The 222,444-nt window shown below is 39.4% G+C and overlaps 1 protein-coding gene and 1 pseudogene across 2 annotated transcripts; both read left to right on the top strand.

The window, feature by feature from the left end:
- Positions 1 to 88,319: 88,319 nt before the first annotated feature.
- RSPO3 (R-spondin 3) lies at positions 88,320 to 173,159 on the top strand. 2 transcript variants are annotated; one of them, XM_041746541.1, is made up of 6 exons: positions 88,320 to 88,909; positions 120,879 to 121,070; positions 122,704 to 122,850; positions 128,635 to 128,832; positions 171,171 to 171,340; positions 172,801 to 173,159. In XM_041746541.1, the coding sequence occupies exons 1-6, from the start codon at positions 88,813 to 88,815 to the stop codon at positions 172,834 to 172,836; spliced, it is 840 nt and encodes a 279-aa protein (XP_041602475.1). In that variant the 5' UTR covers positions 88,320 to 88,812; the 3' UTR covers positions 172,837 to 173,159. The 2 variants fall into 2 exon arrangements, with proteins under 2 accessions (XP_041602475.1, XP_041602476.1); XM_041746542.1 differs by lacking the exon at positions 172,801 to 173,159 and having other exon boundaries at positions 171,171 to 172,774.
- A 20,862-nt stretch (positions 173,160 to 194,021) lies between these two features.
- Positions 194,022 to 204,045, top strand: LOC121478106 (annotated as a pseudogene).
- The last annotated feature ends 18,399 nt before the right edge of the window (positions 204,046 to 222,444 follow it).

The raw sequence follows: 222,444 nt of genomic DNA on the forward strand, positions 1-222,444 counted from the left end.
CCTTCTTCAAGGACTCAGGTCAACTTTGAAGAAGCTCCCACACAAGCCTAGATTACCCTCAAATTCAGAGGCATTTAAATCCTAAAGACCTGGACCCACAAATTGAGCCATCACTTCGCAGATGTTTGCCACCGCCAGTGCCAAGCCAAACCGAAAATAACTGGGCACCAACAATAGCAACTGAATGGTAACCAGCTGTTAGTGGTGATTTTAAGCAGGCCCCATACCATGCTAGGCCATTCACACAGCAGGGACACATAAGTGTGGCATACGCTTTTTTTTTTTTTTTTTTTTTTTTAGTGACCAGATGGTTTTATTGAGTCATTTTCCTGTTTTCCATAAAGCTGAATTACTACATTCTTAAAAATCTTCTCTATTTCTATGTCTAAATTAGAACATTGCCCATTGCCTCGGTGCTTGATCTTGAAAATGTACTGAAAATGACGGTACTATGCCGGCTTGATGCAGGAAATTTCAGTAACAGAGGAAGAAGTAACTAAAAAACATAACTTTGCTGAAGATGTCTTTCGCAATTTTTTTTAATAATCAAAGATGGAAATATGTGTTTCATGTCAGTGTTAAAGATGTTTTGATATTTTCCCTTTCTTAAAGTGTCATCAGGTGCAGAGATTTATAAATTTTCTGTATATATCTTGCTACAATTCAGTGTAGTACAAAGTACATGAGATAATCTTTCCTCTTTAGCACTTACTATAAAACATACACAGACTGAATGCAGCTGAACTAACATTAACCAGATATCTACACCATTGGTCTGTTTTTTTTTTTTTTCTTTTATTGTTTGGCTCCCTGAGCCCATTTCTCCCATCCTCCACCCCATGCCTCTGGAAACTACCAATCTATTCTCTGTACCTGTGAGCTTGGTATTGTTTTTTACTATTATTTTTTAGATCTATATATAAGAGAGATCACATAATATTTGGCTTTCTCTGTCGGACTTATTTTACTTTAGCATAATGCCCTCAAGCTCCATCCATGTTATTGCAAATGACAAGAATTCATTCATTTTTATGGCTGAGTAATATTCCATTGTGTGTGTGTATATACTTTATCCATTCATCTGCCAATGGACATTTGGCTGTTTCCATATCTGGGCCATTGTAAATAATGCTGCAATGAACATGGTTCATGTACCTTTTTTTCTTTTCGAGTTAATGTTTTCATTTTCTCCACATAAATACCCAACAGTGAAATTGCTAAATCATATGGTAGTTCTCTTAATTTTTTCAAAAAGCTCCATAGTATTTTCCACAGAGGCATCACAAATGTACAGTTCCACCAAAAGCGCATTAGAATTCCCTTTCTCCTTATCCTTGTCAACTCTTGTTATTTCTTATCTTTTTTGATAATAGCTGTTTTAATAGGGGAGAGGGAATAGCTTAGTTAGGTTTCGATTTGCATCTCCCTGCTAAGTAATGAAGTTGAGCGTCTTTTCATGTACTTTGGTCAGCTGAAAAAAAATGTCTATTCAGCTGTTCTACCCATTTTTCAAACAGATTGGTTTTTTTGCCATTGAGTTGTATGAGATTTTTATGAATTCTGGATCTTAGCCCCTTATCAGGTATAAGATTTGCAAATACTCCTTTCAGTAAGTTACCTTTTCACTTTGTTGATGGTCTCCTTTGCTGTGCAGAAGCCTTGTTAGTATGATGCAGTCCCACTTACTTATTTTTGCTTTTGTTTCTTTTCTTTTCATGTCAGATTTAAAAAAAATCACCAAGACCAATGACACGAAGCTTACTGCTTATGTTTTCTTCCAGGAGTTTTATGGTTTCAGGTCTCAATTCAAGTCTTTAATCTACGTTGAGTTTATTCTTGTGTATGGTTTAAGATGATGGTTGTATTTCATTATTTTACATGTGGTTGTGCAGTTTTCCCAGAACCTTTTATTGAAGAAACTATTCCTTCCCCAATATACATTATTGGCTCCTTTGCTACACAAATAAATTGACCATATATATATTCAAGGATTTATTTCTGTCCTATTGATCTAAGTAAGTGCCTTTATGCCAATATTGTTTTAATTACTATAGCTTTGTAATAAGGTTTGAAATCAGGAAGCATGATGTCTCCAGTTTTATTCTTTCTCAGCGTTACTCTGACTATTTTAGTGATTCCATGGAAATTTTAGAATTGTTTGTTCTAGTTCTGTGGAAAATGTCATTGGAATCTGGTAGAAATTGCATTGAATCTGCAGATTGATTTGGGTAGTATGGACATTTTATTGATTCTTTCAATCCATGCATGGAATATCTTTCCATTTACTTGTGTCTTCTTGAATTGATTTCATTAATGTCATTTAGATTTCAATATATAGGTCTTTCCCCTCCTTGGCTAAATTTATTCTTAGGTATTTTATTCTTTTTGATGCAGTTTTAAATGGATAGTTTTCTCATTTTCTCTCTCTGATAGCTCATTATTAGTGTACAGAAACACAACAGATTTTTGTTTGGTTTTTTTTGGTTTTTTTTTTTTTTAATTTTTATTTATTTATGATAGTCACACAGAGAGAGAGAGACAGAGAGAGACAGAGAGCCAGAGACACAGGCAGAGGGAGAAGCAGGCTCCATGCACCGGGAGCCCGATGTGGGGATTCGATCCGGGGTCTCCTGGATCGCGCCCTGGGCCAAAGGCAGGCGCCAAACCACTGCGCCACCCAGGGAATCCCACAACAGATTTTTATATATTGATTTTGTATCTTACAACTTCACTGAATTTATCAATTCTAACAGTTTTTTGATGGAATCTTTAGGGTTTTCTATATATAATACCATGTCATCTGCAAACAGTCACAGTTTTACTTCTTCCTTTACTATTTGGGTGTCTTTTATTTTTATTTTTATTTATTTATTTACTTTGCCTAATTGCTCTGTTAATACTATATTGAATAAAAGTGGCAAGAGTGGGCAACTTGTCTTGCTCCTGATCATAGAGGAAAGACTTTCAGCTTCTCATCATTGAGTATGACGTTAGCTGTGGGCTAATTGTATGACCTTTATTATGTTGAGGTACATTCCCTTTATACTCATTTGGTTGACAGTTTTTATCATAAATGGATGCTGAATTCTGTCAAATGTTTTTTCTCTATCTACTAAGATACAGAGATATTCTTTATTATGTTAATGTAGTATATTACATTGACTGATCTGGGAATGTTGACCCATCCTTGCAGTACTGGAATAAATTTCACTTGATCTTGGTATATGATCCTTTTAATGTATTGCTGAATTTTGTTTGCTACTATTTTGCTCAGGATTTTCGCACCTGTGTTTATTAGGGATAGTGTTCTTTTCTTGTCACATTCTTGTCTGGTTTTGGTATTGTGGTAATACTAGCCTCATAAAATAAGTGTGGAAGAGTTCTCTCCTCTTCTATTTTTTGGAAGATTTTAATGAGGATTGGTATTAACTTATCTTTGAATGTTTGGTAGAATTTGCCAGTAAAGCAGTCTGGTCCTAAACTCTTGTTTGTTGGGAGGTTTTTGATTACTGATCCAATCTCTTTGTAATTGGTCTGTTCATATTTTCTTTTCATCATGATGCGGTCTTGATAAGCTAAATGTTTGTAGATATTTACACTTCAACTAGGTTGCCCAGTCTGGTGACATAATTGTTCATAGTGGTTTCTTATGATCCTTTGTATTTCTTTGATGTCAGTTGTAACTTTTCCTCTTTCATTTTTTGGTAAACATAAATATATTTGCGCCTTCTCTTTTTTTCTTGGTGAGCCTAGCTAAAGCTTGTCAATTTTGTTTCTATTTTCAAAGAACCAGATTTCTGTTTCATTGATCTTCTTTGTCTTTTTAGTTTCTATTTCATTTATTTCTCTTCCAATCATTGTTATTTCTTTACTTTCAACAATTTTGAGCTTTGTTTATTCTCTGGAGGTACAGTCAGGTTGTTTATTAGAGACTTTTCTTGTTGCTTGAGGTAGACATTTTTCACTAGGAGATTCCCTCTTCAAAATGCTTTTGCTGGTCATACAAATTTTCATAGTGACATTTCCACTTTTGCTTATCTTCAGATATTTTTAAATTTCTATTCTGATTTATTCTTTGACCCATTGGTTGTTTGTAGCAATGTGTTTAATCTTTATATATTTGTGAATTTTCCAGTTTTCTTTGTGTAATTATATTCTAGATGCTTGATATGATTTCAATTATCTTGTTTATTAAGACTTTCTTGTGGCTTAACATATAATCTATCTTACAAAATATTCCCTGTGTACTTGAGAAGAATGGGTAATTTGTGTTTTGGGATGGAATGTTCTATATGCATCTATTAAGTCCATCTGATCTAACCAAAGTGTCATTTAGGCTGATGTTCCCACTTTGGTTTTCTGTCTGATGATCTACCCATTGATGTCAGTGGGTACTAAATGCTCCTATTATTATTGCATTGTCATCAATTCCTCTCTTTAGGTATGTTAATATTTGCTTTACATATTTTGGTGCTGCTATGTTGGATGCCTGAATATCTACAAATGTTATATATTCTTGTTGGATTGACCCCTTTATCATTATGTAATGCCCTTCTTTGCCTCTTAATACAATCTTTGTTTTAAAGTCTATTTTGTCTGATATAAATATAGCTATTTTAACTTTCATTTCACTTCTGTTTTTATGGAATATCTCTTTCTATCCCTTCATTTTCAGTTGTGTGTCTTTATATCAAAAGTGAGTCTCTTGTAGGCACGTAGGGACAAGTGTTTGTTTAAATCGATTAAACCACTTTGCTGTCTTTTGAGTGGAGATTTTAGTTCATTCACATTTAAAACAGTTATTGATAGGTAGGTACTTACTGTCATTTTGTTAGTTGTTTTCTGGCTGGTTTTGTAGCTCCTCTCTGCTTCTTTCTTTTACTCTCTTGTGGTTTGATTACTTTCTTTGGTGATATGCCTATATCCTTTTCTCCTTGTCTTTTGTGGACAAAAATCTGTAGATTTTTGCTTTGTGGCTGATGCTTACATATAACAATTTATGACTATAAGTCTATTTTAAGCTGAAAACTTAACTGTGATTCCATTCTAAAGCTCAACATCTTACTATGCCCCACATTTTATGTTTCTAATGTCACATTTTACATATTTTTATCTTATGTATCCCTTAATTATTATAATCATAGTGGCTTTTACTGCTTTTGTTTTTTAATCTTCATATAGCCTTATATGTGATTAATACACTACCTTTACTATATTTATTTTTCCAGTGAAACTTATTCTTTCATGTTTTCTTATTACTAACAGCACTCTAAATTCTCAGCTTAAAGAAATTCCTTTACTATTTCTTGTAAGACTGATTTGGTAGTGATGAGCTCCTTTAACTTTTGCTTGCATGAAAACTCTTTTTTTCTCTCCTTTAATACTGAATACATAGTAGAGTATTCTTTTTTTTTTTTTTTTTTTTTATGATAGTCACAGAGATAGAGAGAGGCAGAGACATAGGCAGAGGGAGAAGCAGGTTCCATGCACCGGGAGCCCGACGTGGGATTCGATCCCGGGTCTCCAGGATCACGCCCTGGGCCAAAGGCAGGCGCCAAACCGCTGCACCACCCAGGGATCCCATAGTAGAGTATTCTTGATTGGAAGTTTTTTCTTTTAGCATTTTGAAGATTTCATGTCACTTTCTTCTATAAAATTTCTGCTGAAAAATCATCTAGGCTTACGAGAGATGACCCCTTGTATGTAATAAATTGTTTTTATTTTTTTCTTGCTACTTTTAAGATTCTCTTTCTATACTTAACTTTTGACATTATAATTATATTATGCCTTGGTGTGAGTCTCTGTTTTTGTTGTTGTTGTTGTTTGTTTGTTTTGTTTTGTTTTGTTTTTAACTCTGGGCTTCCTGGATCTGGATATCTATTTCTTCCCCCAGATTAGGGAAGTTTTCAGCCATTATTTTCTCAAACAAGATATCTGCCCCTTTGTCTCTTTTCTTCTGGGCTCCCAATAACATAAATGTTGGTTTGATGTTGTCCCATAAACTCCTTAAGCTATCTTATTTTTTTTTCCATTCTTTTCTTTTTCTTACCCTGATTGGTGAGCTCCACAGTCTTTTGAGTGGACTTTAAGTTGACTTTTCTCTTGCTTAATTTAGTCTACTATTGAACCCCTTTAGCGTATTTTTCAGTTTTATTACTATATTTTTCAGCTTGCTGCCTTCTGTTTGCTTCTGGTTCAAACTGGTGATGTAGGAAGTTCATGAACTCAACTTTTTCCACAATGCACACTAAGTTTACAGCTATATATGGAAGAATTTCCTCTTAGAAAAAAGCCTAGAGGTGTGCTGAGTGATGACCACACATTAGGTACATGAAAAGAAAACCACATCAAAGTGAATAGGAGAGGATGGGAAACAATCTTGCCATAAACCCCACCTCTGATGTGCTAACTCACACTCGAACAAAACTCAAAACTCAGAGCTTCTCTCTGAGGACAAAAGGGCTCAAATTCCACATGGGCACCTCAACTTTTAGGACTTGAGCCTGAGAGATGAACTCAAAACATCTTACTTTGAAAACCAATGGGTCGCATTCTCCTTAGACCTGTAAGATTATAGTGATTTGGGAGACAGCTTCTAAAAGGCCCACGCACTCAGACTACCTGCTACAAAATCCAGCTCAAAGTAGCCAATGGGCCCAGACTTAAAGTGAAGGGGGCTGGTGTGCCTTCATTAAAGCATTGGGGCAGTATGCTTTAGATACACATATAATTCTGTTGGAACACTTTCTGGGAATGGAGATTGGCAGATGCCATCTTGCTGTCCTCTTACTATGATGATATCTCCCAGAAGAGTTTTTATTTGTGTCCGGTGCCCAATCTTTGTAGCTGCTGCACAAGGGATGCCTCTTGACTCCCTGGCTCTGGAGGACAGAAGATCTTGTATTCCTGATATATGGGTCTATAATAATCACAATCATCCAGAAAGGAATTCATACCTCAATCTGGCATCCTAATTTTTGTGGCTACCTCCAGGGGACACCTCTACATTGCCTGGCTTTGGTGGTCAGTGAGATTTACGATTGTGTGTTCCATGGGACTGTAACCAGTAGAAAAAGAATTCTTAAATAGCTATAACTACCCCCACTCAGGCACAACAAGGGATAAAACAGACCCAGGGGCTTTATTTTTCTGTGAAGAAGGTCTATTAACTAATTATCACGACTGAAACCTAGGCTTCTAATTAAACACATATCTAGGGGCTGACTGTAATCCTTTCCAGGGATCTCAGAGTGTAGGTGTTATCTTCACCCTTTCCCTCTGCCTCACTCCAGGACACCAGTGCCTTTTGGAAAGAAGCTTTACACAACTGACGCCCTGATTTTTATATCTAGTGCCCCAGTTTTTGCAGCTGTCACCTAGAAAATTTCCTTGATCATCTGGCTCTGCTGGCCAAGGCAGCTTGCATTCCTTGGTCCCAAAGAACTATGGCAATTGGAGAGTTGGTTCTTGGCAGGCTGCAATCCCCACAGCACTATGCAGACAGCAGACTGAGGTCTACCCTCTAATCTTTCTATGAAGGAGACTTCTGGAGCTTTGCCCTGGAGACAGGCTTCATTCAGGTTTGGCATATATCTAGTGGATTACAAAACTGCTCTCAAGGAACATAGCTTGTGGATGCCATCTTGGAGCTATCCCTCTGCCTTGCTCCAGCTTACTGATATCTTCCAGAGAAGAGCTGAAATACTCATTTGGAGCCTAATTTTTGTGACTGTCACCTAGGGGACAAGATCCAATTGTCTGGTCAGCAAGACTTGCAGTCCTACTGGACTGTATATATTTGCATGCTTCTGAAAGCTATTGCTTGAAGATCAGTCTTCCAAACAGCCTGAATCTAGATGCAGAGATCGTCCCCTTTGGGACACTAATATATCCCCAACTACTGGGAGCTATTAAAAATACAAGGGGCTGCTTGGACAAACATAAAGATTTGAGAGATGACAAAGGACAGGGACAGAACTGAGTGACAAGGTTCATCTCCTACAGGGGTTACCCTTCAAGACTCAGAGAAGTGGTTGTTTTATTTACTATATACAAACCGATGCAAAGTGTCAAGCAAAATGAAACAGGAGAATATGTTACAAATGAAAGATCAAGATACAACCCCAGAAAGAAAACAATGAAATGGAGATGATAAAGAGCTCAAAGTAATGGACAAAACAATGCCAGTCTGAACTGGGAAGAAGAATCAATGAACACAATGAGAACTTCAACAAAGAGATGGAAAAAATATAAGAAAGTATTTTTTTTTTAGTTAAGAAGACATAATATTCAAATAGACATTTCTTAATACTCATACTAAGCCATGGTTTATTCTCTTCCTAAGGAAAAAGGTGAATAATTCCATATATTAAAATAAATCAGTTTTAGGTAGAATAATTTCAGTATAATAAAATACCCACTATAGGTTTATACCTATAGATTTGGAACAAAGTCCTAAGTATTTTCTCCTGATTTTGTTAGGATTACTTTCCAGTGAATGACATCTTGGGAGTAAGCACTTTTGGAAACTGCAGAACATCATTAAATATAGCAAAAATGAATGTACTAAATGGAACTCAAGTAACATCAATTAATAAAAGATTAATGCAAATATCAAGTGTATACTATTTCCCTGAAGGAGAACAGGACTTCTCTCTTGTGCACCAAAACACCATTAACACACACATAAACACACACACACACACTAATATCAATGAAATTGGAACAACCTACAATTAAAGAATCTAGAATTAAAGAATCATGGTGCCCCATCTTCCCATAGCCCTATAAATATGGAAGACTCACTCACCTGCAGACCATGCTTCAGCAAGCATAAAACCCTAACTGCTAAAAATTTCTGTCTCAAACAAATGCCTCAGTCTTCTGGAATTCAACCCGATACTTTTATTCTTACAAATCTTATTTCTGTATTTTGGCCACAAATCTATTAGTGCTTTATTTTTGGTTACCCATTCAGAATCACTTTATTGACCAATGACATACTGACTTGTCATTCAACATTTATCTCAGCTCACTTCTCTGATTTTAGCATTGACCACAACTTCACATGAAAGTCCTTACCTCAAGCCAGTGAAAGTCTGATGGCTTGAAGTAAGCACATGCACTGTGGAATGGGTTCTGTACACATTTAAAAAAACAAATGCCTGGGTGTCTCAATCGGTTAAGCACCTGCCTTTAGCTCAGGTCATGATCTCAGGGTCCTGGAATCAAGCCCCATGTCTTGCTCCCTATTCAGCAAGGAGTCCACTTCTCCCTCTCCTTCTGCCCATTCCCCACCCCCCCTCATTCGATCTCTCTCTCTCTCTCTCTCTCAAATAAATAAATAAATAAAATCTTTTAAAAAAAGATAAAAGAAAGTGTGTTTAAATGTTGGCCTATTATTATCTGAAATATGACATTACTATTGAACTTGATCTGCATAATCTATATCATTAGTCTTTCAATGATGTCCCCATGCAATTATAAGTAATATGACGCTCAATCATAGAAATCAGGTCTTGGCCAGTTTTCTTGGATCCAGATAATTACAGCACATCCCTGTCACTCAAAATCAAATGTGACTTAGAATCAGTTTTCGTTGCTACATCAGCAAATATATATATAATATATAATAATATATTTATATATTATATATATATATTAGTTTCTATGAATCTGAAAAATATTTTCCTTATGCTAAGAGTGTCTAAGCTTGAGAATTAGATCCTAAAGTCCTTAATATTTTCCTGAAATATCAAGTCCAAGTGAAATATAAATTATAAGAACACCAGTTTAAAAAATGACTTGTTGTCACTTGCTGTCTTTGATCCCAAATATCAACATGGAACTCTAAATTAGCTGATGAGTTAGGCTGAACTTTAAGCCATAGGCCTAAAATCACCATTCCAGTTTTCCAAGTGCCTTTCTGATGCTACCAAGGGCCAAGGTGATACCTTTTGTCATAGAGAATTTAACCCCAAAAAGGCAAACAAAGGAAAGTTTGTTCTACTCTACCCATCTCAAGCTTGCTCAAGATAGTCATTCCCTCCCAAGAATAGTCATGAGCCTGTTTTTCCACAGGCACACTGCAAGGAGATAGATATCCTAAAAGAAAACAGCCAAATAGAGGATGTCACCATCCCATGAAATGAAATGTCCTTGGCCTGAATTCATCCATTCCCGCTGCCAACACCTTTTACCTGAAGTAGATTGAAAGTATCTTCAGCACTCAGTACAAGTCTACATTATGGTACATTGGTAATATTAATGATGAAGATAACTGAAGTTAGCTATGGGGGCTTATTTAGAAATAAAGTAGAGACTATCACTAATCTGGAATTTCCTTGCAACAACAATGGCAGCAGGGGAGCCTCTGGTCTCCAAAGACTGCATTAATCATAAAGGAATCCTATACCTGAACCATTAAGAATTTCTGGATCCCCAGAAAGTGTCTTCTGAGAGGCTCTAAAGGAAGAACTCAAAAAGAAGACCAGAGACTTGAAGAAATGCAGCAAAACAATCACCAAAGAAGCACATGGACACACCATGAGGAAGGCAAGTTTTGACCCATAAAAATATCTTCCTGTGGAAAAAAATTTCAAAGTTCAATAAGGCTTAGTTATTTATCACTATTTGTGTGAAAAGAAAATTATATTAAGTAATATCAGCAAATACAAACAAAAACATACAACTTGGCTGTGAAGGCCAAACACACATGACATAACTAACAATAAATTTAGAGAACAAAATGGTGGAAATTTGTAAACAAGAGTGAAATAATTAAGAATAGTACAGTCTTGACTATCCAGATGTTTTAGACAACTATCCGTTTGTTGAGTTTTCCAGATAGCTGAGTTGCATTCTTTTCAGAATCCAAAATAATTTCATTTGACTCATTATCCTTTCCAAATATTTATGCAATCCCTCAACTTTTTAAATACAATTAGCTCACATGATGCAATCGAAAATTCACTTTACCTAGAAAAAACACAAAATATTCCTTTAATTTCATTAATATAATACGACTTTCTTTTCTAAATATATCAACACATATATAGTATGTACACTATATCAATTTAATTCCTATAACAAAGATATGGATAAGAGAATCCATCCTTGTATATCAGATCAGTAAACTGAGATACATGGGTTTTATAATTTGCTCAAAGCAAATAAAAAGTGGCAAATCTGAAAGCCAAACCCAGGAAACCTGGCTCCAAGTCTGTGTACATGGCCTTTATGATCTACCATTGCTTTTCCATTTCTGTTGTTTCATTCTAATCTTTGCTGACAAATATGTTTTTAAAAAATATTGGTATTGATGCCTGGGTAGCTCAGTCAGTTGAGTGCCCAACTCTTGATTTTGGCTCAGGTCCTAGTTCAAGCCCTGGATTGAGCCTGGTGCTAGCAGGAAGTCTGCTAGAAATCCTCTCCCTTTTTCTTCTGTCTCTCCCCCAGCTCATAATCTCTCTAATAAATAAATAAATCTTTAAAGAAATATATTGGTAACCAATCAGATGTCTGTGTAGCTCTATGAGCACCTTTTTACTTAACAGTGTTAGTGTTACTCTTTATTTTATATAGTCCTCATAATTATCACGTAAATGATTATATAATAGTTTATTGGGTTGATGGACCATCTTTCAGTAAATCTTTCTCTGTTGTTGGAACAAACTTAGATTTGTTCAGTTGATTTGGTATCGTTTGTATTTGTAAGTGTTTTTGTGTCAAATTTCATGAACTCTTTGACCTCAAAGATGGTCATGTCTCTCTGAAAAAGTACCCTAAACATCACTAAAGAAATATAAGTAATAATTATTTAAGTTATTCTTGAAGACTCAAAGTGAGTATTAAAATTCAAATTATTTAGCTATGATGTAGCACCATGCTACCAGGGGAAATATTGAAAGGTACAGGCTGTTTATCTCTATACAAAATGAACAAAGACAACACTATCTCTTGAGTTGTATCTGTTTTATATAGATCCATTTTTAGTATCTTCTTTTGATACAAAGCTGACAGGACTCACTTCTATTTTCAGAGCATGCACACGTCCTCTAGTTTGCATTTATGGCAGATATAATGTTCTATATTGTACAAACAACAAATAAATAAAATCGGAGTGAACGCTGGTAGTGTTCTATGAATTAAATGCATGGATTTTGCCACACCTACTTCACCTGCCAACATCTCTTTAACATACTTGCCTCCTTTGTTTCACACAGGAGAGGATATTGTGCAGTGGATCTATGCAAAGTTGAGCAACTACTGTATTTCAATAATGAAAGAATGCAGAAAATGACAGTGAGGTAGGGAAACATAAAAGAGCGAATTGCCCGAGACCTATTACTGATGTAGAAAAATGCAATTAAAGATCCATGACATGCAGGATTTTCTCTCTAGGAATTTATAATTTAACTTTGGTTTGAAACCTGGGGTTAACTCCATAAGCTAAAGTATAAGGATACCATACTAATAATACTAACTCTATTTTAACATGTACTTTTTAATATTTATGATTGGAATCCATTATATTCCAGAAGGTAGGGAAGTAAGGACATAAAAGATGTGTGTAACATGATACCAACTTTTAAAAATTTAAATCTGTTTAAGGATAGCCATATGAGACAATGCAGGAGAGCCTACAGATGCCAACTAATAAATAGTATTGGCATGATTTTCCAATGAGAAGGCTTGATGTTATCAAATGCATTTATTAGTAGTTATTTATACTGAAATGTGACTCTCTGTAAGTTATTTTTCTCAAGTATAACTGGTCTTCTCTTTGGAACAAAAAAAAAAGGATAGTTTGTAGTTTCCTGACTATGCAAAAAGGGGAAAAAATCACAGAAAAAAAAATCCCCATAATTCTCTGAGAACTCGGCCGACTGGCAAAGTTTTGGCCATGATGGATTATGATAGAATGCGGGAAGTGAAATACCATGCATTGTTCCACAGCATATTTCTTTTAAGTGCCCCTTTCCCATTTCTTTAATGTTTGTCTGAAATTAATAGTGACTGATATGGAATAATCAACAGACTTGTGCTGTAAATCCAGAGAAAATTGCGAAGAATTCAAAGATTTGGCCTCATCTATAATTCTGCCAGAAAAATGGAAAAGAGCCAGAGGAGAAGGATAAAGTTAAAGGAATACTGCAGTTAAGTTTTATGCATTATGTCTTTATGTAATATTTTTGCTGAAAGAAATATGAAAATGTACACAAAAAAATATACAAAACTTAGCTGTTAGCAAGAGTGAATTACTAGTAAGTGCCACTGAAAAGCCAAAGAGAAACAACATAAATTATTATAATCACCATCATCATCAAGATTCATGTGTTAAGTTCACATATTTTCATTGCATTCGGTTAGTTGTGTTAAAAGCAAATTAAATAGGCATGTCCCTATCCTATAGGAACTTATGATTTAAGACATCTACATGACCAAGACAAATGTAAGAGAAGTACAAACAGGTATACGCATCTCAAAGAAAGACTTAAATTGAATGTAAGAATAAATAAATTATTTCTATTATTTATTAGTTGAGAAAAGGAGAATGGTAAATCCTTGGAGTTCTGAGTTTGGAGTTTAACCACCAGTTGGTCCCACAGGAATGATTTTGGGAAGGTATTATTGCAGTAATGGTAGAAAATTATCTGAGCAAATTGAAAGATTAGAAAGCTAGAATATTTGAAATTCTAAATTAGGAGTTAGGAAGCATTGTGTTGGCCACAGATTTTCAAATAAGGATTCCATAAATCATCATTCCGTATTTTAATATGATGGGACATCTCTGCAACTATTTGAAAGAAAAAAGTAACGTGATGAAATCATGGGTAGAGAATAAAATATAATTCTACTTGTGAAATTTTAAAATATCACTTATCTTCCTACTCAGAGTTATTCTATTTATACATTATTTTAGAGATCACATTGTAATTATGCTTTTATTCTTTGAGTCTTGTAATGTTATTTGTCCAAAATCCATACGATTCTGATCTGACCAAAAGAAAATTTCAGAAAATACTATTATTAATAATTAGATTTTTTAATTGTCCTGAAATTAGTTTCTTATGTTTTTAAAATGTCTTCACTAATAAGTGCTGAATTTTTAAGATACTAGTTTTCATGACTCAATATCTCTGATTCAGTTATTAAAAAATAGAAACAGCACAACTAATATGTTTCTTTAATATTTTAGCAATGTGGAAAGTAGTTGTTGTAATTGTACTATTTTAATTTTTAAAAATATCCTTGGTGTTATTCAGTGTTTCTTAGTGAAACTCATTTCTGTGTTGTTTATTTTTAATTTGTTCTTCATTGCCTGCTTTGCAATGGAACATGTGTTTGCAATTGTATTTAGCAAAATTCATGATCTTAACATTGTACACCAAAGTCAATGTGCCTTCCTGGCAAAAAACAACCAGTATTCAAACACTTTTATAATGTTTGGGGTTTCTGTCTCAATTGACAAAATTGAAAAATATGTATTAGCCAAGCAAAACCACTATCTCAAAGCCATGTTGAAAATTACTCCAACCTGTCAAAGCCAATTGAAATTCTCTTCCCAGCCCAATTCCCAACTTCATTTTGTATGTGAAATAGGAAAAGTTGGATTTGATTATAACCACATGCAGAAGGAATCAAGAAATCACATATATCTTATACATCTAATACTATATACAATTTTCTTTTCAAAATTTTTGGCTTTTTTTTCTTTTCCATCATTTATCCCATCTCACCTGTTCTGAATAAGTCACTTGTATGTAGCCTATGTCATGAGTAGTTTAATTAGCAGTGAGTTGTATAGCACATTTTAGAAATCCCTACTTTACCACATCACTCTTACGTTGAAGATAGAATAACCCGAAAGTAAAGATCTAAGATTTCTTCCTAATGCAAATCCAGTAATTTGGGATGTTGCTCAATGTCAGGATATTTTCTATTATTTGTTATGTTTATATGCCAACTACAACGGTTTTCTAACTATGGTGCCCAGTTGCTATTAATCCAGTTCTTATAAAAGGTCCTGATTCTGTCCTTAAAATTCACTGTAGAAGTAAGTTCCCTCCTTTAAGGTAAAAATCAACCTCATTTCACATCAGAATAGGCCATGATCCAGGATGTAGAGGAGCTAACACAAGGTTTATACACTAGGTGAGGAGAATGACTAAAATATTATCCTGCCCCCAAACAATCTGAGCAATAGAAACTGCTTGAAAGTTAGAGTGCATAAAATCCCTGGAAAACTTATGAGAACAACAAATACAAAACAATGGCAGCCAGTGGGGAAAATAAAGGCAGATCACCTGAAAAATATATGTAATTTCCATCTATAAAATCACTCTGGAATCCATTGTATTTAACATTTATAAGCATTATCTAAAGAAAAAAATAGAATGTGTCTGAAGTCTAAGAGACAAGCATAAGCTATGGATCACATCTCACGGTTATATATTGATGAGATATTTGAGAATTTTTATCAAGGCTTTGATATAAATATTTCTTTCTCATTTTACCTGGGGTACTTGAGACTTTGGTGGAGTACATGGCACATTCCAGATTAGCCAGCACATTATTTGCAAGGAATGAAACAAACCGGAAGCTAATATTCAGGCATTAGAATGGTTGAACAACCCCTTGGGGTAAGTGAAGTTTTGGATTCTAGGTTGAGATACTTAGGCTGTTCATTATTTATACTTGTTTATGGGTGAAATATGAACTCAAAGGAGAAATGTACCTATAGGACCGTGCAGATTTTCTTCACTGCCGCAGCAATCCCAGAAGAACTTGTTATGGACATGCCACATGATTGAATTAGCCTGAGGTTCTGAGCTCCCACATGGAAGACAGCTGCCCTGGAAAGTTGCCTGTACCCTCAGCAGACCTTGAGAGAACAAATAAATAAACTGTTGTGTATTAAGCCACTGGGATTTTAGTATTGTTTGTTTCCAAATCATAATGTGACCTATCTAGACTGATATATCAACCACTATTAAAAAAATGTTAATATATTTGTATTTAGCTTTCTAGTATTATTTTCTATATGTAGATATACATATAGAGAGAGGGAAATTTGGATTGTGTTGTACATGTTACTTCATAAACTGTTCTTTACCAAATACTACTTAATGAACATCTTCCCATCATTAAATATTTTCCCAAACACTTAATAGTTACAGAACATTGAATTAAAGTTGTACCATATTTTATCTAACCCTTGCTAAAACTGGAAATTTTTGCTAAACATTTTTATACTCAATAACTTATTCTATGTTTTTTGTGTATACTTCTCATCACTTTCGTGGGATAAAGTTTCCAAAATGGCAATGCTGCATCAAAATTTATTCATACTTTAAAGACTATTGATACACATTGCCAACTTTTACAATTTTGTACCAACTGCTAATTTTTCTAAAAGTGTATATCACTGTCACTCTACCCTTGATGACTCTAAGAATTATAGTTTCTTAAAACTGAAACTTTGATATCTAAAAACTATCTCATTTCTTAATTTATAGGCAAAGATTAGGAATTCAGATCTTATAAGAATGAAAACATATGATACTATGTTTTCGACTACACCTTTGGCCTCATTCTGAAAATGTTATTATGTGAGATTTCATTATCATTGTTTTATAAGGATCCTGCAGATTCAATTTCATACTTGACCCAAGAATTGCATAATAATTTCTAATTCCAGTCTTTGTTTTTGTTTACATACATATTATTGATTACTAGTTTTATTAATTCATGGTCTGAGACTATGATTTGCATGATTCAGTTTTTTAACATTAAGAAATGTATTATTTGCATCCAAATATATACCCATTATTTTAAAAGTTTCAGTTTGTCTCATGGATGAGGTAGACATGGTGAATTTGGCACTCAGCATCCATTCTGTCTACTTCTAGGGAAATAGAAGAATCTTCTACTACAAAGGCTACAAAACTAAAAACTACATTTCCAAAGTTAACTGGCAATTCAGGACATTGATGTGAATTAGATTACAATGAAGACGCCCCACTCCATCCTTTTAGATTGGGAAGGTGCAGATTTGCCCAGGTGTGGGGGTGACAGAGAGGGGACAACTTCTTGTTTCTTTTGTTGCTGGCAAATGAGGACAAGGATGGTGTCACTCCACTGCCCAGTTACTAACTTCAAAAACACTTGGAGTGGAGGCATCAGCAACAGTTTGCTGATTCCTGAATCACAACTCCAGCGGTGCATTATTGAACTTGACAGTTGGGTGGTGTTCACCTGATTGCCCACATTTCTGACTGTGGCAAAGGTAGCTGCAAGTTCACAAACCTACTTGGCAGTCTCATTCTCAGAATCATTTCCTGCGGATCACCCCACAGCCGACTTCTTCGGCCTTCCCAACCATTTTGTATGAACTGAGTTATCTGTGTCAAATGTCTTATGCTTAAAATAGCTAGCGTGGTCTCTATTTCCTATAACTGAACCACTAAATGACATAAATAGTATTTAAGACTTAGCCTCTTTTTAGTTTCTAAATTTGACATACAGAAATGTTTAAAATAATGTGATTAATTACATTACTTAGATTGTTTTTCTTTTACTTTCTTGCATTTAAAAACACAGCGTTAAAGTCTTCTTCAACAATTGTGGTTTCTTTTTTCCCTTTCTTCTTCTTGAGTTATAATCCATTTTCTTTAATCAGTTGTAATGTTCTTGCTTTGTAAAAATTTTATTTTGTTAAAACTTCATTATGCTTGATATCTTCACTTACTAAAAGAAAATAGCCACTTTCCTCACTTTTATGGTTTTCCTTTTTTTTCCTCTGAATTCTTTCTCATCTGATACCAATACTGAGACCTGGAGCATCATCTTGATTTAATTTATTTCATATACATTTTTCATATTTTATTTTTAACCTTTATACCTTACTTTGATTTTGTGCATACAGAAATCTATTTACAATGAAGAACTGGTTGGGATGATAAAATGTATAGTCATACAAAGGTGATAAAACCTCACAAGCACGGTTAAAGGAGGAACTTAGAATGAGTTCACCTTACAACTAGTTAATTATTACTCAACCTTAGTAACATCAATCTGATCTAACAAGGACAGGCTTAGGTAAATTTTCAAAGGTAATATTATCAACATGTGACTTTTGCCTTTTGCTATGACATGAGACCCAACTCTGCCTCAAGACACAAAGACACAACTCCACAGTTCATACTAGACATGGCTCTACATTCCGGCCACACATAATGAGCAAAAATAACTATTGCCCATGACAAGTAACCTTCCCACATAGACGAAAACTTTTCGCATCAATGCTGCTTCAAAACACTGACTTTATGAAGTAATTTTATTTTTTTATGAAGTAATTTTAAACAACAATTATGGATATCTATTTCATTTATAAAGCAATGGGTTTTGTGATCATGATGGGTATAAGTCAAACAAACTGACAATTACATAAACATAAAATACCTACAAGGCTAAGTTCACACAAGGCACTGACAGCTCCAAAACAACTCGGTCCTCCGCCTTCAGGAAGCAAGTTTCTTTTGGCGTCAATTTAGGCATTGGATCCCGATTTCAGAAACAAACATGATAAAACATATTACAGTCAAGAAAATAGACAAATATATCAGAGAGTTGTTTATTTAGTGGCAAATGGATTATTTTATCAAATCATTCATTTATAGGGAACGTTTTCTTTTCAGTAGGAATTCTTGAGAATAAAAAACTCTTCCAAGAATGTTTAAGACACATGTCTGAACCAAGAAAACACACAAGTAATTGTAAATGTAAGTGTACACGAGGCACAGGTCAGCAGCATCTACAGATTGCTACTATGCTGCACCAGAAGTCAGCCTCAGGTTGTGGCGTCTCTGCTACAATTATAGTCTTGATGACTCCTTTTGAGATTCATCTTATGTAAGGCCTCCTGCTACTCTTATAGCATCAGGGCAGAAGAGAAATGAAAGGAACATAGGAGAGGAAGTCAGATCCTATTATCTGTTATTGCTACGTAACAAATTATCACAGATTTGGTGCCTTAAAACCAAATGCACTGACTGTCTCATGGTATCTGTAGGTCAGAATTCCACATGCCCCATAGCTGGGTTCTCTGTTCAGCATCTAACAAAGATGTGACCAAGATAGGGGCCTAGGCTGTGTTCCATCTGGGGCCAAGGGTCCTCTTCCAAGCTCATTCAGGTTGTTGGAAGTATTCAGTCTGTTGCTGCTGTTCTTAAGGTTCCTGAGGACCACGCTCAGCTTCCAGACCTGACTCTTGGGTCCTAGCAATTGTCACAGTCCCACGGCTGCTTCTTTACAGTCGGCAGGAGAACCTCCCCCCAAACTGTACCGACAGAGTCTTATACAGCACAGCCTAATCCAGGGAGTGACAGGCTCTCATATTCACAGGTCTGAACTGATGGGGGACCACAGGGCCAGCTGAGATCAAGGCCCCAGTCGGGGGGCACCTTGACACATCCTGGAAGCAGGCGAAGGGACCTTCCTCTGCAGGCTCCACTGCCTTGCTGCTCAGACTGTGCTCAGGGCCCAAGGCCAATTTAGCCCACCCCCCAGGAGCCTGTGAGTCTACCTTAACACATAAAAATTCCTTTAGGAATTTCCCTTTGTCTCTAAACCCCCACGGTTTGCATTGGCCATCACCCCCCAGCACATGGCCCACGATACACATCTGGAGGGGCTCATGACTCAGGTTTTACTAGATGGGACTAAGTGGCCTGTTCTCAACAAGAGCCAGCCCCCTCGAGGTCCTAGAAAGCTCGCCTCCAAAATGCCTTAGAGACTTAACCTACCCCTTAACCCCTCCCAACTCCCAGGGACATAACCAGCCACACCTCCCAGGCCTGGGGCAGCCGCTCTTCCTGCCCTTGGGGCTGTCCCCAGGCTTTAATAAAACCCCCATTGTGCACCAAAGTTGCTTCAAGAACTCCTTCTTGGTCATCAGCTCCGGACCTCACCTGTATTCCAGAACTTCATCATGAACTACTCTCCAGGTGAGGGAGTGATGCAAGTCCTATATACCAAGGGGCAAGCATTGGGAAGCCATCTTGGATTCTGCTCCCACACAGCAGTTACATGATTTTTAACATACTGTTAAAAGTATAGTTTATTGCCTCTGTGTGTCTTATGCATGCATAGAAGACAGAATTTCTGCCCTGAAGAATGGGAATTGAATCTTCAGTGAAAATTTTAAAAATAGATATGAAACTCAGGAAAAATAAACTAAAGCATCAATCAGTTTAAACTAAAGTTTAGCTGCAATACAATAGGAAAAGTTTTTTTCTTAAACCAGGAGTTAGGGGACGCCTGGGTGGCTCAAAGGTCTGGCACATGCCTTCGGCCCAGGGCGTGATCCTGGGGTCCTGGGATCGAGTCCCACATCAGGCTCCCTTCATGGATCCTCCTTCTCCCTCTGCCTGTGTCTCTGCCTCCCTCTCTCTCTCTGTGTCTCTCATGAATAAATAAATAAAACCTTTAAAATGAAATCAGGAGTTAGTATTCGAGCAATTATGATTTAATATTTTTGAAACAAAATTGCAATATTGCTGATTTTAGATACTCTGCACAACAGTACAACAAATAGTGTAGTATGCTTGGTGACCCGACAGATGGGTAATCCAATCTAGACCATCTCCCCAACTTCAGTTTCTCATCTTTGAAAAGGACCTAACCTGGTTGATATGACACAGCAGTTTTGACCTATGCTGAAAAGTGCAATGTTAATGATGAAGTTCTGGAATACAGGTGAGGTCTGGAGCCCATGACCAAGAAAGAATCCTGGCAGGAAGAGCGGCTGCCTGGGGCCTGTGAAGGGTGGCTGGTTATATCCCTGGGAGTTGGGGGACGGAGGGAAAAGGGAGATTTCAAAAGAATTTTCATATGCTAAGGAGATGTGGGGGCCTTGCCATTGTCAAGGTGATGATTGCTTCCCTCTCTAGCCCCGCATGAAGACAATTGGAAGCCTCCTGAGGAATGTCACACATTACCCACCCTGGGTGGGGGTCTTTTGTGGGATATCAGCTGTGCTTTGTCCTCTGCTAGCCCTGTTCCCCCAGCATTAACACCTAATACATTAACAGCTCAATTCAGTGATCAATAATGTTTTCAATAAATAACTTAATGTGTCCAATTAAATAATTTTAAATGATTGTTCGATAAATCTAATTTGTTTACTGTTTAAACTGGTTCTTCTTTTAAAGTACGATATCAAAGGTTGTTACCCTGATTCTTACTTACATCACTACATAATATTTTCAATAAAATCCTCAGGATTGTCTCTTAAACTACACTGCAATCCTTTTCTGAATGATACAGTTTTCTTAATAAACCAAATATTTTCTGAGTTATTATAATTTTTTAGTATTCAAAGATTCCTTAAATACCAGATACGTGGAAGAGTATAATAGAGTATGATTTGCTTTAGCTGTCTTTTTCTATATTCTCTTTTTTTTCTGAACCCTACTGCCAAAGTAATTTTGAAAGCTTAAAGAAATTCCCTCTGTAGAACAGTGGAGCACTAGAATATCAAATAACTTTTGCTTTTATTGAAAAGAAAACTAAGACATAAAATAGAGAGTAATATAAAACTGAACATATGCACAAAATCTCCACTAGAAAGGATATAAAGCAACACATTAAATCTGTGTGTATAATATGGGGTGTTATGCTTCGGTTTCCATAGCAACTTTCTTGACAGATGTTAACAGGGATAATGCCATGAAATATAAAAGAGCATAAAACAAAGTTATGCGTATTTTCAGTCAATGATTAGCTGACTACATGCAGAATTGCAGAAGCTAACCCACGTATTACTGAACTAAACACAGGAGATTTTAACAAATCCGAGAGGATTGAAATATGGCATCAACAAGATCTATATTGGCGACAAATTATTCAAACACCAAATAGCATAGCTCCTAATGATGATACTAGTAATCAGGGCGAAGGATTTTGATGAAAAAGAAATTCCTCCTGTGAGCAGAGTTTTGCCTGTGTGGTAGTCCCGTGAAGAGGTGTTCTTGTTTCTGGCTTTTTTTTTTTTTTTTCCATGAGCTCCGAGTTTATGACTCAGCAGTAGTATTGTAGTTTATAGTTTATAACCATTGTAGTTTATAACTGTTACAACAGCAGTTAGCCGGATGCCTTTCTTTAAAAATTAACTGGGCCTCTTGAGCTATCACAAGACTGAGACCCAATTCCAAATAGCTTCCCTAACAAGGAATCTTTTTGTAACTTGAAAATCCTGAGATGGGACTGTCTGAAGGCTGTTCTTTCACTCACTCTTGAGCATTCATCTCCGTTACTTTGCATGTATCACTCTATCAAGGCCGCAGGTGATCCTCACGCTGCAAATCATTGGTCAGATTTTAGGCTTTATACCGTATTGCCTATTCGTGCCATTTGTCAGGGTTGACCATTCACTGTGGCTTGAACCTTTCGCTTGTCGCCAGAATACTGGCGTGGCAAATCGTTTTTGGTTTTGTTTTTCAAAATGTTCAGATTCCTTAACACCTTTGACCAAATCCTCTAAATGTATTCCATGTCATTCAGAATAAAATAATGAACCTGCAAGCTCTCCATAATCTGTCCTCGCCTCTTCCTCATCTCCCACCATCTCCCACTTTCTGCTTCAGCCACACAGAACACCTGCTCCTCCTCAGGACCTCTGGAATCAGTTTCCTCTGCCAAGATGTCTCCTCTCAGATACCTACATGGCATCCTTGCATCAAAATTTCTGCCCTAATTTCTCCTTTGCGGTATGTTTTTCCTTGATCATCCTTTCGTAAATAAAAAGACTCTCTCACTCTTCGTTTTATATTTTTTTGTGTGTTCTTATAATCACTTGACTTTGGACAGAAGGATGGGTGGATGATGGATGCATTCATGTCTCTTTCCTAGAGCAGAAAAATTTTCTGTCGTGTTCACTCCTGTCCACTTAGATCCCCTGTATCTAAGGTAATGTAGGTGCTCAACAAATGCTTTTTGAATGCATGAATGAGTCAATCTAGGAGTTTAGGCAGTATTATTGGGGTCCTTTTCCTTCTTCACCTCTCAGCAATTCTCATTTCTGCTGAAACTTCATTCTCTATTCATGCCAATCCAAGTGTTGAGCAAAATGTATACCAGAAGCCAAAGACTCACATGCTCTAAAATAATCCATCTCAGTTTAAACACATCTTTTTTTCCTTGGTAAGCAGGCACTGATAGCAGAAACATTGTCTTATCAGTTCTCTTTGGATGATATGCCTCTTCTGGACCAATTATTGCATCCAGAGAAATACAATACTCTAACTTGTTTGGCCCAGATTATGGGACTCTCTAGGAGAAAAATAGAGTTAGAGCACTGATACTGATGGTCCCTTCTGACACAAGCATAGGCTAAATATGGTTTCTTCAAGGAAGCAACTCTGGAAGAACAAACAACATGCCTCCTACACTTTTGTTTATTAAATAAATATTTCACATTGTATACCAATGTGAAGGGCACTAATGTGGTGATACAAGCATGGCAGGTACTTCAGGAAAAGCAAATTGCAACTCTCATTGCCTAGCAGTGCAATGCACCCTAGGACATTCTCATCTTGCTACTGACCCCGTCTTCTCTGAGTGTTACATTTCTCTAATTCATTTCCGCTGCAATCCCAGCTCATAAGAATACCTCGAGAACAAATATGGTGAACAACAGGGTAATATAGTTTATGTAATAAGGATATAATTAGTCTGAGAATATGACCTCAGCTCAGACTTTCAATTTCTAAAGCGTATCTCCAGAAGAGTCAGTAGTGACTCTAAATTTAAGCAAAACTGAATTTAATCGAACTTTGTCACTGACTTCTTGTGTCCTCAGGGAGGCCGTTAAAACCCTCTAGGCCTGGGACTCCCCACCACTAAATGACAGCTAATAGTACCTAAACTACAAGGTTGACATGAAGATTAAACATGGTCATGCCTATAAAGCACCTTCTTTACAATGAGTATATACAGAAGATATAAATTACTGTCACACTCACATTATCCACGGAAAAGCTCACCTGTACCTTTCAGTTTCCTTGGTAAGTTCTCTCTTATGTGATTCTTGTATCTCAAGAGTTTTTTTCTTTCTTTCTTTTTTTTTTTTTTTTTACTGGAATAATACTTATTCCAGTATCTACAACTTAAAATCCTACTAATCTCTCAAGATTCCTGTCAAACCCCATTTCTTAGTGAGAATATCCAATCTTTCTAGTAGGATTAATCTCTTCTTCCACTGGACTCCCACAATATTTCAAACATCCTGCCTAATACATTGTATTATTTGTGTTACTAGCTTGTTATTTTTGGCCAATCTAGGAACTCAGTGGAGTGTTGAATTTAATTACATACATATCATTAAGGAGAAGGGCCTTTTGTTATAATTAGACTTGGTTTCATTTGAATTCCTCCATATTCTTATAAATTTATGCTAATAAAAATATGTTTAAGTGCACAAGTGAGAAATTGGTTCAAACTACCAGCAGTATTCCCTTAAGATTATTTTGGCAGCAATATGCGAAAAGTATGTTAAAGGAAAAAAAATTATTCCTTTTCCTCTTGTAATTGAAATAAATGCTTTAGAATGGTAAATCAACAAATAGAAAATCACTTAAAATTTATCAATATTCAAAGGTTCTAAATCCATATAATGCAAAGAGTTGGTATAAAGAGAATAATTTTTCATATATCTGAATATCAACGTATAATCTGAAGTAGTTTACTATCCTTAAGTTCTTGTGTTTAAACTGAAGCTGATGTCATACAATTCATAATTCCCTCCTATTGTCCTCACTCATTTCTTCATCAAAAGCAATCATGTGATGTCTCATTAGAAGAAAAAGAAACCCATAATTGAAAATGTTCTGTTCTTTGTAGAATGGAAATATCATAATCTGCCAATTTCTCACATAGATCATAATAGTTCTATCCTTTAGGAAAACTCTGAGAGTAACATCAATTTCTAACTAAACTCAAAAACGTTTGAAATGTTACTATTTTACTGATTGCTAGCTATGTATCCAACATTTTATATATGTTAGTAGGTGATCACAAATGCAAAAGGAAGGTTTTCATCATACAAAAAAAGATGCACTCAACTCTTTAGGAGGACCACAATCCTTCCATGAGAGAAAAATATTTAAGTCACTATTTCATTAAAACTCTGATCAAATATGATTGTACAATTCTCCCTTCCCAGAAAAATACAAATATCAGAGCACACAGTACTAGAGAAGGAAACAATGAAAGTATGGAATTTGGGGTATTAGCCCTAAAAACATAGCAGTCCGTGGCCATTTAGCACAAGAACAAATATCCCTAAAGTACTTTAACGGACATCACTACATACATCACATTGGTTCATATTCATAAAAGGGAACCTCCAACACCAAAGGTGCATTAAATTGACTTCAATACACTTTATTTCAGAACAGGGAAAGTTACACAGTTAAGAACGATTTCTGTAAAACTATTTTAATTTGGGAAAAGTATTTGTTCCATCTGAGAGGGGTTAACATTGGAAACATTTTTGAAAATTCTTCTCTGAAATAGCTTATTTCCCAGGGCCTTAATCTATTTAGGTTTCTATAACAATATACCATAAACTGGGTAGCTTATAAATGACAGAAATTTATTAGTCAAAATTCTGGAGGCTGGGAAATCCAAGGTCAAGGCATTAATCGATCCAGCGTTTAGGGAAAACCCAACTGCTTGTGTGCTCATATAGAAGGGGCGAGGGATCACTCTGGGGGCTTTTATAAGGCGCTAATCTCTTAGAGAGCTTGGCTCTCATGATCTAATCAACTTCCTAAGGCTCCACTCTAATACTCTTGGATATTAGGATTTCAACATATAAATTTAGGGAGGAGGTGAGAACATAAGCTTTCAGTTCATTGCACCACCTGGGGTTAATTTTTGTATATGGTGTGTGGTAGGGATCTCATTTTATCTTCTTTACTAGCATCCCCTTTTTGTCATTATTTAATGAGCAATCTCTCCTTGGACCACTGATTTGTCATGACACCTCTGTCATTTACTAAAGTTCCATATATGTGTAAGTATACTTAATTCTATTCCATTTATCATTTTTTCAATTTAGTGCTAATGCCACATTCTTTTGATTACTATAACTTCATCATAAGTCCTAATGTCTTATAGAGTAATTTCATTTCACCCTGTGCTCTTCTTCAGAGGTTGTCTGGTTATTCTTGTCCCTTTGCCTATTTGTATTTATATTTTAAAGCACCTTGTCACTTTTTGAAATTCTATTTTAAAAAAAGTTGACTGATGAATGAATTCAGAAAAAAATTGACATTTTCACAATATATTTCCATCCATAAACCTGAACTCTCAATTTCTTATTTCGGGCACTAGTCTTTATTTGACATCTTTCTCATTGTGGTTTTCATTTCATTTTTCTAATAGGTAATGATGTGGAACATCTTTTGTCTTTTGTCCATTTTCTAATTCTATTGTTTGATATTTTACAGTTAAGTTTTCAGAGTTCTTTTTATTTTATTTTATTATTTTATTTTATTTTATTTTATTATTTTATTTTATGTAGGGGGGGTGAAGGGAGTGGCAGAGGAAGAGGAAGAGAGAGTCTTAAGCAGAGTCCACATCCAACTTGAAGCCTGACACCAGGCTCCATCTCACGACCCTGAGATCATGACCTGAGTCAAAACAAGGGACGGGAGTTTAATTGACTGAGCCACCAGGTGCCCCTCAGTGTTCTTTACATATTCTAGATACTAGTCCTTTTTCAGATATGTCATTTACAAGTACTTTCCCCCGGGATGTAGCATGTCTTTTCAGTCTCTTAACAGGGTCTTTCACAAAGCAATATTTTAAAAATTTTGATAAATTCTAATTTATCAAATTTTCCTTTTATGGAGTGTGCTTTTGGTATTAAGTTCAAGAACTCTTTTCCCAGCCCTAGATCCCAAAGATTTTTCTCCTTTTTTTTTTTTTTTTTTTTTTTGGTAAAAGTTTTATAGTTTTATGTCTTACCTTTAAGTATATGATCCATTTTGAGTTAATTTTTGTTTAAGGTTTGAGGTTTAGATGGAGGGTTTTTGGTTTTATTTTTGTTTTGTTTTTGACTTATAGACCATCAATTGCTCCAGTACCATCTGTTGAATCCTAGTCTTTCTCCACTGAATTGTTTTTGCACCTTTGTCAAAATTCAGTGGAATATATTTGTTTGAATGTATTTCTGGATTTTCCATTCTTTTCCATTGACTTATGTGACTATATACCACACTACCTTTGTTGCTATAGCTATCTAGTTAGCCTTAAGGTTGAGTAGAGTGATTCTTTCTACTTTATTAATTTTCAAGACAGTTGTAGTTATTCCAGGGTTTGTGCTTTTCTGTATAAATTTCAGAATAAGCTTGTCTATCCCTACAAAAAAGAAAAACCATGCTGGAGTTTTGGTAATAATTGCATTAAACTTAAATATAGATCAATTTGGAGAAAAATCACTTCTTCTTAGTGATATTCTATTGTATATATGCCACATTTTCCTTACCTTTTCATCATTGATGGACATTTAGGTTGCTTCCATTAAATGTTATTTTTTATCTAAGTCACTCACTGCTTATGACTAGAATATAGAAATACAATTGTTTTTTATTTATCTTATATCCTGCAGCCTCAATATATTCACTTATTATTTCTATGAGCACTTTTGTAGCTTCTGTCAGATTTTCTACATAAACAATTATATCAGTTGAGGTAATGATGACAAGTTTACGTCTTCCTGTCCAATCTGGACATCTTTCGTTCTCGCCTGATACATTGGCTATCACCTCCAGCACAGTGTTAAATAGAACTGGTGACAACAGACATCCTTTGCTATTCCTTAGCTAGAAAGGATTAAGTATTTCACCATCAAGTATAATGTTAGGTGTAGGTTTTATGTATATAATCTTTATCAGATTGAAGAAGTTCAATTTTATGAGTTTTATCAAGAATGGATGAAGAACTTCATCAAATGCTTTTTCTACATCTTCTGATATGACCATATGTGTTTTTTCCTCCTTTATTTGCTAGTATGTTGTAAAATTTAACACAAACCAATCAAAACCTCAGACCTTTCTTGAAACTGGAGTATTCTTTTTACAGTCTTCAAAACTAAAAGTGGTATAAATTTAGATTAAGATCCTTTTTCCCTGTACCATTTCCTCGGGAAGTTTAGGACATTCTCATGTTTTGTTTTTTTTCTCCATTAAGCAATTCTGAGTGTTTGATATCTGCCAAGGGGACACTGATGGTTAGGAAGGGGGTGGAAGAGATCAGTAGAGATAAAGGAGGATGGTTTTACCTTGAGTGCCATCTTTCTTAAGCTTTCAAGCACTATTATTTAATGAAACCAAAGACAGTACTGTGAGATTAATAATTATATATAAAGCAGGCAAAATAATTGAAGTAGTATCATATATGTTATGCTTAATATCATTAATATAGTGCAGAATGTGTCAAGGTTTTTGTCTGAGATGGGTATTTTTTTGATGCTGAATAACCCACAGAAGTTACCTTAGCTAGAGAAACAAACAAAAGATGAAATTTATTCAATGATATTTTAATTCCACACACACAAACCCCATCTGAATCAAACATGGTTAAAAAAAAAAACAAAAAACCCTGAAGTTGACATTGTATAATTTAGATAGTTTTTATTCTAGTAGCCTAACAATTATTTTTCACTAAACAATATACATTAATTCTACCCTAGAATTTATTTGATTAAATTTCCCTTTGTTACATATATGGGTGAGTTCAAATGAAGTCTTAGTAAAATATTAATGCATGACCTGTCCTGCTCAGTATAACAGAGCAATTTTTTCACACACAGATGCCAGTCTATTCTGTCTGGAATGCATTTATATTAGGTTATTATTGTACTATGCAGAGTTTTTCAATAAGTCCTTATTGTCCACAGAATGAAGCTCAAAATAATGAGTTTTAACCCAAGTCTCCTTGAATCTGCTACTAGACTACTTTGCCTATCATATTTTCCAAGGTTTTTTGATTATTAGCATCTTAGCCAAATTGGAAGACTTATTGCATCTTTTGAAAACTTTAAATTTTCACAGTTTGATGTCTTTGATTCTGCTATTCTCTCTTCCTGGAGAACATCTACTCTCATCATTTTACACCAAAAATCTATACAGATTGCAGAATTAGCTCAAATGGCACATCTTTCAAACTCCTTCTTGATTCCTCAAAAGAATCACCAAATTACCAAAATATTCATTGAAACTACCTTGTCTTTGATCAGTATATCAGTAATCAGTTTGTGTGTGCAGGTATATATGCTTTGTTTCATATGTCTTGTTTCCCATTAGCTCATATGGGGCCGAGATCATTTCTGACTTATCTTTATATTCAGGAGACTATCTAGATTAAAACTTGGAAGTAGTCACACTCAAACATGTTATTTAATAAATGCATGATTAAAAAATAGTACAAAAGTTTAAAAGTTCCTACATCAATCATTTCATCTCTAGGAATGAATTTAACAAAATCTATATAAGCTCTGTAAGGGAGAAAATATGAAGTTCTATTGATAGGTAATAAAACAACTTCTTATTCTGTCCAAGAGGCCATAGTAGGAGTGGACCAGATTTAGCCTCCTACCTGACACAACCGAAAAACCAAAACAAAATATATAAAACAATGGTTTTAAAGACACAGACATTAGCAAAGGAAAGATGACAAAAGGCAAACTGTCTTCTCTAGATCAGAAACAAGGCAAGCATACCCATTCTCGCCACTTTCATTCAACATAATATTGGAAGTCCTTGATAGAGCAATCAGGTCACTAAAATAAATATATAAAAGGCATAGAAATTGAAGAGGTGTAAGTAAAACGTGTCATTATTTACAGAGGACTTGATATTATATATAGAAAATCATAAAGACTCCACAAGAAAGCTACTATAATTGAGAAATGAATTCAGTAAAATCACAGGATACAAAATCAGCATACGGAAACCAATTGCATTTCTATATGGAAATAATGAACTATCAGAAACATAAACGAAAGAAACAATCTGACTTATAATTGTATCAAAATGAATAAAACCTAGGAATAAATTTAACCAAGGATATGAAAGACATATACTCTGAAAGTTATAAACCACTGATGAAGAAATTGAAGATGATACAAATAAATGGAAACACATTTCAAGCTCATGGATTAAAAGAATTAATATTGTTAAAATGTCCATACCACCCAAAGCAATCCACAGATGCAATACAATCCCCATTAAAATACAAGAGCATTTTTCACAGAATGAGAACAAAGAATCTTAAATTTTGTATGAAACCACAGTAGACCCCAAATAGCCAAAGCCATCTTGAAAACGAAGAACGAAACTGGAGATAGCATGTTTCCTGATTTCAAACTATACTACAAAGCTGTAGTAATCAAAACAGTGTCATACCTGCATGAAAATAGACACACAGAGCAACAAAAAATAATATATGGTCAATAATCTATCACAAAGGAAGCAAAAATAGACAGTGGGAAAAAGACATTCTCTTCAATAATGGTGTTGGAAAAACTGGACACCTACATGCAAAAGAACGAAACTGGACCACTGTTTTACACCGTATACAAAAATAAATTCAAAATGGATTAAAGACTTGAATTGAATGTAAGACCTGAAACTATAAAACTCCCAGAAGACAACATAGACAGTAAACTCTTTGACATCAGGCTTAGCAATATGTTTTTCTGGACTGTCTCAGGCAAGTACAGAAAAAGGTAGAATAAACAAATGGGATCACATTAAACTAAAAACCTTGTGCACGGTGGAGGAAACCATCAACAAAATGAAAAAATAACCTACTGAATGGGAGAAGATACTTGTAAATCATACATCCAATAAAGTGCTAATATCCAAAAGAGGCTAAGAACTTACAGAACTTAATATCAAAAAAAGCAACAACTCAATTAAAAAATGGACAGGGGACTTGAACTGATATTTTTCTAAAGAAGACCACCACCTTCATTAGGTCTTGCCTCCAAAAATTAATTCAATAAATTGAATCTGAATCTAATCAATCTCTTAAATCCAAGGGGCAATTTATAAGGAATACAGTGGAAAAGGGGCAATGAAAAGCTATGCAACAGGGACATAATAAACAAACTTCAGACTAGTAAACCCTAAAGGACCCATTTCTTAAACAAATAAATCTCAAGGGAGAAAAAAAAAAACAATTAGGAGGAAATATAGTTTGAAAGAAACTTACAGACATGTTTGCATTTGATTTGAACAAAAACTCTAAAAATTACATGGCATTTATGAGACATTTGGAGTTTTTATGAATTTCAGGAATTATAGTTAATGCTTAGGTGTTTTTAATGTTATTACACTTATCTGTTACACTTATCTGATAAAATTAATATTTTATCTTCTAGAGATATATACTGATATATGTAACAGTAAAAATTATAAAACATTTTGAGTTTTGCTTCAAAATAATACAGGAGGGAGAAAATTGGATGTGGGTATAAACAAAACAAGAGTAAACATGAGTTGATACGGTTTTTTTAAACACTTTATTTACTTTTAAGTAATCTCTATGCCCAATGTGGGCTAGAACCCAATACCCCTGAGGTCAAAAGTCACATGCTCTGCCAACGGAGCTGGCCAGGCACCCCAAGTTGGTTACTGTTAAAGCAGGTTTGCCTATAATGAAAAATGGGTTACTTAAAGTTCTTTCTCCACACAGGAGAATTCTGGGACACTAGTAATATCCTACTTCTTGCCCTGGTGGTAGTTATCTGGGTGTGATTATTTGGGGTATGTCATACATCCTAAACTTGAGCTTTATAACTTTTCTACATGGGTTCATATACTAAATTAAGGGATTCTTCTTCCGTGGTTCTTTCTCCTCTACAGTTCTCCCTGCTGTCTCTGGCTTGTGCAGACAAGGAGCAAAGGCTCCTTTCCACGGTTGCTCTACCTTAGGGTTTCTCGGCCCTGGCACTATTGACATTTTGAACCAAATAATTATTTGTTGTGGGGAGATGTCCCTGCACGGTAGAATATTTGTCACCCCAACTTCCACCTCTCATTGTTAACACCAGAAATGTCTTCAGATATTACCAAATGCCTCCTGCAGACAAAGCCCCCTGGTTGAGAACTACTTGTGTTAGCCAGAAAGATGTCACTATTTCTTCCGAAGTGTGAGCTGCCCATGCAGCACTGCTGATGACTGAGTCTGAATTTGGGGCAAAGCCAGGACAAAAGAGAAAAATCATCTCCCCTCCCATGCCAGTCGCTTTACCACGTTTGTTTGACTCTCCTCCATGAACCGCCTGTTTTTCTTTACTCTTCAGAAATCTTAGGTGGTTTGGGTATCTTTTTGCCTGTCATGCTCGCTTTTATATTTGTCCAGAGTTAATACTTGCTAAAGGAATAAGGTACAGAGAACTCACACTGCCACAGTGGAACTGGTACTTAGAATAGCCCCCATTCCCCACCCCACTGAAATACGCCCATTACACGTGACTTTCTCTAATCTCTATCTTTTCTATCACACTATATATTTTATTTTTTATTTTATTTTTTTTTATTTTTATTTTTTAAAAGATTTTATTTATTTATTCATGAGAGACACACAGACAGAGGCAGAGACACAGGCAGAGGGAGAAGCAGGCTCCTCACAGGGAGGCTGATGTGGGACTCAATCTCCAGACCCAGAATCATGTCCTGAACCGAAGGCATACACTCAACTACTGAACCACCCAGGTGTCCCATCTATCACACTATATAAATACTGGATCGCTCTCACTCCTACCCCCGAGTATCTTAACCTATCTTCCATGTTTTTCATTTTTTTCTGTGGTGCATTCTGGATAATTTTTCAGATCTGTATTCCAGTTCAGAGATTCTCCTTTTAACTGCACCTAACCTGCCTTCAGTGGTCTTTTATAAAAATAAATAAATTACATTGTTTTTTTTTTCTAGAGGTCCTATTTGGTTATTTTTCAAAGCTGCTTATTTTTCATAATATATTTCACTTTATAGTTCATTTCTGTGTTGATATTATCAATGTACATGTATTTACTTTACAGTCCTTAACCTGTATTCTTAATTCTGTTTTCTAAAGTTCTGTTGCCTAATTCTGCTATCATATCTTTTCATAGTGGATTTTTTTCCCCCTCATCTAGTTTGTGACTTATTACTGTTAGCTCATCTATAGAGGAAATTGTTTTCTCTGTGTTAACTGCATGTGGCCTGGGGTGTAAAAATGTCCTCTTAGTTACTTCTCCCAGGTGACATGGGAGTATGTATATTTGGTTCAAGATAATTTATTTCACTGATTTCTTACCTTAGCAGCATTCCTGAAAAATCAGAACTCCTACAAATCAGCATTACAAATCAATATAAGTGAGTTTGCGGGGGGCGGGATGGGGTGGGGGGTGTTTCCTCAGAGTCTAGAAAAATAAATTTTCTTATATCCTTCCTGAGCCAGGATAAGACCGCTGTCTTATGATGTCTACTAACAATTTGGTGGTAGTGACAGGACGGTGAGGATAGTGATGCTAATACAACAGCATGGCAGGTAACATAGAACTGAATTAGACATTTCTTGAAGTATATTAGTCTTCATCCACCTCCAGCCCATTAAGAAAAAGAAAAGTCCATATAACAAGACTCCATCTTTTCATTCATTCATTCATTCATTCATTCATTCATTCTGCTGACAGATGTATAAATCTCTCTGTTTTTGTTATGGAAATAACTTATATTCTTCCATCTTCTCCACTAAATTCTGGGTCTACTTTGGCACAACCAAAACCTCATGGAGTTATTCTATTAGCCCTTTTAGCTTTTCACACCGAGATCTTCTTGTCTTGGGTTTAGACCATTTAATCCTCTTTGGGGATGTTTGCATACCAAAACTGGTTACAGTTTTTCTTTGTCAAATTATGTACTAAGATAAAGTCTAATTTTTTAGATAAATTCTGAGTAGCCCTAAAAGTAACAGGTTAATTTTCATGTACATAAGTAGTCATTTAATCATTCTCCGTGATTATAATATGGAAATAAAAATCAGGATGTCCAAGCAATAAAGAAGACTAAGTCTCATTCTAACTGCCCCTGGGGGACCTCTGGCAGGTAGGCTTATCATATATGAATACATTCTGATGCTACTGGGCCTGGAGCCAACTTGTGATATTATCACACATGTGATAATCTCAACTCTAGTGTTTTCTTAAGCCACAAACATGACACCAGTCTTTGCACTAACTGGCATGACAAGAACAAATTTTGTATCTTATCTTATAAAATTCAGCTTCCCAGATCTAGGCTTTCCAAATCACAAAAATAATGAGAGGGGAAAATCAAGCTTATTCAAGCTTAAAATTCTAATTGTTTTCCACATTGACATATATCACAAAAATATTGATTCATTTCATAGTCATATAGTTTTATGCATTCTATTTATTATTAAATGGGCATAATAATGCTGGTTATATCATCTGACCAGAATTTCTAGAAGTTCAATGTCTTTAATTAATATAAAGTGAAAAACTATAAATAAGGACTGGTAGACAAAAGCAGATATAGTTTAATAGTGATGGGGTGGTCATATATAACTGATTATAATTTGATTCTTTGTGATTAAAAATGAAAAAACTATAATTTATACTCTGATAATATGCATACCCTTGATACAGCCCTACTTTGTTCTATATCTTGCAGCATAAGTGATATAGTCTTTATGTAGGTTTGGTATCTTCATACCAAAACTTCTATAATCTTTCCCTAACTATGCATGTAGATACACATTTTGGGGTATTTCTATTCAATTTCATATCTAGTATATATCTCTAGCCAATTGCCACATTGATATATAACCGTGGTTAATTTTTATTTCTCTCATTATACTCTATGCCTCTTATCTTTGTGTTCCCAGGTCTATTTCATTGGCACACAATAGATTCTCAATAAATTCTTAGAGAATGAGAGAGTATGCCCCTTCTATATTACTTTTTTCTTATTAAAAATAATTGCTCACCTCACCACAAACTAAACACCTTGATGCAAAATGAATGCCTAATTTGGCCTGGAGAACTGCAAATCTTTTGTCCTTTTCCACCCTACTCATATTAGCAACTACTCTTTTTAAGTTGATAGTACTAATCACCACCTAGTGGCTAGGATGGGGAATTATCTGATTTGATATGTGTTACCTGGCATTTTCAAGGCATTTGGGATGCCCAAACATTGGGAATTAGAGGTTATCAATGACAGCAGGAGCCTCAGGTAAACCCCAGCAGAGTCCAATCTAAGGCCTTGGATCATCTTACACCTAGATCTTCTTGTCTTGGGTTTAGACCATTTAATCCTCTTTGGGGATGTTTGGATACAACAGGGAGGGCCCCAATATCAGACTTTCTAGATCCAAATCTCTGATTTGCCACTTACTCTCTGAATGATCTTAGATAAATCATTTAGCCTCCCTATGTCATAATTTTTTCATCCATAAAATTGGATTTCTCATCTATAAAATAATATCACCACACAGAACTTCATGATCATAATACCACATTGAGGTTCTTCTGAATAAGTACAGTGATGCATGTAAATGAATGAATATAGTAACTGGTATTATTAATCAGAACTTAATAATTGAGTATTGTTTCTGTCTTGAGTTAATTCATCTTCCTCTCTGGGTTTGAAACCACTGTTGATTATATTCATTATACACATGCAATTTTTCTCCTGTCCAGGTCCTGGTTCCTATCTTCTTTCTTTGCCTGTACTGGTGACTGCTTCTGGCTTATTCTGGCCCCGTTTTCTAAGTCCAATGCTTGACTCATCATCTTTTCCCCCACAAACTACCTCTTTGCCTAAGGAGATTTGTGTCTGCAGTGGGATTCCTGTATTTTCATTTTTATGACAATAAAGATCATCCCATCTTGGGTAATTTTCCCTTGTCTATAAATATACCATTTTTACCACTTTACCCCATATATATCTTTCAGTACAGGCTTCTTTTCTTCTGAAAAAAAATTGATTATCCCTTTCTCCTACTTTTAACCTCTATTATATTGTCATGGCTGATAATTCAGGTGGGGATCTGTGGAACTACCTGTATCAAGGAAAGAAAAAGCTTAGAAAGTTTTAAAATAAAATTAAGCCTAAATTATATGAATGCTACTAATCTTTAAAGACCTTGAAAATGCCCCTAAATCCACCTGAAAACCTGCACAGACTTGCAATTTCCTAATTCCTCATCTATTTGAAGTGTACATTTCTTCAAGCAACAACCTACCAAGAAATATTTTAAAACACTTCTTACATAATATTATTGTGAAAATCTGAAAACATTTTATGTAAATATTTATACTTCTTGCATATGTTTTATTGTATCAAGTGGGTTTTTTGCATCAATTCTAGAAACCTAACCACCATGGTAAATATTGTTATTATAGGATAATGTAGGCCAAATGAACTTATGATACGTGATTTATCTCTAAGTTAGGAATGAATATAAGAAGAATGAACATGATATTTGATCTGAATTATTTGAGCCTATTCCACCAGCATGTCTTCCTGTTATCTAAGTTATTGAGTAATTCGATCTTGGTTGGTTTTTTATTTCTCCTCCCTGTTGAAACAACTGTGCTTTGAAATTGAGAATAATCAGAACAGCACAATGAGATACTTTTCAGTCAGATTCCATCAATCATATTCTGAATATATTACTTAGTGATGACAGTCTTTTGTTCAGTGGGGTGTTCACAGTATGTTGGGCACTGAAAACATCACTCTTGTGATATTATGTCTCAAGAACAGGTCAGACTATGGGAATTGCCTGGTTTGTCACCCTCAATCAAATAAGATAATGTGTTCTCATACATTTGGAGGAAGGTGTAGTTACTCTCTTACTGATAAATGCAGCTGTACAGACATAAGGTCTCAGTCAGTTCATTCCATTCTCATATTGGACATTCTTCTCCAAATCATGGACCAAAAACTAAAAAGGTGAAAGAAGAGATACCAGTTCTAATCCCTTGTCATGGTTTGCTAGTCTTCCCTTGGTCTTCTCATAATGCACTGCTCCGGAACCAGGTTCAGAGCACTCAGCCAAAGGTCTGATCATAATAGATGAGACCCACGTACAGTGCCATCTCTTGACTTTTGAGTATTTAGGAAATTTTATTTGGTGACTTATTTGATAATGTAAGGTTTATTTTGTGCTTCTAGATAAAGCATTAAAATCATAAAAGGAAATAAATCCTCAATACTGGCACTATAATCCTTATGCTTTAAAGATGGCTATTAGAAATAATTTTAGTCATAAAATTTTTGTGATGGATTTTTGTAATAAGTGTCTGATTTTTGTACCCAAGGTCTCATACTTCAGAAACAAAGAAAGGAAACTAAAGCTTTAATGACAAGGAGTCTCTTCTGTAGTGCTTGTAACCAGGTTATTCAGGTTCTATAGGTGCTATTAATTCACTGCCTACAATTTAAAGATTTTTTTAAAGATTTATTTACTTATTTTAGAGAAAGAGAGAGAGAGTGCGGGGGAGGGACAAAAGGAAAGAAAATGTTAAGCAGACTCTGTGCTGAGTGTGAGCCCAATAAAGGGCTCAATCTCACGACCCTGAGATCATGACCAAGCTGAAACCAAGAGTTGGATGCTCAACTGACTGAGCCACTCAAGCTTCCCTGAAGATTTCTTTTAATTATTATTTCATAAAATTACAAAAGGGAATGGGTTCATTTATTTAGAGAGTTCTCATTACCTTTAGAAAAATATTCCCATTAAATTTAAGCCTGCTTTAAAAATATTTATGACACATATGCATTCATTCAAAACATTTTTTTCTAGGCATCTATCAAGCTATGCAAGTTTTAAAAGTAGCCTGAAATTCACTTTTAAGAAGGGAAATAACACAAAAACATGTGGTGGAACCAGACAATAATTATAAATTAACATAAGTGTAAAAATCAGGTAATAAAAATCAGTAATCGGAACAAAATATTATTTTTCAGAAAATACACTGTAGAAGGGCAGCTAAGTGGTATGTAGGTCAACAGTGGACCGTGTGAGATTTAAGAAATTTGGAAAAGGGAATCTAGGAAAAGAGGTCATGAATTGCAAGACAGTGCATCTATGGAGTAAAATATAAGACCAACATGTTATACTGAAAAAAAGATTGAAAGAGCTTTTAAGAAAAAAATTCCATTAATTAATATGGAAATCCTCAAAATCAGGTTCTTAAGGAAATTATCACTGGTCTCAGAGTAATTACATATCATTTCATTATTAATCGAGAGAAAATATTTCATTACTTGGAATGTTGTAGGCTATTCAGCACAATATAAAATAATGAAATAAATAACAAATTTTTTAACTTGTTGAGTGTTATAAAAAGATTTAGTAGATGAGTATTGTTTACCATGTTAGAATCTAATAGTAGGAAAAATTAGAAATGACTATTTAATCCTGGAGATTAAAGATTAAAAGACATGAAATTAAATGTGAGATAAATATCTTTGGACATTATAAAACTTAAGAAAAGAAATAAGGCCTTTGGCCAATAATGCACAATAATCAATCAAACAAACAGAACCCTTACTAAGGCAAAGCATGCTGCTATCACTTTTGTGAACATAGCAGTATTGACTAACCTAACAGGAGGTTTCTTCTAAATAGCTGGTGGTGAAATTGTGATTCAAAGAGATCTCCAAAAAAAAAAAACAAAAAAAAAAAAAAACAAAGAGATTTCCAGAAGAGGAGCTAGTAAAAACTCTGTTTCAATAGGAAAGGTTACCTTTCAGACTGTGAAAGAATGCTAATAAGGTGATTGCCAAAAATCTTGTAAATTTTAAACTTATTAGATGCTATTTGTAGAAATGCAATTAGACAAAAGGCTCTGTTACAAAGGTACTTCCTATACGAAGTAAAAAGAAAGAAAAAAGGTTTTCAAGCTACAGGATGGCACTTCATTAGTAGATACTGAAATCAAATTACTAGGTTGTAACCAGAATTTTTTAAAATAATGAAATAGAAAAGAATAGAAAAGATCAAAGTGATACACATATAGCAAAGATACTTATGATTTTACGAAACTTTTGTTTCAGGTGTACATATACTTGTAAGACAGACATACATATGAATGAAAGTAATAGGCTGCAATATAAGATGTATTTCTTCCTGTGGGTCATCATTTAAAAAGCCGTTGTCATAAAATCTGTGTCCCAAGATGAAGTCCATGGTATCTAAACTCAGGAACCATCTTTCTATAGTGTAACAAAGATTAATTTCAGAAAAGGAAGATCAAGTGCATGTAAGTCATCCTGACAATTATTTTCTACAAAATGTTGCCTTCCAGACTCAGATCCCCATAGATGATTATGTTCTCCAGGATTTGTGGATAATGTACTCAGCAATTCAAGCCTTTGCAACATCCACCAGAGAGTGGGCATTTGGAAGCAAAGAAAGAAAAAAACTCACATTTATTCATTTCCATTCTGTGATTTAATCCTCACAGTAATCTCTAGAATGGATAATATCATCCTTCTTTTATAGGCGAGGAAGATGAAACTCAGAGAATTTAAGTAATTTGCCCAGTCACATATCTTATTAGTGGCAAATGGGACTTGGAACCTAGGTTGTCTGTGTTCAAGTCCAGCATTTAAGTCTCCTGAGGTGTTATAATCTTATAAAAAATGTTGAAAAGATTAAAATTAAAAGGGGAAATAACATAACTGATGCACAAAAATCAAGGTTTGATTGTGTTACAGTCTAGTGAAATATAATTTAATTTTGGACTCCATTTTCCCATTGAACCATACCGTAACTAATAGGCAATATTCTTTTGTGAATCAGAGCCTCAGCATTTGCATTTTCTTGTGGTTACATTATAAGAAATAATGTGCAATGTTTTGATTTCTTTGTACCCACAATCTAAGACATTCAAAAACAACAAAATTCCACAAAGGAGGAGGAAAAAATAAATCTTAGAGAATTTTGGAAAGAATAGTATCAACTTTTTATAGCAATCATAAGAAAATCATCTACATTCGTATCAAATATCAGGTTTCCAGCACAGGAAAAGAAAACTGCAGTACCTGCCATTTTAAATTACTCCCTGTCATGTTTTTATTCCTCCTCCTCCCCTGGGATGTTAACGTCTTGAAGAAATATGTGTGCACTCTGAAAATATTTCCTGAAGTCAGTGGATTCCATATGTTCCTAGGGAAACAAATTATTCACTCCGTGGGTCATTCCTGGTGACATTTAGATCTTCTAATCAGTACATTTAGGCCCTATGTACTTTATATTTTCTGAGCTCTCTTATGTGGACCTACGTAGAACTCAAGAAATATTTTCATGACTCAAATCTTCGCTTAACCTAAAAGAACACACATGAACACACATACACACCCTCCTACACATTTACATACACAAATACATACACAAAGACACACAAATATATGTACTTTATAGTTTAATTATATTGGACTTTGGTTTAAGAAAAGATCATTATTTCAAACCAAGTAAGTGATATATCCTAAATGCAAAAGAAACATTAGAAATGTACTTTAAAATACACTCAATATCCTTAGTTCATAGAGTTGATCAGAAGAAGGGAGGCCAAAATAACAAATTTTAAGAGACTGTTTTTGTTTGGTTTGTGTGTTGTTTATTTTACAAAAATAAAGATCAAGAATTGGAATGTGATTTTTGCTTTCCTTCGAACCAGAAAAGGAAAAATAAAAGTGTAGTTCTTGAAATACTTTCCTCATTTGGTTTCAGGGTACTTCATTTTTTCTGTTTTCTGAAATGTTAATGAGTCGTCTCTTTACTGACTCTGATGTTGAAGCTTCCTCAAATCATTTCATTGGTCCTCTTCTTCATTATCCTTAGAAATTTCAATATTATCACAGCCTTCATTTGCCATCAATGTGCTATAAACTCTTCAAATATATATTTTAGTCATTTATTGTACAAATACTTGTTGATCACTTACACGTCCAGGAATTTTGTGTTATTAGTTGGAATTTTGTGTTATTAGTTGGAATCATTGTCATCACCGTCTTACAACTTAAAGTCCAGTACTGGAGCCATATATTAAGTATGTAAAAAAAAAGAAAAAAATAATAATGTAACCAAATAACAATACTACCAGCAAGGAAAAAAAAAAAAAAACCAGGACACAAAGAGAATAAAGTAGGAGGAAGTGATTTAGGTTGAGATCTAAAAATTAAGAAAGATTCAGTCTAACAAAGAAAGATAGAAGATAATCTATTTGAATAATCTCTAATATCTTTGATTTTAAGATGCATATAACTGAACTCTACTTTGCATACAAATTCAATTACCCTGCTTCTTCTCCCAGCTATTTCTGTCTTTGTTAATAGTACCAGCATTCACCCAAGCTGGCCACCTCAGAAGAGTCTCTCAATCTTCCTTGTCCCTCACACTTTACATAATCCCTCACCAAATCCCGTGAATTCCACACCACAGAGAAAGTGTTTAATAAGTGTCATTTATTAATGAATGAGTGGCTCAATCAATGAACCAGTGAGTGGAAGTATCTTTGGACTCCTGCCCACTGTGAAAAATTTCTAAACGTCACCATAAATCTAACTTAATAACAATAGAATGCGTTTCTTCTTCATTAAATTGTATACTCTGCCTTTCAAAGGAACGTAAACTACTTTTGTTGAACACATCATAATAATAAAAAGGAGGAGAGAAATCAGTTCCTATCTTGTCACTAAACCTCAGTCAACCTAAAACAGTTTATTGATAAAGGGAAGGCCACGTTTTAATTTTAGGAAGTATTGCTCCTGGGGAAAAGCATCAAAAAGGAGAAAATAATGCTCATCTTTTACTACCTTTATACAGAACGCTCATAGATTTATACTCCCACCCATATCTCTTCCCTGTACTACTTGTCTATAGGCTTATATATCCAACTGCCTACTCTGAATTTTTACTTTAATTTCTTAAACATATATATCTAAAATGAACTTCTGATATTCTCCGCCAAATCTTCCTCCTCCAACAGTCTTTATTATTTGTGTTAATAACAATTCCATCCTTCCAGTTGCTCAAGACAAAAATGTTGGGGTCATTTTTAACCTGTTTTCCTTATGCCCCATATTCAATTGTATAGAAAATCTTGTTGGATCTACCATCTAAGTAAATCCAGAATCTGACCAGTTATCACCACCCCCACTCCAAACCTTGTCTTGAATCAACTCTGTCTCTCTCTCAAATTATTGCAAAATCTTCCATAGGGTTTCTGCTTCCATACTTGTTCCCCTACCACCCTTTTATAAAAGAGAATCAGAGAAATACTTTTAGCTCAAAACTCTTCAGTGGCTCTATCCTACCTGGGGTAAAATCCCCAATCCATACAGATGCCTCACGTGACCTGCCCCGTTGCTGCTCTTCCCTGAGATGTACTCACCTTTGAGTACTCCCTCTTCACTCTGTTTCTCCTTACCACACCAATCTTTTTGTTATGTCCTGAGCAGTCTAGATAAGCATTCCTCTCAGTGCTTTTATAATTAGACTGTTGCCAGATCCTGGAAAATGATCCTAAATCCTCCCTCTTCCACCCCACCTCACGGCCAACCCTTTATCTCCTTCTTAATTAGTCCTCCTCTGGCTACCCTACTCAAAATTACAAATCCCTCCCTGTCTCACACTTCCTATTCCCCCTGCCATGCTTTATCTCCACAGTACTTTCAAAGTCCAAAATTCCATATGATTAATGTTTCCACTAACTGAAATGTCAATTCTTCAAAGCAATATATTTTGTCTTCTTCATTGCTATTGTTAGCAGTGACATACAGTAAAGTAAAAAATGTAAGTGAACAAATAAAGGATAAATGAATAAATGAAAAATAGGTATTTATATGTTGAGAATTAGCCTAGAATGAAAATGGAAGATTGGGCCAATACTTGCAAATTAAAAAGGAACCTATCCTCTTTTATGAACACCCAGAGAAGATATTTTCTACTCTAAATAGAGTTTAGCCAAATTCAAACTCTGGGTGCGGTAGAAAGAGAGAAGTGGGAAGCAAATTAAGGACAGGCTTGCTATGGAGGGGTAGATAAAGGGAGAAGTGTGCATTGTGACTAACCTGGATATCTGGTTTGGGAATTGTGAAGTTTACACTCAACTATTTCCAACTCTCTGGCCACCTATTAGGTTCTAGGATTCTACAAAGAAGATAGATAGCACCAAGCATCAAGATAAAGATGCTCATTAAAAATTTGATGCTAACATTATCTCTAAATTCCCTGGAAGTTAAGCCAAAAAGCAAAGCATGTTGACTTTAATGTGCATTTGTTTATGTCTTTGTTTTGCCCAGGAAAGCATGTAATTCAGTCCACAAAGACAAATTTAGCTTACAAATGAACAGTTGAAAATTGACTTAGGTTCTCCAACGAGGACCTATGGATAAGAGAGTGAACAACATCTTAAAACATAGTTTAATGAAATATATATACATATATATATATGTATTTATATATTTATATAAAATTTATGATTTTTATGGGCTCTCTTCAAATGCAAAGAGCATAACATTAAATGAATATACACTGAGCCTCATGGAATACATAGTAATGTACCTTGCATGTTTACTTTTTTTTTTTTCGCATGTTTACTTTAATACCAGTGGAATCTTCAACATTTTGCTCCATACATCCCTACACGAGCAACAAACCTATGACTTAACTTTACCATCTTAAACCATTATATAGCACACAAAATTACTAAATAAAAAGAGTTGGGGGTGGAGGTGCCACAAAATGGTTGGTATTACTTTTGGAGGAAAAGCTGTTGATGTTTTATCACACGTTTTAAAATATTTTTGGAAAATTAAAATCAAATGTCCAGAAATGCTTTTTAGAATTCATGTCTCTAAATTGACCATTTTCTTTGCCTCCCTCAAGCAGAAGTGATTGCTTTGTGTTACTTTGTTCAGATCCCTGACAACTACATGTAGAAGCTCTGAGCTGTGAGATTTTTAATCTTCTTTTTTTCTAGCTTTATTAAGGAATAATTGGCAAATAGAATTGTATATATTTAAAGTAAACTTGATAATTTGATATATATATATATATATATATATATACACACACTGTGAAATGATTACCAAGTTGAAGATAATTAACACATGCATCTTACGTAGTTAACTCTTTGCGCATGTATGTTTGAGGTGAGAATGTTAAGATCTACTTTCAGCAAATTTTAAGTAAATAGTACTGCATTATTAACTATAGTCACCATACTATATATAAATTAGATCCCAGAACTCATTCATCTTATAACTGAAATTTTGAACACTTCAATTTACACAGTCCTAATTTCCCCTCTTCCCAGCCCCTTGCAACCATCATTCTATAATTTCCTTCTGTAAAATCAATATTTTAAATCCCACATATAATACTACTACCACTTAGAAGTATTCATTCTTCTCTGTATGGCCTATTTCACTTCCCATAATGCTCTCCAGTTTCATTCACGTTGTTGCATACAGCAGGATTTCCTTGTTTCATGTGGCGGAATAATATTTTTATTGTACATATTCACTCCACATTTTCTTTATCCATTCATCCACTGAGGGATATTTAGGTTGTTTCTCTATCTTGGCTATTGTGAATAATGCTGCAATAAGCATGGAAGTACAGATATCGCTTTGACATCACTGATTTCATTTCCCAGTAGAATTGCTGGATCATATAGCAGTTCTATTTTTAATTTCTTGAGGATCTCCTTACTGTTTTAAACAGTGGCTGCACCACATCCTTGCCAACATTCGTTATCTCTTGCCCTTTTGATAACAGCCATCCTCACAGGTATGAGGTAATAATCTCATTGTGGTTTTGATTTGCATTTCCCTGAAGAGTGGTGATATCAAGCATCTTTTCATGTACTTACTGGCCATTTGTATGCCATCTTTGAAAAACTGTCTATTCAGGCCCTTTGTTCATTTTTAATCAGATTATTTGGTTTTTGGTGATGCAGTTGTATGAGACATACATATATTTTGGATATTCACCCCTTGTCAGATTTGCAAATATTTTCTCCCATTCCAGAGGTTTTCTTTTTGTCTTCTTGATTGTTTCCTTTGTTGTACAGAAGCTTTTTAGTTTGATATTGTCCCATTTGTGTATTTTAGCTTTTGACGCCTGTACTTTTGGCATCATATCCAAAAAAAATAATTGCCAAGACCAATGCCAAGGAGATTTTTTTCTGTTTTCTTCTAGGTTTATGGTTTCAGGTCTTACATCCAAGTCTTTAATCCATTTCCAGGTAACTTTTGTGAGTGTTGTAAGATAGGTATCCAGTTTCATTTTTATGCACATGGATACTCAGTTTTCCCAGTACCATTTATTGAAGAGACTATCTCTTCTCCATTGTTTGTTCTTGACATCCTTGTCAAAGACTGGTTGACTGTATAGTCATGGATTTACTTTTAGGCTCTCTATTCTATTCGATTGGTAGATATGTATATTTTTATGCCAGTGCCACATTGTTTTGGTTACCATAACTTTATTTTATAATATAATTTGAAATCAGGAAGTGATGCCTCCAGCTTTGTTTTTCTTTTTCAAGATTGCTTTGGCTATTTGGAATCTTTGTGATTCCATATGAATTTTTGAATAGTTCTCTTTATTTATCTGAAAAAATACCATTAAAATTTTGATAGGAATTGCATTGAATCTGTAGGTTGATTTGGGTAATATAAGACTTTTAATTCTCTAATACAGTCCATCATCATTATTCACAGATTATTTGCAAATTTGCTTCAAATCAATATCTGCATTGCTTTCCTTGTCATTCACAGAAAGGTAAGAAAAACGAAAAATTTGAATCTCTAGCTGGTACATCTCCCAGCTGAGGTAAAACTGTCTTCTTATTTCAGTTCTCACACTGTAAGCAAGTAGTTTTTTTTTACAAATCTATTTAATACCTTTTTAAATTTGTGCATTTGACTGGTGATTTTGCCACTTTAGTTTTTATTTAAATTTCAGATAGTTAACATACAGTGCAATATTAGTTTCAGGTGTACAATTTAGTAATTCAGCACCTCCCTACAACATCCAGTGCTCACCATAAGTGCACTCCTTAATCCCCATCCATCCAACCCGTCCTCCCACCCAACTCCCTTCTGACAACCACCAAAATAAATTCAAAATGGATTAAGGACCTAAATATGAGACAGGATTTTGCCATTTTCAATGATCACCAAATGTAGTACCAATGTGCTGTTTAGTCTTCCTAAGTGCAAGAGATTGTGATATGCATTAATGGAGAAAATGAATGCACTGGATAAGTTTGTTGAGGCATGAGTTATCATGAGAGTGTTGCTGACCATGAGTTCAATACTAGTCATCAAGAATATGTATTAAATAGAGTGTCTTTAAGCAGAAACATGAATAAAACAAGGTTATATATTGATGAATTGTCAAAAATACTGTGACCAAAGGACACTGTATTTCCCCTAGGAACAATGTTCAGTATTTGCTAATTCAGTGTTTGCCAAGATTTTATAAAATGTAACTACCATGAATAATGAGAATTAATGTATATAGTCAAACTATGAAATACAACCTTTGGAAAAGGCTTTTGAATGTAAAGCTTATGTCACTAGAGCTACCTTGCTAGATACAGTCTAGCTAAAAGAGCTCATAAATAGCTACATGTCTCCATGCTGCTAATCACTGATCCTTTTATTTTTTATTTATTTTTTTATTTATTCATGAGAGAGACACAGAGAGGGAGAGAGAGAGGCAGAGACACAGGTAGAGGGAGAAGCAGGCTCTATGCAGGGAGCCCGATGTGGGACTCAATTCCGGGTCTCCAGGATCACACGCTGGGCCAAAGGTGGCCCTAAACCGCTGAACCACTCAGGCTGCCCTCATTGATCCTTTTAAAGAATCAAAAATAACATGCAAGTAACTCCTCCCCTTGATCTTGGGCGCTCTCTTCTATTGGACAGCATGACAGAGGGGTATGTTTCTAAGCAAAAGTTGCAAACCTTTTTGGAAATTACATCTGAAAATAATAACAATACTAAGCTATCCATAAAGATATATTACATGTAATTCTGCAGGCATTAGATCTACCAGTATAACTGGAACCTTGAAGGTTTTTTCTGTATTTGTTTTTATTTTCAGGGATTTTGGAAAGGGAAGAGGACTTGAATTCAGAATCCTTCCTCCACTACCCTCTAACTAAAATTATTCTATTAATCTGAGTCTCCTTATGCAAGAAAGAGAAATATCTTTTTCACAAGCCTATTGTCACCAGAAAAGGAAATTATATAGAAAGCACTCTGAGAATTATAAGGGTTATACATTCATGCCATATCCAATCTAATCTAATCTAATGAAATATTTATGTTAGAGTCATATTCAAAGGTCTATCTTTTGTCTTCATCATTCTCAATTTGGCTAAAACATTTTATTCTGCTGATTAACTTCATGAAACAATCTCCCTTGTTTTTTAAGCAGCTACATCATGTCATTCCAATTCCGCCCTTTTATCATCGTATTTTCTTGGCCTATTCTGGAAAGATCATGATTTGGGGAAGGAGAAAGGGCAAGGGAAAGAGAGAAGGAAAGAAAAATTTCTGAGTCAGAAAACCCAAGTTTTAATGAGGCTCCACTGGTATAGAACCTTATACAAGTTACTCCTTGTTTTCTAGCTTTATTCATCTATAAATTTATTCTAAAAAATATATACTTTATAGGATTCTTTTTTTTTAATTTTTTATTTATTTATGATAGTCACAGAGAGAGAGAGAGAGAGAGAGAGAGAGAGAGGCAGAGACATAGGCAGAGGGAGAAGCAGGCTCCATGCACCGGGAGCCCGACGTGGGATTCAATCCTGGGTCTCCAGGATTGCGCCCTGGGCCAAAGGCAGGCGCTAAACCGCTGTGCCACCCAGGGATCCCGGATTCTTTTGAGTGTTAAATAGATAACAGAAATTATTATTCCCTAGGAGATGACTAAGTTGAATCACACCCTGCCCTACATTCTGGTTTACCTCGGTTACCACTGACAGGCCAGCCTTCCCGTGCATCAGATGGATTTCTACTCTAATTTGGATCTGTACATCTCCTGCTCTGACTCAAGCTTCCACATCTTGTCAACACTCAATTCTTGTGCCGTGCCCTCTGAAGCTTACGGTTTGTCACCATCAATAAACCCAATATTCTCAATCTCTTCTGTGTTAGTGCTCTTCACATCAGATCCAAGTTACCTTGCATGACTCTCAATTTATGGCATTTTCTTCCACTTACAGGGAGGAGACAGATATTCTCTCTGCCCTTTATTGCTTCTTCCAACCTCCTGAAAATTTATAGCTACTTCCAAGTGCATGCTATCAGTCTCTGATATGTGATAATCCCTCCTTGTTGCAAAGGTCTATCTTCCAGGTCACTTCCTCTCATTTAGTCAATACTTTTTATCATCTTACTCTTTACCACCAGGTCTGTATTATGTTAAATGATTTCAATACCTACCCAACACTTGAGTAGCTGGTTCATTGACCTCCCACACATTCTATGTTATTCCTGTGCCATAACCTTGAACCAAGCCAAACCATGTAATGTTTCCCAAATATGCCCTCTGTCTTCCAGTCAGAATATTTGCTTACGTTCTTTTTTTCTGTTTATGGAGCACTTTCCTTTTACATCTCGATCTGACAAATTTCTATTTATCATTCATTGCTACCCTAAATGTTATTTTCCTCATGTAGTCTTTCTTGATCTTTTAGTTTGACTGTGAACTTTCCTATCTTAAAATCTCGTGTCATTCTTATTAGAGTTAGCCTCTATACTCTTCTGCATTCTCGTCTTATCTTCCTATGTCTTATGCAGATGTTTATTATTATTATGGTAAGTTCTTAGATGGCAGCAGCAGCTACATTTTACCTATGGTGGCATTACTTGATCAATCTAATACAGCCATTTATTTAAATATATGCTCAACAATCACTGTTTAATTAAATAATTATAACTTCCTCACTGTTAATAATTAAAGTGTGTTTAAACTTGAGGCGCCTGGGTGCCTCAGTCAAATTCTTGATTTTGACTCAGGTCATGATCTCAGGATCTTGAGATAGAGCCTGACATTGGGCTCCATGCTCAGTAGGAAGTCTGCTTGAAATTCTCTCTCCCTTTCCCTCTGCCCTACCTCTCTCTCTGAAATAAATAAATAAATCTTCTAAAAAAAACATTTTTAATCTCAATAGACTTCTGGTTTCCATAAAGACTATGGAATCAAGCAAAGGGATAGAATAGCACCCTTTTTGGATTCTGACTGCCTACAACATGCTTTTAATTCAAACATTTTTTTTAAAAGATTTTATTTATTTATTCATGAGGGACATAGAGAGAGAGGCAGACACATAGGCCAAGGGGGAAGCAGGTTCCCTGCGGGGAGCCTGATGTGGGACTTGATACTGGGACTCTGGGATCACACCCTGAGCCGAAGGCAGACACTCGACCACTGAGCCACAAGCATCTCTCAAACAATTTTTGTTAAATGAATAAATTCTGTTGGGGTTTCTTTTTTGTTTTTGTCTTTTGTGTTTGTGTGTGTGTGTGTGTGTGTGTGTGTGTGTGTGTGTGTTTTGGTCAGAATTTCCCATGCTTAGCACGTTTGAAGTAAGACATGTCCGTGCAAGAGGCAAGCAACCTGCAAAAGTCCATGAAAACAAAAATACTGAGTAAAAGTGGTGGCAAATCTCTAAATTTGTAATTCCAAACCTTGACTAATTGAAAGAATCATCTGCAGAATACTGTAAAAAATATAAATACCCAATTGGCATTTCCCACATACTAATTAGAATTTCTGCAAGTGAAACCAACCACCAGATTTATAATCTGAGGATGAGATAATTTTGGAAACATCTCTTGTAAAAGGCATGGCTCAGAACTGGTTCCATTTCTTACTGTTTATATGACCTCTATACTCCATCCAAAGTGATTATGTATATTTTTAAAAATCTGAGTGTTTATTATCTATGCATTGAGTAAGAATCTAGAAAACATAATTGAGGCAAAATAGTTGTACAAATCTAAAAGTCAGTAACTATTACAGGTAAGTGTTTTAAAGGTGGATAATTTAATGTGGACCCATTTCATTTGAAATATATTTATATAATATTTATAATGCAATTTTGATATATGAAAAAAAATAAATTCCAATTTAGTGTTTTTCCTAAGATTGGCTGAATACAAAAAGACTAAGAAATGTTAGTTCGTATGTATTTGATATTGTCTGTTCTTGGCTTATCATGTATAATTGTGTCATATAAATAGGCCCAAGCCAAGTAAAGATAATTTAACAATGTAAAAGTACCATGACAGCTCAGAAAGATCATTTAAGGTCACATAACACAGCAAACTGGAGTTTCTTTTTGTCAATTGTGGGGTTAATCACAGTGGAATAACACTTCTATTTAGCTAATCCATATGGCCTCCATTTTCAGAGAAAACTGATAAACCACACCTTGTTTTCAGAAAACATTTAATAACTAAGAACTGGAATGAGATTGAAAAGCCAAGTTGTATTTCTCATATTAAAATTAAAAGCATTAGACAAGGGACAAAAACACTAGGCTTTGTTGAATCAACTCTCTAAATTCTTGTATTAATTCTACCACTGAATTGCTCTAGGGAAAACAAAAACTGTCTTTTTGAATATGCCTGTTTTAAACACTGACAATATTTTTTTATTTAAATAGTAATTAATAATAATAATTAAAGGCAAGGGTAAACCCATGCTTCATATGTGCTAGGCATAGAAAACAATGAACCTACAAAGACCAAGTAGAAAATCATTCATTCAACAAAAACAATTTGAGCATCAAAGCACCACAAAAGGCACTCACAAAAAAAAAAATAGAAAAAAAAAGATTCCTCCCTATCACATTAGACCCATGGTCTAACAGAGAAGGAAGGAACGTTAAGAGAAAAAAATGAATATAATTATAAGCCATCTATGGAACAGTCATTTAACATGAGATGAGTTCTTGGTGGGCTTTTGTAGCCAAAAGAAACTTTAAGAAAGAGAGAAGATTTAGTTGGGCTTGAATAATAAATGGAAAGATGATGAGCTATGGACAGCATTCTAAATAGTGTTCTGAAATAATAAACATATTTTTTGAAATCACAAGACTTTGGGGTCAATTGAGATCTCTGAAAGCCAATTAACCTCTGTGAACTTGAAGTTTATCATCTGAGAAATGGGAACAATAGTAATACCTACCTAGATCTTATAATTATAGGAAGGACAAAATGAACTAATCCCTACAGAAGTGCTCTGGAAACTGCAAAAACCCACAAATATGCTATAGTCTTGAAAAGACTTTTTGTTGGGGAAATGATGTTAAGTGAAGAGCCAGAGGCCCATGAGCCTGGTGCATGGAGGAGTACTGACAGTAAGAAAGCTAGCTTGGTTGGAGTGGAAGACTTATTGGGAGTCAAGGTAGAAGATACAGTTAGGGTCAAACGGTATTAGTTGCGATCTTAAAAAACTAGTTGGCATTATTTCAGTGGGCAATGTGAAAAGCATTCTAAGTTCTTACAGTTGGGGGCAGGGAGGGCAAAGCAAACGTGAATTATTTCCTACTAAAACTATGCAAATGGACCAAATGAGGAAGGACAGATCAAATAGTAAAAAACAGCATTTTAGAAATGATTTGATAGCAACTTGAACTAGAATATTGCCTATGATAATGGGAAGGAGGACTTGTGATGACACAATTAACTTGGCCGAGTAGCTTACTTGTTGCTAAAGTGAGATATTCAAAAAAAAAACACCCAAAATCTCATATTGTTGTTGGGCCATGAATAGCACTGGGACATAGAAAAATAACATTACGTTAAGTGTTTAAGGGAGGAAAGATATTCTGTGTTCATGGACTGGAAGAAATAATATTGTTAAAATGTCGATGCTACCCAAAACAATCTATAGATTCATTGCCATTCCTATCAAAATACCAACAGCAATTTTCACGGATATAGAACAAATAATACAAAAATCTGTATAGAAATACAGAAGAACTTGAATAGCCAAAGCAATCTTGACAAAGGAGAACAAAGCTGGAGGTATCAAAATTCTGGATTTCAAAATATACTACAAAGCTGTAGTGATCTATTTTGATGACTATTGTGATTACTATTTGATTACTATTGATAACTATTTGATTGCTATTTTGTATGGTACTTGCACAAAAATAGACACATAGATCAATAGAACAAAATAGAGAGCCTAGAAATAAACCTATGCTAGATAGTCAATTTATCTATGACAAAGGAGGCAAGAGTATACAAAGGGGGAAAGAGACTTTCATAAATGCTACTGAGAAAATTGGACGGCAACATGGAAAAAAATAAAACTGGACCACTTTCTTATACTATACACAAAAATAAACTCAACATGGATTAAAGACCTAAATGTGAGACCTAAAATCATAAAATTCCTAGAAGATAACATAGACAGTAATTTCTTTGAATACAAATCAAAATTACTATATATATATATATGCATATATATGTGACTATTACTTCGCCATAAAAAAGAATGAGATCTTGCCATTTGTGACAACATGTATGGACTTAGAGAGTAACATACTAAGTGAAAGAAGTCAGAGAAAGACAAATATCATATTATTTCACTTATATGTGATATCTAAAACACAAAACAAATGAATAAACAAATAAAAAGCAGAATCAGACCTATTAATACAGAGAACAGACTGATGGTTGCCAGGGTTGGGGGGTGGTGCACTGGGCAAAATAGGTGAAGGAGAGTGGGAACTACAGGCTTCCAGTTTGGAATGAATGAGTCAATGGGATGAAAAGTAAAAGGTGTTGTGTGTTGTGTGGTGACAGATGGTAGCTACAATTGTGGTGAGCATGGCTAACACATAAACTGGTTGAATCAATATGTTGTATGCCTGAAACTAATGCAATATTATATGTCAATGATCCTCAAAAATAAATAAATAAGTAAATAAATAAATAAGTAAGTAAGTAAATTTAAGGGAGTAGAGAGCCAAAGAGGCAGGGAACAAAGAGAATCGGCAAAATAATAAATTTGTTTTAATGACATTGAGATACTTGGATAAATGAATATAAAGTTTGAGTAAAAATACTGATGTCGTAAGTATGGAGTTCATAAAGGAAATGCAGAGAAACTTGGATTTATTTGTATGAGACAGAAATGGCATAGGGAGTTGATAAAAATAAAAATGCTTACAAAACAAGTGAAATATGAGAAGGAAAACATGAAATATGAGAAACAAGGAACAATAAGTAACGATTACTACTATTTCAGTTATTTTAGTAAGTAAAACATTTTTATAATACTGAAATTATTAAAATGTTCATAATTAATAAAAAGAAAGCCCTTGAGTGAATCTTTAGAAGTATTGGGACAACAAATTGCAGTGTTGTTCAGTGTGTTTGTAGATAAAGATAGGATCAGGGAAAACAGGAAATTAAAGAAAGAAGTTCCCAAGAGGGATCAAAAGATAAGATCAATTCTCTCTTTAATATAAAAGTTCCCTCTTCTTTTCTCTCTTTGAAAAAAATGCCCATTTTTTTCAAAGTGGCACCCACCTCAAGACGGTATAGGCATTTGAAGAAGAAACAAGCCAGGCACTGCAACCCTCTTTAGCAGACTGGGACAAACTACAATGAGCCCAGGGACCATTGCTGATTGTGGAGGTCAGAGGACAGGGGAGCTTGGTGAAGTGGAACAGGGGACTCTTGCACAGAGGATCAGATATTTAAGTGGGAGGAGAGCTAATTTTTATAGAATGCTTATTAGACATTCAACATTATCCTAGCTGCTTTACATATATCTTAATGAGCTAGAGAGTACTATTCTCATTCTTTGAAGAGCCTCACAGAATTTAAATAATGTCAAGAGCCAAATACCTAGTAAGTGGCAAATATAAAGATTTAAATGTCTATAGGCCAGACTCTAAAGTCTTGATCTTTCTCTATTTCACTCTTTCCTTATCTGTAAAATAAAATTATGGGATTGGATATTCTCTAAAACCCCTTCTAACTCTAATATTTTCTGTATCTCCATTATATAACTATACCAGTGGACTACTCACCTTGTTCATTCATTGCTGGTGAAGTAGGGATTTTATTTTATTTTTTTTTAAATTTCTATTTATTTATGATAGTCACACAGAGAGAGAGAGAGAGGCAGAGACATAGGCAGAGGGAGAAGCAGGCTCCATGCACTGGGAGCCCGACGTGGGATTCGATCCCCGGTCTCCAGGATCGCGCCCTGGGCCAAAGGCAGGCGCCAAACCGCTGCGCCTCCCAGGGATCCCCTGAAGTAGGGATTTTAAATGGGCCCTTTGGGGGCGCCTGGATGGTGCAGCCAGTTAAGCGTCCCACTCTTGGTTTTGGCTTAGATGGTGATCTCAGAGTTGTGGGATCCAGCCCCAAGTCAGGCTCTGTGCTCAGAACAGGATTCTGCTTAAGATTCTCGCTCCTTCTCCTTCTGCCTGTTTCTGACACACATTCTCTCTTTCTTTCTCTCTCTCTCTCTCAAATAAGTAAATAAATCTTAAAAAAATAAAATGGGGCCTTTGACCGGTATTCCCAGGGCCTGACCTTCCAGTTTCCTTTACTTTCTCCTGAACGCCTCATCTTCACACTTCTTTAATTTAAAAATACATCCTTAATTTAATAAATACATCATATTTAATTTTGAAAAAAAATTCCTTATTCTGTGAAAAAGGACTAGCAGAGCCAGACATTAAATGAGAAATGATTCAAATGGTCATAAACATATGTTGGGAAATTCAGGTGACGTTGCTTCCTTTTTTTTTTACTCCAGGGTTATAAAATACCCAAAATGTGCTTTAAGAATCTGTATCCTGCCACAAAATTTTAATAATAAATGATATCTACAAAATTACGGAGTTGGGAGAAGTTTCATGAGAATCTACCCTAATCCTTGCATTTTTACAGACGAAATAGCCAAGCTACAGAAACACTAAGGCAATAAGGTATTCATTTAAATACTTGGGCTTTGAAATGAGATTATTAAGACTAAATTTTGGCCTTTAAAAACAATGGCTTCTGTGTGATTCCCTGATTCTCAGTCAACTCATCTGTAACATGGGGATAATTACAGTACCTACGTGGTACAGTAGTTGAGATGATTAATTGAATGTATACACAGAGCACTTAGCACAGTACCTGACCTAGACTAACTTCTCAGTAAAATTTATTATTATTACTGCTATCAGCAGCAGCAGCAGCCTTGTTATTCAGGGCTAGTCAGAGGCAAAACTCAGACCTAGGTCTCACGTGCACTATTTCAGTATTCTTTCACTTTAGTTTCAAGGGACTGCACAGAATTGTAAGTTCGTGATATTGCACATGAGTAGGGTTTGAAGGATGCCTTCTTCCTGGGTACCTCTCTCAACAATGGGAAGTCAGTTTTCATAAACATCACCATATATGTACTTTTTGCCACCTTGCTCTTCCCACAGTCAATTAGGATGAATGCCCTGATGAAACGGCAATAGTAATTCTTCATCACAAGGGCAAACAGCCCTCTTACAGAGCTGATATGATTAAATACACAATCATTTGAAAATAAACTGAAGTTGACACTTTTTATCAGCCTGGCTGTCCGTGGCACAATGGTTCTCTAATCCTCCCACAGCCTTCTCCTGGTAAGAATGATAACCCATTAGCACAATGCTGTACAGTTTTTAGAAAAGCCTCCACTCACATGTTCCTGTGTGCTTCTCACACATTGCTATGCAGTCGAAAGACAAGGTACTATTATCTCATTTTGTAGATGAGAAGAGTAGAGCTAAGGAGTGACTTACTTGGGGCGACCCAGTCGGTAAGCAGCTGAGCCTGTCTACTCAAATCCAGAAATTCTGTCTTCAAGGGCATATGCGCTCTTCCTGCCATAGAAAGCACACTCCCCTCAGCTTGATTACTTACAAGATAAAACAATTTTTGATTTATTATAGATTTTAGAAATATTTTCAGATCAGGTTCAAGTACAAAAGAGTTGCCAAGTCAGTTCTTAGAGTAACTGAAATGCACTAGCATCTTGTGAAATAAGTCAGTAGGCCTACAGAAATATCCATTTGGTTTTCTGGAGGGTCAGTAGTTGCGCTGCTGCCAGAGAGAATTAGGTACCTGTGAAGATAGAGCTGAGAATCTTCCTCCAGTACTTAGAAGAAGACGTAGTAAACTTTCCAGTAAAAAAGAAAGAAGAAAGAAAGAAAGAAAGAAAGAAAGAAAGAAAGAAAGAAAGAAAGAAAGAAAGAAAGAAAGAAACTTGACAGAGCAAGCAAGCAATGGTCATCTTTCTAAGTTGTTATCAAGACTTCTGTGCAACATCTGATTCTGCAATCTGTCATTGCCCAAAGCCAAGAAATGAAGAGACAGTGGGAGTCAAGTTCTTTGTAGAAAGCAGTGCAGTTGTTGGGGGCTTTGTTCCCTTCCTTCTGCCAAATGGGATGGGACTCTGGCAGCTACACTTTGAATAAATCCTGAAAACAGTTCTAAGGGCCAAGAAATTACTTCATAAGGGAGAGGGAGGGAAGAAGAGAAGGAGGCGCTGGATCCCTGGAGCAATCAATTTATGTGCTGTGGTATGAGATTTGATTATCTTTATCTGATTTTTATGACTTCAAATGCTGTTGGTCACAAAATACCCAGCACTTTAAAGATCTGTGACTCACTCTTTAACCTGGTGACCTGTCTTTACATACTGGCTATAAGTTCAATTTCCCCCAAATAATTCAGTACGCATTAGCTCCGCATTCTCTAAGAGTATTATCTTGTCTTTTGTTAGGTAGCATTGGCTTTCATTTTTTAATTCCTCGATTCTAATTCACTTTTCAGTATCCAGATAAAATAATCGCAGCAGTATATTATATGGAAAAAATATTGAATTTGATATAGGGAGACTTGAATCGAGATCCTTGGCTTTGTTATTAACTAAATATACAGTTGTATTAAGCTTGATTGTATTAGGTTTTTTTACTCCTCAGGAGCTCAGTTTTCTCTTTTGTTCAGAAAAAAAAAATGTTTATTTCTAATTTCTAAAGCTTTGATATTTTCTGAAATTCTATGACTTTCTGATTTCCAAACAATCCTTAGGAGTGTGTATGTTGCCAAACTGAGGTAGTATTTCTAAGTACAATACACTCTTCTTACACTCTGAAGGGAGAGTAAAAGAATCTAGAGTGTACAGCACATATAGCTAAAGCCATGTTTTGTTTCAAAGTATTCCAATCCAAGGAAATTAAACAAACAGAAACAAAATCAATGAAGATGTTATGTATATGTTCATATCTACTTTAATTCACAACTTGGAAGAATGTGTAAAATAACATGGAAAAATTGCAGTATCAAAAAATTAAAATAAGGAAATTGTGAGTAGAACAGAAGGTCAAGACCATAAGGAAAGACAGAAGAAAGACACGTATAGCTTGATAAAGTCTATATTTTTAATAACATTGACATTCATGTCAGTCCTCACACTGTTTTCCCCATGCTTATAGATCACAAACTTTTGTATGGGGAGGTGAAGTGATATTTATTATATTCAAAGTCACATATTTTCAAATATCTGTGGTCTTTTCTTACAAAAAATCCATCTCAATCAGGAAAAACCCTGTCACACTCTGTATTTCCTAGGTCCTGGATCATATTTAGAGCAATCAGGATTGGATAATTCTACATGTCTTATGAAAATAACCTATTCTCTTTAATGCATATAAATATCTGGTCCACATCGAAATAGGTTTTAAATCCAAGCTCTGGATCTTTATTGAATTGTTTTTTAAACTATAACTCCCAAATGTATGTCACCATTTGATTCTTTTGACTGTACTAACCACCCAGAAGATTCAAATCAAGTAAAAGCTTGATGGCCATCTGGTGGAGATCTTACAGAAGGTGTTCATACTTTGGGCAGAGCCTGGCTTCTTTTCATAAAAGCTGGTGAAAACTGGGTGTGGACTTAACCGTGTGGACCAGTTCTCAGGCACGAGATAGAATCCAGGAGGCCTAGCTGGATCAGATTTGTTTTGCAGAGCACTGGACAACAGATGTAAGCCAAGGAGCAAACACTAGTATTAGCACGGGGATTACCAGTCACTACCAAATGAATATTATTAAACAGAAGACTCAAGAAACAAATGTAGTGACACAAGCAGGAAAGAAGGCAAAAAAGTCAGGAGCTAAAGGGATCATGAACTGGTCAGAAATCAGAGAGGAAGGTAGGATGTAGTGAAATATTTATGACATTGCTATCTTGGCTGTGAATAAGTGAAGCAAGGCTCCAAGAAACTCCCCCACCCCGCCTTTTTTTTTAGTATATATATATTGAATGGTAGGTAGATTAGTCCGCTAACAGCCTTAGGCTGTATGTCTGCCACTGTAGTTATCCAGTAGAGAAGACACAAATATCTAATCCTCTTAAGATGTTCTGGATGGTCGGAGGTCACCTTAGTACCATCGTTCTGGGAGAATAAAAGGAAAAGGCTTCTCAGACCCTTCAATAATTTAAACGTAGGATATCTAGAGAAGAGGCCCATCTTTGTCAAATTTTGATTTGAGGGACAGTTCATGAGTCTCTTCCATTTTTCCACATCTTGAGCACAGAGGCATTTTCTATTATTTTTCTAGAGTATCTTTTGAAAGGTGTTTGTAAAACAAAGAGCCTTGAGAGATGAAGACCATATTTCCCAAAGCAAAAGGGCAGGTTTGCCTACTGTGTTGTATAATAAAAAGCAGAGTAAAAGACAAGAATAGATACATCTGTTATAAAAGATTCAGGTTCCCTATCTTGAGACACCTCTGGTTTAAAAACAGCTACTACAGGGACAGCTGTTACCTAATCCTTGCACTGTCCTGTGTGAACTGGGGTGTCGGGAACCAGCACAAGAAAATGCTGACACTCTGGCTATCGATACTGTGGATAAGATCTTTTGTCTCTGAACCAGGAGTCTTGTATCTTCTGCCCACATCTATGTAACTGTGACAGGCTAACTTGTTAGCTTGCAAGGAGTATACAATCTCAAAGAGAATAAAAATAATTTAAAATAACTTGCTTATAAAAGAGCCAGCCTAAGAGAGACCTGCCTCTGTTAACTACCTCTAGTGAGAAGTGATCCTTCACCACAGGCTTGGGAAAACTTAAAAATTTATACAAACCACTACATGTACTTTATGTGATGTTTGATATATTTTAGACACCAAAAATACAACTTTTACTCAACTGTACTTCGAAGCTTATGCATTACTACTATGTCAAAACCCATTCACACTTAAATATATATATTGAGCACATTATCTCTAACATAAACAAGATTTCCTCTTGGGAGATAAAACCTGGGGTTAGAAATCCTATGAATTTTCCCATCTGATTTTGAGCCTCAAACTCAATAACTTCGGTTATTCTTGATTTCTACTCCAATTTGCACTTAGTTTTTATTTACGTCCTCAGGAGAGTTGTTTGCAAGTCTCAAATAATAGCAATTTATAATTAAATTATATCAACCTATTGTTTTTCAGTTATCATATCTATATTTGTCTAGGTCAATATTATAAGCCTTTTGGTTTTTTTTTTTTTTTTTGGTTTTTGGTTTTTCTTTTTTATAAGCCTTTTGTTAAAAACTCTGGGAAATGCCCACCATATCTACATGGTACTCTTGATCTCTTGATAGAGGTCCCTTGGAATTTTTTTAATTATTTTTTTTTTTTAAGCACTTGTTAGCATTTAATGAACATCCCTTCATGTGGCTTCAAGGCACCAGGACACAGCTCTATCCACCCCACACATAGATCCTTAGTTTTCTTAGCTCTCCTGAAGAATTTAGCTCTCAGGACGACAGGCTGTTTGGGGAGCTTTTCTGTTCCCTAAACCTTGTGGTAGCTCGATGGTATCACATCTAAGACAGAAGCAGCTCTAGTCTTGATTCGGCGGCATTTACCTGGGTCAGCTCACTGACCAAGGTCCACAGTTTATCAAGGTTGAGAGTTGAGCAAGAAGCTCTGGTTCCTCCTGAAGTGGTCATGCCTCAGACCAGCTTTTGCAAAGTAACCTGAGTGATATTTGTCAAAGTTGGTCCTGTGGTGATGCATGCCATCAGCATTACCCCAGCGCCCTGGGTGCTTGCCATCAGCATTACCCCAGCGCCCTGGGTGCTTCCAGTGCTTGCCAATGTGGCTGTGGCCATGGCTCACATGGCCCCAAAGTTTCCGGCTCTTCCTCAGTCTGGATGGCATGTTGGAAGCCCGGACAAGAGCATTACATTTGTTTTTAAACATTTTTAGTATTGTATCTAGATTGGGGTGGTCATCCTGGAATATAGTTGGAGAAAGATGCAAGTGGAGAGGGTGAAGGGTCACAATGTGCAAATGTGAAAGAAACAACAAAATGTAGGGATCTAAGTTGAATGTCAGGCAACTAGGCAAGAAGGTCAGTAAAATCCAAAGAAATCCAGAAGGGACAGAGCAGATTGTGGCCTGAGGCAGACATGCCAGTACATCCCAAGTTTAGATTACTGGGCCTTATCACTTTAATGTTCCAAACAACTCCATCAATACAAATGCACCACACTATTCACTTGAGCAAATCTTTGCCAACACTCAGTAAGTCTCAATTTAAACACATCACACATCTGTTTACATTCAGGAGAGAAATCTGAGAATTTTCATCAGGATATACAAAAATTGAGTCTGGAAGTCTGTGGTCTAACAAGTCCTCCTACTCAAAAGCAAAGGCAGTATCGCCAGAAAGACTGAGCATGGACAAAAGGAGGGGAGGTTTCAGAGATGATGGGGAATAGTGTGCCCATCCCAACTAATCCAGGTTAACAATCAAGCTATCTTTCTGGCCACACCAAATTGGCCAAGACTAAATTTATGTGCTTCCTTAGTTGGTGTCACAAAAAAAGATGAAATGTTTATTTCAATAATTATATAATGGAACTCACAGTTTTCATTTTCTTCAAGACTGCATGATAGGGCTCTGGGTAATAAGCAGGATTCTTCTTTCTATCAATGGAAATTTTCCCCTAGAATTTAATTTTTTTACTATATTTATTTATTTGAGAGAGAGAGCAGTGAGAGCGGGGAGAAAGAGAAGGAGTGAAGCAGTCTCCCTGCTGAGGGAGGAGCCAGCCATAGGGCTTGATCTCATGACCCTGAGATCATGACCTGAGACGAAATCAAGAGTTGGAGGCTTAACCAACTGAGCCATCCAGGCGCCCCTAGAATTTACATTTTAAACCAGTTTTCCTTTTAGTATATAATTTTTTCACTCTCTGCTATGCATGCAATAAAAGTCATTGATCACCTACTATATTTAAAGCACTTTATTCACCACAGAGTACCAGATAATGAATAAAGCAAAATCCCTGCCCTGAAGGAACTTAAAGTAGGCAGTTATCTTTGGAAACAGACCATCATAGAAGCATACTTAAATTGCCACTCCAACAAAAATATTTAGGTTGTTAGTTGGTTTAACTTACTACATTTATTAAATGATATGACCTATCAAAATAAAAATGTTTATAAATATTATATTTATATAAAATGTATTTACGTATATTTAGATATATAAATGTTACTATACTTTTACAAAGTTGAATGGAGCCAAATTACAAGTGTCTAGACTCATTCTTGTAATTTATTTTTATTAAACTGTAAGGTACTAGAAATATAAAAAGGCTATATTAAAAATAGTAGCAATAATGACTTATGATTTTCCTAAAACTATTATAATTTTCATTCTCCAGTCACACATCCAGCACTTTGACTTGGTCACTCCTTCCTGCCTGTATAAAGGTGCTGCTGAGTTACTCTCATCTTGTGAATTCACTGCCATCATAAGGTTTGTCTTTCTGAGAAAGTGAATCCAGGGAAAGTAACCCAAGAAAAGTTTCAGATAGCATGGTCAAGGTAGATGATATAGATGTTGAAGACTCTTCCTACCACTACCAAACAGCATCAGACACTCATCTGATTTATTTCTTGTTGGGGTTCATTCCTAGGACAGCCACCTCTGTCATTGCACACAGGATAATTATTACATTGACATATCAGACCATAGACAAACTGCAGCTAAGATATCTGCATAGATCTAGATAGGTGATCCTAGGTCACGTGGACAAAAGTGGAAAAATCACATCCAGAAATGTACCACTATCCTATTGTTCTTTGCTTCAGACAGTAAAACTACCCTACATTCATTCATGTATGGTCAGCACTTAATATCTGGCATTGCCCTAGATGGAAAGAAAATGAGTAAATGAACTCTAAATACAAATATCTAATTTTCATCATTCCCTGCAACTTTAACCTCCTCCAAGCTTCTTTCACAAAAACTGACACACAGTCTTCAACCAAATTAGGTCTCTGGTCCCTTTACCTATCTTCTCTCTTCTAGAATATTACCTCCCTCCACCTCCAACATACATTGTTTCAGTTGCTTCTGTACACAACTTGTACCCCTGTAGCTTCATATATTAATTATGTTTTTGCCAGTTCATGGTCCCTAGTCCTTCTATAGTGCCTATTTAGAAAGTCCTCAAACTTTTACCAATGTAACAAATCCACCTTCTTCCTTCTTAACAACCAAGAGACAAGGAGAAAATCACTAATTGTGAAAATCGTAACCCCTACAGATTTCTGGTTTCTGGCCTCAGTGGGGCTTGCAACATTTCTTTGACCCTGGTCTTTATCCCTGCCTCCTATTCTCTCATGATGGAGGTTCCAAATCTTCACTTCTTTCCTTAGGCTCTGTGCTCTGTTGCACTTGCCACAGCCCAAACAGATGATTTCTTCCAGTTAGGTAGTTAACTTTTCTACCTTGTTCTTAATTGTGCAAAGTACGTTTTCTGAAATTTGATCCTTCCCTCTATTTACTTTGTTACTGTTCTGGAGAAATCAGTAATAATTTCTTTCTTGGATGCCTGAACACTCTAACTTATCTCCCTGCCCATAGTCTCCTGCTTTTCTCTATCATCTGCATCCTTGCATACAGCATTCATTCACTCTAATCCTATTTCCATATGCTGGTAACTTGCAAACCCTGTCCTGACTGATCTCCTTAACTTCAGATCCACAATTACAACTTCCTTCTGAATATCTCCAAGCGGACATTCAACAGACTTCATATGCTTAACATGTCAAAAACTAAATTTTTTAATCTCCTGCCCTGCAACCTACTCCCGTCTGTACTGTTACTGAATCAATAGTGCAAGTCAGAATCTGTCACCCACTGTCAGCCTCTTCTTACTCACCAATCTCCCCAGACACCACAAATAACTGATTGCTAGGCATTGTCATTGTACTACCCAAATATCTTTTCAGTTTTACTTCTTTAATCCTCTAATGTTCAAGTCTTTTTCATTTGGGCTTAAAATCATGAATGTAGCCTACGAACTACTCTTGTTTCCTCAACTTTACTCCCTATCTGACACCAGAGCATTATTTCTAAAATATACATACATAATTCAGTGTGAAAAGGCTGAAAATTTCTGATAAATCTCACTGTTCATCATCTAAAAGAAAGGAAAAGATGACATAACACTGGAAATTAAGACTGACTGTAAACGAATGCCAGAATTTAGGAAGCATTTAGGAAGAATCCTCACTAAATGCAAAGTCAGTGGCACTGCCCACCCTAAACAAGAGGAAGTAATATACATTTGTATTTACCATGTATCAAGTGATGTAGTAGGTGCTCAGGTAAGAAACTAATTCATCCTAACTCATTGGATCAGAAGTGTACTCTCCAGAAGGAATAACTCCCTAGTCACGGGGCAGGTTCTCAAAGCAGATAGAGGGCTTTTTCCCACTTCCACTTTCCAACCTACCATATAGACCTTCCTTTCTACATCTAGTTTAATCCTACAAACTCTAGGAAACCAGGTAGGGTATAAAGTGTGGGCACAATAGTAATGGCACATTTATTTCTAGAAAATCTACTTCTTACAAGTGAGTCATTACAGGTATAGGTAGAGAAAAGATGTGTGGAAGCAGGGTATATTGAAGATTGCAGTCTTTTTAATGTACGTATGTGATCAAAATGACATAATAGGTATTGGAATGAAAAGATAGTTCACATCTTAGATAGTGACACTTGATAAAGAGTTGCTGGTAGCAAAAACTGAGAACAGATTCTATGGACCAATCAGCCACTATAGCTATAAATCTGGGAAGTAGATTTAACCATCACTAAAGTAAACAAGCTCTGAAGCCAAAGGGCAAGGCACACACCCAGTGTGTTGACAAATAGCGAGAGTAAATAAATGAAAATAAAAATAAAGAAAGGAAGCTGGGCTTCTGGAAAAAGAAGGAATGGCACCTGAGAAAGGTAACACCAAATGTAAGATCCAATGGAAGAAAGAGAACTTTGAAATAAATAATTTAGTATGTGTATATTTGGTATTTTAATTCGGACACATGAAGTCAGAACATATAGCAGAGAAAGCCAAACACCAGCAGAATCACAAATCAAAGATATAGGTGCGATAAAAAAGGATTGTTTTCTCAAGCTAAAATGCAAGAACAGATTTATAACCTACACTGAAAGACATAAGTGATGATATCAACACTGTGAGAAATGAAACCAGTGATAGAGTGGATATGCTTGAAATACCCCAAAATACTGTGGAAAAAGAAAAAAACCTAAATGATGGATATGTAGGCAAGATAAAAATAAAATCTAAGTATGCAACAATAGCTAACACTTACAAAGCATCTTTTGAAATACTTTACCTGCATTTTACCCACTCAATTCTCTCAATACTCCATCCTCATATTTATTTATAGATATAGAAACTGGGAAAAATAACCAGCCCAAGGTCACAAAGCTAGTAAGAAATTACAACTAAAACCATCTGACATCAAAGTTGGCTATTAGTCACTATGCTATAATATCTCTCTAAAAGGATATCTAGAAGAAAATAAATAATCAAAAAGAGAACTTAATTGATAAAGGATTTGGAAAGTTACATTATGGATTTATTAGCCATAAAGGTAAAAATAGCCTAGACAAAAATTTTACGTGATGACTATAAAGAAAAATAGCCGACATAGCTTTTCCTCCCCGTAACAATAATTGGCAAAAAGAGTTGAGAGAAAACTTTTTGTCCCAATAATTTAATATTCAGCCAACTTGTTTTTCATCTATGAATGCAACTGAAGATATTCAAATGTTCAGAAACATCCCTCCCTCACAAACTTACGAAAAAAACAGACATACTCAAGAAATATTTGCATTACACCTTTAAGTGAGAAGATTAAGTTATAAAACAATAGGCATTATGAAGCCATTTTTTTTTAAAAAATGTGTATCTTTGCAAATATATTCATAGAAAATATCTAAAAACCTTTATGGCAAAATGTTATCATATATGAAGGGATTTTTTTAATTTCCATTTTTGTAGTATGCAATTGCTTATGCCATAAGAATAATGAAAGTTAAAATTAAAAAATGTTTTTGGAAACAGATTAATACAAATTAGGAACTTAATAGGCCATAATAATATTAAAAATGACAATTAAGTGCTGAATTCTATGAAGCATAGAGTCAAACTGACATACTTGATAGTAAAACCTAATGAGAACCCACAAGGAAAATACTTATTTGCTAATAATAATCTTGTATAAAGTCAATATTAAAAAAAAAAAATCAGTACCTCAGTAGCAGAAATGGCTAAAGAAAGTAAAATATTCCTATAGAGCTCATCCGACATGTGGGCCCAACAGATACCATGGTGAAAGAGTAAGAACAGGCTTTTTCAGTAGAAGAAATTTTTGTAGCTAGGTAATATGAAAAATTATTTGTCATCCTAATTAAGGAAATATAAATTAGAATAACAATGAAATGTTCTTTCACATATGGGCATGGCATACAGATTTATATCATCCACTGCTATTGAGTTTGGAAAATCAGTGAAATTGAGCACAGTAGAAATGGGTACAGATGATGACAGATGTAGGCCTTTGGGGTGACTGGTAAAATTTGCAGTGTGCATAATGCTCACGTCCAACAATTTTACAGCATTTCTCTATTCAGGGAAGCACTTCCAAAATATTTATTGCAAAAATCGGAAACATGTGAATGTGAGTTAAGAAGGGAATGGGTTAAATCAATATGGTACATCCTTGCTATGGAATATTGTGTTTAAAAGAATGAGACTGGGGACACCTGGGTGGCACAGTTGGTTGAGTGTCAACTCTTGGTTTTGGCTCAGGTCATTATCTCAGGTTCGTGAGATCAAGCCCAGAATCTGGCTCTGCTGCGTGGGGAATCAGCTTGAGGACGCTCTCTCTGTCCCCCTCTCTACTCTCCTCCCCTCCCCCCACTCATGGTTGCTCACTCTTGATATATCTCTCTTTCAAAATAAATAAATAAATCTTTTATAAATATAAAAATAAGAGTATGAACACCATATACTGGCATAGAACACTGTCCAAAATTCATAGTTTTATGAAGGACTCAAATCTCAGGAAAATACATACAAGATTATTCCATTTGTAAAAGAAACTACACAAAACAAAAAGATACACATTATTATCTGCCCTAAATAGATGAACGTGTCTATTACAAATCTGGAAAAATGAAGAAAGAATGAGAATTATTCTTTTTATTCCTACATTTTATAACTCCCTATGGGATTTATTCTAAAATAAAAATATATCTGTCAAAGCCCAGGTTTCCTACAATGCAGAGGCTAAGGTAAAGCTTGGATCTTAATGCCTGACTGGGGGGAAGAGTGCAGTCAGTGGCTGCAGGAGTGAGAAAATCCAAAAAATGAGGCAGGGAAGCAAGGAAAGCAGAAACAACATGGGGCAGTAAGAAGCTGGCACAGCTTCAGGGAAAAGCAGAGCTGGGGACACGTCCTGGCAAGCCACGTGGAACCTCTGCACCTTGGAACAACTGGGGGTGGGATAGGGAATGGGCTAGAGAATCCGCTCTCTCTCCCCTATTCCTTCATGGTCAACTTTTTCTCACAAGTTAACTCCCTTGAACTTCTAGGTCGTGTTACTCATTGCATCTGAAGAATCTTTGGGAAAGAGGCAGATCTCATGTACAACACTCAGTGCTCATCTGAATGCAGAACCAGGAGGAAGAGACAGATTTGTCACGTACTTCGTTGAGTTGAGCCTGGTTTTAGATGCTGCCACAGGTCTCCCCTGATCAGGGGAGTCCGACTTCCTGCCACAGGAACCTGACACAGCAAGTGGTATTCAAGAGTGAGGTGACTCCCCAGGGTGATGGAGATCTCCCCTGAACCAGCGTCCAAGACCCCAGGAGGCAGATGGAGCCGCGTGAACATAGGAAGGCACATGCATGCTTAATTCCACCGTTGCTATATTAAATGATGTAAATATGCTAGTTATAGAATTAAAAATGAGTAGCTAAGCAGATATAAGCAATTAATATATGTTTACCTTCTCTATTAAGGGAAATAAAGAAACTGAAGAAAGAAGAAAACACAATGAAGACACAATCTAAAATCCTGAAATACTGACAGTAGATCAATTCTATGATAGGATTTCAGTCTAGTCTATTAATATGGGCCATGGATAGACCATGCTTCACCACCACTTACGTCACCATCAGTAGCACAAGGAGCCAGCCTGAGACTGAAGTCAGTTCTGAAGCCAAGACAAAAGAATGATACCAACCATGCCGTAAGAGCACGCCGGCTTTGGTGCTCAAACATTCCTCTGTAATTTTCTTTGTAAGATTTTACTTATCTACTTGAGAGAGAGCGCGTGCACGCGTGCACAAGCAGGGGTGGGGGCAGAGGGCAAGGGGGAAGCAGACTCTCCTGCTGAGCAGGGAGCCCGACGCAAGGCTCGATCCCAGGACCCTGGATCATGACCTGACCCGAAGGCAGACTTTCAACCAACCAAGCCCCCCCAGGTGCCCCCTTCCTCTGTAGTTTACAGGTACGCCTCAAACTGTGAAAAGACTTGCCAAAGATACAGACTCTAAAATCATGGATGATGCTATTTATCTCTATTATAAAATTCTGCTCAGAGTTTTCTTGTAAAAAATACAAATGTTTTGTTTTCTGTCATATTGGTAGTTTGATTTCATACGGGAACATCTTCATTGTACAATGAAGACTTAGAAATTAAGCGGGGAAATTATTTCAAATTGTCTGCCGTCTATGCTTCTGTTAGATATTACACATTCCACACTACTCAGTCTGATGCAACCCAAAAAAAAAGCAGTTGAACAGATCATAGATCTGAGGGAAAGCACTAAAATCCGGACTGCCATAGGCTCCCACCCAAGCTCATCCATGCAATGGCATCTATTCCCCCTCTAACACTATATTTCTCTTTGCCCTTTAACATCCATCTGTTTGACACTTCTGACTCTGTGGTTGGTCAGTGGCCCTACTCTGCTACGTAACCACTAACATAAGATTCTATTTTCAGATATATTTTTGGATATGGATAAAGCATTCTTACCCTAGTCATCATAGCAGCCCAGAAAGGCACAGAGGGGCAGGGGAGAGAAAAATTAAGCAACCAGGCAAGAGCTCTGCCTCCAGGCCTGAGCAGAGCTGAGAGGTGAAGAAGCCGCAATTAAGTTGAAGAGATTCAACATCACTGGGAGAAAGAACACTCTGCCCACACCTACTGGTGAAACCACACATGTTCATGGCATGATAACATGAAGGACATGATGATGCACAAGGACTTCCTGCCCCAAAATTTCAACCCTACCTCCTTGATATTTTACCATCAGGAATTTATGCCTTTGCAATTGCCAAGGGGAGGCAAATCCTGCAGTGTAAGCTAACACCCAAAAGGAAAAGAATGCCAGCCCCTTGAAAAAGAAATACAGAAAAGTTAAATATAGAATGAAAAGTTGGTAATAAAAAAGACCACTGAGGGATCCCTGGGTGGCGCAGCAGTTTGGCGCCTGCCTTTGGCCCAGGGAGCGATCCTGGAGACCCGGGATCAAGTCCCACGTCGGGCTCCCGGTGCATGGAGCCTGCTTCTCCCTCTGCCTGTGTCTCTGCCTCTCTCTCTCTCTCTCTCTGTGTGTGACTATCATAAATAAATAAAAATTTAAAAAATAAATTAATTTAAAAAATACAAAATAAAAAAGACCACTGAGAGTGTAGGTAACTGTAAGTAAATATATATATGTATGTATTTATATGTATGTGTATATATATGTATTTCACTTTTCCTCGTGAAAAAATGTTTATTGTAAATATAGTAAATATATATTTACTGTAAGTAAATATATATATATATATTTCACTTTTTTCCCTGAACTTTTCGTACTCTGGTTAAGAAAAAGGAACAGTGAGAATCAAAGCAAATAAACTATGTATTAGGCACCTCATCTACAAATGCTTTGTTGTAGTTGTGGGCTACAAAGAAGAAACAGAATGTAGGAATGGGAGTAGGAAGATAGAAAAAAGGCACAATAATAGAAATCAAATTTACAATAACTAAGAAAGCATGAAACAAAATCCTAAAAGACATCTTATACTAAATATAAGAATTTCTAATTCTATGTCAGCTCTATTTGGAGATTTGATCCTATTGAAATAAGGAAATAAACTGGTACTTGATGAGAAAAATTCTAGTTATTCCTCGTCTCCAAAGGCTACACCTACAGGGGACTGACTGTGAAAATGTTGTGCAAATCTTAAGAACATTCACTCAAAATCTGCTTTGAATAAATACCGGCTTACAGTTGCTACACACCAAAACTGAGGCTGTATGATTTCTTATAAACATGTAAAGTACAAAAGAAATATAAAATCTTTTTTCCTCCCTCAATTCCTAAAGAGCAAATGTCCTTGAAACTAATTTCCTGATAAACACAGGAGCTGTCTCACCATTCAAGTATGAAGCCTGAGGAACTGCAATTAGTGGCACTAAAATAGACTCCATGTCTCCTTACATAAGTTCTCAAACACTAGCTATTCTTTTTCAATAGCTTTCTTTTATTCATTCGTCAGCACATTTTTGTTGAGTATCTCCTATATGCAAGCCATGTTGCTTAAAATGAAAAATGTAAAGTTTAGACCATTTGATCCAGACACTTAGAGATCTTGAAGATTTGTTGAAGAGCTAAGTTGTGTCCAGAAAAACCAAATATAACACAGAGGATGTCAAAAGAAAAGTTAAATATTAAAGCAAAATGCCAGGACCCTTCAGAGGGAGCAGAAGCCACTCACACGGTGCGGGGGAGGCAAGGTGTCTTTCATGGAGCACATACCAGATGAGTAGAGCCCTGAAGAACATGTAGGATTTCTATAATTATAGATAAAAACTGAAGGAATTCTAAGTGAAAGAAATAATGAAATACAAGGAGCAAACATGAAAAAGCCCAAGAAATATTTGGGGGCAGAGCATGCAGTCTCATTGTGTATGTTTAGTGTGTAAGTTCAGTATATTAAGAACAAAATGCTAGACTTCCATGATTTTAGGATCTACTGGCTCATACTCAGATTTTCAAGGCATGCTTTTATACAAACCATAAACTGTCTTCTGTTGGAATAATATCATTGCATTTACATCTGAGACCTTCTAACTCAACCCTTCATTGTAGAGGAATTGAAATATTGAATTTCAAAGAGGATAAATGGCATTTGCACATTCATAAAGCTAATTAATGGCAGCATTGAAACTCGTAGTGTGGAGTTTATCATTCGGTTCAGGAGGAAGGATTTTCCCCAGGCCATAAATGCTTGGCCTTGTTAGCTCACAGGTTCTGACTAACTCCTAGACTACAGCTTAACTAAGAAGGTCAAAACAACATTGTCACCAAGAAAATTTCTAAAACGAACCAATAGCAGTTGAAATGCATTAAACATAACTTTCTTAGATTTGACTCCCTCTAGAGTATGTTGAAGGAAAAGACTTGATCCAGTGAATTCTTTTTCAATACACATTTTAAAACATGGCAATTTCGTGATACAATACTCCCCGCACACACACACACACACAAAATCTACAAGTTTTCTTTAAAAGAAAAAAAAGCAGAAACAATTCAGTTTTCTTAATGAATGAAGCTAAAATGTTTCTGCTGAGTAAACTACGGCTTTATATCTCTAACTCATTCACCTACTGATACTGGGACCAGAGATCTCTAAAGTACATCATTGAATACTGGCTCAGTGATTTAAAGTCTTAAAATCTCAAATTCACAGTAAGACCTTTAGTATGGGTCAGGGTGTGTGTGTGTGTGTGTGTTTTATGGGCTAGAATTTAATAAGTGCCATCAAAACAAATAAACATGTTGTAAAACATTTTTTCTTCTTATAATTTCAACAAAAGTTCATTACCCAAATTCAATGAGACTCAGTTTTTCAGATATATAAAACACATACATTCATTTGGTTTTTTAAATTTATTTTTTATTGGTGTTCAATTTGCCAACATATAGAGTAACACCCAGTACTCATCCCATCAAGTGCCCCCCTCAGTGCCCATCACCCAGTCACCCCCACCCCCTGCCCACCTCCCCTTCCACCACCCCTAGTACATACATTCATTTGTAAACATGAAAATGTCCTAAGTTCTTTTATGGCAGGATATGAATGTACCAACTCCGTATGGCAAAAAAGAACCTAAGAACTTGCTTAATTCTCCTAAAATCATAATCCTTAAATATATTTAAGAGATTTCTTTCACGTGTTTTGCATTCTCAGTCTAAGGTAGACGTATTCAACATAATGTCACTGAAGTATTAAGTGCAATACATCAATAATAATAGAAGTATTTATGAAATCCCTTGTAGGAATAACATCCATGCTAGGATAATCAAATTACATCTGATCTTTTTTGTCCTTTCCCACTCTAGAAGAACACACATATAACATATAAATTGTGTTATATATATACATATATATACATATATATACATATATATATATAACACACACATCTATATATACTTATATATAGATACAGTTATGGATATATATGCATATTAGTGAGCTCTGTTTAATGAGCTTCTGCTAGATTATGTTGGGGGACCCTATTATAGCATTATTCTATTACCTACCACCCCCAAATTTAAATGGTGCACTTAAAGAAACTTGAATATAGCATGGGAGAAGAAACTATAAAATCTTAACTTGAAGATACCTAACATTTACCCGAATCTATGCAGAAATTCCACTCTGCCGGAAAACACATTCCCATTTTAGGCAACACTCATGATCCAAAATTACCCCTTATGTCATTCTTTCTAAGTAACATTCCTCCCAGTAGAGAAAGCTCTCATTAAGCCTTGGGTCCCCAGCTATTAGTTGATTAGTAAAGTGCTTTGGCTTGTCTACTAATATTAATAATTAACTTGATTGATTAATATACATTAAAGAGGCAGATGAAAGTCATGCTGGTGGGAACCTGTAACAGTCTGGTTATTTATTTGAACACGATGGGGCATTAAGAGTTCATTATGACTTCCTTGAATACTGCAAAGCAGATAATTGCTCACTTTCTGCAGGAATGAGAAAAAAATTCCAGTTTTTCACAAGTTGCAAAATGTAATGACTAATCCTTATTATATTGTATTACACAGTTGTAGGATGACTCCTGATGTCAATAGACCATTTCCCATTCCACAGACTAGACTCTCTTGACTTTCTGTTTATTTAAGTGACACTCTTGTTTGAAATTCTGGGTGCTTCTTATCCCTTTGAGTCACACACTGTGTCTGGGAGCCTCTGCTCTGGCACTTTTAGCACCTCATTAATTACTAACTGTAGCAAAGTCCTGCTGTTTTGCAACTCCTCTGCCTTTGTTGGGAAATCACAACCCTTTGCTAGAATGAGAAGGCAGGACAATAGTTATCTGCCAAATGTCCAGTTTGTGAGCATATTACAAAGGCTAATTATCTAAGGGTCTTGTAATTTCCCTAGATATTCAAGCTTGATAAGATAACTCATTGTGTCTCTGAAGTATACCTTTAAGCTTAGCACCAGGGGGAAATCCAGGAAGCATTTGCATTCAGCTAACTAATATTCAGAGAAGCTAAATAACGGTTACAGTTATAAGTGAGAATGGATGGTGAAACAGAATATAGTCTCCTGGTTAACAGGGGCATCTTTGAGAGGGAGAGCCCAAGGCACGAATACCCACAGGCAGGCCTAACAGCACTCAACCTCTTTTGCACATGCTTTCTGAATCTCCCATTTGGCTTTCAATCTGTGCTCTGCTCCACCACTGTTTATTTTTTAAGTATACTGGTTCTGACACCCACGCCAGTAAATTACCCACCCCAGTAAGTTTTAAGCCTTTCAGAGATAGGGTCTATATCCTCTCATTTCTTTTTTTCATCTGTAACATCTCGAAGAATGCTCCACACACTTTCTCTATATAGATACTGGAAATGCAGAGTATTTTCCTATTACAAAATATAAAAAAATAGAAATATAAATAATTCTATAAATCAGTGCAAGATCTTAAATGACAACCAACGATTTTATGAAAAAGAAACATGTCAAACCAACCTAGTGTTTTACGTCAAGATCGCGGACATACTGAATGTGTTACTCACACCGATGATAGAAATGGGTTATTTCCCTTTGTGTCACATTTATTAATAAAGAGACAATGCATTCTTGAAATCAGTATTCCTCAATCTGGGGCTTAAATAAGAGTAAAAGGAATCCAAAGGAGAGCTTTGGATAGTAAGGATAGTACTGAAGGTACCTACCCTTCCCTTTATAGTGAGTTCTAAGACTCCAGAGTCAAGTTAACCATTCTGAGTTACTCTCCCTCTTCCCGTAAAAACTGCGGTTATCTTGTCTGAGATGTTCCCTTTCAGCACCAGCCCTTTCCCAGACAAAGAGACTTAGAGGTGTTGAGAATCATTCACTGATGTAGGAGCAGCAGTGGCTCTTGATAAAGATAAAGGGATGCCTCATTGGAGTCCCACCTCCACCTCTGCTCTCACCCTATCAGATATTTTGAAATCTCATCCCACATTCTCTCCTTTCTGTGCTGACCTCCCTGCTCTGTGAGCCCATTCCCTCTTGTCACCTGGTAAAAGGATAGAGGGGAATCTGAGACAAAAATGATCTCCCACAAGGCTAGCAGATAAAAGGAATGGAACGTCGTGAGATTACCAATGTTTCCCGACTTCCTTGTTAATAAATGTCACCTGGTTGCTTAGTCAATACACCGAAAATACTGATTTCTGATTCAGTAGGTCCTAGACCTAGGCTCTGGAATCTATTTTGTTAATAAGGGCTCTAGGCAATTCTTATCTTTCGGCATATTTGGGAAAGAGCACAGCACACTAAAGCCTTCGATTAGTATTTAAATCATACAGATGCCCCAATGCACCAGAGATTTTAGTTGTGTTGAAACAGAGCCCATTCATCAGTACTTTCAAAATCCCTCCCCAATGATTTTATCATGAAGCAGCTTCTCAAGCTTTAACGTGCCTACAAATCACCTGGGAAATGGTTAAAATGATTCAATAGATTGTTATCCGAGTCTAGGGTGGGACCTCAGATTTTGAATTTTTTTTTAAGATTTTATTTATTTATTTGAGAGAGAGAATACAAGCGGGGGTGGGGGGGCGGCAAGCAGAGGGAGAGGGAGAGGGAGGAGCAGGTTCCCAGCTGAACAAAAAGCCTGACGTTGGGCTCGACCCCAGGACCATGACCTGAAATGAAGACAGACACTGAACTGCCTGAGCCACCCAGGCACCCCAGATTAAGCATTTCTAACAAGGTGCTGCCTGTGTGCTGGTCTGTGGACCACACGTGAGTAGCCAGGACTATTAACTAGTATCTTTGGGACTGGAGCCAGAGCTAGAGCTTGTACCCGCTCACTTACCTTCCCTTTCCTTCTCCCACACACATTATTTCTATATTTTGGATTCCAGTAGTGAGTAAAGTGAAAAAGTGGAAGAGAAGATTGAGAATAACGTGCCAACTCGCCTAGATGGGAGAATTATTAGGTGAATGAATGTCACAACGTACTGTAGTTCCTGACGCAGAGCCCGGCATATGAGCTCCCAGAAATTGCTGCTGAGTAGGAATCTGAACATTGTGAGGGGCATATGCACAGAGTGGGTCATGCAACTGGTCTCAAGAAGGAGGGGAGAATTTGAGCCCAAATCTTTCCTTTGAATAGTAATAACTTTGACACCTGTACTGTCCTTTCCCTATATCTCTCTCAGATTTACTTCAAAGTCTGGTTTTCACTCAAGTCTTCAAAGACTGATACCTTGACTGAACTGCTCAATTATCTGTAGACTAAAGAGTAATCTTTTTCTAGGGATAAGAAAGCATATATAACATAGAATCTTCATTTTTCATATATTTCTTTGGGTATTCCCCTTGACTAAATTATGAGTTTCTGGAGACCTACGCCCTTCATTTCTTCAGTGTTACTCTCATGACATTTAATAAATTTACAGTTATTGCCACCCAATAGGCAGCCAGTACTCTCACTAATTAGCAGTCTGGAAGCAGATTCTAAGTGATTTTTATTCATTGCATTAATTTGAAAATAAATGAATAAATTTCAAAAGTACAAGTTAGCCTAATCTGTGAAATAAACATACTGCCTTATTTATGTGAGCAGGTTATAATTTTTTCCTTAATTATGACTGAAAAAATTAAAATAGGGCCACTTGTACAGCAAATTCATGTTGCAGTTCTCTATTATAAAAACAAAGATGGGCTTCAGTTCCAAGAGTAAATGCAGAAATTTTAAAACTTCCTTCAAGGGATGCCTGGGTGGCTCAGCGTTTGAGCATCTACCTTTGGCCCAGGGCGTGATCCCAGGGTCTTGGGATTGAGTCCCACATCGGGCTCCATGTAGGGAGCCTGCTGCTTCTCCCTCCGCCTGTGTCTCTGCCTCTCTCTGTGTGTCTCTCATGAATAAATAAAGTCTTTTGAAAAATAGAACAAAATAAAACTTCCGTCAAGTATACTCAGATTCACCTGACCCTACACTTTACATATGCAAATATATCAATATCAATGAAGAATTATTAAAAAGCACAAAAATTAAAGTGTTTGACCCAAGGATATGAATGAATTCATAATTATTTTAAATGCTGTGAAGCTCTTCGTTTGACAATGGTAATCATGATCAAGGTCAATGCCCAAAGAAGGTACTAAAGGAATACTGAATGAAGGTGAGTGAGTGAATGAACTAGTGAATGAATGAGCTGTTCTCAAACTCCATTGATATGAAACAAAAGGATATGAATTGTTTAAAATAGCACAGCATGAGTGATGAAACAGCATTCAGAACGCTGGTAATGTCAAAAGTATCCTACTAATGAAAAGAAGTGGGTTTCAATCCCAGCTCTGGCACTATGGCTTTGGGCAAGCCACTTAAACTGGGTCTCAGTTTCCTTGTATACCAAAAAAAAAAAAAAAATATATATATATATATATATATATATATATATATACTAAATGATCTCTAAGGGTCCTTACAGTTCTAGATTTCCATGAACTTTGCAAGCCAAATTATATGTATTTTTAAACATTTCATTTATTTATTCATGAGAGACACTGAGAGAGAGGGAGAGACACAGGCAGAGGGACAAGCAGGCTCCATGCAGGGAGCCCCATGTGGTCCTTGATCCTGGTACCCTGGGGTCACACCTTGAGCTGAAAGCAGATGCTCAACCGCTGAGCCACCCAGGTGCCCCTTTGCAAGCCAAATTAAAGTGAAACTTCCATTAAAAGTCAGATGTTTGGGACACCTGGGTGGTTCAGCGGTTGAGCATCAAACTCTTGACTTCAGCTCATCTCAGGGTCGTGAGATGAACCCCGTCGCCTCAGCCAGCAGTTCACTTGAGATTTTCCCTCTGCCCCCAACCCCCACTCTAAGTAAGTCTTTAAAAAAAAATTTCAATTCAGTACAGAAACTTTATGCTAACATAGCTTGTATTTGTGAGAAATAAAATTCATTCTGCATCTTTAAAAGCCTGCAAAGACTACTGGGAACTCCTTCCCCCAAGGTCTTTAAAAACACGATACATTTTCCTCTCTCGAAGATGCTTTAGACATTATCCTACCTCAAGTTCAAGCAGCAAACAGGTTTCCCTATGGTACTCCAACTCCCCTGACAGACGGTCACAGCACAGAGCCCTGCATGTAAAGGGCCCTAAGCCCCTTAGCACCTGGGGATTCAGAGTACCGAGATACACCACTACTACACACTTCAGATGGAGGGACCTGTCCCAGAATGGGACATTTGCCAACTATGAAGATTTAAGTTAGCTGCCAAACCCTTCAAGTTCTCTAAAATACCCGTATTTCAACTTGGTATTAAAGATAACCATTCCTTAACAATGTACATAAAATAAAAGCCACCCCTGCATTTGACTTTTACATATCAATTCATTCAATAACAGAAAATACATATTATTCCAGGGGATTCAGATATTCCATCTTTCAATCCTGCCTATTATCTGTACAGACCTATTGAATCTCAGCCTGCAAATTACCCATTTACTTCCCTCTTTGTTATCTTAATGCAAATTGTCTATTTTCATTCCCTTATTCACTCACCTTCTGCACACTCATTTTGGTTTACTTAGGCAAGGGCCTAGGTTGAGGGAAAGAACCAGAATCTGACTTGAAGACAACTGCAGAAGCCCAATAACTACAGAGCGTGTTCCTCGCTCCTGTAACATGTCCCACATCGTCAGGAGGGGCCAGGGAGCCAGAGGTTTTGTTCACCGTAGGCTGCGGGGGCCTCATCTGACGAAGGTTTAGTTTTGCAGGATGGTCGCAGCACTGGGTAACCCTGACCCTGACTCTTAAGACCTTTACTTTCAAGTGACTTAGTATCATCACGTCTGCTCTCATTTCTTTCAACATATGCATTCTATGCCTCACTTGGCTGACCGGCCTGCTGGCTACCGCACAAGGCCACGTCAGGGAGAAACCCCTATCGGCCAGTTTTCAGCCACTCTTGAGTGCTGCAGGAGATGTCCTTGCCCCCCAAGCAAATCTGTCCTTGGATTGTTAGATTAGGTCCCACCAGCACGGGGAGGAGTTCTGCTCCTCCTCTGACCTTCGATTCTAAATTCCTTGTGGACATTTGACACCAGGTCCTAGGTGTTCATGACAGGTCTACCCCTACTCCATGAAGAGGAACAGGAACGACCAACCGTCACTAAGAGACGGGTCTGTGATTGCTTTGTCCGACTCTCCCTCCCTTGGTCTTTCACATGGTCTTTCACGTTTTTGTTAAAGATCCATAGTATGATAGACATTGAAGGCCAGTCTAACTTCTTCTTCTTCTTTTTTTTTTTTTTTTTGCCAGTCTAACTTCTAATAGGTAAGTAATAACTTGAGGATACTTCCCCCAAATAATGACACTTATACCTCTGGCCTGCTCTCCTCTGTGTATATGAGTGTGTATATATATTTTTCATCTATTTGTTCTCATTGATGAACCTGTGCACATCCTCATGTACACCACTTGACATCATCACAATTAGAAAATTATTTTAAGTGCCAATATTCTCAAGAAAGTTCAGAACTAGTGAATTATTTTAATTTGATTGTTGTCTTTGTAAAAGATTAAATTTGATCTCCACTCCCACTTCCTTCTGATAAGGAAATTGTTTAGGGACTGATTTCTTACTATGATGTTCAGTGAAACTCTCTGTTTGGACTTCCGTACAGAGTTATCATACTATTATTGACTATATTCATTCCCTAGACTGTACTTTTCATTTCCATAAGGTACATATTTTATAACTGAAAGTTTGTACATCAACAGTGCACAAGGCTTCCCTTTTCTCCATATCCTTGCAAACACTTGTTATTTCTTATCTTTTCGATACTAGTCATTCTGACGGGCGTGAGGAGATAACTCATCATGGTTCTGATTTGCATTTGTATTCATGTTCTTTTGATCTGTAGTGTACGTTCTGGATAATTTTCCTGTGTCATAGGACATGAATTTTAAATGTTTTTAGAGCAATCCATGCATCAGGGAATTTTTAGAGCAATCCATTTTATATTCTAACACAATCTCCTCCTCCGTTAAAGAGACTGCAGTAAAGTGTCTAATCTAAATTTTTATGAATGCTTTATTGGGCCATCCCTAGAAAACTAAGTTCATCCCTGAAACACTCATGCCTCCCTTTTGCCGCTGCTTTTTTCTGTGTCTGCCCTCTCTTTTCACCTCTCATAACCAGTAAGCATCCTTATTAGATACAAATCTCCCCAATACTCACATTTCATAATGCCTTGCACGGGTCGGACCTTTTCCCCTTGCCTTGTCAGAGATCTGTTACAAAGAAAACAGTCAAATTAAAATAGTTCACTAGTTCTGAACTTTTCTTGAGAATATTCGCACTTAAAATAAATTTCTAATTGTGATGATGTCAAGTGGTGTACATGAGGATGTGCATAATTTCATCAATGAGAACAAATAGATGAAAAATATGTATACATATTCATATACACAGAGGAAAGCAAGCCATAGGTATAAGTATCATTATTTGGGGGAAATATCCTCAAGTTATTACTTACCTAATAGAAGTTAGACTAGCCTTCAATGTCTATCATACTATGTTATGTATCTTTAACAAAAATGTGAAAGACCATATTTTATGTAATTTATAATGTCACTGAAAAAGTGTTGATCTTTATGATTAAAAAGAATGAAAATTCACCATAAAGTCATGCAAAATCAGTGCATCATTCCTAAGTAAGTCAGAGAATCAATTAACAGTGAAGGAGTAAATCCATTAGTTTACTTGCCTCCTTTTCTAAAACCCTGAAGAGGTCTCTATTTTGTAGCGCAAAATGAATGTATCTATTTCATTAAATCTTAGAAATATGGAATTTAATGATCGTGACTTCACATTCCCATGCACTAAAACGCTAAGTCTTTCAGTCAATGTTAGTAGACAAAAGAGAGGCCTCCTGACAAGAAACCATTTACACAGTGCTCTTTTTATTGAGAAGACTTCTATGTTGCATTCGTAAATTTTAAGTAATGCTATCTTAGCTTCTGAGACAAGAAAGAAAGGAAGGAAAATACCAGGCTGAAGTCACCGCTACATAAAGTCACCCTTAGGACTCCCCCCACAATCAGAATGCCCAGCAATTTTTTTTTCTGTGAATTCCAAACCATAACAACTCTCTATTAATGGACTTTAGGCCAAAACTTTTAACACAAACTAGTCTGGAACTTTGAACTGATTTGATAGTTTGAGGTCTCCAGACCAGAATTTAAATTTAATCCAGAGAAAGCAACTAATCTAGAACCAGAACTGCCTTTACAGAGGGGGAATAGGGTAAACCTCATTTTGCTTTCTTATTTCGATTCAGGGTCAGTTTTCTGACCTGCCAAGGTGTTGGAAAGCTTGACTTTATACAACGATCAGTAACCCATTCATTAGCTCTGTGATGGGTTAAAAACAGCGAATAATTCTCATATTAAAGATGGAGTCTATTAGGTAAAGCATGAAATGTGGGCCAGACCTGTAACTTGTTTGACTGACAAAATGTAGTGGAAAATGACACTGGAGGGCTTCCAAAGGGCTTGCAGCTTCCCCTTTTTATGTATCTAGAGCCCAAAGAGCTCCATGCTCAGAGGATGAAAAACCACAGGAGGAAGGAGGCCTACATTCTCTAGCATCTCAGATGAGGCCAACCCAGTGACCCAACAGCTGGATATAGCATATGAAGGAAGTGTCTGCACATAGGCAGGGAGACCAGCAGGAGAATCAGTCAATTCACAAAATTGTGAGAAACCATGAATAGTCCATAATTTCAGACATGACGTTTTAGGGATGGTTACAGCAACACGTAACAGAACACAATCTCCCTAGGAGGAAGATGCTTTGTTTTCCTTCCGTTTCTTGCAGAACATGTCTCCTCGCTGAGGCAACTGGAAAACATGGCAAGCCGGTTAGCATGTGAATGTCAGGAGCATCAGCCCTTGAGAAGAACCCCCTCTATTCCTCATAATGGTTCTAACTCCTTACGTCTGCGGCATACCCCACAGGCCAATGTGAAACCAGAATATGTTTCTAGAAAGAAAGAATTATATGGAAGAAAAGAAGAAAGAAGGGCAGGGCTAAGCCAGCCCTTTAGCACTACTATGTGAGCTAAGACTAGGTTTCAGAATAGAGATCTTCTAATGTGGAGAGAGGACCAGATGGTCAGATGGATGAGGCTCAGCAGAAGACTTGTGGGTAAGGGTGGGGGCAAAAAAAAAAAAGAAAAAAAAACAAAAAAACAAAAACAAAACAGGGAGAACAAGTTGCAAAGGAATTCTAGAATGTGCGGGGAATGGTGAAGCACGGGGCTGGGGTAGGAGAATAAAAGCAGCCAGACACCTAGGAAGGCTGGCCCTCATTTCCTTGTTGGTTACCCTAAATACTCTCCAACACTTGTAGGAAAGAGGAGAAACGAAGTGTTGTTTTTCTCACATGAGAAGAATCTACCCAAAGTGTATCTACAGTAAACTAGTCAAATAATTAACCTACACAGACCTCCTCGCAGGTATCAGCCATTAACAACACTCCCACATGGTCAATGCTGAGCCACAGTGAATTGCTGGGGGAGGAGGAGGCCTGATACCACTCCCGGAGCATGGCTTCCTCCCCAGCAAGCAGGCAGCCAGCTGTGACCACTGACCTCCACAGAACAAGACAGAAGAAGAGCTTATACCTCCACCTCTGAATAAGTACCAGTCTAAAGCAAAGGAAGAAATCTTCCCTCATCCACATTGAGACTCACCATCAAGTCCTTTACATGCCGTATGTCTTGGACACAGGGCTTATCTCTACTCCCACCCCAAGCATCGTCTCTCTTTCCTCTCCCCACAGCACGCCACAGAGCCTTTATCACACAGCAGTTGTCTCACCAAAGCGTCAATGGTTTATGTTCCTGCCTCCCTCACTGAGGGTCTGCTACTTGAGGGCAAGGCCCTGGTCTTCATAAGTTTTGTATCTCTCGAAGCTAGCATGGTGTTTGCCACAGGGTCGGTGAGCGCTGAAGTAAGAGTAATCAACTGACCAAAAGTGACTACCCAAACATATCAGTAGTAACAAATGTAAACCAGACATGATAGGTAGTTATCCATATTTTTTAATATGGCTGCTCTAAAGATGGGTTTCCTAAAGCCTGGTGTTAAGCATGTCTACATATGCCTCTATGTGCCATTTTGATTCCGTCATAAACTATAACGTCGCTTTTAACCAGAACACCAACACAAACCATCAAGTCATCCCTTCAATATCCTTGTCTTAAGGACCTTAAATACAACTCTGCTTCTTTGTCTAGCCTGGACGCATGTACGATTGGTTTACCTTCAGCTGCTACCGTCTACCACCCTTTCCAATAAGCTACCCTTACTTACCTATGGATTGTTCAAGGCTGGTTTCAGATCTGGCAGGGGAAAAAATAAATAAATAAGAAGTGACTTAGTCAAAATAGCCTTACAGTCAATGCCATCTTTTACTGATGCCATGTCCTGTCTTGCTCCTTCTTTTCCTGTTTATCACCTTATTTCTAATGCCTGGCTACAAAGCTGAACATGAACTTTGCTCTGCTCCTTGCCATTCTGATTCTAGTAATTCACTCCAGTTTAGCCCATGACCTTACTCTGATGTCTGTTGTATGCAGTCTTCCTTACTTGAGAAGCCTCCCTTGATCCTCCTCCCTTTCACTCAAACTCAGTATTAATCAGGGTGCATTCTCTGGGAAGGCCAGATAACATGGGGGGAAATATCACTGGTTTTAAATCAGACAATCTGGTTTCAAGCCCCAGCTTTGATACTTATGTGTCCCTTAAAGACCTAGCAAGGATTTTCAAAAAGTACTTTTACAAAAGGACTATTTATACTAGTGCAGAGTTAAGGGGTACAACAGGAGATGTTGAGGAACCCAAAGACTAGGAATAGTAGGAAGTCATTTCTAGTCCTAGGCCTAAAGGAGGCAGGGCAAGTAAATGGTGTTACTGAAACCCGGTTGAGAGCTGGAGCCAGGGAATAGGGCTTCTGGACAAAGCTGTAGTCCCCCTGAGGGATGCATCAGTTTCCAGAATGATGCCAAAGCAGGAAGGGAAGAGAATCACTCTTTCCTTGCATGCACCCACTGGGGTCCCCATTGACTGAACCCAACCAGAAAGCAGAAGAAGGAGGCTCTGATGACTGCTCCATAGAAGTCAACACCGTGGGGCCAGGGAGGACAGAGAAAATAGGTATCAGGGTAAAATAAAATAACCAGGATCGTTTCTATATAAGGTTAGCTAAGTGACATTACCTCACTGGCTTCAGGGGTCTCCTCTATGAAGCAAGTGTTTTGAGGCCGTCTTGCAGATAACACACGCAAAAACAACTATAAAAAAAGATGCTCATCAAAATTATCCCTCACCTAGCCTTGCCCTCTCCATCTTATAATGCTTTCAGGTCTTTGATATTAACCCTCGACCTAGAGCCGTGACCACAGCCACTTAAACCTCACTGTTGACTTTCTCCAGAGTTTCCTAGGACAAGAGAGACATGGATGTAAATCCTCATCCAAAGATACAGATGGAAAAAAAAGGAAGGAATAACACAAAATAAAAGGGAAATTCTTCCTTCAATGAAACCCCTGTTCCTTCCCCGCCTGGGATTCCTGAAAACAGGAGCTGAGATGTTGTGGTATCTGCAGCTAGCTCAAAGTATTTCTCCCTACCCACTCCAGGCGTCTTCCCACAATCTGAGGTCCAAAGTCTGTTCCTCCTTGTCTCAAAGTGTAGAGACAACTAGAAAGATTGAATTAGTGCTGGGTATATTTTGCCAGGCCGGAGGCATTTAGGATTCTCTTGGGTTAGGCCTTTCCAGAAATCAACAAGTTTGTGAGATTTCTAAATCCGGGCCTATCCAATTAAACACAATTCTGTAAGTGAACGCTGTGATGTCACATAACTGGAAATGGCATTGACATTTGCAATTACAAGCCTGCCCTTCTTTTTGGATGTATGGCCATTTTCTTCAGAGCTAAAAGGCATTTGGGAGACCATTTAGTTGTATGTTCTCATTTTCCAGATGAAGAAATCCGAAACGCAATGACAAAGACGGAACAGGAACTTCACCTTGATCCCCAGCTTGGTCCCCAGCTTGCCAGTCTAGTTAGCCCTTCTTACCGCAACACATAGGCTCTTTATATTAAAACTCTATAATAATAAAAAAAATTCCTGAGGCATTAAATCCTTTATAGTAAATAATACCAGATATTCACTTTTAAATGAGCCCAGCGTTAGCTTACTTGCAAAAGAAAGAAGACTTTAAAAATAGGCACAGCAGACAGTGCTCGCCACAATTTTCTAAGTGTCCCATAACTTCATCTGGGAGGAAGAACATTCTTTCTTGTTGACAGAAAGTAATCCATCACGGGTCTTGACTTTCTCATTTTCTTAATGCTATATAACCATCTAATCATTTTTTTTTGAAAATTGCTATAATAATTCTGTCTCCTTTATTTCTCACTCTAAAAATAGCAGCTCTCCTTCATCTGCTAATTTCCACGGCTTCTCAACACTGCCGTCTGCTCGGTATTTCGAGGATGACTTCTAGCTGCGTCAGTTACCCAGACCCCACCGGCAATACCCCGTTTGACTTGCTCAGATGCCTCCAGATCTGAGTAACTAGAGAGCTGAGCGTTTTCAGGATCTGCATGTTAGCTCTGTGGTAGAATGACTGATGTCAGCCCCAACTTTGCCAAGGATCTCTCATCACTACTAGTTCTAGCCCATTCCAAGCTATTGGGCTTGCTCTCTCGTTCTGGAGCACACCCCCTTTCACATATTTGAGCAAGGATTCAACAATATGACAATCATTTTCTTTCCTTAAAGTGCCACTCCTGCAGCGGACGAAAATAACTTTGTAACTGTTGTCGCTGCCTGGTGGGGGAGGTGGCACGGGGCAGAGGAGAGGTTGCAGTGACTCCTCTTGATGTGTTCACACACACCCCCCCCCCATCTTTATCCAAAACTATTCTCTTCTCCTGGCTCGACTCTCTTAAATTCCTGGTTATCCAAACTCCCTGGGCCTTTAATGTTTTCTGGAGAAAAACAACAAGCAAATGTTGACTTCTATGCTGAGCCTATGGTTTTTGACTTGCTTTAGGCTTGGGCCTTGGAATCCTCTGGCAGCCACAGGCTTCTAGGAGCGTTGTTTTATTGATTTAAAAAAAAAAAAAAAGGTACCATGTTGCACAAAATAGGCTGCGGCATGCTTTCCTTAAGCTGCTAGGGCAGTGGAGGGACCGGAGGACTCAGGCAGGCGAGTAAACACACATTTAATAGTATGGTAACATGGATCAGGAAAAAGTTATTCTAAAGCATAGCGTCAAGAGAGAAAGAATACACTCTCCATTTATTTAATGTCTTCCTTATGTTTCCTCAGAACAGCGCTTATTCCTTGACAAGCCTCTCCTGCACCCTGCATCCAGGGCTCCTTTCCTGGGATGGCTCAAGACTTGCAGCTTCTCGCTCTGCTTGTTTATTTATTTACACTGTCATTCCTATTCTCATCCAAACTAACATATGTCTGCACAATACAGAGTGAAAAGTAAATGTCTTTCTTCGTGTTTATTCCCCCTGAAGTCGTTCACCAAATTGCTTTTTTTACATCCCTTTTGCAATCTCATCCCATCCGGCTCAAGTATCCCGGATTAGAAAGGCAGTCTCTGGAGTCCTTTTCAAAGGGAGCCTCCCACAGCCTTTAAATCCCCCACATTTTATGGTGCAGATATTCAGGATCTGAGGTATTAAGTAAGAAGGAAAGCAAAGCTGACTGGGACGGGCACAGAAAAATAGAGTAGCTTCTTTTTTGGATAATCATTATTGGAATTGTCCTGTTATCTGTAACTTTTCTGGTTCAAAGTGATAAACTCAGTCATTTGCAACTGGACATTATGCAACAGATAAAGATGGTGTGTGTGTGTGTGCGCGCACGCACAATGTACAGAAAATACCATTCTACTGCAGAGAAAGAATTGTGAATGGGAATTCTTTAAAATAAGCCAAAAGTCATAACCCTGATGGGGTTGTTGATAATATAAAATCGATAGAAAACTACTCCTACCTTCAAAACTCCAATACAGGCATGCAAAGCAATTAATAACATTTAATTAAGGAATTAGCATGGAAAGGCCAGCCTCTCAGATTCTAATTTTTTAGCGCTTTTACAAGAATGTGTAGTTCACGCTCCTCTCCTTTTGCTTCCAGGCCATCTCCTCTCCTAAGTCCTCTCTTCTGGGATGTGTAACAACTACACCTCTGAAGACCTCAGAGAAATACAACAATGTGAAGCACTGTGAGCTTGCAAAAAAAAAAAAAAAAAAAAAAAACTGGGATGGGTAAGAGCGATGACCTTTTTATCCCTTCCATCTATAAACACGCACTCAGGAGGCGACCCAGTTCAGGGATCATAGATGGAGGGAAGAGGGAGAAAGTCCACTCTCGCTTGCTCTCCAGCAAGGCTCTGGCTATCTTCTAAACCTAAATTATTTGAGCCTAAGAATTAGCAAGGTGTTCATGAATCAGGGACTTTTTCAGCGTGACCTCTCAGGGCTGGTGTACAACTGGACGGCTACAAAGGATAGTCCTTCGGATACTGTTAAATACGGCTCCCGACTAGCTTCTATTAAAATCACTCCGGGGGCTTAGGACTCCCAAGTGGTATTTCAGGAGCTTCTGGAAGCTCATCAGCTTGTGCTACTGGAAGAAAGAGGTGGGACGCTCACCTGGGAGCAGCCAGGGCGCCCAGCTCAGAAGTGCAGGGCCCGCCCCCCACCCCCACCCCTGGGTGGACCCGCCGACCCTGGTTCCCGCTGCCAGGGGCCCGGCAGGAAGGGGGACCCTCCGCGCCCCCGCCCCCCAAGCCTGGGAGAAACCTTCGCAAGGGTCAGTCTCGCTGGAGCGGACGAGAACCGCCGCCGCACACCGGGCTTTTCCAGATCGGGGGACGGGGGCGCGGGGAGGCGCTGCCCAACCGCCGCAGGCACCGTCCCGCGCGCCGCCGCCGGGTCCCCGCTCGGGCCAGGTGGCCGTCCGCGCCCCCGGGTCCTCGGGAGCGCCCCTCCCCTGGGAGCCCGCAGGCGGGGCGGCGGGGCGCGGGGGGGGCGAACCCCGGAAAGCTGTCCGCAGACGGGCGCCCCGCAGCCCCCGCCTCGGTGCCGACTGCCCAGCTGCGCTGCGGGGGGCGCGGGGCCTGGACAGCCGGGGGCTCGGGGGTCAGGGGGCCTGGACAGCGGGGGGCTCGGGGGTGGGGGGGTCCTGGACAGCGGGGGGCTCGGGGGTGGGGGGGTCCTGGACAGCCGGGGGGCTTGGGGGTGGGGGGTCCTGGACAGCCGGGGGCTCGGGGGTGGGGGGTCCTGGACAGCCGGGGGCTCGGGGACGCGGGGCCTGGACAGCCGGGGGGCCTGCGGGCGTCAGGGCCTGGACAGCGGGGGGCTCGGGGGTGGGGGTCCTGGACAGCGGGGGGCTGGGGGGTGGGGGTCCTGGACAGCCGGGGGGCTTGGGGGTGGGGGGTCCTGGACAGCCGGGGGCTCGGGGGTGGGGGGTCCTGGACAGCCGGGGGCTCGGGGACGCGGGGCCTGGACAGCCGGGGGTCCTGGACAGCCGGGGGGCGCGGGGGTCGCGAGGGGCTCAAGGGGCCCTGGACAGCCGGGGGCGCCGGGAGCGGGGGGCGCGCGGGAGTCGGGGGGCGGGGGGGCGCGGGCTCTGGACAGGCGGGGGCGCCGGGGCGCGGGGTGTGCGGGGTGCGCTGGGGACAGGGGGCGGCGCGGGGGACAGCGCGGGGGACGCGGGGGGCGGTGCGGGGAGCGGGGGCCCGGACAGCCCGCGGGGGGAGGGGGGAGCGCGCGCTCGGCGGCGGAGGCGGGGGCGGGGGTGTCGCGGCCGCGGACCCCAGCTCGGGCGCGCCCCCGGGGGACCCCGCTCGGCGCGCCGGCCCCGCCGCCCCCGCCCGCGCCCCCCGCGCCGCGTGCGGTGCCCGGAGATGCTCCGCCGCAGACCCGGGACCCCTCAGGCGCCTCTTCCCGTCCCTCTGCCAAATCGCAGCGCCTGTACTTTTCCAGCTCCCTTTTTTCCCTCTTGAAATTGAAAGTTATTGAGGTCGCTCGGGGTTGTTGCTGCGGCGGTTTCCTTCCCCGCCCCCGAGCTCCCGCCCCCCGCAGCCACCCCCTCCCCTCCCCTCCCCTCCCCCTCCCTCCCTCCCTCCCCGCCGCCCGCCCGCCCGCCTCCACTGGAGCGGCTCCTGCTCGCGGACGGCAGAAGCAGCTCGGGGTCTGTCCGCCGCCCCTGGGCCATGGCCGCGCTGCCCTCGGCGCCCCCTGCGCTGCGATCCGTGGGCCCCCGCCGCTGTCGCCGCAGCCGCCGCCGCCTCTGAGCCCGGACCCGCCGCCCGGACCCGGACCCGCCGCCGCGCACCATGCTACCTGCGGCCGCCCCGGCGAGGCCGCTCGCTGCCCGGGGAGCCCGCGCCGCTCGCGGTGCCGACAGCCACCCTCGCGGAGCCGCCGCGGCGCCGGGCTCGGGCAGCTGGCACGTCCAGTAGTGGGCGTCCCCGCCCGCCCCGCTCGGGTGGCCGCCCGGCGCGCCCCTCGGAGCCCGGGGCCAGGTCGTCCCCGCGGGCTCGCGCGCCCCGAGCCCCAGCGCCTGCCCCGGTCCCAGACGCTTGCTGCTACGGTTAACAGAAGCAGGAGGAAGGGACGGGAACCGCTACTGGGTTACTATGCACTTGCGACTCATTTCTTGGTTTTTTATCATTTTGAACTTTATGGAATACATCGGCAGCCAAAACGCCTCCCGGGGAAGGCGCCAGCGAAGAAGTAAGTGCCGGGCTTCGTGCGCCAGGGCTCCCCCGCCGCGTCCACCTGTCGGGCGGCCCCGCGCCCTCGGCCCCTCGGGGCTCCCTCGTCCCCCTCCGGGTGCCCTCGCCCCCCTCGGGGCTCCCTCGTCCCTCTCCGCATGCCCTCGCCCCCCTCGGGGCTCCCTCGTCCCTCTCCGCATGCCCTCGCCTCCCTCGGGGCTCCCTCGTCCCCCTCGGGGCTCTCTCATCCCCCTCCGGGTGCCCTCGCCCCCTTCGGGGCTCCCTCGTCCCCCTCCGCATGCCCTCGCCTCCCTCGGGGCTCCCTCATCCCCCTCCGGGTGCCCTCGCCCCCCTCGGGGCTCCCTCGTCCCCCTCCGCATGCCCTCGCCTCCCTCGGGGCTCCCTCGTCCCCCTCGGGGCTCCCTCATCCCCCTCCGGGTGCCCTCGCCCCCCTCGGGGCTCCCTCGCCTCCGCCGCATCCCCGCGGGCGCGAACCTGGCTGCCGCCCCTCGCTGCTCCGGGTTCGAGGGGAAGCCGCGTGCGTTCGCTAGACGGGCTCGAGGTGTCTGCGCGCCCCCGGAGCCGGGGGTGGGGACCGCGGGGAGCCGAGCTGCCGAGTCCGCGCCGGGGGAGGCGCGCGGAGACCGCGCTCAGGGGGCGAGCAGCCCGGGAGCCGGCGGACGCGCGGGGGGCGCGGGGGGCGCGAGAGGGCGGGCGGGGCGCCCCGGCTGGGCGGCTGCAGCGCCGCGAGCGCCTGGGGACCGCCCGGGACGCGGCTGCCCGCCCACGCCCTTGCCCGGCACGCGGAGCGCGGGGCCGGCCGGGGTCGGGGTCCTCCGGACGGTGCGCTTCCCCACCAAGCTCGGGCGCGCCTCCAGGGCCGCCCGCGTCCGCCGCCGCTCCGGGTGGGGCCGCGCGACAGGTCGTCCGGGATCCGGCGCCCGCGCTCCCTCCGCCGCGCTCGGGGTGCCCGGCACGGGAGCTGGGCGCGCGGAGGGCGCCGCGTCCTGCCCCCCGGGGACCTGGTGCCCGCGGAGGGCGCGCTGCAGGCTGCGGGGCCGGGGCCGGAGGAGCCCGCCCGGAGCTCGCGGGGCGCCCAGGACGACGCCGCTGCCACCCCCGCCGCCGGGTGCGGGGCACGGGCCGGAGGGCTGGGGACGCCCCGCCGCCGCCGTCTGCGCCCCGGACGCGAGGGCCCCGAAGGCTCCCCGTGTGCCGCCGGCCTCGGGCGGACGCGGGCCGGTTCGCCTGCGCCCCGGGGCCGCGCAGCGAGGGGCGGGGGGCCCGGAGGGGTTTGCGGCCTCGGTTCCCCGCGTCCCCCTTCGCTCAGCCGCGCCCCGGGGTCCCCGCCCCCCTCGCCGGCCCCGGGCGCCTGCTGCCCCGCGCTGCCCCGCGCTGCCCCGCGCGCCATCCTCTTCCCCCCCGCCGGGACCCCGGGGCCGCCAGTGTAGACAGGGGCGCCTCCGATCGCAGCGCGGGGCCCCGTTTCTGAAGGCGGCCCCCGGGAGGGCGAGCTGGCGGTGCCTCGGCTCCCGCCGGCCCCGGGCGGGGACCCTCCTCGGCCCGAGCCGCCTCTGGACCTGCCGCCGTCGCCTCCGGGCCGAGTCGGAGGCGCAGCGGGTGAGCGCGGGACAGGGGCCGGGAGAGCTCCCCTGCCCGGGATGCTGCGGCCGCGCCCTGCGGTCGGCCTCCGAGGCCGGGTCGGCCGGTGAACTCCTGGGAGAGGGGCGACCCCTTGCGTCCTCGGAGGAGACCGACCAGGCCCTTGGCAGGTGCAGTGTGGCTCCTGGAGAAACGAGGTGGGGGGGGGGGGGGGGCACAGGGAAGGGTGTTCAATGTCCAGAAACCCGGGGCCGAATTGCAGTGTGCACATACTCGTTTCTTTGGAAATTTCTTCAACGTGTAAGAACGTTTTCCTCCAGTACGGTCTGGGAAAACGAATTTTGATGAAAGATAAAGTAGTAAAGGTATTTTCGAAAAAAAAAAATAATAAAAAGCCATTACTTTTTCCAAAAAAAAAAAAGACAACTAACATGAAGCTTTAAGAGTATTATTCCTTCCCTTTGGGCCTGTGGTTAAATAGCTTCACTTTCCTAGACTTTTAAAAATCTTCTCTAAAAATACCAGAGGTGGAAGTTGAGGTGTTAAGAGCTGTTTTTTTCCCCAAGTGTTTTGAAAGTGGTCTCTTGAATGTTTTAGTGCAAAAGTTTCTTGCCAAGAAAAAAAAAAGACATTTGTTTGTAGTGTTCAGTATCGTCAAGTCTAAGCAACCATGGCTAATACTCGGATGTAGCAGATAAAGCCACATTAGTATTCTCCAGCTTTCCTGCTGTACCTTTTGTCCGTACTTTGTGAAAACTAGTGTTCTTATAGGAGAAGGAGCGTTTTTTTAAAAAAAAGATCTTATTTATTCATGAGACTAAGAGGGAGAGAGAGAGAGAGGCAGAGACACAGGCAGAGGGAGAAGCAGGCTCCCTGCAGGAAGCCCGACGTGGGACTCGATCCCACGACCCCAGGATCTGACCTGAGCCAAAGGCAGACGCTCAATGGCTGAGCCATCCAGGTGTCCTAAAAAGAGCCTCTTAAACATAAATTTTTACCTTAAAAAAAATATCTCTGGAGTCATCAGTGAGTAAATACACAATAACTTTTTTTTACCTATTTGGATTCATATACAGCTCCTAGAGGTGACTAACTTGAATTTGTTTACGATAAAAATGAAACGCAACCCTTATGCAAGATTCCCCAACCAGCAGTGTTTTCAGAGGCAAGATTTGGTTTTAAGTAGTGTTAAATCAAGAACCCCCAATTCCAGCTCCGTCCTTGCAACTTAGTACGGTCAGGTTTGGAATTCCACGCTATCTGCTAATGAAAGTAAAGGTCATACTTGCCGTAATGATAATAAGCACAAAACCTCACTATTGCACTGCATTTTCACGTGAGTGATAACGCTCAGACCCCTAAATAGTAACTTGAAATGTAGGTATTAATAGTCCCATTTTACAGAGAAAGAGTCTGAGAAACAGAGGCTAAGGAACTTCTGCAAAGCCGTACAGCTGGTGGGTAGAGCTGATCTCCTGCTTTTTCACTACCTGGTGATCTATGTCAGAGAGAGGATGCCAGGTATGTTAAGTAATAAATGTGATGGTCTCCAGACTCTCATTTATCCACTTTGTTTGGAGAATAAGCTCTTCTGGTTGACTGGAAATTTTTGAACTGCTATTTATGTTATTATACATTAGCGACCAATGTCAAAGAATTCAATATCTAGTAATAACAGTAATAATGGAGAGCAGTAGCGAAGCTTGCTAAATATAATAACATTGCTTGGTTATTCAGAAGACATTATAGGATCATATTACTCCCGAAGATTACTGTTAGAAACGTCAGATGCCTTTGTAGTATCCTTTTTATTTGATGCCATCTATTAATTGGGTTTTAATTGTCTGGATTCTAGATACACGCGAGTTTTGAAAAGCTATTGCGTGCATAATAGTTACAAAGCTCTGATTGCATAATCTGTAAAGCTTCTAAAAATCCTTCATAAATATCTGAAATAAAGGAGTAAGAATACAAGGGAAATAGTGGTAATAAGATAAAACCATCTTATCGGAATATATTGTTGGTCATTGCCCATGACCTTATTTCAGATTTTGAGCCATTCTTTGAGATTCTGATACACTCTTGGTAATAACACTGCTAATTCTGGTAAATAACAAGTTAACTATAGGCTAGAAAAATCTTTCATTCGACCATTCATGTTGTAATATTAATTTTGAATGGAAGTATGGTTTGGATATTGGCTACAATGCGTTTTCTCACTTGTCTACTTCAGTTACTAGCCTACTTTGTTTTTGAAAGAGACGTTGTTTAATACATAGGAGACACAGTAAAATTTTTTGGAGAAAACACATCCTGCAACATATCGTGATATCTACATGAATCAAAGTCACAAATTTAAACTCTCAGGCTGTAATGGCAACATCTAAAAAAAAAGCAAAAAAAAAAAACCCACTTTATTTTTGTAAATTTTAATATCTATTATAATATTATAACTATAATTATTATACTATCAGAGTTCTTTCTTAAAATATCCTTTTGTCATACTATTTTAATTATTTATTGCTTCAGTAGAAGGATTTTACTTAGAACATTAAGGATGATGATTCTTAAATATTGTCTTTTTAATCCCCAGTTTTTCCATGTAAAGTAATTGAGAATAAAAGAATGAGTGTGAAATTGACTTAATGTCAACATTTCATTGTTCCTCTAAGCATGAAAAATGAACAGTATTTCAGTTTCTAAGCAGATAACTTTTGCTAACTCATTGTTTCATTAAGTATTTACCCAGAATTTAATATTCTACAAATTAGGTCCCCGGAAAGCAATGTGTGGAAATTACAACATGTAGTTACATTTGATTTTCAAGTTACGGGAAAACCATACATGCCGCAGTACTACAAAACAAATTTATTAGTCATCTGATTATTTTAGACTATTTAAATCTGGACAGAGATCTCCAGATTACTACTAAATACCTGAAAATATTCTCCAATTGCATTTAATTTTTTTTTAATGCAGTTCTTTTAAATTCTATGTAATGTGGGTGGTATATTGTGTGGAGTTGTCAGAACCCTAAGTAGAGTCAAGACCAAATGGTCCCTCTGCAATTATAAGAACAAAGTATCAAAAAATAAGACTTTTCTACTAGAGTGATTTCTTAAATCATCTTTCCCCGCTTTATCTGAATGTTTCATTTTGGATGTTGTCCTAACCTTTCTTCCTACTTCCCCGCTATCCGCTTATCCCACCCCCCAAAAAATCCTTTTCCAAGTAGTGAATTCTTGAAATGCCATCAGAGTGGGTATTATATTTCAAGAAATGTAAGAATCAACTTTGGTTACCATTAGGAAAACATCATTCAGTTCTGAGAGCATGGTAAGGATCATGCAAGACAGTGTGTTGAAATTACGTGTTTTACTTGGTTGGAACTATTTCTTCTCTGAACAGTGCATTGAACACTGGCATGCTTTCGAGAATGATCATTTGAGAAGTGTTGCATCATAAATCACATAGATTTCTCTACCTTGCTTTTGATTTTGAGGGAAAATGTGGGTTGCTTTCTCAATTGTGAATGTTTTCTTCAGATTTAAAATGATTGAATTATCTGGAATTTACCACCGGTTGGACAACCCAGTAAGTTTGAAATGCTTTGCGACTCTACCTTAACAAACTATAAAAAGTGTAAAATATATGTCTGTAAAAATTTACTGGACATTATTTTTCTATTTAATCCTGCCCATCAGATCTTTCACTTCAGGAATATTACTAGCATTCTGCTTAAAGTACTTATCCAGCAATACTGAAAAGAATGGAATGTTCCATTCTCAAGGACTATGGGGGTGCTGAGAATGCTTACTGTCTAAAAGTCATTGAGGGCTATGCAATCCTATTTTCTGCTCTGAAGAGTTTTCAACAACATGAAACTTTGAAGCAAAATGCCTACATTTTTTCTTCACATTTGAAAAGTTTGGATAATCTCAAAAATTCATTTTAAAAGATATGGTTACAGGTGCCTCTTGTCTGATAAGAGTATTTCTGTTTTATTTGTAATCTTGGCAAAGGACCTAGTTACCATCTGCTGTCCCTACATTTTTTTCTAGAAGTTTCACAGAGAAAACTCAGTGGTACTAAAGAATATGATTGTCCAATTAAATGTATATTTAATAGCTCTTAACTGTCATCATGCCTTATGCAAGAATCTAATCCAGTCTTCGAAACAGTACCTTATCAGGGTGCTATCTGACCTTTAGGAAACGATGAATAGCAAGCATCCTAAGTTCATTCCAGAGACTGGGACCTACGATGCCATTGAGAGAATCCCCAGTGTCTGCTGGAGAGAAGTAGACTGAGAAGTAGAGGATCTGGGTTCTAGATCCAGCACGCTTGCTAATATTTTAATAATCCAGGCAAGTCCCTTTACACCGCTTAAGACTGCAATTCCTCATCTGTGAAGTAAGGTGGTTGATCAACGAGTTATAGCTAAGCTATTGCTATAGCCTCTTCAACTTACCTTTTTGGTCTGAGAACATAAACCGTGGCTGTGACGTAAATACTCACAGTTAAACAGCTCTTCTAAACTTGGCTGTCTTTTTCAAGTTTAGGCGATGAAGACTGGAAGTGCAAACAAATATAAATATCCCCTTATTATAAGGAAACGTGGTTAAAGAGCACTTAATAAGCGCCTTATCAAAGTAGAGATGGAATTAGTTATACCATTTCTCACTCTTCGCAGTATCTAGTGCCCAGACACCATAGCCGTAGCATTGCTCAGCATACTCAGGTTTTCAGATCTGTCTTGTCCCAGGGCTTGGAGTCACAGGGAGCTGGCTTGGAATCCGGCTGGAGAGATGCTGAAGAGCTCCCCTCCCGTGACAAGCTGTCAGGAGTGGCCTGTCCTGGAGTCGAGGCAGCAACTGCCATGACCCACGTGTAAGATAATAAGGCCCCGTGTCAGGATAGTGGTGACTGACTGAGCAAGGGAATGTATAAAGCCGATAATTTATATGGATCGAACGTATAGGTCTTAGCAACTAATTGGACACGAAGGGAAAAGAGAGGGAGGGACGTATTTGGCACCAGGCTTCGTAGTGTAAGGACTCAGATCTGGGTGAATGGAAAAGCAGTGGAGATAAATGAAAAGATGGGAAAGGAAGAGAAGCAGATTTGATAGGAAGCTTATTTTTTCTTTTGAGCTGTCTTTACTTTGAGGGCCAGTAGAGCAAGTAGTAGCTCAGAATCAAAGCCTCAGAGTGTCGGGGCTGAAGAGAAGTATTTTGGAGTCAGAGAAAAGGGATAGTTGAACGCATGAGCTAAGATCTAGTGGTGCCGTATTTATTGTTATTAAAAATGTTCGCATAGCTGACATCGAGATCTTTATTGGTAGTAACAAAATAAGAGTAATTAGAAATTAAAATAAGAGTAATTACATTGATGTACTTTGCCTGTTATCTAATATATCATTCTCAACTGAAGCCTCTCATTTTTATAATACTCTTTGTATTATATGAGACAGCGGTCACTGAGATTCAATTTTAAGTTGCCAAATCATGCCACTGACAATCACACTTAGAAATCTCCTCACCCATGGGACTGTATTACTTTGCCATAGATCATAGGAAAAGTGAAAAATGTTGTGATAATGAAAGATGTGTTCCCTTAAGCTGTAAGAATGCTCTTTTTAAAAAAGCATTCCATCAGGATCTGCCATCAACTCATAACGGAGGCAATCCCCTTCCAAGCAGATTTCTCCCCAAAGTGTGCTCTTTTAAAATAAGAGGTTCTGAGGATGGGTTGGAGCTTGAAGGAATCCAGTCGGTCCGTACAATGTGTGGATCATCTCTGAAACATCCCCACTGACTTAGTTATCCAGCCCCACCCCCTCTTTCTCTTCCAATTCAGTTGAGGCCTTCTGCATCAGAAGCAGGTAACCTCTTCTAGAGAGTCTCTTCTCCCAGTTCTCCGCCGAGCCCTCGGCATGGGCATGGGATGAGATTCGGTTATCTTAAAACATTTCTCGGATGAACAGGCAATAATGCAGTGCACTGTATTCACTCCCAAAAACTGTCCTCAGAAAACTAGCTGGTAAGCATATTTATAATTATACCCCAATACAAAGCACATTCCTGAGAGTAAGTGGTAAAGCAGCCCCCATTTTATAACCACATAATACAAACCACCACCACACAATATAAAATAACAGAATTTGTGAGATGCTTATTTTAGAACACTGTTTTTTTAACATATGCTTGATAAGTTGGTAAGAAAAAGAACAGCTTGTTTCTCGTGGTGACATTCTTTTCTTATACAAAGTGACCTCACAGGTACGAACACAGTCATCTTGACAAAGGCTGTCATGGAAGGAGAGGCAAGGCTCAGTCACATTTTGCTGATAAGAAAGAGACAAAAATGTTATGTCGAAGCGTGTACCAATGCCTCCTGGCAAACTGGAGTTTCATGGTTGTCAGAGCCGTTATATTTAATATATTTAAATATATTTAATAAAAAAAAATAATATATTAAATATATAAATATAATATATAAATCTTATAAACCACTTTGCCTACAGGGGTGCAATATATATATATATAATATATATGTTATATATCATATATCATATATATAACATATATATGTTATTTTACTACACATTTGTATTTATTTGGTAAAGTGAATGTTGAGATACTTGATTATTATGTAAACAGCTGCCGTGTTTTAACCACCTGTGAGTTCCAGATCCTGTACTTGATGGTTTTGCAAATGTTATCTCATCTAGTCCTCGCATTTGCCCTGTAAGGAAGGTGCCGATAGTCCCGTGTTTGTCACCTGCCATCACTCGACAAAGCTGTGGCGGGCCTGGGACTTCAGCCCATGTTGGGCTCCAAAGCCTGTGTCCTTCTCGGATTTCTTCACGTCCCCTCAACTACTGGGATTGGTACCTGGGGGCAGTCCTAGGTGCAGCTCCTCAGACCCACCTCAACTTTTCTTTCCCTTACTCTCTCCTCGCTCATTCTTTCTTCCTACTTGTTGAACAGCTACAAATGTTTCCCAAACATTTACTATTGAGGTTGCTTCTGGTTTTCTAGGACTTTCTTCCACTTCTCTTTCTTCCTCCTTCCTCTTCTCTCTCTTCCCTTAAACTCACCTTGTTGATGGTATTTAAACATAAAAAGTTGCAGATTGTTTTTCCCTTAGAAGCAATAGGATAGCACATTTTATGTGAAGTACTCTAAGATTATTCTTCTCATCTACCATGTGCATATCCAGGAGAAGATTAACTTAGGCATGAGGATATGGCAAAGTCTATAATTTTGCAGTTAAATATCAAAATCCTTCTATGTAATTTACAACCACAACAGATACTTCACTGGCTAGCTTTTGTTTTCCAGAAAAGTCATCTTTATGGTGCTTCATAAAATCTGCTATTCGTATTACTTTTGCCGTGAGTATTAACGGTAATCTTCACTCCAAATTCTTGCTTTATGGGCCTGGGTACAGTGATTTTTCAACCCTGATTTCAAATTGGAATCACCTGGAGATCTTAAAAAAAAAAAAAAGACCAGACTCCATCCTCGACCAAATGAAACAATCTCTAGGCGATGGGGCCTGGAGATCTGTATTTGCAGAGGTTGTCCCAAGTAATTTGCATCCGAGACTGAGAACTACTATTGGACCCTTAATTAAGAATAACTATGACAGCCAAGCAATTGTGAAAAACAGGGCCAGCTTCGTGGGGGTGAGGCAGAAAAAACAGACCTGTGTGGGGTGTGATAAGAGATGAGACCCATCTTGGTTATCCGTGGAGTGGTCTTGAACTTGTGGCACCGACTAGAGCCAACGAGAGCATCTGATAGAGAATCTTCTCGGCCAGAGAGTCTAAGCAAAGAGAGCGAGTGCGCACAGGGAGAAATGCCACTGAGTTTCCCAGACGCCGCCTTGGTAGGACTTGGTGGGACAGGGGGCTGGTGGGCGAGCTGCGACCCCAGGTGAGTGTGCTCCCCGCTGGGCCCCTCCGTGGGGGGTGAGGCAGGGATGGACAGAAGATGGGGGACCAGCCATACCCCAGATTTTTTCTCAAAGCTGCTTAATAATAAACAAGTGTTTCCATGCCTTACCAGATGATTGGGACTGTGCCCTAGAGTACGCTTTGTTTCTAGAAAACACGTAGTGGTTAGAAAACTGCCTAACAAGAAATAAACATTCTTTTATAGTTTCTACAATTCCTGACTAACTTCAGATTGACTACTGTTGATCAGTAAAACTACTATAAATAGCAGAGTTTTAACTCCATCTTAATGGCTTTCGTGGTAGGTGGTTTGCTCATGAACTTACTGCTTTTACTTCTCTCCTAATGTGCTCTTCCTTGGGTGGTTATCTTCATTCCATCTCACTTATTATTATTCTTTTCTAGTCCATGAAGGATTTTCAAGCCTTGTCATAAACCAGGGAAATCTCCATGTAAAAGCGAAGTGGAAGTCTGGGCTTCCTGTCAGACTTAATTCTGCTTGTTAAGGGGGCTCCTTGGGAGAATTTGGGTTCTAGTGAGTCACTAGGCCAAATCCCAATAACCACAATTGCCAAAAGTAATTAGACTGAGGAAAGCCAGGCTCCTTGGGAGGAGGGTCATCACAGCACACTTGAGCCATTGCTCCGTGGTCAGACCTAGTTACTTGTCCCTGAGGATTGGGAGCAATCCGGAGTTACAGAGAGCAGGAGAGCCACCAGAAAACAATGCTTTTCCACCAATTTTTTTTTTCTTCAATAGATTATTCACCCTAAGCATGCAAGAGATAGAAGTATGCACAGTTGTCACCATCATCTTATAAACCACTTTGCCTGCGGGGGTGCGAATGCGCACAGTACTCCTGCTGTCTTCACTGCAGAGTCTCCTCCTCCCTTCCTCAGTAGATAAAAAGAACCTAAGGAATTTGGTCTAAGGCTTCGTAAAAGAGGAGTCTGATTAGGAGGGGAAGGGAAGAGATCCTTGCAAACATCCTAAATTCAATTTAAGTATGATATTACTGAAGTAACATTTGGAAATAAGAAAATTGTGGTGCATTTCCAGGACAAGGGATCTAAAACCTCCGGAGCGAGGACAGGGCCGAGGGTACACTCAGGATTTCTTGTACTGGAAAGAAAACCATTTAGAAATACGATGCTATAGGGGCGCCCGGGTGGCTCAGTCAGGTAAGTGACTGCCTTCAGCTCAGGGCATGATCCCGGGGTCCTGGGATTGATCCCCACTTTGGGCTTCCTGCTTGGCGAGGAGCCTGCTTCTCCCTCTGCTCTCTCTCTCTCTCTCAGATAAATAAAACCTTAAAAAGGAAATATGATGCTGTATCTAAAGAGAAGTTATCAATAAGTGGAGCTCTAATTTTAAACGTTGAGTATGTTAGATGTCAGAAGACTGTTAAGCCTTTTTATAGGAAAATATTCACGGAGCACAAATATATTTGTGCTTCATAATCTAAGGGAAAGTCCACCTTTGAAACTATTGGCATTGCCTCAAATATCCAGAAAGGATACACTGTCTGCCTCATGTGATGGATCTTTAATTGTACGAAGACACAGAGTTTCCCTCTGTTCAGGGTCCTTAAATGTGGTAAGTTTCACATTCCTTTATAATTTAGAATAATTTCGGTATATTTCGATACTCTTATGACTTTGCACTAGTAGCTCCTTTTGTTCAAACATGTGGCTGGGTGGTATTGCTTATTTTAAATCCACAGAGAGGCAGGCAGGCAGAGCCCTTTCCTGGCCAGCCTCCTCTGGCAGTTGAGCCCAGGTAACGTTTGGCCAATGGCCCCTGACCTCCTGCGCTGTGCACACTGCAGAGTTATCATGACCTGCAGGCAACACAGTATTCCCAAGTTAGTGGCACCGTATACTTGATTTTCTTTGGTCTTGAATTTGATGATGAACTAATCTAAGAATAGAAGAATTTAATTTTGGAAACCTAGCAGCAAAACTATGACCTTTATTTCCTTGAGTCTCTATGTTTTGGTGGCATGTCCTTTCTGCCACAAAATAGAAAAGATACAGACAAATGCTGCTTGGCCACAGACCATATGAGCACATATTGAGCACATATTGCTGAAGATTTGTTTTTTTTGTAGACTTCAGTGTTGTTTTTCCAATTTATGACCAGTTTGTTGATCTAAGTCCTAAGGGGCCTTCACTGCTGTTTGGCAATAAGAAAAAAAGCCCACAGGTGGCATCCTCAGCGGCTCCTCCCTCTATTCCCCGCCCTCCTCACTTCATGCCATCCTCAAGCCAACTCTTAAGGTAACTCTTAGCCCTTTCCACAAAGAAGGGGCGATCTCTCTTTCCTATAGCACATTTCCAAGACATCCACCCAGCTTTCTAGTCCAGAGCTTGATGCAGACCCAAGCTTTTAACATAGATCAGTGGAATTCCCTCGGAACCCGGTTACCCCGGCAGGATGGTGGAGATGCATACTTGACCCCAGTATCCATAATCAATAGCATGTGCCTTTCCACCCAGCACTGAGCTTCCGGGACCCAGTCCTGATTCATGTGTGTTTTCAGACCTGTGAGCATTATGTCTCCATACCTCAAAGTTTAATTTCTTTTTTTTTTTTTTAAGATTTTATTTATTCATGAGAGACAGAGAGAGAGGCAGAGACACAGGCAGAGGGAGAAGCAGGCTCCATGCAGGGAGCCCGGTGTGGGACTCGATCCCGGGACCCCAGGGTCATGCCCTGGGCCGAAGGCAGGCACTAAACTTCTGAGCCACCCAGGGATCCCCCTCAAAGTTTAATTTCTAATAGAGTAAAGGAGACTTCCAGAAAAAAGGAGCTCCAAACCATTTCAGGCTACCACTGCCATTTTCAGCACCCATGTGGACATCTGACCAGCTTTCCAGAAATTCATTAAAAACTGTCTCTGAACTTAATATATTGCCTGTACTATAAATGGAGAGTTTATAATCCCAGAAAGCTTTATTTGATAGTGTTTAACCAAACTATTTAATTAGCAGGTTGAGAGGCAAAAGGGCTACTTTTCTTCAGGTAAGAACACATTTCCAATGAAAGTTGCCAACATTTTCCAGTGCAGGATATTTTCTCTACCCTTCCTAGCCCCAAATCACTTCCTCAAATACTCTCCAAATTCTAAACCAATGCTAAGATGAGTCGAACAGTCTTAATTTTAGAATCTTCCAAAGAAAAAACAAACACACAGACAGCTGAGTTAATTTATAAAACACTGCTGCATTTATCTTGGCAGATTTCGGGTCTCTCCTGTTTAAGTCTTGCATGCTAACTCTCACTCAGCAATTCATGGAAGCAACAAGTCATTTCTATTAAGCACCTTGGGAGCCTCGCGCAGAGTAAGTCTGGTGTTTCTTCACACCTCTTGTACAAGTTTCTTTTCTCGTACACAATTTATTTACCGGGTCTCTGAAGCCTAAATAATTCCTTTAGTTTAAACCTGAAGCAAACGGAGAGTCATTTTTACAAGAGCAATAAACGAAAGTGGCTGTTGAGATACTTTACTTGAATTGGTCTACACACTGAAGTACCTTTTTGTTAATACAAACCCTTCAGACTCCAGCAAGCAGCTCCCTGAAATTCTAGGACTGCTTAAAATTATACGACCAGGGACCAGGAGTCTCCCCTCCCCCATGCCAGTTCCCTGCTCCTGGGAGTATGCCAGCAATTTTGCAGGATTCATTCTGACAACTGTTCTGGCGTAAATATTTAGAGAAATCCTTTCCATTAGAGATTAAACAAAGTGTAAGTAACTGTTCCTAAAGGATAGGTCTTATTAATGTTTGCAAGGGCAGGCCTTATGCTATCTGATGCACAGATTCCAATACACTGGAAAAGACTAAGGGTAAAAGAATCAAAAGAGGAATTAGGTACGTTCAACTGTACCTAATGTGACCTGCAAAATATTATTTTAAATTATCACCATAGAGACATGGTTCAATTTGCACAGAATGTAGGGGAAATGAGTTAATTTTAGTTGAAAATAATGAAGATTTGCTACTGGTGTTCCAGTGGTTTAAAAAAGATGGAGGAGGATGGTGATTACAGATCTCTTCATCAACATGTTCAAGAGCAGTTTTTACCTGTGTGTCCATGCTCCTTCCCAAATAAAGTAATATATCTGAGATCCTGCTTTACATAAGCTCCAGTTTCTATATTATTATTTAAAAACTATTAAAAGGGATAACGGCTGGGCTCTGGTGCTTACATCAAATATCACTTGTTAAGATAGCGTGGTACCCTAGCCCCAAGGGGCCAAAGTGCCCCCGTGTTCCATTTCTGCATCTTCTTATCTGCATGAGATTTTCAAATATTTATTATGTATGTATTAGGGGATAACACAGCTAAGTAATTTAAAGCATCAGAGGCTTCACTGACTGAATTTCAAATGAATTCTCCACTATTAATGATTAGTATACTTGACTAGAAAAGGTGTATATCCTTTAGTTATTGTTAGTTTCTGCCTTTGATGATTTAGGACCTACACTAAAATCTAAAAAGCTTTGAATTTTAATTCACTTCCTTTATTGGTGTCACTATCTCAGATTTCTTAGTGGTATATGCAGTTTGCTTTCTTTATAGGAGTAGGATTTTTTTTTTTAACATAAGGATTTTCCCCCTCTGTATAAAAGCACTGTAGAAAAAAAGATGCTGTGTAAATAATGCTATTAAAATATCTACAGTGGGATTTCACTTTTCCTTATTTTGCTTCGAATGTATAATGACAGTCCTTCACTGCTGAGTCTTCAGTTGAGTCCCACTTGAATCCCAAATTTGTCCACAATGTAGCAAAGAAAAATAAAATAAGTTTAAGGAAGAGGAAATGGAAATTTCATAAACTTTATTGTAGAAGAATAACATCTCTCTAATTGTCTTTTTTGGATCTATATCTTCTGGATTTTGGACTACAGTTCAAGAAATCCCATGTTAGAGGGCAAGTGGGTTGATTTCTAATCATATTCCGCCCTATAATCTAGATAAACCATTGTTTTAGTCTGCGATTGTGTTGCACCCCTTATAAAATGGGACTTGTAATCTTTGACTTATCTGAAAGCAAGAGACTGACCTCAGAGTCCCCCCAACAGGAAAATCAAAGAGCTCTTCCTTTTCCTTAGAGAGTTGTCAGTCACAACTTCAGGAATGTGGAGTTAGGGCTGTAGTTCAAAAGCACGAGTTTCTTTTTATACTTTCACGGAGTTTGTTAGACCATATGTTTTTTTTTTTTTTAAAGCTAACAGGTGAAAAAAGAAATTCTATCGGAAGAAAAATATGAGGAAAAATTGAAATTAAACTTAGCCCTAACTAAAACAGCATAAATCCATTCATGTGGCAGTGATTTATTGAACATTTAGCACATGCTAAAATTACAAAAGTGAGCAAAGCACACATTAAACCTGCTTTTGTGGCATGTCCCGGTGGTTAAAGAAAGAACCTAGGAACCTAGAATTAAACGTTTTCCGGCTAAAGGTAAATCAGAGCTGTTAGATACTCTTTCTAAGCTGCAGAACATTTCTTTTTAAGGCTTGTTTAAAGAGAATTGGAAATTAATGAGATAGTTTACAAACGAGCGAGCCAATGCACATTCAGATTTTTCTCTGGAAAACAAGGCTATCGAACAGCATGTGAGGACGAAGCAGGAAGGTGGAAGGAAGATCAACTGAAAACACTGGAATTTATTGGGCCTCCCAGTATTATCTTGTCTGAAAATTTATGACCAATGAATAAGAGTCATCCTTTAGCATGACGTCTTTGACAATCATAGGAAGTATGCTATGCGTACTGTAAACGTAGTTGGCATTGTTAGGTAAAGCTTGTAATGAAAGGACGTAGTTTGGCTGAGCAAATTTCCCTTTTCGGCACATTGACTAATTTCTATAGTTGAACTTTCACGCTAGTTCACTAACTGGAATTACTTTTACCAAACAAATATTAAAATGCCATGTGTTTAAAAATAGTGCATTTTTGTCCATCTCACGGAGGCATTCTTTTCAAACCTTTTATGGTAACCCCTTGACCACCGCATGCGACATACCATCCCATCGACTTAAAGCACCACGTTGGCAAACACATATCAATGTGTTATTTGGATTTCTTACGTAAGTCTCCTGATGAGCTTTCCTGACACCGGTTGACAGCTTTCATGATGTCGGGTGCCACGATGCAGAGCCTTGCAAAGGGCACGATGCAATTCTTTTCAGTATGTTGTTACTAACTTGTGAAAGCTTTTGAGTAAAGAAAGGCACATATCAGGTGTTTTATGTATATCATCTCTTGTAAACCTCACAACAACCTCACGATGCATTTTATCTATTTTGTAAGTGAAGAAACTGAGGCTCAAAACCACGAAGCAACTGCCCCGAGTGACAGCCCGCAATGGTAGGGGTGAGAGTATACCCAGACCCTCTGACTTAGCGCACAGCTGTCCCGTCCCACTCTGCTTTTCATCAAGAAGAGAATGCTGGAGGAGGTGGCAGTGGGGGGAGGTTCTCTCCACAGCCGAGTCAGTCCTCCTCATGGCCCCTTAGACCAGAAGTGAGGCCGAGAGAGAATGAGCTGAGTGATACAGGCGGTTCCTGGGCAAGAGCACCACGGAGAAGCCTTTCAGCTGTTTGGAGAGCAGGGGCCTGATAAGATCTGAACTATTGTTCCTAGAAGCTCGCTCTGACTGCCGCCTGGTAGCAGTAGTCCCGGGGAAGTGGGCAGTAGTCCCGGGGAAGTGGAGTGATGGGGGCTCTCTTAGTTAAGGATGCAGAATCCGTGGGGAAGAGTGGTGGCGATGGGGGGCGAGTGGGACTCTTAGATTCCTGGCTTTGGCACCTGGATGGGGCCCTTTACGGCAATAGACGGGATTAGAGCAAGAGCACGTGTGGATTAGGTATGCAACACCTTTTAGTAGCAGGAAGGTTTTGGGGAGTGGCCTATGCCAGCCTAATCTCCCCATTACACTTAAGAGGGGGAAAAAAATAAAAGAGTCCTGAGAAGTAGGTCAGCTGCCTGAAGTCACTTGGTAGTGGACCCTCGAGTAGAAACAGTTCCTGTGGCCATTCTACAACACCAAAGGCCACCCAGCAGATAGGTGCCAAGGATGGCCTTCCAGAGAACTCTTCTGTGGATCTTCTGGCAACGTGATTCTTATTTGTTTAGTTAAAGGTCATTTCAAAGAGAATTATCTGCTTGCTGGAGCAACACTTATTTCACAATCTCTTTATTTCCTTACTCCATGAGATCCAAATCTAAAAAGTTACTATAACCTGTTGCCCCAGTCTAACATGACTCATGATAGGGCACAATTTAAAACAACAAACCAGGGGCGCCTGGGTGGCTCAGCGGTGGAGTGTCTGCCCTCAGCTCAGGCCGTGACCCCGGGGTCCTGGGATCGAGTCCCACATTGGGATCCCTGCAGGGAGCCTGCTTCTCCCTCTGCCTGTGTCTCTGCCTCTCTCTCTGGCTCTCTCGTGAATAAATAAATAAAAGCTTTAAAAAAATACATTTGATGAGAAAACTGACAAGTGTACTTGATGGGAGTATGTGTAATTGGTTTGTTATTTTATTTTTTCATTTTTTTAGATTTTATTTATACTTCTAGTATAATTTCTTTGGGATTGAAAATAAAGACATATAAATTAGGGGGAATCTCTATTATGGATTAGATTGTTCTTCCTGGCTGACAAGGTGAATTGATGGATCATTAAGGTCTTTCCCTCTAAATACCCATGTGTGAGCCCCATTCAGGGGGCAAAAAGGGATGCTGAGTAAAAAGACTGCTCAATAAGCCACTTTAAAGACTGAACAAAACTGCTTTCAAATCTAAGAATAAAATTCTAAGCCCATGGCTCCCCTAATAGTCTTTATAAACTAAAAGAAACTAAAAATAGAGATTCGTAGTGCTAGGCCGTCGTCCCTCCTCATCTGCAGGGGACACATTCCAAGGACCCCCGAGTAGATGCCTGAATCTGGAGATAGCACCAAACCCTATATACACTGTTTCTTTTCTACACATACACACTTATGATAAAGTTCAGTTTATGCATCAGGCACAGTAAGAAGTTAATAATCACTAATAATAAAGTAGAATCATTATAACGACGTACTGTAATAAAAGGTATGTAAATGTGCTCGCTCGCTCACTCAGAATGTCTCATTGTACCACACTCCCCTTCTTGTGACGATGCGAGATGACAAAATGCCACGTGATGAGATGAAGTGAGGCAAGTGACATAAGCATTAGGGTACTATTGACCTTTGGACACTGTCAGAGGAAGGGCCATCTGCTCCCCAAGCCTGGTTTCCGCAGGTAACCGAAACAGTGGAAAGCAAAACCACGGATAAGGCGGTGGGAGAGGCCGGGGAGGGGGGGTACATTCACCATAATGTCCTGTGAATGATTATGAGAAAAGACCTTTCCCATTTTGCTGTTTCACTGTCTATAATTAGTATTTTTGTTAGATACAGAGGTAATGAATCAGGACTCTGGAATCAGCTCCCTAATAAATATTGATGAGTGCACCTTCTGGGGAGCCAGGGTCCAAAGCTCTTGGGAGTCTGATGCAAGGTGAGCCGTGTTGGGTCTCTCTTTGGCTCTGGAGTCTCCATGTAGAATGATTATTTACAATGAAGCATGCGGCAAAGGAGAATGTGTTTTAGCCAGTGAGGAAGGCAGAAAACCAGAGGAAGAACTGGCAGGTGTCTTTGCTCCTACTCGGGGCAGCTCTCAGGACTCCCTTTCCGAGTCCTGCCCCCACAGCGACTATCACCAGAACTGAACATCAGAGAAGGATCTCAAGCTCTGGAAAATGTAATCGGGTAATGATGCTGTAAGAAGCTAAGCTTAGCTCCGGCATCCTGGCTCTCTCTGGCCTTGGAAGGCTCTCAGATTCCACACCTGAGTTCGTGCATGCTCAGGTGTGATGGTTGAGATGCTAGGTTAGGATCCCCCAGCTTTGCTTCCTGAACTCCCATAACGCATGAGCGTTTCCTAGAATTCCGTCCCCTTTCAGAACCGCAATGCTGCCTTCTCATCTCCACAGTAAAGCCCTTTGCCTGCTGCACACGCTCCTCGTGTTCGGTCTTAACTTTTGCTCCCCTTTATTTCTCTCCTAAATTTCACGTTTTAGTGAAATCAAAAAACCTCTGAAGAGTGCCACTAAGGCTGGGTGATCCTTCCTTGGGAAGGCATCAACATTCCATCAGTCTCAGTTCTTGATTTTGGAGGTTTTTTTTTTTTTTTTTTTATAAAATGGGATTTATTTGTTCTATATGATTTATCATGAACTCATCAATATGCCTAGACCTGGGCTATCTGTTTGGGATACAAAGGAAGAATAAGACCAGCCCAAGCCCCCAGGACCTCAATAAAATCATATTTACCTGCTTTTCTCCCTCCCTCAGTCACCTTTCTCCTTGGATATTTCTGGATTCCTATATCTCAATTAATTATATCATTTTGTTCCCGGCCTCCCCAGTTAGAAACCCCCAAATCAACATATATTATTCCTCCATTTACCACTTCTTTGGTTTTTTTTTTTTCATTTACCCATTTAAAATTGTCAAATCCTGTCAACCTTGCCCATTCTTCTTCGGAAATAACTTAAAAATCCATGTCCTCTTTTTGCCTTACTCCCATTAATGTGCTTCTAATTCAGCTAACAGCCGTGCCAGGTATGGAACAACATACCGTCCTATTAACTCAACGTTTAGTTTCTCCGTCTCAGAAATTCTTCTTTTTGTTTTCAGAGTGTTTGCTCAAAACCAAATTAAATCATGTCACTGATTTCTCTCTAAACAGTTCCTTCCAGTTATATAAAAGATTAAATTCAAACCCCGACCCAGTTTCTCCATACTTCTCACAATCCCGCTCGGATGTCAGGATTTCCAAGTAGGTGGTTCCAGATGGTTAGCTGTCTCCTTTCTGCCAAGGCCTTGCACATAATATTTACCTCACTGGCTTTTCTTTGTTTATGGTCTCTCACCATACTTCAAACTTCTAGGTCTTATCCGTCTTCGCATCCAAAGCACCAAGCACTGTTTAACAAACTATCTTGAGGAAAAAGGAGACAATGTATTGGGTGTGCTCTCTGGTCCTAGAGCTTCCTGGAAGACAGGCAGGTTTATGTTCAATATGGGGAGATGTTTTAAGATGTTCAGTATGTAGAGATGTTATAAAATAATTATATTGGCTGCCCCCAAAATGTAAGATTTGTTTTACTAAGCATGATTAAATGGGCTGCTCTGGGGAGGCTGTTTGAACTCAATCCCTCTAAACTTCCAAAGGTTTATGATCCTATCAGCTGGAAGCTAATTAACTGGGTGGACCACAGTGTTCTCATCTGAAACTAAAGAGAGAAAGAAGAGCTCTAAAATCCTGTAAATTCCACGGTAATAGTCACCATTCTCCCAAATCTTCTTGATGTATTCATACATGACGTTCTTGTCCCTAGCATTGTCTTCCTCCCTTTCTATTTGTCCAAAGTCTTCTTTACATTCAAGTCCCATAACTGTTCCTGACTGTTCTTTGGCATCCTCACGTGACCTCAGCCATCAGCATTTGCCCCTGCCTTGTAGTTTCTCTTGTGCTAAATTTCTAGTCTAAATATTTATGGGCCTCCAGATATAAAAAGACTTTTACTAACTGCATCGTAGGCTTCTAGAGTCAGAGACCAGGTTTTGTCTCTCAGTCCCTAGAAGAGGGATAAATACTTATTGTGAACATCGCAATGATGTGATATTAGAGCATGGATGTCACCCGTGTCCCATTCACCTGGAGTCGTCCTTACAGATGCAACTGCCTGGGCCAACCTCTTCATTCCTGAGTCAGAATCTTTTGGAATGAAACCCAGGCATTCGCATTATTAAAAAGGCACTCCAGCTCCATCCTATGGAGCACAGGTTTAGAACCTTACTGGCATACACTTCCAGGTTCTCTGTACCATCTGGGTATCATTTCTAGGCATGCCTTATCTCTTGCAGTCTGTTTGAGCAGGTCCTCGTCTTCAGAGGGGGGCTGGAGTCCCCGCGGACTTCTTGCCCAGAATGTTCTTATCTGATAGTAAAAGCTGCCTCCTTCTATGACCGTTAGCGAGTCCCTGGCTCCCCACTTTTCCCCAGATCTCCTATGGTAGAAGAAGCATCAACATCTGCCCTCTCTCCAGCCTCCTTGCTTGCGTGGGGGGTTTTGAGTCATTATTGACTAAAGCTTCGCAGCTGCCTTAAATAAGAGTCGAAATAGCACAAGGTTATATAGTTAGTACTTCTTGGGTAAAATGAAATGCCTTACCCATACGGACTTGTAATGAGTGTCTGTAAGTTAGCGGACTTGTAATAAGTGCCTGTAAGGGTGCCGGGTGCTTCCATGTGATCTCCTGTAATCCCCCCCAGGATCGAACAAGTAGATATTCCCTTGTTAAAGACGAGAATGCCTGAGTTCAAAGAGGTTGAGCAACTTGTATCTAAATACCCAGGCTACAAACTCCTTGATACAGATTATTGGTTTTATCCATCTTTAGATGCTCACTCACTAGCAGTGTGTGAATGTTGGGTAGTTTGAGTAGCTGGATAAAGAGATAAATTTAGGTTATTCAGCTCGTAAAAGTCAGAAGTCCATATGAATCCAAAGCCAGTTTTCCACCTCCCAGTCCCTGTGCTCCCCTGGGAAGTGTTCAGGGCCCAGGTCTGAATGAGATGGTGATGCAGTGGCCCATGCACATTAAGTACAAAAATGCATGCAATTCATGAAGGTACATGTCAGCACCTTCTGCTCTGTCAGCAATTTTGTGAATCTGGGAGAAAAATCCACTTATTTTCTCTGCTCAGGATTTTAGATGGAACACATAAAGCTGGATTTATTTAATGGTATACCCACTATTTGCACATCTTCTTGTGCCTGTTAAAATACCACAAGCCTTTTGCCTGCTGTTTGCTTATGCTAAGACTTCAGCCATCAGATATGCTACTTTAGCATGCTATGTGGCAAGAAGATCCAAGTTTATTCATAATATAACAAAGTAGAGTTTGTTTTTAGCACACACTGAAGTTTGTTTCATTCAAGAATGCAAACTTAGTAGTTATGGAATCACACCCATGCAGATTCATTACCTTAAACTATCACATTTTCTGTTTATGTTGATTTCTAATTAATTCTCTCCTTAAAAAAAAAAAAAAAAAAAAAGGAATGGAGTTCTCAGCCAGACCAGAGCACATAATGATTCCCACTGTTGGATGAACACTGTTGGATCTGTCTCATGAAAAATGCTGTTATTACCACCCACTAACTCATCAACAGGTCCTGGCTCTCTACGGAATCTGGGTCTCCATTACCCCTATCCGCTCCTTCTTGTCCTCTATTCACCTCCATTTGGGAACATGGCCACTTGGAAAAGGGGAAGCTTTCCCTTCCTTAGCGACAGTTGGAGATGCTGATTCAGTACCTTACATTTTATACCCGTAGCAGGGTGCATTAACCTTATGATAGATTTTCTACTTGTGGTTAGGAAAAAAAAAAAACCACTATTTTTGGTTGTACAAATGCTTTCTGTTGCAGTGTCAACAGCAGAATCAATTATAGCTGTTTGGTAGGTCACAGGAAAACTAATATGGTTTTCACTACTTTTGAAGAATCAACTTTGGAATTAGCCCACAAGTTATTAATTTATTTCATGGGAAAAAAAAAAAGAACATAGCATAGAGATCCTAAAAGGAAGATTAGAAGTGAAAGACCATAATGTTGTTGCTCTAAATTACTCTAAATTACCTAGGCTTTGTCCATGTGCATCACTAATGGCAAGAATTCAGAGAAATACAGAAAAGATTATATGCAAGATTGCAAAATGTTTTATTTTTATTCTCTTTATTTGTTCGTATGACCTCTTATGTGTTTCATAATTTTCCTGTTTCTCTTTACCACCACCACTATCCCACACACACGCACACACTCCAGGAAAAGAGAACAAAAATGTAAAACTGAAGCAAACTAAAATAACTGATCATGAAAGATAGAAGAAACAAAGGAAAAATTAAATGTTTCCAAGAGCAAAAAACAAAAACAAACAAACAAAAAAAAACCCACGTAGATTGATGCACAGTCTTTTTGCAGATTAGAATCTGAATGTAAACCTCTATCTTGTGGCTACTTAGAACATTCTCCTGTAATATAAAAATGGATAAGACAACATCTTTTCAAGGCATACAGGATGCTAGTTCTGCTTCACGATTCATAAAGTTAACAAAAATTGACATGGATAACGATGTCAGGCAAAGGATGTTCTTTCCTTTCATTCTGATACACGCTCAGCAATGTAGACTTTAAATACACTTGGTATATAATCCCAGCTGTTTACCGCATTCCGGAAGGTTCTGTAGGCTCTGGCTCTACCCTCTTTCTCCAAAGTTGCCTCTTACTTCCCGGAGCGCTGCAGCCCCATTGATTCCCCGCGGCTTCTCCTTATGCCTGGTCTTTCCCGTAGCCCTAAAATCTCCACCTTGGAGTCTCTTCCTCCCTTCGGTTCGGTTTTCTTGGTTGCCTCCTAACCACTCTCCAGCTCTCAACTAAAGGCTGACATTCTAAAAGATGTTTTCCCCAACCACTGCATTTGAAGTAGCTCCCCACAGTTGTTCCCTGTCTTATCTACCTGCTTATTCACTCACACCAACCCCCCTCCCCCAGAATATAAGCATTTAATTGTTTACTTGCTTACTAACCGATACACATCATCGGATCAGGAGCTAGATGTCTTGTCCACCCCCTACATTTCCTACATCCTGTGGGGTGTTAGGTACCTAGTGAGATAGCAGAAATCTGCATTGAGAACCTTAACCACAGTCTTCACGACGTGTGTCCGATTCAGCCCCCCTCTCATCTGCCTTTCATTTCTAGTCCTCCTTCTGCAGCCTGCGGAGAGACAGAGCACGGCCATTGGCCACCACGTTGGCATCCAGCTACGAAATATTCATCATTGCTTGGATTTCAGGAATTCTATATCTGCCATCATTTGCTAGCCATTTTCATAATATTTTGAGCTGGCTTGATTTTAGTGGAAAGTCTAGCTAATTGCTATTTAATGTTAGGTCTGTTTTATTGCTGTGGTTTTATTTTAAAGTATTTATAGAATATAAATATTAGAGTCCCTTCAGGAAATTATTATTCAGTAAGAGAAAGAGAAAGATTTTCCAAGTTCTCAAAGAAATAGTTTCCATTAAAAACAGTATGTTTCCCCACATAATAATGGTGGAGCCCTAACGGGGCTGTATTCAGCAGCTGGTGAATACATTCCTTTCTGAGACTTTAGGAATTTGGTGAACCCATTGGTTGGGGCACAAACGTTCAGAGTATTCAAGGTTGATTCACTGGGGCAGAGATGTGGCAGGCTGTATTATCCTAACTGCTTCAGGCCAGTCCATGTCTGTGCCGTTAATTTTAGTAAAAGACCACATGGAGTACGTGCATCACGTGGCTAATTACATATATATACATATACGTAGACACATGCACAACATATACATGTATGTACGCACCATCAGAGGCTATACTGCATTCCAAAAATCTGTATATGTTTGTGTATATAAACATGTCACTGGTCAGACAAATTATTGGTCAAAAATACCAGTGGGAAAAAATAAAGAAAAAAAAAGAAATACCAGTGGAGGACTACAATAGAACCCTGCTCATCCAGATGTCATCATTTGAGAATGGAAAGGAGTATTGTACACCAATTAATAGTCTTATTCATTCAAACAGCTTTTGATATTTTGCTGTTTATCCCTAACAAGCAATTGTGGAGATCTAGCCATTGTCTCCTCCGCCTTGGCTGCTTTAACTTATGAATAAGTAAGAAACATGGACTCTCAATATTTCTGGGGTTGATTCAATAGAATTTGAGAGACACTGCCAAGTGATTAAAATTTTTAACATTAGATTTTTAAAGTGAACAATGCTAAACATTCCAGAGGACCCATGAAGCATCTCTTTCCAAGACCATAACTATATTCAACTTAAAAGTGAATCCATAACAAGACAGACCCAAGGTGTGATAGAAATGTGCTGTCCTTACTCGGGCAAGAAATAAATCTATATTTCCTTTAGGTGAATGGATAACTGAAGTAAATGGCACCTAGAAAAACTTGTACTATTTCAAATGATTTTATTTCATAATTAAGATCTTCACAGTGTAAATGATTTGAAACTTTATTCCTTTATCAGATATTTATAGGCACTACCCACTTAAAACCAGTTTATTATATATACTTTCTATTAAGTATTTATCTCCCTGGCATCTTTATTATTTTTAAAAAACACAAATAAATGGCTTATCTTTCATATCTACTGTTCAATAATCAAAAACTCTTCCTCGAAATGCATTTAATAAGTAGCTGCCCTGTTGTAGAAGGTGGGAATCAGCAAGAAAATTATAAAGACGTTGTGAAGACCAACCAAACTCCTATTCAAGAAGCTTCCAGTCAATGTGAACATCATCGTAAAAGGAGAGGACATGGAAGAAAGGACAGATGTAAAAATAGCTTTGGTTATAGAATTCTACTGGCCTCCTATTCCGACCCTGTCTCCTAAGGTCACTACAGAGAGAAAAGCAGGCAGTGGAATATTGTGAAGACAAGAATGCATTAGGAAGAATCCGGTGTTTAAATGATTATTATTAAAAATAACTTTTACCAAATTTGTTAATTTATTTACCTTTTGTTCTCTGAATTATAAAATCACTTCATTGCTTTCATATAGCTAGCACTTACTGTGAATGCTGTGAGTTTGACTTCAGTCAAACCTTGGATAAACCTAAAGTCTACTGAATTTTGTACTTCTGAAAATTCTCTACCCACAAATAAATGACCATCAGAGGCAGTTGGCAGCGTGCAATATTAAATTTCTTCCACACAGCAATTTACAGTAGATGTGAGTATATTTGCAGCTGGGTTTTAGAAGGGGATTAAACTAAGGCAAATCCTTGAAGCTTACACTTACATTGTTACAGTAATAGGGTTTAGATTTTACTACTGCAGTTGGTTTGCTATATCGTAAACACTGAACATAACTAGCCAAAGATTGTGTATTTACCAAGTGCTCCACCGTTTAAGACTCTATATTCTGGATGTTTCAGCAAAAATAATGGAGAGGTGTCAGGGTGGCTCCATTGGTTAAACATCCAACTCTTGATTTCAGCTCAGGTCATGATCTCAGGGTTCTGGGATTGAGCCCGGGGTGGAGCCCCATGTTGAGCGCCGACCCCCCAGCTCTGCACTAAGCAGGGGATCTGCCTGAGATTCTCTCTCCACCCTTCCCCCCAAAGCTCACTCGCTCTCTCTAAAATAAAGAAGTAGATCTTTTAAAAAATGTTGGATTAACTCTCATGACAATAGCCTTTATATACGGTTGCATCAGCTATGCATCCCAAGATTAGCAAATAGAGAAATAGAAGGAAAGCTCAACAGCTACAGAAATTGAAGTCACTTACTCAGGGACTATCGACAGTTCCCACAAGTTGGTTTCGGTTGTGCATGGACATACGCTCTCGTCATACTTCACCTTTGCCTACCAGTTAAGAAAAGGCGCTTTCCTATTTCCCAATTTTAGGGAAAGATAACACTATTTTTACCATGTGTTTGACAGATTTGTAAAAGGAAAGTCCCAATTTAACGTTCCTATGAATTCTGTCCATTTTTCCACTCCTATTTACCCTTGTTACACATCTAAAACTTACTTCTATATAAAGAGACTGTTACTAGATATCAAAGATCTAGGTTTTAACCTTTGGAATGAATTTGCTATTTATCTTATAGTTTTAGCAGCATTTCTTTGAGTCCTAGTTTGAGGTTCCAAAATAAGTAACTGTGAAGGTTTCTGTCCTTACTAACAATAGTTACCATAGTCCATTTGGCTTTCTGTGAGATGCATGCTTTGAGAGCAAAAGTGATGTAGAAATACAAAGTATGGTTAAAAATCACGGAAAATATGTCTTTTTCTCTTACCAAATGTCCCTTATTTTAGACTGCATTTCTTTCTTCTGGTGTTCTTCAGCCCCTCCTCCCTTCAAGATGTCTTCTCTAATTAAGGCACTACAGCCAGACTCTCATTTATGTCTCTGGCAACCATTACAATATTAAGGTCCATCTATTAAGCATCACGTTCTGGATATTTCATAAAATCTGCAAAATCAAATGATCCCAAGCCACGTTTGTATATCTAGACTATTTTATTCAATGAACTTGCCTTAGCACTCCAACTGAAGGCTTTTAGTCCTCTAGCAGTCCCTCATCGTTTCTATTCACTGACTGAAGCTCAAAACACTTTCTCACATCCTTTTTTTTTACATTTATTTTATTTTCTTTAAATTCAATTTGCCAACATATAGTATAACACCTAGGGCTCATCTTATCACATGCCCTCCTTAATGCCCGTCACCTAGTCACTCTATCCCCCCGCCCACCCCACCTTCCACAACCCTTTGTTTGTCTCCCAGAGTTAGGAGTCTCTCATGGTTTGTCTCCCTTTCTGATTTTTCCCACTCAGCTCCCCTCCTTTTCCTTATAGTCCCTTTCATTATTTCTTATATTTCCCCCGATGAGTGAGACCATATGATGATTGTCCTCCAATTGACTTACTTGACTCAGTGTAATACCCTCCAGTTCCATCCACGTTGAAGCAAATGGTGGGTATTCATGCTTCCTGATGGCTGAGGAATATTCCATTGTATATATAGACCACATCTTCCTTATCCATTCCTATCCATAGCCAAACTGTGGAGGCTCCTTCCACAATTTGGCTATTGTGGATGTTGCTGCTATGAACATTGGGGTGCAGGTGTCCAGTCATTTCACTACATCAGTATCTTTGGGATAAATACCCAGTAGTCCAATTGCTGGGTGGTAGGGTAGCTCTATTTTTAACTTCTTGAGGACCCTCCACACTGTTTTCCAGAGCAGCTGCCCCAGTTCACATTCCCACCAACAGTGCAAGAGGGTTCCCCTTCTCCACATCCTCACCAACATTTGTTGTTCCCTGTCCTGTTAATTTAGCCCTTCTCACTGGTGTGAGGCGGTATCTCATTCACATCCTCTTTTTTGTTCAGTCCACATTTTGTTACTTACCATATTTGATTGATTCCACTTCCTAAATATCCTTGGAATACTCCTACCGTTCTCACCACTGCCTTTGTTACATTTTAAGGTATCATCAGTCTTTACCTTGATCACTAGATTAGTCTTCTAGTTTCTGTGTCTTACATACTACCGGAGAAATTACCTTTCTAATACAAATGTGATCACATCACTCACTAGATTAAAATCTCCTATATCTACAGAATAATTTCCTTGGCACACCCCACAAAGGGTTCCATAATCTAGATCTATCCTGTGCTTCCACTCAGTTTATGTTCATCATATCTCCATTAACCACTATTTATGTATCAGTTGCACTGAACTCATGCTAGTCTCCTAGCTGTGGATAATTGGGGTGTTCCCTTCTCTAGCCCCACCATGGCTACTTACATAGTGATTTACTTCAACTAGTTTTCTTTTTTTTTAATTTAACTTCAATTAGCTAACATACAGTACATCATTAGTTTCAGATGTAGAGTTCAGTAATTCATCAGTTGCACATAACACCCAGTGCTCGTCACATCACATGCCTTCCTTAGTGCCCATCACCCAGGTACCCCAACCCCCTACCCATCTCCCCTCCAGCGATCCTCAGTTTGTTTCCTATAGTTAAGAGTCTCGTGATTTTCCTCCCTCTCTGATGACTTCCCATTCAGTTTTCCCTCTCTTCCCCTATGACCCTCTGTGCTGTTTCTTATATTCCACATATGTGTGAAACCATATGATAGTTGTCTTTGTCTGATTGACTTATTTCGTTCAGCATAATACCCTCCAGTTCCATCCACATCAATGTAAATGGTAAGTATTCATCCTTTCTGGTGGCTGAGTGATATTCACATATATATGTATGTATGTATCTCACATCTTTATCTGTCCATCTGTCGATGAACATCTGGGCTCTCTCCACAGTTTGGCTATTGTGGAAATTGCTGCTATGAACATCGGGGTGCAGGTGCTCCTTCAGATCAATATATTTGTATCTTTGGAGTAAATACCTAGTATTTATTCCAGAGTGGCTGCGCCAGCCTGCATTCCCATCAGCAGTGTCAAGGATGAGGATTTCTCCGGATCCTCGCCAACATCTAACATTTCCTGACGTGTTAATTTTAACCATTCTGACTGGTGTGAAGTGGGATCTCATTGTGGTTTTGATTTGTATTTCCCTGATGCCGAGTGATGTGGATCATTTTTTCATGTGTCTGTTGGCCACTTGTGAGTCTTCTTTGGAGAAATGTCCGTTCATGTCTTTTGCCCATTTCTTGACTGGATTTTTTGTTTTTTGGGTGTTGAGTTTGATAAGTTCTTTATAGATCTTGGATACAAGCCTTTTATCTGATATGTCTTGCAAATATCTTCTCCCATTCCATAAGTTTCCTTTTAGTTGTTCAACTCGTTTTCAAAGATTAAGTTTAAACCTTAGATATTCTATGAAACCTCAGCACCACTAACACCTCCATTGCTCATATGAAATAATACTCCAAAAGCATTGTTTGGGCGGGGGAGGGGGGGGAGGGGATTCAGAAATGCAAAATGAAGCTATTTTTGGAATGGAAAAGAAGCATGAAAAAGTAGAATTCAATTTTCTGTCTTTAGAATCATAAGACTCTAAGGCTGAAAGAGTTGTTACAGTCAATCCAGACCAAAGTTTTCTGTGGTTTTCATATAAAAGTAAAAATTTGCCTTAAGATGAAGTTTGGGAAATTTGTATCTAGTTGTGTAATACTGACTGTATAATTTGAGTGACCCTTATACAGCATTCAAGAAACAATCACTACTCAACTGTAAAAGAAAATTTAGAATCATAGAATCTGAGCTTCATAGTCGCAATTTTCCCCACTTCTCACAGCATAACACTGAAACCTTCCTGAAAAAAAATAAAGTTTGCCATCATTTGTGCCTGCCCACATTCAAAATTTGGCTTGATTAAAAACAAACAGGCATTTTCTTTCTCAATTAGGACATTTATGTCTTCTTTACTTTTTCAAAAATCTACTTTGCCAAAAACTTGTGTCTAAAAAGGAAAAATACGAAAAAAAAAAAAAAGCAAGCAAGAAGAATGTAGCACAATGGCATAAGCTGACTGTGCTAGATTTCATCAGTGCAAGTTTTTGAGAAAGAATCGAGCAAGGTACTTTGGGACATCTCATAAATTCGGTGGGAACTATTACCAATCATGGGACTTTTTACGGGGCTCTTTCCTGGAGATGCTTCTAATCATTCAAAATCCATTTTTTAAATGAAATTTATTTTAATATATATTAGTTTTTGAGGCTCTACCCATGCAAATCCTGTTTATTTTCATAACTGATTTAAGGATATAATTGACAAAAGCTTCAAGGTCCTTGAAATTACAATTGTGTTTCCTTTGAGCAGCTACATTTCAGAGATAGAGGTAGGTTGTTGTCCAGTCTAACTCATCTTTATTCAAACTCAGAGTGACTTACAGCCCTGGGCCCGAAGTGATTTTCTTTCAAAATGAGGTCTATATGAGAAGGTTTCACAGGTTTTTACCTATATCTCACACTTCTTAAAATGGACCCAACTAGATGCTGGACACAGGAAGCTCTCTTCATCCTTTTCCTTTTTAGGGTCTTTCCCTACTTAAAATATATACATATTTTCCGTAAGTCTCTAATGTTGAATTACTGGCATGAAAAATGACCCTGTTACTTGGGAAAGTTTTTCACTTACAAGTCTCCCAGGTCCTATAATGTCTAAACCTCCTGTGCCACTTTATATGTCCGCCCCACCCCACAGAGGAGCATGTACAGGAAAAGCAGACCTCCCTTCCCCCACACATTTCCTCAGTTTATTTACAAAACGTCTTGGAATGAGAATGAGCTGCTTGTGGTTCCTGTGGCTGATTCAGGGATGGTTTACTCTAGACAGAGGATGCTGGTCAACCAAATGACCTCTCTGTAGCTAACCCTTGCACCCCTGCGGTAAGGCTGATTGGGCTTATGGGTACCCCCCTTTAACTAAGCCTGGTGGGATTTGTTTTTGTGGTAAAGAACTTAGCAAGACCCAAACAGTGCTCTGAAGTCAGACCTGATAATGGCAAGGCCCATCAGAGCCTAACCCCACCACCATCAACAAAAGAAGTCAGAAATACACCGGGATGCCTTCGCACCCCTGTACATCAACATTTGTTTCTCATAAAGGTCACAGGTTTTCCCTTCTGGATTCCTAGAAGGACAATAAAGCTACTTATATTGTATTTGGACACAGAACACATGGGGAGAAGAAATATCCCAAACACCAGCTACCTGAGAGATGTACTTGAGTCCATGGTTTTCCCTCAGCTCATATGCAGGTGTTGATGACCAGTTAATAGTCATAAGTTGTCAAGATCTTAAGTAAACTTGAATCTTCCACATGTTCGTTTATATTTGTTCAGACTTGTTAATGAACAGTCTCACCACACCCACTGGTGACCCTTGGAAACCTTAGAATTCTTAGGAATATATGTAGCAAGGATCTTTAGTGCCATGTCCTCACCAGATAAATATTTTACTTGAAAAGATGGAAGATGAGGACAAAAGAACTGTAAGAATCTCTCCCCAAAGGTAAAACATTGAACATTATAAATATTATAATCATAAATGACTATATACTATCATGTGGAAACGCTGGTAAGACAAATATCACATTTTCATCATTGAATCAATTTGGACTGACAAAAAAAAAACTCATGAAAGAACAAATATTTTAAGAAAGGATGGGAGGGGAGGTTCCAAGGAGCTGGATAGTTTCAGAATCAATTTGCATTAGATCCAAGAGTAAATTTGTGTTCTCTAATAGATTGTAGTTGAAAAAATGTATCCTAGAAGGAAGTGCCCTTACTCAAGTCAACCCTTCCTCTATGTTGTCACCCTTGCTTGAAAAAATTAGATGTGTGCTTAGCATCCACCACCTAAATGACAAAAAAACTAATATGCATTGATTTCAGTGAATAAGTACAAGTTACCCGGTCTCTAATCTTCCACGGTGCTGGTGTGATGAGAATATTTTCTCTAAGCATATGTGTGTGCACGTGCAAGCGTGTAATCTATAAATGGTTTGAGGCAGTATATTCTTAGTTTCCAAAGTCTCAGATTTTTAAGAACATTTAGATTAGAAACAATATGTGTTTGTATTAAAGGGAAATACCAGATCATAGAAAAGAGAGGGGAAAATCCCAACTCATTCACCCATTACCACCAATTGAAAGCTAAATATACACAAAGATACACAAAGTATATCTCGTGCCTGGAGAATGTCCTCGAACCTCTGTATTTATGATTTAACGCTTGTTTTTGCCTTTCTGCATTTGTCCCTTCAGTGCATCCTAACGTCAGTCAAGGCTGCCAAGGAGGCTGTGCCACGTGTTCAGATTACAATGGATGTTTGTCATGTAAGCCCAGACTATTTTTTGTTCTGGAAAGAATTGGCATGAAGCAGATTGGAGTGTGTCTCTCTTCATGTCCAAGTGGATATTATGGAACTCGATATCCAGATATAAATAAGTGTACAAGTAAGTGCTACGCAGAATTATGTTTTTATCTCATCCTTGGGGGCTTTCCAGATTTGACCTGGCCTCTAGCATATTTGTGATTTTCAGTGTTAAGTAAATAATGATATTTACCTGATGATTAGGCTAAACCATACTTGGACTTAGCCCTTAGAGTGGGAAAACTTTCACCTCTCACAAAAAACACTCAACTTTTGTGTTGTTGCTGTTTTTCCCTGTAAAAGGAGAAACTGAGAACCTGGTTATAACTCATGGAACCTATAGAAAGGTACTGTAAGTGTTAATGCCATCGAACTTCCCATTATTATCACAGCTGATCCAAGTATTTAATGACTTAAAGAATAAATTCAGCTATTTTTGCTTCGAGAAGGATTCTAGTACAGCAAAAGAAACATTTACCTATCTGTTGCAAATAAGTGTGAAAACACTAACATATCCCCTCTCCTTTGGACTCAGAAAGTCTACTCTCCCCACTGGAGACCCAGTACCCTGTCACTACGTAAATTTGGAAATACCATTCCTCTGTCATGGGCCGGGGCCCCACCTCCCTCGCAGACTCCTCTCCTGTGGCTGCACCTCAGCCCCTTTGCACTGATCTCCTGGCCTTCTTGTGAGATCCTCCCACCTCGAGGCTTTTGCAGTTACTGTTCTACACTGACTGTTCTGGCCATTCAGAAAGCTCTTTGCCCACATCTGTGCGTGACTGACTCTCTTCTTTCATTTAAGATTCCGCTCATAGGTCACATTCCCAGAGAGGCATTTCGTGACCAGCTTACTCACCATAATCAACCTTTTCCCCAGTATCTATCATTTGCCATATCTCTCTCCCAGCTTTGGTTGTTACCGCTACTCTTTCCAGAGCACTTATCAGTCTGGAACGAGACTGCCTGGTTTCCAAAACCACTGTACTCTCTGGTCCCAGGCTACTTACATAATCCTTCTGAGACTCGGTTTCTTTAAAATGGGAATTATAATGAGCAGGAGCAGGAGCTAACTCACTGAGTTATTATGAGGTTTAAGTGACTTAATATCATAAAATAATCAAAAGTGACTTAATATATAAAAGTTTAAGTGACAATATATAAAATAAGTATCTGACTTACAGTAATCATCATATAAGAGTCACTGTTGTTATTATTTATTGTGTCTCCCCTCCTAAAATGTAAGCTTTGTGAAGTCCTTATCTCCCTTTTATGCACTGTTCTCAATCAATGTCTAGAATAGTGCTACGCACATAGTGGGCAATCAAATATTTGTTGGACAAATGAACAGACTTCCAAAATGGCCCAAAGGCAGTAGCTGGTATATTTCATTACAGCCCTGATAAAACACTTTTTACTGTCATTTAATATAAATAGATACTTGGTCTTATAAACTTTCTTGGCAGAAAATGTATTGGCCAAGAAACTTTTCATAGGTCTATCAGTACGATAATTTTGAAGTCAATGACTGATGTATATCAATTAAATGACCGTGGACGAATCCATAATCCAGCTTGGCACAATAATTTTGAATCCTAAGTGTGTTTGACACAGAAGTCCCACGTGCCTGCGTTGTAAGCATCCGGACCTGGGACCAGCAACAGGGAAGTGAAGATAATGAAAGAGTGTTTCTTTTCTTTTTTTTTCTCTTTCAGAATGCAAAGCTGACTGTGATACCTGTTTCAACAAAAATTTCTGCACAAAGTGTAAAAGTGGATTTTACTTACACCTTGGAAAGTGCCTTGACAATTGCCCAGAAGGGTTGGAAGCCAACAACCATACCATGGAGTGCGTCAGTATTGGTGAGAAGGAACTCTAAAATTTACCGGGGAGGAGAAACACCTCGGACGATAATGTCAGTCTCTGTGGAAGTGCTGCTCAAAGTCCCATTTCACAAGGATGTGAGGGACTATTTCCAAGGGGCTGTCTTCATCCATCCTTACAAAGATACCGTCTTAGCGGAGTTTCCACAGCCTGACACAGCATGTGTCACAGTATAATTTAATACCCCATAGGTGCTCCATTATTTCTTTTTTTTATTATTTTTTAAAAATTTTTTATAAATTTATTTTTTATTGGTGTTCAATTTGCCAACATACAGAATAACACCCAGTGCTCATCCGGTCAAGTGCCCCCCTCAGTGCCCGTCACCCAGTCACCCCCACCCCCCGCCCTCCTCCCCTTCCACCACCCTTAGTTCATTTCCCAGAGTTAGGAGTCTCTCATGTTCTGTCTCCCTTTCTGATATTTCCCACTCATTTTTGCTCCATTATTTCTTAGAGACTCTTGGTAACTGCTTCAGCTTTTCTGATCCTGGAAGATTTAGTTTGTATCCTTATGAGACAATGAAGTTCTATTTGCAGTGACTCATTACAGATATATGTGCATATGTATTATGTGTTATAAACATATCTACGGGACTACACATATACACAAATACATATTTGGTCTTGAATGAAATGTCCACTTTAGGACAAGAGTTTCACAAAGCACCTAGGTCTAATGTCCAGCAGTGAGCAATGTTGTTTTTCCAAGGGGAGAAAACATTCTCTGAATATAACCCTTTGACACTCAGTAGATGAGCCACAGATCTACAGAATGGGAACTGATATAGTTAAAAATCTGACTTTTTTTTCCTCCTGCGCTCCTTTGCTGAAACGTCCTGCTTGCACAGGTATTGAGAAACAAGGAGAGGATTTTTGGACTCACTCAAACTGACAGAAGGACACAGTCACAGAGTCTGATTAAATGCAGGCTGTATTTCCTGGAGGGGAGGTCCCTGAGACCAGTTGTTTGTCTAAATAACGGATCACTGTCAGGCTCTATTTTCCGTCTTTTAAATGTTGCGCAGCTACTACAGCTACAAGTTTGATGAACAGTTGGGGAGCAGATGCTGAACCAAATGGGAAAACAGCATACTAAATCTCGAAATCCCCTAGGCAAGAGTTACAAGAACCTTTGATGCTGCACTGATACTGGCATATGCACACAAATGTCCTCCTGATTCAGTACAAGATAGTCTCCAGGACTCCCCTGGGGTCCCCCCAGATAGGTCCATTAGAATCAAAAGTGCTAGAGTAATAAAGTGGTGGTTTAACTGTTTCAGGTCCACGGGAAGTACTTATTTCTAAACAAAGTCTGTAGGAGAATGAATCAAATAGATGATATTTTAAGATAATTTCAGAAGCATCTGGAAAACAGCAAGCATGAAACAGTTCATGGCTCATTTTGGTTTAGTCTTTTTTTTCTTCCTCTAGTCAATAAAGACACAGAGAAACAACTTAGAAATAGGGTAAAACATACATGAGAAAGCACTTCATGTTCATCTCTTTGTTAAGTCCTGAGGGCTGATGATTAAAGGTAATAAGTTCCAAACTGTGGAAGAAATAGGAAACAGTTCTGTGGAGTGTTAAAGGACAAAAATTCAGGCTGAGTTGCAGAAAGTTTGTGGTATTTCTCCACCGAGGAAACGGGGTGCTTGTTTAGACTTCCTTAGTTGTTGAAAGTGTAGCATTCAGTCCTTGAAAAGCTGTTTACCTTAATTGTATTAATGCTTTTCTCTCATGGAGACCCTTTAGTACCTGGCACTGTTAGATTAACTAGTAAAGCTTACTGGTAAGTTATGCTGCTATTTAGACAAAAACTATTTCTATTTTTTTAAGATTTTATTGATTTATTCATGAGAGACACAGAGAGGCAGAGACCCAGGCAGAGGGAGAAGCAGGCTCCTCACAGTCCCTCGATGTGGGACTCCTGGGATCACATCCTGAGCTGAAGGCAGATGCTCAACCGCTGAGCCCCCAGGGGTCCCAACAAAAACTATTTCTTAATACAATTAAATTTAAGAAATACGTATGTTAAAAAAAATGGGGGGGGGGGGAGAAAGAAATGCATATGTTTTAGAGTAGGGGTTAGCAACCTAAAAGCCATTTTAGCGAATGTGGCTCTTTGAACAGTTAGGTATCAACGACCTAGGACACAGCAATAGTGCAAACCTGCAACTTTGGTCCAGGGTTGGCCCCTGTTGCTTGGCCTGAGGGATGCCTCGTATCGTGTGCTGTCTATCCAACAAGCAGTGGGCTATGACTGGGACTTGCCCCAGAATCGTCGTGAGAAATGGTGACCTGCTTGCTTATCGCAAAGGGACGTTAGCCTTGTTCCTTAACAGATATGAAACTAGGACCGAGAGCTTGAAATAATGATTCCAAGGACACGGTGTGACTTACTGTCAGTGCTATAATTAGTGCCTTGACTCTGGCTCTCTGGTGCTCACAGAAGATACTGAAGAATGTGTCCCTCCTATAGCTGAAATCTGCATTGTGAGACTCGTTTCTTACTCAGATTATTATTAAGAGGAAAAGTCATAAACAGAGAAAATACCACCCTGATAGAGAGCGAGGGTGAAAGCCTTAACGTTGCAACATATCCATCCACTCCTCATGGTTTGCTGTTAAAGTTGGTATGAATGCCCATTGAACCCAATTTTTTTAAAGATTGTTTTAAAATTTATTTATTCATGAGAGACACAGAGAGAGAAGCAGAGACAAAGGCAGAGGGAAGAGAAGCAGGCTCCATGCAGGGAGCCCCATGTAGGACTCGATCTTGGAAATCTGGGATCAGGCCCTGAGCTAAAGGCAGACGCTCAACCATTGAGCTGCCCAGGCATCCCATTGAACCCAATTTTATAGAAGAATATAGTTCTTCTACTTCATGCTCTAGATATTTGCTTCCTTCCCGCACCATCATCATGTCATCTCCTCTTGGGGAGTGGGTCTTACTCAAGTATCCACAAAGGGCGGCATCCAACTTTAAAACTTTAAATAGGGAGTAGCAAGGAACATGCCCTCACTACGCTCTCAGTGGATCCGCACAGTTGATCAACAAGAATGAGAGCGAACGAGTAATGGTGTTGTGAGGCCATTACTGGTGGAACATTCAGTTCAGCTTCTCTCCCAATTCAAGGACCCCCTTTATAGTATTCCAGACTGATAACCGACCACAGCGTGACCACTTCCGGGGACAGGAAGCTAATTACTTTTTTGAGATCCTTGCTTCATGAGTGACTAGTTAAATATTTCCAGTGTTAATATTGTCCTCCATGCAAAAAATAGAAGAAATAGAGAAAGTGAGCAATTTTGTTTTTTCTTAGTTGCTTCTTGCCCAAATGATGCCCCAGTTCTGCATCATTCAGCAGCAGCCTGAATATAACTTAAATCACCTATTTTGTTACCTTTTCAGGTTTTCCAAAGTTACCAATTTTCCGTAAATATTTTTAGACACTAGATTCATTCTACAGTATTTCTCTGGGAGAAATTATTTCCCCTCAAGGCTTTTTAACTGTTTGCTCTTATTAGAGCGTTTTTACTATCCAAACTCATCAGTTTTAAATGTTTTTCCTCCTTCTTCCTCAATGGAATTATCTAAGATTGTCATTAGAATTTTCATTTTTAGGAGCACCTGGGTGACTCAGTCAGTTAAGCATCCAACTCTTAGCCCAGATCTTGATCTCAGGGTTGTGAGTCCAAGCCGCACTTTGGGCTCCACACTGGTTGTGGAGACTACTTTAAAAAAAAAAAAAAAAAAAAAAATTTTAGAACCATTTATCATCTAAGAACTCATAGCTGTAATTTTAAAAATCTTTTTTTTTCTGGGACGCCTGGGTGGCTCAGGGTTTGAGCATCTGCCTTCAGCTCAGGGCGTGATCCCACATTAGGCTCCCAGCATGGAGCCTGCTTCTCCCTCTGCCTCTGCCTCTCTCTCTGTCTCTCATGAATAAATAAATAAAATATTTTTAAAATAAATAAAAAAATAAAATCTTTTTTTCTTAAGTCTAAATATGCATTTGCCTAGACCACCTTTGCAAGTGTGAAAAAAGCACCAAAGTTCTGGTCATTTTCACATCATGTAATTTTTTTTTCTAATTTAGAACTCTTGGTTCTGGCATTAACCAAATACTAGACAAAGTGGTAGCTCACAAACTTTGATTTTTACTTTTCCATTTGCTTTTTTGGAAGTGGTTTTATTTATTTGTGCTAAAGATCCACTGCTTTTGTATCATTAGTATCAGAATGGGAGATTTGTTCTTAACTAGCAAAAGATTTGATATCATTGAGTGACTTCATTGCTCTATTCTTTAACTAAAAATGTTGTGTCATAACTGAACATGAAAACTGGTTAAAGAGTGGCTCCATAAAGTTCATTTAAGTTCACAGAAACTTAAATTCACTTACCCAGCCATTTGTTTTTAACTCTGTTGCATTCGGGTACCTGTTGGTAACTGTAAAAAGCATGTGAAAAGATGTATGGCAAAAGGATTTAGGTTTCTAAAGCACTTAGATTCTATTTTTTGAGCTTACATAAAAGATAGCATTCTGCTCTGAAATATGAATCCTTGGGCAGCCCGGGGGGCTCAGCAGTTTAGCACTGCCTTCAACCCAGGGCCTGATCCTGGAGACCTGGGATCGAGTCCCACATCGGGCTCCCTGCCTGGAGCCTGCTTCTCCCTCTGCCTGTGTTATGTCTCTGCCTCTCTCCCTTTGTGTCTCTCATGAATAAATAAATAAAACCTTTTAAAAAAATAAAATAAAATAAGAATCCTTTAAATCAGAAGGCAAAGAGAAAAGTTAATGGAAACGTGTTTTGTGGAAAGAATCTTATATCATCTAAAGAATTATTGCTGCAAACTGTTTCAGTTATTGTAAACTAGGAAGTTTGCATGAACATGAATAGAATGATAGCATCCTGCAGATACTTATTTTTGTTAGAAGTGCACAAATCTGTTCCAAGACTTTGGAAAGCCGTGGTTGAAAAGGAGATTAATACATACAGAAAAAGGGGAAGAGCTACAAAAAAAGCTGTAGAAAAATTACATCTGTTCATCTTAGAAATCACTCCTTCTAGTCAATGCTAGAACCAATTTATCAGCTGAAATTGAATCAGAATCCACTTAAAATAGATACTTCCCTGCCTGAACCATCTCTGTTAATCAATGATAAAATTTAAGTTCTCACCTGCATATGAAGTGGAAAAGGCCATGAATCCAGGCCTATGATCAGGATGCCTCTTTTGCTTAACCATTCTCGAGCACAGAAATTCTCAAGGTGTATTGTTGGAAATGCAAATTCTCAGGCCCCATCCCAGACAACTGAATTGGAAACTCTGAGGGTGAAGTCCAGTGGTCTGTGCTTCAACAAGCCCTCCAGGTGATGCTGTTGCACGCTCTAGTTTGAAAAGTGGATCTCTAGCATAATTCTAGATCAAATTATGGTCAGGATCAATCAATACTTGTAGAAATTATAAAGCACTGGCCAATTACATTAGTGCCTGGGTTTATAAATCTAGAGTGAAAAGTAGACTGAATGCAAGGATGAGTTTACCTGACATGATGAACACTAAAAATGGGAAAACATTATGTCCCTGTATTTCTCTTTCTCATTGTTTTCTTGAAGTCATCTTGTCCAAGTTTGTTCTACAGGATTTCCCGGAATTAGAGCAAAAATATTGATAGAAGCAAACCTTTTTGTTTATTGAGCAATCGTGAATATATTTGTGAGCCAGCTGAGCCTGTTTCTGCTCTTCTGTTTCAGTGCACTGTGAGGCCAGTGAATGGAGTCCATGGAGTCCATGCATGAAGAAGGGGAAAACATGTGGTTTCAAAAGAGGGACTGAAACACGGGTCCGAGAAATAACACAGCATCCATCAGCAAAGGGTAACCTGTGTCCCCCCATCAGTGAGACAAGAAAGTGTACAGTGCAAAGAAAGAAGTGTCAGAAGGGAGAACGAGGTACAATCATACTAGAAAAATGTGCTTATTTGAATCCTCATAATTTGATGCAAATTTCACTTATTTCTTAGGAAACATTTAGTATCGCTCATGTCTAAAACCCCAAAATGTATACCAGCCAAAGCCTATGTTGGTTGTAAATTACAGAATATTAAATGTGCAATTTTAAACAAACGGAGTCTAATATCAAAGCTATAAACTACTATAGAAGTGTGTTAATTGGATCTTGACGAAAAAGGATGCATTATAGATATTTAGGCCTATATTTTTCTTTTGGGTCATTATCTTTCCTATCATCCCTTCATTACCTAGAAAACTTTTGAGAAGCCTCATAAACACAAGGTCTAATGCCATTTGGTACAAATCCATAGTGAAGAGACACCAGCCGTAAACTTACTCTTTTCCATTGCCTACAAATAAAAGTAGTATAATTAGACTGTAAGCTTTTGTAGTAAACTTATTTTAAGGGTTACATAGTATTTCTAAAAATATTTAAATGCATATGTGTTTCTACAGTATTTTTTTAAAGATTTTATTTATTTATTTATTTGTTTGTTTGTTTGTTTATGAGAGAGAGTTAGCAGGAGCAGGAGGGGGAAAGAATCTGAAGCCTACTCCATACTGAGTACAGAGCCTGATGTGAGGCTTGATCTCATGACCGTGAGATCATGACCTGAACTGAAACCAAGAGTTGCATGCTTAACTGACTGAGCCAGCCAGGGGCCCTAATAGAAGTTTCTAATACTGATTTTACATTTGAAGTAGATGACCAGGGCATATTTTATAAATATAAGCATTAATGACATTTGATCCCCAGATATGTTTTATGGTACACTAACTTTATCAGATTATATAATCTATTAGATCAATAATAAATAATTCTGTGTTAGAGCCTGTTCTAAAGTCTTATGATTGCCAAGAAGAAATAGGCCATGTCATATGATGTTTTTAGGGTAATTTAGCTTCCATTTAGAAGATCTGCAGTTGTTGGCTTTTAAAATATAATTTTTCCACCTTTCTCACTAATGTCCTCCACTCCACTACCTACAAAGATGGCTTGTAGCTGGATAAACCTATTGGTAGTTCTACTGAACCAATAAATGATCCTCTCAATGAATTGCAGCTTGAAAGGAGTTTAGCTACCTCTGGAGTTGAACTCCCTTTGCTTTATTTCATTCATTCAGCATGGTTTTAATTTAATTTTTACTCTGTGGCCACACACCGTGCTAAATCTTGGGGATTCACAACTGAATAGGGTACCATCCTTATCCTTAAGGTATAATGAGGATCCAGTGGAGGGTTGAGATGTCTAAATAGATAATCACAACGTCATATATGAAAGGGAGATTATAGATACACGAACAAAATTCAGTGGGAACAGAGAGGTGAGTGTTGTGCAAACTTGAACACTATTCATTTAAGAAAGAACTTGGATCACTGCTACTTTGCAAAATGTCTTTCCCTCTACCAGAATAATTGGCCATTATCAGAATGTATCCAGCCTGCTGTTGCTATTAGTAATCAAGTAGTTAATGTGATAAAATTCTTGAAGACAAGGATGATTTTAAAGGGAACTTCAAGCTTTTGTAAATTTGTAGGAGGTTTTGATTAAAATTAGGTTTAAGGAATGAAAGTTGGCTAGTGAAAAAGGTCTTTCTGGCATTTGTTACCAATTAATTTAAAACATCTTAAATTTTAAAAGTTGGATTTGGAAATCAAATATTTCATCACTCGGCTTGTTGGTAGACTCCCATAGCCGTACATTTACTTATGTTTGCTAAATTTTCTCGATATTTAATGACTTACAGGTGGTCCTTGCTCATATTATTCTTTCACAAAGTTTCTACATTACTAACCAGTATTCAGTATATTTAACTTTTAAAATATAAGTGAAGAAAACCTTTCCCAGTAGAAAAATTAAATTATGATGCTAGTTTTTCGTTTGAGAATGTGATCTTCTAATATATTTTTCTAGGACCTGACTTAAATGTTAACAATGAAAATGTCAGTTTTTAAAACCGGCTATAGATAAGATAAATAATGCCACAAGAAGTTTAAAATAATAACCCGTGACATTAGCTTGGCTTAAAAGTTTCTTTTGGTCTTTTTGTGCTCCTCTTCGACCTTCGAAACAGTGACATTTTACATTCACAAAGAGAACTTCGTACAACTAGAAAAACTTAGGTGGTTCACATTTATAATTAAATTCCCGATTTAGTTCCACTTTTATTTAATCTTTATTCATCTTTATATACGTCTCAAAAATTTTTCTCAAGTGGCTCAGAAATTTAACATAGGAAGGAAACCACTCCTCCCCTGATTTCTTGCTTCTCTAACTTATTAGTTTTCTTCACTTCTCTTGATGATAACTTACCAAACATTCTTTGTGAACATGAAGAAACCAAATAGAACAGTAATAATGAACTCTGGACAAGCCACTATATCAAATATCATATCAAAATAATAATGTTACCTGCAGTCTTCTCATTTAGTTTCTGAGATATATATTATAAATATGTATGAAGACATATGGAGATAAATACTATGAAGTGAAAAAGGCTTGATTTCTTCTACCACTAAAATAGCTGTTAACCCAAGTTGCTCCTGACTGCGTATAGACTCATGAAATAAGATCTTTTAGGTTCATGGTTTCAGTATTTCTAGATGAGTAAGCTAAAAGATTAGGTTTTTAAAATAAAATCTAGCCTGAAAATCTTGAATTTAAACTTAAGTATATCATCCCTGTCTAAGAGGCTCACAATAGACAGAGGTAGATAACTCATATTTGGAAAAGGTATGGAGCATGTGTTCAGGATTTTTTTTCTGCTGTGTTGCAGTTGCCAAAGGCAAAGTCTCCAGGGAAGAATGATAAGATCCAGAAATGACTTTCCAAAATGTACACAAAGAAACTGAATCGGAGGAAGTAGTTTTTAGGAACAGAATGAATTCTTCAAGTTGTGAGATGTATTTTAATATATATGCTGAAAAAAAATTGGTTGCGAAATCTTATACACACACACTTTTTTTTTACTAACATTCTTCTCACATTTAGAATATAGTAAATGAATATGAGGATATAAATGTAATTTTATAGCCCCCTATATTTTTATCTGATGTACTATTTGTTTTCATCTTCTAGAATTTTTCCCTTACCTTCGAATCAGTTTTAACCTCTCCCTCAATTACCAGTTTTAATAAGAAATTAGTACCTTTGCAATATGTTCTAACTTGAGCCTATCTCAGCAGAAAAATCTATCTCAAATGTCAGATATATAACATATAAATTAAGAGAGTATAAAGGCTGACATATAGACTAGTCTGACATGTGCATTAAAACAGAATATTGAAATGGAAGTAAACAAGGAGAAGATGCAAGTTCAATTGTTGTCAACTTATATTGACTCTTTTTGATACTGGGCATCACCATCTTAGATCTAAACATGCTCCTCACTCATTTGTACGTTTGGTTAACTGAAGGGAATTTCCTCTAGATATTGGGTTTTGAGGAAATTCACAAAGAATGAAAGAACTGCTTTAGCTAATTGCATGAAGAAGATACCGATTAATTATGTGCACTGCATGATCTTGGGATAGAAAGGAGAAAGAAGAGCAAAGTCACAGAAGAAATGGGGCAGGGACTACTTTCTTAATTAAAGAAGAAATAGCATCCCTCCAAGCAGAAAGAGAAAGGGAACCATTAGAATATAAATACAGGGATACCTCAGAGGTACAGTGTGGGTTTGGTTCTAGGTCTCCATACTAAAGCAAATATTGCAATAAAATGAGTCAAATTTTTTTGTTTCTCAGGGCATATAAAAAGTCATGTTTACTCTACACTATCAACTGTTAAATGTGCAATAGTATGTCTGAAAAAAGTACATACCTTCACTTTAAAATACTTTATTGCTAAAAAAAAAAAATGCTAACGATCATCATGAGTGAGTCCTAATCTTTTTGCTGGTGGAGGGTCTTGCCTTGATGTTGATGACCGCTGACTGAGCAGGGTGGTGGCTGCTGAAGGTTGAGGTGGTGGTGGCAATTTCTTAAAATCAGACAAAAATGAAGTTTGCCACATTGATTGACTCTTCTTTTCACAAATGATTTCTCTGTAGCTTGCGATGCTGTTTTGATAGCATTTTACCCACAAATAGAATTCCTTCAGAATTGGAGTCAATCCTCTCAAACCCTGCTGCCGCTTTATCAACTAAGTTTACGTCATATGCTAAATCTTCCTTTAAATCTCCTTTGTTCTGGGATCTTCAAACACCTTTACCAAGAGTAGATTGCATCTCGAAACACCCCTTTCTTTGCTCATCCGTGAGAAGCAACCCCTCATCCATCCAAGTTTGATCATGAGCTTGCAACAATTCAGTCACATGTTCAGGCTTCGCTTCTCATCTCTAACTAGGAAAGCTCTATGCCGTCGTCCTCCAATATAAGGCTGTTTGGTCTGTGTTGATAATCCCTTGTTTAGTGTAGTTACCTTGGTTAATGATGTTAGCTAGGTCATCTGGATAACTTGCTGCAGCTTAGCATCAGCACCTGCTGCTCACCTTGCACTTTTATGTTATGGAAACTACTTTCTGTAGACCTCAGGAAGCAACTTCTGGTGGCTTCAAAATGTTCTTCTGCAGCTTCTTCACCTCTCTCAGCCTTCACAGAATCAAGTAAAGGTAGGGCCTAGCTCTAGGTTAGGCTGTAGCTTACGGAGATGTGGTGGCTGGTTTGATTTTCCCATCCAGAGCAATAAAACTTTCTCTATGTCAGAAATAAGTCTGTTTTGCTTCTCTTGATATTCATTCGTTCAGTGGAGTAGTACTTTTAATTTCCTTCAAGAACTTTTTATTTGCATGCACAATTTGGCTAAAGGGCACACTAAGCCCAGCTTTCGGTGTATCTCATTTTTCAAAATGCTTCCCTCACTAAGCTTAATCATACCTGGCTTTTGATTTAAAGTGAGAGACATGCGACTCTTCCTTTCACCTGAAAGCTTAGAGACCATCGCAGGGTTATTTATTGGCTTAGTTTCAATACCATTGTATCTCAGGGTATAAGGAGGCCCAAGAAGAGAGAAAGAGATGGGGGAACAACCAGTCAATGGAGCAGTCTGAGCACACACATAAATCGATTAAGTTTGCTGTCTTGTGTGGGCGCGGTATGTGGCGCCCCAAAACAATTACAATACTAACATCAGAGGTCACTGATCAACCATCACTGTAACAAACACAATAATAATAAAAAAAGTTTAAAATATTGCAGGGATAAATATGACACAGGGGCACAAAGTGAGCAGCTGCTGTTGGGAAAATGGAGCCAGTTGACTTGCTGAATGCAGGGTTCCCATAAACGTTCAATTTGTAAAAACAAAACAAAACAAAACAAACAAACAAACAAAAAAACCCACAGAATCTGTGAAGCACAATAAGGCAAGGTGCAATAAAGTGAGGCATGCTCGTAGATAAAATGTCCAGAGACACTTCGAGGGAAGAAATGTGTGGGATTTTTGCATTATTTAAATATAAGTCACCTTATATGCCTTCTCCAAATTAAAAACAAAGTTGTAAAAGTCATCTTGGTTTCCCATTAAGGAAAAGTGTTATACGTTAATTTATAATTGTTATTAATGATTTCCTCAAATACCAGTATTATAAATACGCATCATGTTTATCATGAGCGCTCTATCTAAAGTTACAGCAACAGCAGTATTTCAAAATCAAGCAAATAAAAAATGTTGAGCCTGCTTTGTTCCTAGGCTTGCTTCTCTTTTTGTTTGCTTCCTAAAATCTTTATAACAACTTTTCCAGGAAAGAAAAGTCCAGTTTTCTACAGGAAGGATTTCTATTAAATATTCATTCAAATTCAAAACAAGACATTTAGCAAAGATTCCCAGAACAGTTCATCAAAATCCAAATAGATGGATTCATTAGCTCAAATTTGTAGTATGCCAGTTGGCTGGAATATTTAAATGATGTCCTCTCCCCACCTTCACCTCGTGGAGGAAGACCAGCTGGCCTACAGACGCTCATCCTGTGTAAGCACTGGAGGATGGGAGCTTTCTGCTCTTTCCCTACACCCAGTTAAGAGACTAGCCCTCTGAGATAGGTCAGAGAAAATTCAAGAAAATACAGGGGAGAAATAATAAGGGCATTAGAGAGGGTTGTTCTCAACCAGGTGTGATTTTGCTCCCCAAGGGTAATTTCTGAATATCACAACTTGGGGAAGGAAAATACTACAGCATTTAGATACAGGAGGAATGCTGCTAAACATATTACATTGCATAGGACAGCTGCATACAACAAAAACTATCGGCTTAAAAAAAAAAAACAAACAAACACAAAAAACAAACAAAGAAAACTATCTGCTAATAGTACAAGCATGAGAAACCCTGCCATAAACTCAACAGTATCTCTCTGTTATCCCTTCTTGGGGCCTACCCAGCCCCTACTGAGATAGATTGTTTGTTCAAATTCTGGGGCAGACCATTGCCACCAATGAAAACCCTCAAAAGGTATGAATCTTTGGTAAGAAGGACAAGATGGTGGAACAGAGGGGGGAAATCTTCTTCCCCAGTATAATGGGAATAACCAACTTTATTAAAAATTAATATTGTTTAATTTAAAATTGTCTAGCACAAAAAGTATTCAAGTATATTTAAAACCTCCAAGAAAGGGATCCCTGGGTGGCGCAGCGGTTTGGCGCCTGCCTTTGGCCCAGGGCGCGATCCTGGAGACCCGGGATCGAATCCCACGTCGGGCTCCCGGTGCATGGAGCCTGCTTCTCCCTCTGGCTATGTCTCTGCCTGTGTCTCTGGCTCTGTCTCTCCTTCTGTCTCTCAAGAATAAATAAATAAAATCTTTAAAAAAAAAAAAAAACATCCAAGAAAGGTAGTATATTACAGTAAATAACACCCTTCAGTCTCAGAGAGACGTTTCTTAATGTAAATGTCCATACTCCTCTTAAAAGCTAAGCCACATTTTTCATTTAGTGTCCGCAGTGGAGAAGCCTGCGGTTGTTTAATCACTAGTAACCATGCTCTTCATGGAAACAAATTAGGTGGTTATACCCATCTCTTGTTCTAAACACTCTCCTATCTCTTAGGTTGAACCATATAAAATTGCCACTTTTCAAGGTCATAAATGGACCCAAATATTAGTAGTTTTATATGGTTTAACCTAATACTTCAAAATTCTTTCTTAATTTTGTTCAGTATAGAACCAGACCTAGAGCGTGGTTGTTACTTGATTGAAAGATTACAGTTTGCATATACTTCAACCTAATTTAAATATTAGATTCTTAAAACTAGTACAGATGCACTACTGTTTTTGAAGGATGGAGGCACCACTATTGATCTCTCAAGACCCCCATAAATTCGTAGATCATCTTCAGATCCTTTCGATCATGGTCACTCATGGTGTCTTCCCTTATTTTATTTGACTATGTTTTCTGCTTCTTAGCTATACTACTTAACTTTTATTATTTCTTTTTCTTTCCTACCAACTCCCATTGAACCCTTGAAGCATCAAATCTGCTTGTAAAGTCAATGGATAAATGTCAGAATTTGTTACCCAACCAGATAAAAGAAAGTCACAGCTGCTGTTGTATGCCCCAGTGCCCATTTGCACTGTTTCTTCTGACATTGGCATTACAATGGCAGGATCTTTGTGAGGATTCTCAGCTGCCCAGGTTTGTGATTTGCAGACCATGCCATGATCCTTTATATGCAGTTTACTCCCTTCTGTACTGATAAGCAAAAGGATGGTAGTCAGCACCTAGATAGATGTTGAAAAAAGGAAATGACAATTCTGTTTCATGCCTCTGACATGTTTGATAAACTTCTTGGTGTTAATGGAAAATCTCTGTAGAAAATGAGAAGCCTTTTATTTCATGCCTTGCAATCTTGGGCACTATACCATTTCTATCATTCAGCCAGAAGTTATGATCTCTTTATAATGAATGCCATGTTTATATCATTCTATTTTTGTCACTAAGATATTTGAGACCTTTTTCATGTTGGTCGAATCCATGTGGAGGAAATACTTACATGTTAGCATTATCTATGCAGTCCCCTCCTTGCTATGGTGATCCATTGATTTTTAGGCTTCTCTGCTGTGTTGCTGTGTACCTCAGCATCCCTAGTCTAAGAAAAGCCTTTATAATAAATTATCCCTGCAAAAAAAAAAAAATAAAAAAAAAAAATAAAATAAATTATCCCTGCAATTGCCTTATTTTCTGGGATTTGTTTGTTGTGAAGTTTATAAATAACGAATGCTTTTCAACCCATTGGTATAACATAGCACATACTGGTCAGTTAATTGAACAGAGTAGTAGCTGTACCATACAAAGCATTCTTCAGTCCCTAAGCAAACAGTGATCTGGCCATTGTTTAGATCCTGTGCACAAGGGGAAGTTGTTTGAGTTAGCTTTGGCTACATAACAAATAACCCCAACACATATTGGCTTAAAACAATAGCTGTTGATTGAACAACAAATGTGAGTAGGTGGTTCTGGCTGAGATCCACTGTGCATTCAGGCCAGGCTCCCTCATGCGGTTGGCTGGTTAGAGGACTGAGGAAATGATACTAGGTTTCTGTCATCTTAAGGTGGCTAGGGGATCTACAGGGTTCGGGGGAGGCAGGGAGTAGAAGGAACTCCTTTCGAGGTGAGGCTCAGCACTGGCACAGTTTCACTTTGACCACATGCTGTTAGCCTGTGCAAGTCGTAAGTCCAGTCCTGATTCAAGAGTTGAAGACACAGATTCCACCTTTTGGTGGGAGAAGCTACAAAGTTACTTTGCAAGGTGGCGTGCCTACACAGGGATGATTGAGAGCCATGACCGTTTTTGCCATCTACCCGTGTGGTTCTTTCTCGTGGTTGCACTTACATGAGTATCGTGGCTCATTCACTCAACATTGTTTTTATTAAATTATTATCTCTTCCCTTGTAAAAACACACACAATGGTTAATATGGGAGATGTTGTATTTCTGTTTCTATATATACAATATTCTGTTGTGCTTTCCGATTCGTAATGGGAATAATAGAAAGAATAAATAGAAGTCCAGGCCAAGGTACCTTCATACACTCAACAAATATTTACTGAAGCACCAGCTGTGTGCTAGGCTAAGGATATAGCATTGAACCAGAAAGGCAAAGGCCCCTCCCATCACAGATCCCTTACTGCAGATGTTGGCATCATGATGTCTCATTCCACAAGGGTAGTAACCCCCAATGATCAGCTCATTGGTTGCATTTAATTGTGTTGAGTTTTCATCTTTGCAATTTGCTCCATCAGTAGCGGCAGTCTTGATTGGAGCTCGCCAACACAGTCACAAAGACGTCCGTTGGTGCTGGCAAAAATGAAATATCCCTGCCTACGTTTGTGTTGGTCTCAAGGCGAGTATAAGTCTTTCTTCTGTGACCACCATGTTTATGTGCTAATATGTGTTTGTAAGATGGCTAAGTAGGGTTAAAGATACAGCTTGTGACTATGGAACAGAGCTGACTTAACGGGCCCTTTGGAGAAATGACCCCAAGACCTTGGCTTCATTTGCAGGCTGTTTTAGCCAACTAAGATCCCTGCCAATTAGGAGGGTTCCCTGGAGAGAGACTCACAGAGCATCAGCATAAATTTAAATTCTGGACCCCCAAATATAGTTTCCAAAAGAGTTTTCTTGTCCTTTGCTAATTACAAAATAAACATTTCTCCAGCAAAAACACACTTCCTCCTTTCATGCCTCTGTCCTCCTTCCCACCTCCCCAATACAGCCACTCCTTGAAACTGCTGGTGTTGCTGAAACCTCTTTGGCAGAGAAGACTCCCAACATTTGAAGGCACAAAAGAATTATTCTTTCTGTAGATCATTATCTTGTCCTCTTTCTCTCTACTCCAGCAACTTTTTCGTGGAAGTGTTACAGACTAACTTTGTAGATCGTTGTAGCCTGGCAGAAAGGACGCAGGCCTCTCGGGAGCCGGCAAATACAACCAGATCACAACTAAATTCTGTGACATCACTGAAACAGAAACATGCTCACACTTGTTTACATTAGAACCATATCGTATCCTGAATGGATTCATTGCATCATGAATGGAAATGCACCACTCAAATGGTTTGATCTTTATACATTGCTGTCAAACCAGACCCCAGGTAGGATGAGGTGTAATTTCTAATGATGGACAAATCTAAGCATGAAGTATCTAGCACAGTGTCTGCCACGGATGGGCTATTTATTATTAACATGTACAAAATGGGTGTAAATGGCAAAGTCATCAAAATCTCTTAACCCACTGTGTTTCTACTCCCTTCCATGTGTATTTCTCTTTCCACTTATTTTTTTAATTTTATTTATTTATTCATGAGAGACACAGAGAGAAGCAGAGACACAGGCAGAGCGACAAGTAGGCTCCCTGCAGGGAGCCTGATGTGGGACTCGATCCCAGGACTCCAAGATCACGCCCTGAGCCAAAAACAGATGTTCAACCATTGAGCCACCCAGGTGCCCCTCTTTTTCCATTTAATCTGCAGTTCAGTTCCTTTTACTTTTTTTGTAAAGTACCCCATTCCTCATGCTTTTTCTTTCTTTCAGTTTCTTCAAAAAACATTTGCGAATAAAGGTGGTTATTTCTCTAACAGAAAATCAATATATCAGTATATATCCCCAATTGATAAATCTTCTTTCACCGAGCTTACTGTTACCCCATCTGTATTTATCAGGACATTTTGGTTGAAAATGGCAGATTTCAAATTACTTTAAGCAAAAAAGAAAACGACTGGCTTTAGGCACAGCCTGCTGTAAGTGCTCAAACAGTATCATTCGGCTCTTTCTCATCATTTCAACCCATCCTGCTTCTGTTTCTCTCTCTTCACTGGCCTTGCTACAGCACTTCTCTGTACCCAGGGGGAAAGCTGGCTCTGTGCAGCCCTAATTCTACATCCACACTGTTCTCAATCCAAAAGGGTGGTGTGCTCCCCCTTTTAGTGTTCATTCACCCATTCTCACTGAAGGACTCAAATTGACCCTGCTTGGGTCACAATTCCACCCCTATGAGCCAATCACTGGCAGGAGAACTGGAGTCCCACAGTGGCCCAAATTGCATGATCGTCCTTGAAGCCAAGGGACATGTGGGCCATTTTAAGTGATAGTTCTACATAGACTGACAAAAAAAAAAAAAAAAAAAAAAAACAAAAACAAAAACAGATAAAACCTCCTTCGGAAAAATAAATTCAAAATTTTAAAAATTGAGAAGTTTATATCGTTCTCCAGGGTAATTAATCCCTGTCCAATATTAGTCATGGGGAGGGGGATGGAATTTAAGTAAGGAAGAGAAACCAAAGTTCTTCTCCCTCTATTTTAAACTAGGGAGGCATGTCCAGCATAATACTAATAAAATTTTAATGTAACTAATCTTTTTTTCTGATTTCTCTGGTTTGCTGGAAACCATTTCTCTAGTTTCATGTGAGTAGAGTGGTTCTGAAATGAACAGAAAAAGAAGCTACAATTTAAATGAGTGGTTTCTGGGGCTGATTTGTGCAAGTTTAAGTAAAGATGTGTCCTTTTCCATTTCTAGCTGCTGGGTGTTCTGTGTGAAATATACCAGGGTGGGTAATGACCTTTGCTTGATTATGCACCAGGTCACTGGCACTTTAAAATTAACTGAAACCTAATTACTGAACTCTTGTGTTTACACTGTGTATACACCACTCGGTCATAACTCTAGCCTCTGTGAGCCCAGACTGCCGTAATTGAGAAATATGCCTTGTAAATGGTTGTTTTGTTTATTTGTTGTTTCTTCTGGAAAAGCCTGCATTTCTTATTTTTGCAAAGGATCAGATTTAGGAAAGAGTTTCTGAACAGACTCCAGTTACATTTTATATCTTCGTGCAAGACATGTGCACTTTTAAATAAGAGAGTCCTTTTATTTTTGCATTACATGAAATGTATTGTCTAGAAGCATAATGCTCCTTATTTTTCACCGATATTTTGAATAATACCACATTTTGGGGCAAGAAAATATTGTGTCATACTAAACCCACACTTGAGAAATATGAATAATCGATAATTCCAAAAATAAGACATAAAGTATATGTCTTATTTTAAGATCAACAGTTAATATCTAATTAATTGCAATCTTATTATCCTAACTGGCAGAAATAGTAACCTAGTTTTCCATAATGTAATTAGTAGAATGCTAATTACATAGCCTATTACTTATATGAAATATGTATATATGGTCGTGAAATACCTCTCAGAATAAGAAATACACACCTCAAACATCTGATATGATGTATGTCATGTCCAACTAACTCCAAAATCATAAAGGGATTTGTTTTCTTACAAATTTTGTTTCGATAGCTAAAACACAGTTTACTAAATTATTTCTTGGGCAGACCTCTGGTGAATTCACACTTGTCCCATTTGTCAAATTTTGTTTTGAATGCAGCAGAAAAAGGGAGTTCTTATATTTAATTTCTCTCCCATAGCCCTTTGGCTTCCTACTATGTTGATTCCTTTCGGTCTCCCTCCTCCTGCCTTATCACCCTTTCCTCCCATCCCTGCAGACTTCCTCAGTTTTCCAAGAATTATCTGCTCATGGAATCACGGTTTCTTTTCATGTTCACTGAATTCAAAATATCATATTGAATATTTGCAGTGTCGGCTTGGCAAAGTAAAAAAATACTGAAATAGTCGGGAAGGCAGACCTATCTCGGTTCAATTCTGGATTTGCTGTGTATTGGGGGAATTTTTTAGTTTTCACAAAAGCATTGTTTTTTTTTAATATCAATAATGGTGTACATGCTAATTATGTATAGATAAAATAATGGAATATATATGAATTTACCATAGTAGTGTAATAGATAGTAAAGTTTGTTCCCTTTTGCTCTACTACTATAATAAAAATCTCTATAATGTTAATGTCACTTTCCATCAAAGGTGAAAGAGGTGAGATACATGATAGTATTTAAAATACAGGCTCTGGAACCACAGTATCTGTTTTTGAATCTCAGTTGTGTTTTTAACCAACTCCATAACTTTAAGCTAATTTTTTAGCCTCTGTATACCCTCCTTTCCCTCATCTGGAAAATGGGGATGGTGATAGTCACCAGATCACAAAGTTATAGTAAGAGTGTGATAGTGAGGAGTTAATGGGTGTGTAAAAAACTCTGAGACTTGTATCTGCTGCATGGTAAGCACGCAGTAATTGTGAGATCTGACATAAAGGATCCCAAACATTGGGTAGCTAATCAAAGGATGTGCACATTTTAAGTATTAATTTACCCTCCCTGATTATTTTTCAAAAAGGTTTTAACAGTTCACATTTGCAGTACATCAGAAATGCCTGTTTTTATTATCTTTGCCAGAACTGGATGTTGTTAGTCCTTCAAACTCTTGCAGTGATAGCCTATTGTCCTATTGTAGCCATGTTTCTGGCTACTAGTAAGGCTAATCACATGGTTATTAATTATTTGGATTTCTGTAGGGCCCCTATTTATGGGCTTTGCCCATTCTTCTGTTGCACAATTTCTGAATTGGTTGTGGGAACTCTTTGTATGGCAGGGATATTAATATTTTGTCATGTGTATAGCAAGTATTTTTCTATTCTATTATTTATTTCACTGTCTATAGTGTGTTATCTTGTCTTTTAAATAATTACAACTTTTCCTTCTGGGTTGCTGATTTTTAAAAAAATTGTTAGATACTGTAATCTTAAATGTGTGGGCACTTATCCAATAAACATTTGTTGGGCAGCAATTGTGTGTGAGACAGAGTGCTAGAAACACTAGTGTCATGTATTTGGGCATACATATGGTGATCCGTATATATAAGCTCTCTTGCCCTATGTCCCTGATAAACTTACTTGGCCTGGCAATGTCACTAAAAGGATATGTGTATTAGAACTAATCTTATTCCTCTTGGATAGTAGTAGTACCATATGAAACATCAGAATGAGAGAGTCAAGAGACCTTAGAGATGGATGGTTCATCAGTCCTCTTTGCAATAAATGACACCCAGACCTAAAGAGAGTAAGTGGCTTTGCCCAAGTGACCTTATTGAGTTGATGTTATTAACTCAATTTATGGTACTATATAGATATTTAATAATGTATCACTACACTAACTTTACCTGCTTTCTCTTTGTTTGAATCACTTCTTATCAGCCTTTTTTTTTAAACAACAAAGGAAGCCACCTACTTAGTTGCTAAACTGGAAAGAGAATCCCTCTTCAGTGAAATTTGCTAAACTGGAAAGAGAATCCCTCTTTAGTGAAATAGATTTTTCTCAGTGAATTTGTTTTCATTACCTGAGGTGACTTAGAGCTAAATATTCTGGAAATTAAACTTGGACATGAACTAATAGTTCTTCTTGGAAATGTGGTCTAGGAAGGGTCATCAAATGGGACCCCCCCCAAAAAAAAAATAATGAAAAGGCTTCTGATAGGGACTTCATAGGGAAAAGAATGGCCTTTTTGATGGCCATTTTACTGAGTCTTGGTTTGCTCCTGGTAATAGATTGCTGGGCTATTTATAGATAATTGCAAGGTGAAAAGATTGGATTAAAAAAGGAGTTTTAAAATGGGTTTTAGTAACAAAGCCGTCTGCCTTAATGAAATATTATGCACATTCCAATATATAAAATAGATAAAAATACAAGTGTTTGTTGTTGATGAAGATATGGAGAAATTGGAACCTTTGTGCACTGTTGATAAAAATGTAAAATGGTAGAGCCAGTGTGGAAAACAGCATGGTGGTTCCATGAAAATCAAGAATAGAATTACCATATGATCCACCAATTCCACATCTAAGTATATACCCAAAATAATCGAAAATAGGATCTCAAAGATATATAATGTTTATAGCAGCATTGTTCAAAATAGCCAAAAGGTAGTAGCAACCCAGGTGTCCATCAACAGGTGAATGGATAAGCAAAATGTGGTGTATACACCTACAATAGATTATTATTCAGCCTTTAAAAGGAAGGAAATTCCCCAGGGAATGAAAGGGTGGTTCAAAATCTGCAAATTAATTAATGTGATATACAGCATTAACGAGATGAAGGATAAAAATCATATGATCATCTTAGTAGATGCAGAAAAAGCATTTGACAAATTCAACACCCATTTATGATAAAACTTCTCAACAAAGTGGGTATAGAGGGTATACTTCAACATAATTAAGGCCATTTATGACAATCCCAGGGCTAAAATTAAGCTCAACAGTGAAAAGCTGAAAACTCTTTCTTTAAGATCAGGAATAAGACAAAGATGCTCACTCTCCCCACTTTTATTTGTCATAGTATTGGAAGTCCTTGTCAAAGCAGGTGGACAATAAAAAGAAATAAAACGCCTCTAAATTGGAAAGGAAGAAATATAATTGTCACTATTTGTGGATAAAATGATTTTATATATGGAAAATTTTAATGACTACACCAAAAAAAAAATAATAACCTATTAGAGCTAGTAAATGAATTCAGTAAAGTAGCAGAATACAAAGTCACTATACAAAATTTGGTTGCATCTCTATACACCAACAATGAGCTATCAAAAAAGAAAGTTAAAAATAATCCATTTATGTGCACTTCACTGCAACATAATATAATTTAACAACACAAAAGTACTTATTTTGATGTAAGGCTAATAACCAATAGCCATGTGCAAGAGTGCTCTAACGGGAAGTCAGTGCACAAGATGGTTTGTGAAATCTTATGTTTTTCAGTTGGATTAAGTAAAATCTGAACTTGACATTGTTGTGGACACTTTACTAAAGTAAAATAGAATTTTTTTAGGAAAATTGCTTAAATATCAGAAGGGAAAAAGTATGGCAGTGTGCCTCCCAATGGGCATCATGCAGGGTTATGTCGCATATCTTAATGTGTATTGCGCTGTAGCTGTAGGATGTTGTAGGGTGACAAGAAATAAGTAGCTGTGAACACTAGCTCTTTCAGGAAGTACTAACATGATGAGTTTTGTAGTTGCTTGTGTCTTGGTTTTTCCTCAAGTCTATATTCACTTTTATTAATTTATAGAAGTACAGCTTCCATGTTTGTCATCGGAAACAGCAAAACTATGGAAAAAGAGACATTCCTAACACATACACTGATACACATAACCTTTAACTTGTAACAAATGTATGACCTTGAATCATTTCGAACATCTTTCCTTATTATTAGTCCCACCTAATCCCCTGGCACAATGCTTTTTTTCAGGATTTCTCTCATTTATCTCTCCTTTTTGATTGCTAAGTGCATAATCTAAAATACTAGGTTGCAAATCAGCCTAAACTTGGCTAGGAGTTTAGGAGCTTAGGAACACTTTTTATATAAACTCTAAGGAGGTCAAATTTAGAAAAATCTCAGCTGCTGTACTTGGATCCCATGAGCCACTGACCATTTATAATTAATATTAATAAATGGCAGATGACAGATGTTTATTGCTTAACTAAAATTGTGTGTGCAATACTAAACTTTAAAAAAATAAGTTAGTTTAAGACCCAAAGGAATTGAATATATATATATATATATATATATACAGAATAATGAAAAGAATAAAACTACCAGCATGTGATCCAGAATCTTCTAACTGCACACACCTAAATTTCCATAGGAAACAAAAATATTTTTGATTCAGCATATTAAACATTGGATTGCCATGAAACTCTATTCCTTCAAATTAAAATGCATTTCTCTGGAAAGGAGGCTTATGAATCATTAATGTATTCTTAACTATCAATCTCACAACCTAAAGCCAAATTGTCTAACAAGTAGAGCTCTTAAAATCAGAAGTTGTAAAAAAGTAATATCAAAATTCTGAGTTAGTTTAAATCCTTATATTCCATGGAGCCTTATTAAATAATATAACAACCGGAAGAGAACTTATTCACTGGATGCTAATGAAGTAGGACACAGTAGTTCATATATCTAGTTATCTCATTCTGGGAACCTAATAAGATGATTAAAATAGAGATGAGACTTCTAGTTTGAAGAAGTAAAAATCGCTTTCCAGGGGAATTAAAATGGACCAAAAAAATCATGTTACAAAAAGGCAAAAGACAGGAAAATAATTTGCTCGAACTGTAGTTCTTATTCAAATCCAATAACTAAACCCAATGACCTAGATTCGTTCCAATTGGGCTGTAATTAGCAATGCAGTTAGCAATTGGGAAGCAATACAATTTAGTATTGCTTTTTTGTCTAAATCTTGGCAGTTTTGCATAATTAGTTTATGTAATCCCTTAAATAATCCAGGTGTCTCTGCATTGATGTTATCAATACCATTTTTAAAACAAAGAAGTTAAGGCCCTGAGGAGTAGTTGACTTAAAATTACAAATAGTAAATGGCAGACACAACAAGACCGAAACCCAGACTTGACAAGTTACTGAAGTGAAAGCTGTTCATACCCACCTGAAGAGTGTTAGCTAGTAAAGAAGTGAATCAGGATTAGGACATGGATCTTTGGTCTATTAACCCAACCTTTGTTCCATGCTGTCTCTTTCCAGCACTCCTGCCACATCTTCAATATGATCATTTATTTCTATTTGATCTTATCTAATTATACCCACCACACATGTGGTTGACATTAGCTATTATTTCTTATTCTTGTCATTTTGTTGCTGATAAAATTAAGAATGTTCTGTTTCTACTACCAAATTTGCTAAGCCTTTCTGTTTTACAAACATTCTGTTGTTCAAAGAACAAGCTTGAACTTAATGAGGAAATTGGCCAATGATTCCCCTTTTGCTTCAAATCACACTAATGTTTTGAAGCCAAATGGTTTTCACAAATTGTCAACATCATATTCAAATGCAGTAAATGGTTATGTTAGCAGCATCATGTTGTCTAAACAAAGACACTGTCAGTCAATAGAGTCAGTAACATTCAGGCTCTAAGAGCTTTGTGCAGTTTTCATAGGGTTATGTTTAAATATGGCTTCTAATAGAGATCCTCATTTAGCTTTTTAAAAAGTTATGAAAATCAATACTCCATCCAAATACACTAAAATAGCATTGAAAACATAAAACAAAATTCACTAAAAAATGTATTTCAAAGGTTCAGATTTTTTACTCAATTTACAAAGTCTGTATGGTCTCCCAAGTGTTGTGTGAATCAGTGGATATGCCAGAAATGGAGCAAAGTTCCCACCCCAGGAGGCTTCCAAGCCTGAAGCAAGATCTAAGTGGATAGAGTTCCAAGATAGAACATGATGTGCATGTTTGAATAAAGGAGATGCAGCATGACTTTTGGTTTGTTCTTTGAGACCTCATGACTATATGGAAAAATCACAGGCTGCTCTCAACTGCAGTAGACATCTGCTGGAAGCACGTGAGATTGAGGCCTGGGGAATGGTACAAGATTGTTTCTAGAATATAGTAACTTAGTTTTGGAAACTGGCTGTTAATAGAAGGAGAATTTCATTCTTGCATTATGAATGTACAGCATGCTCACACATGCAGGCAAACAGCACAGTACGCTATTTGTAAAAAGATGGGAGCCCTTTTTTCCTCCAATAGTAGTATTAATACCTATTTACAAAAAAAAAAAATACCTATTTACAGCCTTTACTTTGGGCTGTCAAAGAACAGCTCATTTCTAATGGTGCAAGTGTTTGCGATACCTTGCTCTTGGCAAAGGCTTAAAAATTTAAAGAGGCTTTTAAATATTCCTTAGACATGAAATTGAACTCACAAAACAAGCTTAATGGCAAGTTAGTCAGAAACACATGGACATATTTCCTTTAAATTATATACAGATTTTCAGAATTAAGATGTGGTAAAGCCTACTAGTGGTCTATTAAGCCATCTAAAGCACTGGAAACATAATTAGAGATTTTCAGATTCAGGGATGTCCTAATGGAAATAAGAACAAATTGGTGGTTGCCATTTTGGCATTGCTTGTGTATTTTTACAAACACTTCATTTAGCCTAGTGTTGGAATAGTGGATATGCTTCCATCAGGAAGAGACCAAGAGGTGTGTAGAGAGCAAAAGAAATGTGGAATGTTAAGAAATGTTACATAAGAATGTAACAGATACACATGAAACCTTTTCTTTGCTGTATTTTGTTTTGTTGCTGTAGTCCTTATGGGAAGATGTCCTGTGGCTTTTCAGGTTGACCCCACTGCCACCATATTCTCTAAAACCATTAGAATGGGATTAGTCTTCATTTTCCTCAAAATTTAAATATATGTGTGCTGCACAGTAATTTAAAATAATAGGTATGGAGTCAGAGAACTGGAAACATCATCACCAACACATTTCTTTAACAAAGCCTGTTGGACAATCTAGTTTATTCTCAGGCATACTATAGGTTTCCATTTGAAGTGCTCAGTAAAATTGTCTTAGGCCAGTTTACAAAAAAATATGACAGAAATTGTGTTTAGACTTGAGGAGGAGCTTTCTAACTTTGGGCAGCTTTATCTTACTCTTTAAACTTGCCATGACATCATATGAGTAAGGAACTCTTAGGCTTCATTCATTTATATTCCTGACTTTAATCAAGGATGCATGAAAATTTATTCAATCTTAAAATGTTTTAGGGCTCCAGATTTTGCAGCACATTTCAACATGAAGTTATTTTCCCAGCTTACTGAAACCAATCAATGTTCACCTCACTGTCTTTTTGTCTATAATTTATTTCTTATACACATCTTCCAAGTATAAGAACTATTTATTGATTTGTGGTCCTTTATTGATTTGTGGTCCTACCCCTATATCTGTGTTTCTTATCTTCAACTATGCCTCATTTGTTTTGTTTTGTTTATTTGTCTAACTTAGAAAATGGAGGCCCTGTATTTAAGGACCTTTATCAAAGTCCCGAAGCACATTATTTAGTTTTTTCAGGGCAAGGGAAGATATGTATCTTGGTGAATACTGAAAATCCCAGAAACCCAAAGAAGTAAGAGCTTTGCTCATGGGAATTAAAGAATATGTTTGAAATACATTCAGCTGTGTTACTTTCTTATATTGCATATGGCTAGTCTGTTGCTGGCAATTAGAAATTAGTTTTCAAATAATACTTCCTGATAACACTGATTATTTTTGTAAATGAGTACGAAGTGCTGGAAGATTTTATATTTTCTGATAACTTATTTTTTTAAGATTTTATTTATTTATTCATGAGAGACACAGAGAGGCAGAAACACAGGCAGAAGGAGAAGCAGGCTCCATGCGGGGAGCCCGATGCGGGACTCGATCCCAGGACCCCGGGATCACGACCTGAGGCAAAAGCAGATGCTCAACCCCTGAGCCCCACTTTCAATATTGAATTGCCTAACAAACTCTTCTTCTCCCTGACAGCATTGCAAAGTTAACTTTAGCACACATCACAATCTATTCTAAATCATACACTCCAAACTTATGAAGCTGATGTTTTTATTACTTAGCATGATTTCTACAGCTCTATATTAGTCTCAGTCTGAAAACTACTAATAGTAGATCTAGCATAAAATCTGGATATCCTTAAAGACTGTATTCTTTAAAACTAGCTCACCAAATTGTCTAATACTGGCAAGTGAGGACACATTACATTGAATGAGGGTATTTTTAACCATATTCTCTCCAAAATTCATCTTAAATTGTTTCCTTATAAATATTGTGTATTTATCCTCAAAAATCATCATTATTATTTTAAAACACTTATAAAGTGCCCATCTGAAGACGATATGCTCTTGGATTCTTCATAATGTTAAACAGATGCAGACATAAAGACAAAAGCAAATTCCAGAGTATTTTTGCAGCCATGAAAAAAAAGGGTTGTGACCCCATTATTACCTTAACATTGTCTTGAGCATTTCATATTTAATTATAGTAGATTACTCACCAATATAATAAATATAGATTTATGAGATACTTTAATGTTCTGAAAACAAATGAAAACCACCCAAGAGGAGCTTTACCAACCCTGAGGTTGTCCAGATTGCATGGGCTAAGATAAAGTAGAAGATCATTCATCTCTAAGGGTCATGCAATTAATCTCAGTGTGGGAGTTAAAGCAATGACTAAGCAGAAAAGGAAGCTGAGGTACAAGCCTGTAACAAAAGGGGTGGGAGCTCAGTATCAAGAAACTTACTTCCTTTTTTGTGGATAGAACTAAAATACTTACTTCTTCCTATCAGCTTCTTTGGGTCCTAAAATCCTGCGTGACCATTCTTGACATGCTCACACAGGTAGAAAAAACAAGCTTTTAAGAGAGCAAAATGTCTTTTACTGTCTAAGGGGGAAAAAAAAAAAACACTTTATCTCAGGAGTCACCAGAATGTATTTTAGGATAAATTTATGATAATCCAGGCTTTGGACAATGAGAAAGCTCAAGACACAATTCAAAGAAGAAATATTCTACTCCAAGGTTTACATTATTTATTTGATTTCACATAAAAGTAAAAGGTCATCTTGAATTAGTTCAAGTTGACACCTGTTGTGAAATATGAATTCCTTGTAGCTAAATTACTATACTTTTGATAATCCCTATGATTCCCTGCATCAGCAAATTTTTATTTTCAATAAACACTACTTGCCCCCACAACCAAACCACTACTATTCTCAAATCTTCCATTATAAGTCAAGGCTTCTTTACAACATGGTCCTTCCTAAATGGTAGAAGCTTACTCCAACTGGGGGGAATCATGACCCACAACTGGCCTGCCTTTGGTAGGGGGGTTGATGGGATGTGCCATGGCTGACAAGGCTCATGAAAAGCGACTGCTAAGTCTATTGCTCACGTCAGTGTTCCCACTGGATATTTTGCTCATTTCTTGGGAATTTAAAAGAATAACAAATAGCCAACAAATCATCAAAAACTATAACATGTTACCCAATTCTTGGGACTAAGCCAACGAGACTAGAATCTTCTTAAATATCACAAATGTGGATTCTCAGCCTTCCAGTTACCAAATTGTACTAAATGCTCACCAATGGTAATTCTGTATCTCAGCTATATAGAAGGAGCACACTCAGCTGGTAGCTGTCAGCTATGAGGTTCTCCCGCTTTCTTAAACCCAGCTGGCTATGCAGGCAGGAGCCACATATTTGTCCCAAGACCGCAGAGAGTAGTACCCTGTCAAAAAGAGGATATGGATGGAAATGTGATCTAGAATTGATTTGAGGTTGACCCCAAACGTTCTATGGCAGTAATAAGTGCTCGTCCCAAGAACTTAACTCTGTGTTCCATTAGAATTATTGATAAGGTGTGGCTTATAGCACATAACATTAGGAATAAGTAATAAAAGCTGGGTGGAAAACTGAAACTCTGAAACGAACACAAAAAGTCTTAAAATTGTAAATTGAAAAGATTTGCGTCTATTTTCTCTCTTTTTATAACTTAAGAGAAATTAAAAACTAAGGGAGAACAGACTCACAAGAAGCCAGACTTGTTACAAATGTGTTTTGTTTTTTCCTCAAAAGCCAGTTATTTAATGGCTGTCCAGGGGAAGGAGTCAGAGAGAGCCAAACAGTGGTCTTTTGTTTTTGTTATTGGGGTTTTGTTGTTGTTTGTTTTTTCAACAATAGAATAAAATAATGAATTTTATTACACTAGTATCAATCTCACAATCTGCGGGATACAGTCTTTCTTTGACTCATTTCTGAAATAGCCGTGAAGTGGGACATGAACCTGGTATCCATTTAATATTAATAATTATCTACTTAGCTGCTCCTCCAGGACTATGAGAGAATCTTTGTAGTTACCTTAAATCCACATTTCAAAATGTTAATTGATTGTATTTCACTATACAGATTTTTAAACAATAGATTACATATTATAGTTGACAAGTGGAGACATTTTGTAGAATTTGGGCTGAACAATGATTATATATGTTACAGGCAACTCCTTGAGTTTCCCTGAGATAGACACACAACCTTCCTAATTACTAAACGCCTAACAAAATGTATGTCTTAAAGCAGTCTTACTTTGACACATAATTTCAAAAATAAAAGATAAATAATATGATTAAATTAGGGGCCACTTAGTTTTAAGTATGATCTTCAGAGAGTTCCCTAAAAGCCTGATAAATAAAAGCATGTTATAACTATGTTCAGTTATAAGTCAGAATTAATAGTAGAATATAGGTTTCTTACGAATTAAAAAAAAAAAACATGCTGGGCTGAGTCAACATCCACATGATATGACATTTATTGTTTTCTATTAGATATTATATATAACAATACAACATACATACATTATATATAATTTTAGTCATTTCCAAAGGATGTTTATACTTTGTGAACTTTTATCAATGAAATCATAAAATATGTGGATAAATAAAATGCATGTTGTTCTAGATTTCTAGATTTCAACTAGATTTTTTTTCATATTATACTTCAAAAGTATGAAAATATTGCTGAGAAAGGAGCATCTGTGTCTTTTCACATATAACTTTTCTTGATTATTTTCTAGGAAGGCAGACTAAACATGCAGTTCTGACATAGTGCAGCATCCCATTTTGATTTCTGGTGAGCTTAGAAGCCTTCACCAGCTGAAAAAAGTCTCTGAAAAGGGCAAAACTTTCTGACCTCAGGAGGTTCTGATAGGAAGAACTGAAGCAATGAACAGCAAAGTACAGAAAACTTTGGAATAAATTCCCCAAAGTTCTGTAACCACATTGGTGTGGGCGCATGGAGGAAGGCATAATTTCATTCTTAAAGAATCTCCCTGTTTTCACATTCTTTCATTTCTGTTAAAGCTGATCTTGCAGATGATATAGTCCAGATGAATTTCTGCTTAATAGGAACTCTTGTTCACAAATTGACACTGAAAGTGCATTCACCATATACGTAAAAAATAAAATGGCGAGGACCTATCTCGTTTCACAATTTGGCTTATAATTTATCAGATAATTTTTAGGAGAAGCGCATTTTTGGTTCTAAGAAGGTTTGGATAGAAGGTATGAACTTTAAAAAAAAACAGTATATGTTTCTTTTTGACACTTGACTGCCTTTGATCAATGTATTATTTTGTATCTTTCATCAATAAATTCAATTTCTCCAAATTTCCTAGATTAGAGTTTCCAGAGAGGAATTTAAGATACGTATGCTCTCTAATGGTCTGTGTGGACAAGTTAGGTGCTATTTATAACCAAGATGATCCATTTAGGTAACCTAGAGCATTTGAATAGTAGGATCATGGTCTTCAAAAATGTCCCTGGCATATATTTATGAACTAAATATAAGAAAACTATTACAAAGTTTGGGCCTATAATAGTTTTCTATTGCTGATGTTACTTACCAAATATTTGGAGTTTTAAACTACACAAATTTATCATCTTACAGTTGTATAGATCAGAACTATAGGTCCAATACAGGCTTAATCAGGCTAAATCAGGTGACCACAGGACTGTTTCTTTCTGGAGCCTCCAAGTGAGAATCCATTTTCCTGCCTTTGCCAGTTTGTAAAAGCTGCCCACATTTCTTGGGTCAACACCCCCCATCCCTTATTCAAAGTTAAAAATGACAGGTGAAGTCCTCGCAGAGCATCTCTCTGACCCCCCCTTTTGCCTCTTCTTTCACTTTTAAGGACTCATAATTAGATTGCACCCACCTGGGTGGCCCCAGATCATCTCTCCGTCTCAAAGTCAGCTGATTAGCAACCTTAATTCCATCTGCAACCCTAAGTCTCTCTTGCCATGTAGAGTAACATATTCACAGGTTCCGGGATTAGGACACAGACATCTTTGCAAAGCTATTATTCTGCCTACCACAAGGCTGTTCCAGTAAAATAGGTCATGCTTCTTGGAAATCTGAAGGGCCCCCAATTTACATAATACTCTCTTAATGGACCATTGGTAAGTGGTCACCAAGCCAAGGACAAACATTAACTGGCATTGCTCATTTTTATGAAGTGAACACTCAACCGTGATGATTTCCTTCATGAGAAATTGTTAACAGATTCAGCTAAGTCTGCCCAGTTCTTTCATTATTCTATGTGTCCCCCTCTGACTATCTTTCACTGATTTAAAGAGGAAAGCTAATCCTTCTCATAAACAGACTGTAGAAAAATATGACTAACTCTATCACCCCTCACTCAGCATACATGTGTTGTGCATATTAATCAGAAGACAAACTGGAGCCCAGAATTTGAAAGCTGCATGCAGTGGTACCGTGAGTAAGTCTTGTATCCTCACTGCTCCCAGCTGGGGTGATGCAATGATGCCCTGCCTCATATAGGACAGTTTTATTTATTAGATCACATCATCACCAGAAAGAAAAGTTTTCTTTACTGAAAATAGCATAAAGAGACTGTGACAAAAGAAAAGTAAGTCTAATAAAACACTTTGTCCTACTAGAAAATTACTGTTTATGAATAAAATTGTCATTAAACTCTTCAGTTTAAGCCTTGTAGTATCACCACTCCCATTCATTTTGCTCTGCATGATTCTGACTCTGAACAACCTGTCTACTCATCCTTACGATTGATTTTATGTATTAAGTGACGGCTATGTGCCAGGACCCATGCTAGATGCCAGAAGTGAAAATGATAAGGAAGATATACAAACATGTATGAGACTCATTTGAGAGTTCATAATTTAATGGGATAGTTGATTGTAAACAAACAATGGCAAAATAGATAGATGGGTATGATGTTCTGGAAACAAAGGAGGTGAATTATTATTGGCTCTTATAGAACAATTAGAATTTTTCCAGCAAAAGAAGCTTTTCATTGAGGAGTGGCATCCAAGGCACAAAAACAAGAAAGAGCATGATGTGACCAACTAATCATGAGATAGGTAGTGTGGCTGAAGCAGAGGCAAATTAGAGAAAGAAAAAATGCTCGAAAAAATTTGGGAGTATAGGCACTAGGGAGAGCTTAAGAGAGAGAGAGAGAGAAAGAGAGAGACAACAGACCAGCAAACTGTGGTATAAGAAGATAGCTTGTCAGCAAGGTGGAAAACATCTGGAAGAAAAAAAAAAAAGCAGTGTCCCTAGTTTTGCAAAAATATATTCTAGAGAAGATAAGAAGCTAGAACTAAATGAGAACAAAGAGAGAATAACACATTTGAGAGAGATGTGAGAGGGAAGATTTTCACAATTTTACCAAAGCAGATGGATTTGAGTGGGTTAAGGACTTCCACCAAAAGTCTTAAAAGCATTAAATTCCCTTGAGGTTTTACCCTAGTCAAATTAAGACTATTTTTCCCCAAAAAGTGACTTGATTCACTCAACTATTTCATATTTTCACAGAAATCACCATCATCACCATCATCATTATTTTATGAGCTATAATTTCATAATTCTTTCCACTTTCTAAGTACTTACATATCATTTGTTCCTCGTACTCACCCCAAATAGTGAGAATAACAGGACTGACCACTCTGACTTCTAAGAAGCCACAGAAAGTACTTCACTTAAGGTCACATAGCTGATAAGTAATATAGTCAAGTCTAAAATGCACATTTTCTGATATCCGTTTCAGGTTTTTTTTATTTAATTTAATGCCACACCTATTTTTAAGCATACATTAAAAAAATAAGGTCTTGAGAGTTTAAGTAGCATCAGTCAAAAAAGACAACGGCTGCTAAATGGTTTGACAGAGAATCAGACTCAGATCTAATTTCAAAGTCCAAGGTCACAGAAGCCATACTTGACTGCTTCCCTACGTACCTGCTAGAGAATTACTAGAGAAGACTTCTTGGAGAAAGCAGCCTCTGAAATGTGTCTTGAAAGATGTATATAGGCAAGGAGTGATTTTCAAAATGCTTAACAAGCACAGTACAATAGGTTAATGTATTAATCCAGGTATGAACCAAAAATGTCAAATAAATGTGCATAAAGAATACAACTGCTCACTTAACATGTGTTGTAAGTGATGGTGAAAATCATCTACGATCTAAATGATCCCCGAAATATTTGATGATTTTTAGAAATCACAGGTATCACTTTCCATTTGGACATAATCACACACCCATACCTAGACACATTCATACTTAAGGAAGACTGTCCAGAAGATACTTCATGCTTAACTCCTCAAGGAAGGCTGCTACAGCTAAAAAGTACCAACAGAGTTTGCAGGGCCCTAAAATGCATTTGATTAAAGGTGACCCAAAAGTAATGGAGAAAATTTTCCTTCTTATTCACCACCTTCCTAACCCCCAGAATAGCAGAAAGACAAACCAGCCAATCCTACTTCTGTCTTCCTTAAGTATTTTTGCTCCTCGGTATTTTTAATCACCTCTTGACTACTGCTCATTTTCTTAAAAACTATCTAAAGATAAAGGAAGGATTTATATACAATCGATCACACGTTCCCCCGTCTACCTCAATATGGTCTTCTGGCACACAGGAAGACGGTTCACGTTGCTCAGAAAATAAACACAAAAAACATGGGTTATCAAAAAGTATTTATCTCTCTAAAACTTTTTTAAAATTTCAGTTGGCCTTTTTTTTTTTTTCAAAAATCATCTTACTCAATTCTTAAATATTCAAACAAATCCTCATTTTCAGGGAGGTTGAGTAAGACACAGTTCATTCCTTCAGGAGTTGTCACAATTTCTCTAATTTTTAGCTCATTTATTTAAGTCTTTCCTAGGACTTTCTCTCTCCATTAATTGCATTACACATACCATTTGCTGCCCTTGCTACACCCTCTTAAATTGGGAGTTTCATCATACTACCCAATGGCCCTTTATTTGAGTAGAATTACACTGAAAGCAAAATTCAATAGATTACAACAAAAGCCACAATCATTCAAAATCAAGGGGAAAATCAGGCTTCTGCGACTGTAGTGCCACTTCAAAAGCCCCGAGATTGGGTCAAGATGATCCAGGATCATATTTCATTATTTTAAAAGGAGACTACATTCCCAATGCCACCAAATAAAGCATCATTTATGCCTGCTATAGAAGATAATTTAAGGAAGAAAAGGCTATTTTGCCATCTTTCAACTTTTCACAATCATCCAAAGTCCCTTCCACGCTTCCTTCATTTCCCCTTGCCTCCCTCTGCCTCCCTCTGCTTGACTACTTCTTATTCTCCATTCTCAGAAAGTTATTGTTAGGCCACTGTTACCCAGTTTGGGACTGGGAGATGGTCCACATTCCCCACCTCAGTGAAACTTTAGGGCCCTCAAATCCCTGAAACTGTCCTGGAATTTGAATTTCTTTTCAAAGTAGAAGAGTAGGCTACCTCTCCTTTGCAATCTGGACTTCTAAGGTCTCTTCTTGAAGCAGCCTTAGGGATATTCTCATTATTCATCATTGATTTGGTTCTAAAGATGATCTAAAACATGATAAGTCAAAATTATTTCCTTGCTACTGTAATGTAGCTCTCTGGAGTGGGCTGTTGCCCCTAGAAGCCGATATTGAAACAGAAGTGGCTTACTGGCTGGCTCTATAATAATAAATGGCACTCATTAATACAAGTTGTTTGAGGGGTGCTAAGTTGGCTTGGTTGGCTTCGCATCCAACTCTTGATTTTGACTTGATTCATGATTTCAGGGTCAAGAGATTGAGCTACGCATGAGACTTTGCACTGGGCTTGGGGCCTGCTTGGGATTCTCTCTCTCCCTCTCCCTCTGCACCTCTCCCCACCACCAACCCCCATCTCTATCTCTAAGGAAAAAAAAAAGACAAGTTGTTTGATTGAAATACTGAATAATCATGGCAGGCTTGCCATGATATGAGAATAACATCAAAAGCATCTTTCTATATACCCGTCCGTCCCCAACTTTCCTTCAAATAAAAAGATAGGCATGAAATCAGGAAAAAGAGAATATTATTTATCTTTCATTTAAGTTTTTCAACAAATATTTATTGAGTAGCTACTGCATACAGGATCTCGTTAAAAAAAAAAAGGCAGAGCAACCACTACACTCTTTGGAGCAATGGTAACAGTGCTTACCTGTGTACCTGTTAGGCGGGCCTCATACATTCACAGTTCTCTGTGTACAAAATTATGCAATGAATGAATCAGAAACCCACTGCTAAAAGCCCCAATATTATCTACCTACCACCAAAATAACCTGTTCTGTGAATTGTGTTTCCTTCTGAAATATTTTTACAGAGAATCAAAATTAAGGTTGCATTTCTACAAGAATAAATTCATCATTTTTGCAATTATTACTACATCTTCCTAATATTACAAAAATAATATAGTTCAATATCACCTTGACATATGACAAAAATGCCTGGGAATATAGATAAAAATTCAGTAGATAATCTATTATGGTACACTTAGGGACCCAGTCAAAACAATGGAAGGAAATGAACTAATTAGGAAATGAACTAGTAGGAAATTGGGCTTCCAATGATCACGTCAGTGTTGGGAGAGAAAGTCCACATACAGAAGGTTGTATGTCCAAAGAATAAAAGTAATTCTTTAACTTCTTCTGCATTAATCAGATGCTTTTTAGAGGACCATATTCTGTTTTCCTCACAACATTTTGAAAGTTCTTGAAGAAAAAAAGGAGGATGCAAGTGTTAATTTGACATATGGGAAACAACATTTGATAAGAAAATATTAAAAGTCGTAGAGCCTAGCAGAGTCTGTTAATTTTAAAGGATCAATCTTCTGAAGAACAGTCATCATAGGGTGAATCTCCTTTTTAGACTTGTTGAAAATTAAATGGGAAAGCAAGCTTTCAGTCTTTGATTTATATTTTAAATCCACCAGAAAAAAATGGAACTTTTTTCATTTATGGTGGGAAGGAACCTAAAAATAAATATGTGCATTATAATTATATATACACACAAACATGCACACATATTTGCTGCACATGTGCCTACCCTTCTAAGTGCCTTCTCTCACCCTAAAGCACATCAGTGCAGTGATAAAAGGAGTACAGTGAAAGCTATAAAATGAGATACAGTAAAATCTTACTAATCTGGCTTAATTATAGGGCCAAATATTTCTAGGTTAGCAAGCATTCAGTTGCCAAAATGTTTTCAAGAAATTAAACCAGTGTATTCCACTCAAGTATATGTAACCAGTATTGATGACATAATTATAAGGAGCTATCTCACTAGTTTTGGAAAATGCATGTGGAAAGTATTTCTAATTAGGAGCAGATATTTGCACCAAGACAACAGGATAAAAAGTACCTAAAACAGTTTGCATCATCTGCCATAGGTGAAAAATGCTGCTTGTGATCTTATTTACATTATGAATAAGATTTATGTATTACAAATTTTAATACAGTAGGAGCTAAATGAGATTTTTCCGTTTTCCAAACTAATTTCAGAAATCAATAGTTTGAGATAGAGTCAGTAACTAAAAAGCATTTTTTTTAAACCTGATGCAGGGATCCCTGGGAGGCGCAGCGGTTTGGCGCCTGCCTTTGGCCCCGGGGCGCGATCCTGGAGACCTGGGATCGAATCCCACGTCGGGCTCTCTGCATGGAGCCTGCTTCTCCCTCTGTCTGTGTCTCTGCCTCTCTGTCTCTCTCTTTGTGACTATCATGAATAAATAAATAAAATCTTTAAAAAAAATAAAATAAAACCTGATGCAAGGTGAAAACATTGAGAATGTACTGAAAAAAGGTGAACTGTAAAGGTAATCAATAAATGGCTGAAAATATTAAATTATAGCTATAAATAAGTATGTGTGACATCTCTACTAAAAACATCCTGGAGTCGCACATGCTAAATAGGAGACTTGGTAGTTGTTTTTCTTTCTGTGATTCCATATTAGAGTTTCATTTCTTCCCCCCATAGAACAATAAAAAAGCTTCAAAGAAAAGAAAGAGTGGGCTGTGAATGAGAATTCAACATCAGAATCAACTAGTGCATAAAATGATGAAAGAGATTAGAATAATATCAACATTTCTGGGATAATCAATCACTGCAAATGTGTCAGCAAGTGTGAGGCCATCCCCTTCTGTCAATACAACCAAGTAGACAATTTGAGTAAGGGAAGAAGTAGAGCGCAGTCAAACATGGCTATCAACACTTCTCTTTCTGTCTCAGAAGAACAAAATTCTGAGGCAAGTTCTTGGAACAAACAGAAATTTATCCAAATGAAAATCAAATGATAAATGCCAAGAGAATATTCTTTCTTTGGAATTCTTTCAGTTCTTCGACTTAACCAGCTGGAATGAATTTTCAAGTAGCATTTTGTTCAGGCTTTTGAAATGAAGGACTTTCCTGTTAATTGGAAAGCTATATTTCATCAAAGATGAAGACAGTGCTCTCTTGGCTTAGTGATTCTCTTTAAAAAGGGGGGGGGGAGGCATTTGGTGGATATTTACACTAAACAAATTCCAGAACATGTATTTCAAGTGTGAAGGACTGAACTGTGAGCCTATATACCTAACTAAAAGAAAAATGGGGAAAATTCAAATACCAATGTTATTCCAAGCTCTGCATGAAAACTTGCTATTATACGGTGCTCCCTCCTGAGAGGAATATGTAAGGACAGAAAAAAAAATTTAAAAACATTAACTTTCAGAATCAAATATTGATACAACTGAGGTTTTTGGTTTTCTAAGGTAAATGAATGGGGTAAGTCACAAATTTAAGCATTCTTTATTGTGTTACTTTAATATGTGTTTTAAGGACAGGGATAACATGACTATCAACTCAGAAAGATTTAGAGCAAGAAAATAAAATTAACAAGGGAAAAAATATTTAGGACCCAGATTTTTCAAACCTAGTAGTTTCAACTTAATTGTTGATTAGTGATATGTTGAATACACATTTAAAATTCAAATTGACACAATCAGGCAAACTGATTTATCACAAAGAGCATGAAAGTTTGAAAAAAGAATTAATTATAATGTAATACTAAAGAAATAATGTTTCCAGACTTCTTAAAGAAATAACTCTAGAAGTAGTCTGAATGACAATTATGTACTCTGCTTTAAAATAATTTAATAAGAAGACCTATTCATGATGCTATTTATATACTTTAGGTCTGGCAATATGTGTGCGATAGGAAATTTTTTATCAAAGAGGCTATTTTACTGCCCTTCTAAAATATTTAAATTGCTGCAATAGATTTTTCTTTAACTTTTTATTTAAATCCAATGTAATTAACATATCATGTACTATTAGTTTCAGGGGTAGAATTTAATGATTCATCAGCTGCATTTAACACCCAGTGCTCATTACATCACGTGCCCTCCTTACTGCCCATCACCTCATTCCACTATCCCTCCACCCCCCTCCTCTCCTGCAACCCCCAGTTTGTTTACTATAGTTAAGAGTCTTGGGATCCCTGGGTGGCGCAGCGGTTTGGCGCCTGTCTTTGGCCCAGGGCGCGATCCTGGAGACCCGGGATCAAATCCCACGTCAGGCTCCCGGTGCATGGAGCCTGCTTCTCTCTCTGCCTGTGTCTCTGCCTCTCTCTCTCTCTCTGTATGACTATCATAAAAAAAAAAAAAAAAAGAGTCTCTTACGTTTGCCTCCCTCTCTGTTTTCATCTTAATTTTATTTTTCCTTCCCTTCCCCTATGTTCACCTGTTTTCTTCAATTCCACATATTAGTGAAATCATATGGTATTTGTCTTTCTCAGCCTGACTTATTTTGCTTAGCATTATATCTTCTAGTTCTATCGACATCATTGCAAATAGCAAAAAGATTTCATTCTTTTGGATGGCTGAATAATATTCCACTGAATATATATACACACACACCACATCTTCATCCATTCATCCATCTGTGGACATCTGGGCTCTTTCCATATTCTGGCTATGGTGGGATGCAATAGATTTTTTTTTTTAAGGATGATGTGAAAGAAATATTTGACATAAACATTCCACAGACTCACACACACACACATTTTGTACCTCGAGTTACAAGCTGCTGGTCTATAGCAGCCGCCAGCATGAGCCTGGGATGGGCAATGAGAAGAGTATGTGGTTACTAAAAAGAGAAATACATCAATTCATCTTTTAAATTGTCACTAATAGTTTGAGAAGACGGGTCTAAGCTGAAAATTTCGGGGAGGATATTCATCAGGGCAACCAGGCAGGCTTCAGTGATGTTTGAAATAGTGGATCCAACCACACCATTATCTAAATTTCTGAAGGAAAGCAGTATACACATTAATCCCCCTATTTTAAGTTCATAAACAGTATATAAAACAATCAGAATATCATATGCAGAGTCATTTTTTCCATGAGAGACCAGTTGATACTCATTTCACAAACTGGCCATGAAATTCATGGTAAAAGTACTCAATCTGACTGGATTTAATAGGTGAAGTTTATCAGGACACTCACTGACAACAAGTGAAAATCAGAATAAGTTTACATGCTTATCCAGTAGATACACTTATATAAAACCCAAGATCTAGTTCAAAGCACATTATGCAAACATACTTAGACCACAAAATTTTCAACATATAAATTAATGTGTGTGATTTAGCTTCCAAGAATCTTGTAATCTGACCTAATGTGGTGGATAGAATTTCAAAGTCAAGGATTTTTGCACTGAGAAAAAACAAACACAGAAATTATGCATGTCCAATGAACTTTAAACCAAAAGGTAGTGGATTCAAGAGAAAGAAGCTTACATAAAAGAATATGTATTTTAAGAATAACTTAAAATAGTTACCTAAATAAAATGGTTCTATCAATTGTAATGCCCTGCTATGTTTTTAAAACGTCATAAAATAAGATACGGGATACTCTTTACATTTATAATGAGTAGATTGTAAATAATGCAAATAGTAAAAAAATAATAATAACTTTGGGTGCTTTCTCCTTCGTGCTTTTAACTATTGTTTTAATCCTGATTTATTTACAACAGGAAGACCTGCTCATATGCCCGGTATGCAATATCCAGCCTCTCTAACAGTTTCTTTTGTATTCTAGCTAACAACCCTCTTCAGTGCAAGGAGTCCAGGCTGGGGTCTAGGCAGCAAAAGCAATGAGATGGAAAAGAGTTACCTCGGGTGAAAGGGCCATGGAAATTTCTGTCAGCACAGAACTAAAATTCAAAATTCCAGATGCTGAATCTTCAGGGTGTGATGAAATGATCTAAACAACAGAGGGGAAAAGAAAATCTGTGAAGGCAAATTGAAAATAATCAATTTGTGAGGAAAGTCGTTGACAAAAGAGTTTCTTATGCGGAAGCAGATTATGAAAACAGAAGTTCTAAAAATTCATCATTGTTGATATCTATGATGTTTGCTATAAAATGAAATGATTTACAATAAGAGCACCTTCGTGCCTCACTGGGATTTTTACATGTAAACCAGTACAGTTTCTCTCTTTCTCTCTCTCGATAACAAAAGTGTAACAAAATCGTGTCACAAAATGTAAAAATCTCTGATCTTTTTATGAGGATTTCAGAAACGTAGCAGGGGTAGTTTAAAGGCAAAAATAACATCTCTAAGTTACATGTAAATGACATAATAGGTAAATAGTGTCCAAAATTCACATATACTATATCCTGGAAAGGGGATGGAAATATTGCAAACTAAGTAGACAGTAGCGATAGGAAAGAAGAGGGGAGAGAATGAGGTGCTGGCTGGTGCGGACACAGAGCATCTCTTCCCAGATGGGTCCAAATGTCGAGGTTAAGGAAGTCTATTCTAAACCATAATTTCTACAAAACTCCGGGTCGTGTCAGGTTAGCTCACATGCTGTCCTCGCCCCACTCCTTTTCCTCAGTAGCTTCTGGTGAAGTAGAGCGAGGCCGCATTTCTCCGTGTGCTCCTGGGGGTGGGACAGGGCCGAAGGGCACAGGGGTGAAGGGCCTCCCTTTCCCCAGGGCCAGAGGAAGGTTATAGTGAAGCCTGTAGACCTGGGGCTCTCACTCTCGCCTAGGAGTGCACCTGCTGCAGGGCCACCTGGGTGCTGTGGTCACTGAGCTGTGGACTCAAGTTTCAGTGCAGGTCATGATTGCATCTCAGGGCTGTGAGATCCAGCCCCGCATCCCATTCTGGGTCTGCTTGACGTTCTTTCCCTCTCCTGTGCCCCTGCCCCTCCCCACACTTGCTCGCTCGCCCTCTCTCAAATAAACCTTAGCAGAAGGAGGAGGAGAAGGAGAAGGAGGAGGAGGAGGAGAAGAGGAAGAGTGAAGGAGGAGGAGGAGAAGAGGAAGAAGAAGAAAAGAAGAAGAAGAAGAAGAAGAGGAAGAGGAAGAGGAGGAGGAGAAGAGAAAGAAGAAAGAGGAGGAAGAGGAAGGAGAAGGAGGAGGAGGAGAAGAGGTAGAGGAAGAAGGAGGAAGAGGAGGGGGACAAGGAGAAGAAGAAGGAGGAGAAGGAGGAAAGAAGAAGAAGAAGAAGAAGAAGAAGAAGAAGAAGAAGAAGAAGAAGAAGAAGAAGAAGAAAGAAGAAAGAAGAAGAAGAGGAAGAGGAAGAAGAAGAAGAAGAAGAAGAAGAAGAAGAAGAAGAAGAAGAAGAAGAAGGGGGGAGGAGGAAGAGGAGGGAGAGGAAGAAGAAGGAGGAGGAAGAGAAGAGGAAGAGAAGAAGGAGAAAGAAAAAGACGAAGACAAAGAAGGAGGAGGAGGAGGAGGAGGAGGAGGAGGAGGAAGAGGAGGATGCCTGGAACCTACAAGTGTCCATTGAACTTTAATTCCCATGACTCTTACTCTTTTTAGAAACAGACCACCCTAGTCACCCTCACCAGGATTACTGCAACAGGCTACTAGTTGGGAGCTTACTGGGCAAAGAGGTTAGAAATAGAAGTCATCTAATCCAGGAAAAGGGGAGAGAGTGACGGAAGTGCCCCTGAAGAAGGGACACGGGGCAGAGAGTTCAACACATAGTCTGAGTTAGAGCAAGGGACGCTAGAGAATCCACTGTAGTGAATGCCTCGGACCCGAGGGATCAGTAAGCATAGTGGGTGGTGGTGAGTAGAGTGCCAGGGGGCGAGGAAGCGGAGTAGGAGGCCATGGAAGTGAATGACAAAGTGAGCGGGAGCTAGGACAGAGGACCAGGACCCCGAGTGCCAGGCTAAGACACATGGGTTTGGCCACTGTCACCTCCTAAGATTCACACTCAGTGTCTTACAATCAGGACGGTTTCATTTCGGAATTCCCCAAAGAAGGTGACACAAATACATTGTATCTCTTACATGAGTCCTCTTCAACTGGTGGGAAAATGCTGCTTCGATCCTAATATATTGTGATAATCAGAACTATCTATCTTTGCAAAAGTGGTTCGAGGTCATTTCCCAAATTAACAGCATTCGGTAGAGTACGTGCTTCTGTGCCCAGTTATTTTTCGAGCAATAATTAACCAGAAGCATCTTGGAAGGTAAATAGAAATGCAATTAAATTAATTCAGGTATTAAAAACTACAGGGTCAATAAATTGGGCAGCTTTAAACTTCAATTTGGAGAAAATAGTGTCTGCTTACAAATCCATTGTTTCATATATTTTCGCTATATTTGTTATAAATTCCTAGGTTAGAGTAATATCAAGGAGATAAGTATTTCTATTTTATTATTTTTTTTAAAGACAAAAGGTCTGAATGCATTTCTCAAGTTAAATCTTCGTGGCAGTCAGAGAGCTGAAAATACTTTGGCCTTTCTGACTTCCAGCTGTGCTCTTTCCCTTTGGGTCCTTCTGTGTTAGTGCGGCCCCCATTCCGAAGCATCACAGGTGTATCCACATACCTGAGGGATCTAACTGCTAAAGAAGTTACACTGTAGCAATTTCCCCTCCTCTGCAAACTTTCTCCAGTGATATATTAACTAAAAGAAATAAAAATAGGAATTTTCATCCTCTATACATAAAAATCAGGTCAATTCTAGATTTACGAATCATAAGATTAACCCCATTTTCACACCATTTGTGCTTTTTTGAAGATATAAATCCATGCGTTTCCAGTTGAACTGCATTCCACATCCAGTGAAGAGACCTAGCAATACATCTTATATTTTAGCGGCATATTTATTTAATTGGTTTTAGTTATAGATTCAGTGATATGTAGTCCTCTGTCTAGAGTGTAGGATTCATTTTCAGCTTTTTGAGAAAAATTCTAACAGCTGGCGTTGGAAGTGGAGCTACTGAAAGCTCAATGGCTCCCCTTAGTGGTGTCCTGCAAGAAATTCAGCAAGAAATAAAGTGCGCAAACATCCCTAAACATTCAGAGAACTGATATTCACATTTTGAGTAATTCCTAACAAATAAGGTCTCTCTCTGATTCTAGCTAGGGAAGCAACTTTTTCATTTCTAAACCTATCACATTTTAAAAGGTAACTTAGCATTTTCTATAGTTTTCATTTTTCTCTTAGAGCTTAAATAAGTAAGACATAATTTAGGAAAAATAATTCAGGACTGTTTCCTTCTCTCTTTGTTCTTCTCTACGTGTTTATTCCTTTTAGTTCATATTTCTATTTGAACACATTTTAAAAAGACAACCTTCCACTAATTTTCATTTCGTATTTAGGTGTCTGTTTCACAGGCACCTGATCAGAAAACTTGCCTTAAAAATTAGTAGCATTAAAAAAAAAAAAAAAAAAAAGGGATCCCTGGGTGGCGCAGCGGTTTGGCGCCTGCCTTTGGCCCGGGGCGCGATCCTGGAGACCCGGGGTCGAGTCCCACATCGGGCTCCCGGTGCATGGAGCCTGCTTCTCCCTCTGCCTGTGTCTCTGCCTCTCTCTCTCTCTCTCTCTCTCTCTCTCTGTGACTATCGTAGATTAAAAAAAAAAAAAAAAAATTAGTAGCTTCAGTATGTCAACAAAATACCATATATAAATATACTAATTTCCATATTATTAATATATATTAATTTTATATCATTTATATATTATATTAATTTCCATACTATTAATATTTTATATTAATATATTAATTTCCATGTTGATACATTAATTATATGTTATTTATGTATTAATTAGTATATTGATATATTAATTTCCATATATATGGAAATTATTGAGAAACCATGTGATCTGAAATAAATGTTGAGAGTATACATTTAAGGAAATTGGATCTCCTATTGGCCTACGGCTATCATTTCTAATTGTGGCTGCACATCGGAATAAACTCAGGGCGAACTTATTGACTACAGGTTCCTGGTCCCATCGTAACCTACTGAATCATAATCTCTGGAGGTGGGGCCTAGGAATGTGTATTCCTCAAAGCCATCTATGCCTGGGAACCTGGCCTGCAGGCCTGAGGAGGTGCTTAGATAAATGCCCATGTATTTCTGTATTAATAAGAAATAATTTCAGCATCTCAAAAATATCAATCACTTGTCCAATTATGTGATACTGGTTTGCAGTGAAATCTTAAATAGTATGTGGCTAGGCTGGTCTGCACCAGCAGAAGCTAAAGATTTTAGCTTTTTTTTTTTTTTATTTTTTTTTTATTTTTAAGTTCAGGCTCAGAAATAAATACCCGTCACTGCCTATGCTCCCTCTATGGGTTCTAATTACCTACAAAAGTGTTCCTGAAACTGGAAATAAGGTCACAGGTCAGTGTATCGTATTGGCCTTTTCTGAAGCAGTCACAGAAACACCCAAGCTCTGCCCTGCTCTCGGATTCTGATACTTGCTCTTTTCTGGTTTTCAGTATCACTGAGCTTCAGGACAAACTCCCAACATGGCAATTGAGTCCTGCATATCATTCCAACTTCCCTGAGTAATGTCCTATATTTAGACTGTGATCCAACCAAGGAAGTCTACTTTCTCAGTTCCCCAGATTCACCATGCCCTTGCGTGCCTTCACTGACACGCTGTTCCTGCCCGACATGCCCTTTTGCCCTCTCAGGCCTGGCAAACGCTCACTCGTTTTTTTAAGGCTCCAAGACATCACCCCATCCGGGGAGCCTTTTTCAGTCTGCATTGCTAGAGGCTAATGCCTTCCTTGCTGTGCTCCCACTAGGAGCTTGTACATGCCTCTCTGCATTTCAGCCTTAGCTTGTAACTATAATTATTGCTCGTGTCTCCATCTCTCATCTGCATCCCCAAGTTGTAGCACACTTTTTGGCATGGAGTAGAAGCTTAATCCATGTTTGTGTAATGAGTTAAAAACATTAGTTTTCATTTCTCCTGTGATTAATGCGTGCCAGGCACCACGCTAAATGCTTCACAAGCATCTCATGTAATCGTCACATTTAGCAAGTAGTAATGAGTACCCACATATTAAAATATCAGGGAGCTGATCCTGCAAGATACCAAGGAATTGCCAAGAGTCACCCAGCCGGTTGGTGGCAGACCCAGAATCTGAGCACTATGCTTTTCCGGCTCTAAAACAACAATCTTCAACAAACATTGCACCAGAAAGGCTCAGGTCGTACTTGATTCCTCGTGGATGGTCTCTATCCAACATCGCCCTCCTACCTAGAACATGGGGGGGATGATGAACATTCTTTTAATCCCGAGGACACTCTACAGCCCAATTCTGGTGCATGTGCGCCTGTGGACGCGTGCATAACCCGCGAATGACGAAACACAAACACGTATGTGAGATTGTGATGTTTGCTTGGTTTGCAAACTCCCCAAAAGAAGCGTAAACAACCATTGACCACTGCAATAAAAAGTCATCAGAATAGAGAGAGAAGTCCCCTTTAATGAAAACCTTACAAAATTTCCCAAATCGCACGTGATTTTTAGTGGACTTCAGCCACTCTCCTGCATTTCTATTTTATTTCTTGGACGAGAGGAAAATAGATTATTTATGCAAAAGGGTAGTTAGTGCTTCCAACCACTAACACATGGTGTGTAAAAAATAATAATCCCATTTTTCTATTGTGCAATAGCCCTCTGTTGGGCAACAATAATGTACAATGTGCTAGTTTCCTGTTCCTTTACTAGAGCTCCCCTTACACTCACCGCCCAGACCAAATAGTTATTCCTTGGATAATAAAACTATAATACTGAGTTTCATGCTACTTCCAAAAATGTTTCTGCCTGTCTTAAGAAATAATCATATCAGTTTGCTAATAAGCAGAAACGCACTGTAAGCTGAAGTATATTGTCACGTGTGGCTAAAAAACGTATAAATCAATCTGTGGCCAAGAAAGAAACAATATATTTCTTATGTGTTCAGAATATTATGGTTAAGATCACAGCTGTAAGATGTTGGACTATCATCAAGAGAACAATGTCAAACACTGAACTTTTGGATAATTTCCACAAAAATATGTTGTTTGGGGTCAGTAGTTTTTATGGAACTTTGGAATAATTTTCACTGACAATTTTTTTAGAGTTGAACTTGAACACCTCCAAAAGGCTTCTTGAAATGGAAATATCATGTAATCTAACCTTTGCGGCCATGTCCTTCTGAAAACCAGGCACATATCATGAAAACCAGCATTTCTCTCTCACCTTGTATGGTTTCATGAAAATTAAATTACGCTGCATATTCGGGAAGGTAAATTTACCCTTCAGTTTTCTCTGTTCAGTTACCGAGTTCAAGTCAACACTTTAAATGTGTTGTAATTAAAGCCAGGATGAGAAAAGAAACAAGCAACAACAACAACCAAAAAAAAAAAAAAAAGGATTCCTTCCACAGAAATTTTATCAATCCAGCAAATTCTTTCAAGTGAAAAGAATAATGGAATTGGTCAACCAGTGTACAAATAGTTCAGCTCCAGCCATCATAGCCAGCTCTGACATTTTTTTGTTCATCTCTACATACCCAAAACAATTCGACTGATACTTCTGTGACAGGGGTATGAAGTCTCATTTTTGTTAGCTGCCTTTTTTAGAGTCCAGAATGTGGAGGTGCATTATGTTGGGCCCAACAAGGCAAGCTTTCATAAAGTAGTTGGAAGGTTTTATAAATATAGTCTCAGACAAAGCTAGTTGTGGCATAAAATCATTAATCCAAGGAGATTTTGTTGGCCTGAGATACATGTGCAGTATTAATAATATTGCTCCCTATGATTCTGTAACCTGAGCTCAAGAAGCAGAAAGCCAAACCACTGAGTTCAATATTTGCAGCCTATTTCAGGACATGAAAATATTTCGGTTCTCGCATACAAATAAATTCTCCAAAATGCTTTGTCCAAAATGATTTTTTGTAGACAGATACTAATTTCAAACTTTACATGGCTCAGCCTGTAGGGAGGGATGCACATTATCAGAATTGGTCCCACATCAAGGAGTAGTCGGTTCCTAGTTTTCATTTCCTAAAGATATTGATTCAATCCAGTAATTCCTCATTGGGAATATATATATATATATATATATATATATATATATATATATATATATAGCAGTGGATGTTACAAAAACCAGGCCCTCAAAAATTATTTTGCACCGTTGACTATATAGTTATAATGTTTACATGAGAATAAAATACCCAGGTGATTTGCTGTCTATAAATAAATGAAAACAAGAAGCAAAACAAAAAAAAATAAAAAAGTAAATGAAAACAATCCATCCAATTTTGTGCAAGTCTCGTGCATTCTGCTCAAATTACTCTCTTCCCCTAAAACTCTTAGCACTTTCCTGATGCCAACAGAATGAATCTCAGTTCTTCACCCGGCTCCAGTCTACTTTGCAGTGTGCCTTCCCACATCAGATCCTTTAAAGTCGTGTGGATTCCACTTTTTAAAATAACCCCGTACTGTGAACCTGACGTGAATCCATGCCTCAAACCCAGTTCAAGATCAGGGTTGTCCACGGAACCCAGTATATATCCGATAAATACTCACTCACTTGAGTGACAGAGATGCAATGTTCCTGCCCTCACAGCTGACGGCGTAGGGTTATTGATAAGTTATAGTTACCACCGCTCCAGCATGTGATTGCAGAGGAAATCAATTTCACCATATAAACATTTGTGTTGAAATAAAGTACAGTTAGGGACGCCTGGGTGGCTCAGTGTTTGAGCCTTTGCCTTCAGCCCAGGGTGTGATTGAGTCCCGCATCGGGCTCCCCACAGGGAGCCTGCTTCTCCCTCTGCCTGAGTCTCTGCCTCTCTCTGCGTGTGTGTGTGTCTCAAGAATAAATAAAATCTTTTTTTTTAATTTTTTTTAAATTTAAAAAAGGAAATAAAGTACAGTTATCCTGGTATTCACATATTTGTTATGTAAATCAACTGCATTTTTGTAGATGGCATGCGGTTATATCAGCAGATTGCAAATCTGTAACTGCTCCTTGGAAATTTTTGAATACGAAGTCATGCCTTAAACAGGAGCCAGATAACATAATATACAGGTCAAAAATCCCTTACGTGGCAAGAAATCTTATCAAAACTTTATGTAAAATACTCATAGGCTATTATGTAAAATAATCACCAAACGTAAGTATAGAACTCTCTACTGTTCAAAACTACTGTATTATTAATTGCTTCATTATATTTTGTGCTCCACGTTCACATTTCTGGAAATGTAATACAGATTTAACGAAAAGTAGCTGAGTGAACCATTTAAATAGTAGGTACTTGGTACCTACGGGTATGATAGGCAACCTAAGAGAAATTTAATTCGTTTTTTTTTTCTTTTTCTTTTTTTTTTACGACTTAGAATAACCAAATAAAACATGATTGAATGTATTTTTAAAAGGTGTCTTCTTTCATTTCAGGAAAAAAAGGAAGGGAGAGGAAAAGGAAAAAACCCAATAAGGAAGAGAGTAAGGACGCAGTACCTGACAACAAAGGTCTGGAACCCAGCAGAGAAACCCCGGAACCACGAGAAAACAAAGACAAACAGCAGCAGAAGAAGCGAAAGGTCCAAGATAAACAACAGAAATCGGTATCAGTCAGCACTGGACACTAGAGGGTCCCATGAGAGCGTTGTAAACTCAGATGCTGCTATCTCAGCCAGATGCCCAGGACAGGTGCTCTAGCCGTTAGGACCACAAATGGACAACGTGTCAGTTACTGCTCAGTCTAAACAACATTCCAAATAGTCGCTATACTCTTCATACAAGCATAGTTCACAACAAAGAGCCAAAAGTTCAAAGAAGGGATGTTTTCAAATGGTTCTCTTACGTGCTTCTGTGCATTTCTAAGAGACGAGAAGTTTTGTACATAATGACCGATAGGCTGTAAGATGTACAGCGTCACGATGACATCTGGAGAAGCAACATCTTTTCCCTATAAAAATAAGTTTCCAAGTTACTGCTTTAAGAAGCGAAAGATAGTTGTGCAAATTCAGAGACGCAGTATCCCTTCAGCGCAAATAAGAGATCAGGGAAGAGGAACACCTTTCAAAGAACAGTGTCGTTGTGTCCAGGAGATCTAGAGAGTGCTCAGATATTAGGGCCTGGCCTTGGGAATCCTAGGAGTGATCACCGCAGGAACACCTGCTTTCAGATTGGTTCTATCGCCCTCACCCTGTCCTTCTGCAGGAAACGTGAGGGCGTACACCAGAGCTAAGCATCCTGTCCGGGAGTGGAGAAGGGCACAGTGTGGAAGACACCGTAGCGCTGGAGATGACTTCTGGGCCTCACAGAGCTGTGAAGGGTTGGAATTACCTGGAACAGGTCTCCAGTCGATGTCAGCACTGTGCCGTTCAGCCTCTGCTACCCCCTGGGTTCTAGAAGTCTGTAAACATGTACCTATAACTTCCAAAAGCAAAAATCATACTTACTAGAAGAAAATTCTGATCTCATAGAAAACGAGAACTAGAGCAAAGGAGACTAGAACATGTTTGCAAGGTCGTGTGTTTTCCGAGGGAAAGACGATTTTAATTACCTGCTTCATGGTCCACCTGGAACTAAAAGGGATACTACTTTCTAACAAGGTGTATCTAGTAGGGGGGAAAGCCACCACAATAAATATATTTGTTGATAGTTTTTAAAGCTTTGTTCCTTTTGTTTCATTGCTTGTTCTTTTGGCAAATTGTCACTCTTACAGACTCGTGAACTAGGAAACAGGATTCTGTAGCCTGTGTAATCTGAACATATTACCCTTTCTCAGTGTTTGCTTTTTGGAATCCACCTTTATGGAAGTAGGTAGAGATTTACTTAGAGGACATTAGGAGATATTTATTCAACTTTTCTCTTAATCAACAAAACTCTAACTATAGATGCCTAGGCCTCCCAAAATGATTTCACTGCCCACCGCCCCCCCCCCCCCCCCCCCCCCCCCCGCCAACCACCACCCCCTCACCCCACACCCTCTTCTTTGCTTAGAAATGAGCCTCTTTCCTTGTATGTCAGTTCCTCTGCATCTTGAACATTTGGCCTTTTCTTCTCCATATTTTCTCAGTCTGTGGATCTCTTTTGGGGATTGAAGTCGTCCTAGCTGAAGGCCTCGCCAGTGTTTCACAGAGGACACAGCCAGCCCGGGGCAGGACGAGGCATCTCTGAGCAAGCGGCACAGCATCTCGTGGCCCACCTTAGCCTTCCTGTTGTAATGGAAGGACGCACAGCTGCTCTGCCCACTACACTTCCTAGCCCCCTAACGATCGATGATTCCTGAAGAATTGGCAACTCAGTCTGGCTTCTGGCTGCCTATCTCTGGTCACTCTTTTTCCACCAACTGTACTGTTCACGTGAATTGCTTGGCTTAATTCGTTTTCCACTTCTCTTGTTGTCTTCCAAGATATAAAATTTTTGAATGACGCATTTCTGTTTCTTACTTTGGTGTTTTCTTTCCTAGTCTGCATGAGACGAGTGTTTCAACTAACTAGATCTAGTCCCAATGTACAAAAATGATTCTATTTTCAACCACAACTTATATCACCAAGGAGAAATAAACCTTTTTCTACAAAACTATATTAAGTGGAAGTAGATTCCCATGTTCTAGAACTTTTGGATGGTTTCAGACTTCATCTTTGTCCTCAGTCTTATCTAGTCAAGCATAAGTGGCCAAATTATTCATCTCTTTCTATGTCAATCATTGTCTCCATTCTTTCAAAAAGCAATTACCAGGAAGGTCTGTGCCTGTTAACGCAGTGCTGGAAAAAGAGTCAAGTTAACCAGGACCTAAGGGTTGTGGCAATAACTATCAGTCTTCTTGTGTGTTTTGACTCAAGACTTTTACCCTGAGGTCCTCCAGAAAACAGCAGATAATCTAAACCCTTGATGTAGCACTTAAATAAAAGCAGAATTGTTACAAAGGGAAAAACATGAAAATTAGCATTAATATTCCTAGTTTGGGTGGAATATAAATGAAGACAAAGATAACATCAATTTTAAATGTACCTGTAATAGATCTTTTTTTTTTTTTAATTTTTTTTTTAATTTATTTATTTATGATAGTCACAGAGAGAGAGAGAGAGGCAGAGACACAGGCAGAGGGAGAAGCAGGCTCCATGCACCAGGAGCCCGACATGGGATTTGATCCGGGGTCTCCAGGATAGCGCCCTGGGCCAAAGGCAGGCGCTAAACCACTGCGCCACCCAGGGATCCCCTTGTAATAGATCTTGAGGCACATGGAAACAGTATGATCTTCAAACTGGCAGCCTACTCAACCCCGAGCAGAAACTCACGATCGACTTCTGTACATTTCCCCCACCAGTCACCGAAGGCATTAACTTTCTGCTCTGATTATGTTCCTGGGATCTGGTGACCTGTTGGTGGTAATGGATGGCTGGTAAATTCTTGGTTCAAAGAGAATCGCGAGAGGGCAGCGACTGTCAATCTGTGTCTGATCCACACTCCTGGCCTCCAAAGTCCGCTCTATGACTGAGGGGAGGTCCGTCTTCCATCGTCAAAGTGAGGTTTCAGCCCCAAATGTTAACCAAATGTTAACCACTGGCAAATCACCTGAGTGCTCTGGGCTCCCATTTTCCTAAGTGCAGTGTGAGAGAGGTGGGCTGGAGGTGATCGCTGGCAGGGAGCATGTGACCCCTCTTTTAGTTCGGGGTGATGCCCTCATGAGTCCTCACCAGTGGCAGTGTCCTCCGGGTTCCTCAACTCTGCTCTTTCCCCAAAGTGAAAATGTATAGACTCATAAAGGGTACAGATTGCACTCTGATGTCATTGAATTACAAACTGTTCACGTGAGAGGTTTTTAAACTATTGAAACGAGTAACACTGAGAAGGAAAACAAGGAATATGTCAATACAACTAATGCAAGGAAGGTTTCAAGATATCCTCACAAAGGGAGAGCCCAAAGAAAGTGAGAGGTTCTCTATATAGAGCTGAAGTCAGGCAGTCCGTGTCAACATCTCAGTCTGCTACTTAACTGTCATGCCCTGTGTGACCTTGAGCCAGTTGCGTGGTCTTCATTCCGCATCTGCAAAAATGGAAATGGCAATGCCTACCTTGGAAAGTTGTTAGGAGAATTAAAGGTCCCATCGCTCAATATAATAGTAACTATTCTCTATACAAATAACTATCACTAAAAAAATAAAAATAACTATCACTGAAAAGTAGTGATTAACTTCACAAGTCACACATATAAACCAACTTTATTTCTTTTTTTTTCCAACTTTATTTCTTAAGTAATGATGAATGATACTATCCATATAAATGTACACATGTAATAATTTCAAGGTATATGGGTAAGAATCACAGACATGAAATCAATAATAAGTAACTAAAATGCCAACACCACTTTTGGCTTGAACCCACTTAAAATTGAGAAGTTACTCATTCTTTAAAATACACATATGAATTGTATCAGTGAACATAAATTAACACACACCTGCTTTCCCATGGATATATTTTAATAGCAGAGGAGCTATCTCAAAACAACGGCAACCATTGCTCTGCAAACTCGGGAGAGAAGAGTCCTCGTTTTGAGACTGATTTGTTACTTCTTATAATACAGAGTTCAACTGGAAGCCAAACCTATCCTCCACTGGAAGAATAAAATTAAATAAAGCTGGTGGTCAGATCAGTTGAGACGCTTCCCATTGCTAGCATAGCGCTTCGTCTCACCAAGCGAGATGTACTCTTTTTTATGATATTTCTAAATTTATCAGGAAAACAAGAAACAAGACAAAAGAAAACTGTACCTCCTTTGTGCTAGCCACTCACCCTTTGACTAAGTTATATCATGTAATTGTCCCAAAAGCAGTCTAACAGAGTCACTGATCTCTTTGTTTTAAAAATGAGGAAATTGGGGCACAGGCAAGTGCCCGAAGTCACACAAGTAGCAGTGACCCCGGAGGCCCCTCTCAGCTCTGCCTGAGTCCAAAGCCCATGCTCCTTTTTCTTACATCGGATTTATTATTAATTCCAAGAATGTCTGTGATACACAGTACGAAAGTATTTTCCTGTGATCTGAATTAGTACCTCATGAAAAAGTACCTAAGACATAAAATCCCAGAGGCCCTCACCCAGGGTAAGACTCAAAGCTGAACATGTGTGTGAATGTGTGTGTGTGTGCACGCCTACATCTGTGTCTACACAGATGTGTGTGAGCTCCAGACGGCCTGTGGACTGGCTGGTGGGAGAGTGGATGGGGGGAGGCAAGCATGTTCGTAAAGGAGAACCAAGAATTATGTGCATCAGAAAAAGACCAATGTTTAACCAGAAAGGGAGCAGCAGGTATGGCTCCCTGGGACCGTCCTGGGGTGCTAGAGCCCTTTGGGACTGTGGACTGAGGCCCAGCTTGGCTCTCTCTCAGTGTAAGCAACGTGTTTGCCAACAACACCATCTTTTCCTGGGGTCCTTGTTCAGGATTAAAATGATACAGGAAGAACCATCAACAAGTCTCTCTTACTTGTTGGAGCCACCAAAACAGCTTCCTTCAGATAATGCCTCACTTTCTTCCATATTCAGGATCAATATTTTAATTGTTACATGCCTTTTCTTGCCCATCCTGTCTCTTAAGCATTTCAGAGACCCACATACCCATCATACAAACAGGTTTAAAAAAAAAAAAGAAGGAAGGAAAGAAGGGAGAGAAGGAAGGAAAACAGCAAGAAACAGCAATGACTTTAATTCATAGTCATGAAAATATAGTTGTAAGAGTACCTCAACTAGTAAAAATATTTCATTGGCCGGAAAATTGGCGACATGATTTCAGAAGACAGAATGACATGACCGTAAAAGAATCTGACATATCAACAGTTTGAGAAATTATCTTACGCTTCTGTATCTACAGCTGTAGGCAGTGAAAGATGCTGCTGAAAACCACGTTGAGGCAATCCCATATGTCATCTACTAAATCATCTACTAGAGGTGATATTTTACTTTTAAAAATAAAGAATTGGCAAATATGGATTAGAAAAAAATTTAAGCTAAGCTGAATAATAAGTGTAATTACCAAAGGTTTCTTGCTAATCGAGGTTCAACTGATGAGCTACACTATTGACATCAATTACTATTCTAGTGATCTATCAAACTTCCATCGCAAATAGATTTTAAGCAAGAGATAGATCTTTTCAACCAGTTTAATAACTCATTAAAAAAGTTTACAGAAGCATCTACCTCTATAATAAAATAAAAATAATATAATACATGTATAAGTGCTTTGAAATTGTAAACACAATAAATATATAAGCTACTATGGTCTTTAGCCAGTCACTAGCTGCAGCAACGGATTGCTTTTCCTCATCCCTCCCACTGTGGATTTCACTGGAAACTGTATTCCTAGAGGAAATTATCCATATATTTCCCAAGAAGGAGTTAATGACAGCATTAATGCTTGAGGTGACCATGGATAAGAATGCGGCATGCAGCCTTTCCTTCTGGCATATTTTTCTTTAACTGCTGAGCTACGTCAAAAATGGGGCAGGAGACACCACCTCACTTTGTAAGTTTTGTGGTGCCCAGACTAGGGACATTTTTGAGTCATTTAATGGTACTCTGGGCGCTCTCTCTCCCCAGATCATGTATACTCTTGGTTGGTCCCAACCTCCCAAGAGGTAGGACGCTCTGTGACAGCTCAGTCAACCATCAACCGTCTGGCCATGACTGTCTCTAGATTTGAAAGAAAGAAAAGAAAAATTTCTAATCGTGAAAAGAATGAGGGCCCTTACCTTCATCCCTATAGCTACTCTGTGATAACCATTCACTGCCTCTCCCCTAGAGTGCTAAGCCAAGAGAAAAAAAGAAAAAAAAAAAAAAAAAAAGGCCACACTCCTAGCCTTCAGGCACTGGCTCTCCCTGGTGGCAATGTCAATTGTCCTAGCCTTTAGCCTCTTTCCCTACTTTGGTCCTGTACTTTTCATATGTATGTTTTTTGGTTGACTGGTTTGAGAACAAAAAATATGACCTAATGATTTGAAAATAAATCTAAGAATAGGTTGGAAAAGAAATTATTTAGTAAGTTCCTCTACTCTTAATATGAAACTAAGGGAAAGAATATTATATACACTTCTTAAAGCAGTATTTTAATAAAAACAAAACAAAAGGAAACTAGGAAAACAAAAAAAAAATTAAAAACCCTTGATATTTAACATCCAAGGAAATGTCTTCATGTGGTGACTTTTTAGAACAGGTCCCATCTATCACTAAGTTTGCTCCTACTGATCTTTTTCCCTGTGATAAAAAAATGGTTACAACTCACTTTAGAACACACCGAATACTACAGGAAAATAGATTTTAGCTTGATCCAAACCAGCAGTGAGAATACTTTATGATTCCAATAAGACATAGACAAGCAGAATCCACTTAGGAAAGGGAGTCATTTTCATGCAAGTGAATTCTAGTTTTCTTGATTGCCATCCTAGTCTCCTTTTGAACGTTGGAGGTTTTAGGATGGGAGGGGGGGAAATGAATTATTGGCATACACCAAGATTTCCACTTGTTGATTATGGAATATTTAAAGCATAGCTTAATATACAACATGTAAAGGGCCAAGAGAATAAAGCTTAATCTGTATATCCATATGATCCAATCGAATTTGCAATGGTATTATTTATAGAAGAGATCATTGGAATGTGCTGTTCCAGGTCTCCAGATTTCCAAATTTATTATGAAAATGATCCTTTCTGCAATCTTCAAAATAAATTGTTGGATCATGGACATCCTGCAATCCTAAGCAATTTGAAATTCTGGGCCAGTAGGAGCTTCCTTGCCTCTACCCGTTCCATTCTCCAAAGCAACCAGTCAATTAGATCATAAATAAAGACCAAATTGACAAAGAATAATTAAAAATTAATAAACTTAGAAATTGCTATGGAAAGACATCATCTGTTTCAGGTTGAATACTTTGGGAACTAAGCCACTTTGGGAAATGAATATAAAACCAGTCAGTAGAGCTACTCCCTCCCTTCGTCTGTTCGGGCTCCTACCACGTAATACCAGAGCCTGGCTAGTTTACGGGTACCACTTCTGGAGGCTGCAAGTCCAAGATCACAGTGCAGGCACATCTGGTACCTAGTGAGGGCCCACTTTCTGGTTCATAGATGGCATCTTCTCTCTGTGTCCTTGCACAGTGCAAGGGGCTAGGGATCTTTCCAGAACCTCATTTATAAGGGCACCAATCCCATCCATGACAGCTCCAACTTCATGACCTAAACACCTTCCAAAGACACCACCTCCTAATACAGCTCAATGGGCGTCGGGGTCTCAACATCCGTTAATGAGGTGTCATCAAATAAATAAATACAAAATACAGATTTTGTATAAATAATCAAATATTGAATTGAATTGAATATATTTTGAAATAAATAATCAAAATACAGATTCAGCCATCCTTACTGTATAGAAAATTAGCAACGATGGTGCCTCAAGGGGCCAGAAGAGCTACCCAATTATTACACTTAGTATTTTCATAGGTATGGGCTCCATAAATATTTTCTTAAAATTTTATATAAGGCCTTTAGAGGTGAAAGGCCTTGTGTTGTTTTCTAATAATTGCCTTACCAACCGTTGCGTCCATAATAAATATTAATGTTCTCAAGTCTGTACAAATTAGGAGAAAACATAGGGTTGCTTTTGTAGTTACATAACTGTGTTAGTTTTGAGACCAAAACAGAATCAGAAAATGTGAAAATACAGACGTCTCCATTTGCAGAGATTGAGTGATTTAATTATCAGTTTGAAGACAAACATCTTTAATCTGTAAAGGCAATCGTGACTGAACCACTGAACTAGCCAGCAGAACTATACAAAACTCAGTCACTAAGTTAAAAGTGGAATTGGGAATAATCCTCCAGGAAACAAATTCATTCACAAATTCCTTCTTAAGATGCAAAAACAAAAACATTACTAAGGTAGAAGTAAATAATTAAAAGTGGAATCCCATTTTATTTATTTATTTATTTATTTATTTATTTATTTATTTATTTATTTATGATTTTACTTATTTACTTGAGAGACTCTGAGAAGCCAACCCCCACTGAGCAAGGAGCCCCACGCAGGGCTAGATCTCAGGACCCTGAGACCCTGACTTAACCTACTGACCACCCAGGCGCCTCCACCCACATGTTTTAATTTCCACGATAAGGCTTCAATCTTACTGCAAAGGGCTGCACTTGTGGCTCTGAAGATGCCACACCAGCCCTCACGCACAACTGTCTCCGTGCCTCCAGAGCCCTCACTGGCTACCGCCTTCCCAGCTCCTGTTTTGCAAGGCCCCGGCCTCCCCACCACACACTCAGCCCTGGCCTTCCCCAGAGGAAGACTGAGCACACTCTGAGGGACTCCGCCAGCAGAGGTAGGGAAAACAATGTTTGGGGAAAAAAAAATGCTGTTTTATATTACAGGATAATTTGGGAGGAAGAAAAAGTGCTGTTCAATATTACCAAAGTGGTCACAACGGGAAAGATGAGAACTCCGTTGAACTTCCTCATGCTGGGGCTACAGGTTAATACTGTGTTATTCTGCAACACATAAAGGGAGAGGACCGGGGATCCCTGGGTGGCTCAGCGGTTTGGCGCCTGCCTCTGGCCCAGGGTGTGATCCTGGAGACCCAGGAACGAGTCCCACATCGGCCTCCCTGCATGGAGCCTGCTTCTCCCTCCACCTGTGTCTGCCTCTCTCTCTTTCTGTGTCTCTCATGAGTAAATAAATAAAATCTTTTAAAAAAATAATAAAATAAAATAAAATAAAATAAAATAAAATAAAATAAAATAAAATAAAATAAAATAAAATAAAATAAAATAAAATAAAATAAAATAAAATAAAATAAAATAAAATAAAAAAGGAAGAGGACCCCCTAGTCTCCCAGCGCGGGGCCTACACAACCTTGAAGGAGCACGGCTGCACAAACCCTAGGGGCCCGCCCTCTCCTTGCCCAAAGGCCCACACCAACCCTAGCTAAAGACACACCAGTGGTTCTACCAAAACTCAACCAACTTCTGGATCCTGGAGGCCTTGGGACAGTCTCCAGCCTCCCCGCTGACAGGAGCCAGATTTGTAAGCAAATGGAAGGAGGCCCCGCCACCCATTCTACCTTGAGAGACTTTCATTTCCTGTGTGAGATAATAACTCCAGGAACTCCAACTTTCTCAAGGGGTAGGTAAATCACGTCAAACCCTCTGAGTTTAAAAAAAAAAAAAAGAAAAGGAAACAAAAAGAGTCCTCACAAGGACAGGAAGTATAAAGAAATAACAGAGAATACGCTAGAGAAACCCAGCCGCACACACTCTTCCTTGTGTGACGAAGCTTCGCCCGCACCCACAGTAAATTTTCTTCACTTCAAGAAGCTGTCTATAAATACACTGACCAATGTATCTTTAAAGCATAAAGGGCTTGGACGGTCATAATAAACATTGCAAAATAAATACAAAATAACATCTGGACCCAAAGCTTTGGATGGATTGGATGGATTGGGGGCGGGGGGGAGTGAGACAGAGTGCTAACTTTTTCTTAGTTCTGATAATAAAGTATGGATTTCTTTTATTTTAATTATTATTTAGGAAATGCTTTCCATTATTAACCAAACACAAACCAAGGACATACTGATTTTAATTTGAAATCCCAAAGAATGTGGTACCGTCTGTCCATAGCATCGTTTCACAGGCTGGGCCAATCTTAGTGATACTTCGATTCTTTCGTTTTCTATTTGAAACTAAGAGAGTAAGTGTTCACTTACTAAGCCAGTGCATTTAAAGATGAAAATGGTTTATTTTTAGCTCTAATTATTATTGGGCCTGCTAAACAAGAAAACTACCATCTTTTTGCCTTGGGAACCCCAAACCTCCAATGTAATTCAGTGAGAAAATGAAACACTTCTATTGTAAGAGAATATTACAGTAATTATTACAGTTAATTGCTATTCATTGCAATGACACGCAAAAAGATCATGCTTCGTGTGCATCTCATATGATTCCAACAAGTGGGCGGGGGGGGGGGGGGGGGGGGGGGGGGGCGTGGCCAGCCCCGTTCAGCTGTTTATAGAGACCCCATAGCAACCGGTCAGGCTCTCTTCCTGTGTCACGTAATTTCATGAATCCTTGAGTTTCTCCTAATAAATTTAAGGATTGTTAGGCACTTGTCTAGAAGTCACTTTGCTTATTTCCTGTAAGGCTCTGATAAAATTTTTGTAGGTGACGCAATAAGCGTTGCACGTCCAATGCCAAAGAAACAAAAGCATGATAAACTTAAGTAATTTGTGAGCAAATTGCAATGCTTCCTAAAAAAAAATCATTATGCCTGGAACTCCTGGGTGGCTCCGTGGGTGAGCTCAGGATGTGATCCCGGGGTTCCGGGATCGAGTCCACATGGGCCCCCCTGCATGGAGCCTGCTTCTCCCTCTGCCCGTGTCCTGCCTCTCTCTCTGTGTCTCTCATGGATACAGAAATAAAATCTTAAAAAAAAAAAAAAAAGAAAGAAAGAAAGAAAGAAAATAACACACATTTCATTACATATTCTTTTACTTTCTTTTTCTGATTAACTCAGATGCTGGTTGCTAAGGGATGTTCTAAGTTCTAGTCTTTATCACATACAGTTTTGCAAAGGTTGGAGGCAGGTCAAAGGCACCAGGCTCCAAGCTGCAACAGACTGGATAAAGCGAGTGGGAGAGAGCGCTAGGAAGCAGGCTGGGGTCCCCGGACTGAGGCCGGGCTTGCATTTACCTCCTCCCGGCACCCATGGGGGGGGCGAGCGGGGTGTCAGCGGCTGGGTGGGCTGGAGGCCCGGCCCGGGAAGCCTGACGGGGGCTGCAGGTGCGCGGCCCGGGAAGCCTGACGGGGGCTGCAGGTGCGCGGCCCGGGAAGCCTGACGGGGGCTGCAGGTGCGCGGCCCGGGAAGCCTGACGGGGGCTGCAGGTGCGCGGCCCGGGAAGCCTGACGGGGGCTGCAGGTGCGCGGCCCGGGAAGCCTGACGGGGGCTGCAGGTGCGCGGCCCGGGAAGCCTGACGGGGGCTGCAGGTGCGCGGCCCGGGAAGCCTGACGGGGGCTGCAGGTGCGCGGCCCGGGAAGCCTGACGGGGGCTGCAGGTGCGCGGCCCGGGAAGCCTGACGGGGGCTGCAGGTGCGCGGCCCGGGAAGCCTGACGGGGGCTGCAGGTGCGCGGCCCGGGAAGCCTGACGGGGGCTGCAGGTGCGCGGCCCGGGAAGCCTGACGGGGGCTGCAGGTGCGCGGCCCGGGAAGCCTGACGGGGGCTGCAGGTGCGCGGCCCGGGAAGCCTGACGGGGGCTGCAGTGCGCGGCCCGGGAAGCCTGACGGGGGCTGCAGGTGCGCGGCCGGGAAGCCTGACGGGGGCTGCAGGTGCGCGGCCCGGGGAGCGGGGCGGGGGCTGCAGGTGCGCGGCCCGGGAAGCCTGACGGGGGCTGCAGGTGCGCGGCCCGGGAAGCCTGACGGGGGCTGCAGGTGCGCGGCCCGGGAAGCCTGACGGGGGCTGCAGGTGCGCGGCCCGGGAAGCCTGACGGGGGCTGCAGGTGCGCGGCCCGGGAAGCCTGACGGGGGCTGCAGGTGCGCGGCCCGGAAGCCTGACGGGGGCTGCAGGTGCGCGGCCCGGAAGCCTGACGGGGGCTGCAGGTGCGCGGCCCGGGAAGCCTGACGGGGGCTGCAGGTGCGCGGCCCGGGAAGCCTGACGGGGGCTGCAGGTGCGCGGCCCGGGAAGCCTGACGGGGGCTGCAGGTGCGCGGCCCGGGAAGCCTGACGGGGGCTGCAGGTGCGCGGCCCGGGAAGCCTGACGGGGGCTGCAGGTGCGCGGCCCGGGAAGCCTGACGGGGGCTGCAGGTGCGCGGCCCGGGAAGCCTGACGGGGGCTGCAGGTGCGCGGCCCGGGAAGCCTGACGGGGGCTGCAGGTGCGCGGCCCGGAAGCCTGACGGGGGCTGCAGGTGCGCGGCCCGGGGAGCGGGGCGGGGGCTGCAGGTGCGCGGCCCGGGAAGCCTGACGGGGGCTGCAGGTGCGCGGCCCGGGAAGCCTGACGGGGGCTGCAGGTGCGCGGCCCGGGAAGCCTGACGGGGGCTGCAGGTGCGCGGCCCGGGAAGCCTGACGGGGGCTGCAGGTGCGGGGCCCGGGGAGCGGGGCGGGGGCTGCAGGTGCGCGGCCCGGGAAGCCTGACGGGGGCTGCAGGTGCGCGGCCCGGGAAGCCTGACGGGGGCTGCAGGTGCGGGGCCCGGGGAGCCAGCGGGGGGCTGCAGGTGCGCGGCCCGGGAAGCCTGACGGGGGCTGCAGGTGCGCGGCCCGGGGAGCGGGGCGGGGGCTGCAGGTGCGCGGCCCGGGAAGCCTGACGGGGGCTGCAGGTGCGCGGCCCGGGGAGCGGGGCGGGGGCTGCAGGTGCGGGCCGGGGAGCGGGGCGGGGGCTGCAGGTGCGCGGCCCGGGAAGCCTGACGGGGGCTGCAGGTGCGCGGCCCGGGAAGCCTGACGGGGGCTGCAGGTGCGCGGCCCGGGAAGCCTGACGGGGGCTGCAGGTGCGCGGCCCGGGAAGCCTGACGGGGGCTGCAGGTGCGCGGCCCGGGAAGCCTGACGGGGGCTGCAGGTGCGCGGCCCGGGAAGCCTGACGGGGGCTGCAGGTGCGCGGCCCGGGAAGCCTGACGGGGGCTGCAGGTGCGCGGCCCGGGAAGCCTGACGGGGGCTGCAGGTGCGCGGCCCGGGAAGCCTGACGGGGGCTGCAGGTGCGCGGCCCGGGAAGCCTGACGGGGGCTGCAGGTGCGCGGCCCGGGGAGCGGGGCGGGGGCTGCAGGTGCGCGGCCCGGGAAGCCTGACGGGGGCTGCAGGTGCGCGGCCCGGGAAGCCTGACGGGGGCTGCAGGTGCGCGGCCCGGGAAGCCTGACGGGGGCTGCAGGTGCGCGGCCCGGGAAGCCTGACGGGGGCTGCAGGTGCGCGGCCCGGGGAGCGGGGCGGGGGCTGCAGGTGCGCGGCCCGGGAAGCCTGACGGGGGCTGCAGGTGCGCGGCCCGGGAAGCCTGACGGGGGCTGCAGGTGCGCGGCCCGGGAAGCCTGACGGGGGCTGCAGGTGCGCGGCCCGGAAGCCTGACGGGGGCTGCAGGTGCGCGGCCCGGGAAGCCTGACGGGGGCTGCAGGTGCGCGGCCCGGGAAGCCTGACGGGGGCTGCAGGTGCGCGGCCCGGGAAGCCTGACGGGGGCTGCAGGTGCGCGGCCCGGGAAGCCTGACGGGGGCTGCAGGTGCGCGGCCCGGGAAGCCTGACGGGGGCTGCAGGTGCGCGGCCCGGGAAGCCTGACGGGGGCTGCAGGTGCGGCCCGTGGAGCCAGCCGGGAGCTGCAGGCCCGGCCTTGGAAGCTGACCGGGGCTGCAGGTGCGGGGCCCGGGACGGGGCGGGGCTGCAGGTGCGCGGCCCGGGGAGCGGGGCGGGGGCTGCAGGTGCGCGGCCGGGAAGCCTGACGGGGGCTGCAGGTGCGCGGCCCGGGATCCGGGGCGGGGGCTGCAGGTGCGCGGCCCGGGAAGCCTGACGGGGGCGCAGGTGCGGGCCGGGGGAGCGGGGCGGGGGGGGGCTGCAGGTGCGCGGCCCGGGAAGCCTGACGGGGGCTGCAGGTGCGGGGCCGGGGAGCGGGGCGGGGGCTGCAGGTGCGCGGCCCGGGAAGCCTGACGGGGGGGGCGGCAGGTGCGGGGCCGGGGAGCGGGCGGGGCTGCAGGGCGTGGCCGGAAGCTACGGGGGCTGCAGGTGCGCGGCCCGGGGAGCGGGCCGGGGGCTGCAGGTGCGCGGCCCGGGAAGCCTGACGGGGGCTGCAGGTGCGGGGCCGGGAAGCGGGGCGGGGGCTGCAGGTGCGCGGCCCGGGGCGCAGGGAGGGCACCCGGGGCGGGTGTCACGCTGGGGGTGGGGGGCGCCTTGGGCTGCGGCATGTAACCCCCTGCAGCCAAGGACAGACACTTCCCGGCCTGCGGGACAATGAGGGCAGCCTGCGCCCCGCCACCCGCCGTCAACTCCAGGGCCCGCGAACCGCTGCGGGAAGCGGGTGGACGCGCACCACGCAGTCGCCCTCTCAGCCTCTCCCAACACCTCCTCCAGGTCTCTCTCAAATGCCCGCATGGCTCACTAATTCTCAACAAGACAATTTTTTTTTCTTTTACTTTCTCCTTTATTTATGCCCCTATCTCCTTCTCTATGAAAACACATTCAGTAAGGCTGGCTCACCCTAACCGGCCTTTCTAGCTGGGCCCAACCTAGATCTCTCCCTCCCTAACCCCCCGGGGTTAAGCGTCTCAACTTTTAGGCAGTATTGCCTACTTTTTGCCCAAAACTGACATGCAATTTATGAATTTCCCCTTTTGTATAGGTTACTCTGGAAATAAATTACAGGTAAAATGAAAAATGGGTGCAACAGTCCTTTTAAAAATGTAAAATACAGAGTGTGATAGTAAGTGTGATCTAGTGTGGGACTCAGTTCTGAATCCCAGGATCAGGCCCTGAGCCGAAGGCCTGTGCTCAACCACTGAGCCACCCAGGTGCTCCCATAAAATACATATTTAATATAAAGTTTAAAATATGAAGTATAATCATATTGCTAACACCAGTTTAAGGATGCCCTAACTCCTCCTCAAACACCTTGTAAGCCAGTGTTTGAATCATGAAGATAAATCATCAACAAGAAAGAAAACTGCTTACGACAACCTAGTAGAAAAAATTTACCAATAAATAATTCGGGTCTACTAAACATTATTTTATATTAAGCATATTTTTTTCTTTTTTATGTTTGTTTTTCTTTTTACGAATACATGCGGTGGCAGCCCCCCATATGCAGCCATATTTGATGAAAACAGTTATACTCTTATATTTTGTAGCTCCATCTTTCACGTATTGGCACACATTCAGCTCTGCTTTTAAAAATTAGATGATTTATTAATGCATGTAGTTGCTGATAGGAAGCATCTTGTGCTTAGCATATTCAGCAGAAATAGGGCTAAATTGTCTCCGTCATTGACGTCATCCTCATTTGATGTCTAAAAACAGAAACCTAATGTAATACGAATAGTATAGACCCAATGATAAATATAGAAGTTGTTTTCTGCCCAATAGAAACTCAGAAAGCCAGTAAAAATCTCCCAACTTCACAGTTCCTCCTAAATATAAAAGAGAGAAATGCTTGCTTTCAAGTCAGACCCTAAATCATAAAATAATTTCTGATCACAAGGATCAGAAAATCAAGCAATTTTCTCATATCTATTGTACATTGTTTTTAAACAATGAATTACCTTTTATCACCGACTCCAAACTGCTCATTTTTTTTAATTCCTTTATTTTCAAAACTTTTTTTTTTCTTAAATAACAGGGCCTACCCTGGTAAACAAAGGTAAATTCTGAAGACTGCACTAAACTTGTGTATTTATATCTGACAAAATTCTAAAACTAGTATCAAGCCATTGATAAAGTAGCAAGGCCAGAGTTCCCTGTCAAAGGAGACTGTACAGGCCACCTGGAATCTCCCCCGGGCTCAGACACCTGGCTATGCCTGAAAAACTGCACTTTCCGGGGCCTCTGGGGGGCTCAGGGGTAGAGCATCTCCCTTGGGCTCAGAGCCTGACCCCAGGGTCCTGAGATCAAGTCCCGCATCGGACTCCCCGCAGGGAGCCTGCTTCTCCCTCTGTCTGTGTCTCTCTTGAATAAATAAATAAAATCTTTTTTAAAAATTGCACTTTCCTGTCATGTTTATTCATTCGGTTGGTTGGTTGGTTGGTTGGTTTAGGAGGTTTTTTGTTTTCTCTGAGTTTTTAAAGTAATAAATTAGGGAAATTTCATAGACCATATCTTGAATTTAATAAGGGATTTCTGTGAACTTTTTTATGAACAAAATTTACAAAAGCAGCTAGAGTGGGATGGCTGTGTATCTGGCTGAGCAACTCTGCGTAAGGAGTAGTAATCATATTATCCAGTCAGCCTACGGGTCCTCCTATGGTGCACCAAGGTGGGCGTCCTTGGTTCTTTACCATTACTCCATCTCAAGGGCTTAGATGAAGCTAAAGAAAGCACGCTTACCTAAATTTGAAAAAAATAAGACAGTGATGTGGCGCCTGGGTGGTTCAGCCGGTCAAGTGCCTGCCTTTGGCTCAGGTTGTGATCTCTGGGGCTTGGATCCCCAGAGCCACCCTTGTCAGGCTCTGGCTCAGCGGGGGCTCTACTCCCCCTCTCCTTCTGCTCACTCCTCCCCTGCTCGTGCTCAATCTCTCGCTCACTCTCTGTCTCAAATGAATAAAATCTTTAAGAAAAAAAATAAGGCAGTGCTGAGAGAAATAACTGATATTTTAGATAAGAAAAATTAAAAATGGAAAACAGCCAAACAGTCTAGGATGATAGACTGGGACCAAAATGATAGAATCAATAAGAAAAAGCAAGCATCCGTCTAGATTAAAGTTCCAGGAACTACACAGGAACAGAGAAGTAATGGCTATTGGCGTGGGGAGGGGAGGCGATAGGGGGGTGGGGGGGATCAAGTCCTAAAGGTTTCACTTGATGATGAGCTGAATAGGAGCTGAGCATCTGATGAGGCGCCTCAAGGAGCTGGTGGGGCCTTAGGGCTGTGGAGAGAGCAGGTCGCTTGTACCTCAGGGTCAGGTCCTGGCACCCAGCTAATCTGAGTGTCTGAGCATTTTCTCAGAGGCTCATAATAAAATCCCTTTAACGCTTAGTTCGGAATCTTGAAAAGTGACAGTTCACCTGTACCCTCAAGCCACAGTCTGCTCAGGTTCAGCCCCGAGCATTAGTGGGAAATGTGAGGCCAGGGAACCCCAGCACAGGAGGTGGGCTTTTCCCAGGAGGGGAGAAGATACAGATTTGCCTAAACTCCAGCCCCCCTCTCCAGTCCACCCCTGTCTTGAAAGAAGCATCCAAACTGCAGCTAGAGCAGGGAAATGCAGGCCTCAGTTTACAGAGAGTGTGGTAATGCATTGGATTCTGGGTATGGGGCTGGGAGAGATGGAAGGGAGGACTGCAGGAAACTCCACTCAGACTTGAAGTAACACAGATCAAAGAGCAGGAGGGACAAATTCTGGCGGGGATCCGGGGATGGGGGGTGGGTGTGGGTGGAGGAATAAGAGCCCGAAGAATTAAAGTTCCTGTTACTGTTTTTAAAGCTTAACTTCTCGTTGAAACTCAGAACATCTAGCAGGATCCTACTTCCCTCTCACGGGCAGCTGCCACTCCTGACCCCCCACTGCACCCCCCCACTCCTCAGACTGAGGATTGACCAAAGCCTGGAGCAGACCAGTCATCAGCTCAGCGCCTCAGCCCTATTTCTGCTGCATCTTGGATGACCGTGTCTTCTGTGCGGATAATGTCTCCAACACCGTATACCTCTAGACAGACACCCCGGACCAAAGCACATTCAAAATTCTTCCAGCTTTGGATATATCTCTTCTGGATTGCCACTCTCTTCCACTATATCCAAAAATTTCTTCTCCCTCAACATGTTGGTCCACAGTCGATCCTCCTCAATCTCATTAAGGACTACCATCCTTGGTCCTTTAATTTATCTTAATTTCTCATCCTTCTCCTGATTTCATCCAATTATCCAGCTCGGCTTCGTTTTCCTCATTCATAAATGACAGTAGTCATACTCATGTCACGTAGTCGATATAAGAATAAAGAAATAAATTAGGGAAAACACACAGCATTTCTCCTTGCTAAGAGTGAGCACCCAATGACCACTATCAATGCTGGTCCACCTGCAGTTTAGGATTTAGTACTTGAGAAACTCTCTTGCCTTAATGTCAGTATCCTTGTCCTTTATTCTTCTTCTGCGTCTATTTAGCAACACACTGGTCCTAGGTCGACCAGTTACTCCCCTTCCACTGTCGTATCTGGCTGCCAAGCACTACTGAAAACAAATGCCACAACCACCAGAGCTGATGCCACTACCGACGGCAGGTCTGCCCCACCAGCTGAGCTATTAACACCCCACAGCAAAGCTTTAGGTCCGCTGCTTCTCTCATTCCCCACAATGATGTTTTCAAACGTTCAGTCTGACTTTCTCCATCGCACTCAGCAAGTGAACTCCACTTTTGTAAGGAAGCAGAGACCACTCTGACTACGTCATGTGAGCCCTGGGCATGATATACAACTGATGAACCACGGAGCTCTACTTCCAAAACGAGTAATACGCTCTCTGTTAATTAATTGAATTTAAACTAAAAAAAGAAAAGAAAAAAAAATAGAGACCATCACACAAGAACATTCTCCACTTCCTGTCTCTCCATATGACACAAACAAGTGAAAATATAGTCAGAGCTAGACTTATCCTTTCTCTTTCTGTGTTAGCTAAGTGGTTGTCCTGCATCTTGAATGTCAATCCTTCCATCTGTTCTTTAAATCACATCTGTCAGGGCAGCCCGAGTGGTGCTTCTATTTAGAATTTTAAAACTTGGAAAGAATGAAGGGAAATAAAATATAATTTTGTGCACCGGTTTAGTATCTTTGGATCCATTTTTACCTGTTGAAAATCCTTAGACTTCATGATTCAAGTTTACTGGTGAAGGAGAAAAATTCTTCTAAGAAGTTAAGACTAGGGCAGAGCGGGGGAGCTCAGCGGTTTAGCGCCGCCTTCAGCCCAGGGCCTGATCCTGGAGACCCAGGATCGAGTCCCACGTCAGGTTCCCTGCATGGAGCATGCTCCTCCCTCTGCCTGTGTCTCTGCCTCTCCCTCTGTGTCTCCCATGAATAAATAAATAAAATCTTTTTTAAAAAATCACATCTGTACATTTTTTGGGGACCCTCACTTAAATCAAGTGTATTTCCTCTCTTCTGTATCTTTAACGTCTCTTTTTCTTTCAGCATCTCTGTCTTGTCTCTTTATCTCCTAGTGATCGCCTTATTTTTCCTTTTCTTCTTAGAGCCACGTTGCTCCAAAGACCAATTATGTACTTACCTCCACTTCTCCATTTCCTAAGACCAACTCAAACACTGTATCTGTGCTTCTTTATCTCCATTAAATCCAATCCTACAAACATCTTCCTAGTTGCTAAAAAACAGTAGACATGTTTCAGCTCTTACTTTACAGGACCTCTCTGTTATTTATCATCTTTCTTCTCCAAATTCCTTCCTCATACAATTGTTATGGCATCGAGTACTCTTAATTTTCCTCCTTTTTCTCCCATAGGGAAAATCTCATTCACTTACAGGATTTTAGTTACCATTTAATGTTAATACTCCAACATCTCAGTCTCCAACCCTGGTCTACTCCAACCCTGGTCTCCATGCAGCTAATGGAGAGTTCAAGAAAAACAAAACTTCTTGACTTGGATGTCCTATATATAACATGTCAAACTGTTATGTCCCAAATTGAACTCACCATCTTTCTCCTACCTTGAAATTTGCTTATCTTCTTTTTTTTTTTTCCTGCCTTGGCAAACTATCATATCCCATCCATTTTGTCAGTTCATAGACTATATCCAACCACCACATTTATCCAGTGATGAAGTTGTCAATTTTTTCCATAATATTCCTTAAGTCCATAATTTTGTTACTGCTATTCTACAATCTTTGTTGTACACTTAGCCTTCCACATAGTTTCCTACAAGACGTTCCTCACTGTGTCTGCCACAGTTACTGGAACCATACTGATCACCCACATGGCTGCCAGGCATCCTCCCAATTGAAATGTCCCCCCAAAGCTCTCCGTTGCCTTTAACAAATTAGTAACAACTACCATTTTTTAAAAAACTTACTATGTACGTTGAGGACTTATGGGCCTCTTTGCTCAGAAGCCCCTGGACAGGCTCATTCTGGGAGACTTCCCCTCTCATGCAGCCTGTGCAAGTGCTGCCCAATAAAGCTTGCTGCATGTTCCTGCTTCTCATGGGCATGTTTCTTTCTTGATGAGCCCCAAATTCCTTGACCCCTAGCAGTGGTCACATTGTACTCATTTCAGGATAAAATCCAAACTTTTTAGCAGAGCATATTGGAGAATTCACTTTCTGGTCTTTGTATCTCCAGCCTCATTTCCTGCAAACACTTTCTTTTGCGTCTGCTACATGCCAACAGTAACCCGTTAATTGCATTTTCCTCACCTTTGTGCTATATTAGCTTATTTGTTGGGATAATAAAATAATACCCAAATGTCAGCAGAAACTTTAAAACCAACCAAGGTTGATAAAAGATCTGATCACTTCCTCTGAGGAGGCTCAATTCAAAAATCATTCATCCATTCCTTGAACAAATATTCAGCACATACTGACTACTCTGTACCTGGTATTCTTCGCAGTACTTGGAGCACATCAGTGAGTAAAATAAACACATGCCAAAAAAAAAAAAAAAAATCCTGTGCTGGGAAGCTTCATTCTGGAGGAGGTTAGGGTAGCAGTTGGCAAATTTAAATACAGTGGACTGAGCAGATTTTAGGGAGGTGACATTTGAGTTTGGGGATAATATTTCAACAGAATCAACCTGGCTTCTAGGTTGAGAGTGGATATTAGAGGAAAGGGAACAAAGGAAGCAGCTGAGAAAATGGTGTCTTAAAGTAGACTGGTAGCAGCAGAGCTGGTGTAGAAGGTCAGGTTCTGGAATTATTTTGAAAGCAGAGCTACTAGATCTGCTCCTAGGTTATAGGTTATTCGTGGGGTATGGAGGAAAGAAAGGAGTTAAGGATGACTCCAGTATTTTTTTATGGGAGCAACTGAAAGGATTGAATGGCTATGGCTGTGAGGGGGAGCACTCTGGGTCAGATCTTAGCATTTATTCTCCCTCCAAGCATAACCTCTCTCCTCAATGAACTGTGAGTGTTATTGCATATAAAAACTTTGAAAAAAAAAAATCTTGATCCCTAGAGAAAAAAAAAATTGAACCAAGCAACCCCATCTCAAAATGTACAAAAAAATAATGACAAGTGGGTTGGATCAGCATGTTCTAGATACTCTGATAGCCCATATGGTCCAAAGCATAGTACAAATCAAACTGCATCCATAATAAATGAGTCACAAACAGGAAACTTTTAGGACTTGCAAGAATGCAGTATAAATACAACTGGATTTGAAGATTTACCATGAAAAAAACCTTTGTTTTATAACCTTCCTCCTCTCTTCTGTTACCTTCTAACTTGTTGTTCTTTTCTCTTTTCTAAAATTATATTTTGTTTCTTGGCATTGGTTTTATCCTGAAATTAAAATGTGATTTCCGGAGCATATGTGGATTAAAGCTCATCCAAATCCATCATGTTTTATCTTAATCGGCCTCCTATTAGCAAAGCAAAAAGAGCCAAACCTACTACAGAGCCTAATTGGTAACAGAGGGGCGCTGGTGACTCTTCCATTGAGAGGAGGTGAAATAGGTACTTGACTCATGATATGCCCAAGGAAAGTGTACAAACTGCTTTAAAAATAGAAAAGTCCTGGGATGAGAAGAATCAAATATTTATGTCAGCCTGAAAAAAAGAAAAAAAAAAGAACAATGCATGTATTGTAAGGCCCAGAGACTCAGGAACTCGGCATTCCATCTTGGGAAGTGACTTTAGGCAAGTCCTTTAACCTCTCTGAGTTAGTTTCCCCGGGGGCAGGGCATCAAGCTGTACTTTCTATCTTTTTTCTTTCTGCTTATCTTAGTCTTTCTTCCTCTCATCTGTACTTTCTTTCACTCCATCTTCCTACCCGACCTTCATTCTCCCTTTTTCTTCCTTCCTCCTCTTCCTTCTTTTTATTTTATTTTATTTTATTTTATTTTATTTTATTTTATTTTATTTTATTTATTGAGAGGGAGTAGGGGGAGAAGCAGAGGAGGAGGGAGAGGGAGAAGCAGACTCCATATGTAGTGAGCGGATGCAGGGCCAGGCTCCCCCACCAGAGATGCTCAACCAACTGAGCCACCCAGGGGCCCCTCCTTCCTTTCTTCCTCATGCAGGATTGGGAGACATTTAAAAAATAACAACAACAACAACAACATATCCAATAAAGTAATGGGAAAATGAAAATAGGAGTGGACAAGAGTACAAATAAATACACATCTATCAGCCTAGAAAGCACCAACAGAGCTGTGATAGTTGATCACTAAGTGATCAAACCTTAAGAAGATTGGAGTGCTTGGGTGGCTCAGTCGCTGAAGCACCCACCTTGGGCTCAGGTCTTCATTGTGGGGTCCTGGGGTCCAGCCCCACGTGGGCTCTGCTTCTCCCTCTCCTTCTCTGCCTGATGCCACCCCCCCATTGTTCTCTCTCTCTCTCTCTCTCTCTCTCTCTCTCCTTCTCTCTCTGTCAAATAAAATAAATAAATTTTTTTATGTTAAAAAGATTTAGCTTAGGTTATTATACTTTGATTGGAATGAAGAGACTCAAGCAACACCACCAGTGGGCCAGGGCCAAGCACGCCCCCATGTGCCGGGGGTTTGCACTTCTCAGCTCCCTGTCAGCTCCACTCCATCACCTGCAGGCAGGAGGTAGGTATTTGCATTCCCATTAAGGCCTTTTTCAAACTTATTCTATGCACTTCCTAAGTGGATAAACCCGGGAGGGTGCTTCTGCTCAGGGTCTCATGGACTTGCATTCCAGGTGCTGGCCATCATGCCCTTATCATTTGAAGCTCAAGGTTTATTCGGACTGTTGGAAGAAATCTCCTCCTTGCAGCTGTGAGACGGAGGTACCGATTTTTTTCCTGCCTGTTTGTGGGTGACCCAAGGCCACCTGCAGTTCTCTGCCACGGGGCTCCCATAGTGACTCCAAACATTGATGTTTGCTCTCTTCCTTCCAGGCCAGTTGGAGTGAATCTGCTGATGTTTTGTTTTTGGTTTGGTTTGGTTTGGTTTGGTTTGGTTTGGTTTGGTTTGGTTTTAATCTCCTTCAAGAGTTCATTCCATTAGATCAAGCTCACTGAGGAAAATTTCCATTTTGAGATTTGTCAGTCAACTGGTCAGTCATCTACTTGTAAGAGTGAAATTCCATCATAGTCACCATTTCTTCCACTCACAGGGTGCAGCTTATACAAGGTTACAGGTCATGGGGGGTGTCGTAGAACTCTCTCTGTTGAATGAAACACATCATGATACCCACTCCCTACAAATAGGACCCTTAAAACAAGAGGCTATCTAAAGTGCTGCCCGGCTTGATCTTTTTGACGAATTGAAGGTAGCGCTGACAATAAAGAAGGCGTGGTTTCCACCTTCACAGAGCTTGTAGAAAGTACTGGAAGAACAAAACAAACAAACAGAAACCCCAAATAAGTGAGTAAACAGATGGATACAATCTTTGCTAAATATGATTAAAGCTTCTAGTCCTTGAAAGGCTTTTAGCAGGGTGGTGACAATGTTCAGATGGCAATTTTAGAAGATGACCCTGAACATCATTAAGAAATGAGTATTTGTTGGGAATGACTGGACCCATTTATGAAATTATTTGGTACTCTTTACTACACACAAACATAAATATGTGGCTTTAGTGAGAACTCAAGCCTCTTTCATCAGCCTGCTTTCAATTCCACTTACAATGAAGGAGAACCCTCGTCTAATTTTATTCAAGGCTTAGAGCACAGTATTGGGACCTAACCCTAGTGAGCTCAATTATGATGTATCTGTGGCACTCTAATCACTGATTTCCCTTCTTTTGGGGGCCTTCTTGCCAGTAGATGTGATCTCATTGCAATTTTCTTCAAGTGGAATGGTTCATCATTTAGAATTAGTTTGGGTGCATATAAAAAAATAGTAGTGATTTAAACAAGATAATTTATTTCTACATCAAGTAAAAAAGAATTTTTTTTAAATGCCTGAAGATAAGTATTCCGGGGCTGGTCTGGGGCTCCAGGATGCCATAAACCTGGGTTCCATGAACCTCAGCTCATGCTTTCTACCCCATAGTCCAAGGAAACTGGTCAAATTCCAGCCAGACTATAACAACCAACTGAAAAGGAGACCTGAAAAAGGAAGGTGACAAAGAGCACATGCCAGCTGCCCCTTAAGGAAAGTTTTCAGAATCTGTAAAAACAAAAACAAACAAATTTAAAAAAAAAAAAAAACCCTTCTGCTGAATTCTCAGTCACCTTGCTTACAACCCATACCTAGCTGCAAGGAAAATTAGAAAATGAAGACTTTTTTTTTCCAGCCAACTTATGTCCAACTAAGATTCAGAGTTTCCATTAGAAGGAAAATGTAAACTGGAGTAGACAACCGGCAGTCTCAGTCACATGGTATGAGGCAGGAAATGAGTTTGAGTGGAGTAGGCAAAGTCTGCAACTTGGGGCCAGTTTTGTTCTAGGCTCCTCAGGCTAACCAGAAAAAAGGGGTCCCTTATGTGTGCTGGCCTAATCAACTAGAGTTCCCAGTATAGAATTTGAAGTTGGAGCCCCATTTAGAACTGATACAGCAGTTTTTTTAATGCAAAAAAAAAAAAATGGAACAAATGAAGCTCTTGACATAATAATAGTCAGGACTATCAGATACATGTGAGAGAAACCCACATTGACCTAGGTTAAGCAAAAGGAGAAGTTTTATTGGAAAGCTATTCATTTAATATTCAAAACTTAGAAAAATATCAAACAACCAAGACTTTGGAAGAACAGTTGTTGAACGAGCCTCAGGGCTAAACCAGACACTGAAAGGTCCTTCTGTTTATTATAATATTCTCAGGACATTCTCCTTACTTCCAGCTCTATTTCATAGGGGTAGGGAGGTTAGTTTTATTTTCTTGGATTTCTCACTATGGTAAATACGTGGAATGCATCCCAGCTACTCAATCATGCCTAATAGTTCCTGACCAGAGAAGAGATAGAAAGAGATTCAGTTCCTGAAAAGGGACTCTGATGTGCCCAGTTTGGGGAATATTTCCATCCATGGACCAATCGGTCAGTCCCCAAGAGAGCCAGGTAGATGAAAACAGGAATGTGTAGGCACTGTACATGTAGACAGAGGAAAGCCATTGAGAAAATAAACTCAACAGTGGTCTACTAGACTTGGAGCTGACATACTAAACCTTTGGAAGTCCCAAACATTTGTTTCAATAGCAGAATAAGAAGAGAAAGAAAGAAGAAAGAAAAAGAAAGAAAGAAAGAAAGAAAGAAAGAAAGAAAGGAAGAAGAAGAAGAAGAAGAAGAAGAAGAAGAAGAAGAAGAAGAAGAAGAAGAAGAAGAAGAAGAAGAAGAAGAAGAAAGAAGGAAAAGAAGAAAAGAAAAGAAAAGAAAAAGAAAAGAAAAGAAAAGAAAAGAAAAGAAAAGAAAAGAGAGAGAGAATAGTTGTTTCTGTGTATATTTTAGAATTTTAATATTTCTTCAAGAACAATTTGAGAGTAAGATCCGTTTAAGGAATTTTTCATTTCTCTGTAGGAACAAAAGATGTTCTTGATTAAGAGAAGGGATTCCAATTCATTTGGTTTTATGGAAAGAAAACAGTTTTCAGACACATTATATTTCTGGCTTCATATAACTGAACTGGACTTTTATCGAATGAATGTTACATAACCCTGGCTAGCTCTTTCCCCAGCTGCATGAGAAGAGCCAATGAAGCTCCCTTGAGCTCCTCTCCCAGCCAACCCAAAAAATACAGAGGAAGGGAACTCAACCAGTCCTGCCCTATTCCTTGGGCCAAACACTTTCTTGGTTTTCTCTGCTTTCTTCCACTGTTTGTTGCTAGATGGTGTGCTTTCCTTGACTCAAAGAGTGCTGACGTTCAGAATTCATATTTGAACTTTGAAATAGAAGCAAAGAAAGCAAGTCTTCCACAGGAGTTTGATCCTAGCCTGCTTAGGCCCAAATGGCCAAATCTAAAGAATCAGTGTATGACCAAGGCTAGTAGCCCAGCCACTGGATTTCCCCAAGGGAGTTTGGAGCCAACCCCATGAAGCAATGAGGTATCCCTTGGTTTTGTTTTCTGTGCATGATTTTTGTTTTTGTTTTAATTATGGGTATGGGTATCTGTTAAGAATAAAATTAAAGTGATTGTGATGCCGTGTCATGGCTAGCCATACCTCTTTCCATAAAAATCTTTTGCAGTTCACACATACATACATACACACATTCACACGTTCATATGTTTTATCACAACTAAATACAAATGTATGTATGTGGGGTTCTAACATCCTAGTATAGTGGAGTTCTAAAATTGACTTTTAATTCCTTTTTTTTACTAAGGAGTTTATGAGACCCCCTTAGTCAGTGTAAATGAGGATACATAGTATGCTTCAATCTGGAATCCTCTTATAATCTCTTCTACGACTGTGATAGTTTTTAGCAGGCCACCTACGTTGGGATTTGTCTTATTTAAAAGCCCTCATTACTATTTCCAGGGTAGTCTTTTTCTGTTATATCTACATGCTCAAATTTCTCTACCAGTTGATTTCTATAGAGAATTAACTCCTCTAATTTGTTCTATATAATACTTTCAGCCTGCTTTACTTCTTAACCTTGACATGATCTCTCTCTTCTCTCTCTCTGTCTTCTCCCCCCACTCCTCCTCTATCATCTGTTTCGTGGATAGATGGTGGATGGATAGGAAGGAAAGGAGGGAAAGAAGGGGGAAAAGAAAGGAGGGAAAGGAAGAAAGAAAAGAAAGAAAGAAAGTTCTCAGAGAGCAGTCATATTATATTCCACAAACATTGACAAGAAGAGTCATCACTAGCTGGGTTGGTAACAATTTTCATATTGGCTAAAACATGAGTATCATGCATGATGCATGTGGCCTAGGTCAACACTGACTAGTATCATGCATGATGCATGTGGCCTAGGTCAACGCTGACTACAGAAGTTGAGAAAGTATCTGTTTAACAATTTCACACATGACACCATAGAGGTTAAACATGGTTAAAATTCAGTTGCCTTCTCTTTTTCGTAGGAGCATAGCCACAAAGGCAATAGATTCACAGGTTGTTGCGGAGGGGGCAAAAAGAGGCTCAGAAGAGAGAGACTTCAGGCCGCCAAATATAAAGTCACTACCTCACTGCTCAGCCTTTTTTGTGCCTTAGGAATGAGTCAGGGAGAGGATTTGAAAAGCCTGGGAGTGGGTTTAATGGCCCATGCGACACCTGTGAGGTCAGGGAATTGGTAAGAGAGAGCCCTCTCTTCACCTCTATTGTTCCAGGGTGCCCTAGGTCATGCCCGAGAGCTGAACACAGTCAGAAGAAGTTAGCTCCTGCCATCTCACTTAGAAGTATCAGAAAGGGAGACAGAACATGAGAGACTCCTAACTCTGGGAAACAAACAAAGGGTGGTAGAAAGGGAGGTGGGCGGGGGGGTGGGGGTGACTGGGTGACGGACACTGAGGGGGACACTTGATGGGATGAGCACTGGGTGTTATTCTATATGCTGGCAAATTGAACACCAATAAAAAATAAAATAAAAAATAAAAAAGGAGGTCTTTTTGACCTGAAGATGTTAATGAGCCTGTGATATGTGCTAACCTTGGAATGATTTCTCTTCTTTTTCTCTATCATTACTTGTGCCAGTTTGTACATACAATTACGATATAAGGAAAATAAGTTTGGATGAAGACACAGATAGATTGCAATTACTCTTCTTTTTAAAAAAAGGAATTAGTGTCTAATCTAGTTAGATGTTAACTATGTTGTCATTACTCGACGGGGTATGACAATCAGATGAGGAGGATAGCACCTACTATGTGTTAAAGCACCAATATCTATGAGTAACTAAAATTGAAGAGTAAATTTGAACTGATTCAAATTTTATTCCTAAAGTATTGGCACTCCCGTTTTTGCATTGTGATACATGTAGGGCTGGAAACACTCGGTGTTCCATATGGATCTCCTTGGATCCCCTTGACCATCCCTGAGTGACCCTCTGCCAGTTTCTAGCCTGTCACTGAGATGCTTTTGTAAAACTGCCTGAGGGCAGCTGAGGCTATTTTGCTTACAGACTTGGAGCCAAGGAGCTGAAGGTGCCTGAGAGCCTATGCACCTCCTATTCCCCCAGCCCTCAGCCAGTCACTGACACAAAAATATGAATGCCTGGCATTTACCCCTCCAATCAGGACAAAAGCCAAGGTGAATTTTACTTTTCAGAGGACTTCACAGACTCTGGAAAGCAGGCTGAGGCTCCTCTCTGGCTTCTTTTACGTCCTTGTCCTACTAGTCCTACTCCCTTTGTGGTGTCTCCCATGAGCACTTCCTTTACAAATCATGTGTTTGGGGGTTGGTATACTTCTAAGAAACCTGATCTGAGACAATGGGCTGCCTTGAATAGAAGAGAAACTGATAAACTTGGACATGGTCTATCAGAAAATGCATTGGGCTGAGTCCACCCACAGAATTCTCCCTCCAAGAAATGACATCTGTCAGATGTCACCACAAAAACACAACGTTGAAATCCTCCCCAATCTAAGCCTGGATTATGAATCTTTTCATATTTTCAGTTTTTGTGCCAAAAGAGAGAGAGAAAAAAATTAAGTGAATATTCATACAAATTTAAAGATTCTTGTATCTCATTGTGCAATTTTTATTTATTTATTTATTATTGAAGTGTAGTTGACCAGTTGTGGAGTTTTTTGATAGAGAAATGAATCAGAATCTATTCATTTTTTAAACTGTTAATGGGAATGTTGAATTCTATTGATTTACTCCAAAAAATAATAAAATGTCCCTTTCAGTTACTTTCTAGAGAAAGGTGAAGAACAGGAGGGAATGAGCAGGGCACAGGGAATGGAGACTAGTAGACTCAGTGAAAATCAAATTTGTTATCATGTCTGATGCTTAGAGAATGCTTATTTTAGGCCAATATCATCTGAATACGCTCACATACACTCTATGAATTGGAGACTATTATTACTTTCATATTTCAGATGCGTTTAAACTATGTGGGTCACTTATAAGCAAATTTTTCTACAATACAGCACTGTAAATGTATCTCTCTTATGATTTTCTTAATAACATTTTCTTTTCTCTAGCTTACTTTACTGTATAATGTATAGGATATAATACACATAATATACAGAATATGTGCCAGTCAACTGCTTATGTTATTAGTAAGGCTTCCAGTCAACAATCGGCTATTTAGTAGTTAGGTTCTCAGGGAATCAAAACTTACATGTGGATTATCAACTCCATGGGGGCGCCCCTAACTCCTGTGTTATCTAAGGGTCAATTGTACACACATCCCCACATAGACAGACATCTGCGCGGAGGTATGTACCCACCTACAGTTCTGTGAGTTGGGGAATATTATAACCTTCATATTTCAGATGGGAAGACTGTAACACTGAGATGCTAAACGTGTCCCGAGGTCATCACACAGTATGTGGCACACCTGAGGTCTGGTCCCAGCAATGTGACTCTGGTGTCTGTGCCCTAACCCACTTCACTCAGCTACCTGTTCCTGGAGAGATTGAGAGAATTAAGTAGAAAGAAACAGAGACTGAAAAGGAAAAGATGGAAAGCCAAACATGTAAAAATTGACCCACACACAACGATTAAGACTCGGACCAAAAGGTACCAACAGAGAGGAGCATGCACACATCCCACAGAGACAAGGTGAAATCGATATAAAAAGACTCCCATTGTAACACAATCACAGAGAAAAATCCATACACACAAAAAATAAGGCATGCACGCTTTATAAAGACACAGTGAGACAAACCAAGGCAGGAGAGGGGGTGCGTCTAAATAAGCAAGACTCAAGACAAATGGGACGTGCCTGCAAAAGGATCCTGGGAACCAGAATTCAGGCAGATGAGTCTTTTTTGCATGGATGGCTTTGTTGGTTTGATTCGAAGGGAACCATCGACCTTCAGTGATAGGGAGAAGAAGAAACTGATAGGAACTATCCCGTAAGGGAACGTTAAGTCCAAGATTCAGAATTTCTACTTGTTTCTTCCATTATCTATGGTTGTGTAAAAATCACTCCCAAACTTAATGGCTTAAAACAAGAACTATTTTATTATATGTCATTATTTTATGAGCCAGGAATTTGGGCATATGTACCTGGGCAAGAGTTTTGTTCTATAGGGTGCTGACTCACCCATTTTTAGCGGGTGCCTGGGTGGGGCTGAAAGATCTAAGGTAACTTCCCTCATTCACGTGATACCTTGCCACAGTCAACTGGAAGGATGGGGCTCAGCTAGGCCTCTCTCTCTCTTTCTCTCCCTCTCTCTCTCTCTCTCTCTCTCTCTGATCCTCTCTGTATTCTCAGACCTTTCTCTGTGGTCTCTCCAGCAGGGCAGTCCGACTTCTTATTTTTTGTCTTGGGGCTTTAGGAGCCCAAAGCAGAAGCTGCTACCCTCATAAAAACAAGCTCCAGAGCTGCCACAGTCTCTTGCACATAGTCTCTTTCTGTTTGTCGAAATAGCCTCATGGCAGCCCAGATTCAAGAGGAAGACAAATAGGCCGTGTCTCCTGATAAAAGGAGTACCAGAGAATGTGTGGCTGCCCTTCACCTGCCACACCACTCAAGCAGAAACAGGCCAGCGATGCACAGATGTCTGAGAAGCCAGCAAGAGTCCAAACCTTGGACACTTCCCAGAAGGAAGTGCTATGGGAAGCTAACTTGGAAGGCAGAAACTGTCTCTTGAGGTAACTAGTGAATTTGAGAGTTGGATAATTATGGAAGAGGAAGGAGGGCCCCGGGGTGGCTCAGTCGGGTAAGGGTCTGCCTCCAGCTCAGGTCATGATCCGGAGTCCTGGGATGGAGCCCCGAGTTGGGCTCCCTGCTCAACAGGAAGCCTGCTTCTCCCTTTGCCCCTGCTCCCCTGCTCATGCTCACTGTCTCTCTTACATTCTCTCTTTCAAATAAATAAATTCAAAAAAAAAAAGAGAGAAGAAAGAAAGAAAGAAAGAAAGAAGAAAGAAAGAAAGAAAGAAGAAAGAAAGAAAGAAAGAAAGAGAAGAAAGAAAGAAGAAAGAAAGAAAGAAAAAAAGAAAGAAAGAAAAGAAAGAAAGAAAGAAAGAAAGAAAGAAAGAAAGAAAGAAAGAAAGAAAGAAAGAAAGAAAGAAGAAAGAAAGGCTGTGTTGTTAGAGTCACACACTTTGTTTGGAACTAACTAGATACACTTAACTTGGCCCCAAAGGTTATCTGCGTGTTCTTAAGTGTTACATTGCACCTATTGCCTTACCTGCCTACGTGACTACCTGTTCCCACTCCACAGATCCTAAGTTCTGATAATTTGCATTGACCTTCATGTTTCTGGAGTTTCTTCCATCTGTAAATACAGCGGGGCCTGCAAGATTCATTACTAGCCCGTTGAGTCCGGATGACTCTCCTCTTCTATTTGTCGATCAAGAGACACACCCAACGGGAGGAGTGGAGACACGAAGAGCAATAGTACTGACAACGATGCAATTATATTAGCAGGGTTTTCCTTTTTTTCCCTGGGTCAAACGAGAATAGTTCGAGGCCACATAAGCAGTGTGCACACGGGCATTGGCTCTGGAGTCAGGCAGAAATCTGCCAAAGTGTTTGCAAAACAGACAACTCGTGTGAGCTGGATCTAAGATGAACTGAGTACTACTTATTTTCTAGGATTGTTGGGATTATTCAAGAAAACGGATACCGTGTGGATAGCACAGAATAGTCCTTCAATACATAGAAGCAATGGTTACGAAGACCAGGTCGACCCCGCAGCATAAGGCGGTAGGGAGCTGGAACAAAGGAATAAAACCCAGGGGTGCAGCCCGGGCTCTGGTCAAGCCTCGGTGCACCTGACCAACGCAGGCCCCAGGCAATTTGAAACAGTTTAACTGCAAACACAGATATCAGACCAAATCATATAATTTACATGAACAATATGAAAGACAAAATTAAAGAAGAAGAATTAAAGTGATCCCTGTACGCCTTGTTTTCTCAGTTTGGCCCTGTGGTAGGTATTGTAGCTTTACAGACCATGAAGATGAGGGGGCAAGCTTTTGTTATTTTTAAGGAACTGGGCTCATCCACAAATGGCTTGAGACAGTTACAAGGATTTCCATTTTATGGTAAACCAATGCGAACCCAGTAGGCAAAAACAGATTCGGATATAATATCTAAAATGCGTGGCACTTTGGCTGACAAAGAATAGAAGAAGGGAAAGAAAAAAGCAAAAACTGTGGAACAGACTGCAACCACTGCAAACAAAAAGCCTGGTCAGGGAGCACCAAATGCAGCAAATGCCCAAGGAAATTCAACACCAAATCCTTAGGTCCCTGATTACCCTCCAAACTATATTTTATTCCTCAACAATTTACCAGAAGAGACTAATGAGATGATGTTGTCTTTGCTGTTTAATCAGTTTCTGGGCTTCAAAGAAGTACGTTTGGTACCCGGGAGGCATGACATTGCTTTTGTTGAATTTGAAAATGATGGACAGGCTGGAGCTGCCAGGGATGCTTTACAGGGATTTAGAATCACACCATCCCATGCCATGAAGAACACATATGCCAAAAAATAACATATTGCATAGTTGTCTTTAAAGGACTTGGTGTTATTTAAAGTGTTTGTTTTAATGACATTTGGTCAGGCCATTTTAATAGTTGGGATGTGGGGGAGTGACAGAGAAATTTTTGTGAATTCTAAAAAATAACTTAGTTTTTGTTTAGCCTTATTGAACTATAAAATATGAAGGCCTCATTTTTGTACAATAAACTTTTATTTGTATTCTATAAAAAAAAACTTCTGTGCATCTAAACTTTAATTTCTAAATATTTTAATTATCTTCCATCTATAACTTACATGATTACACATACAATATGTACATACAGTTTATAAGTATAACTCAGATTTACATTCAGGCAGAAAATACATGTTACGCCATGGGTTTCACCCAAATTTATTTTCAGAATTCATTCTATTTTAAATTTGATTTCACCAGTGTCTGATTCAACTGATACATTTGCTCATCCATTCTTAATGAGCATAAAAATTTAGAAGGTAAAAAAAAAAAAAAAAAAAAAAAAAAAAAAAAATTTAGAAGGTATTATTGTTGATGGAAAGTAGTAATTTAAAAGTGACATCTTCTATGGCTATCATGGCTGTGCGTGTGTGTAAGCATATTTAGAGAGCAATTATTTCTTGATTATTCTTTTTTTTGAAATATTGTATTTATTTATTCATGAGAGATGGAGAGACAGAGAGAGGCAGAGACACAGGTGGAGGGAGAAGCAGGCTCCATGCAGGGAGCCCCATGTGGGACTCAGTCCTGGGACCCCTGGATCATGCCCTGGGCTGAAGGCAGGCGCTCAACTGCTGCGCCACCAGGGATCCCCTATTTCTTGATTATTCTAAGTGTGCTTAAATGTAGTACACTTGAAAAGTGTATATAGGACCCCAAAAGAAAGTTCCCGCTAGGCTAGTTGTCTTTGACTATAGAAAAGTAGTTAAAATAGATCCTTGCATCCCCTGAGTCTGGCATTTTCTATACCAGAGCCTCATCACCAGGACATCACAGATTATTTGTTTCCTCTTCTCTGTAACCTCCAATTAGAATTAATCTCTCCCAGGGGGCGCCTGGGTGGCTCGGGACGGGGGCGGGGGGGCGGAGGGTTAAGCATCTGCCTTTGGCTCGGGTCAGGATCCCCAGGGCCTGGGATTGAGCCCCACATCCTGGGCTCCTTGCCCAGTGGGATGTCTGCTTCTCCCTCTCCCTCTGCCTGCTACTCCCCTGCCCATTCTCTCTCTCTCTCTCTCTCTCTCTCTCTCTCTCTCTCTCTCTCAAATACATAAATAAAATCCTCAAAAAAAAAAAAATAATTAATCTCTCCTTCATACACCTTTGTTTTAAAGGGGTGTATGTTGTATTTTTTTAAAATAATTTTAGCATTTTTATTTGATGCTTTAAGAATTGTTTGTTCATGCCCATCTCTCCCACTTGATTACAAGCTCCTGGAGGCAAAAGACCCTAAACCTGTGTTCAAAATCCCAACCAAAATGCAAATCAAAAGTCTCCATATGTAAAACACATTCAATAAAGGGGATTAAGTCTGCTAATGCACACACAGAAACCAGTCACGTACTTCATTAACCAGCCCAAAACAGGAACATAAAGTAATAAATACTAGCTTTTTACAGCAACAGAAGTATTTTTTAATATGATGGACTATTTAAAACATACAGCCTTACTGGAGTATTTATGACTGATTTTATTCCAAAAATACATCATCTCACATCTTGAGACAGAAGGGCAACCAGTGCAACCTCTGGATTGCTGACCTGGGCTACGCCAAGGGTCGCCCGAGGGACAGCAGCAGCAGCCAGGCTTTGGAACTTGTCAGAAGTGCAAATTGTCTGGCTGCACCCACATCTGCTGAATCAGAATCTCTGGATGCAGGAATCAGAAATCAGGAATCAGAAATCTGGATGCATGCTAAAGTTTGAGGGAGATTAATCCGAACATTTATTAAAATTCCAAGCGAGGAGAGAATTAAGGGGGCCTTTCGGTCTAACTCTTTACTTACTGGATGAGATGCAGAAGCCAAGAAGGGATAAAGCACTTGCTTCAGTGGCAGAACCAATATCACTTGATTCCAGACCCATGTCCTTCTCACTTTAACCGCCCTAAAAATGTCATTTTCCCTTAAAACAAAACACAGTGGTTTTGAATGAATACTAGGTGGAGTTTGAATTCATGTTGGATGGAATCGGGGATCCAAACTGCAGTCACTTGCTGCAAATTGTTCAATTAATCAAAAGATATTAAATAGAAAGAAGCAGGGTAAAGTTGCATCCTCTTGGCTGCTGGAAAGGAATCGGGCAGCCCGTGACCCTTCTATCCATTCTGTCCCTGAGCAATAACCACACAGGCACTCGCATGTGTGCATGCAGGAATCCACGGGAAATTTCACTCCAGACACGCAACCCCATCACGATGAAGGCATTCCCCCTCCGCGACGTGTTTAGGAACATCAGGCCTCCCTGTCTTGTCCTGACATTGTGAGCGGGAAAGCATTTGTTCTTCTACCGTGAAGTGTTATGTTGGGTTTTGTGGATTTCCTTTTTCCAGTTGAGGGTGTATTCTTGTGTTCTTTCTTTGCTGAGTATTTCACGAGGAATAGATATAGAATTTTGTCAAGTGGTTTTTTTCTGTTTGTTGAGATAAGTTTTCAATCTGACTTTTCATTTTTAACTTGTAAGGTAGTGAATACATTGCTACATTTCCCGTTAAACCAGTCCTCTATTCCTGGGATAGAGCCCATTTGGTTATGATGAATTATCCATATTTGGGGGCTCAATTTGTTAAAATTTTGTTTGGGACTTTTATAAAGATGCTTATGAGGGATAGTGATGAGTAATTTTTCTTATTTGTTTGTTTTATTATGTTTCTTGGAATGCCTTTGCATGGTTTTGGAGTCAGCTTCATAGTAACTTCATAGAACAAGTTGGGGAGTATGACTTCTTCGTTAATTTTTGGAACAGTGTGTCTAGAATTAATATTGTTCTTCCCTTAGATATTTGTTAGAGTTTACCGGGTAAGCAATCTGAGCCTGGAGTTGTCTTTGTGGGAAGCTTTATAACTACAATTTCAATCTCATTAACAGGTATAGGAGTATTTAGATTATTTATTTGTTCATGAATGAGCTTCAGGAATTAATGCTTTCAGGGAATTTGACAATTTCCTCCCTCCTTCTTGACCTGGAAACTCTCTCAAAGCATTGTGGTGAGGATAGCACAGTCCTCACCTCATGTGTTTCCCATCTGTCAGAAATCAGAAATCACTCTCCTTGTAACTCTAGGTGCAGTGTTTTGAAATTATTGTTCCATATTATTTATACATTTTTGTTTGTTCCTTATGTGTGGGTAAACTCCACCCCTGGTTCTTCAGCATGGCCAGAAGTGGAAGTGTTCTTTTGATTGGCCTTTGCATGTCATTTATTTTTCCATGCGTGGTCTCCTTTTTCCTATGCTTTTACTTTTACCTTAGCCACTCTTTTCTATTTAAATTCCATGTCTTGTAGACAGCATATAATTGAGTCTTTATTTTAAAAAAAATCCTAGCTATCTCTGCATTTTAATTGGTGTATTAGGCCATTTACATTAAATACAATTATCAATACTTATAGGTTTAAATCTATTAACTTTTGGTATTTGTTTTCTTAGTTTCTCATCTGTAATTTGATCCATTTTTCCTGCCTTCATTTGGATTGCATGTTGTTTTTTGATTCTATTTTATTTTTGTTCTATTTTATTCCTAATACTGTTAAGATTTTCTCTTTTTTTTCTTTTTATAATTGATTTTTTTTTTATTTATTTATGATAGGCACACAGTGAGAGAGAGAGGCAGAGACACAGGCAGAGGGAGAAGCAGGCTCCATGCACCGGGAGCCCGACGTGGGATTCGATCCCGGGTCTCCAGGATCGCGCCCTGGGCCAAAGGCAGGCGCCAAACCGCTGCGCCACCCAGGGATCCCTTTTTATAATTGATTATGATGTGATTTAACATGGTTTTCTGAGTAATTTTTATTGACTTTTCCAGATCAGTGGGTTTATCAGTTTTCATCAACTTTAGAAAACATTTACATGTTTTGTCTTTAAATGTTTTTCTGACATCTCATCCCTTTCCTCTGGAATTTCAATTACACATATATTAGAAGGCTGGACATTGTCCTACTGGACCTGGATTTTTTGTTTTTTCAATCTAATTTTCCCTCCTGTACTTCATTATGGATAGTTTCTATTGCTATATCTTCAAGTTTACTGATCTCTTATTCTACTGTACCTAGACTGTTCTTAATTCCATACAGTGCATTCTTCATATCTGATGTTGTATTTTTCCTCTCTAGAAGTTCCATGTTGGCCATTTTTATAGCTTCGATATTAAAGAAGATTTTCTTCTCATCATTTCATGTTTTTCTCTACCTCCTTGAACATGTGGGTCATATTTATAAGAGCTGTTTATATGTCATGCCAATTTCAACATCTCTGTTATTTCCAGATTAATTCCTATTGATTCAATTTTACAATAGTATGGGTCAGAATTTTCTTACTCATTTGCAGAAGATTTTTAATTTTGATTTTGTGGATTTATAGTATCAGTTGCTCTATTTTGTTATATTCCTTTAAATTCTGTTAAATTTTGTTCCAGCGTGTTACTTATAATACGTAAGCTATAGGTAAGTTATGCAATAGGAAAGTTACCTATAATCAGATCATTCTGAGTTTTCTTTCAAACTTCATTATAGTGTGGCTGTAGAGTTAAAACTAAATTTCAAATGCTGCCTTGTTACCTTTAAGCCTCACAGTTCCCCACAGGCCTAGCTATGTGTTTCCCTGCTCTCATGGGAAAGTCTATCCATCTGGTTAGTTCCCTTATCAGCTGGACCAGCTGCACTGTACTGGGTTGTCAACTTAACATGTCTCATCTCCTGCCAGTCCACAAAACTATTCAAACAAGCCGATCACAACATCTCATAAGAACCAAGGGGCACCGCTTGTAAACTACAAAGCCTGCCTGCATAGCCACATTGGAATTACTTTGCTCCCAAAGGCAATGCCATGTGACCCTCATGGAATTTGCTGCCAATCTCTTCTGGCACCATCGCTGGGTGCATGTGTTCGACAATCCTGTACTATTTAGGGTAGGAGACCCTTCCTGCACCAACAGGGTGAATAGGAGTTCATCAGAACAGAGCCTAAAGCAACTCACAGTCTAGGGATAATGTAATTCCATGAAGATAATACTCTTGAGAATTCTATCAGATGAGCCTTGTATTATATGATCTTCACACATTTTCAGGTAGGTACATGAACAAACCTGCGTGATTTGTAGGAATTATTATTATTATTATTATTCTCCTCCTTCATGGTGGTGCTTTATGTGATCTTCAGGGAGTTTTCAAAACCTCTTCCTTATTATATGTAGATAACTTTTCAGCTAAAGACTCAAAAGATTCCTCTAAAAATCTCTGGAACTCTTTCTGTGCAGTTCTTTCCTCTTCAGCTTAGCAAGACTGTTCTGTTTGGGTTCCTATAACTTTACTGTGGCATGAAAACTCTCTCCAAGCTACTAGAAAATCTTAGGGCACATACTATTTAGTTGTCTTCTCTCAGGAGTCACAATTCTGTGCTGTTTGTTATCCAGTATCTGACAACTTTTACTTCTTACAAGTTCTCTTTTTAAAATTGTTTAAGGCAATGGATGTGGGTAAAATCTGACCCCTATTAGATTCATCTTGACTGGAAGGGAAAGTTCTCATCTAAAATTTTAAAGTGTATTTTTAAACAAATAATTATGTGCTCAAAAATGGAAAAAAAAATGTTTGTTTTTCAAATAGAAGTAGAAGCTAAATTCCACTTTTAAAATTCTGAGAATTTATAGATGTGCGAAAGACTTTGTTTTTAAAGATTTACTTTGAAACCCTGGAGACTGTTGATTTTCACCAAGATGTATGTTATTCTTTGGCAAGTTTCCTATTTTTTCTCAGTGCTGTCTCTCAGATCTCTTGCCATCATATATCTCTAGATTAAAATAAACTCCTATCTGATCTTTCTGGCTCCACTCTCAACCTCGTGTTGGATCTCTTGCCCATCAATGCAGAATAGATTGTTCCTTACAACTCTCTTCATCATAATATCCCACTCAAACTTGAAAGATATTTTTCTAATGCTTACATAATTAAATAAAAACTTTCAAGATTTGGACTACTTTATAAACTAAACCACAGAACAAATGTTATTTATTAATAGAATTATGCTCTGCCTAAATTTAAAAAGCCCTAACTTATTTCCATTAACAATGTGAGTCACAGAGTCAATGGTATTAAACTGCAATATGTTTAGCTTCCCCCCCCCACCTTTTTTTTTTTTATGCTTATTTGCCAGTATTTGAATGCTGCTTGAGGGATAATTCTCTTCATTTCTTGATCTAACATTTATTGAATGTTCACTATTTTCCAAGTGCTATGATATATATGTTAGATATATAGATGATAGTTATTATAGGCTTATATATAATATAGTGATTATGCACTTTACATATGACAATAATATAATGACATAATACTTAATTTTAATACAATCTTATGAAGTAGGACTCCACACCTATTTTCATTTAACAGTTGAGGAAATATTCAATTAGAGAGATACACAGTGATTGTATCACAGATATGAGATGTATATATGATCTTTCTGTTTCCAGAATAGAAAGATCTTAACAATTATATATAAATGAGCAATGTATGATGCAATTATCTATTTGTTGAGGGAATCCTGAAATAACAAATTACAATTCAAGCAAAAATTTATAAGAAAAAAGTAATATATGATAATAAAGTATAAAAGTCACAATGATTATTTAACAGTCATGTAATGTTAGAGGCTCCTGGGTGGCTCAGTTGGTTAAGTGTCTGCGTTCAGCTCAGGTCATGATCCCGGGCTCCTGGGATTGAGCCTGCTTCTCCCTCTCCCTCTGCCACTTCCCCTGCTTGTACTCTCTCTCACTGTCAAATAAATAAAATCTTTAAAAAAAAAAAAGTCATGTAACTCTACATACTATTGCAAGCTCTTATATACCACACCACTTTTTTAAACTTAATTAACTACCATTTGAATAAATATCATTTGAATAAATACCACTAAGAATATAGCACAAAATATTTAAGAAAAATTTTCAGAGGCATAAAAGGAGTAAATAAATGTGCCATGTATTCTCAGTTCATTATGGTCAATTAGATGAAAAACTAAACCAAATATTCTCTTTAATAAGATTATATATAATAGCTATATGTTGACTAAATTCTACAGCAGTTGCATGGTCTCTCCAAGCATACTTCTATATAGGAAGATTTTCAAGCATACTTACACAGAAAAATTTTTCACAAGCAAAATTTCAGTAAATTTTCTTAAAAGCTGCAGAAGAAAAAAGGACAATGCTACAAATGTAGACTAAGAAAATTATATACAAAACGTATACCTCTCCTTAAAAAAGTTCTCCACTGAGAAATCAAGTCTTAACTGCTTTTATAAAATTTAAGTACAAAACAATGACAAGAAAATGAGGGGGTGAATCCAAGAGATTAGAATGAAATAACAAATGAAAAATAAGAAAGCTATATAAGAGAAGAATCAATGAGGCCAAAAGTTGGAACTTTCATCTCAGTTAAAAGAAACTAATGTAAGAAGGGCAGCGCAGAAGAATGGGAGGAGCTGGTATACATGGCTTCCCTTGAACTATCACGAAAATCCTGGATGAGGGACGCCAGGGTGGCTCAGCAGTTGAGCGCCTGCCTTAGGCCCAGGGCGTGATCCTGGAGTCCCAGGATCGAGTCCCTCATAGGGTTCCCTGCATGGAGCCTGCTTCTCCCTCTGCCTGTGTCTCTGCCTCTCTGTGTGTCTCTCATGAATAAATAAATAAAATATTTTTAAAAAGAAAAAAAGAAAATCCTGGATGATATCTTTTTTTTTTTTTTCCTTATTTGGATGAAATTGTTTTTAAATGGCATAGTACAACTCTTAGCTTGAAAGAAAAGCACGAAAACTCTAGGAGCCATAAACATAGAAATCAAGCAATTAATAGAGAAGGGAAGGTGAAGCTGATGTCCTGGCCTACAGAGCAGTCAGTCAGATCCACGTGTAGGTGCTGGGGCTCCCAGGCAAGCAGGCAGATTGAGGTGGGACCAAGACTCTACATAATGGAAAGTGTTAACATGCTTCTCTCGAAACTGTAGATAAAGCATAGTAACTGACAGTTAATATTTTAAAATATTTTTAAAGCTATGAACAACAAAATTAATAATTTAGAGAACAGTCAGGGAATGCACATTCCTTTCAAGCTCAAAGAAGATTTTCAGAGGTGGATCAGGTTCTGGACCGCAAAGTATTCTCCATAAATGCTGAACAATCAATAACATATGCCACATTCCATAACTACTCTGCTACTAGGATGAAATAACAAACCAATAATTTACAGCCTAATAAATAAATCAATCCAAATTATTGTAACAAATATCTGGACATTTAAAAGAGGTCCACAATTCTAGGTAAGTCATGAGCCAAATAAGAAATCCTAATAGTGTTTATTGTGAAACATTAAGTCATGAATTATAACTAAAACCCCAATAGAATAAGGCTTGTGCGATAGAATTAAAACAGTTTCTAGAGGAAAATATATAGTCTTAAAACGTGAATATTACAAAACAAGAAAAACTAAGAATTAATGAGCTAGTTAACCAAGAACTTAGGAAAATAATAGCAGGAGGGACACATGGGTGGCTCAGTGGATTGAGCATCTACCTTCAGCTCGGGTCATAATCCCAGGGTCCTGGGATCAAGCCCCATATTGGGCTCCCTGCTCCTTGGGGAGTTTGCTTCTCCCTCTACGTCTCCTCCCTGCTTGTAACCAAAAAGATTTTCTTGAAAAGGACTGATAAAATAGAAAAAAATGTAACAAGATTGATGGGAGAGACAGAGGAAGAGAGAGGGAAAGAGGCAGAGGAAGATGGGAAGAGAGTGTTGAGTTAAAGCAACTCTCTCTGGGGTGTGAGTATGCTCCCATTTGTGAGATTTCTGATTTCCATAGGTAAATATCACCACTTTTACTGATTTTAATCTACCAACACGATGTCACGGTACACAGATTGGGAAGAGTTGGCTCTCAGCGGCCAGTACAAGCCAGCTCTAGAGTACCACTGGGGAGAAGTCGCAAACAGATAATATTAGAGCTGCAAAAGAGTACACAGTGCAGTAGAAATTTAAAACATTATAAGAGAATATCTTGAATAATTCTGTGAACATAACTGAAAGCATGGGAGAACTAGACAATTTCTCAGAGAACTATATGTTACCAAATAGACCCAAAAGCAAACTAGACTAGAACTACATCATTAAGACAGTGAATTAATAGTTTAAAAGTTATCAATTATTTAAGAACACAAAACAATCAACTTGGCTCTTCAGGTTTTATAAATGAGATTTATAAAGCAATGGTTCTTAAAATCCAGCCCTCAGACCAAAAGCATCAGCAACGTCCGAGAAGGTGTCAGAAATGCTAATTCTCAAGCTCTCCTTCATACTTCCTAAATTAGAGATTCTGAGTTTGATATCACTGAATCCGTGCAGTGATGTGCGCTGAAGTTTGAGAATGATTGTTTCAAGGAAAAGCCCAATCTAAAGTTACACAAACTATTTTAGAGGCTAGAAAAAGAAGAAATTCCCCTATGAGGCCATTATAGCCTTCTGTTCAGAATCAGACATAAATACTGTAAGAAACATTATAGGCTGATGTCACATGGAATATAAGCAAACCTTCGAGCTAAGGTGTTAATTTGCAATGGAATCCAAAAATGCCTGTGTGTGTTTGCCTCGTCGGTGTGGGCCATGACTAAGTCGGGAATATCCCAGGAGCCAAAAGATGTTTTTATAAATGGAAATCAATTACTAAATTTGCCACAGTAAAAAAGGAGAAAAGCCATGTGATGATCTCTATAGGTACAGAAGGTAGTTTGGGTAGGTTTAAATAGCCATTCGTGACAATATTTCATTATTGCTATTAACAGCCAACTAGACATAGAAAAGTTTTAACCTAATCAAAACTATCTTTAAACATTTAAAATCTATAATACTCTGATAAAATTCTAGATCTATTCCTTTTAAATTAGGAACTACACAAAGATACCTGCTATTACCACTTCTCTTCAGCATTGTACTGGGGGTCCCCGTCTGTGTGGTGAAAAATAAAAGAAATAAAAGGTTATCAACCAGAAAGAAAGCTCATTCTTTCTTGGTGATTCTATTGTGAATACAAAAATTCAAGACACTTTACATACAAGTTAATAAAGTTCAAGAAGATTGTTCAATATGAGATCACCATCTGCTTACATACAAACATTAACAGGATTCCTCTGCAATAACCTTTGATGCACAATAACTTTAAAATTTTTGGGATCCCGGGGTGGCGCAGCGGTTTGGCGCCTGCCTTTGGCCCAGGGCGTGATCCTGGAGACCCGGGATCGAGTCCCACGTCGGGCTCCTGGTGCATGGAGCCTGCTTCTCCCTCTGCCTCTCTCTCTCTCTCTCTCTCTCTGTGATTATCATAAATAAATAAAAATTTAAAAAAAAATAACTTTAAAATTTTTAAGTCACTTAGGAATAAATCTAACAAACTTAGCAAAATATACGACCCTAGTTATTTAGTGATATAAACACGAAATAGATGGAGAGTATAGAGTGTTTGTGAAAAGGATGACTCAATATCTCAAAGATTTTATTTCTTCCCAAGTTAGGGTTGCCAGATTTAACAAACAAAAAAATAAAAAATACTCAGTTAAACTTCAATTTCAAATAAATAATGAATAACTCTTTTATATAACTATCTCCCAAATATTGTAGGGGACATATTTACGTTAAAAAATATTGCATGGATACCTCTATCTACCTATCTATCTAAACATATACACATATATAGGCATTTACTTATTTATATTTATATAATTTATTATTTATCTGAACTTCAAATTTAACTGGGCATCTTGTATTTTACTGGGCAACCCTACACTAAATTAATCTAATGAATCAGTATTATCCAATATAATCCCAACAGGATTTTTTGTGGAATTTAGAAATAATCCTAAAATACATATGGAAAAGTAAAGCATGTAATATAGCAACATGAAAATGACTTTTCCAAGAATAATGGGTAAGGAAAATCTGCACTCCTCCTGGGTCTCTCCTTTACTCTCACACGACAACTACCACACTAACAACACTCTGACACCAGCTGTGGGGGCAATTCTGTGACAGCAGCTGGGTGACCTACAATTTAACTTAATTCTGACAGTATCTACCCGGAGAAAGCATTAGATCCTTCAGGCTAAGGCTGTGTCTCAAGATGTACTTCTGGCCAATCAGCTATGACCCGGAGGTTCCCATGTGTTAGAAGGTGGAGGGGAAACAGTCAAGTATCCCCCAGACTGAAAAGGCACTTTGAGACCAGAAACTAAGCAGGCCACTCCCTACAAGGTGACCTGCTTACTGACAGCGAGGAGTGGGGGGAGAATGATGCGTGCGGCTGCAAAAGTTTTTCCCTGCAAAAGTCGGGACGTAGTCCACAGATGTTATAGAGTGAGGGGCCACGCAGAAGGACGTTGTAGTGAGATCAAAGGGTTTGCACACACCTAAGGGGGGTGCATGCATCTGACCGACAGCTACTCTTCAGTTAGATCTTGCAGCACCACCTGTGAGTCAGGAAGGGCGAGACCATGTTATCCCTAACAGACTCCTGGGAGGTCAAGACAAGTCTCCCTCCACCCCCATCCTGGCCTTGGTGGGCATTTCTGAAGTATGTATATTAATCTCCAGGGGCCCAGAACACATAGCCCCAAGGGATGTCACTGAGCAAACGTGAACAAGGTGGAGAGCCAAAGATGGAGTCAGTCATTGTCAGCACTCCTACACCATTATACCCTCCTCAGGTTCAATTAATTTGCTAGAACAGCTCACAGAACTCAGGAAAACAGTCTACTTACTGTTGACCAGTTTGTTATAAAAGGATATGATAAAGAATGAGCACCCAGAGGGAAGAGATGCATAGGGAAAGTCATGTGGGAGGGGGCACAGAGAGTCCGTGCCCTCTCAGGGCACACCACCTTCCCAACACTTCCATGTGTTCAGGGTCCTGGAAGCTCCCCGAACCTGATAGTTTTGGGATTCTTATGAAGGCTCCATCATGTAGGCGAGATCATAATTTACTCAATTTCCAGCTCCTTCCTCCCTTCCTGAAGGATAGGGGACTGGGCCAAAAGCTCCAAGCTTCTCCTCATGTCTTGATCTTTCTGGTGACCATTCCCCATCCTGGAGCCCATAGAGACTCACCCCATTAGAATAAAAACCACCACTGTCACCAAGGAAATTCCAAGGGATTTAGGAACTCTGTCAGATACGGGGGTTTAAACATCAAATATTAGAACAAAAGACATCCCTAGTGTTCTTGTCACCTCGGGAATTATAGGGATTTTAGGAGCATTGTACAGGAACCAGGGCCAGAGACCTATATATATCTTTTTTTCTATCGATTCACAGGGAGGTTTTTGCCTTAGACCTGGATGATTAAAGAGACATTTTTAAGAAGTCTAATACAAAGCAAGGGAATGTCTTCCTCAAAGACCAGCTCAGAAACCTCAGCCCTGGTTACACCTGCATTGGCCTATTCACTCCTGTCAGGTGGTGACAAGAGGGAAAGGCACACCTCCACATCACAGTCCTTGCTTTCATCTGTTTTCTTCTCTTCCCATCAGGGACTCAAAGAGTGCTTTTGATTTGTGGCAATAAAAAACAAAAAATGAAAGTATGAGAATTTGAAAATGAGTCATGACAGTCATTTGACCTTAATAACCATATTCCAGGCATGATCTGATCTTAGCCCCGGCCTGCAAATAGGTCCAGTGTCTAAGAGAAAAGTAGACCAGGTGGGAGGACGGTGTCTGTAAGATCAGTCTGGAATCCTCCTCATAGATAGATGTAGCTGAGGAACAGGAAATCTGGAGAAAAATCATACTTACATAAAAATGCAGTCATGAGTAGTACTTGTATCAGTCAGGATTCTTTTAGGAGCAAGAAACAAAAATCAACCCAACCTAACAAGCACAGAGGAATATGTTGGAGGACTGGAGGATATGGGACATCTTTACACAATCTCAGAGTCAGTCTTGGAAAAGCAAGGAGCCAAAGCATCTATGGGGAAAATGGAAAGGAATAAGTCACAGCCAGATGGGATTGATCAGCTCCAATTGCTTTTTCCACCTTTCTTCACATTCCACGTGAGCTTCAAATTCCAAGAAGAGAGAAGCATCTGATTGGTATAACTTCGGCCACATGCAGATCCCCTGGCCGGAGGAAATGGGAACATCTTGATTGATAGTTCCTTGGTTGTATCCAATAGAGAAGAAGTAGTTTTCTCCCCGAAAGTTCAGGGCACCATTTCAAAAGAAGAGGAAATGGATTTTTGGCAGCCACAAACAACAGATGTCCACTGCACGACCAAATAACACAGGTTTTGGGAAATGTACCAACGTAACACAATGACATGGTGATTATCAGTTGAACCTTGGAGCAAGACTCTGATTTTTTATACATGACAGGAAAGATTTTCTCAAGATGAGTTATTCCAGGAAGCGGTTACTACTTGGGCAGAAAAAGGAGTAGGGTTAGAGGTATTATGCTGACACCAGGGTGTTATTTTAGAACTACTCCTGCTTACGGTGGCTGCTGGGAATTCGGTTTGTTGTGGGAGGTGCAGCCAGCAACAACCATGAGGAAAGATAAGCCACGTTCTTGAGCTTCAGTACCCAGGACAGCAGTTGAGGGTCCTCCCAGGTCAAGGCAGGCACCTCCAGAGTGAGTGGCGGGGAACTGATGCGCGCCAAGGACAAAGCAGAACAAAATAAAACAAAGCAAAAACCAAAAAACAAAACAAAACAGTGCAGTTACTGATAACACTCCCTGATAACAAAACAAAACAGTGCAGTTACTTGGGCTGCATGAGAGTTTTCTCTGGCTGAGGTGAGGATGGGGTTTCTTCAGTGGTGATGGGTAGACGGTCCGTGGCCAGCGGAGAAGCACTCGAATCAGCAGCAGCAGCAGCAGCAGCAGCAGCAGCCAGGAGATGAGATGCAGAGGGCAAGATCTGCTGCCTGCGGAGTAAGCACGTGCACCTGCACCCCTCGGGAGGACTGTGGGATCACTCTCGCGTCATGAGGTAGCCCACAAAGACAAAGAAGAGAAGAGAAACAGGTGTGTGTGTAATCTGCGAATGGGTACACGTATGCACCTGTGCGTGTATAATGAACACAATGTCCATTTCACGTAGGAAATAGTTGTTACTTGTATTTCCAACAGTTTTTCGGCTCCCACTTAAAATATTTTGGCTGTACAGAAGCTTTCCGTCCTGGTGGCTCCCAATATTGTCCTCTCCTCTGCAGTGCTTTCCATTTCTTTCATGGTTGGGAGGTGCATGTCTACAAAGGACAGTATTATGTCAGTCATTCACGTTAAAAGATCTTGGCGTGGGCAGTGGGCTGTCAGTGGGTGCTCCTCGGCGTAGGCCCCGCGCTCCGTGTGGTCCCTGCTGTAACCAGGACCGCCCCCCCAAACGGTGAGCAGCTTCCAGCCTGAAGGGCCACACTCCAAAGAGGACAGAGGAGCGCTTTGGCTAGTCCCTCTCTGCTCACCACCAGATGTTCTGCTAATCAATAAATAAATGGTAGAAAAGGCTTCGCGTTGGTGAGATGGATTCTTCTTGGTGGAACTAAATGACATGGGGTAAAATTTTCAGAGATGCCTTCTGCTCTTGCTTGAACAGTACCCCAGAATCGAGGGGCCCCTGAGTCCTATTTTCCCAGGGGTGGCACCAAGACTTGATCTCTGGTGAAGTGTTTTGCCTACTACTAATAATTTGATAAATGGTTGCACGTGCAGAGGAATTTGTTCTGAAAATGGCTTTCTTTATAAGCTGATAGAGGTTGTGGGGAAGTCGTTAATCCTCACCCACCTCTGGCTCTTGGAGACTACTATTAATTCACAAAACAGCTCAAGAGTTGCCCCAAATAAGACTGGCTCAGGTCAATTCATAAGAACCAGTTCAACATCCATCTTCTCATTTATTTCGTGATTTTATCTTTTATATCTAACTCTTGATCCATCTGGAGGTTTTAATTTCAAATGCCTACAGGACTGGAGCCATTCATATAAATGCATGAGACAAGCTGGCATAGAACAGGAGGTAGGAAGAATGGTGCCAAACTGCAGAGCACCAGGGGGCCACCACTCCTCTATTCACGCCAACTGTGGCCATCTGGGGATGAGCGTCCAGTATTGCTATATTTTGTGACTTACTTTTTCTTCACAGTTTTCTGGAACATTTGTATTTTGTCTAAAATTTCTCTGATTTTTAGAATACCAGGCAACAAACAGTATATATTTGTGGCCCAGTTACGGTACAAGGGTGGCCAGTCTGTAATATTTGCTTTACCGTATAAGAGGTGGATGTGACATACTTTTTCCCTCCAAACAGGCAATTTCCCCCCCAAAATGTTGAAAACATAGCCTTTCGTTTTAAATTCATCTTCTTCCTTTATCAAGTACTGTACACTTGTATACCAGGAGCTATTATTTCCCACATACTTGTATAAATTTGAGAATAACTTCTCCATCTCCAACAACATTTAGATTTTGACTTGGAATTTTTTTTAAAAGACTTCATTTATTTATTCATGAGAGACACACAGAGAGAGAGAGAGGCAGAGACACAGACAGAGGGAGAAGCAGGCTCCATGCAGGGAGCCCCATGTGGGACTCGATCCCAGGTCTTCAGGTTCACACCCTGGGCCAAAGGCGGTGCTAAACCATTGAGTCATCTGGGCTGCCCTTGACTTGGAATTTTTTTTTTCCTTGACTTGGAATTTTGATCACAAATTAAGTCCTTATTACTTCAGATAATTCTTAAAACAAAAAACCACAATTTTTAAAACAACATTAATTTTTTAACACAGTAAATAATTAATGTTAATAGAAGTCATATTTAAATTCTTGTATATTTGTTTTATTTCTAAGTATTTGAGTTAAGTTTTTTTTCTAGTTATAAGAATCTTAAAGTTTATTCTTTTAGGTGTTCTAAATATATATATTCAAATATATAATTGAATAATTGGTCACTTTCTGGGCTAGCAAACATTTTACGTAACATGCAGAGTTTTTATTTGTTGAAAGCTTGCAAGGGCTCAACAGTAAAACTGTCATGCCTTGGAACTGTTTATTTTTTAAAGGTTTTATTTATTTTAGAGAGAGAGAGAAAGAAAGAGCATGACACGGAGGATAAGGTCAGAGGGAAAGAAAGAAGCAGATTCCCCACTGAGCAGGGACTCGGCCACGGGGCTTGAATCCAAGACCCTGGGAATCACGACCTGAGTTGAAGGCAGCCACTAAACCAACTGAGCCACCCAGGTGCCCCAGGAACTATTTTTTGAAGTAATTCCATTATTGGATATATGTCTTGTGATTCTAGTTATTTTTATTTTCCTAAAAAATATTTTATTTACTTATCAAAAGTTTTCAATGGTCCTATTTTTGCTCTTTTAGTACTGTGATTTTTATTCAGATAATTCATAACACCAAGTTTTCATAACACCAAGTAGAGAATAAATAACATTTATTGATGCCAACGATGTGCCTCTGTTCTATGAGCACTGGGGAGTAGACATTCAAGGCCCCGCTTTTCAAGAAACTTACATTCTCAGAAGCAAAGACAGATAATAAACCAAGAAATAATGTTTTACAATATCAAGTAATGAAAAATACTCTGGTGAGATTAAGAGTGTGGTATGAGGGGACTCCAGGTGGCTCAGTTGGTTAAGTGGCCACTTTTGGTTTGGGCTCAGGTCGGGATCTCGAGGTCATGGAATCGAGCCCCACCTTTGGCTCTGAGCTCCACAGGCCCAGAATCTGCTTGGGGTTCTCTCTCTTCCTCTGCCTCTTCTCTTGCTCTCTCAAATAAATAAATATATCTTTTTTTTTTAAAGTGTGATGTGATAGGAAGTGACAGGCTGAGGAATGTGGAGGAATTATGAGTAGTCAAGAAAAAAGAAGAAACCACCTCTCTGAGGAAGTGACATTGAAGACATCGTTGACAAGATGTCAATATTGATTTCCTAAATCCTAGCTATTTTGAGGAAAATGTGATAATGCAAAACATATTTGCTGCCTGTGTGACTGCAAACTTAGGGTGTACTGTTTAAGTTTCAGTTTTTTTAAAATAATGATCAAGCTTTAAAACTACAAATGATTCTGTCAAAAAAAATGAAATAGAGCACTTATCTGTCAATACTCCGTGAGTGGTCATGTCATCCAAGAAAACAAGCATGGGTTTGGGAGATAATAGATTATACTGTCAATATAAGACATCTAAAAATCAATACATATGCATCATATGTCCATACAACGAGTTAGGAAAGGCACGCTTGACTTTACAAACTGTAAAATTCTGACTCAGTGACTGTTTTGTGTTGTATTATTTTCCAGGAATACAATTGTCAGAATTCGGCTGTAAGTTCTGGGACTGCAGTAGGAACACTGAGAACTAGTCAAAGAGACAGCAAGGATTGCCACAGTAGGTAAAGGAAAGACACAAGTAAAACCGTCTACCATACTATTACTTACAAAGGAATTCTACTGGAAAAGTGTGCATTATTTGATTACGGTAAAGAGAATGACGTCAAATGGTAGGACAGACTACGCTACGAATCAGCTCTTGGGAAAAAAAAAATCTATAACTGAGATGGAAAAATTTGCATTTCAAAACTTCCCCTTGGCTTTATTTATATTCATCTCCTAGCTATAATGACCAGTGCATTTCTGAATCTGGTTTCTCCTGTTTCCGGACATACGAGATTTGCATCCACACAACTGATAACAACGCTTATCAGATGGTTGCTGGCACACAGGCAGAAATCTAGCTTAGAGGCGGTACATGAAATTGCCCAGAGCCAGTGTTCTCAAACTTTTTGGTCCTAGAAAATGATAGAAGACTCAAAATTAACTGCTATTTATATATGTTCATTAGAAAGTAAAACTGACAACTATCTAAAATATTAACTCCTTTAAAAATAAGAACCCCATTGGGGTGCCTGGGCGGCTCAGTCAATTAAGCATCCAACCTTTGATTTCAGTTCTGGGCATGATGACTGAGCTCTGCATCACACTGAGCTCCACACTCGGCAGGAAGTAAGCTTCTCTCTCTCTCTTTCTCAGCCTCTCCCTGCACTCATGCTCTCTCTCTAGAATTAAAAAAAAAAAAAAAAATGTTCAAAAACTAACCCCATTAAGTATAAACATAGTACCTAAATATTTTCTGGGGAAAAAAAGCACACCCTGT

This window comes from Vulpes lagopus, chromosome 2, assembly GCF_018345385.1.
Source record: "Vulpes lagopus strain Blue_001 chromosome 2, ASM1834538v1, whole genome shotgun sequence".
NCBI classification, from domain to species: domain Eukaryota; kingdom Metazoa; phylum Chordata; class Mammalia; order Carnivora; family Canidae; genus Vulpes; species Vulpes lagopus.

Coding starts and splice junctions, on each gene's coding strand:
- RSPO3 (XM_041746541.1), top strand. CDS start 88,813: ATGCACTTGCGACTCATTTCTTGGTTTTTTATCATTTTGAACTTTATG. Junction 121,071..122,703: donor AGATATAAATAAGTGTACAA/GTAAGTGCTACG, acceptor TTTCTCTTTCAG/AATGCAAAGCTGACTGTGAT. Junction 128,833..171,170: donor GTGTCAGAAGGGAGAACGAG/GTACAATCATAC, acceptor CTTTCATTTCAG/GAAAAAAAGGAAGGGAGAGG.